Below are 288,358 nucleotides of genomic sequence, written 5' to 3' on the forward strand. Positions count from 1 at the left end.
AACCTGATTTTCCCAATCTGTCTGCATATTGAAATCACCCATGATTATCGTAACATTATGCTTTTTACCTGATCTCCCGTTGTAATTTATATCACACTGAGTTAACTGTTTTTTGTTTTAAGAACTGGTTTTCAGTTCATAATGTAACTTGCAAGCAATAATCTGTTTGAAGTTAAAAGGATACTTGGGCTGGCTGCTAAAAGGTGTGGTTTGCAAAGTGAAGTAACCATAAAACCTATTGTCTGCATTAGCCAAACGCAAGATAATGAGTTTATATTAATTGGCCTACATTAAGCCAGACAACTATAGCTAAGTTATTCTTATAATTATTGTCCTCATAAACTTTTAGGCCATCTGTGCATGTTACTTTGTCCCAGCAAAGGTATCTGGAAAACAACACATGCAGATGATGTCCCCCTAGCAGCAAAACAGCGTAAATATTGGGAAGCACTGGGGATTATTACAAATGACATGAAGAATGGGCGAAAGACGGAGTGACTGAAAGAAGAACTGGAATTCATTCCTCAGTCTCCAGTTTCTGTCCCTCTGCAACTCATTGGTATGTTCTTTTAGTTTGTAAGATTTGTGCCTGCATTTGGAAATCCTTTGTAGCTTATAAATCGTTTGTAGTTCTGAAATGTTTTAGAAATCAGAAACACTCTGGGAGTCTTAAATATGTTAAGAAGTACTATATTTGTCTAAGTTTAAACCTGTACCACTAAAAATAAGATAAACTGTGTTTAAACTACTTGTTAGCTGGAAGTACGTATCTCCTCCTTGGTCGGGGTGGCGGGGTGATGGAATGCACCATCAAGCAGTGGGTATTGGCAGCTGGACCTTGCTGAACAGACTAGACAGGGAAGTAAGCTCATCATTGAAGAGTCGGTGGATAGAGTATAACCTCCTATATTGGGGGTACCTGTAGACATCCATATCAGACAAGGCTTAAAATCTACTTTTAAGTTTAGGGCTTTGTGGACAGGGAAGCCAATACCACTACAAACAAACTTAACACTTCAACTCTGAGATCACTTATTCTGAAGTAAATAAGAGCTATTCCTAACCGAGTTTCCCTGACACAGATTCTGGTTGACCAGCTGAGTGCTTCCAGCGTTCTCTGCTTTTGTTACCGGTTTACACGCATCAGGTCTATTCAATTTGGTCAGGTCACTGGTCTGAGTGCTACTGGTACCATGTAACCCAGTACTACCTGTCGCATGGTCGGGTGGTCGGCGACTAAACCGGCTCCCCCACCAGGCTTGCCTGGTGAGGAGGGTGGCTAGACACCCTGCAGGACGAAAAACAAGACCTGTCAAAGGGCGAATGAGCCTTCTCGTAGGGTCAATGGCCATCTAGCAAACACGTACCGTGAAGCGTGGAAAGGGCATCCCTTGCATCGAAGCTTGGTCTGGCCATTCACTGCAACAGAACTTCCCCCAGCTGTCTTGAAACCCACCATGCCACTGGATTTGATCAGATTAGATTACGAGGACACGCAGTCCTCTTTTATTGTCATTTAGTAATGCATGCATTAAGAAATGATACAATATTGAGAGGGGGGGATGTGGAGAGGATGGGTCTGGACCTGTGCAAACCCCTACTCACCTAAAATCCATTCATGCACACACTGTTCCTTTCTGAGGAGTGGGGTACCACCCCACTAACTGCTTGAAAAGAACCATCATCATCCTATGGGATGGATAGCCAGAGAAAGAGAGAGAGATTGAATTTGAACAAGTAACTTTTGTTCATAACGTTTTAGATGGCATTCATCTTCCGCTTCTCAGCAGGTCACCTGTAACATGCCACATAACACACCACCGGGGAATGAAGCATTGGGAAGCTGGTACGTGCAATAAGTCTGAACTGGGAAAGCACAGCACCTTGGAGAATTCGGGGACCAGAAAGGGTCACAGAAACAGCAGGGAGCAAAGCAGACAGAAGGACACCTACCTTTTGTATTTCAGGACCCACTTTCCTTTATTTCAAAGAATCTCACAGCTTTATAAAACTCTGGTTAACCTGCGCCTGGAGTATTGCATTCAATTCTGATTGTCCCATTATAGACAGGAATTGGAGACTTTGCAGAGGGTGCAAAAGGTGCTTACCAGGATGCTGCATGGATTAGAAAGCATACCTGTGTGTTATAAGGAGAAGTTAGGATACACTTTGAGTCATTTCCTCTGGACCAAGAGAGGCTGAGGAGAGACCTGATAAAAGGTTTATGAGTAGCATAGCTAGAGTAGGCAGCAGTATTCTTTTCCAGGGTCGAAATTTCTAATACCAGAGGGCACACACATTTAAGGTGAGAAGGGAGGTAAATTCAAAGGGGATAGGTGGGGCAGGGGCAGGTTTTTTTTTACACGGGGTGGTGGGGGCCTGGAATGTGCTACCAGGAGCGATGATGGAGGCAAATATAATAGAAGAATTTAAAAGCCTCTATGATAGGCACATGAATGGGCAGAGAACAGAGGCATGTGGAGTTTTGTAGACCGAAGGGATTAGTTTAGTTAGCACTTAATTACTAGTTTGATTAATTTGGCACATTATGGGCTGTAAGGGCCTGATGCTCTGGACTGATTTATGTTCTATATGAACAATCTGACTGCCAATCACTTCAACGCATAATGTTTGACACCTGCTCCATTTTTAAATGTTTGGTCTTGGATTTAACATGTGGCTGGCAAGATCTTTTTATCTGGCTATCACAAGTTAGCATAACTAAGTGGTGTACTGATCCCAGGATAACTCAGGACAATCCTTAGAGGAAGTCATTTTGTTTTTTTTGTGAAAGTCTGCTTCGCTAATTCTGGATTTTGACTTCCAGACTTTCAGTCCAACTGAACTCAAATTCCCAACCCGTGGTATTATAATTTCTACTCAACTTCTCCGGATTATTACCAGTTTTAGCATAATCAATACATTCCAATTGTATCTAAATAGCCACCCTAAGCATTCAAACCAGACTACCAAAAGTTAATTGTTAACATTATTGCTCCAGCATTCAAACTTCTGCTGATGCCTAATGATAACTGATTAAAAATAATAACTGTGTAAAACTAGCTCCAAATAATCTATGTTATTAATTCTGTCCATCTATTGGCTGGCTTCAATGGAGTGTGTCCGTCTTGTGAAATGATTTTCAGTGTTTTCTGATGGACTTCTCAAAGGCCTATTGTTTGGTTTTCAACTGGTTTACTCATTCGACTGGAGTTTTTAAACTGGGCTTTGTCCTGTCCAGCTGGCACAGTCTCAGCAAATGCCGGAAATCACACAGGTGTCCTTCTCAAAACTCCCTGCATAATCACACAAAGAGCCAAAAATACTCCTGTGGAGTGTGAAACCAAGAATAGTCCTGACCCTGTCAGGTTCCCGTAAAGCAGATTAGGTTAAAATGCTTGTGTAATTAGATTGACTGCACAAAATGTGGATGTTGCCCCACCTTTTACTTCACTTAAAGGTCCAAGAACTAATTAAATTTCCCAGAATTTAGACCATAAAACCATAAGACATAAGAGCAAAATTAGGCCATTCAGCCCATCGAGTCTGTTCCACCATTCCATCATGGCTGATTTATTATCCCTCTCAATCCCATTCTCCTGCCTAATGAACCCCGGTCACTGGTGCTGTAATGGTTTGATGCTAACCACTACACTACCATGCCATCAAGAACTGCTTTAAATATACCCAATGACTTGGCCTCCACAGCTGTCTTTGGTATGGAATTCCACAGATTCACTCTCCCCTGGCTGAAGAAGTTTCTCCTCATTACTGTTCTGAATGGATGACCTTCCACACAGCACAGAAATAGGCACTTCATCCCATCTACCTTGTGCTAACCTGGTCTTCTGCCCAGTGCCATCCACTTGTACCTGAACTACAGCTTTCCATACCGCTCTCTCATCCATGTACTATCCAAACTTCTAAATATTACACTTGAACTCATCTATCACTTCTGCTGGCAGCTTGCAACAGCCTCAGAATGAAGAAGCTCCCTCTCTGATTCTGTAATGAGCTCTTTGGGCTTGTGCAGGGAGCTGAAGAGTGTTGGGCTCCCAAGTTTTTAGAGCATCTGATCTGGTTTAACAAGAGTCCTTAATCCCTGGAGCTTACTGTTTAACCTTGGTAAGTTTATTTTGCCAGGCTCGGAGATTCTGTAATATTTGTATTAGTTAAGTGGATGCTCTGTTAGCCCTGTTGTAGGGTACTAGTTTTGAGAAGTTACGTCTTACAGTGTCGCTTGGCCGAGCCACTGATGTTCTGCAGGTTTTCTTATGAATAAACCCTGATCGCCATCTCTACATGGGAGTCTGTCTTTCCTCCAGACTTGGGTCTCGTCATTCCCAGCACACATCGTGACAGATTCCCAATAAATATTTCATCTCTCACCCTAAATCTATGACCTCTATCCTCAGTCTCACACAACCTAAGAGGAAAAAGCCTGAAAAAAAAATTCAACCTATCAATACCCCTCATAATTGTTGATACCTCTATAAGATCTCCCCTCATTCCCCTACGCGCCACTGAATAAAGTCCTAACTAATTCGAACGTTCCCTGTAACCCAGGCCTCCAAGTTGTTGCAACATTCCCTTTAATTTTTTCTGCATTCTTTCTCGCTTGTCCTATAGGTAGGCTACTCGATCTGCAAATAATTCTCCATATTAAACCTCACCAACATCTAGTACAACTTCAACATAACATCCCAATTCCTGTACTCAATGCCCTGATTTATGAAGGCTGATATGCCAAAAAGCTCTCTTTACACCTCTATCTACCTGTGACGACACTATCAAGGAATTATGGATCTGTATTCCCAGATCCCTTTATTTTACTGAAAACCCAGTGCCTTACCATTCATGGTGTATGTCCTACACCGATTTGATGATCAACACCTGTCTGTGTTAAATTCCATATACCATTTTCAGTCTATTTTCTGAGTCTATTATGTAACTGCAACAGCACAAAAATAACCCATTTTGCCCAATATTCTCAAAACGAGCATCTATAATCCTCACAAGGCTATTTTACAAATTTCTTTCGCACTAGAGTTACATAGCTTGGAAAATACCCTTCAGCCGACTTGTGTACACTGAACAAATTGCTCGCTGTTGTTCGTCCATCGTTGACGTCGATGAGGACCTCGACACCATTATGATGGTGTCGAGACTAGCGCGTGATTTGGATTTAAGTGAGGGAAAGTTGCGCAGCGTCAGCCTCACTCTCTCTTCCCAATTCCCATCTGGATCCAGTGGCAAGACAGAGTCTAGACAGCTGGAGATGGGACTAGGCGCAGTGGATGACCAGGACGTCTTCCGTGTCTTGTCCTGCTCTACACGTTCCACAACGCTTGCAGAGACCGCCACCTTGACCATTGGACCTTCCATTGGTCTCGTCCGCTCAATCCGCTGGAGTCAGTCTTCACATGCTGGGATAGACAACTCCCTATCTCACCGAGGGTTTGAGACCCGTCGGCTACCCTCACCTGGTTTAGCCGGCTTGTCGAAGCCGTTGCCCAGGGTGTGGCCGCTGTCACATGCAAACAGCTACGGGGAGCCACAGGTGAGAGCTGAGTGCCAGGTGGGGACCAAAGGTGGACTAACCGCCCTAAAAAGGACGTGACATGTTCCCCCACCAGAGATGCTACCCCTCCCTGACACCCCATACACTCCAAATTGCTCACTAGAGTTGTCCCATTTGTCTGTATTGGGCCTATATTCCTCTAAACCAAGGGTCCCAACCTTTCATGTGCCATAGAACCTTACCATTCACTAGGTGAGCGGGACCCCAGGTTAGGAACCTCTGCTCTAAATATTTACCATCCAAGTACCTGCCCAAAAGCCTTTTAAAATGTATCCACCTGTACCACTTCCTCTGTTCATTCCACCTAACCGCCACCCACTGTATGAAAAAGCCTCAAGTTTCCTTTAAATTTCTCCCCTTTCACATTAAATTAAACTTTCTAGTTTTAGACTCCCTACCCTTGGAAAAAAAGAACATTCATCTTAATTATGCTCCTTGTGGTTTTATAGTCACCCCTCAGCATTCTATACCAGCTGGTGGCGCAATGGGATCAGCGCCGGACTCCAGAGCGAAGGCTCCCAAGTTTGAATCCAAGTTGAGCCACCCCCAAGCACGCTTTCCATCCGTGCCAGGTTCAGTGTCGAGCTAGCCACTTGACCTCGTAAAAAATACAAGGGTCAAGTCAGGAACGTTCATATTGTGACACCGTTAATCCTGACACCACTCGCCGGACAGAAATGGCTGACTGTCTGGTGCAACACATTTAAAAAAGGTTAAAAAAGCATTCTATGTTCAGGGAAAAAAAAACCAGCCTACCCAGTGTCTCATGCCTTCCAGTTTTGATATCATCCTTATGAATCATTTCTGAATCCTTTCTGGCTTAATGACGTGCTTCCTACATCTAGGCAACCAGAGCTGCACACAGTACTCCAAGTGATGTCTCACTAACGACTTATAGTTTTGTAACATGACGTTCAAACTCTTGTACTCATGGAATGAACCAAATGTCCTCTTCACTACCCTGTTTACCAGTGTTACTACTTTCAGCAAACTATGTACTTGTACCCTTAGGTATCTCTGTTCCACAATACTGACCACAACCCTGACATTTGCTGTCTATGTCCTATTGTGTATTTAATATATCAGTAATATTTGAGAATTATTTTAAATATAGTGTTTCATTAAGCATCCTTTGTTATTTAAGTAATTCATTATGGTTATATGTACGAAGTACATTGAATGGTATATGTCGTCACACCACCATATTATATGCATGTGTCTTGCTTAGAGACCAAGTTGGGCTCATATTTCAGACGCCCATCTTTTCTTTTCAATTAGTTTAATGTTTTGCAGTTACAAAACGTAACAGTGGCAACGAGGGGGTTTTAAATGAACCCGAGACATCGACCTAACTGTTGAAGCGCAGTGAGAAGTTCAAGTTTTAAAAAATGCAGCAAGAAATGTTCAAGTTAAAAAAATCACAACATGTGTACTTAATAAGGGGAGATGATATGTGAGGATTAAAAAGGATTGAAAATTGTGAGAAAATGGACAAATTCGCTGGTTCATAAACAATGAGTACCAGATAATAATAAGAAGAAGAAATGGCTGGCTATATCGGAAAGATTGATGTGTTTGATTACACAATAGATAACAGGCTCATGTATACTGAGAATATTGAGCAGTATTTTAAAGCAAATGAAATAGCCAATAAGAAACAAGTACCAGGTTTTCTGAGTGCATTGGGTGGAAGACCATACCATACAGTTTACTTAGAAATTTAACTGCTCCAACCAAACCAGCAGAGATGAGCTTTGCTGATATTGTAAAAGTAATGCAGGAGGATTTAGAACCAAAACCATTGTTGATTGCAGAATGTTTTAGGCTTCATAAGTGGAATCAAAAGGAAGGAGAGTCCTTTTCAGCATTCGTGGCTGAATTGTTGTCTGAGCATTGTCATTTCAATGATGGACTTAATGATGCACTGAGAGAGTGTTTAGTTTGAGGAAAGTTGCAAGCATTCATCTTCTGTGAGTATAAAGAACCAGAATCTACTCTGCTGCATGAACTTCAAGAGGGAGACAAAAAGCTGCTTTTAAAAGTAGATGCAAAGACCAAAGCCCAACTGGATGAATGGAAGGCTAAAAAGAAAGGACTCAATGGAGATACAAAAACAGAGGATTTGTCAGATGATGTTGTAGATGAAGAAACCAAGAGGAGAGATCAGGTCATAAAAATAGCAATGAAAGGATTAATAAGAGAATACTCCAGTGAATTAGGTGCACCTTCCCAGGATCAAAATGCACATTCTAGGAAGAAGAAAAGGGAAAAGAAAGGTGAGGATGACATAAGTGTTATGGAAATGGAAGAGGATAAATGAAACCTAATTTCTCGAAATTAGCAAATTCAGAGATACTCATAAAAAAGCCAGAAGAAAAATGAAGGCAGGAAAAAGAAAGACAAGAATTTGGAAAAGAGAGAAGAGATAGTGAGCAAGACCATGAGCATTAAAGAGAAAAGGAACATGAGAAAGAAAAAGAGCGGGATAAAGAGAAAGAAGCTGGAACCGAGAGAGAAGCAAGAATCTAAGCAGATCCAGAGAGGGAAAAGCCAAGAAATGAAGAAGAAAGGTGTCCAGAGCTGTCAGATCCACTTCCTGCAGGCTCGCTGTCAACTCCTACAACCAGCACAGAAGAGGCCCCAAAACCTGAGACTGTTTTCACAACTGCCAAACAGAGTGTCCACCCAACATGTGCCAGGACATTGCGTGCCTGAAGTGGCCTGACCAGTCATCTTCAGACACACCGCATCCAGTCTCAAAGTGACTATATATGAAATAAAACAAGGAGGAGTGTTGTGTACTTAATATTTCAGTAATATTTGAGTGATACTATAAATATATTGTTTGATTAAGCATTCTTTGTTTTTTAAATTATTCAGTATCTGTATTGTTCTGGAGTTCAAAACATGACATGCACTGTCCTCCTGGTTTAACTTAGAAAAATGCAACTCTTCACACTTATACAAGCTGAAATTCATCTGCCTATCCTTGGCCCACTCTTCCAGTTGGTGTAGATCCTGCTGTAATCTTAGACAATCTTCTTCACCGTCTACTATACCACCAGTTGTGGTGTCATCTGCAAACTTACTGACCATGCTGGCTACATTCCTAATTACTAATATAGCTCACAGGAAATAATTGACCAAGAACCAATCCCTGCAGCGCACCATTGGTCTCAGGGCTTCAACCTGTGAAGGAGCCCTCCACCACCACCTACAAATGATCACCACGTTCTGTTATTGCTTTTTTAAAATTGCTGTTTGACTAGAGAAGCATTCACTTGAGTGAGGAAGAGTCCGTTCACAATTACTGATTGAAAGGGATTGCACTTTGTCACATTAATTTACTAACAATGGGAAAATGAGGGCGAGACGGTAAACAGTGATGGATCAAGAGCTCATAAAAGTTGCTGGTGAACGCAGCAGGCCAGGCAGCATCTCTAGGAAGAGGTACAGTTGATATTTCGGGCAACTTTTCGAGCAACTTTTATGTGTGTTGGTTGAAATTCTAGCATCTGCAGATTTCCTCGTGTATGGATCAAGAGCTGATGAGATCTCCTAAACTGGACTGGACTAAAAATACAGGGGCTCTGTACAAGAAGGGACAGAGCTGACTGTACTTCCTGAAGAGGCTCCAGTATTCAGTGTCTACGGTACTGTGCTGCAGATGTTCCACGACTCAGTGGTGGCCAGCATTTGATTCGACGCGGTAGTCTGCTGGGGCAGCAGGGTGAGAGCAGCTGACGCCAAGCTCGTCAGGAGGGCTGGTTCTGTTCTGGGAGTGGAACTGGATTCTCTGGTGGTTGTCTGTGAGAGAAGGATGCTGCAGAAGCTACAAAGCATTATGGATAATCCCCCTCACCCCCTCCATGACATTCTGGACAAACAGAGGAACACCTTTAGACTGATTCTACCAAAGTGCACCACTGAATACCACAGGACATCCTTTCTCCCTGTGGTTATACGAGTCTACAACTCCTCCTCCTTAAGTATATAAGTACATGGTTCCATTGCACATCTGTGTTTAGAACTATTACTTTTTAGTACAAATTTTGTATTTTTTTTTTGCATCTCAATGCTTACACTTTGTATTTCAAAGTATATATTTCGGAATGAGCAACCTTGCAACGACAATTTCCGATGGGATAAATAAAGTTTTATCTTAATCTTAATGTGAAGGAGATTACAATTATAGTAAGAAAGGGAAGTGAGAGAAGGCAGGTGTGAAAGTATGAAAATTTGAGTCATATAGCATGGAAATGGATCCATGCTGACTGTATTGGCCAGTGAGCTCGTCCCATCTGCCCACATTTGGCGCATAGCCCTCTAAACCTCTCCTATCCGTGTATTTATTTAGTTGATTTTTAAATGTTACTAATGTGCCCACCTCGACTTCCTGGCAGCTCAGCTTCCTAATATGTACCACCCCTTGTATGAAAAGGCTGTTCCTGAATTCCTGCTTAAATCTAGATTCTGATCTCAAAACTATACCCATTTTGTACTTCCTCCCTGGAAAAAGATTATGTGTTGACAGTGCAGAGGCAATGTTGTTGGGGGAGGGGGCAGGGGAAAAGGAGAATGAGTTACAACTAAAAACAGAGACACTCAGCAAGTCAGGCAGCCTCTGTGGAAAGAGAAATAGGGTTAATGTTTCAGGCTGAAGACCATTTATTACAGTTCATCAATATTTTTAGCCTGGATTATATGCTCAGACCTCTGGCCCAGGACTTAACCCACAATCTTGTGAGTTAATAAAGATTTTTTTTTACTGAACTTGACCTGACACCCACCTACAAATGACATTTGACATTAAAAATGTAATGTAATACATGCTGGTGTAAAAAAAAACAGAAATCAAATTGCCATCAAAAAAGTTGAGTAATGATACATGAGAAGGGGAATTCCCAAATGCTGTATTGCTATGACAGAATCTTCTGCTAAAAGTTAACAGCAAATATTTAAATAACCAGTGCCCAGACTAATGTGGCAGAGTACTGCTCGCCATCATTCTTGGAGGTTATGATGCAAGCCGAGCTAATGTCTTTTTCCTTTTGCATCACAGGTATTTTTCTCATAAATAAATGTGAAATAGCAAAGCACTCTGTGTAACATTTTTTGCCAGAGTTCTTCTCAACAGTATCCTTGGATATAATCACAAATCCTGATTGCATCAGTCCCTATTCTGCTTATAATCATCAGACGAGGATTTGTATACTATACCCAAAAAGATAACTAGCAGTGTATCAAGGAGTAGGTGAATTGGCAATGAAAGCATTTAGCATTAAAGTAAATCTTTCGTATATAGGTCCAGGAAGTGACACTGAAACTATTGCGGAAGGTCTCAAGTACAAGAATGTCTATATCGCAATAGCAAATAGACTTCCACACTATTTCACCTTTTCTTCCCTGTCTTCATTCTGATCCTGTCTTCCTTTTCAGTCAGTGTACATTTTTCTGCACCTAGTAAAGTTGTGATGAAGACATAATGAGGGAACAGATAGGTTAAATGTGTAGAAAGCGATCTGCCAAATAGAGAGTATTGTGCAAAAATATGAAATTGCTAATTTTGGTAGGAGAAATCAAAATAAGTTAATTACCTAAATGGTGAGCGATTACGGCATCAAAGGTACTGAGGGACTTGGGTGTTCCTGGACATGATTCACTGAAGGTTAGGTTGCAGGTAAAACATGGATATAACTATATCTTGGCATCATTACCAGAGAGGAAGATCGAAACAGGAAGCAATGAAGAAAAGCCATCTCTGAACTTGTTTTCAGGTTATATCTATTGCATACAAGTTCTCAGGATGAATCCACTCCAGCGAGTCAGCACCCTTGTAGGGAAGTAATACTTTGTCCTCTTGCCATTCTTGTTACAGCATGTCTTTGGTATTCAATGACAAGGTATCATGGCAAGTAAGTTGTGTATCTTGGGCAATAGGACATTAAGTACACTTATAGCCAGCTCTACAAGCAGGACTTTTTACTTCAGTAGAAATTATAAAATAACTTTCGGGGATATTTATAACCAAGTGTGCTCCAGCGAGGGAATAACTATTCTTCCACTGGCTGTGGAACAAGGAAAATGTGATGGTGCTGACTGTACTTTCGTAGATTGGAAAGGAATCTTTGCATCAATCAGCCAATGAGTCAGAGTTTATGAGTCAGATTAATAGGCACTAGGTATCATATTGACTGTGTATTGTATCCAGTAAAGTCAATATACAATTATGTGGCTTTGTTCAGGATTGCTAGACTTAAGTTTGATGTTTTACCAGATTGTTGTACAATTCCGCCTGTCAGAAAATAAAATCTGTAATGCATTCTTGGCGTGGTCAACATGTGACTCCAAATCCACCGATATGGACCCCTACCTGCCCCAACATCACTGGCAACCAAGCATGGACAATTAATGCCATTATTGCCTGTGATGTCCACAAGAATACATTAAAAATGTCCTTGACAATGGATGATCAACTCTATATGTTACTCCCCCAGCTCTAATCCTTGTAAGAGATTTTAGTCAGTGGCTTTTTCTACTTTGCAGCTGTCTGACACTCCATATGCTGTTATTTCTGTACCACATTGGAGACCACTCAGCCCATCAATTCTTTGCTGACACATGCCCCACCTCTAAAATCATTCAGGTGAAGCCTTCAGGCAATCCTTCTAGGACATTCATGGCCTTTGTAAAATATGACAACCAGTATTTGACACATTACACTAGTTTGTACCAACTACTGATTTGTACAAATCCAATATATCTACCCTGTTTTTGCACTCTCTGTTCGAGCTGTTCCCATGTTAACCTGGCTCCCTCAGTGCCTCCATGGTCTTTAGTTCTGAGTCATTTGATCGATATTGCCTCTCTACCACTGTGAAGTGTATTACTTCTTGCCGTCCTGTATTGCTACTGCGTGTTCATTCAGCTCGCTTTTCCTTATGGTCATCCCTCACCACCTACGCCATTCCCAAACTTTGTATCATCTGCAAATTTCAAAATGGCACCAGCACGGCCGTGTCCAAGTGTTTATGGACCTTGGGGAACAGAACTGCCAACCTTCGCTGACCTGAAAAACTACCACTTCCTTCAACTTTCTACCTTGAAGCAATTTCTATCCATAGTATTAGTGGTCATTAATTCTCCAGGCTTTGATTACAGCTCAGGGCATTTCAGAGTTCAGAATTTAATTCTTGCGACGTTCCGTAAGGAGACCTCCCCGTGGAATGCGTGGGTTTTCTCTGGGTTCTCCAGTTTCCTCCCACAGTCCAAAGACGTACGGGGTAGACTAACTGGCCATTGTAAATTATCCCGTGGGTTTCTCTGGGTTGCTGGAGGGCCGACTCTGCACTGTATCACTAAACAAATAAAATCAAAATAAAAAATAGATTGAAACCAGGATAATCAGCTACACATTAGAGGCACTTCACAGTGGCCAAAAGTTAAAAGTTCAAAGTACATATATATTACCATATACAAACCTGAAACTCATTTTCTTGCAGACCTACTCAAATCCATAATAGAATAATAACTATTATAGAATCAATGAAAGACCGCATCAACTGGGGTGTTCAATCAGTGTGCAAAAGACAACAAATACATAAAGAAAAAAATAATAATAATAAATAAACAAACAAGTAAGTAAATAAATATCGGGAACATGAGATGAAGTGTCTTTGAAAGTGAGTCCTTAGGTAGTGTGAATATTTCAATAATGTTGGAAGTGAAGTTGGATGAAGTTATCCCCTTTGGTTCAAGAGCCTGATGGCTGAGGGGTATCAACTATTCCTGAACATGATGGTGTGAGTCCTGAAGCTCCTGTATCTTCTTCCTGATGGCAGCAGTGAGAAGAGAGCATGGCCTGGGTGGTGGGATCCCTGATGATGGATGCTGCTTTCCTGCGACAACGCTTCGTATGGATGGGCTCAGTGGTAGGGAGGGCTTTATGCGTGATGGACTGGGCTGTATCCACTTGAGTTTCCAATTCAAGGGCATTGGTGTGTCCATACCAGGTTGAGGTGCAATTAACCTACCAAATCTTTTACTGAGGTTTTGGTAGCATTAGGTAAATATGAATGAAAAAGGTCATTTAGTATTCTAGTTTACTAACCTGAGAAATATCTTCTCAGAATGAATGCAGAAGTATGAAACTGTGTACAGGTCATCCGCAGATTGTGTACACCAAACCTGTTTAGAGCTTGTACGTAGAAAAATAGAACACAGGACAATATAGCCGAACTTTTGACCTACTCCAAAATCAATCTAATACTTCCCTCTGACATATCCCTTGATTTTTCTATTATCCACGTGACTACCTAAGAGTCTCCTAAATATCTCGAATGTACCTGCTTCAAAGAGCACGCCTGGCAACGCAAACGTGCGTCCACAACTTGTGGAAAAAGCCTACAGCACCTCTGACATTCCCCTTCTGCTTTCCTCCAACCACCACAAAATTATGACCTTTCATATTAGCCATTTCTGCCCTAGGGAAAAGACCCTGGCTGTCCACTCTGTCTGTGCCTCTTATCATCTTGTGCACTCCTTTCACGTCACCCCTCATCCTCCTTCACTCCATTGAGCAAACTATGGAGTGAAGGCTCACTCAACCTTTCCTCATAAAACATGGTGTCCAATCCAGCTTGAGTATCTAATATTTCAGTCATATTTGAGTAATCATGTATATATTTTGGTTGGTTAAGCATTCTTGGTCGTTTAAGTAACCCATTACAGGTTATATATGTAAATACATGAGTTGCATATATCGTCACGTTATCACGTGATGCACGTGGGCCTCACTTAAAGTAAACACGAAGTTAGATCCATATTCCTGGAGTCCCGCGTCTTCCTTTCAATTAGTTTAAAGTTTTGAAGTTACAAAACATAACACAGGTAGCATCCTGGTAAATCCCTTTTTAAAGCTTCCATATCATTCCTATAATGAGGCGACCATAACCAAACACAATATTCCAAGGGTGGTGTAACCATAGCTATACAGAGCAGCAATATTACCTTGTAGCTCTTAAAAGCCAACACACCCTATTAGATTGCGTGGCAACTTTGAGGGATCGATGGATGTGGGCCCCAAGATTTCTCTGTTCCTCCATACTGCTGAGAATCCTGCCATTAATCCTGCACGCTGCCTTCAGGGTTGACCTTCCAAGGTGAATCAATTCACACTTTTCCTGATTGAACTTTATCTGCCACCTAGCAAAATTCTGTAGCCTATCAATGTCTCGTTGTAACCTATAACAACCTTCTACACCACCAACTCTCATGTCATCTGAAAACCCACCCTTCCACTTTCTCATGCAAGTTATTTATAAAAATCACAAAGACCAGGGGTCCCAGGACAGACCCCAATGGAACACCACTGGTTGCCGACCTCCAAGCAGAATATGCTCCATCTACAACCACCCTCTGCCTTCTGCGGACAAGCCAATTCTGTATCCAGGCAGCTAGGTTTCCCTGGATCCATTGCCTCCTGACTCTCTGAATGTTCCTGTCATGTGGAACCTTGTCGAACACCTCACTAAAACCCATATACACCATATCCACTGCTCTCCCTTCATCAATTTGTTTTGTCACTTCCTCAAAGAATTCAATCAGGCTCATGAGGCGTGACCTGTCCCTCAAAAAGCCATTCAACATATCTCTAATCAGACTATACTGATCCAAATGCTCATAAATCCTGGCTCCAAGAATCTTCTCCAATAGTTTGCCCATTTCTGACATGAGACTCACTGGTCTACAATTCCTAATAATTACCTTTCCTGAATAAAGGAATAACATTTGCCACCCTCCAATCTTCTGGTACTACTCCTCATGGACAGCGAGGACACAAAGATCTTTGCCAATGGCACAGCAATCTTTTCCCTCGCTTCCTATATTAACCTGGACTATATCTTATCTGGCTCCAAGGACGAGTCTATCCTAATGTTTTACATATGCTCCAGGACGTCCTCTTTCTTAACATTGACATGCTTCAGCATACCAACCTATTCTACGCTGTCCTCATATGTGTCAAGGTCCCTGCCAAAGGTGAATATTGAAGCAAAGTATTTATTAAGGACTTCCCTATCCACCCTGACTTCAGGCACATGTTTCCTCTTTTATCCCTGACCAATCCTATCCTCGGTCTAGTCATCCTCCTGTTCTTCACATAGGTGTAGAATATCTTGCGGTTTTCCTTAATCTTACTCACTAGGACTTTTCCATGCCCCCTTCTAGCTGTCCTAACTCCTTTCTTAAACTGCGTCCTGACTACAGACCCCTCTCCTAAACCTCAAGTACGCTTCTTTCTTCCTCCTGACTAGATGTTCCACATCACTTGTCAATCATGGTTCCTTCACCCTACTATCATTTCCCTGCCTCAGTGGGACATGCCTATCCAGAATCCCATGGAAATACTCCCTAAACAAGCTCCACATTTCCGTTGTACATTTCCCCATGAACATCTATCTGTTCCCAAGTTCCTGTCTGATGGCATCATAATTCACCCTCTCCCAAGTACTGTCTGGTCCTACCCCCGTCCAAAGCTACAGTAAAGGTCAAGGAGTTGTGGTCACTGATGGCAAAATGCTCTCCTGCTGCGAGACCTGTCACCTGACTAGGTTCATTGCCTTGTACTAGGAAGATCAGAGGTGTCAAGTGTTTGGGAGACCAGCAAGATGGATCTACCAGCTGCTGCACAGATGCAGGCGTCTCCTGCCAGGTGGAAGTACATTCCTGGCCGCATTTCCTAGTTGTGAACCATATGGGTTATGAACAGTTCATGGGAATGGAACCCTACCACCACGTGGGCAGGACCTGTAATAAGCCTGTCTCCAGCAAATATACCACAGGTGGATGCTGACAATTGTCCAAGTGTACCTGGGAAGTGGGAGAATCAGTGAGGAGTCAATGTTGCGGGAAGTAAGTGGGGGAATGGAACTGATGAGAACACTCTGAGAACCAGCAAGGACTCAATGGGCTGAACTGTCTCATTCAATGCTGAAAGAAAAATATGAAAGTTTTGTCAGAGCTTGGGACAGTCCTAAACAGCCCAGGTGGCCCAAGTGTCAAACTTCTCCAGTGCAATGCAGCTTCAGGAGATGACAAAGCATGAAGACCTGCTGTGGGATGAGTGGTGTCTGCTGCCCTGTCACAGGGTGGTTGGCTATTTGCCAGCAGTTTCAGCGCCTCTTGGAAACTCTGTGCCTCCCAGTTTGCTGTACATAATGGTAGGTCACTTAGCACTGTGACCTGGTGTGCAGGTGAGTGATAGGGTCTGGAGGGAATGTGAAAAAAATAAAATGGGTTTCATACAATTGGGTGCTTGGGACAGAATTGACCCGGTGGGCAGAAAGGCTGTTCCTCTGCTGTGTAACTATGACATGTCTGGAAGGGAGAATCTTGCAGCCACAAAATGGACATTGCAGCTGAAAGGTACAATGGTACCAAGAAGTTGACTGAAAGTTCTGACCGAGTTTGTCTGCTTACTGAAAGAACACGGATAGTGCCAGAGGGGTGGACGGTGGGGGAGGAGGGGCTGTCCTACACAGGCTGGATGATGACCAGCAATAGAAACAATGTTAGCTACTAAAGCACTCACAAATAAAGATGAATACCGAAAGTAACTGATTAGAGACACGAAGGTATAGTTAAAACTCCTGTAAACAAGCACACAGGTAGAATGTATAGTATAGAAAGCACAGTAGGAATGGTGATCAAGACTGTAATAAGGATCCATGTGACCTTAAGCTTAACCTTTTAACCTTGGGGGACGTAATGCAGCCTGTAGCCCAATTCTGTAAACTGCACTGCACCTATTTATACCTAAGATTGTCCGTTAGTTTGTTGGGAAATGTGAGGCCATCCACCTTGGAAGGAAAAATGGAAGATCAGATTATTATCTAAGTGGTAAAAGACCGCAGCATGCTGCTGTGCAGAAGGACTTGGGAGTGTTTGTGCATGAATCACAAAAGGTTGGTTTGCAGGTGCAGCAGGCTATCAAGAAGGCAAATAGAAAGTTGACCTTCATTGCTAGAAGGATTGAATTTAAGTGCAGCGAGGTAATGCAGCAGCTGTACGGGGTACTGGTGAGGCTGCATCTGGAGCACTACCTGCAGTTCAAGAATATACTGGCCTTGGAGTCAATGCAGAGGAGGTTCACCAGGTTGATTCCAGAGATAAGAGGGTGGAGACTATGAAGAGGGATTCGGTCACCTGGGACTGTACTTGCTGAAATTCAGAAGGATGAGGGGAGATCTTATAGAAACTTATGAAGTTATGAAAGGGATAGATAAGATAGAGACAGGAAAGTAGTTTCCATTGGTAGGTGAGGCTAGAACTAGGGAACATAGCCTCAAGATTCGAGGGAATAAACTTAAGACTGAGATGAGGAAGAACTGCTTTCCCCAAAAAGTGGAACTGTGGAACTCTCTCCCCAAAGAAGCAGTGGAGGCTACCTCAGTAAATATATTTACGACAAGTTTGATAGATTTTTGTATAGTAGGGAAATTAAAGATTATGGGGAAAAGGCAGCTAGGTGGAGGTGAGTCCATGGTCAGATCAGCCACGATCTTATTGAATGGCACAGTAGGCTTGACGGGCCAGATGGCCGGCTCCTGCTCTTATCTTTTATGTTTGTATGTTAAATGCTGTGTCATATGATTGCTCTTGGCAAATTTTTCTACAGATGTGGTTTGCCATTGCCTTCTTCTGGACAGTGTCTTTACAAGACGGGTGACCCCAGCTATTATCAATACTCTTCAGAGATTGTCTGACTGGAGTCAGTGGTCACATAACCATGACTCATGATATACACCAGTTGCTCATACAACCATCCTGTCCGGGTGCTGGAGCAGGGATCCAATCACAGACCCAGTACTGTACACACAGTGATAATAATTGAGTAACAAATCCTGAGGTGTTACAAAATACACGTGGACTAAGATGTTAACTGTCCTGTGCTATCACCAGTGGGATCATCAGTTGATCTGCCACCTGTCTTCAGGAGTTTCGGCCCGCTTATGATCAAGACTACCTTGAGGTGGTGGGCCAGCAGTGCTAAAGCACCACCTCCCACTGGTGAGCTTAAAAACTTGGATTCTGCCTCTATCAGAGTTGTTGGTCACTTCCATCCAACAGATAGTCTGCTCTTCAGGTGTCTATGCAACTACTGAAGGGTTTGCAAGATATGTATACACTGTCTGACTATCTGCCCCTCTGGACATACTTGGTCCACACCCATGCTGATCCTTTCTCTGCTGCCTCAGCTGCAGCCCTGCTGGTTGACTTGATCTCTCTTCTGGTGAAGCCAAGGTCATGCAGCCACTTCTGGAAAGTGAACGCAATAAACCCACGGCAGCCTACTTCGAATGGATAGCATGAGACCTTCCACCCTCGGTCTCTGCACTCTGATCTTAATTCTGCATACTTGGTTATCTTGCGTTCATGGGCTTCATCGATGTTGTCTACCCAGGGGACTGTGAGTTCACCAATAACCACTTCTCTACTGGTGTCAGACCATACGATTATATCTGGAGGCAATGTTGTGAAAGCTATTTGCTCCGGGAAACTGCCTTTCCCGTCCAGGTTGGCCTTGACACACCAATCATTGGCTGAAGAAAGTATGCTTGATCGTGAGCCTGTGCTGTACACCCTTGACTTGGAGCCTTCTTTCACAAATGATATGCGATGTTCTGTGCAGCATGGGGCATGAGATAAGTTGTGCTGCAGTACTCTCTGCTCAACCACTTCTGTTACAACTTTGAGAACGTTGTTATGTCTCCACGTGTACATGCCACTAGAAAGATTGACTCTGCATGCACTCAAGATATGTTGAAGTGTTCCCATCTTGCCACAAGCAGCACACCTGTCTGTCTTATCTTCATACCAGGTGCTGAGGTTGGCAGGTGTTGGGAGCAGATCGTACGCTGCTCTGCATAGAAACGAAATGCGGAGCGGTTCCATCTGCCACAGAACATTCCAAGATAGATGTCGTTGTTCAACACTTTCCCACCAGGTCCAAGCCCCTTGTTTGGCCAGGCCAGCTGTTTTCTCCTCTTCTACCTCTCGTATTTCTTGTGTTACAAGCTCACGACGCTCCTTACCTGTAGAAGATGACCACCACTTGTGGGTTGTCCATCCAAGTCCCTGGCGGCCTAGCTGGATAGCCCCAACTGTCCTCTTGTGCTTCAATCTAGACTCTGCCTCATCAATTGCTACACAGGCTGACCACTTCCTGTCTGATCTCACATCCGGCTGGGTGTTTTTGATGACAGGGTCTTTTGAGTCTCGAAGCATCAAGGATGATCTTACCTTGGCTACCTTGACCTTCTCAACAAGGGATTGCACTGGGATGGTAAGCTTTGCCTGGCTACTGTGGATTGCAACATTGGTGAGGCTGCTCGGTACTCCAAGTCACTTCTTCACATACTTGTTGATCTTCCGTTCCATTACCTCAACATGGGACATTGCCACTTCATAGACAGTTAGTGGCCACATTATCCACGGCATCAGTCTGTACTGCAAGCACCACAACTTCAACTTGCCAGGCAAGCCACACTTGTCAACAGACATCAAACCTCTGCTGATCTGTTCTCCTGTCTCTTGGTGTCTCTCAGCTCCTCTGTGGTACCATCGCCCAAGGCTCTTAACTGGTTGGTCCTGAATGGATGGATTCTCCTCTCCACAAAGGGTGAGATGAAAGTTAACCAGCTTTCCTCTCCTAAGAACAAGGCTTCTTGATTTCTTGGTCTTGAACTTCATTCTTCCCCAATCCATTAGCTCCTCGAGTCTAGATAGTACATTTTCCACTGCCTCCGGGCTGGGACCCAAAAGGGTAAGATCGTCCATGAACGCTTGTATTGGTAGTAACTCCTCTCCACCATCAAGTGCGACACCTGGTCCCACTGATTCTGCAGCCCTCACAATAACCTCCATGGCTAACACAAAAAGGATGGGTGAAATTGCACATCCCATTGGGATTCCAACATCCAAGCTCTGCCACCTAGTTGTAAACTGCTGAGTGGAAAACCTCATCCGGAAATCGTTGTAGTACTGCATAACAAAGTTCCTCACCTTAGCAGGAATCCATAGGAATTCCATCGCAAACTCAGTCAGGACATGGGGAGCAGAACCATACGCATTTGCCAGATCAAGCCAAACTACAGCCAGATTTCTTCTCAACCTTCTTGACTCCTGGATGGTATGCCATGTCAAACTAGAATGTTCAAGGCATCCTGCAAACAAAGTCGGCATCAAAGTTCAGGCAGAGATCAAAGCATCCAGAGAAATTCAAAAGCCAGAATCGGGAAACAGGCAGGGTCAGTATCCAGACGGACAGAGTACAGATACAAATGCTGGAACGGCTCAGGAAAATTCCCTGGCACAATCTGGCAACAAACAGGTGAAAACACAGGACTGAAATAGACTGAGCAATAAACAGAGAGGCAGATGATAGGTGGAGACGCAGGTGACAGTAATATAATGAGAAGCAGATGAGAGATGGAATACTCAGTAATACAGGGGCCGGAGTAGAGCAGGAGCGGGGACAGGAGCACATGGCAATACAAAACCACAGACTGACAGCTAGGGAGAAAACACACAAAAAGACAGAGTTCAACTGGAGGTACTGACACATCCATGGCTTCACGTGACCTGATCGGGGGGCTAAGCAAGTGCTACACCTTGCCCAAGGGTGACCTGCAGGCTAGCAGAGGAAAGGAGCACCTTTCACCTCCTTTGGTAGAGATATATCTCCACCACGGCACCCCTTTTATAGGAACTTCCTCAAAATCTAGAGTTGCATTGTAAATGCTCACTAGTATTCATTTGGATTGCCTAAGTAAACCTTCTAACTTTTTACAGCAAGAGCGCAAGATTAAAAAATTAATGCTCTGTCAACTTCCACATTACCATGATTTCACAATACTTATCAAAATGGCCCTGGGCATGCTTATGAGGAACACACATCAAAGTTGCTGGTGAACGCAGCAGGCCAGGCAGCATCTCTAGGAAGAGGTACAGTCGACGTTTCAGGCCGAGACCCTTCGTCAAGACCTGACGAAGGGTCTCGGCCTGAAACGTCGACTGTACCTCTTCCTAGAGATGCTGCCTGGCCTGCTGCGTTCACCAGCAACTTTGATGTGTTTTGCTTGAATTTCCAGCATCTGCAGAATTCCTGTTGTTTGCATACTTATGAGGAAGACTAAGTGGAGAATCTATGTTTACCATAAATCAAATGAACAAATGAATTTACTCTCTCTGCTAGTGGCAGGTGCGTGTGTGTGTGTGTGTGTGTGTGTGTGTGTGTGTGTGGCCTCCGTCAGTCGTGGTCGACCATGGGTACTGCTGCTCTGGTAGTCACTAGTTTGTCGAGCAGTGTTGACTGTGGCTATTGAGGCCGATTCCAGGATGGCAGGCTCTGCCACAGTTGCTGCACGTGTAGGGCATTGTGGAATTGTTGTCTGCTGTCCACTGTGCTCTTCGTTCAGCTCTCTGCCCTTCAAACTAACTCAGGATCACTCTTTCACCTTGCTTTAGGTGTTGCTGAAGAGTACCTCGCCATTTGTTGCTGTCATCTGCTGTATCCTCCCAGCACCCTGTGTTGATTTTTAAGGCTCTCATGTCACGCTTGCAGAGGTCCTTGAAGAGAAGCTGGGGTCTACCAACGTTCCTGTTGCCTGTTGCTAGTTCTCCGTACAGGATGTCCTTTGGCAGTCTACCATCCTTCATACGACGGTCGTGGCCCAGCCAGCGCAATCTGCGTTGTCTTAAAAGTGTGAACATTGTGGGAAGTCCAGAGCGGGAGAGGACCTCAGAGTTTGGGACTTTGTCTCTCCAGGTGATGCCGAGGATGCGGCGAAGGCTGCGCAGGTGAAAACTATTGAGTTTCCTCTCCTGCTTGGATGGTCCAAGTCTCGCTACCATACAGTAGGGTGCTGATAACGCATGCATTGTACACAGCAGTCTTAGTCTTTGTAGTGAGTTTCGGATTCTCCCAGTCCCACGAAGAGAGTCGAGCAAGGATCGAACTGCATATATACCCGGTGGTTACTTTATTAGGTACCCTCTGTATCTAAAAAGGTGGCCACTTGTGTAGGTCTGTGGTCTTCTGCTGCTGTAGCCCATCCTCTTCAAGGTTCAATGTTTTGTGCATTCAGGGAAGCTCTTCTGCAAACCACCATTGTAACACATAATTATTTGGGTTACTGTAGCCTCTGTGTCAGCTTGAACCACTCTGCCTATTCTCTCCCTGAACCTCACTCAATAACAAGGCCACAGAACCGCCAATCACTGGATTTTTTTTTTTGTTCTTTGTACCATTTTCTGTAAACTCTAGAGACAGTAGTGCACGAAAATCCCAGGAGATCAGCAGTTTCTAAGATCTAAATTGAGATCTAAATAGAGATCTAAATAGAGATCTAAAGAGATTTAGATCTAGAGATCTAAATAGAGATCTAAACAGTTTCTAAGATCTAAATAGAGATCTAAATTGTTGTTCTCGTTTTCCCATTACTGACAAAGGGCATTGGTCCAGAAACTTTAACAGTTTCTTTCTCCACAGGTTCTGACAGACCTGCTGACTGCTTCTGACATCTTCTGTTTCTGTTTAGAACCCAGTTTGCTGGAAGACTCATCAGCTTAGGCAGCATTTGTGGAGAAAAAATGCTACGGTCACATCAGGGCTGGATTAATCTAGTACGAGGCCTGTAGCATATGTTATAAAGGGGCCCTAAATTTTAAAAATGACATGTATTAAAACATAAATTATTTACTTGTATAGTAAAGTAATTCAATTTTTTTCATTTGCTATACAGCCAGATAATACGACAAATGTCTGACACTTCAGTAATAGTATTACTTACATGTAGCTATCAATCTCAAATGTCAAAAGTAACAAAACTACAATTTAAAAGTTACATTTTCTAGATTTAGCATGAGCAGATTTGTTGATGATACTGGAAGTGTCTATTTCACGCAGAAGTTCATGTTCAATTCTCACTAGAGTGAGATTGTTCAATCTGTTTTGACCCATGGTGCTCCTTAGTTCATTTTTAATCCTTTTCAGTTTTGAAAATGAGTGTTCTCCACTGCAGTTGGTAACCATGAGTGACAAATTGATGCACAAGGCATTTTCTACATTTGGAAAACATGACTCCAAAGAATTGTCAGTTATCAAACGGTACAACTGTAACTCTACAAGGTCTTGTTTGGCGCCAATATGAGAAGCAAGATCAGTTTTCAACAGTTCAGTAAACTGCACAAATTCCTCATTAAGACTTCTTTCAGATCTTCCAGATATGATTTAATAAGATTTGATGACCTCTTTACGATCTCTTCAGGTGTAAATGACTGTAACTGATGAAGGAATCCAAAAAACCCATTCACCTTTAGATAAGCTTTCTGCCTTAGGATGGCTAATGTAACCCTGCTTTTTAAAAAAGGAGGGAGAGAGAAACCGGGGAATTATAGACCGGTTAGCCTAACATCGGTGGTGGGGAAAATGCTAGAGTCAGTTATCAAAGATGTGACAACAGCACATTTGGAAAGCGATGAAATCATCAAAGTCGGCATGGATTTGTGAAAGGAAAATCATGTCTGACGAATCCCATAGAATTTTTTGAGGATGTAACTAGTAGAGTGGATGAGGAGAACCAGTGGATGTGGTATATTTGGATTTTCAAAAGGCTTTTGACAAGGTCCCACACAGGAGATTAGTGTGCAAACTTAAAGCACACGGTATTGGGGGTATGGTATTGATGTGGATAGAGAATTGGTTGGCAGACAGGAAGCAAAGAGCGGGAATAAACAGGACCTTTTCAGAATGGCAGGCAGTGACTAGTGGGGTACCGCAAGGCTCTGTGCTGGGACCCCAGTTGTTTACAATATACACGTTTGTATATTAATGACTTAGATGAGGGAATTAAATGCAGCATCTCCAAGTTTGCGGATGACACGAAGCTGGGCGGCAGTGTTAGCTGTGAGGAGGATGCTAAGAGGATGCAGGGTGACTTGGATAGATTGGGCAAATTCATGGCAGATGCAATTTAATGTGGATAAATGTGAGGTTATCCACTTTGGTGGCAAGAACAGGAAAACAGATTATTATCTGAAAGGTGGCCAATTAGGAAAAGGGGAGGTGCAACGAGACCTGAAATGTCATTATACACCAGTCATTGAAAGTGGGCATGCAGGTACAGCAGGCGGTGAAAAAGGCGAATGGTATGCTGGCATTCATAGCAAGAAAATTCATGTACAGGAGCAGGGAGGTACTACTGCAGATGTACAAGGCCTTGGTGAGATCACACCTGGAGCACTGTGTGCAGTTTTGGTCCCCTAATCTGAGGAAAGACATCCTTGCCATAGAGGGAGTACAAAGAAGGTTCACCAGACTGATTCCTGGGATGGCAGGACTTTCATATCATGAAAGACTGGATCGACTAGGCTTATACTCGCTGGAATTTAGAAGATTGAGGGGGGATCTTATTGAAACGTATAAAATCCTAAAGGGATTGGACAGGCTAGATGCAGGAAGATTGTTCCCGATGTTGGGAAAGTCCAGAACGAGGGGTCACAGTTTAACGATAAAGGGGAAGCCTTTTAGGACCGAGACGAGGAAAAACTTCTTCACACAGAGAGTGGTGAATCTGTGGAATTCTCTGCCACAGGAAACAGTTGAGGCCAGTTCATTGGCTATATTTAAGAGGGAGTTAGATATGGCCCTTGTAGCTTGTGGCCAAAGGGATCAGGGGGTATGGAGAGAAGGCAGGTAGAGGGTTCTGAGTTGGATGATCAGCCATGATCATACTGAATGGCGGTGCAGGCTTGAAGGGCCGAATGGCCTACTCCTGCACTTATTTTCTATGTTTGACAGGGCAGAAGGCAAGCTGTCAATAATGGCAAGAAATGTTCGGCTTTTAAATTTCTGAGAAGGCGAATGAGATTCAACAAGTGGGTCAAGAGTGCTGGAACCACTGAAATCATCATACGTGCTATTTTACTTGTGTTTTCTTCAAGTTTGCTGTTGATAACCTTCACATTTAGTCAGATCCTTGGCTTTTTGCTCAATTTCTTAAAAAGTAGACCGCATAGCTTGAATATATCCATGCAAGGATTCATAGAGTGCACAAGCTGTGTACAAGTCTTGGCTAGAAGATTGCAAAGAAGCACTGGTCATTTGAAAACACTGTAATACTTGATCCCACAATATGACCATTATTCCCATTTCCAACTTCATCATGGTTGAAAGTAGTTAACAAGCCTGTTGTCGACACTCTGCCTTCTGATCATTGTTATTTGAAATGTCATCCAAGACTTGTTCTATTGCAGAAAAGCTGTGTAAAAGTGCTTTTGTTGCATCTGCACGAGCTGACCACCTGGTATCTGACATTCTTTTCACAATGGGCAAATGAGCACCACCATCAGATAATGCAGCAGAAAGGAGATCCCACCGATAAGTAGAAGCAGAAAAAAATGTGTACAGGCTTTCTACAAATTGAAAGAAAATTAATGCTCCTTGACAACATTCAGCAGCACATTTTCCAACCAAATTTAGTGAATGTGCAAAACATGAAATGTAATCCACAAACTCATTCAGCTTTTTAATTCGTGTTTGTAAGCCACTATACTTGCCACTCATGTTGCTGGCATTGTCATAACTTTGACCACGGCAGTCTTTTATATCAATGTCATTTTCCTTTAAAAAGTCAAGTAAACTTTGAGTGAGCTGTTCAGCACTATGACTTTCCATATCCAAAAACTTCACAAATCTTTCAACTGGTCCAGACAGCAAAACATAGCACACAGTCAAAGTCAGCTGGTCCACATTATATATGTCTGAAGTAGAATCCAATGAAACAGAATATTACTTGTATTTCTTCACTTCACCGATAATGTGATCCAGTATGCTGGATCCAATCAGATTGATGAGTTTCTCTCATGTTGTTTTAGATAGGTATGATTTATGTCCCCTTCCTTGGTTTGCATGAGCATTTACATGCTCTGCCAGAGAAAGGTCAAACTTGGCGAGTAATTCTAACAACCCCAAGTAATTTCCATTATGAGGAGAGCCAACTGTTTCATCACTACCATGAAATGAAAGGCCTCGTTCTGCTAAAAACTGTACAACTCAATTATTCGCTCTAGAAGTGTGCGCCAATACTTTTGTTCAGTCTCCATTTCTTTCACAAGGTGGGAATCGACACGATTAGCTTTGTTTTTGTGCATCGACAGTGAAATTAAAGCTTGTCTATGTTAGGAACTTTCTTCATGTCGACGTAATAGATTGCTTGCATTTTTCCAGTCATTAAACCCCTCTTCACTGAACTTTGATGAACATCCTGAAGTCATAACCTTGCATGGGAAACAGAATAGACTTCCTTTGCTTTCGGAATAGCATAACTAATTTCTTGCATGTTGCTTGTTTGTGGGTTTATGAACATATGTGAAATAAGACAGTGCCCAGGTTTCTTTGCATTGTGGATCACGTGCACTCAAGAACCAGCTAGGAATAGTGTTCTGAAAATTATCTGTTTAGTTGCTTATTGAAACTCACTTCAATTGGGAAATACAGGTTGAAACTCACAGTCTAATCTGATCTTGTATGTTCCTGAGCTGGTTCGGACTACCTAAAATCAGGAAAAAAATGAGGAATCATGAACTGGGTCACATAAAACTGTTGGGTCGCACATCCCTTGTCGCAGGCTCTCCGCGGTGGCCCACCCTCCAGTGGCGTAACAGCGCACGCGGCAGCGGCTTGGGAGCGTGGGAGACAGCACAAAGGTCACCACGACACAGCAAGGAGCCAACACGCGCCTGCACCCACATACCATGCAGCATGCAGCTCCCCCAACATGAAAACAACAGCATTGCCAGATTGTCGTGAGAATACGATGAGATGCCAATTTCTCCAGACTGCAGCTTGCAAGCATTTAGTGCGGTCAGGGCCCTCGAAAATGCGGGGCCCGTAGGATATGCTACTTTTGCTACTAGGTTAATCCAGCCCTGAGTCTATGCTGATGATCTTTCATTAGAACTGGCAAGAGTTAGAGGTCAAACCAGTTTTAACATGTTTAACCTCTACAGTAGAAAGGAGGATTGATGGACAAAACAAAAAATTTGTGTGCGGGCAGAGCACAGGAAGATTAAACAACAAAAGGGGGTAAAAAGAAATTGGGTGAAAGCAGGTTGCAAAATCTTCAGGTGAATAACAAAAGGTAAATCTGGAAAGGAAAGTATATAGTTATGTGAAATTATCAGAGAAAAAGAAATATAGAAAACATAAGCTATGAGGGCTGATGATCTAAAATCATTGAACTTATTTGGAAAGACTGTAATGTACGGCATCTAACAGGGCTACTGTCATGGACTTAAGTTGGGTCTTGTCAGAATACCAGCAAGGTCAGAGTGGAAGTGTGGCAGAGAACTGTTGGAACAGAGGAGAGGACAGGCAGAGAACTGAAGCAAAATGCAAGTGAAAGCTCAGATGGAGCATGCAGATCTCCACTCTCTTCCACTTTTCATCAAGAGGGAGATGCCCCATTTGACATAAACACACGATGCAAGCTTAAAACATGAAGGTAAAAGCATAAGGCCAGCCAGATACACTTCACCAAAGGCATTCGTGGCTCCAATTTAACGGCATAAGATCAGGAAGTAAAAGGTCCCAAACCTGAAATGCCAACTGTTTCCCATTCCACTCATACAGCTTGACCTGCTGAGCTCGCCCAGCATTTTCTGTCTCATTTTGGATGTCCAGCATCTGCAGTCCTATTGATTTCCAGGTGAATAATATCAGCTTTGGCTCAGCATTTCTGATCCAAAACAGCATTGGTTCCAACAATACATTTCTGAAGACTGCAGATGCTGAAATCCAGAGCAACAAACAATGAAGTGGAGGAACTCAGCCAGAGTAGCATCTTTGGAAAGAAAGTAACTGTCAACATTTCAAGTCAAAACTCTGAATCAGGATTGAGAGTGGAGAGGGAAGATAGCCTGATATAAAGTGAAGGGGAGGAGGGGTGAAACAGAGGCCAGAGGGAATTGGTGGACTGGGGGTGGATGATAGACAGATCAAGTCAGGTGGAGGGAGGAAGAAGGGTGGATTTGGAAAATGGAGGCAGGAGGAAGGAGGGGATGGTGCGGGGAGAGACAACTGCTTGGAGAGTGATAAGTAGGAAGCCCACATTTTCTACTACAATCACAAAGCATGGGGTGGAGCACCTCATTTCCACAACTGGTTCAGCCGAGTCATTGCACGTAGACTGGACTCAGAAAAGCTGGTCAGCGCGAAGGCTGAGTTTGCTAACATAGAAATGCCTGGCATTGTACACAGGTCGAATAGCCCTTAGGCTTCACTCCTCCTCATGGTCCCTAAGACCGATCATGGCGGATGTCTGTGGGGCGATTACTGCCACCTTAACGAGTCCACCACCCCAATCGTTTCCCAGTCCCACATATTCAAGACTTTTCAGAGCGTTTAGCCGTAAAGTTAATTTTTTTTCTAAAGTGGACTTAGTCATGGGCTACCATCAGGTGCCTGTGTATGTGCGGGACATTCGCAAAACTGCTATTTCAACCCCATTTGGCCTATTTGAGCTCCTGCTGAAAAATGCACCACAGACTTTCCAGTAACTCATGGAGTCTGTATTCCAGGACTTGGATTTTCTTTTTATTTACCTGGATAACTTACTTGTCACCAGCACATCCACAACCAACACTTGTCACATTTCCACACACTTTTCAAGCCAACATGGGCTGATTTCTAACCCACTTAGGTGCCAGTTCAGGTGGTCTGCAGTTGATATTCTCGGCCACCACACCTCCGCAGAAGTTTCAACACCCCTGCCGTCAAACTTCGTCGCTATTACAGACTTCTCACTGCCCGGCACTATCAAAGCACTGCAAGAATTTTTAGGTATGGTGAATTTCTATCATCATTTCAATCTGCAAGCTGCTAACTTTATGCTCCCCTTTGTATAGCGCCCCTAATCTCATGCTTGTGTGGTGCATGTCACCACAGCACTTGATGATCCCATATGAATGTGAGCCTACAGGTGCCCCCACTCCCCAGTGCACCTGTAACCATCACTACTGAACTACGCTGTGGGTGCTGTGTGCAAACAGTTGGCTGTAGGCATGTCTTCTTCAGCTGGCAGCTCTGCCTTCTCCCACTCGAGAGGAAGTACAGCACACTTCACGGTCTCTATCTGGCCGTCAGCCATTTTCCATTTTCTGCTGGACGGTTGGCATTTCACAGCGTTCCTTGGCCACAAACTCCTTGTGTGCGCGATGGCACCCTCGGTCTGCGCAGCAGCAATGCCGCTTGGCTTACCTTTCAGAATTCGCGACTGATACACAGCGCATCTCATGGCCCACCCTAAACGCCATACACATTGCGGTCCACTATGCTGGCATGGCAGCTGACCGACCTACCGGCCCAGAGGTCCGGGCTTACAGGATAGCAGTCATGGGTCTCCGGTTGGCTGATGTCAAGTTCAGGAACGCAGGACTTTTACTCCCCTGCGATGTCTCAACCAGTTGCCCTCGCCCTGTAGCGCCTGTAAACTGGAAACGGACTGTTTTTTTTAACTTATTCCCACCCCCCACCCACCCCTGCACCCAGGCAGGAAGGCTTCAGAGGAAGTGGTTACTTTAAATTTTGAGTTGGGAAGGATGTGTGGGACTGGAGTGGAGCCAGTGTTGTGGGTGAAAATTAACCATTGCCATTGGCATCTTTCGAGGCTCTGAGCCACGGTTTGACCACATCAATATGGACCTGGTTGGTCTTCTTCCCCCCGAGGTTTCACACATATCCCAAGCATGATTGACCTCATTCATTTTTGTCTGCTATGATGACATCAATACCCCCTTACGATGGCCCGTTCCGTGTTTTGGAACAGGGTGAAAAGACTTTGATTGAAGATAGGAGGGGTAAACCTCAATGTATTTCTGTAGCTCACCTTAAACTGGCCCACCAAGATCTGGATGGTTCCACTGTCGTACCCCCAGCGTCACAACATGACCATACGCTCGTCGGCACGTCGCTGGACAAGGCAGAGGCATCTGGCTGTTACTCCACCCAAGGCTCATCAGACTCGAGCCAGGCAGCTCATACCAACTCCAGGTAGACTCACAATGCCAGTTTTGGTGAATTCTTGGGGGGGGGGGGTGTCCTGTGAAGGGTAACGTAATGGGTGACAGAAGACAGATTGTTCATAATCGAAACTGTTCTACATAATTCACAAACACCATCATGGAGTTGTGTTCTCTTTAAGAGATGATGTCTGATGTAATGATGTCAGTGTAAGGCACCTTTTTTAGTTTGTTTGCAATGAAAGCAAAGGGCTTTTGTTAAGCACATAAAACGACTTTTGATTTATTCACAGAATCCTACAATTCCGCCTTTCACTTCTTTGCCCATTCTCCCAATCTAAGTCCTTCTGCACGACACCCTGTTGCTCAACACTACCTGTCCCTCAAGCTATCTTCGTATAGTCTGCAAACCTGTCCACAAAGCCACCAATTCCTTCATCCAAATCATTGACATATAACGTGGAAAGAAGTGGTCCCAACACCAACCCCTGCAGCACACCACTTGTCACTGGCAGCCAACCAGAAGAGGACCCCTTTATTCCCACTCCTTGCCTCCTGCCAGTCAGCCGACCTTCTACCCATGTGTGTATAACAGGACTCTGTGATCTATGGCCTGTTTGCAGGGATATTCTTGGCCTCGCTATCTAACTCGTTGTGATCTTGCACTTTAATGTTTACCTGCACTGCACTTTATTCTGCATTCTTACTGTCTGTCTTGTTCTACCTCAATGCACGGTGTAATTGATGTGATCTAGATGAACAGTATGTAAGGCAGACTTTTCACTGCGTAAACACGAGGAATTCTGCAGATGCTGGAAATTCAAGCAACACACATCAAATTTGCTGGTGAACGCAGCAGGCCAGGCAGCATCTGTAGGAAGAGGTGCAGTCGACGTTTCGGGCCGAGACCCTTCGTCAGGACTAACTGAAGGAAGAGTGAGTAAGGGATTTGAAAGTGGGAGGGGGAGGGGGAGATCCAAAATGATAGGAGAAGACAGGAGGGGGAGGGATGGAGCCAAGAGCTGGACAGGTGATTGGCAAAAGGGATATGAGAGGATCATGGGACAGGAGGCCCAGGGAGAAGGAAAAGGGGGAGGGGGGAAAAACCCAGAGGATGGGCAAGGGGTATAGTCAGAGGAACAGAGGGAGAAAAAGGAGAGTGAGAGAAAGAATGTAAGAATGTGTGTATATAAATAAGTAACGGGTGGGGTACGAGGGGGAGGTGGGGCATTAGCGGAAGTTAGAGAAGCCGATGTTCATGCCATCAGGTTGGAGGCTACCCAGACGGAATATAAGGTGTTGTTCCTCCAACCTGAGTGTGGCTTCATCTTTACAGTAGAGGAGGCCGTGGATAGACATATCAGAATGGGAATGGGATGCGGAATTAAACTATACCCCTGGCCCATCCTCTGGGTTTCCCCCTCCCCCTTGTCTTTCTCCCCGGACCTCCTGTCCCATGATCCTCTCATATCCCTTTTGCCTATCACCTGTCCAGCTCTTGGCTCCATCCCTCCCCCTCCTGTCTTCTCCTATCATTTTGGATCTCCCCCTCCCCCTCCAACTTTCAAATCTCTTACTAGCTCTTCCTTCAGTTAGTCCTGACGAAGGGTCTCGGCCCGAAACGTCGACTGCACCTCTTCCTAGAGATGCTGCCTGGCCTGAGACGTTTCACTGCGTCTTGATACATGTGACATTTTTTTAAATTAGCAATACACAGATGGATGAACATTAAGTGCTGTTGGAAGAGCATAATTTTTCACAGACGCGCCTCAGTCTGCTGGAAGGGTGAGATGTCCGGAAAGGGAATTCCGCCGACTGGCACATTCAAGTTCAGTGCAGCCAACGGCTCTGTGGGGAAGGTGCACGGACCCAGCTCCTTCCGCAGCTAGACGTGAAGGAGCTGAATTGGGTGGGAGAGCTCTTAAATAATAATGAGGTTGTATCACTCCAGTTGTCCACTTGAGTGGCTCAGGTGCATGTACGAAAATTATGTGCAAACATTGCTTTGAATAGACAACACTGAGGATGTAAAGAGCTTTGTGTTGTGCTCTTTTTAAAACTATATAATGAATAAACATTAATTTAAAAATAAAATAATAAACAAAAAAATCCCATTAAGCACCACCAATGGAGCTCGCTCATAGTTAAACTAGGAGGCGTTAGGACCTGGAGGGGCCGAGGCGGCTCTGGCCATGTAGCGGAACTTTCCATAAAGTTTCTTTTCCCCTCTGCAGCATGTGGTGAGTTAACTTCCGGGGATTTTCCTGAGGCCTGAAGTAATTTAAATCATTCATGCAGATGGCGAAGCGTTCGCCGCTGAGCGCCGGCTGCTCCGGTTGGAGGTGCGGCTGACAGCGCTGAGCAGCACAGGGTGCTCCGGATTGTCGCCGCTCCCCATGCCGTCTGCTCTCAGAGAGACCCCCAGATCCTCAGGTGAGTGCGGGGCGATGACTGTTAATATCGGAAAACGTTTACAAACTTAGAATCGCCACGCCTTTTCGAAACATCAACACCATCGCGACCCGGGTGGCACGTTCCTGCGTATCGCGCTTTGGAATGAAATGTTAAATCTTCTGTGAAGAAGGGAGTTCAGCTAGTGTGTATTTGGAGACATTATATCTAAAAGAAGAACATCATAATTAACTAAACGGAGAGTTGGCGACATTAATGAATCAAAATTGAACTAAGTAAAACTAACTGGTCTACATTTTTAAAAGTTGTAAAGTTAAAATCGCTATCTAAATTAGGGAAAAGCTTGTGAGAGAGAGAAAAGGTTGCAAGGGAAAAAGTGGGGAATGGGGTTGTCCTGAGGGTCGGCATAGGATGGGTTGGACGGTATGAGGAAACGTGAGAGAACTTAAAGTACAGCAAAGTTGAAAGTGGGCTGGGATCCTTACTAGTAGTTCCTGTGCGGTGTTGGAAATGCGGGATACTACACGTGTTCCACAAAACCAAGAACAGGACATGCTTTCAGTTACTTAAATGTAAGAGTTTCTGATTGGGAGCCAAGGATTGAGATCACCTTCTGGGAGGTAATCGCCCTGGAGGCAAGAAATGACACACTGTGACTACAGAGTGATGATTGTGGCTCAGTGTTGACGGCGTTTGCCTTCGGTGAGCTGCCGCTATAAACTACCCTCTGGAGATTATAATGAAGTGCAAGTATGTAAAGTTACATCATTCTTATAGCTGTTAGAACCAAAATATCTGTATTCAGAGGTTTTGGGAAGGAAAAGTGAAGAAACTGGCAATGCCATTTAAAGGCACTTTTTAGAAGATTTACAGAAGTATCCTATAGCTGTGTCTCAAAGAAAATCTGTTGGGAGATTAAACTACTCAAAACTTTAAAGGGTTTTGAGAGAATAAATAAGGATAGACTCTTTCCATTGCCAGAAGCACTTAACCAGTTAAGCTTAATTTGCAGCTATTAAGGAGAAATAAAATCCAATTAATTGTTATTGATAAATATATATCCAAAAATAAGGTAAATGCTTTATAAGGATCATTTGTAGTGTTATGGAGAAACAACAGTTATCCAAGAGTCAGTGTTGAGACATCCATTGACTTAATGGTGCAACCCGCTCACCAGGGTTCATATACGGACTTGGCGCGTTAGCTAACTCTGCGAACAGTCACATGACTCAGCGGTAGCAAGGCTGCCTTTCATAAACAATATACGCCCAGAGTTGGTGTGATTTGGGGTTCAACCAAACAGGAACGTTATGGTGTTCCGGCTAAAGGAACCTCAATTTGAGCGAATGCTGTTTAAATACCACCCATACACAATTATTGGTCGGCAAGAAGTAACCCATCATACAATGCATAAATTGTTTAAAAAGTATATTTACCAATTTTAGCTTTATCAAACAATTAATGGGGAAAAGATAATAAAAGGACCCATTGCAGTTAAACCAGCCCAGTGTGCGCATAATGCTGGAGTGCATACAGGAGTCGGGGGTGTATCCCTTTGCGTGCTAGAAATCCGGTCTGCATGAAAGCACCTGCGACATTCTGAACTTCCCTCAAAGTCTATCTTGAACAAACTGGCTCTCTCTCAGGAGTATTGGCCCTTCCTCCTTAGAGCAATTCATCTGCACAATGCACTTCTTGTAAAGGGGACTGTCCTTCTCCGGCATTCTCTTGTGTCCCAGTCCGCAGGTCCCGCCAAAAGACCCCAAACCAGATTATTGTCTGTCACAGATCTCTCTCAGCCTAGCTCTCTCTAGAACCTTCTGATTCCACCGTCCTGACTGGCTGACACAACATTCCTAAGTTGAACAGCAGGGCTTCTTATCTTTAGCCGAAACCAAAACATTCTGCCAGCAAGACACACTGCTTTTGCAAAAAACTGCTAGAATGAAATGCCCACAGCAGAGCAATAGAAACCTTAATCAGGGCATTATGCTGGATTAATACCATAGAGCACACTGAGGCCAGAGCAGGGAAGGGGTCCAGTCAGTATGGTACCCAGGTTCACATGGTACTGAGGGGAGGTGTCGGGATGGACTTTTTGGCTCCTTCCGGTATTGTAGTTCAAAATTAGTTGGGATAGCACATTAATGGCAGACGCGGTGGAATACTTGCCCCTGATTCGTGGGATCAAATTTAGTCTGGCTCTTCAGTGCAGTTCTGCAAGAGGCATGCGTTGTTGAGTTCTTGTCCTTTGAACAAGGTTTTAAGTTCTTTTTGTCCATCCTGTCAGATGAACTTGACAGTTTCAAGTAATTCTGAGTGCAGAAATGATCCTTCCAGTCACTTTACCAGTGCTTATCAAACATCATCACCGGAACTGGTATTTATCTTTTTACATTCTTGCTTTGCAAATATTGCCTGCTGTGATTCCTAAATTACAGATGTGTCTATATTTAAACATGAAAGTGTGATTGGCTTGGCAGTTCCAGGGCAGTGAAATCATTGCAAGTCATTTTGTTCAGATGCATTTTTGTTTTCACAATGATAAAGACATAGAAATGATGAACTCCCTGTTTGTGATCATTCTCTAATATTTTTTAGAGGGAATAAAATTCGGAGTTATTTATTGAATAAACTGATACAGTGACAAATGTGCTTTAAATACCAAATTATCAAAGAAAGTGTACTGATTTGACTAAAAGAGAAGACTTAATGAAAGCTATTGATTAGAAGAGTTGCATTCTGACACTTTCAGCTGTGTGTAGAATGATTTAAATGTGGACAGTGTGCTTATGTGGATTTCATACAATGGGTGTGAGTCAGTTGTCCACAGTGTATAGTGGGAAATGCTTACCTTTGTTAAGGAAGCTAAATTCTGCTTGTTCGTGTTTTTTTATTAAGAAAAATGTTCTTTAAGGTTGGGAATTTCTGTTGGCAATGATGAGTCCTTAGTTGGTGAATGTTACTGAGATTGCAGTCAATGCATGTTGCAAGGCCATTTTGGGAACTGTTTACTGCGTGTGGAGCACTGGGGTGCGCGGTGGATTTGTATATCTGGCAGGGTGTGTTATATATCTGCAAGAATCCCAAATTAATCCTAAATGTCAATAAATCATAAAATCACACAGCACATTGAAAGTCATTTATTATCCTTGAGAGGGCCATGTACAGTACTGTGCAAATGTTTTTGGCTCATGTATAGATTCAAGAAGAAGTTTGTGAACCTTTTGCAATTACCTAAAGTTCTGCATCAATTACTTGTAAAATGTGGTCTGATCTTCATCTATTGTGTGTAGTTTTTTATTTGTCCATTGATCTACTGTGAATGCCCATGAGAAAATGAATCTCAGGGTAGCATATGTTGATATATATGAACTTTGATAATAAGCTTGCTTTGAACTTTGGAATGGGGGGGGGGTAGGGAGAAACAGAAACTATTCAACACTCAGCAAACTAGGCAGGATATGAATAGAGAGAGAAACAGGTGATCTTTCAGTTCAGGGAATCTACATCCAAACTCAATAACTGACTCAATTTGCATTCAGTGGATTTTTTAAAACTAGTGTACAAATATTCCTTTAACATCTCTTCTAAATGAAAAAGGGAAAACAAAGAAAAAAAACATCTCTTCCCAAATAACTACTTCGAAGTATTGCCAACAGTTCCCTATACCTACCCAATGAGGGTCTGTCTTTTAAAGGCAGAATTGGAAACCAAATAATTAATAATTATTTTCTTCTTAATGGGCTGATCCAGCTAAAAAAAGACTTGCGTGGTGCTTTTACGAAAAAATATTAAAATGACTAATGACTTACTGTAAAGTAGTTGAGTTTCTTTGGTCCACATAAACCACCAAGCCAAAGATGTGCTATTATTCTAAAAGAAAGCACCTTTTCTCCATTTATTTCATTTGCGGTATACAATGAGGTCCATTATCTGATCTTAGTGAACGTTTCATTTCTGGGATTTTTTTTTCTTATTTGTTCAATAGGAAAATATATTCGCAGATTTAACTTTCCTTGCTAAGTACCCACTATTTCTGACTTTATTTTGAATCCAGCGTATTTTAGCAATTTATAAATGGTGCTTGTGCCCCATTGTAACATATGATCATTTTTAAAAAAAGCCCCAAAGGAGCAGCCCTGGACTTGAAACATGTAAAACTTAAATAATATAACTTAATGTTGCCTTAATGATTTATCACTGAGATATCACATGGTGTGTAATTAACCACTTCATAGTGTCAATTTCAAATTTGACTGGAATCCAGAAACAGTAGAGAGGATGAAATAGATAATGAGTACTGTTTCACAACTCTTGTTATTCAGTAACACTGGATGTTGGGGTCGGGAAGGGGGCTTACATACTTACAGAGATATTACAGGCACTACAATAAAAAATAAATGATTGGTAAATGATGTATTTTTATGATTAACAAATTGTTAAGACAAATGTCTTGTGGAGTGGTTAATTGTAAGTCAGATTTATGTTTTTGCATCATCTTAATTAAAATTCAAGTGTATTTGTCATGCAGTGAAATGCGTCACTTACATTAACAGCCAACGCTCCCGAGGGTGGCTGGGGGAAGCTGGCAAGTGTCGCTGCACATTCTGGCGCCAACGTAACATGTTCGCAATGCTCGGCAGAGTATCACAAGAAACAACCAGCAACAAACAGCAGCAGCCGCAAAAACAAGCCCCATTCTCCCTTCCACCCACACACATACAATCAGACCTTTAACCCAAGGACAGGCCTCCAGCAGGCATGGACTTGGGCTTGCAGACCGCCACCCACCCACAGTGGACTTGTAGTGATGTGCAGAATCTGCTCCAGACAACGGTACTCAACTTCTGGATTTTCGATTCATTCCTGGGCCTCAGTCCTCAGCATCAATCCCAGAACATGCTGATCATTGACCACCAGGCCTCAATCAGGAATCGCTGTTGGCAAGAACCTGGACGCTAGGCCTCAAACTCTGCTATTACCTATTTGCGAGCTTGGGGGTCATTGGAGCTCACTTCTCCAGCCCACATAAAACCCCGACTCCAGAACCTACTGACAATTTGCTGAGCCTGGGGAAACCACCAGCTCTTGTCTGTGTTGGTCTGCCAATGAGAGCCCCATGTTGCTGACCTTTGAATGTGTAAGACTCCAGCCTGTCCTCTCATTCCTCTAATTTTCTCCGAGGAATGAGGTCTTTAGAGTTTCTGTAGCACTTCATTTTTACAGGATAGGTCTACTAGCCCAGTGCCCAGCATTCCTCCTTTCGCAGTGGAGCTTGGGGCCATCTGTGGCAGAGTTTTAACTCCCCTCTCAGTCCCCATGTACAAAAACCATGGACCTATAAAGGAAACACTTTTTTTTAAAAAAAATGAAACTGAACCGTAACCTCAATGGAGGTTACAGCTCGGAGTTATCTTTTTTTATACAACATAGATGCCTGGGCTGTCAAAGGTGACAGAGAGATCATATGATGGTTTGTGGAGGGATAGAGTCAAAATGATTCATGGTTGAGGAGTTCTTCAAAATGTTCCACTTGGTGGGTGCTGACTTCATCGCTTTTCTGGATAAGCTCACCTTTGTTCTTGCTTTTAGTAGTTGGAGTCCTTGGCTGTTCGGGCTGCTAATGTGCTCTACAGTGCTGAAGAATACGGTCCCATCGTGGTTGTTGGATCTTCTGAGCTGTACCCACCACTATCTGTTCTTTGGGCCATGAGGTTTCTATTGGATAACAACCTTTATGCGCCAGCACAGCTGTTGAAACATAATGAAGTTTCTATTCTAAAAGTGCCTTGCACTTGACTTTAGTGAGCTCCTGGCCTTTTAGGCCATGGTTGGAGCATTGGCCCTGATTACTACAATGTTATAGTCCGAGACAGTAAGATGGAAGGTTAGAGGATGGCCACTTATCCTTCAGGGCGAGTTGTTGATGGTGAATCCAACTCCTTAAAGGCAATGTCCTTTCTTTCTGGTTACTCTGCTGGAAGGTACCGGCTGGTGATGTAGTGGCATCAGCACCGGACTCCGAGGCAGATGATCCTGAGTTCGAATCTGGCCAGCTCCTTGCACACTTCCCATCCCTGCTGGTAAAGTATTGAGCTAGCAGCTCGACCTCATTTTTTAAAAAAAAAACAGTCAAGTGCTACAGAAATGGCAAAAATTAACGCCCCCCGCTGCACTGCATGACGTGAAAAGGAACGACAGCAACTCTCTAGAAGAAGGTATACCCACAGGGTTGCTCTTTGAATTAGCTGTCTTCTGACTGTTGTATCCCATGCAAGGCACAGTGTGGTTACTAAGGAGTTTCTGGATCTCGGTGTTTTCATACATCAACTGTCCTTTGAGGTGCCTTTGGAGTGGATCCTACCCCTGTGAAATAAGCATCCCCAAGATAAAGATCAGGAGACTGAGATCCTTTAACATCTGCAGGACGATGCTGAGGATGTTCTACGAGTCTGTGGTGGCCAGTGCGATCATGTTTGCTGTTGTGTGCTGGGGCAGCAGGCTGAGGGTAGCAGACACCAACAGAATCAACAAACTCATTCTTAAGGCCAGTGATATTGTGGGGATGGAACTGGACTCTCTGACGGTGGTGTCTGAAAAGAGGATGCTGTCTAAGTTGCATGCCATCTTGGACAATGTCTCCCATCCACTACATAATGTACTGGTTGGGCACAGGAGTACATTCAGCCAGAGACTTATTCCTCCAAGGTGCAGCACAGAGCGTCATAGGAAGTCATTCCTGCCTGTGGCCATCAAACTTTACAACTCCTCCCTTGGAGGGTCAGACACCCTGTGCCGATAGGCTGGTCTTGGACTTATTTCATAATTTACTGGCATAATTTACATATTACTATTTAACTATTCATGGTTCTATTACTATTTATTATTTATGGTGCAACTGTAACGAAAACCAATTTCCCCTGGGTCAATAAAGTATGACTATGACTATTCAACTAATTTGGTGTCACTTGAAAGAACTGGACCATGTTCCATATCTGGGGAGTGCCTCTCATAGAAAGTGGACATCGATGATGAAATTCACTGATACTTTCAGGTACCAGCACAGCCTTGGCATATCTGAGGAAAATAGTGTTTGAAGGTAAGGACAGTGTTTCTGAGCCACTGAACGGCAGAAAACCTGACTCTCAGCAGCCACCCTGAGTGTGTTTGCAAAGTTCTCAAACTCCACTGGCAAGATAATCAAACTAACATCAGTGTCCTCCAGGCTATGATTATGTTTGGAGGTTTCTGAAAAAAGCAGGCAAATCAATCATGTGGCCACTACCAGACTCCTGATGAGGCATACTGCTCCGACTTCTATCACAACAAGGAATTTATCAGGAGGACAGAGATGTAGTACCAGATGAATTAAGTGTGGAAAATGTTATTCCATTACTCAATGGTGGGCAAATTATTGGTGGAGGTTCTTAGAGACAGGATTTATGAGCATTTGGAGAAGCATAGTCTGATTAGGATTAGTCAACGTAGCTTTGTGAGGGATAGGTCATGTCCAAAAGCCTGGTTCAGTTCTTTGAGGAGATGACATAGCACATTATGAAGGTAGAGCAGTAGATGTAGTGTATAAGGATTTTAGTAAGGTGTTTGATTTGGTTCCCCATGATGGGCTGTTCAGAAAGTCAGGAGGCATGGGATCCAGGGAAACTTGGATGTGTGGATAGAGAATTGCCTTGCATATAGAAGGCAGAGGGTGACCATGGATGGAGTGTGTTCTGCCTGGACCAGTGGTGTTCCACAGTGATCGTTTCTGAGACCGTTGTTCTTGGGTGACTTGTATGAGGAAGTGAAAGAGTGGGTTAGTAAGTTTGCAGATGACACAAAGCTTGGTGGAGTTGTGGACAGTGTGAAGGGTTGTTGTAGGTTGTAATGGGACATTAACAGGATGCAATGTTAGGCTGGGAAGAGGGGGATGAAGTTCAACTGGGAGAGGTGTAAACTGATTCATTTCTTTAAGAGCATGTGAAGGTGAATGAAAATGACAGCAAAAGACCAACTCCTCCCATCTCACCCAGCTTTCGCATCGAGCACTTCTGCCCCATCTTTGCTAAATGGATCTTACATTGTCTCAATAACCATCTCTGAATGAACCCACATAACCCTCATTCTTGATCACGAGAGCTGATTGAGCAGTAAGATGCCGCGTTGAACCTTTGGACAATAAAATGAACCTTGGATGTGAAACATTCTTGGTTACTGAGTTAAGTGGGGTTGAGATTGCAGAATGGCTCGGCATCATCTCCAGTGCTCCTTAGCATTGACGGAGCTGCCTGAGGAGTAGAAAGTGGCACATGTGGCGTCCTTGTTCAGAAGAGACATGCCCAGCAACTGCAGCCCAATTAGTTTAACTGCCAGTGATCTAAAAGTTTGTAGAAACAATCATCCGGAGGTGTCCAGGGCAGTTTGAGTTAATAAAAGAGAGTGAGAATAGGAAATGTTTTCATTCCGAGGTGGTGAGTATATGGAATGACCTTCAAAGAAAGTGGTTGAGGCAGACCTAATATGTAAGTATTTGGATAGGTAATGGAGAGGTGGGGTTTAGCGTGACTGGGACTACCTGGGTGAGCTGCATGGTTGGCGTGGATTGGTTAGGCTGAAGAACCTGTATCTATTCTGTATTGGTCTATGACTCTATAGATTCGTTACATGGAAATAATGTGATTGGATTTGCCTTTTTTTTTAGTAATGAAAAGTTGCTGCACGGAATGCAGTAACTGTTGCTTTTGCAAATTTTCAAAATTCCAATCCTGAATATCATATTCCCCCCTTTCCCCCTTGCCCCCTGATGCATTTAACATCCAAAAATCTACCTACCAATATCTCAGATATATTCAAAGTTGCTGGTGAATGCAGCAGGCCAGGCAGCACCTCTAGGAAGAGGTACAGTCGACGTTTCAGGCCGAGACCCTTCGTCAGGACTAACTGAAGGAAGACTTACTAACTCTTCCTTCAGTTAGTCCTGACGAAGGGTCTCGGCCTGAAACGTCGACTGTACCTCTTCCTAGAGGTGCTGCCTGGCCTGCTGCATTCACCAGCAACTTTGATGTGTGTTGCTTGAATTTCCAGCATCTGCAGAATTCCTGTTGTTCTCAGATATGTTTAGTAACTTTGCCTCTTTTGTCTTCTGTGGTAGAAAATTGCACACATGCAGCCCCCTCTGAGAAATAAATTAGTTTTAAACCAGTTGACCTGCGTATTTGAGACTCTGACCCCCTGAGAAAGAGCTTTGCAACCAGGACAAAAACTTTCCTCTCCCCATCCAGCCTGTGTCGCCCTGTTTAAAATTTAGTGTTTCAAAAAGATTTTATTTATTTTTCTTCTCAAGTTGATTTTATTCCCACTTGCCATGTCCTGTCTTGTCAACCCATTTTCAATCCTCACTCATGATTCCACCTGTTTACAATTGTACTCTAATATTGTTTGCTGGACTTTGCCAAAGACATTTAAGGGGGAAAAGTACTCTGTTCCTTTTCATAAATCCATATTTAATTTGCCTAAGTGACAATGTATCTTTTCTTAATGCACTGTTTTTATTTCTTTAAGCCATTTTTCCTCCCGCTGGCAACCAAGTAGCCTGCAGCTCCCAAGTTTACCTGTTTTAATTAGTGGGATCCATTTTGCCACTTACAATCTGCCCGAATGGTTCCAAAATCGATAGAATTTTATAAGATGACCTGTTTCCATGACCTCTTCAGTGCGTTGGAATGTGGATTATCAGGTCCCAGAGGTTTACTGACTTGCGCTGTCATTAATCCAGTACTATTTAACCATTGCTGATTTACTTTACCTCACCTGTCACTAGATCTGTAATTCCTCACCTTTTCTGGGAAGTTATTTGCATCTGCTTCCGTGGAGGTGGAACTAAAGTATGTACTTAATTGTTCAGTCATTTCCTTGTCCCTGTTATCACTAATCTCTTTCATGTTGCATACTTGCAGAAGCTTTTGCGATCTATTTTTAAAGTCCATGCAAGTTCACTCTAAAACTTTTTATTTTTCTATCATTCTGTTGACCTGTTCTTTAATTTAAAGCTGCTTCCAATTCTATGGCCTGTTACTTTTAACAGCAACTTTATATATTCTTCCTTCAATCTAATACAGGGGTTCCCAAACATTTTTATGCTGTGAGCCAATACTCATAAGCAAGGGATCTGTGGACAGCAGGTTAAGAACCACTCTCTAATACCTTTCTTACTTTTGTATATCATGATTGGATCTCTGTTGCATTTGTATTCCTGCTCCAAACAGAAATGTAAATCTATTGTAGTTCCTGCATTCATTCCTTATGACTGTCAACTCTGCAATGCCTTCGGTGGTTCCAATTAATATCAGAGATTGCATGCAATATAAAACCTGAAACTCTTACTCTATGCAGACATCCTCAAAAGAAAAGGAAAAACACCAAAGGATGAATGACAGGAAAAAATGTAAGAATTCCAAAGCTCCCTGCCCCCTCCCACACACAAGCAGCATTAACCCTCCCCCTTCCCCTCCCCTTACCCCCACTTATCCCAGCAGAAAGCATCAGCATTCCCACCACCTATCATGCAAGCAACAGCAAAGCCCTAAAGAGAGCCCATGGTCTACAGTCCATCAAAAACTACAGTTCGTGTTCAACATCCCACAGGCTCGCTCGCTCACAAACAAGGAAGAAAAAGATATCACTCCTTCCACAGTGAGAGGGGGACAAACAGCTCATTATTTCCTTGTTACACCCTGTAACGCCACTTTTATTTCAAACTTTCTCCAACTCCAGTATCAGCGGCAAACTCTCACCATCGAGAGAGAGAGAGAGAGAGAGATGAGATTAGATTAGATTGAGGACACGCAGTTCTCTTATTGTCATTTAGTAATGCATGCATTAAGAAATGATACAATTTGTTCCCCCAGAATGATATCACAGAAACACAAGACAAACCAAGACTAAAAAAAACTGATAAAAACCACATATAGTTACAACAGTGCAAAGCAATACCATAATTTGATGAAGAACAGACCATGGGCACGGTAAAAAAAATCTCTAAGTCTCTCTAAAGTCCCATCATCTCACGCAGATGGTTGAAGGGAGAAACTCTCCCTGCCATAAGCTTCCAGCGCCATAAACTTGCCGATGCAGCATCCTGGAAGCACCCGACCACAGTCCAACTCTGAGTCCGTCTGAAAACTTTGAGCCTCCGACACCGAGCACCATCTCTGCCGAGCGCTTCGACCCCGGCAATAGGCAAATCTGAGGATTTGGGGCCTTCCCCTCTGGAGATTCTCAATCGCACAGTAGCAGCGGCAGTGAAGCAGGCATTTCAGAAATTTCTCCAGATGTTCCTCCGTGCTTCTCACATCTGTCTCCATCAAGTCAGGATTGTGCATGGCCCCTACTTAACAAATACGATATCAATTCGGAGCGACCGTGTGCGCTGCGTCGCCCTGCCATCTTCTCCTCCCCTCCTGAGAGAAAGATGTACAGAGAGAGAGAGATAGAGATGTATATCTCCAACAGAAACACTCGATGTTCTGGTTCCCTGCAACTCTTCAGTGCACTACACCAGCGAGGAATTGGGTCCGCAGCGTTGTCAGGGCACACACCAAAGGCACCGTCTTCCAAGCCATTCCTGCAGATATTGCAAACGCGGCTGATCAGCAAGCTCCAGGAACGGAGACGGGAATGCGCCGCCGTGAAGAACCGCAGTTCCAGTGCAGCTGTAGTTCAAAGACTCCAACAGGATCCCCGCCACCTGGAAATGGAAAGTAGTGGGATTAGACGAAGTAATGGCTGGGATAAATCACCCTCTGGCACCATCTGTAATCAAGTTATATTCCATTCATTTACATTAATTTAGCCACTTTATTTCAAAGACTTTGTTCATAAAGATATTCCCCTTTTTTGTTTTGTGTTTTTAATAATTTCGGACATCTTTAACTTTTATTGTTACTACTTGCCTTATCACCAGTTTTCTCTCGCCTGAACACTATTTGTTAGTGGGGTTTTTGTACACTGTCCATTTCCAGTGCCATTTGGTTGTCCATAGTCCAATTACTTCACTTCACTGCTTCCTTGTTCCTTCTTTCCATTTAGATCAAAGCTCCATCTAACTTCGTGGCAATTCAGCTCACTGGGCCTCCAGTTCTGAGCCTGGGTTGGGTATAGTCCATCCTAATGGACCAGCTCCCTTTTCCCAGTACCTCACGGACTGAACCCCACTTTTCACAGCAATCCCTGAGCCACATGTTTACATCCCTAATCCCATTAACCGTGTGCCAATTCAGATTCAGATTAGTGTATTGTCATTTACACCAGGGCACAGCGAAATTCCTTGGTCACCCTTGGGAAAGGCATAGTGTCCTGCTTAGTCGCACCCTCTCCCCAGCCAGATCAGGGTGACATGAAGCCATGGGAGCAGGTGTGATATGCAGACAATCTCTGAAGATATTGATAATGGCTGTGGTCACCCATCTTGTAAAGCCATTGCCCAGAAGAAGGCAATGGCAAACCACGTCTGTAGAAAAACTTGCCAAGAATGATCATGGTCATGGAGACCATGATCGCCTACGTCATACAACACAGCACATGATGATCAATTTACACCTTGGCTGTTCATATTCTGTCATCAGAAACTAAGAAACTATTCATCAGTCCCACAAGGTCATTGGTAACCTCAGAGACGCAAGAGATTCTGCAGAAGCTGGAGATCCGAGCAACACACAAACTTTTAGAGGAATTCAACAAGTCAGTCAGCATTTATAGAGGGGAATTAAATAGTCGATGTTTGGGCCAAGACCCTTCATCAGGACACGTAAGCAAGATCCTGAAGATCTTGTCTTGAAACGTTTTCTGTTCATTCCACTCCACAGATGCTGCCTGACTTGCTGGGTTCCTCCAACATTTTGTGAGTGTTTCTCATCAGTAAGCCATGTGAATTGGACCCTCCCCCTCCCACCCCAGCCCAGAGCAGGTATCCTATACCATGACACTGGGTCTTCCATTTCTGGTTGGGGAGAATAGTGTCTGACCCTCTAATAATAGTTTCCTACTACAACCCCCCCCGACCCCGAGCATCCATTTAATTGTTCCTGTGCACCGTGGTACAATGTCAGTCCCCATACCTGTCCCCAAAGATTACAGCAGTCTCTGATACAGCACAGAAATGGGTCTTTCTGCACACTGAGTACAGATTGACGATCAATCACTTACTTGTGCTAACCCTACATTATTCTCCATATATCTCCAAAACTCCCCTTGAGTTCTACTACACTAGAGGCAATTTACAGCCAACACGCATGTCGTTTAGATGTGGGAGGGCACTGGAGAACCCGGCCGAAACCCAGTCATGGGGAGAACCTGTGAACGACAGTGCAGAATTGAGTCGGGTCTCTGGAGCCGCGAAGCAGACGCTCTGCTTGCTGGGCCACTGTGCTGTAACGTCGGGCAAGTGTGCAGGGAGTGAGGCTCCTGTATCTCGGTTTCATGGGCCTCTGTACCTGCCTCGCTCACAGTCACACTCTCCTGCCCCCAAGCAAGTGTTAATTCTAAAGCATTCAATCAGGAGCTGTGGTTTCCTCCTATAGTTTAAAATAAATCGAGGTAACTTCCTCCCTCCCAGATGTCTGCATCACCTCAGCACACAGGCAAAGTTCCTTGTGTCTAGGTGTTGGCCTTTTGAACAAACGCCTTGAAATTCCATATTTCACAGCAGCAAAATATCTCCTCTCCACTGGTTAATTTAATTAATTCATCAATTTAATGTACATTAAATTATTTGCCTCATCTAGATTAATCAAACTTACTGAGGTGAGTGGTGACTCTTAAGGATGGAAGCGGTTAGAGTCTAAGGAGGAGAGAGGTCACCAGCGTGTCAGAATGAGGTTTATTATTACGGGCATATGTTGTGAAATGTGTAGTTTTGAGGCAGCAGGCCAGTGCAAGACGTACAGAAAATTATAAATTACAATAAACATAAAGTAAATAAATGGTGCAAAAGGGAAATAGTGAAGCAGTATTCGTGGATCGGCCGGAAATCTGACAGCGGTGAGGAAGAAGCTGTTCCTAAAATGTTGAGTGTGCATCTTCAGGCTCCTGTACCACCACCTTGCTGGTAGCAATAAGAAGAGGATATGTCCTGGACGGTGAGGGTCCTTAATGAAGGATGCCACCTTCTTGAGATGCCGCGTTTTGAAGCTGTCTTCGATGGTGGGGAGCTTGTGCCCGTGGTGGAGCAGCTTGCGTCTACAACCCCCTGCAGCCTTTTTGTCATCCTGTGCATTGGAGCGTCCGTAACAGACAGTGATAGAACCAGTCAGGGTTGCTCCCCAGAGTCTATCTGTCAAAACCATTCATGCTCCCCAGGGTACATGTGTAGAAACTTGCAAGAGTCTTTGGTGACATACTAAAACTCCTTAAAGTCTTAATGAAATAGAGCTGATGGCCTCCTTCATGTACAGATGAATATGATGGACCCAGGACAGATCCTCTGAGATGTTGATGCCCTTTCCACTACTGACCCCTCAGTGAGGATTGGTCTGTGTTCTCCCAATTTCCACTTCCTGAAGTCCACAATCAGTACTTCAGTGAAAGGTTGATGTTGAAACACCACTGAGTCATCCAATCTATCTCACTCCTAATTGCTATCTGAGATTCTGCCAGCAGCAAATTTGTATATGGTGTTTGAGCTGTGCCTAATATGGCTGGTTGTTGAAAGTCATGGATAGAGTGGCTGTAGGGAAGATGTCTAGGATCTGAGGGCACAGCTTCAGAATAAAACAGAGGTGAGGAGGAATTTCTTCGGTCAGAGGGTGGAGAATTTGTTGCCACAAAGGGCTGTGGAGGCCAATTCACTGGGTGTATTTAAGGCAGAGTTTGATTATTTCTTGAGGGGTTAAGGGTCAAAAGTTGAAGGCGGGTTAGTGGAGTTAATAAAAAGTACACGATTGAATGATGGAGCATTAATAATCAGCTGAATGGCCTAATTCTGCAATCTGTAACATATAGTCTAATGGTTATATGTTCAGGCATCAGCTGTCAAAACTTTTGAGAATCATAATCACTGGCTTTCTTTGGGAGTTGTAGTTCAGTCTCCTTTCTAGCTCTCTGAGTTGCGGTTTTAGATTAAGACAGCCAATGATTCTTGTGCTAAACGTGAAAACCTTAAGCCTGTAAAGCAGTTATAGTCAAACGCAGATATTCTCATCGAAGTCAGCAGCATTTGCTGAAAGAAATTATCAAAGGGAACCTAACACTACCATTCGTTTCCGGACCTAATGATTCTGTCTCATTTTGTACATCTAATGTTGGTAGACTTCCCATTTATAGCAGAATACTGACACAGAGGCTTGCTTATGCCAACACTAGAAGGAACTGGGATGGTGTTTAATTAAACGCAAGAGAATTATTTATTCATTTAGAGATACAGTGCGAAGTTGGCCCTTCGAACTGCGCTGCAACCTCCACACCCTCAGTTCTACCCTAACATAATCACAGGGCAATTTACAATGACCTGTTAACCTACCCAGTACATCTTTGGACCACGGCGGAACCGGGAGCACCCGGGGAAAACCCACACATTCCACATGGAAGATGTACAGATTCCTTACGGATGATGCTGGAATTGAACTCCTAGCTCTGATGTCCCGAGCTGTAGTGGCATCACACTAACCGCTACACCACCGTGGTTGATGGATGCCGTATCTTCTGCGCAATAGTGTAGTGTGTATCTGCAGCTGGGGCTGAGGGTGGATGGGAAAGTCCGGTTGATGGACTGCAAAAGCATTGTAGAAACCTTTTTCAAGAGTCGTCTCTTGTGCAGAGCCAGCAATTACACCAGTCAGGTTCTCTGAGAAAATTAGAGTTTGCAACTTTTAATAACAAATTGACCTACAAGCATTAATCAGAAACACTAGCACGCACGTACTATTTTTGCACTGAGTTTAAGAACTGTTTATACAAATTAATGAGACATTTGCAAGTGCAACATTTGTCTGTGTCTTTGCGGTTTTGTTATTATTAAGAAAGGGTAGCATTTTCTCACTGGCACTTTGTTCCTGTCTGGACCTTTAGGCTTCAGACCTTGGTCTGAACGAGACAGAAGTCTGACTTCCGGGTATGAAATGAGAGTGATTACACTTGATGTCAAAGTAGCATTTGATGGAGTGTGGCCTCAGTGTTTAAGGTTAAAGTGGAAGTTGAGGGGTCTGGCTCGCTGCTGTTGACATCGGAGGAAGATGCAGCCTAATAATCTCGGCTTCAACGTATCACTGCAGGGATACCTCAGTGCAGAACTCCAACCCAAGTCACCTTTAGTTAATTCATTATTTCCGAAAAGAGATGGTCTGTGATGATCTGTGTAATGATCAGTCAATTCCTTAGATAATGAAGTGTGTGTGTGTGTGTGTGTGTGTGTGTGTAGCAAGATCTAGACAACACTCAAGTTTGTACAATGTAATATTTGTGTTACATAATACCTGCGTCCAACAAGAAGGAATTTAATCGCCCTTCCTTGACATTGAACACCAATATCATTACTGACTCACCCACTAACAATATCATGAGACTTGCCAGTGACTACAAATACAAACAGACTTGCCACACACACTGCTGGTTGGCAGCTATGTATTCTGTGGCAGGTAATTCGCACCAGACTCCCTTTCTCCCGGTGTAAGCTGGAGAAAGTCAAAAGCAACCTGGAATGGTTTCCAGAGTTGCCTTGGTGTTCTTTTGTTGGGGGGAGAAAAATTAAACTGTCTTCAGACATGTAGTAACTGAGTGTTGGGGTGAACTGAAAGACTGTAATATAGGAAAGGTTTCGGAGACTGTACCTAAATACGAGAAATGAATAAACAGTCAAAGCTTCAGGCTGAGACCCTTCTTCAGGGCTGGAAAGGATGGGGGAAGACACCAAAGGTGGGGGGGGGGGGCGGAAGGACTAGCTAGAAGGTGGCAGGTGAAGCCAAGTGGGTGAGAAAGGTAAAGGGCTGGGGAGGAAGAATCTCTTAGGAGAGGAGAGTGAACCATAGGAGAAAGGGAAAGAGGAGAGGACCCAGGGGGACGTGATAGGCAGGTGAGATGACGTGAGGCCAGGATGGGGAATAGAAGACAAGGAGAGGGGGAGGGATATTTTTTAACCAGAACAAGAAATAGATATTCATGCCATCAAATTGGAGGCTTCTCAGATGGAATACAAGGCGTTGCTCCTCCACCCTGAGGGTGGCCTCATGTTGGCACAAGTCCGACATGTCAGAACAGGAATGGGAATTGGAATGAAAATGTTTGGCCACTGGGAAGTTCTGCTTTTGAGAGAGTATACCTATTTTTAGATCACCATCTCAATGTATGGTGACTCATTATTAAAAAAACGCAATCAAGAAGCTTCCTTGACACAGTGGGAACATGTCCACCATTTAACCAAGCAATGCTATAGAGAGTATACTAGTAACTTAATAGTGTGAAGTTCAGCTCCAAAAAGGAAGTACCTAATGCAGACTGTAAATAAAATGTAATGTCACACAACCTCTCAGATAAATCAAGGCAATTAAAACAAGATAAAACTGCTTTCTCCATCTGGCTATCTTTAGCATGTTAGATATGCTACATTCTGATTGGTTTTATTTTGCAACTGTTCTGTACTATCCACAATTAAACCTATCTTTTCCTAAGTCAGATCACTGGTAAAGCAGTAGCTGCTTTTGGATCAGTAACACGGACCAATCCTCAGAGGGATCAGAAATGGAGAGAGTGAGCAGTTTCAAGTTCCAGGATGTCAAGATCTCTGAAGATCTAACCTGGTCCCAACATATCACAGTGGCTATGTTTCATGAGGAGTTTGAAGAGATTTGGTTTGTCACCTAAAACACTCAGACTTCTACAGATCTACCATGGAGAGCTTTCTGACAGGCTGCATCACTGTTTGGTATGGGTGGGGCGGGGAGGGGGGGCTACTGCACAGGATTAAAAGAAGCTACAGAAAGTTGTCAAATTAGTCAGCTATATCATGGGTATTAGCCTCTGTAGTACCCAAGACATCTTCAAGGAGTGGTGCCTCAGAGAGGCGATGTCCATTATTAAGGACCCCCCCCCCCCATAATCACTCAGGACATGCTCTGTTCTTACGATTACCACCAGGAAGGAGGTACACAGTCTGAAGGCGCACACTCGGCAATTCAGGAACAGCTTCTTCTCCTCAGCCATCGGATTCCTAAATAGACATTGAACCCATGAACACAACCTCACTTTATTTTTACTATTTCTGTATTTGCACTGTTTTTAATTTAACTATTTAATAGACATACATACACTTTGTTTTTCTATACTGTCAAGTACTGTACTGCATTGTACTGCTGCAGCGAAGTTAACACATTTCATGACGTATGCCGGTGATATTAAATCTGATTCTGATTTTGATAGCTAAAAGCATGTGAATTGTATACAGTTCTGGTTTTGTAATCACGGTTTCCAATCAGTATCATGTTCGCATTGTTTACTCATTGGTTTTGAAGTGTTGGGTAAATCTCTTCTCAATCTCTACTGAATACTTGATGTTAATTCTCAAGACAAATCTCAGTTGGTCAGGTTAATGTTCCTGAGGGTCTGAGCAGAGATAACATGCTACAGCTCATAAAAAGCTAACTTCTGTGAAATGATTCAGAGGGACTGGCAGTTTCACCACCTTACCTCATTGTCCACAGTAATGTAAAGGCGGAGTGTGTGGTGAAACTGGCTAGGTATCATCTAGTTGAACCTATTGCCATGTACACAAGGACGGTGCAATGTTACCTGCAGCAGCAGCCCAGACAGGTAGTTAGACACAAACAAAATATAAATTATACAGGACAGCTAAGAGAGGAGAGCGGAGGGAAGCGTAGTGTATGCTAAATCAAAATGAAGCCTTGTGTTGCTTCATTCCTTCTCCTATAAGCTGCTTCTGTGTGGAGTTGTCTATAAGTATTCCAAATATTGCTGTCCCTGGGGATGGCAGCATCGATTCCTAAAGGCAGAATGCTTGTGGTTGGCTCCATTACTCCACTCCAACTGAAGCATCGAGCAAGATTACAATCGACAAGGAAAATGAACAGGTGTTCAGTGCCGTCTGCCCGCGTTTGACCAGTCTGCCGCTCACCGCTGCCGTCGGAGGGTGCTGGAGTCTTGGGTGCCATGTTCGATCGGCTCGTGGCGGCGGACTCGCTCCCGGCTGTGGTCCTTGGCGCTGAGCGCAGTTTATTGCTTGTGCGATTTGATCGGCGGAAATGGATCTGTGGTTATGCCCTGCAGCCGTTGACGCTGCTGACTCAGTGGTCGTGGTTCTGGACCGACTTCACTCACTCTGGTGGCTCATGGCTGTGGACTCACTTTGGGGATTCTGTGCTTTGATGTTTAATGTTCTGTATATTTATTCCCTTCGTGTGATTTGTTTTTTTTTCACACACTTGGTGGTATTGTGTATGGGGTTTTCTTTAACCATAACAATTACAGCACAGAAAAATCTCCCGCACTCTCAATGGAAAAAGCCTATCCACGTCAACTCTATCTATCCCCTCATAATTTTAAATACCTCTATCAAGTCCCCCGTCTAACTGATACAAAAAGTGGAAGAGACCCCAGACTGATCTCCGTCACTGGCATTACCTCCTGCCAACCCAGACACATGCCCCCCTCCCCTGCCATGTGTGCCTAGAGGGTTTCTGTTGGACAACAAATCTTCTGCCTACATCAGGACCACCTCACACAGCTGGAGCTTTACTGTCTGCAATAATCCTTCATTGGCACTTGCTAAGGCAGCACCCATCATTAAGGACCCCCACCAACTAGGTCATGCCTTGTTCTCTTTGCATGATGTTTCTTTGTTCAGTGGCTGCCTGCAAGAAGACAAATCTCAAGGTGGTGTATGGTATAGATACTTTGATAATAAATGTACTTTGAACTTTTGAACTTCGATATTCTCATTTTATTTGTCTTTTTAACAATGCTGAGTGTGCTTTTGAGAAGTAATTCACTGGAAGGTAATTAGGGTTGCCCAGCACATACAGGGTCCAAGTTCCTTCTTATTCACATATTTGCACCAATTTGTTACCCTAGTCGCCTTCCATATTGTACCTGCCTTCCCTGCACAAATCCATCAGTCATTCACTGTCGTCACCAACCCATCCAAGGGCCTGTCAGAGATTAAGGTTGGAGTTGCTGGATTACTGGTGCCACATGCTGGTATGGATAAGACAGGGAGGGTAGGACTGATGAATGTGTAACTAGAAGGGTGTAGGAGGGAGGGCCCTGGATTGCTAGGGTCATTTCTGGCAAGGTGGGGCTTGTACCAACTGAACCAGAACATGGTCAAAAATCCATGTCGGGAGAGACGGGCTTTAAACTAATTGGGCATGGAATTAGGACAGAGAGAAGGTGTACGGAGAGAAAGGAAGGAGGTCATGGGTCACAGCATGGAAAAAGACCCTTTGGCCCATCTTGTCTATTCTGTCCAAGATATCTTCCTGATCTAGCCCCATTTGGCCAGTATCCTTCTCAACCTTTAGTATCTGTGTACGTGTTCAAGTGTCGTTGACACTTTGTTTTCATACCTACGTCTAACATTTCCTCTGCTCTCTCTTTCTATACATCTACCACCCGGTGTGGTGGGGGGAAAACTTGCCTTGCAGAGGTATGATTTAATTGTTCACAGGTAACAGAAAATTGGTGGTGTTGATATTAAGGACAAATGTTGGCTACAGGATATTGATCATTGGGCAGCTTTGGCAGGGGCAACTAGACATGTTTTGGAAGGATGGATGAGGTAGAACATAGAATGCACAGAAGGGGAAAGATGTCAGAATAAAAAGGTAGAGGGAGGGGTAGGAGGTTAGCTGGAAGGTGATAAGTGAAGCCAGGTAGGTGGGAAAGGTTAAGGGCTGAAAAAGAAGGAATCTGATAGGAGAGGAGTAAGAAGGAGGAGGGGACCAAGATGGGAAGTAATAGGTAGGTGAGAAGAGGTAAAAGGTCAGCGTGGGGATTAGAGGAGGGAGGAATAAATTTTTTACTGGAAGGAGAAATCAATATTCATGCCTTCAGGTTAGAGGCAACCACAATATAAGGTGTTGCTCCTCCACCCTGAGGGTGGCCTCATCTTGGCACAAGAGAAGGCTATGAACCAACTTGTCAGAATGGGAATTGGAATTAAAATGTTTGCCCACCTGGGAGTTCTGCTTGTGGTGGATGGAGCCCGACAAAGCAGTGCCCCAATTTACGACAGGTCTCACCAATGTAGAGGAGGCGGCCTCAGGAGCACTGGGCACAATGGGCGACCCCAGAAATCACAGGTGAAGAGTTGCCTCACCTGGAAGGACTGTTTGGGGCCCTGAATGGAGGCGAGGGAGGAGTATGGGCAAGTGTAGCACTTGGGCCGCGTGCAGGGATGAGCGTCTGGAGGCACAAATGGACAGGGGAATCACGGAGGGAGCAATACTTGCGGAAAACAGAGGAAGGGCAGAGGTAACGATGTGTTTAGTGGTAGGATCTCTGGGGTTGGTGGAAATTGTGGAGGATGATGTGTTGGAAGCAGAGGCTGATAGGGTGGTAGGTAAGGACAAGAAGAACTCCCATCACTGTTAAGGCGGCGGAAGATGGGGTGGGCGCGGATGTACGGGAAACGGAGGAGATGCGGGTGCGGGCAGCATCAATGGGAGGGAAACCGTTCTTTGAAGAAGGAGGATTTTGACTTCATTGAAGGCACCATCTAACTTAGTATTTCACTGGTGAAACTTGCATAGGAATAACTGATCTAACATGTTTCAAGCCAGCTGCAAATCACTATTTTTCCTTTAAAGTCTCAACAACAGCAATTTATATTTGTTACATGTTTTTAATCTAGCAAAAGATGCCAGGGTTGTGCTGTTGAAAGGAAGAAGTGTGCAATAATATAAAATGTTTTGCAAAATCAGCTGTTCTCACATAGTATGGAAAACACTGCACAAGATGTACTGGGACTCTGGGGACTTTTCCAAGTCTGGGCTGAACTCAAAAGGTTTGTCTTTAACATAACATGTGCGGTTACGCTGTTTGCTTTTACTTCTCCTATCCTGTTGGATTGGAGATGGTCTCAGTTGTGGAGTGACTAATCTGAGAATGAGGTTTGCAAGGCCTGCAGGATGCTAGGTTCTTTCTTTTTGTTGCCTGACAGTGACTCCTTGTTCATTGACGGGACGAGAAAGATGTGCAGGCACCGGTTTCCGTGAAAAGCTGCAGCGAAGGGAAGCTGAGACGCTTTCGGCTATAAGGAGGATGAGCTGGGAGGAGCGGTTTAAAAGAACCTTAACCCTACAGCCCAGAGAAAAGCCAGGTAAGGGAGCATTCAGTTGGAACACATCATCGAATATTATGTTAAGATAAATGCATTTTTTTTTAACAGTGCCTTTCTTAATTTCAGTACGTCACAGTGATTTACAGCCTTTGAAGTGCAATCATTGTTGCAATGCCTTAGCATTGTGCTAAGAAATTAAGTTTAATTGAAATCAGTTGTGGGTATAAAATGAGTCAGCAACCTTAACTGTCAAACCATTATTTCCCTCGGACCCTTAGTCAGAATGTATCCATTTGTGGCTAATATATTTACTAGATCCAGAAACCACATTCTAATATCACAACCTGTTATCATTGAAATTGATCAGTCTTATTACAGAAATTTCAGTTGGGATTGATTCAGATTTCCACAATCCACCGAAGGAAGTGCTCATTCTGAACAGCCTAACTCTAATTTTACTGACCCTCTCACACGTACGTTCCCCACCAGAAGAGATAATTTCTTCCCTATTTATCATTTAAACGGGTGGCGGGGTGGAGATGCGTCTACGCTAAAGGAGGTTAAAGGTGCTGCCAGCCTGTAGGTCACCCTCGGGCAGGGTGAGACACCCGCTTAGCCCACCCCCCCCAGTCAGGGTCATGAGAAGCCATGAGAGCAGGTGATGGTGGCCGTATGAGCAGCTGGTCCATATCACAAGTCCTGGTTATGCGACTATTGACACCAGACAATTACTCTGAAGAGTATTGATAATGGCTGGTCACGTGCCTTGTAAAGACACTGCCCAGAAGAAGGTAATGGCAAACCACTTCTGTAGAAAAGTTTGCCAAGGACAATTGTGGTTATAGAGCACGATCGGCTATGTCTCTCAATATAATGATGACAATGATCATTTAAAATTCCTACATAAGATCACTCTTATGGATGAGTGGGTACAACCCTGGACTATAAAATCTGTCCTTGTAATTTAAATCTTTTTCAGCTCACGGACAAAGCCAGGTGGGAGAGGCCATAATAACCACCAGCAAGATGTGACGATGTCAACGTTGTCAGTATTACCTCAGTTGGAGCCATCGTCCGTTCCCCATTTCCACCATTTCCCTATCTACGTTATGTGTGCCCCATACAGTGCTCCTCACCTTGCAACTTTTGCTCAGTATTCCTTTCTCGTTCCATGACTTGTCTAACCAAGAAAGCCAAATGCAGCAGAATCTCCAGGTCACGTGCATTTTGGTCTGGGGATGTATCATTGCTTCAGCATTCTGAAAGCTTGACCTTGTTGACCCGAGGGCACTGCAAAGGAAAGCTGAAAAACCCCTTGGATTGGGGCAAATGAAGAGACAGTGCAATTATCATTGCTGGGGATTCGTATTAGAGCTCTGCCTTAAAGAAACAAGGAAGGCAGACTGCCCAGTCCAAAGTGCAACTTCTAGATGAGATATTAAACTAAGATTTATATCTACCTTCATTGAGTAATATTTAAAGTGTATTATGTCATAGATCTTGAACCTAAAGGTCTGAAGTTACTTGGGGATCCATACACATACACATACACGGTGGTTAGCACAACGCTTTACAGTACAGGAGACCTGGGTTCAGTTCCCGCCGCTGCCTGCAGGGAGTTTGTACATCCTCCCGGTGACCGCGTGTGTTTCCTCCCGCTGCTATGGTTTCCTCCCACAGTCCAAAGACGTACCTGTTGGTCAGTTAATTGGTCATTGTAAATTGTCCCATGATTAGGTTAGCATTAAATTGAAGGATTGCAGGGCAGTGTGGCTCGAAGGGCTGGAAGGGTCTATTCTGTGCTGTTTTCCAATAAATAAATTAATTAAAATGACCATAAAAAGTTAATGGAAAACTCCCCTTGGTATTTGTGTTGCTGAAGTACAAGGGGCATGCACTAGGTTTGGGGAAGCGTTTGTTTTGGCTGAGAGGTTGAGATTAGGGACCATTTACACGGAGTACATACATTAGCAACACACACTGCCGGCGGGGGAGGGGGTAGAGGTGTAGGATAATGGCCTTTTGAAGGGAGCTTAGTGTAGGTTTGTTTGAATAATGCCGAGGCTCCATAGTGCACTGGTACAAATGAGATTTCCAGTCACTAGAAGTAAGTGTTAGTTTGTAATTTTCTCTATGATGAAGGGTAAGTGATGGCCTCTCCCCATTACCCGTACCCGATAGAAATACAGTTAATGACTATAGTGCATAGTTGAACAACCAGAAAGTGACAGGGAAGGCCTGCTGTCAAGGGGCATTAAAGATCCTGCAAATGACAATTGATGGCAAGCCATGGGTCGAGAACTTGAGTTATGTTTACAGAGCTGAGTCAAGGAAACGGGTCCTTTAGTCCATCTATTACCTGCTTGCACTAATCCAATAGTAATCCTGTTTTATTCTGCCCACCTTCTTTCCAACGTTCCCGCCACCCCAGGGATTCTACCACTCATCCACACACTAGGACGATTGACAGTGGCCAATTAACCAGCCAACCTGCATGTCATTGGGATGTGGAAGCAAACCAGAGGAAGCCCACACGGACAGGCACTCCACCCAGCACCAGAGGTCAGCATTGAACCTGGGGTTACTGGAGTGTGAGGCAGTAGATCTACCAGCCGTGCTGCCATTTATGCAGCAGCGATCTTGTTCGATGGTCGAACGGGCCTAATCCTGTTGACGCTGGCTGGGCTTCAGTAAAACATCATTCCACGGACAATTGGGCTTCAGGGCGAAGTTTCTGTCGTAGGCCTCATGCTCAATTGTCAAAGGCCTTTGAGCTGCATTTGAAAATCTATTCTGGTCACTCATTAACTATGTTTATGTGATTGGATTGGTTTATTATTGTCACATGTTCCAAGATACTGTGGGAAAAACCTGTTTTGCATACTGTTTATACTTTCCTGCCACTGTCTGTAAGGAGTTTGTACACTCTGCCCGTGACTGCATGGGTTTCCTCCGGGTGCTCCAGTTTCCACCCACAATCCAAAGACATACTGGTTGGTAGGTTAGTTGGTCATTGTAAATTGTCCTGCAATTAGGCTAGGGTTAAGTTGGGGCACGTGGCCAAGTGGTTAAGGCATTGGTCTAGTGATCTGAAGGCTGCTAGTTCGAGCCTTGGCCGCACATTGCTCTGTGACGACACCGGTGCCAAGCTGTATGGGTCCTAATGCCCTTCCCTTGGACAATGTCAGTGGCATGGAGAGGGGAGACTGGCAGCATGGGCAACTGCCGGTCTTCCATACAACCTTGCCCAGGCCTGCGCCCTGGAAACCTTCCAAGGCGCAAATCCATGGTCTCATGAGACTAACAGATGCCTATGAAAAAAATTGGGGCACTGTACCTCAATAAATAAATAAGATCAAATCATTACTCCGTGCATTGAGCTAGAATAAGGATCGGCCTTGGGTGATGTAAAGAAGAGAGTCTGGATGCAAAGTGTATCAGGGCTCCCTCTGCTCAGGATGTTTGTGCTTTGTCCCTGGGTTCGGCTTTCAGGCCGAGGGTTGAGGTACTGGTGTAGTGGACTCGAGATGAGCCGGCACATGAAGAACTCCTTGTCATCATTTCATGGTGGAATCATTGGGCATGTTACATGTTGTTATCAGATTGCTGTTTGAGGAAAATCTGCCCTTATAATTGGCTGCCTAATTGAAGGTATTAAAAACAATTGAGCTTTGTGGAATGTGCAAAGGAAAAGTAACCACTTCTTGAATTGCCTTTATCGATAATGAAGTTTTGCTAGTTTAGTGCTCACGTATTCTAAATCTGAATAATTTAAGTATTCGATCATCAAAATCATGTGGTCTACCCTCATTGTTCCATGCTGATGGGACCTTGGCAGGTTGACACAATACTTTATTTTTTGAGGTACAGCACAAAATAGGCCCTACGAGCCACACCACCCAGCAATCCCCCGATTTAATTCTGGCCTAATCATGGTACAATTTACAATGACCAATTAACCTGTCAAGCGGAAGGTCTTTTGGACTGTTGGAGGAAACCAGGACACCTGAAGGAAACCCACTTTTAGCAACTGTGAATTAAACCACCCACCCAAGGATGATTACTGGGCAAGCAGAAATCTTCCTGGTTTACGCTTAAGGAGGTTACTTGCATTCAAAGTTTAAACTTCAAAGTAAACTTATTATCGAAGTATGTATAGGTCACCATGTACCACCCTGAGAGTCATTTTCTTGTGTGCATTCACGGTAGAATAAAGAAATGCAATAGAATTAATGAAAAACTGCACAGAAACTGATAACCAACGTGCAAAAGAAGACAAACTGTGCAAACACAAAAATAAATAGATAATGGATCGAGAACATGAGTCGTAGAGTCTTTGAAAGTGAGTCCATAGGTTGTGGAATCAGTTCAGAATTGAGGTGAATGAAGTTATCCCCACTAGTTCAGAAGCTTGATGGTTGAACAATAAAATCTTAGCAGGTGTGCGTACTAAACTAGAGCTGATTACTTGAACCCACCAAGAGCAACCTGTTGAAGTACTGCCAAAATTTGTGGGTTGCCACATAATAAAATTCGTGCTTTGTCTCAAGCCTTCAGTGCCATTTCCAGCAAAAAAGGTGACCTGTGCATTTTTGCTTTCCTCAATGGTTGGTTCTAAAACAAAAAGAACGACTTGCATTGGAACAGTGCAAGTGATCTCCCACCTGCTCCCCAGCCAGTGGTAGAGGAGGGAGCAGGCAACAAATTTGTGTGCAGCAAACTGCTGTGGGGACCAAAGACAGGAGGACTACTTTATCCATTTTATTTAAACTGGTAGCAAGAAAAATATATTGAGCAGACAGTTGTGGAGGCCAAGTCATTGGGTATATTTAAAGTGGAGGTTGATAGGTTCTTGATTAGTAAGGGCATCAAAGGCTATGAGGAGAAGGCAGGAGAGTGGTGTTGAAAGGGATAATATATCAGCCATGATTGAATGGTGGAGAGTAGTCGAAGAGCTGAATGGTCCAATTCTGCTCCCATGTCTAATGCTCTTATTAGAGAGGACATCATAGTACTATGAATTTTTGTGTGTATAGACGAAACTTTCAATTAATGTTTGATCCAAAAAGAAGCTATGTGCATCTGGCAGCCTAGGCAATTCCAAGAGTGGAACATGGGAATCTGGAGGAAATTCCCAGCACAAATACACCAGAATAGTAATAACATAACTTGTATTGCCAGCATGGTGTAGGCAGTTACCAGACTTGCAGATGACCATAAAGCAGGAAGCTGCTGCAAATATTCAGCAGGGAAGGCTGCATCTGTGGGTAAAGTAATTGAGTCAATGTTTTAGCGGAAATGTTGAATCTGTTTCTCTTACCATGGGTGCGGTCTGATCTGCTCCGTATTTCCAGCAGTTTTGGTTTTCGTTTCAGATTTCCAGCATCTGCAGTTTTTTGGTTCTCGCATAACTTGGGAAGATTTCTGGTTGCCCAATAATTGGCCATGGGCGGCAGTGGAATTGATCAATATCAGCTGGGTTTCAATTGCTGATATCATTGGTATTGCGTCAATGGGAATTGTTGATTGTTGCTATAACCAGTGAAAACTTCACAAGTCTTGGTTGATTGCATTGCAGTGCGATAGACTAGATTCTGAGCAATGTGGATTAGAGTTACATTTCCCACAGCAGGGAGTTGTTGACGGTTGGAGCCAACTGTACGTCAGAGTCAGTTTTATGGAGTCCAAGCCCAGAGACCTTGGTATGAAATTTGCACTCACTTTCCTGATCTGCTAGGAAAAAAAAAATTCCTTGTAGTGTACCTGACTGCCCACCTTTAGGGAAACCCCATGACTGAAAGGTACAATACCAGCAATCAACGTGTAAGTTTTGGATTTCTGTTCCTGAAGTGCCAGCATTAAAAGTATGTTTGCACCAGCTCAAAAGGAATGTAACAGATTTTAGATTAACTAGAAGGAAGTCATTGCAACTTCTTGCCACCGTCCGTAAAGAGTTTGTACGTTCTCCCCGTGACTGCATTGGTTTCCTCCGGGTGCTCCAGTTTCCTCCTGCAGTCCAAAGGCATACTGGTTGATATGTTAATTGGTCATTGTAAATTGTCCTGTAATTAGGCTGGGATGAAATTGGGGATTGCTGGGTGGCGTGGCTCGAAAGGCCGGTACCGACCTGTTCTCTGCCGTAGCTCAATAAAAAAGTTTAAAGAGTAAATGAGCTGAGGAGGGAGTTTAAGAGGGAGAGTGCTGCACCAGGTGGTACTTGATCCTCAGATCTCCAGCGTCCCAGGACCATGTTTACTTTGGCTGCTATCTGTGCAGGTTTCACCTTCTCTTTCTTACTGCAAGGTTTTTATTGAGTCATCTGGTTTCCCCCTACATCCCAGAGGTACACTGATGGATTAACTACCTGTAGAACATTCACTCCTAGTGTAAATTAATACCAGTCAGGGTCATGGAGCATTTGATGGACAACAAAAGAGAATAAGATAAGAGAAAGAAGGTGGGGGTGGGAAGTAGGAATGATGGGATTGCTCTCTCGGGATTCGGCATGTACTTGATAGGCTGAATAGCCGCCTCATGTCGTTATGCGGAGAAATTTATATATAATCACTTTTTTCCCAAAAGTAATTTTATCACACTTAAATTCCTTGGTGTTGGCATTTTGGAGGACGTCACCTGGGTTCAGCACTTAACTGCAGTTACAGAGAAGGCAGTGCCTCTACTTTCTTAAAAGTTTGCACAGATTCAGGATCTCACTTAAAACTTAAACAAACTTCTTTATGTGCGTGGTGGAGGGTATACTGACTGGTTGCATCACAGCCTGTTATGGAAACACCAATGCCCTTGAATAGAAGAAAAAACTTCAAAAACTAGTGGATACATCCCAGTCCATCACGGGTTAGATCCTCCCACCAATGAGCACACTTACAAGGAGCAATGTCACAGGAAAGCCCCCCACCATGCTCTTTTCTCGCTGCTGTCATCAGGAAGAAGGTACAGGAGCCTTAGGACTCACCACCAGGTCCGGGAACCGATATTACACCTTACCCATCAGGCTCTTGAGCCAAAGAGGATAACTTCATTTACCTCAACACTGAACTGATTCCACAATCATGGACTCACTCTTAAGGACTCTACAACTCATGTTCTTGATAATTTATTGTTTGTTTATTTTTATTTCTTATATATATTTGCATAGTTGCCTTTAGCACTTTGGTTGTTTGTCTTTGTCATGTGAAGTTTTTCACTGAGCCTATTGTGTTTCTTTGTATCTACTGTGAATGCCTGCAAGAAAATGTACAGTATAAAATATACTAATGAATACTGTATGTACTTTGATAATTTACTTTGAACAAAAATGCTTTTTTACTTGAAGGGTGATGTATTTGTAATAATCAACAGGAACAAGGCTCTCTGTCCAGTCTGACTTACCTGGCGTGTGCTGTTAGTCCTTGGTAGTAAATTTTCTCCCTCCCACCCCACACTAACTCGGTGTTGCCGTCCCATGGATCACCACGGTTGTAGTTTTCTCAATTAAAATGGCGTGAGGCGTTTTATGGTTAAGAAAAACCATAATTCATTTATTGTACTCCAAACACAAGGCACTGTAAAAGAACTTCACGTAATTACTTCATCAGGTCAGACCTGCCTTTATAGTGAACCCCAACTCAATGTCAGTGGTTGTTAATTATGTATGTTTCTACCAAATACATTAACCTACATGGTGATAGATCAGACCGATATCTTCACCAATCTCATGGTTTGCTGTTCTGCCCCCCCCCCACCCCCAGCACCCCAAGAAGTTGCATTAACCCACTGTGCCCTTACTCTTGCTAATGGCCTGGGGATATTGTGGGAAGCCTGGAGCCAGCTTTGAACCACAGCTGTGGAGTGCTTGGCCTCCTCTCAACAAACAAGAGAAAATCTGCAGATGCTGGAAATCCAAGTAGCACACACAAAATGCTGGAGGAACTCAGCAGGCCAGGCAGCATCAATGGAAAAGGGTACAGTCGATATTTCAGGCCGAGCATCGACTGTACGCTTTTCCACGGATGCTGCCTGGCCTTCTGAGTTCCTCCAACATTTTGTATGTGTTGCTTGGCCTTCTGTCAACGTTTGCTGCTGCGAATATTAATGCTTCCAAATAATTCTAATGATCAGAGAAATTTGCAAATGGTTGGGGGAAATAAATCCATATATTTTTAATTTAGGATGGATTTATTTAGAAGTACACTTAGCTACTGCTAATTTAGAAATAAATATACTGCCAAATAAAGAAAGTAAGCACAAATTTGACAAACCTAATCTTGCTTTTTATTTATGCTGGAATACCCTTTAAAATGAGAGGGCCTGTAGGATGTGCTGGCAGTGGTTGACGTAAAGCTGGGAAATGTGTCCAACCCCTCGCCTCTGGACTGGAGTTCAGGGTGGGGAGAGGGGTCAGAAGCTTTGCATGAAGGTCCAACACCCAGGGCTGGATGTCCCTGCAGGTGGCTGTCGGTTCTCTGTGGGATTATCGTCCAGTCCTTGCTTCCGGCCCCCTCTCTCCCCCTCCTGTTTTTTCTGTGTACTCAAGCTTTTCACTCTCTACACAGTCCTGCCTGAGTTTAGAGGCTTGCTGCTCTCCGAGAGTGACAGACCTCTCTGCTCTGCAGCACACCACCAAAAGGTTTGCACTTTTTAAACGGAGAAAACACTTTGGGATAGAAATTCACGCTGGGTTTATGTGTGATGTAAGAAAAACGTATGTACATGTTCCCCCTTGTATCACTCAAATTTGCTTTCAATTCCAGCTAAAATACATCCCCCAGCAACTGCGACAGCTGTCAGAGTTAGAATCCCGCGTGCAAAAGGTGCAAAATAACATTTCCTCCATTTCCTCTTTTAATACAAAGGTGCTAGTATTAGAAATGTGGTTTCAAATGAATCATCTTAAATAAGTCAGTTGAAGAACTGGAATTAATCTTTCCAACAGTCTTTTGTTTCAATTCCCACTTCTCACAGCTTGCAGTCAAACCTATCCAATCTTCTAGTAAATGTCTTGGAAAATGCCGTCTGCTGGAAGAGGTGTGCTTCTGACACTTTCGGCTAATTCCATCTGGCGTCTTCTGTGTGTCTTTGATGTTTCACTACAACGAAACATAAAACTTCCTTGTACCCGGATTGCCAACCATTTTAATTCCAATCCCCCATTCCCATTCTGACATGTCAGTCTACTGCCAAAACGAGGCCGCTCACAGATTGGATGAGCAACATTCCTATTCTGTGTCTGGGTCGCCTCCAACCTGATGGAATGAATATTGATTTCTTTAACCTCCTCCTCTCTTCATTCCCCATTCTGGCTCCTTTCTTATCACTTCTCTTCTCACCTGCCTATCCCCTCCTCTTTCCCTTCCTCCCAGATCCTCTCTCCTCCCCAATAGACTCCTCCTTCAGCCCTTTTACCTTTTCCACCTCCCAGCTTCTTTCTTCATCCCCTTCCTCCACCCACCTGAGTTCACCTATCACCTGCCAGCTTGTCATCCTCTTCCCCCCTGCCCCCACCACCTTTATTCTGTTTTATTTTCCCCTTCCTTTCCAGTCCTGATCAAGGGTCTTGGCCCCAAAATATCGACTCTTTATTCCTCTGCATAGGTGCAGCCTGACCTGCTGAGTTCCTTCAGCATTGTGTGTGTATTTGCAGCATCTACAGAATCTCTTGTTTGTATGTACACAAGTCCTTTTTCATGCTCTTCAATCACTAGTTCACAGCCACTGCCCTACTTTGAACACACAAATCGTCCATCAGCTGCTTTTCATGAAGTGTAAAAGCTGTGAGACCAGCTTTGTCCAGTCTCTAATGATTTGCATAAAGCTAGTTGGAGTCGGCTAGGGTTATCAGCCTTCTGAGAGTACCCCAGGGACTTCTTGAATTTTTATGTCCAGCAAGGATGAAGTATCAGGGTTTTTTTTTCGTTTTATAAGTTTGCTTGACTTGAATACCTGCATTTATTGGATGTATATTATGGACGGGGTTTTGGGGGGGGTGTGGCGGAGAAAGAAAAATGGAACCAAATTGGAGGCAGCGTCTGAAGTTCCAGAGCCACACCTGACCAAAGGTGTCGACCTGGCTGGTAGTACCTGTAGCCCTCAGCTCCTGTGCACACCAACCATGCAACCTCAAAATGACCTGTTTATTCCTCGTCTATTTTCCATACTTTAGTTGATCCTTGCCACTCCCAATCCCTTTGTCCTCTGATTTGCCCAATATGGTGCTCAACATATTGAAGATCTTCTGAAAATCCATTATGCTTAAAAATATCTCACCTTTTGTTCCTTGCTACACCTGCTTCACCATGCTTTTGGCCAATAAGTTCAGTGGAGCAAAATGTTGAAAAGGCCAGTTGGCTGGCTTAAGTTGACTGTTGGAAACTAAGAGTGAAAGTGCCTTTGGATTGAAGGTGGTTCATCTGAAAGTATTGCAAAATGGTTCTTTTTTTAAAATGAGAATTATGTTTCACTCCACAGGTATTGTCATCACAAAGCAACCTGAGTGTGCGTCTGTCCCAGCCGGTAGTCCTGTCGCTCTTCATTGTTCTGCCATTGGACCTACACCACTACAGTACCAGTGGTTTGAAGGCAAGGAGGAGGTGAGCAATTAAATTGGGCCCTGAATGCCTTCAAATCCATCAAACTGAGATCTGTATAACTAACTCCAGGATGCATTGATAGTTATGTTGTGACTAAATCAAATGAGCTCTTCTGCTTTTGCTTCTGTTCCAAAGTGCCAGCACCTACCAGTAGGATCTGGATCATTGTCTTTACCAAATCTATAAATAGACCCTGCCTCCCAAATTATCCTAATCAGTTAGAATTTTGCTGGAAATCACATCTTGTGCCCTCCTTTCATTTACAGTTGAGAGAGGATAAAAGCACAAAATAAAACCACAAAGTCCATTTAAGAGAGGCTGGTAATTTAGACAAAGTTGCAAATATTGCAAAACAGCTGAGTGAAATCTTGATCATGTGACTTTACATGAGACTTCAGGCTTGATAAGTTAGCAGTGAATTCTGAACAGAACCTTTGAGTTAAGGTCTGACCACTAACAGTGACAATGAAAGATCTTTGGGATATAAATGAGGTCAGAATTGGAGGGGGTGCACGCATCTAGGAGGGAGGCGGGACTACAGGGTTTATTGTTTCAACTATTTTTAGAGACACAGCTAGTAAGTGGAATTAATGACTAGAATATGACATAATCTCTTTTTTTGGTAGAACAAACTAGAAAGGCCAAATCAGCAGTTTCTCCTCTGGGTGTGCAGTAATCTGTGCTGAACCCAGGTTGAATCCCATCTCCAGTGCTTTGTTTATGTGGGCTATCTCAGGGTTTCTCCACTCATCCCAAGGATGTGCTGATAATTTAATTAGCCACTCTAGATGACCCCATGTGGAATGCTTGGCGGGAGATGAGGGGCACGTGAGAAAGAGCAGCTTAGAGAAGAATGCTCTGATCACAAACATGAGAAAATCTGCAGACACTGGAAATCCAAGCAACACGCACAAAATGCTGGAGGTACCCAGTGGGCCAGGCGGCAACTATGGAAAAGAGTACAGTTGACATTTCAGGCCAAGACCTGTCATCAGGACTGGAAAGGAAAGGGAGAAGTCGGGGTGAGAAAGTGGGGGGGGGGGGGAGAAGTACAAGGCAGTGGGTGATGGGTGAAACTGAGGGAGGGGGTAAAGTGAAGAGCTGGGAAGTTGGTGAAAGAGGTAAAGGGCTGGGGAAGGGGAGAATCTGATAGGAGAGGGTAGAAGACCATGGAAGAAAGGGAAGGGAGAGGAGGAGAGGAGCACCAGAGGGAGGTGATGGACAGGTAAGGAAGTAAGCAGGAATGGGGGATGGTAATGGAGAGGCAATTACTGTAAGTTTGAAAAATTGATGTTCATGCCACTGAGTTGCAAGCTACCCAGATGGAATATAAGGTTTTGCTCCTTCAACCCGAGTGTGGCCTCAGTGTAGCAGTAGAGGAGGCCATGGACTAACACATCAGAATGGGAAGTGGAATTGAAATGGGTGGCTACAGGGAGATTCCACATTTTCTGATGGACAGAGCGTTGCTGCTCAGGAGCACTCTCCCAATCTACTTCCGGTCTCACCGGTACAGTAAACAGGGGGCCCCGCTGGGAGCACCGGTACAGTAAACAGGGGGCCCCGCTGGGAGCACCGGTACAGTAAACAGGGGGCCCCGCTGGGAGCACCGGTACAGTATACAGGGGGCCACACCGGGAGCACTGGTACAGCGTACGGGGGGCCCCGCCGGGAGCACCAGTGCAGCGTACTGGGGGCCCCGCCGGGAGCACCGGTGCAGCGTACGGGGGGCCCCACCGGGAGCACCGGACACTGTAGATAACCCAACAAACTCACAGGGTGAATTGTCACCTCACCTGGAAGGACTGTTTGTGGCCCCTGAATGGTAGCGAGGGGGTAAGTGCAGGGGCAGGTGTGGCACTTGTTCTTGCAAGTTGAACAAGTATCAGGAGGGATGAGTGGTCAAGGGTGTTACGTGGGGAGCAATCCTTGCAGAAACTGGGGAGGGGTGTGGAAGGAAGGATGTGCTTGATAGTGGGATCCCGTTGGTAATGGCGGATGTAGTGGAGAATTGTGCTGGATGCAGAGGCTGGTGGGGTGGTAGGTGAGGTCAAGAGAACCCTATCCCTGGTATGGTGGCGAGAGGTCTATGGATCTTGGGTAGGAGGCAGAAACGGGAGGTGCAGAGTAAGGGAACTTGGTGGCAGTGGATGGGAGTTGATAAGGTTGGTGATGGTGCGGGAGACAATGACCTGGTTCTCCTTCATGGGGTCCTGTTTGAGGGGTAAGGAAGAGGAGGTGTGAGTTGTCACCTGGCCTTGGCAAGGTAGAAGGCTGACCTCAGCACCCCCCCTTATCTGTGGGTTTGATGGCAAGGTTAGGATTGGTGTGGAGAGAATGGAGAGCAATGCGTTTGGAAGGAGTGAGGTTAGAATTATAGAGAGGAGTGTTTAAAATTGAGACGGGTAATATCTCTTCGGCAGTTAGCAATAAAAAGATCTAGAGTGGAGTGTCCAGAAAGAGGAGAGAGCCAGCAATGACTCGATGAGCTGGAGGGGTTACCATCCTCCTATGATATAAGGAACTATGACAAGACGTGACAAATAGAACCAAATGATAAACAACCTTTCACTCATCAAATATCGCCAGACCGAACCTCACCTACAATAAACTGAAAAGCTCCACTCAGCACCTGCGTTGTTTTCTAGTTTGAGGGTTTTGTGGTCTGGAGTTCCTCCTAGCAAAAGTAGGTTTAATGAATTCAGTTTTTGTTCGCAACTTTTCCTGGCAGCTGTATTGCTAATACTGGCTGAGTTAAAATATCAGTGTTAGGGATTATGAAAGTGTGTTAAGGACCCATGAAGCGAGTGAGTAAATGGAAAGAGGGCACTGGACTGTAATGGGTTCAATGAACTCTGATCCGGGTGATGAGTAAGTGGTTATGCAGGTGGGCATGCACGAGCTTGTCAAAGTGAAATTTTTACTTCTTTGCTTCCAGTTCAACATTTCCTGCCTACCGAGACAAGAATCTACTTTGACTTTGATGCTTCAAGATCACCAGTCTTGAGGCTGGAGTGCTGATTTAAATTTGACCCATTTGATCACATTTTGGAGTAAAACATAAGCATGCTACTGGGAAATGCACAGCTATGGAGTGCATGTTATTTCTCCCTATCAATAGGCCTAGCGTTGCTTATTGATCATAGGATTTTGGTGTAGTGTTACGATTTGATGCACCGTCCATGTGTCGCGAATGTTCATTTTAACCAACTTAGATTATGGGCAAGCATCCCGCTGTCAGGTCAAGTCTACTCTATAGGACGCTTACTTTTGTGACTATCTGGAGTTAGAGTGTTGAAGTTTTATTGCTTTGATGACATATCTGTCCCTTTTGAGCTTGGTGAACTAATAGTTCATCAGGGCCTTGTCTCCTGAGGGAGTTGGATTACAGAGAATTCATGCTTCCAATCTTCCAAGAAGTTTGGATTTCTTCTCCGAAATGGTAGATAGCAACAGATGACCAATGGTTTGAGTTTTTGTACCCACGATGTAGGTGGCAGATTCTAAGAAATCTTGCCAGCCATTGTTCTCAAATAGAACTATTCTCTGTAAAATAAGAAAGGTAACCAATCCAGGATTCAGGCTTGCCAGCTGTTCCTTGTAAACCCACTTATAACACAGCACAAAAATGACCTTTCAATTGTCCAGTGGGTGTCATTTAAATATTGATATTAGCCTTTGTTTTTAAAAAAAGGTTGGTGAAAGAGAATGCTGTATTACAGCCATTCAGTTAACAGAAATTCACACTCGTAAAATTCACATATCACCACCCAGAAATTTGAAAGGTGGAATAAAATTTGCTCTCACAGAATTTGTGTGGGAAAAGAAAATAAATAATTTATTTCCAACTATCATTTCCTCATGTACGCGTAGAAGACACAGCTTTGTGTTATGGAGAATCTGGATGTGCCTGCATTAAAGAAAATGGCCAAAATGAAGGCAGATGGAGTATTATGTAAAAGTATATAAAGCTTATTCACTTTAAAGTTAAAAGTATGTATAAATTATATCACTTTGATATCCGTCTCCGTCAGCTACAAAACAAAAAACCCGAAAGAACCCATTAAAAGAAGACTGTCAAACACCTAATGTGTACAGAGGGGAAAAAAAGTAGTACAAATAGTAAAAATAAGCAAATAGCATTCAGAACAAAAGTGAGTACGTAGACATGAAGCCCAGAGCAGGCCTCAGACTCAGCCTCAGTTCAGCACAGAGCCGAGTAAATGTCACAGAGCTGAACCGGCCCAATCCTTGCCTCTTGTCTCGGCATCCTGCCTTCATCGCCATTTGCCCTGGCGATGAAATTGTCCAAACATCAGGTCGTTTCTCGCACTTGGACGTGGGCCTTTTCACATCGATACGCTCTGGGCTTGGGCCCTGCCACTGGGTTTTGGCTTAGTTTGGGTGGATGAGCCTCGAATCTGCCTCTCCTTTGCTCCACTCACCCTGGCTTTGCTCGAATATACCTCGCCCCTGCACGCTTCAACCCTCAACTCAGCCACACCTTCGCTCACCTCTCCATTGTTTGCGTTGATCGCTTACCATAAATTTTAAAGAATGTTATTGATAACATTTGATAAAAATCATGAACTATTTAGTTTTGTTTGCTGCCAGTAAGTAGTCACTGGGCTTCACCATTCCCATCTTAGACCAGAGTCCCAGTTGAAAGATAAGAAACACATGTTGCTACTTGGAAGGTATGAATGCTGATCTCTGTGGGATCTGCAAGTGCTCTTTCTAAGAAACACAGAAGGCTGTTTCTCTCAAATAAGGAAATCAACACCAATAAGCAAATAGATGTGCAACACCAAAGGACCCAGCATGCACAAACACTGCTATACAAAGATCAAGAATGCCTCCTGTTCCATCTCTAGACTGCATTTTGGCAAATCCGATCATCTGGATGTTCTCCCCCAGGTGCAGGTAGAGGCTAAGGAGCAAGGTACCAGAGGTATGGACAGCAGAGAGAGAGGTGGTCACAGAGGCAGAGGAGCAGCTATGGGACTGCTTTGAGTCATATTCCAGGACTCATCACAGGACCTGAATGAATACACCACAGTTGTCATGGACTCTATGAAGACACAAATGTATCCCTGCAAAATGATTTGGAGTCTTACCAACCAGATGCCCTGGATGAGCCAAGAGATGGCAACCCAGGGAAGTACAAGAGGTCCAGAAAGCCAGCTGACGGGAGAAGTGGCAATTGCAGACCAGGCTTGAATCGCAGGATGTTTGACAGCTCTGTCAGGGCTCGACTGGTAGTACCTCCTGCAAAGCAAAGCAAAGTAACATAAATGACAACGTGGTTTCGCTCCCAGATGAGCTCAATGCCTTTTATGCTCAATTTCACCGACAGACCGTGGACCACTCTCAGTCCTCAACAATCCTAAGGCAAACGTGAGAGCATCCTTCAGCGAGGTGAGCCCATGGAAAGCATCTAGCCTAGATTGTGTGCCCGACTGAGTACTGAAGACCTATGCTGATCAACTGGCTGGAGTGTTCACTGAGATCTTTAACCTCTCGCTTTGGCAGCCTGAAGTGCCCACCTGCTTCAAGCAGGCTTCAATTGTACCAGTGCTCAAGAAGAACGTGGTAACCAGTCTCAACGACTATCATCCAATAGCGCTTGCATCCCCTGTGATAAAGTGGTTTGAGACGTTATCGTGAAGCATATCAACCCCTGCCTCACGAGGGGCTTGGATATGGTTCAGTTTGCCTGCTGTCACACTGGGTCCACAGCAAATGCCATTTCATTAACTCTTCAATCAGCTCTGGAACATCAATGAGCATTCATACATCAATATGCTCTTCATTGACTACAGCTCAGCTTTCAACACCATCATCCCCGTGAGACAAATCACTAGACTCCTTGACCCAGGCCTTGATACCTCCTTGTGCAACTGGATTCTCAATTTTCTCACTCCAAGACCCCAGTGAGTTCAGAATGACAACAACATCTCCTCCACAATCCCCATCAGCACAGGTGCACCACAAGGCTGTGTGCTTAGCCTCCTGCTCTACTCACTTTGTGTTTACAATGGTTAAGTACAGCTCCAATGCCATATTTTAAGTTTGTTGATGACATTACTGTTAGCTGACACAACAGACATATAGGAGGGAGGTTGAAAATCTGGTTGAATAATGCCATGACAACCACCTCCTACTCAGCATTAGCAACACCAAAGAGCTGATGACTGACTGCAAGAGGAAGAAACTAGAGGTCTGTGAGCCAGTCCTCGTTAGAGGATCGAAAATTCCTTGGTGTTCTCATATCAGAGGATCTGTCCTGGGACCAGCACATAAGTACCATCACAAAGGAGGCACCACAATGCCTCTGTAGCTGACACAAAATGCTGGAGGAACTCAGCAGGCCAGGCAGCATCTGTGGAAGAGTACAGTGAATGTTTTGGGCTGAGGCCTTTCATCAGGACTTTTTTTAATTAATAAAGTCCTGATGAAGGGTCTCGGCCGGAAACATTGACTGTTTACTCTTTTTCATAAATGTTGCTGGCCTACTGAGTTCCCCCAGCATTTCGTGTGTTGCTTGGACTTCCAGTATCTTCATATTTTCTTGTCTTTGTACCATAATGCCTCTGCTGTCTTAGGAGTTTGCGCAGATATGGCATGTGGTCTACAATTTTGACAAACTTCAATAGATGCACAGTGGAGAGTGTCCTGACTGGTTGCATCATGACCTGGTATGGAAATGCCAATGCCCATGAACCGAAAAGCCCAGAAAAAGTGGTGGACACAGCCCGGTCCATCAGAGGCAGAGCTCTCTGAATAGCATCAGGGATCCTCACCATCTAAGCCATGCTCTTTTCTTGCTGCTTCCATCAGGAAGAAGGTACGGTAGCCTTAAGTCCCACACCACCAGGAACATTGAAGTCAACCATCAATAATCGGGCTCCTCCTGAACCAGTGAGGATAACTTCACTCACCTCAACACTGACTCGATTTCACAACCTATGGACTCACTTTCAAGGGCTCTACAACTCATGTTCTCAGAATGATTTATTTATTTATTTATTTGCATGGTTTGGCTTCTCTTGCACGTTGGTTGGTTGTCACACTTAATGTGTAGTTTTTCATTGATTTTAAAGCAATTCTCTTCCAATATGAATGCCTGTTAGAAAATGAATCTCAAGGTTCTATATGATATGTCCTGTACATATGTATATGAACTTTTAATCTACTTGCCTTGAAGGCAGTTCAGCAAGCTGCTTCCTGATAAGGTAAGAACGCAGAAAATGCACCTCTGGTTTTCTGTGGTAGAGAATTACATATATAGAAAATTCTCTCTTCATCTCAGCCATTATTTCTTGCCCCATATCCTAACACTTCCAGAGAAAACATCCTCGCTACATCCAGTTTGTTGAACTCCATCAGAAGTTCATACTTTTCAATAAGATACCCTCTCAGGCAGGCCTAGTTCACCCAGGTTTTCTCTGACATAAGAGCTTTGCCCTCCCAGAGATCATTCCGGTGGATCTTTGCTGCACTCCCTCTATGGCAAGTATTCCCTTTCCTGGGTTAGGAGATTTAAAATTGCAGGAAGTAATTAAGGTGTGACCTCGCAAAGGCCTGTGCAATTGCACCAAGTGCACAAATCATTTTGCAAACTTCAAGGTTCCACATGTGTGTGTTTAGAAATGCTCTTCTGCACACCACTGTTGTAACGTGTGGTTGTTTGAGTTACTGTTGCCTTCCTGTCAGCTTGAACCAGTCTGGCTCTTCTTCGCTGACCTGTCTCATTAATAATGTAATTTCACCCCCAGGACTACTGCTCAATGGATGTTTTTGCTTTTTGCACCATTATTTGAAAACTCCAGAGACTTGTGAGTGAAAATCCCAGGAGGCCAGCAGTTGCTGAGATACTCAAGCCACCCTGTCTGGCACCAACAAGCACTCCATGGTCAAATTGGATCAAATTTTTTTCCCCACCCATTCTAATGTTTGGTCTGATCAACAACTGAACCTGTAGTGTCTGCATGCTATTATGCATTGAGTTGCTGCCATATGATTGGCTGATTAGGTATTTGCTTTAATGAGTAGGTGTGCCTGATAAAGTAGCTACTGATTGTCTGCCCCCATTCACTCAACTCATCTAAGTCATCTTGCAGCATCTTTGCATCTTCCTCACAATCTCACCCAGTTATGTTGTCCACATCTTATTTAACGGTGAGGCTCAGGGCTGCAATGCCAGCTCTTTTCTCTTCTGCTGTTAATGCCAGCCAACAGTTCTGAACTTTTTTTCAAATGTAATGTGCTTCAATCTTGCATTATGTTCAGAGAATTCCTTAGTCAGAACTGCATCTTCTGATGACGTGGACAAAAAGAGGGGAGACTGAGCAGAAGTTCAGACCGTAGTCACCCTGGCTGCTCCATATTTGGCAGCAGTGAAGGTTCTCTGAGAGCAGATGTCCAGTGTCTCATCTGCCATTTCCCTTTTGGCTGGAAATAGTTTACTGTTCACTTATTGTCACACAATCACGCAAAGACCGAACGTGCACGTATAAAGTTGATCGCAGGTCAACTAATAAGGAGCAGAGGCCACTAAATACCTTTCTCCCCCATCGCTTCTGGGAATATATTTTCTTTAACTCACACTTGGCAAACCAGGGTTTTTATTAGAAAATATATAAAGGGACTGACTTCTGTAATTGAGGAACATTTGAAATCATGTTCATCCTGTTTATGAGCTCTGTGTGTTTACTATCTGGCATCTTGCAATTGAACTTGGTGCCTCTTATCATTGCTGTAGTTGAGCAGTGTTTTTGGTGACTGCTGCAAGGGAACTAGCCATTCATTTGATTTGTAAGTATCTGATTGGTTGGACATGTTTCAGGACATCATGTGGACGTGGCAGACTATGTATAGATGCAACAAAAGAGCATCCTTCCCCCACCCACACTATTTTCCTTCCTCTTTTTAATATCCTTGAAAGAAAGTTGTTTCACTTTTTCTTGCAGATAAAGTCAGAACTAGAGCAAAGTTGACTTTCGGTGAGAAAGGAGTTATTTTAACCTGAGAACAAGAATAAAGCAGAGAAAGAAACTAAAAACAACACAAGGGATGCTAATGGTGAAAAACCATGACAATAGCAACCGAAGTTTTAATTATAGTGAAACAAATTCATACATTGTACATTCAGATGTTTTAACAATATAGAAGGACGCCATTGAGCCCATTGAATATCTCGTGGCAATCACAACTTACCTCCCTGTAATCTATTCACTTTCTCCTGCACACTCAACTCCCCGATTCTTCTGCCACCCGCATACACTAAGAGATAATTTAGAGTAGGTATGTCTTTGAAATGTGATAGAAAGCAGCGCCCAGATGAAACATGGTCTGATGGACAAAGTCTTTTTAAAAAAAAACACAGGCACACTTCAACCCCACTACCAGAGTTACACACACACACACACACACACACACACACACACACACACACACACAGAGAGCAAGGTGTGAAGGTAAGCCTTTCTGTGTAGCTACAGTATGGTTGACACTCTGCAGTGTGATAGGACTGGGACCACACCAGAAGGAAGCTTAATTTTCTTACCTTAGCAGAGGTGTGAATCTGCTATAAAATGGGAGACTCATAACCTGACATTTCTGATGACCAGCAGGTAACTCTGATTGTCAATATAAAGCAATTGTAAGTTCCTTCTTCCCCACTCACCGCCTTAGCATAGTGTGTGTGGAAAATCCCAGTGATGTCGTGATTACTCATAGGGTGAGCAACTGGGTTGAGGCATGCAGCTTTTGTGATGTGAAATCCACCCCCTATCCTCCAGTGTACGCGGATTTAAAATATGAAGCTTTTTTTTTGTAAGAGGAATGAAAAGACTTTCCTTTCTGGATGTATTTCACAGTCTCGAGGCATCAGACATCACTTGCCTGAAATGAATTGCTTTTTGCCATACATTTGCTGTTTTGCAATGTGTGACCACATTGTCTGATAAATTATTGTTGACAGGTTGTTGCTCAAGACCGAATGGATTATTGTTCCTAATCTTTACTGAGTTGGTATGTTGTACCAAGCTATGTGCAGCAACCCCTCTAGATTTCCAACAAAACCTGTCTTTCTTTCTTTTTAAATCTTTTTATTAAATAAGTATACAAAAAGGTAAGCCATATAGACACTAATACACTGTTAGAATATAATAAAATTACAGAAGATATTAATACAAAAAAAATACTACAAACAATGTAATTTAAACATAACATACCAAGGTAACATAATAGTATACTAATTTTATATATATATCAATAGAGAAAAGGAAAAAAAAAACCAAAAAAAAAACCCACCGTGCAACTAACTAAAAGCAACGCAAAGCAATGGGCTAACTTGAAAGCAAACAGAGTTAAACTTAAAATCACGTCCTCAATCCCGACCTCCATTAAAAACAGTAAAAAAAAAACAAGAAGGGTATATATTACATTAAATGAAAATATTGAATAAAAGATCTCCAAGTCTGTTCAAATTTAAAAGAGTAGTCATAAAGATTGCTTCTAATTTTCTCCAGATTCAAGCATAATATCGTCTGAGAAAACCAAAAAAAGGTAGTTGGAGCATTAAGCTCTTTCCAATGTTGTAAGATGCATCTTTTCGCCATTAAAGTTAGAAATGCAATCATTCTACGGGCTGAAGAGGAGAGATTACTGGAAATTTTAGGTAGTCCAAAGATAGCAGTAATAGGGTGAGGAGAGATATCTATATTCAATACCTTAGAGATAATATTAAAAATGTCTCTCCAAAAAGTTTCCAAAGTAGGGCAAGACCAAAACATATGAGTTAAAGAGGCTATCTGCCCCGGACATCTATCACAAAAAGGATTAATATGAGAATAAAAGCGCACTGACTTATCTTTGGACATATGTGCTCTATGAACAACTTTAAATTGAATTAGGGAATGTTTAGCACAGATAGAGGAAGTATTGACTAATTATAAAATCTGCCCCCAGTCATCCACGGAAATGGTAAACCCCAATTCCTGTTCCCAATCTACCCTAATCTTATCAAATGGAGCTTTCCTAAGTTTCATAATAATATTATAAATCATAGCCGATGCACCTTTCTGACATGGATTAAGGTTGATTATAGTATCTAAAATGTATGTAGGAGGAAGCATTGGAAAGGAAGAAAGTATAGTACTTAGAAAATTTCTAACTTGTAGATATCTAAAAAAATGTATTCTTGATAAGTTATATTTATTAGATAATTGTTCAAAAGACATAAGGGAACCATCTAAAAATAAATCCAAAAACCGTGAAATACCCTTAGTCTTCCAAGTTTGAAAAGCACGATCCGTAAAAGAGGGAAAAAAAAAGTTACCTAAAATAGGAATCGCTAACCCAAATTGATTAAGATCAAAAAATTTTCTGAATTGAAACCAAATACGCAAGGTATATTTAACTATCGGGTTAGACACCTGTTTAAGGCGTTTCCAATCAAAAGGAAGAAAGGAACCTAAAATAGAGCCAAGTGTAAAACCCTGAACAGATGGTAATTCCAATACTACCCATTTAGGAATGGATAGTATATCCTGGTCCAGTAACCAGAATTTCATATGTCGAATATTAATTGCCCAATAATAAAATCTAAAGTTAGGTAATGCTAAGCCTCCATCTCTCTTAGCTTTCTGTAAATGTATTTTACCCAGTCTTGGGTTTTTATTCTGCCAAATAAATGAAGAAATTTTAGAGTCAACTTTGTCAAAAAAAGATTTTGGAAAACCTGTCAAGAAGACAGGGGTAGGTGTTGGCTACCTGGCCCCTCAGGCCTTGATGCCTCTCAAAATAATCATGGCTGATCTGACCCAGGTCACAATTCCTCTGTGCCAGATACCCTGAGCCCTTGATTCCCAGATATTTCCAAAAAACATGTCTTTAAGTCTCATCCTCCAATGATCCAGCCTCCCTGACCCTCTTGGCAGGAGAACTCTGGAGATTCTTCACGCTCTGCAAGCAGTAGATCCTAAGGTCTCCATTTTAAAATTGCACTGCCTCCAAAGCTATTATATTCTTTCAGAATGTAACATGCAAAGTTGGTGGAGGGGAGCCGATCGATGTGATCGATGTATTTGGACTTCCGAAGGGCTTTTGGAAGTAACTGAAACAAATCTGCTCAGAAATTCAGGCCTGGCTTCATCGCCATCCTGTAGCTGTTCAAGTTTATTATCATACAACCATACACATGTATACAGCTAAAGGAAACACCGTTTCTCTGGGCCAAGGTGCAAAATGGGCATGTGACTAAACGGGCATGTATCGCATGCCATTTGCTGCCTAACTGCTTCCTGCACTTGCCTGCTGACCTTTTTTTGTGTGTGGTTCACCCAGGTCCCTTTGAACTTAGTTTACTCTCTTTCCATTTAGAAAAAAAAACAACCTGCTTCTTGATTTTTCTACCAAAGTGCATGACCTCACACTTTCCAAAATCAAACTGCATTTGTCAAGTTCTTTCTCATTCACTCAATCTGTCTGCATCCCTTTGCAGAGTCACAATATCCTCATCACCAGATGCATTTCCTCCCATCTTTATGTCAGCAGCAAATTTATATGCTTACATTTTGCATCCTCCTCTAGGTCACTAATATAAATAATTAAATGTCATGGTCTGAATCCTCAGGTACTCTTGTTACACCCCTCTGACCTGAAAATGACCCACTTATTCCAACTCTGTGATAACCAGTTTTCAGTCAATGCTAATATAGCAATACCATGATTTCTTAACTTGCATCAGCCTCTTATGTAGCGTCTTGTTAAAATCCTTTTGGAAATCCAAATACATTACCTCTATAGGTTTCCCCTCCACCAGCTTTGCATGTTACATCCTGAAGGAAACAAATTTATCAAGTGTAGTTTACCCTTTGTGTAACCACGTTGACTTTGTGTGATTATATTCAGCTTTCCCAACTGTTAAGCTTTTTAATCATTAATGATTCTGGCACTTTGCCCACAATAGATGATAAAATCACTGGTCTGTAGTCTCCTGCCTTTTCTTTTTGTCTTCCTCCTTTCTTAAATTATTGAGTCACATTTTCTGTTTTCCAATTCACTGGGGCCTCCCAAAGACTTGCGAGTTTTTAAAGACTTGTCAACCCACCACCTCTACAACTACATCCTTTAAATCCCTTGGCTGTAAACTATTGGTCTGTGGCTTGTCGACCTTTAATTTTGTGGGATTTTCCAGTATTTTGTTCCTCATAATCGGGACTTCTACCAGTTTTTCCATGCAGTTTGAAACTTTTCCACCTGTTATCTTCAGGGCCAACAATCAATCCGCTGGAGGGTCACGGCAGGTTGAACAACAGTTGTGAGTGTAAGGAACTGTTGACGTTTCATGTCAAAACCCTGCATCTATTCCTAATGCAGGGTTTCAACCCAAAATGAAAACAATTTTTTTCCCCTTCCTCCCCCACAGATGCTGTTCGGCCCACTGAGTTCCTCCAGCTGATGGTTAGTTGTTCCATGTTCCAGCATTTAGGTCTCTTGTGTCTCTTGTTATTTTCATGATATTTGCAATATCCTCCATGATGGTTTAATCGCTTTACCATTTCCTCGTTCCCTGATATTAATTTCTCATCTTCATTCTTTGGGCTTTCCACAGTTGCACTAGCCACTTTCTTCCTTTTTATATGGCTATAGAAAATCTTAGTGTTTGTTTTGATATATGCAAGTTTTCTCACAAAATTATTATTTTCTTTTCTCTTGTGCTTTCTAACATTTCATTAGTAGTTCCTGTAGAGTTCAGACTTCTGCTCTGCCACCAGCTCACATACACTGTATGCTGAAATTTTCAATTTAACTGCATTCTTGACTTCCTTTATTAACCACAGTTTCTGCCTTTTTTTTGTGGAATTTACTTTTCCAGTTGGAATGAATTTCTGTCGAGTATTAAGAACTTTACTGTGTAGCATCTTAAACAAAAGTCAATTAAAGTGCATTGTGGTACTAATAGAAATGGCATCTACTCTGGCGCAATGAACCTCTGAGTTCATCTCTGGATTATCTGAGTTTGCATGACCAGTCTTTGGAAAAACAATCTTCAATGCGCACTCTAAATTTTTCTACAATACCCTTGCTAGTTTAGTTACTCCAATCAATGGACAGATTAAAATTTCCCATGAATTTCTTTATGATATTTCCCAGTTTTTTAATTTGCCCTATCTAGGCCACACTTTAGGGCCAGTATCTTGCATCAATGGAGGGGAAGCTAGTTTTCATGTTGGAGTGGGCTATGTCCACAACTCTCTAAAATGATCACAGAGAAGTTCCCATAGGAAGCTGTGATGCACCAGAACAGTTTGCTTTCTATGGTGTCTATAAAAAATAATGAGAGTCATCAGGGGAATGCTGAATTTCCTAGGCCTTCTGAGAAGGTAGAGGTGCTAGTATGCTTTCTTGGTCATAGCTTCTCTGTGGTTGGACCAGGACATGTTACTGGTGATATCTTTCATCTAAGAATTGAAGCTCTCGATCATTTCCAGCTTGGCGCCATTGTGTAATGTACTCCGCTCTGCTTCCTGAAGATTATAACCACCTCTTTTATTTTGCTGACGTTGATGGAAAGGTTGCAACACACACAAAATGCTGGTGGAATGCAGCAGGCCAGGCAGCATCTATAGGAAGAAGTGTGTGTTGCTTGAATTTCCAGCATCTGCAGATTTCCTCGTGTTTTCGTTGATGGAAAGGTTGTCATCATGACAACATGACACCAAGCTATCTATCTCCTTCCTGTACTCCATCTTATTGTTGTTTGAGATGCGTTCTACTACGATGGTGTCATCTGCAAACTTGTAAACAGAGTTAGAGCAGAACCTGTCCATTTCATTGCGTGTTTTCCGAGCAAGTTAAGCCCTGCGGGGCATCAGAATGGTCACCTGTCCATCCCAGTTTCTGTGTAATTAAAAACATCCCTGGGGGTAAAGGATGAGGCAATGGGTTGAGGAAGGGACTTGGAAGATCAGCTGATCAGATATTCAGGGAAAGGGGGGCAAGGTATCAGTGTGGACCCTGACATTTGGAGGGTTGAGGCTCTTGCACGGTCAGGGCATGAGTTGGGAGATGAGTAATGGGACACTGGAGGGTTGGGTGATCTAGAGATCAGCATGAGTTACTAAAACTAACTTGGTCTGGTTTTTCCATAATGCTGTAAAAGGAATGTCACACATTGAGTTGCATGTGAATCGATACGATGTCTGCAAGGATTACTAGCCCAGTTCAATTCTTAAGGACTCAGAATGATCCAGGCCTTAACGCACTTAATCCATTCCTGGCTGCTTAGAACAGCTGAAAACTAATGTACTAATAACCGGGTAATCTATTTGTAATTCTGGACTGGGAATTGATTTTTGGCAGGACACCAAGGAGAATTCAACTACTCTTCAAGGTAGTGCTATGGGAGCTTTATATGCCTAACTAAGCACACGTGACTTTGGCTTAATATAACTTCTACATGCACATTCTGTCGGTGTTGTATAGGTTTTGCTGATCACATATTTGTAGTAACATTTACACGTGTAATATTTAGTCCTTGTAAGGTGTAGTTGGAGCTGGAAATGGGGTTTGTACATCAACTCTTCAGAAATGAAGCTGTATTCTTTTTTTTCTCCCTTTCTTTGTTGCATGCACATATCAATTTGAGGATCTTGTTCAAGGATGACCTTTACTGAATTTATCTAGACATGCAGATCAACACAGTTCCTGTATTTGTTATCTTAAGTATATAAACAACCCTTTAATGTGGTAAGAACTATGCAAGTTGATTGGCAGGAAGGGGGTGTGATAACCTAAACCACTGGGTGCAGGTATTGTGTTTCCCCTTTCTCATTAACAGTTTAGTAAAAATGGTGCTGTTTGTCATCAGTTATATTTATCTTGCAGGTCTATCCCTGTTATTAGAATCACAGAGTTATAGAGCATAGAATGAGGCTCTTCAGCCCTAATCAACAATGCTAACCGAAGTACCTTCCACCACCTGCTCTCATGGCTTCACGTGACCCTCATTGGGGGTGGGGGGGGGCTAAGCGGGTGCCACACCTTACCCAAGGGTGACCTGCAGGCTAACGGAGGGAAGGGCTATCTTGCACCTCCTTTGGGACAGACGTACCTCTGCCCCAGCACCCCATTTTATTTTATTCCCTGTGGAAAGAGCTGGATTGAAAGGAGGGTGAACAGACCAGCTGCAAGGAGCCCTGAGGTGTCATGCTGAGGCCGGAGTGAGCTCCCCATTGTATTTGGATGGCCGTCAGCTGAGGTGCAAGAAGACCTATCATTCCAAGATCTAGTCAGCCCCTCACTACCTGTGCTGAAGTCACCCCCATACAGTATGTACAGAGAGCCTCTACCAGGTTTCTTTGCAGAGGCCAGGAGAGCCCTGATGACAGGATGGGGGTGGCGTCAAAGCATGTGCCTTCTGCCTTGCAAATTGTTGGTTGAAAATATAAGCACAGCATCATCATATTTCCAAGCCAAGACATTTTGTACCATTTTTGGAAGAAAAATAAGTGTGTTCCCCCAGGAATGTCAGAAGTGTATCTTTCTACAAAAATGTCACGTAGCCAGATTTTTTTTTTCTCATTTCTGAAGAAGTCTTAGAATATTTTGGCCAATCAGGACTTGCAGGGAGCACAGTTCAATAGGTCTATTAGTTTCTCCAAATGGGGAGTTTCCCAGTGAAGAGTTGAATGATTTACACTCTCTTCAGTTATTTTTATGGTAATTTTTCTGCAGCAACTCCACCTCATGCTAACAGCCGGATAAAGAAATTTGGCATGTCCCCTTTGACGCTCACGAATTTTTATCTACGCAACGTAGAAAGCCGAGTATCTGGATGCATCGCAGCTTGTTATGGTGATTGCTGTGCCCTTGACCGCAGAAGCTGTAGAGAGTTGTGGCACAGCTCAGCACATCATGGAAACCAGTCTCCCCTCTATGGACTCATTTACATTTGCTGCCTCAGGAAAGCAGTCAGTATAATCAAAGACTTCACCCACCACGAACATTCTTTCCTCTTCCTTCGCCCATCGGGCAGAACATAGAACGGTCCAGCACAGTAACAGGCCTTTGAACCAACAATGTTGTGCCAAACTGGCTAAAAAGTAAATCAACCCCCCCCTCCCAAGTAATATGCTCCTACCTACACAAAGTCCATATCCCTTCATCTTCCTCATATCCATGTGTCTATCCAAATGTCTCTTAAAAGCTTCTAATGTATTTGCCTCTACCACCATACCAGGCAGCGCATTCCAGGCATCCACTACTATGAGTAAAAAATACTTTGAACCTACCCTCTCTCACCTTCAAAGCATGCCCTCTGATTAGAAATTTTTACCCTGAGAAACCAATACACTCTATCTATCTATGTCATAATCTTATAAACCTCTATCAGATCTCACCTCGATCTCTGCCACTTCTGATAAAACAACCAAGTCTGCCCAGCCTCTCATGATAGCACATACCCTCTAAAGCAGATAGCATTCTGGTAAACCACTTCTGCACCATCTCCAAAGCCTCAATGTCCTTCCTAATGAGTGGTGACCAGATACAAAAGCCTGAACACGAGGAAATCTGCAGATGCTGGAAATTCAAGCAACACACATCAAAGTTGCTGGTGAATGCAGCAGGCCAGGCAGCAACTCTAGGAAGAGGTACAGTCGACGTTTTGGGCCGAGACCCTTTGTCAGGACTAACTGAAAGAAGAGCTAGTAAGAGATTTGACAGTGGGAGGGGGGGGATCCAAAATGACAAGAGCTGGACAATCTTGGCTCCATCCCTCCCCCTCCTGTCTTCTCCTATCATTTTGGATCTCCCCCTCTCACTTCCAAATCTCTCACTAGCTCTTCTTTCAGTTAGTCCTGTGCTGGAACATTTGGAGGTATATTGAAGTGCCAACAGTGAGTGATGATGACACAAGCCCTCAGGGCTTCTTAGAATTGATGTCTAAAGCTTAGCATGGACGGTGACTATTTTATTGACTTGGCAGAGAAATCTTCAGCACATACAGTGCTGTCAGTATAACTTCTCAAATAGAAATCAACAAAACCAAACTGCAGGAAAACTGAAATTGAAAACAGAAGGTTCTAGAATAATCAGGCGGGGGCTGAAAGGAGAAACCATCAAGGTTTCAGGATAAAGACCTGAATGCGGTCCTGACAAAAAGCTGAAACTTCAGCTTGGTTCCTGTTTCTGCAGATGTTGCCCTGCTCTGCTTAGTGTTTCAGGCAATTTCTACCTTCGCAAATAGAGTTGAGTCAGCCTTACTGAGATTTCAACTAACTCAGTATGCGGTAATGGGAATAAGTTGGTATGGAATTGCTTTGGCTTTGGTCACATTATCATGGGAACGCTGTTGTAATGTTGATTTTAGCTCACAGAATATATGCTGTAAGGTGACAGTGAATTTGATATGGATCTCATCTTTTCCCAGACCAAGTTAAGAACTAGGAGGCAGCAGTATGTGTGGTCAAATTCTTCTGTAGGAAACAGTGATCAGAAATTCATTTCTGTCTGGACCTACCCAGTGGTCACAGATGCACAATATCTTCTGCCCCCAGAACATAGTGACACAGCCCTTTGAACCAACTCGTGCATGTCAGGCAAATTGCTTACCTGAACTGGCTCCATTAGCCTGCTTTGGCACGTATCCCTCCAATCCTTTCCTAGGATATGCTCTTAAACTTAGTGGGGCATGGGTGGATAAGTTCATCACACTGAAGTCAATGGAGACAAATTGCAATGTGCTATAATGTGTACTTAACACTATTAGAGACGAACTTCTAAGCTAATTGGCCGACACTTTTTTTTTTACTTCTGAGTCACAAGTTTAACCCAAGTTAAACAAATTATCTTACTGTTAAGAAATCTCATGCACAAACTGGCCGCTACACATCCGTCGTCAGTAACAGTAATTACATTTAAAAGTACTTCACAGGCTTGAATGGTCTTGAGAATATTGTGAAAATATTATAGAAATGTAAGTACTTTCTGCTATTTTTCAACTTGTTTCTTATCAGCCTCCAGGAATATTATCAAGATTGATTATTTAAATAAAACTACTTTTCGAAAAATGAGGAGACTGCCTCACAATTTTATTTTGCAGCTTCAATTTAAAAGACAGCAAAATGCCTCCCTTCATCAAATAGTCACATAGAAATATTGCTACTTTAAAGGCTGTCCTGTTGGAATCTGACAGGAGCCAGACCCCCTGCCAACCCTCTTTCACTTTCACCCATAACCAATTCACCTAAATCCAATCTGAAAGTGTGTGAATCATAATTGAATGTTTGCATAGGGAGTCATAAGCAGGTTTGTATTTACTTAGTACACACAAAATGCTCAGCAGGCCAGACAGCATCCATGGAAAAGAGTAAACAGTTAACATTTTGGGCCGAAACCCTTCATTAGGACTTGTGTACTCCCTTGCAATTTTAGCCACACTCATTTGAATAGCACAACAGATTCATTATTCATGTAGGAAGTGCAGTTTAAATGTAAAGAGATTTGTTAGTGCAAGTTATTCCCACAATTAACTCAAAGAAATAGAGACTGTCTTTGATAGTTTTCTGATTCCCTTTCATTTTAATACTAGAGGGACATATGATAAAACATCTGCCCAGATGTTGATTTTTAATTCTACATTTAGGATGCCCATATGTTAGTTCATGCCAGAAATTTATTAGTGCTCTGGCAACTTGGTAATGACCTTGGGAATTACTGCTAGCCATTGCGCCCCCTTTCCTTTTTTGGATTGTCCCTTGAAGATATACTGCATGTTCAGAGGAGTCCATGTTGATTTAAAGTATTGAATGAAAAAGGAAATTGCCTTTTAAACTCACGAGAGAGTATAGCATCAACCTTTTGCTGTTGGTGTTTCTGTAGCAGGCAATTTCTTTACGAGGTCGAGTTGCTAGCTCGACGCTCAACCCAGCACAGATGGAAGGCGTGCCAGGGGAGCCGGCTGGATTCGAACTCGGGAGCCTTCGCTCCGAAGTCCGGCGCTGGTGCCACTACGCCACCAGCCATCAAAGTACTAAATAGTGGAGAATAATTATTGAGTTATCCCACTCAAAAGCAAGCCCTTCTGCCCAATTCATCCATACCAACCAAGGTGGGTTCCTGAGCTAGTCTCACCTGCCTGCAGTTAGCCTATGTTTCTGTAAAGCTTTCTTCTCCTTGTACCTGTCCCGTCGTTTCTAAAGATTGTAAAGGTACCTGCCACTACTTCCTCTGGAGGCTCACCCCATATGCCTACTAACTTCTTCATGAAAAACCTGCCCTTCAGACCTTAGACGTGCTCCCTAGTTTTAGGCTCCAGTGCTGTGGGATAAAAACACAGACAGTCCATCTTGTCTTTGCTCCTCATAGTTTTGTACGTTTCCATCAGGTCATCCCTCAGTATCTCCAGGGTGAACAGTCCCAGTCTATCCATTCTTATAACTCAGGCGCTCCAGTCTCTGCAATGTCCTCGTGATTTTTTTTTCTTCTTCTGTACACTGTCTAGCTAATCATACCCTTCCTAATCTATGACAACCAGAACTGCCCACAATACTTCTGGCTGCAGTCTCTTGTACAGCTCTATTGGCCAGTTGTAGAGAAGATCATTTGTGCAAAGTAAGTGAGGAAATATAAAAGCAGCTGGTGCCGATGGATTTCATCTTTCTTTAGTCAACTTTGGGAGGTTGCCGTTTCTTCATCAGGCTGTGTATGAACAGAGAAGATGAGAAGTACTTCTGCCTCTGGGTGGGGAGGATATGAAGGAAACATATTCTGGGATAAAACATATGAGCCTATACAGGAAACAACAGGAATTCTGCAGATGCTGGAAATTCAAGCAACACACATCAAAGTTGCTGGTGAACGCAGCAGGCCAGGCAGCATCTATAGGAAGAGGCGCAGTTGACGTTTCAGGCCGAGACCCTTCGTCAGGACTAACTGAAGGAAGAGTGAGTAAGGGATTTGAAAGCTGCCTATACAGGTATGCTTTAATATCTGTGCATTATTCCATTTTCTACATTTCCACCACCAAGAGTCTCCAATTCTTGATTAAAGTTTTACTAATGCATTTGCCTAGATAGAACAACCGTTCCCTGGTTTCTTTGAGTTTCCTTGCAAAGTTCTTCCAGCAGCTGAAAAACATCAAGATCAAGTTTAAATGTCATTCCGCTGTACACATGTATACAGCTAAACAAAACAGCCTTCCTCTGGGGTCAAGCTGTAAAATATATATAGTTACAAAATAAAAGGCACACAGCACATAGAGTTACAAAATAATGTTAGTACAAGCCCCTGAGTGACATGGCCTGAAAATTTATGGTATATGGTATTTTGTCTTACAGTCATGTTTCTGCAAGAACAATCACACAGCAGTTTCTCATCTCATGCTGGGTCAGTCACAGACAAAGGCAAATCAGCTTGTCTTCCAGTGAGCGAACACTGCAGAGCTGGCCCGCCGGGGCTGGTCTCCAACTCAGCACTGATCCAGCACACCTGCTGCGTCTCTGTTCTCTTCCACACTGTCCCCAGTGCTACCTCCCTGAGTGGCTGTAATGGGCAACAAGCAAGGCCATGCAGCTGGTCCTGCCAATGAATCAATGAACCGAACTTGCAGTATTTTGTATTACCAATCTCTTAACAGGTTCTTGCGATCACAAGAAAAATATTTGCACCATTTGTTGCATCCAGAGTGGCCGCTGTGACCAAGCATACCTCCATCTTACTAGTCCACCAGTTTGTACAGTGTGCATAAGCTACTTGGTCAGCTTATTATAAATCTTCCATCTCTTCCATATGGTATGGGCATGAAGTTTGTGGATGCCCCATCACCTGCAGGTTCCCTTCTTAGTTGTACACAATCCTGACTGAGAAATCTACCACTGTTCTTTCATAGTCAGTAGGTGCAAGTCCTGCTACCTCCTCCCCAGCTACATTGAGGGAATTCTTCACCAGGAGGACTGCATCAGATTAAGAAGCTTTTTCAACATTATCTTCTCGGGGGCAAAATCTTGCCTTGACTGGCAATGTCTGCATCCAGAAATCAAAGAAAGAATTCAGTGACTATTTTGAAGAATTTGTGTCTTTAGGACATCAGTGAGGCCTTTGTGGTCTGAGCTAAGAAAATCGCAAGAGTGCAATGCATGCCTGTTTAAATGGTGTGTTCGCTATGTAGGACACTATTTTACACTGTATTATTGAGAAACGTGGATCTCATTGAGTCCGTGCAATTAATATCAGGGTGGTATATCTTGGAACTTAAAGATTAGTTTTATTTGTCACATGTACAATGTAACATACTGTTAAATACGTCATTTGTTTCAAATCAACTAAGCGAAAATCGTGCTATACTTCCGGCACAAACATAAGCATGCCCAGAACTCATCAGTCATAATCACACGTGTTTGGAATGTGGGAGGAAACCAGAGTACCCATAGGAAACCAACGTGGTCATGGGGAGAAGACACAAACTCCTCACCGACAGCAGCGGGAATCAAATCCTGATCTAACAGCCTGCTCTATAAAGCAATTGTGCTAATCTCTATGCTACTGTGTGAAAGGCAGAGGATTTTAGAGAATATTTGTGATGGTAGGAAAGAAGCAGAAATACCAATACAGGCAGTAGTGAATCTGCCACGGTCTCACCGTCCTCTCACCTTCTGTTCTTTTCCTGTTGCTTATCTGCATCTTCAGCTCTGTCTCTAAACTTGTCAAGTTTAAATTCAGTGCAACCAAAACACTTTCAGACTCAAACTCCCCTGTGGTTCTTTTCCCTTGTCTATTAATTACTCATGAAGCAATATCAAAGTTTTTTTAGTTATGATTTATCTGGACCTTTCTAAATTCTTGAATCTGGACTCTCATCCGACATGACTATTGAAATAAGTTCCTGCAAGGATTGTGCTTAAAGCCATATTTGCCCCACAAACATTAAAAAGGTTGTATCCATGGGAACAAATGATTGGCCAACCTACCTGTGCGTACTTAAAAATTTACCCAGTAATTCATCTGCTTGGCCATTGAGTGCGATTGACATCAGATGAAAATGTTGAGCTTTGTAACTTTTCAATCTGCTTCTTAAGTATATGACAGGATTTGCAGACTACTTTCTGTAGAGACCCTGTTTCTTAGAAACCTCATTTGCTGAGGTGAAGAATTGATTATTTCTGAGCCGTGTGAAAACCAGTGTGTTAGAATAGTCTCTGTTCAGGTCAGTAATATATCATGGGCATACTTTCAACAAGACATTCCTCTGGAAGACCGAATCCTTTTTTAGCAGAGTGATCTTTCTACTAACTTTTGACTTTTGGCTGCTATGTGGTTTTCAATAGGATGAAAACGTAATCAAGCTGTTTCTTCAGCTGCCAAGACCCCAACTCGCGAAATTTCGCCAAATCATCATCACCTATGCTCTTCTCCGCTCCTCATCCATTCTCTTTAAGGAAAGGGTCTTGCCCCCCTTCCCTTCCAGTCCTGAAGAAGGATCTTGACCAAAGATGTCAACTGTTTATTCGTTTCCATTAATGCTGCCTGAACTGCTGAGCTCCAAAAGCATTTTATGTGTGTGTCTCTTTAAAACTAATCAGTTCGATCAAGTCTTGGTCAACTTTCCTAATATGTCCAGCTCTGTATTTGTTTGATAATCACAGTCCTATAAAGAGCTTTGGGTCAAATTTACTCATATAAGTAGGATGTTGCTATAAAAAAAACTTGCTATTTCTGATAATACCCAACTAAAAAGTAGCAGTGCAACTTGTGAAATTCTGAACTAATTGGAAGACCTTTGTTCATTTTGGCTTTGAAAGCAAGAAGACATTCTTGCAGAATGCTGAGGGTTAAGGGAAGTGTACAGCTACGAGGATAGGGGGTTCATGAAGAATAGTAATGACACATGATGTGAACTATCACATCCTGCTAGTGAAAAGTCATATAAAGAGCAAGAAATTCAAAGGGCCGTTCAGAGCTCAGAACTCTATTGTGACTTAAAATATTATTTATTTATTTAGATACAGCACAGAACAGGCCCTTTGAGCCACCCAGCAAACCCCTGATATAACCCTAGCCTAATCACTGGACAGTTTACAATGATCAATGAGCTACGGACCAGTACACCTTTGGACTGACTGTGGGAGGAAACCGGAGCACCTGGAGGACAACCACGTGGTCACGTAGTGGCAGGAATTGAACCTAGGTTGCCCGTACTGTAAAACATGCACTACACTACGCTACTGTACCACCCTATTGCTTTTAAAGGAAAGCAATGTTGTCACTTAAGTGTGCATCATCAATAAAATTATTAAGAAATGCTTTTGTTGGTAGATAACATTACTGATACAGTCAATATTTGTCATCATCCCTAATTTTTCATTGATCTAAATACCTTGCCCAAGCATTACTATGTACAATTAAAAGTGAGCTACATTTTCAGTTGAAACTCGCAGATAGGTCGGACTGAGGACAGGTTGCTGTACTTTCTTCAAGGAAGGAAGTGAGCTAGGTGGGTTTATTATAATCGATTCGTTCCACAATCACCGATACTGAATGATCTTGCTTTTGATTTACGTGATTGTATTTAAATTGCCAGGTCTCTTGTCCCAAGCTCAATCAATAGAAACTTAAGGACAATTCTATTGCAGTCTGTTGCAGGAGTGATTTGTTTCAAGGACACTCCTTTAGCAATGCAGATTTGTTCCAGAGTACACAAGAAAGTGATTGAGTTTGCTAGTGGTATCGCTTAGCCAATGCCCATGTCGGTGCTCATGTCTAAATATGAAGTGTAAAACACAACAGTTGATGTAGATATTTTGGACCTTTTCAGATACAGTACGTTTGTTTGGCTTGTTGATACCCCTGTGACACGACAATTGTGCCAGTCGTTGGTATTTGAAGGTCCTACTATGAGGTTCTTTCTCTATTGGTTACAGATCGTTGGGGCAACACAGTCGGTACTTCTGGTTGACTCTGTGAAGACTGGGATTTATGTGTGCCGAGTGAATGATGAACAGAACCGATGTGTTTTCAGCAACTGGGCAAAGGTCAAGGTTCATTTTATCAAATCTGGTAAAAGCTCCTTTTATAATTGGTTCACATAAGCATTAGTGTGTGGTTTATAAATGGGGAGGTGTTGGTCAATAAGACAATTTACAGAATGCTTAATTCTGCAGTACGGTGAGTAGGGCTTGGCTTGGAGTAGTGTCAATATTGTTTCCTCTGTCTTTTTAACAGTACCTTATCCCTAAATGATCTGGCACCTCATCCTGTATGGTGTTCTACAGTCATTGCTCATAACTCGGTGCTTTATTCATAGTCGTGGAGGTAAACAGCACTGACATATCTATTACTAATCCCATTTTCCTGCCTTTGGCCCATATCCCTCTACCCTTTCCTATCCATGTACCGGCCCAAAAGACTTTGAACGATTGTAATTGTATTTGCCTCTACCACTTTCTCTGGCAATCATTTCATATACCCATCGCCCTGTGTGTGTGGGAAAAACTAGTCCCAGGGATCCCTTCATCTTTTCCCCTCTCACCTTATATCTATGCCAGCTAATTTTAGGCTCCCCTCTCTGGGAAAAAGACAGAGACTGATGTCTATGTCAATCATGATTTTCTAAACCAATATAAAGTCACCCACCCATCAGACTGTTTCATTCCAGGCAAAACAGTCCCAGCCTATTTAATCACTCCTTATAATTCAAGCCCTCTTGTTCTGGCAGCATTTCTATGAATTTTTCTGCACCCTCTCTCGCTTGATCGCGTCTTCCCTACAGCACGGCAATCAGAACTGCACGCAATACTCCAAGTGTTCCAGCTTTGACGTTGACACTGCTGTATCACACATCCATCCAGCCAGCCATTACCCTGCCCAATCTTGAAAGAGTCTGTGGTTCTCACATTGGCCTCATTAGCCACCTCAGACCTCAAAGAACCAGAGTGGTTCTATGAGCCAACTGGGCCGTGCCACTTTCTTGTAGCTATCATTGGGCAAGAGGTACAGAAACCTGGAGCTCCACACCACCAAGTTCAAGAACAGCTACTTGCCTTCAATCATTTGCTTCCTGAACCTACGTGCACAACCCTAATTACAACCTCAAAATAGCAACACTACTGCCACTTTGCATTACAACGGGTACTTTTTTAGTTGTAATTGTGTTTTTCCTTGTAAAAATCACGTATAGTTTACATTTTTCTTGTGATTTTTGTGTATCTGGTACCATGTGCCTTTGATGTTGCTGCTAGTAGGTTTTGCATTGTGTCTGTGTATGCACTTATGCATATGACAGTGAACTCAGCTTGGATTTTGACTTTGGATGCAAGTCATGCAAGGTCCCAAGGGAATGACTAAAAAGAAGAGCTGACAGACATGCGAGCGGAAGCGAGAAGGACATTCAGAAGCAACATGCGCCACTCGAATGCCATTTCAGGACTTGGTACATTCATTCCAAATTTAGCCTAGTGGTGTCAGGCCTCTACCTGAGCAGCGAGGATTCTGGGAAATAACAAGGTTTCCTTCAGCTAAATGCTGCTTTCCCTCAGCCCTCAGCCCTCACCCTAACTACCTGTGTGTCTTCCTCAATCAATTTTTAACATATCTATCTAATGGAAGTAAAACAGGCCTAAAGATAAAAACAATAGACTGTGAAACATCATATGGGAGGCTGCCAGAACACTCTGTTCCTCAGCACTGTTTTCTGTATACTCTGCTGCACCATCTCACAGTTCTGAGGCTGATGAGCGATGCAGGGAGGGAGCTGTAGGCCCCCCTCAGCAGAGCAGATGGCTCCTGGCACTGACGTACATCTACTATTTGTGATTCCAATCTCATCAACATCATCAGGTGCCATGCCCAGTTTAAGCTTTGACTGCCATGGCCCGCACACTCCTGTTTCGGGTCAAGTGGATCAATTCATTGGTATTCGTTTCCAGTTCTCTGGCTGCTGTCTCCATCATCATTTGTCTTTGTCTTCCTCTTGCTTTCTTCCCTTCAATCTTTCCCATAATTACCATGCACTACAACCAGAAACAGGCCCTTCCTGCAATCCAGTCCATGCTGTCCACTCTGCCTAGTCCCATCGATCTGTACCCAGACAATATTCTGCCAAATCCCTCTCCATCATATACCTATCCAAACATCACTTAAAGAAGTGGCGGGGGGGGGGCGGTGGCGTGGGGAGCTGCTGGAACTGTAAGATTGAAAATATTGTAGATCTGGAAATGTGAAATAAAACGGAATGTTTGAAATACTCAGCAGAACAGGTAGTGTTCACGGAGGGTGGAATAAAAACAGAGATAACGCTACAGGTTGATGGCGTAACATCAGAATTTGTCAGCACTGCAAACCACCAGGACTGGTGATCTGACATTGTTAAAATTTATGGATGCAATGTTGGGCTTTTCCCAACCAACACCTGAACTCTTGCTCTCTTCCCAAAAGCAGAGGAATCCTTTCTGTGTTTCTCCCATCCCCCTATTTCACAGTTTTTAAACTATTTGGTCAGATTTGAGCTCTCCACTTCAAGAAAAGTAAAACCAAGTCTGAGCGAAATTTTCTAAAAGAAGCATGCTGTCTCAGTTTCACCATGCTTGTAAATTATTTTGAACCTCAACCAGAACCGTACTAACATTTTTACATTCGAACGAGAACTGATTACCAGTACCAAAGTTCAATGTGAGTTCAATCTGGGTTCTCTACCTTTCAATTCTATTCCATTAAAAATAAAATTCAGTGCTTGGCTTTTATTTTGCTTTGAATTCTGCTTTGAATTCATTACGGTTCCAGTCCAGATGAAGGGTCTCAAATGGTTCAATTTAATGTCATAGAATGTATACAGTATACAACCTGAAATTCTTACTCTTCACAGACATCCAGAAAACAGGAAACACCCCAAAGAATGAATGACAGAAAACATTAGAACCCCAAAGCCCCCCTTCCCCTCCTATGCACAGGCAGCAGCTTTTGCATCAACCCTCCCCCTCCCCTTCCCCCACTTGCTCCAGCAAAACCATCAAACCCCCTCCCACCACCCACCTTGCAAGCAATAGCAAAGCCCCCAAAGAGACAATGACCCATGAAAAAGTACTGTCCATCCCAACACTTCGACATCTCAGACAGGCTCTCTCTCTCACTAGTGGGGGAGGAGAGAGAGAGCGCTCCTGCAACAGCAAGAGGGGAGACCAGCAGCTCGCAGTTTTGATGTTAGAATCTACCAAGTCCCCCAACTCGAGGACCAACATAGTCTCGATCATCATCGAGAAAGCGATCGCGCAAGTGCAGGGGCCTTCTTTCGACAGCAGCGCACACTGCACGCTTTAGTTGGCGACATCAGAGAGGAACCAGGTCGTCCACGCCCGGGGCCACACCTCAAAGGCGCGTGTCTTCCAGGCCGCAAGTAAAGGTATTGACACACCAGGCTGTACGCGAGTCTGAGAATGAAAACCCAGTGCCTGTGGAAAACAGTAGTTTGAGCTGCATCTGTATATCATGGACTCTGACAGGACCCCAGCCATCATGAAAAGAGAAGAGGAAGCTGTTTCACGGATGAACTGGAAGAAGTCGTCCAGGTTTTCAGAAACCTCTGGTGCCATCTTTAGCTCCTCCCTCTTAACCTGAAACCTCAAGGTGGCACTGGGTAGTGACCTCTGTTGAGGTCATGGCTCCATTTTAGCTGCTTTTCATTATTTTTTGGGCTTGGGGGAATGGTTTTGAGGACGGGGGGAGTTAGTGGTCAGTATTTTAAGCACAGGGATGTGGGGAATTAGAATCTTAAGTCTCCACTCCACATTCAAAGGACAGCAATGCAGACGTGAGACATCCGTGGATGGGGCTGGGATGTTGGGCCGAGAGAAGGTCAGTGGCTCCGCCAGGGTCAGCGAGTTGTTGTCAACGGTTTCTGGAGTTGGAGTTATGTTGGGCAGGAGGAGAGAGGTTCAGTGCCCCCCCACCCCACCGTGTTCGCCGATCAGTGAGATCAGAGTTCGGAATCTAGTGTTCAGGGTCCCTTCATGGTCAGGCTGGTGTTCAAGGTCTGGTGTAAAGTAATTGATAAGTTCTGTGATTGACGCTGAGGATTAAGGTCTGAGGGTCGAATCGGAAGTCCATGAGTCAAGGCCCACTGGCCAGAGCTCCAGGTCTGCAAGTCCACGGGGGTAGTTGAATGTTCAATGTGTGCGTGTTAAAGTCCAAGTCCGAGTCCGCTGGAGGCTGGTGGTGACAGGACCATGTGTACGTGCGGGAGGGAGGGAGGAATGCGGCTTGCTCTGCCCTTGTTTGTAGCGTTCTGTTTCCTTGTGCTGTGTGTGGTTCTGCCCAGCTTTGCGGGCACGCTATGCGCCAGAATGTGCAGCAACACTTGTGGGCTGCTCCCGAGCACACCCTCAGTTGTGCTGGTTGTTAGCAGAAAGGACACATTTCACCGTATGTTTCGATGTACACGTGACAAATAAACTTGAATCTTGAACGTATTTCCCTCAGATGTTGCCTGACTCACTGAGTTCCTCAATACCAGCATCTGCAGTCGCTGGTATCTCTGGCTTTCATTTGTCTCGTCCTGCAGAACTATTCTTGTGATTTGTGAATGTGTGCCTCTAGAGCCTTTCCCTGCTCTTGAAGCATAGACTGGCCTATCTGTGCCTTCTACTAAACTCTGCCACACCACACATAAGATATCTGTTACAAACTGGTTGTGCAGGATCATTGATTCCTTGTCATCTGTTCTGGTAGCTTTTATAGATACATGCTTCGCAAGATGTTATATTCCCTGTGTATAATATTGCTATTATAAAAATGGGTCAGCAGGGTCAAAGCAACACTTTACAGTACAGGCAACCCAGGTTCCATTCCTGTCAGTGCCTGGGAAGAGTTTGTACGTTCACCCCATGACCATGTGGGTTTCCTCCTGGTGCTCCAGTTTCGTCCCACCATCCAAAGACGTAGATTAGTTCATCATTGTAAATTGTCCCATAATTAGGCTAGGATTAAATCGGGATTGCTGGGTGGTTCAGATCGAAGGACTGGAACGGCCTATTTCGCATGGTATCTCAATATGCAGTGTAAATAAAACAGAAAATCATGGAATAACGGTGGAAATCCATTTGAAAATGAATGTCAAATGATAGGTTGACTTATTAGGTATGTGCACTCTTTATTCCGATGTCACAATAGTGTAAATAGATTTAAAACAAGTTAGTACTTCATAGGTCATCATCCTGAATCAGTAAGTGCTCTTCGTTATCTGTTCTCTTGTCTGTGTCTGTTGACATCTCGCTCCCCACCCATCGCTTACACGTGCTGTGGAGGATTTTCTTATACTTTACAGGTGGGGTACAACTTTTACAATGTTTCCTTATTGTTGTATATAGACACAGAGAATGGGCATACAAACCAGAAACTGTACTGCAAATGGCTAGTGTCATTGCAGCATCGAGACACACCAATTTTGGATCAAAGAACTGAAAGCAGGAAGAAGGCCTGCTGATCACATGCGTTTGCGTTGTTAATTCATCTGCCAGTGACAGCTTCTGAACTCTGGTTTCCTTTCCCTTCACCACCTCCTTTAGCAGCTGTTTGCTCAAAAACATCAGACATTCTATATTTTAAAGAAATAAAAACACAGCAATGACATGCTGCTAAAATGTTCCAAGAAATCAAAGCCATTATGAGCTATAAAACATCAATATCAAGTGTGTTGTAAAATATTTTAATTTATTCCTCTGTTTACAATTTTGATTTTGGATTAACAGACAGAAATCTGTGGCAGTATCTGGTTCAATTATGTCATTCTTTCATGTTTACATGCAGCTAGAAGGCAATATATAATAAACCTCCACGCCCAATAGCAATTGCAAAATTCCACATAGTACATCCTTCAGCTATATCTGAATGGTGGGTAGGTCGCATCCAGAATTTCCAGTTAGCGGATGACTTCCTCCCACACCACTCTGACGTAGTTGGGAATCGCGTACGAGGCAAGTTATAGCAGTAGTTTGCCATTGCCTTTTGCCGGGTGAGTTTTTTTTCCACAGAGATCACCAGCTCTTAGCCCAGCACGGTTGACAGGCGTGCAGGGGAGCCGGCTGGCTTTGAACACGGGACCTCCCGCCCTGCAGTCCTGTGCTGATGCCACTACGCCACCAGCCGGTTCCATCAGTATCAGTCAGTAATTAGCCCTCCAGACATTGGATCCGATCAGCTATGGGTACAAGACTTGTGGCTTTGTTGTTGCAATGGAGAACCCGGGCAGTCAGTGAATCCAGGCATTCACTGATTATGTAGGATCTCCTTCTCTCCAGGTGGGTTTAAATTGCTGAGAAGCGTGACTACAGAGCCTCACAAACACGAGAAGATCTGTAGATGCTGGAAATCCACAGCAACAAAATGGTGGAGGAACTCAGTAGACCAGGCAACATCTATGGTAAAGAGTAAACAGTCAACGTTTTGGGTCGAGACCCTTCATCAGGACTGGAAAGGAAGGGGAGAAGTCTGAGTAAGGAGGTTGGGGGAGGGGAGGAAGAAGTGCAAGGTGGCAGGTGATAGGTGAAACCAGGAGAGGGGGAGGGGTGTGAAATAAATTTGGAAGTTGATTGGTGAAAGGAATAAAGGGCTGGAGAAGGGGGAATCTGATGGGAAAGGACAGGAGACCATGGAAGAAAGGGAAGTGGGAAGAGCACCAGAGAAAGGTGATAGGCAGGTAAGGAGATAAGATGAGGGAGGGAAACAGAACTGGGGAATGGTGGAGGGAAGTTCGAGAAATCGATGTTCATACCATCAGGTCCTCAAGAACCTCATGTAATTTTTTTTTCATATAAAGTACTTGGAATACTTCATATGAAAAAGTACCTAAATAGTGATTTGTACAAATTTAACAACTGACAAATTTGACAATATTACTTTGCTAATATGTGCATCACCAAGATTGATAAGTGCTTGCCACTCTCGAGATCACCAATTAATTACTACAAGAAAAGCAAAACCCTCATTAATTAAGGCTTGCATTTCTGTTCAGCTAACAGTCCAGCCGTAGAGATACGATCTTTGTTTTAATGGTAAATATGGAATGTATTAACACCTACACTAAATTAGATTAGATTAGATTAGATTCAACTTTATTGTCATTGCGCCGAGTACAGATACAAAGCTAATGAAATGCATTTAGCATCTGACCAGAAATGCAAAGAATAGTGTTGTTTACAAAATAACTGCGAATAAAAAAAGTGCTACAGCCCACAAATATTTTTGCATACCACACTGAGATGCAGTTGGTGAGTATGCTCTCAAAGGTACAGCGGTAAAAGTCCGTCAGTATCCTGGGACAGAGGTGATCTTTCTTAATGCTCCACAGGAAATAAAGGCGCTGTTGCACCTTTTTGATCAGGATGGAGGAGTTCAGGGACCAGGTGAGATCCTCGGAAATGTGGACACCAAGGAATTTGAAGCTTGATACACACTCCACTACAGTTCAGTTGATGTAGATGGGGACGTGAGTGTGACTCCTGGCATGCCTGAAGTCCTCAATGATCTCCTTGGTCTTCTGGGTGTTAAGGGCCAGATTGTTGTTGGCACGCCACGCAGCCGGGTGCTGGACCTCATCCCTGTTGGCTGTCTCGTCATCCCCTCTGATCAGACCAACCACCGTGGTGTCGTCTGCGAAATTGATTATCGAGTTAGTACCATGTTCAGGAACACAGTCATAGGTGAAAAAGGAGTACAGAAGAGGGCTCAGCACAGAGCCTTGAGGCACGCCGGTGTTCAGGGTGAGAGTGGAGGAGGAGAGGTTGTCTAACTTAACTGATTGGGGTCTGTTAGTCAGAAAGTCCAAGGTCCAATTGCAGAGGGATACGCTGATACCAAGCTGGCGAAGTTTGGTGATCAGCTTGGAGGGGATCACAGTATTGAATGCCAAACTAAAGTCAATAAACAGCATTCTGACGTAAGAGTTGGGGCTGTCCAGGTGGGGCAGGGCAGAGTGAAGTGCCGTGGAGATGGTGTCCTCTGTTGACCTGTTGGTGCGATAGGCAAATTGATGGGGGTGCAGGGTAGAGGGCAGACAGGATTTCAGATGTGATAGAACCAGGATTTCAGATGTGAAATGAACAATGTGGTAATGTATGCACTCTGAAATCAATGGAACAGAGGACATTTACCCTCTGAACTCCTCAAAAAGAAGGAGATAAGTATCTAGCCCTCAGTATTCAAGGTGTATTTTATTTTATGGCCAAAATATCTTATTCTATTTTGCATTCAACTGCCATTTTGCTAACTCAAATAACTTGCCCCATTTCTTCAATGTCTCTTCTTTTCTACTTGGTATAATTAGCAAGCTTTATCACCCTGCACAAGTGTCTTTAGGTTAAGACATTAAAGCATGCTACCTCAGGGTATGGTTGAGGCAAGTAACAAGCAAGTGTTGAAGGGGGAAGCCAGTATGCTTCAAATGGCATGATAACATTTTATTGTCTTGCAACTTGATCCTGTGCCAATGCAGTACTATGTGTGCTTTACAGATACTGTATTGTACTTTGACATATTCTGTTGCGCATTCGTAGCAGGGTTATCTCGAAACTGGCAGGGCGAGCTAGTGATTGGCGTGCAGCCTGAGCCCTTGAGAGTAAAACTTGGACAGAGAGCATCCTTGATGTGTGTTGCATTTGGAATTCCTGCTCCCAAATACCAGTGGTACAAAAATGGAATACAGTTACCTCATCAATCCAAAGAGGAGTTGACGGTAAGTTGACCTCAATAAATTACCACCTTTTCATACCATCAAGGGGACAGAACAAAGTGTTTAGTCTGAAAGCAGCTCCACTAAAGACGGCCATGAGCATGGTGGTTCTAGAGCAGGGGCTCCCAAACTTTTTTTGTAATGCCATGGACCCCTCCAGTAACTGAGTTGTCTGTGGACTCCAGGTTGGGAACCCCTGTTCTTGAGGGAACCTGCTTGTGGGTCAGCTTACCCCTGACTTCTGCACCTGTGTATTGGAAAATAGGAGTCAGAGCTGAGCTGGAAGTTGGATGCAGGACGCACATACTGGGCTGAACCACTTTAGTGAGAGACCCTCTCATTTTTATAACAGCCGTTAAGTAGTGTGGCCCCATTCATTTGAATGAGGTCCTTCGCCTTAAAAATGATTATTGCAGTTGAGCATTTTATTGTCCTTTATTTCATATTAATCTTTTAGTTTATTGTTGGGACTTTAAGTAGTTCTTGGTTTTGTTTCATGTAAGCATATTTGAATATTCTTTCAACATCTGATAGTAGGGACAGTCTGCAGGTCATCGTGACATGCTGGGGACATGGCCTCAGGATCTCACCTGCAGTCTAGGGCAACAAAAGTTTTCTGGACTGACTTAATGGCTCAAGCAGCATCTGTGAGAAGGAAGGAATTGTCGATGTTTTCAGTCAAAAGGGTTTCAGCCTGAAACGTTGGCAATTCCTTTTCCTTGCACAGATGCTGCTCAACGCACTGAGTTCTTCCAGTAGATTAATTTGTTACTCCAGATTCCAACATCTGTAGCCTCTGTGTCTCCAACTGTGATACCTGTGAACCAGGTACCCCCCCCCCCGTGATACCTGTGAACCAGGTACCCCCCCGTGATACCTGTGAACCGGGTACCCCCCTGTGATACCTGTGAACCGGGTACCCCCCTGTGATACCTGTGAACCGGGTACCCCCCCGTGATACCTGTGAACCAGGTACTCCCCCGTGATACCTGTGAACCAGGTACTCCCTGTGAACCAGGTATTCCGCCGTGATACCTGTGAACCAGGTACTCCCCCGTGATACCTGTGAACCAGGTACTCCCTGTGAACCAGGTATTCCCCCGTGATACCTGTGAACCAGGTACTCCCTGTGAACCAGGTACCCCCCCCCGTGATACCTGTGAACCAGGTACCCCCCCGTGATACCTGTGAACCAGGTACCCCCCTGTGATACCTGTGAACCAGGTACCCCCCGTGATACCTGTGAACCAGGCACTCCCCTGTGATCCTGTGAACCAGGTACCCCCCGTGATACCTGTGAACCAGGTACCCCCCTGTGATACCTGTGAACCAGGTACCCCCCCCTGTGATACCTGTGAACCAGGTACTCCCCTGTGATACCTGTGAACCAGGTACTCCCCTGTGATACCTGTGAACCAGGTACCCCCCTGTGATACCTGTGAACCAGGTACCCCCCTGTGATACCTGTGAACCAGGTACCCCCCGTGATACCTGTGAACCAGGCACTCCCCTGTGATCCTGTGAACCAGGTACCCCCCTGTGATACCTGTGACCAGGTACCCCCCTGTGATGCCTGTGAACCAGGTACCCCCCCTGTGATACCTGTGAACCAGGTACCCCCCTGTGATACCTGTGAACCAGGTACCCCCCTGTGATACCTGTGAACCAGGCACTCCCCTGTGATCCTGTGAACCAGGTACCCCCCCGTGATACCTGTGAACCAGGTACCCCCCTGTGATACCTGTGAACCAGGTACCCCCCCCTGTGATACCTGTGAACCAGGTACTCCCCTGTGATACCTGTGAACCAGGTACCCCCCTGTGATACCTGTGAACCAGGTACCCCCCTGTGATACCTGTGAACCAGGTACCCCCCTGTGATACCTGTGAACCAGGTACTCCCTGTGAACCAGGTATTCCCCCGTGATACCTGTGAACCAGGTACTCCCTGTGAACCAGGTACCCCCCCCCCGTGATACCTGTGAACCAGGTACCCCCCTGTGATACCTGTGAACCAGGTACCCCCCGTGATACCTGTGAACCAGGCACTCCCCTGTGATCCTGTGAACCAGGTACCCCCCGTGATACCTGTGAACCAGGTACCCCCCTGTGATACCTGTGAACCAGGTACCCCCCCCCCTGTGATACCTGTGAACCAGGTACTCCCCTGTGATACCTGTGAACCAGGTACCCCCCTGTGATACCTGTGAACCAGGTACCCCCCTGTGATACCTGTGAACCAGGTACCCCCCTGTGATACCTGTGAACCAGGTACCCCCCGTGATACCTGTGAACCAGGCACTCCCCTGTGATCCTGTGAACCAGGTACCCCCCGTGATACCTGTGAACCAGGTACCCCCCTGTGATACCTGTGACCAGGTACCCCCCTGTGATACCTGTGACCAGGTACCCCCCTGTGATGCCTGTGAACCAGGTACCCCCCCTGTGATACCTGTGAACCAGGTACCCCCCTGTGATACCTGTGAACCAGGTACCCCCCTGTGATACCTGTGAACCAGGCACTCCCCTGTGATCCTGTGAACCAGGTACCCCCCCGTGATGCCTGTGAACTGGGTACCCCCCCGTGATGCCTGTGAACCGGGTACCCCCCCGTGATGCCTGTGAACCGGGTACCCCCCCGTGATACCTGTGAACCGGGTACTCCCCTGTGATACCTATGAACCAGATACTACTTATGGTCCACTCCATTTAGTGGGAGGACTAGTGAGTATGGAGGTTCAGATTGGTAATCTCTCTTGTTTGAATCGGGGAGTGATTGGATCCAGTGAAAACTAGCACATCGATTTGTGATTTGAACTTGCAACCTATTGGCTTTGTGGTGTATCCAATGTTTAATTAAACAGGATGTAACAATGAGTATTCTAAAACATAAAGTGTAGCGCTGTCAGATGCCTGTAGATTAGGGGTTCCCAACCTGGGTCCACAGACCCCTTGCTTCATGGTATTGATCCATGGCATAAACAAGGTTGGGAACCCTGCTGTAGATGAAGGACTATGAAGAAAACAAACAATATGCAGTAATCCTTTGGAATGGAACGGAATGCATAGTGGAGATGTGAAATTATTCAGTTTCTTTTATGGATGAGAGTCAGCATGGAAATATCAGAACTAAGGTTTTTGTCAGAAAGAGCAATTAATACAATTCAAGCTGGATAGATTGAACTAAAAGATCAGCCAAGAAAAGGTTTAAAGAGATAAATGACTGTCTCATTATGTTCCTACAAGTTTAGTATGTTCTGTACTGATGAACTATTATTTTAATAATTGCCTTCTGATTATTAGAAATACAAAGATGTGACATTTCAGCCAACTCATTTTGCTTTTACATGACGATAATACAAAGATTGTGATTTTGAGAAATGGCTGTCACGGCAAATTACTGGATCTTTGTGATCAGACAGATGTTGTTCTCCTCTGGCAAGATTAGAAAATATTTTCTCTCTCTACTCAGATAGCTGCGGCTGAGATGAAACATTGTGGGTCTTACCTGTGTGCAGTCACCAATAACCGAGGACAGGAATGCTGGAGTTCTGCAGCTGACATAAGCGTAGGTAAATACCAGCACTGCGCTGTCGTTAATATCGCACTGAATTAGATTAATTATATAAAATTAATTCTATAAATACAGAAGCGGGTCATTCAGTTTGCATTACTGTTGTTCATCCTCAGGCCATCCTGTCCTGTTCTCCCTTGTGTTTTTATCAAGCTGTACCCAAAACTACACCCTTAATTACCTCCTATCTTTTGAAACTGGCTGCTTTGTACATTCAGATGCAAGATCTGTTTTAGTATAATGTGCCAGTATCTTGGTTTTACATACCAACGATCAAAGGTGATGCTTTCTGAATTTCATTGTGTTCCTTCGAAACACTCTGCTGGCCATTAACCACATGTACCAAGAATATTCCGCCATGACTCAGCTGATTATCCTCATAATATTGTGTAGATGGAAGCTATTGTTATGAAGTTAAGCAGGTAATTATGAACATTTTACAGAGTTAAGGACATGCATAACTAGTAACTGTTTTATTCCTGAATATCTGTTCCTGGAGAAAAAATATTTCTTTTAATAATACAGAATAGGAGAATGTCACCACCAATACCTCAATGCTATTCTGTCTAAACTTCTACTTTATCTGGTTGATGGGGAGAACAGGAACCTCACCTCTTTTGTCCAGGAGTAAGACTGGTTGCGACAGCAAAGGGCTTTGTACCAGCGATCCAGGTGGAATTCAATCCAAAAGTCAAATGTTGGCAGCAGGGTGTTGGTAATCAACTTCCGTAATAGAAAATGAACACTTTGCAGTGAAGGTCCTGACAAAGGTATCATCTTTTACCTGGCGGGTGGGTGTGGGGGGTGAGGAAAACAGTTGCTACATCATTATCAAGGCACTATTTTGAAACGAGCAGTGAAAGTTCTCTCTACCCTTCAACTACTATTGTGCAAAAAAGTTATTTGACTATTATTGTCCCATTACCTGCTGCACTTCCCACATTGCAAAATGTGTGTACCTATATATCTGACATAACAGAAAGTGACAAAGGAATATAAATCATTCTTCTTTCCATCAACTCATTTGGTTAAAATAGTGGAATTATCTAGACAACAGTATGAAGCTTTCGGAAACCATTAACACAGTAGTCCCCAACCACTGGTCTGCAAAGCATGTGCTACTGGGCCGCAAGGAAACGATACGAGTCAGCTGCACCTTTCCTCATTCCCTGTCACGCACTGTTGAACTTGAACATAGGGTTGCCAACTGTCCCGTATTTGCCGGGACATCCCGTATATTGGGCTAATTTGGTTTGTCCCGTATTTCCCCCGCTAAGGTAGAGTGTTCCTGTGAAACCTTTCGTGCTGAAATGGCGTGAAGTGAAAAAACAATTACCATTAATTTATATGGGAAAAATTTTTGAGCGTTCCCAGACCCAAAAAATAACCTACCAAATCATACCAAATAACACATAAAACCGAAAATAAATAACACTAACATATAGTGAAAGCAGGAATGATATGATAAATACACAGCCTGTATAAAGTAGAAATAATGTATGTACAGTATAGTCGGGAAGATAAAGGCAAAACCGATTTGTGGACAAAAAAAAATCAGCACATACACGCAAGGCCTCATGGTCATGGTGGTCTTTCCAGGGGTAAAGTGTCCCAGGATTTGACTGCTACTTTTGTTCCTTATTTGGGAGTGAGAAAGTTGGCAACCCTAACTGTAAAAGACATGTTGAGGTGAGTTTAACCCTACTTGAACACCCCCCTCCCCCAGTCGGCCAGTCCACAAGAATATTGTCAATATTAAACCGATCCACGGTGCAAAAAAAAGTTGGGGACCACTGCATTAAAGTGTCATGACATGGGCAGTCATGGCTTTCCATCTGTCTACTGAGCGAGGACCCATTGCCTGTGGTGAATATCCCCTTCATGCTGCTCTGTCTATGACCATGATTGTCCTCGGCAAACTTACCCATAGAAGTGGTGTGCCATTGCCTTTTTTCTGGGTAGTGTCTTTACAAGACGGGTGACCCCAACCATTATCAAAACTCTTCAGAGGTTGTCTGCCTGGTGTTGGTGGTCGCATAACCAGGATTTGTGAAATCCACCACCTGCTCTCATGGCTTCATGTGATTCTGATCGGGGCGGGGGGTCGCGGGGGTTAAGCAGGTGCCACACCTTGCCCAAGGGTGACCTGCAGGCTAGTGGAGGGAAGGAGCATCTTACACCTCTTTTGCTGGAGGTGTATCTCCACACTGACACCCTATATTTAGTACAAGTACATCACAGATCCTGTACAATTTAGACCAAAACAAAGGCAGGGTGTAAGATACTTGTAAACCTGGCTTTTCCACAATGGAGGCTGGAGGTTATCTACGAGGGGTGATTGATAAGTTCATGGCCTAAGGTGGAAGGAGTCAATTCTAGAAAACCTAGCACATTCATTTTTCAACATAGTCCCCTCCTACATTTGCACACTTAGTCCAGCGGTTGTGGAGCATACGGGTCCATTCTTTGTAGAAGTCGGCGCCTTGGACCTCCAGGAAGTGGTCCACAGCAGGGGTGATCGATAAGTTTGTGGCCTAGGGTAGAAGGAGATGAGTTATTAACTTCAAACTTTCTGCATAATCACTCAAAGAGTTGAACTGCACGTGCATGTAATGAGAGCCATATAACTCATCACCTTCTACCTTGGGCCACGAACTTATCAATCACCCCTCGTGTAATCCACCAAATAATAATGATAATTCAGGAGGTAGCATCAAACAGAAAATTATGATGTCTGTAACAAGGGTTCTATGGGAAAAATGAGGGACTTTAGTCTTCACATGAACTGGCCAAAATAGTTCAGCAGACTACTTTAGTGGTTAAATTCCTGGAGTACATATGGTACTGTACAGTAGTCTTAGGCACATCAATATAGCTAGGGTGCCTAAGACTTTTGCACAGTACTGTATTGTCAACGTGGAGTGAAGAGCAAGTTTGTAAATCTGACAGGAGCAAAGGATGTGGAAATGGTGAGAGCGGAGCATCGTGAGAGGGGTGTGGGTCAGGTGGCAGACAACGAATGCCAGGGGCAGGAGTGGTGCAGTTGCAGGCACAGCCAGCACTGGCACACCAAGCAAGGTCGTTTGATTCCAAACAATTGGTTTATTGATCATTGCAGAATGTGTCTCTGGTGCTTCCTGCTCCCTTCCCTCTCCCTGCCCTTTTTCCCAACCACGATTCTCTCCCTGCCCCCTTCCCACTCTCAGTCTACAACAGAGACCCATATCAGAATCAGGTTTATCATCACTCAACGTCATGAAATTTGTTGGGTTTTTTTGTGGCAGCAGTACAATACATAAAAGTACTAAATTACTGTAGAAAAGTCTTAGATACCCTAGCTACTGTATATATGTGCCTAAGACTTTTGCACGGTACTGTAAGAAATAGTTTACTTAATCCACTATTTTGAGGATGCAGCCAGGAGAGTGCCTACCACACATTGGCTACAGCACAATGTGAAGAGGCAAGTTAATGCATTTCTTGTGCAGGATTAATCCAAAGCTAGATTCCTAATTTAAACAAGCAAAACTATTAAGATATGAATGAGTTAACTCTGAATGATTGGGGAACTTCACTGAAGTGCCCGAAGTAAGACAGGCAAACATCCATGGAATCAGTACTGGAACTCCAACAGCAGTTAATTCCAATGTAGAGCAGAAACTCAATAGGAAAAGTGACCCAATCATGATTTACCAAAGAAGCAATAAGAAAGGTATTAAATCTGAAAGGGAAAAATAAAAATTCCAGAAAAAAATTCTGAGGATCAGCACAGAAAAAGACAGGACATTGATTAAGAGAGGGTTAAAACAAGTATGAGTGTAAACTTGCAAGGTGCATGAAGGCAGATTAAAAGCTGCTGTAAGTACATAAGAAAAATATTAATGAAGGTATATATAGTTACCTTACAATCAGAAATGGGGGAAATTATAATAAGGTATGAAGAAATGGTAAAATTATTAAACAAACATTGAAGAACGTGAAAGAGCCGGGAGACTAATGAGAGAGGAGAACTAAAAGAATTATTATACAACATAGTCTTGGAGAAATTTATTCCACTGAAAGCTGATATATCCCCTGAGCCTGCTAGTCTGCATGCCAAAGTGCTGGAAGAGGTAACCATGCAAAAAAATGGATATATCGGTTGTCATATAAAATTCTGTAGTTTATAGAACAAATTATGGGATAGGCCAATGGTGCACCTTTTGGAGCTGCTGTCTCTCAGCTTTAGTGTCCCAGGATCATTGTTAATTTTTTTCATCTTTTACACGATTTATGTATTTCATAACATCATAATTTTTATTTTTTGCACTCTGGTTGCCACAAAACAACAAATTTCATGACACATGCCCATGATAGTAAATTTGATTCTAATTCTGACTGGGCCTACTTTCACCAGAATTTGGAAGAATGAGAGGGAATCTCATTCTGGTAGACGTAGACTTTTTGAAAGGGACAGTTTCCCTGGCTAGAGGATCTAGATTAAGAGTTTCAGTGTCAGGACACTGGGTAAGATGTTTAGGACTGAGATAAGGAGAAATCCTCTGAGTGAAGAGATAGTGAACCTGTGGATTTCTTAACCACAGAAGGCAGTAGAAACCAAGTTGTGAATATTTTTAAGAAGATGGATTCCTAAGCACGGGGGGTGGGGGCGGTGAGAGTGCAGAAATATAATTTTGAGACGGTGCGTCTCCCATATTGGTATTGAAAGAGCCACAAACCTGTTCCTGCACCTAGTTTCTACGTTCCTAATGTCCTTGCTAAAAAAGCATGAGCTGGACTTTATCTGAAAGTCTTGTACATTACTGGAGTACGAGTTCATTCTTACTGGCACTAAAGCCTAGAAATTAGACCTATTTACACCCAAATCTTGTGTGTAACTTGCAAATAAAGATGTTGTTGATGTGATTAGCCTATTTTGATAGGGAATCTAATCATAGGCAAAGTGCACTGGTCATTTCTGGGTTCAGCTAAACCTAACAAGCTCCCTGGCATTATTCACACATGCAATGAGGTCAACTTGCACCCCAGCAGTTTGGCCTCCCCAACAGAAAATGGGACAATGAAGTGCAACTCATGATTGGTGTTTTTAACTCACAATAAAACAAGAGGGAAAATCCAACACTAAGCTGTTAACTGTACATGAATTACAGACTTTGATATTTTGCTCTCTGATCATACGTTCCTCTTTGCTACACTGTCAGTGGTGTGTCAGAGTGCTTATTGGAACTCCTCACTACAGGCATATGTAGCGCGATCTCTGTGTGAATGATAAACCAGGCTTCATGGTAATTTGGGGAATATTGCATGCACAAGGTCTATTACTGTCTTAACTTACTGAATGCTATAGAGCAGTGGCCCCCAACCTCCGGGCCACGGACGATACCGGGCCGCGAAGCATGCAGGGGTGCAGCGGTAGCCGGAGTGCACCCAGCATATCTTTAAGAAAAGAGCTGAAATAAACAAACTAATTAATTAAGTGCCGCCTGGCACGTAACTGTTGGCCCAGATCAGAGGCGATTGCTGATTTCATTTGCTCTACACGATGTTCACTCCTCTTTCCAGGGCATTGGAATCTTTAGCTGTTCCATTGTTTGGTCAATTTAAACGCCAGCCCAGACAGGCTGAAAAGACAGGGCTGTCAGGATGGAGGTGACATGTTGAATCTACACAAACTTGTAATAAAGTATAGGCGCTGCCGTGCTTTCTTTGTAATGACAGTTACGTGCTGGTCCCAGGACAGATCCTTCGACACTTTTCAGAGAGAGAAATGTCGATCCTTAATGCCCATGCATTTTAAGTTATTGACCCTCTCCACCTCAGTTCCTCTAATGAAGACTGGCTTCTGGGCAGCACCTAATTAATTAGCTTGTTTATTTCGGCTTTTTTCTTAAAGATGTGCTGGGTGTGCTCTGGCTACCACTGCACCCCGCATGCTTCGCGGCCCGGAGGTTGGGGACCACTGCCATAGAGAGTGCTTATTAGGGGACTGACATATCTCCCAGTTGTTAGTCAGTTTGGGTAATAACAAGCATCTGGTGATTTTGAGTATCCACACACAATAAAGGAGAAGTGAAATCTATGCTTACAACTTTTTCTGTGCTAAATATCACCATTTTTTCCCCCAATTTGTAGGGTCTTTGACTGGGTACTTAGACTAAATTCAGCACCCTCCAGTGTGTCAAAAATCAGTGGACTCTAACATTTAAAATAGTGGAAGTTCTGTGCAAAGATGGCTGATGCCCATTATAACCAGGATGTGTGCATTCTGTAAAATTGTTTCAAACATGTGGGGGTTCTTTGCCATTTAATAGAGTTTTCAGCACAGATTCAGGTGCTTTGGTCCATATGTCCATGCTGACCATCAAGTACCCTTTTATTTACCAACACTTTATAAACACAAGAAAGTTTAGAGGTGCTGGAAATCCAGGCCTCTGCCCTGAAGAAGGGTCTTGGCCCAAAACATCAACTATCTTTTCATTTCCGTAGATGCTGCCTGACTTGCTGAGTTCCTCCTGTGTGTGTGTGTGTGTGTGTGTGTGTGTACATGTGTGTGTTGCTATAACACTTTAATTGGCTTGGTGATTCATGTGCTTATCTAGATGCTTTTAAATTGTGTGAGAGTCTCTCCCTCAGTTAGTGCATTTCAGATTTCATCCACCCTCTGGGTGAAAAAAATACTTCCCCGTATCCCTTCTAAGCCGCTTATCCTTTACCCCAAACATGCGTATGATCGCTAGTTTCATACAGATTCATGCTTGTTTTATTCATAGACTGTGTATTCTTATGCCTTTCCTGGAAATGAATGTCACAAATAGAGTCAGCATCATCATCCATACTCAGCTGCTCCTGTGAAAGCAATGAAGAGTCACATTGAACAGCTATAGTGCAAGTGGGCCCTTTGCCAGTCAACTCGGGTCATTCGGTCCATCATCTCCATAGTGACCATCAAGTACCCACCTGCACTAATCCAGTTTTTCTTATTCACTGCCTGTTACACTGTTGGCATTTAGGGCAGCAATGAAGGCCCTCCATCTCTGCCTGTCCATACTATCACATTGCTGGTTCTGTAACATTTTTTGACCAGTCAGGGTTGTTAGCCCTGAGCTGAACCCCGGAACCTGGAGAACTGGTGGGCCACTCTTTGTCTGGCCTCTGCCCTTTGACCCAGATGGCTTGGGTGACCCGACCAAGAGCCAAAGCACAAGGCCCTGACTCCAGCCAATATAGCTCTCCGGGTCACTGAGGCACGCAAGCCTCCAAACCCTATGATGAGATTGTGGTCCTCTTGGAGGAAATCCAGTTTACAAATGCTTTAATTGTCCTGTTGAGTAAAGGGCTTCAGAATTTTGACACAGTGATGAGCAATGAATGCGATGTGAAACTGTTAATCAAGTCTATATCCTAGAATGGCTTTTCATGTCTTGTATGTGAGTTAAGGCCATCAAGCCATATAGCATCGAGACAGCCCTTTCACCCAACTTGTCCGTTCAAACCATGATTTCCATCTACATTGTGTCACTTACCAGCATTTGGCCCATATCCATCCAAAGCTTTCCTATCTCTGTACTTGTCCAGATGACTTTTTAATGTTATTAATAGACCTGTCCAAACCACTTTCTCTGTCAGCTCAACCCATGTGCTGACTACCATCGAGAGAAAAGGTTGCCCCTCAGATTCCTATTCAATCACTTAAAGATATGCCCTTAGAAGATGTTGCTGATGCCTTGTTCTGTGTTTTCTTTCTCGCTGTGGGTATTTATGTAAATCATTTCCAAGGTTTTTATTAGAATGTATCATGTTATTTCCCATGCAGTGGAAAACATCACTGTTCCAGTACCACTACCGTCCCGAAGAGTGAAGAGTAAGTACTAAACTTCCTTTAAACATTTTTCAATAGATATTGGCAAAAATGCAAATGAAACTTTTCTAAGTTGGATGCTTTGGGGAGTAAATCCAGCCTGGTCTATTTGGCACAAGTTGACTGTCAGTCATTTGGTAGTGTTTCTACAATATGTTTGGTTGCAGCTTTTCTGCTGTAGACCTGTAGCTCATGGAATTAAGAACTGATAACTGAGTGGTACAGTAGCTGCGGTTAGTGGAATTGCTGCCTCACACCTCTATTGACCGAAGCTCAATACTGATCTATAATGTTATCTGTGTGAGTTTGTACATTCTCCCTGCGTTGGGATGGGTTTCCTCACACGTCCCAGAGACGTCCAGATCAGGAGGTTAACTGGCCACTGCAGTTTGCCCCTAGCTTGTAAACGAAGGGTAGAATCTGAGGGTAGAGTGGACAGAAATGAGTAAAAAATAGGTTAGAATAGGAAAAAATGGTGGGGGGAACAGAATTGTTCTATGAGCTGGTATAGACTTGATGAGCCAAATTATTTCCCTCCAAGTCATCAGGAAATATGGAAATGTCTAACTTGCTTCATTCAGATTTCCTGTATCCAGTGGAGAGAGAGGAGGACCATTCCTGTGGTCTTAGGGTGGAGTAAAAATATGTGAACTGGAAGATTTGCGTGCAATATTCAGTCCTTAATTTGCTCTGCAATTCAGTTTAGATCTAATTGCATTTTTAATTGTTTAACTCTCTGCCCTAACAAAAATGCATCCATATTCTTGAAATGTTCATTTATTCACCAGCACTAACATGTTGAGAGCTCCACTACCCCATTGTGAAGAAATGCTTCCTGATGTAAGCATGTCTGCCTAAGGTTAGGTTCCTGGTCCTGGATTATCCCCACTGCAGGAAGCAATCTTTCTCTCTATGCCTATCCAAACAAATCATGTTAAACAGCTCCTGTATTCATCTCTTATCTACAGTATGTTCAAGGGGGAATGCTGATACTTTAGTGTATAGTTTGTTTAAGAAGTCTGAGGTTATTTTGAAATGTAGTGACGTGCAATTAATCATTTTCAGCTTCATGTGAAGGGAAGGCAGCAGGAAGTTCCACACCAGTCTGTTTGACGCCAGGTGAGAGAAAGTACTTGACGCAGTTTTCACTTTTTCCCGCTTGTGTGTGGGTGTGAATTGAAATAGGCAAAGTAATTCATTCAGCAAACAGGTTCCAGTAAAATTGGTGATGTAATGCTAAAGGCATTCCCAGGCTTCAAACTACAAGCTCTGTGCAAAACATCTGGATATCAGTGAACATGAAACTTGATTGGTTTTAATTGAGTGTTGTTTATAACTTTAATTGACACATTCAGAGCTGTTAATGTCTGTGCACATCCTTGATTTGCATACTAATGCTGTGGATCAGATAAAACCAGGAAGCCCTAATTCTTTTGTGACCTATCCTTCTATCCTGTATCAACATTTCTGTATAACTTTTTGAAAGGGTTGCATACTGAAACCTTGCATTTCTGAGTCAGAGCACAATTGTTGCTAGCCTCTTCCTGCAATCAAAAGGATTGACCTGCTCATACCTGGTCTTGGTCCTATAAACCTTTTGATAGCCGGCAATGGATGTTGAGTGCATCTCATCAGTTCTGGGAGGACAGAAATCTGCCATCTCACAAGATGAGCTGGTCAGCAGTCAGGAAAAAGTTGCCGGCATTCCATAAGATGGGAAAAGCCTATCATGTACTGATTTTTTTTTGGGGCCAGTGCAAGAGACGACCCTTTGGACCTTCTCTACCAGTCAGTAGGATTGGTGGTAATTTTGTTCCGATCCAGGGACCATAGATTCTGGAGAAACTTGGAGAGGGTCTAAAGGAGGTTCACGAAAATGATTCCAGAATTGAATGGCTTGTCATATGAAGAGCGTTTGATGGCTCTGGGGCTGTATTCACAAGAATTCAGAAGATTGAAGGGTGGTCTAATTCCACTCCTATATCTTATGGTCTTATTCCCCATTGTTCAAACTGTCAATCTTAGTTATAATTAATAACAAAATTCCAAATATCTAGTCATCTTAGTGAAGAACTTTTTACTTGCCTCAGTTGCACTGTCTTTGTGCCCACCCAAAAAAATAACATTAAAATAATATGCAAGGTATTTTTGTAAAGTGATAGCACAGGTTGTTTGTTACTGCGGAGAGACAGACAGGACGAGCTCCACCACGACTGTACCTCAAAACTACGCTTAAGAATAATGTATGGTAGTTCAATTGGCCATTGTAAAATTGCCCCTAGTGCAGGTGGATGCTAGACAAATCAGGAGGAGTTTATGGATGTATGACAACAAATGGGTTGTAGTGAAATAATGGGGCTGGTGGGATTGTTCTGAGTCCCAACATGCATTGGAAGGGTTGAAAGGACTCTATGTCATGAGATAAATATTTTAAAAATAGTTAGAATCAGCATCTTCGGCTACATACATTAATGAAGTCCTGAATGTTTCAGAATAACCAAGTGGACTATCGTCAACATTTTACCTGAGACTATTGGAACAGAAACTGGGCAGCACAACTAGTCTTAAGACTAAACACAAGGGATTCTGCAGATACTGAAAATCTTGAGGAACACACACAAAATACGAGAGGAACTCAGAAAGTCAGGCAGCATCTATGGAGGGAAATGGACAGTTGTATCAAGCTGAGACCCTTCATCAGGGCTGGAGAGGAAGGGGGCAGAAGATGGAATAAGAAGATAGGGGGAGGGGAAGGAGTACAAGCTGACAGGTGATAGGTGAAACCAGGTGAGGGGAGAGTGTTGGTAGGTGGGGAAAGGAGATGTGGTAAAAAGCTGTGGGGGTGATAGGTGGAAGAGGTTAAGGACTGAAGAAGAATCTACCAAGAGAGGACAGTGAACTTATGGAAAAACGGATAGGAGGAGGGTTTCCAAAGGCAGGTGATGAACAGGTGAGGAGAAGAGAAGGGAAGGGGTGAGATGGTGGCCAGAATAAGGAATGGAAAATGAAAGAAGGGGGAAGGGTGTAATTAATGGAAGTTGGAGAAATCAAGGTTCATACCATCAGATTGGAGGCTATCTCGATGGAGTATGAGGTGTTGCTCCTTAAGCCTGAGTTTAGTGTCATCAGTTTTAAGGCTGCTGCTGTTTCTGGCAAGAGTACATGTGAACTGCAGATACTTTACGTTTTTGACCAGCTGCCAAACTTTCACTTCTCCCACGTTCCATAAAACTTGCAGGTGGTTCAGTTTTCAGAGATTCATTGAAGAAATGCTTACTGTGACATCAGGGTAATGAGACCATCAGGAGAATTTTTTTTAAATTTGAGCACGAACAAGGCCTTTTTATAAGACCATAACATATAGGAGCAGTCAGGCCATGCAGCCCATCTAGTCTGCTCTGCCATTCTTTCATGACAAATTTATTATCCCTCTCAACCCCATTTTCCAGCTTCTCCCTACAACTTTTCATGACCTGATTAATCAAGAACCTATCAACCTCTACAGATATTCCCAGTGACTTGGCCTCAACAATTGTTTGTGGCAATGAATTCCACAGATCCACCACCCTCTGGCGAAAGAAATTTTTCCCTCATCTCTCTTCTAAAGGATATCCTTGTATTCTGAGGCATGCCCATTGGTCCTAAACTCCCCCACTCTCGGAAACATCCTCTCCACAACCACACTGTCTACACTTTTCAATATTTGATAGGTCTCAATGAGGTATTTTCCCCACCCCCCATTCTTCTAAACTCCAATGAGTCCAGACCAAGAGCTAGCAAACAATCCTCATGTTAACCGTTTCATTCCTAGGATTATTATCATGAGCTTCTTCTGGACTTTCTCCAATCCCATGACATCTCTTCTTAGATAAAGGCCCTAAAACTGCTCACAATACTCTTAAGTACAATCTAAACAATGTCTTATAAAGCCTTAGCATTACTTCCTTGCTTTTGCATTGTAGTCCTCTCGAAATGATTGCTGACATTGTATTTGCCTTCCTCACCACCAACTCAACCTGCAAGTTTACCTTTACAGAATCCTACACGAGGACTCCCGTCCCATTGCACCTCTGTTGTTGAATTTTCTCCCATTTAGAAAATAGTCCATACTTCTATCTGCCAAAGTGCATGACGATGTGCTTCCCTGTACAATATTCCAACTGTCTTTGCAAACACCCTATTTCTTGAACCCTACCACTAATCTCCGTATCACTCACAAACTAGGCCAAAAAGCCATCAATTCTCTTATCCAAATCATTGACGTGTAATGTGAAAAGAAATGGGCCCAACACCAACCCTTGCGGACACCACTGGTCACCAACGGCCAACTAGAAAAGACCCCTTTTATTCCCACTCTTTGCCTGCTGCCAGTCAGCCAATCTTCTAGTCATGCCAGTACCTTTTCAGTAATACCATGAGCTTTAATCTTGTTAAGCAGCCTCACATTTGGCATCTTGTTAAAGACCTTCTGAAAATCAACGTAAACAACGTTCACTGACTCTCTTTTGTCTGTCTTGCCTGTTAATTCCTCAAAGAATTCCAAAGGATTTGTCAGCAAGATTTCCCCTCGATAAAACCATGCTGACTTTGACCTATTTTCTCATGTGCCTCCAAGTATCCCGAAACCTCAAATTTAATAATAGACTCCCAACATTTTTCCAGCCACTGAGGTCAGGCTAACTGGTCCATAATTCTCTTTCTTTTGCCTCCCTCCCTTCTTAAAGAGTGGAGTGATGTTTGTAATTTTCCAGTCGTAGTGATTCTTGAAAGATCATTAATGTTTCCACAATCTCTTCAGCCACCTCTTTCAGAACCCAATGGCGTAGTCGATCTGGACCGGGTGACTTATCTACATTCAGACTTTTCAGTTGCCAAGCACTTTCTCCTTCGTTATAACAATGACACTCACTTCCGCCCCCTGACACTCTCACATTTCTGGAATTCTGCTAGTGTCTTTCACAGTGAAGACTGACACAAGATACTTACTAAGTTCATCCACTATCTCTTTGTCCTCCATTACTACCTCTCCAGTGTCATTTTCTAGAGGTCTGATCTCTCATCTCTTTAAATATCTGAAAAAAAACATTTTGTATCCTTCTTTATATTATTGGCTAGCTTACCTTCGTATTTCATCTTTTCTCTCTTTATGGCTTTTTCAGTTGCTTTCTGTTGGTTCTTAAAAGCTTCCCAATCCTCTACCTTCCCACTAATATAGTCTCTCATTTGCTGTCTTTTTCCTTCATGCTGTCTTTGACTTTCTTTGTCAGCCACAGTTGCCTCATCCTCCCTCTAGAGTACTTCATCTTTGGGACATATTTTTCTTGTGGCTTCCAAATCTCCCCCGAGAAACTCCAGCCATTACTGTCCTGCCATCATTCTTGCTGGTGTCTTATTCCAATCAACTTTGGCCAGCTCCTCTCTCATGTCTCTGTAATATTCTTTTACTGCACTGTAATACTAATACATCTAATTTTATCTTTGCTTTCTCAAACTGCTGGGTGAATTCTGTCATATTCAGATAACTGCCTCCTAAGCATTCCTTTACCTTAAGTTCCCTAATCAAATCTGGTTCTTTATATAACACCCAATCCAGAATTGCTGTTCCTCTAGTGCAGGAGTTCCCAACTTGGGGTCCATAGACCCCTTTCTTAATGGTATTGGTCCACGACTTAAAAATGGTTGTGAACCCCTGGTCTAATGGGTTTAACCACAAGGTGCTCTAGAAAGCCATCTCATATACATTCTACGAATGACCTCTCTTGGGATCCAGTACCAACCTGATTTTCCCAATCTAAATGCATATTGAAATCCCCATGATTAATGTTCAAAGTAAATTTATTATCAAAGTACATGTATGTCACCATCTACAACCCTGAGATTCATTTTCTTGCAAGCATACCCAGTAAATCCACAATAGAATAATATCCATGGTAGAGTCAAAGAAGGACCGCACCAACTTGGATATTCAACCAATGTCCAGAAAGCAAACTGATTATTGCAACATTGCCCTATTTACATGCCTTTTCTATTTCTATGTCCTGTTGTAATTTGTAGCCCACATAGAGGCCACTGTTCAGAAGCCTGTATGTAACTCCCATCGTGGTCTGTTTACCTTTGCAGTTTCTTAACTCTACCCACGAGGATTCTACATCTTCCAATCCTATGTCACCTCTTTCTAAGGATTTGATTTCAGTTTTTTACCAATAGAGCCACCCCACCCCGCTCTGCCTACCTGCCATCTTTTTGATAGAATGTGTATCCTTAGATGTTAAGCTGCCAACTGTGATCTTCTTTCAGCCACAGCTCAGGGACGCCCACAATATCAGTGATCTGGCAGTAATGTTCTTCACGTCTTGGCAGGAAGAGATATTTTTGTTCTTACATATTTTTTTTCTCTCTTTCCTTTCCAGCTACACATCGAGATATCAGACTGTGCGGTATGTTATTAATCATTTCTGTTTGCATTTGGGTTTTTGGGTCCAAGTTTTCATGACATTGTCACAACATGAGATTTTCCGACATCAGGATCAGATTACTCAATGAATCATTTGAAAAATGTTCTGATTATTTACAACACAAAATCGGATGCTTGTGCTCTGCACATTCCTCCTCCCACTCCTAACAGGGAAGCAATTTGGCTGACGTAAAGGTCCAGGAGATGGACAGAATCATGTGAGAATGAAAGCAGCCACACTTCCATGGTATTCAACTCTGACATGTGGTGCTGGTAAAGGACTGTCATCCTCTGATGTGCCCTTAAGAGATGATAGCTCTTCACTGTTGGTAATCCTGCCTGTTTAAGTGGCATTCAAGTGCCTGATTTTCTGTTCTGCTGGTGCATATTTTGATTGTTACATAAAGATAAGGACCCTGAGATTTCCTGATTTTGTACTAAAACAGCACCACTAGCTTAAAACAGACACAATCACACTGCAGGGATTCCATTTATTTGCTGCTTCTCCTGTATTTCCTTTGTTATACCACCAGGACTTCTCCCTCAGTACTTCTCCGATTTGACTCAATTGTTATCCATTTGAGAACTGTAAGGTGAGGCCTGGGGAGCCGTAGCCCCGTTGATATTCTCATCTCTGAGTCAGAAATGCTGTGTTGAAGTCTCACTCCCACCCTGGTGTCTTGAACACAAAATCTAGGTTTACATTCACTGACAGAGGTTGAGAAAGTGCAGGGCTGTGCCAAATTTTGAGGGAGACATTCCACTACTGGCTGTACTCAAAAGCTCCCATTAGACATGTTCCATCACTAATATTCATCCGCGCTATTCTCTCCCACATGCACATCAGCCAGTTAATCTACCAGCTAGCACATTCTTTGATATGCAGAGAAACTAGAGCAACCAGAAGAAATCTACATGGTCATTAAGAAAACCTGCACACAGACAGCACCCAAGGTGGGAACTGAACCTGGGTTTTAACTGTTGTAGCACGTTATTCTCATTATCACGAGGTGATTTAAGGGACCTTGTTCCTTGCAAGTTATTGTGTTTTCTACATCACAGTAACATCACTTTGAAATTATCTTAGAGTTATGACAGGTGCTATATACAATACTGTGCAAAAGTCTTAGGCACATATACTGTATATAGGTAGGGTGCCCAAGACTTTTACACAGTACTATATTTGTCATCATGGAGTGGAGAGCGTGTTTGTAAATCTGGTAGAGGCAAAAAGATGTTGGAAACGGTGAGGGTGGAGCAGCACAGGAGGAGTGCCAGGGGTGGGTTGACACAGGTGCAGACACATCCAGCTTTGAGACACCTGGCAAGGTCATTTGATTCCAAACAATTGGTCTATTGATCATTACAGAATGACTCTTTGGTGCCTCCCACTCCCTTCCCCTCTCCCAACCATAATTCCCCTCTCTTTGCCCCCTTCCCACCCTCCATCCACAATAGAGACCCATATCAAAATCAGGTTTATCATCACTCACATCTGTCATGAAATTTGTGGGGGGTTTTTCCAGCAACAGTACTGTGTAATACATAAAATTACAGTACTGTGCAAAAGTCTTAGGCACCCTAGCTATAAACGGTATTTGTGCCTAAGACTTTTGCACAGTACTGTACACAAGAATTTAAAAATGCCTTGGCCCCTGAAGTCTGCTCCATCATTCAATAAGATCTTGGATGATCTACCTATAATCTTAATTCTGCATTCCTACCTCCCTGGTAATTTTTCATCCCATATCTTATGAAGGAGCCACATACAACTGTTTTAAGACTATTCAAAGACTGTGCTGAGACACAACATACTGTAAGTAGCGTGTTGATAGACAGATGGCCAATGCCTTTATTGCAGTCGTAACCCAACATACACTCAGTGGTCACTTCATTAGTTACACCTGTGCACCTGCTCATTAATGCAAATATCTTAATTGGCCAATCATGTGGCAGCAATCAAATGTATAAATGCATGCAAACAGGGTCAGGAGGTTTAGTTGTTCATCAGAATGGGGAAGAAATCTGATCTAAGTGACTCTGGTGCTAAATAGGGTGGCTTGAGAAACTGATGAGTCTCTAGAGTTTATAGAGAATGGTGTGAAAAACAAAGATAATCCCGTAAGCAGAATTCTGTGGGTGAAAGTGTCTTGTTAATGAGAGGCGTCAGAGGAGAATGACCAGACTGGTTCAAGCTGACAGGAAGGTGGCAGTAACTGATATAACCACACGCTACAATAGTGGTGTGCACAAGAGCATCTCTGAATGCACAACATGTTGAACCTCGAAGTGGATGAGCTACAGCAGCAGAGGATCACAAACATACAGAAATACACTGCAGCCACTTTATTAGGTAGCTCCTGTACCTAGTAAATGGCCACTATGTGTACCTCCCCTGATAATCTCTTATCCCATTGCGTACGAAAACTCTACAACTGCCTTAAGAGTATTCAAGGACCCTGCTCTGAGACGTCTCATGCTGTCAATAAAGAGTGTTTATAGGAAAATGTTCAATTTCTTTATTGCAGTCATAAACTAACATAATTTACTAGAACCATTTCATGAATTAAATGGGGCTCGGGACTAGTAAGTTACTTTTCATATAGTTGATATAAAAAAAATACAAGCAGAGATAATCGATTACGTCGAAAGGAAATTGGGAACTAGAGACAAGGCATTGAGAATAAAAGAATAACATTTCAGCAGAGTGCAGGAGTGATGAGATCAATGAGCTGTTAGTAACTGCTACATCACGTCTGATTGAATGAAACAGCCTACATTTCTGTCACAGCTTTCACAACTAACAGGTTTGGGATACTCATTGTTTGTAGTATCCACACCATCAAAAAGAAAGGGTTAAATTGTGAAGAGAGGAGGGTTTAGCAGTACACAGAGAGAAAAGGGAACTAAAGTGGCTGCTGTAAGATGTTTTCCCCCTGTATCATTGGTACCATCAGGGTGCCAAGAATTTTGTGTTTGAAGTTCCATTTTGAGGTTGGACTGGTGGTTCACCTGTGCAGAGGGTGATTGTAGAGGAGATATTGTTAACTGAACTGGGGTTTGTAAGTGAGGAAATCGAGGATCCAGTTGTACACGGAGGTATTGAGGTCCAGGTCTTGGACCTTATTGATTAGTTTTTAGGGTATGTTGATGTTAAATGCAGAGCTGTAGGTAATGAAGAGCATTCTGATGTATGCATCTTTACTGTGCAGATATTCCAAAGTTGAGTGAAGAGACACAGAAATGGCATTTGCTGCTGGCTTTTTGTGATGCTAGGCAAATTGGAGCTGATCCTGGTTGCTTTATCACCAACCTCTCAAAATACTTGATCACTGTGGATGTAAGTGCTGCTGGATGATAGTCATTGAGACCGGTAACCACGTTCTTCTTGGACACTGGTATAACTGAAGCCTGCTTGAAGCAGGTGGGTACCTCAGACTGCCAAAGCGAGAGGATAAGGATATCAGTAAACACTTCAGCCAGTTGATCAGCACAAGTCTTTAGTACACGGCCAGTTACCCCATCTGGGCCAGATGCTGTCTGTGGGTTCACCCTCCTGAAGGATGCTCTCACGTCATCCTCAAAGACTGAAATCAGAGGGTTGTTGGGTGCTGTGGGAGTTTGTAAAGCTGCTTCCATGTTCTGTTGGTCAAAGTGAGCATGAAAGGCATTGAGCTCATCTGGGAGCGAAACCTTGTTGTCACTTGCTGTATGTTGCTTGGTTTTGCTTTGTAGATGGTGATAGCGTTCAAGCCCTGCCACAGTTGTCATGCATCCTCCTGTGATTCAAGTTTAGTCTGGAATTGCCACTTAGCATGTGAGATGGCTTTCCAGTGGTCATAGCTGGATCTCCTGTACTTCCCTTGGTCGCCAGGCGTGGACACTGGTATTTACAGATCTCTTGGATCATTGAGCTCCTGGTTGGGGAAGACTCTGAATGATTTTATGCGACACACTCATCCACAAGTATCTTCGTAAAGTCCATAACAACCGTGGCATTTTCATTCAGATCCTCTGATGTGTCCTTGAACATGCACAGTCCATTGACTCAATGCAGTCCTGTAGCCACTCCTTGTGATCACCTCATTGTTCTTACCTCTGATGCCTTGCTGTTGAACCTCTGCCTGTGTGCAGGTAGGAGGGGGACAGCCAGATAATCAGAATTCCCAAAGTCCATTCTAGGTATGGAATGGTAGCCGTTCCTGATCATAGTGAAACAGTGATTGATTGTGTTGGGACCCTTGGTCCTGCTGGTGTTGGTGTTGGTGTTGATGGTAATTGCGCACAGATGAGATTTCTTCAAATAAGTCTGATTGAGGTCCCTAATAGTGATGCAAAAGGCATCGAGCTAGTCAGGTTTCCGTTGTACCACCTAGAGTACGACTGTAAACAGGATGGGACAGCGAACAGCAGTTGAGGACTAACCAATCAGGAGGGATGGACTATGGGGGTATAAATACCACCGGACTAGACATGCTTAGACATCATTCTGGATGAAGATGGCAGTGTTTGCCAGGGGAAATGTTGGTTAAAATTGATACCTGTACCTGACTGGAAGCCCAAGAAGACTTTATTCCTCTCTAATGTTTTCTATTGAAGGATAGTTCCCAACATTACTTTACATTTTGCCTTGTGATCTTTCACATGAACCGGAAAGGCTATATATTATTGTTTTATTGGTTCATCTGAAAATTTAGCAGACTTTAGACTAAATTTGGTACTCAAATCTGTGGACTGAGAATTGACCCACAAACTTCTGATTCAAAGTAGTAAGGCGCTGCACCTGCTTTATCCCTCAGCCCATGATTTTCTCTTCCTAGTAGCTGTTACAGCACCAATCCAACATTATTTTCTCCTTTGTATTTCAGCAACTGACAAAGTGGCGTTGCTGATTGGGAATATGAACTATGTAAGTCATCCCAAACTGGTAGCGACCATGATGGATGTTTTTGAACTGTCAAATCTTCTGCAGCAGTTGGACTTCCGGGTAGTTTCCCTGCTGGACTTGACCAAAGAGGAGATGCAAAGTGCAGTCAAACAGTTCCTCCAGCTCCTGGACAGCGGTGTATATGGTGAGTGATTATGAGGAAACCTTGATCCACATCAGCAAGAAAAATGTTTAAAATGTCCTCATCCTGTGAACAGAACGATATCAATTGGCTAAAATTATTTTGCTGCTTGTTCCAGTTTGGACTTCTAGTACCTCGTGTCCTGTGGTTTATAAACTGTTTTAATTACTGGGAGCTCTCTGCTTTGAGGAATAGTCTCTAGTCTCCCTTATGTTTAAAAGTCTCTATCTATTGGTCTACTGTATTTTCGTATGTGGTCTGCATGTATTCATACATTAATGCTTTCTGATCTTCAGGAATAGTTTCAAAACAAGTATTTACCTTTTCTGAACGCTTGTTTTCAACCACAACCAGAAAATATAGACAGTAATATAGATTTGCAGGGCAGCACTGTAGCATAGTTGTTAGCACTATACTTGATGGTACCAGCGACCCAGGTTCATTTCCTGCCGTTGTGCGCTGCAGTTTCCTCCCACAGTTCCAAGACTTACCGGTTGGTGGGTTAATTGGTCAGTGTAAGTTGTGCCCTGATCAGGGTAGGATTAAATTGTGAGATTGCTGGGCAGCATGGCTTGAAGTGCTGGAAGGGCCAATTCTGCACGGTTTCCTCAATAAATAAATAGTAAATAAACAAACAATATAAACTATATTAAATTTCATTACACCCTATAGCTTTTAGATTAATATTTGCTTTTAATGAAGAAGAAGTGAAGGCTAATTAATGAGAGCATGTCTTCATTTATAGTGCAGTGGGCATCAGAAGTGGTACTGAGTTAATTTTCAGCCCATAATAATACTATAAAAATTTCAGTTGCAGCTTTAAAGCTCAGTTATGTTTTGAAGCAAAAGGGCAGTAGTGATAGTTTCTAATTACTGTTAATGTACAGGTACGACGGGCTGATTGGCCTCCTTTTGTGCTGTAATTCTCTCTGATTCTATGTTGAAATCAATGAGGATGACAGATCGTACTGCTGAGCATTGACAATTTGCATATTTAGGATTGTCTCGCCTGGTATCTATAACCAGACTGATGACAGTGAGTGGATTTAAACTTTAGATCTTCATTCAGAATGGTGGGTGTTTGGGAGAGTGGGTGAGATGTGTGAGTATGGGTAGGATTCTCGTGTTTATATATTTTTTATATCAGAGACATCAGTTTCTTAAATTAAATGACCTAAAGTCCTTATTAAAATAGCACATGGGAATGCCAACTGAATGGATTAACCATGCATGTAATAACACTGCAGATTAGTAATTCTCAGTAAGCAATATTCAGGGAAGAGGACACAGAGTGAGGGACTGGCATTCTGTACAGGATACACTTTGTACGACCAAACACGATTTCCATTGGTGGTTGGAGGCAGTTGAATGACTCAATGTATCAGCCTTTCGTCCCTTGTATACATCGCTAGAACTACAAAAATTTTTTTCCTTCATGTTGTCCGTATTTCAAGTATCGCTGATTCCTGCTCATATAAAAAAAATGCCTTGTTAAGGAAGAGAAGTTCACCTCAGAGAAGGTAAATGTCTTTGGAAACATGCCAAATAGTTCTCTTCGGAGCAGGAACGTAACATTTCCTTAGTCCTTTCTACTTCTATGGTGAGAATCAGATTTACTATCGCTAATTTGTATCACATGAAATTCGTTGTTTTATGGCAGCAGTACAGGGGAAAGACATAAAATCACCATGTTATAAAAATAGGTAAGTTGTGCAAAAAAAAAGGAATAATGTGTTAGTGTTCATGAGTTCATGGAAATGTGGGTCTTGTGGCTCCTGTACCACCTTTCCCATGGTAGTAATGGTAAAGGGGCTCATTATGCATGGAGAGGGTCCTTTGTGATGGATGCAAACTTCTGGAGGCACACTTCTTGAAGATGTTCTTGATTTGTGAGGGTGGGGGGGGGGGGTGTGCCTGTAATGGAGCTGGCTGACTCTATAACCCTGTGCAGCCTTTTGTGATCCTGCACAATGGAGTCTCCTTACCAGGCTGTGATTCAACCAGTCAGAACGTATCAGTTCACTGTACATGTGTAGAAATTTGTAAGAGTCTTTGGTGACATACTGAATCTCCTCAAATTCCTAATGAAGGCATGCCTTCTTCACGATTGAATTGTATCTTTAGCAAAGTCAAGTTGTCCCTGATCTGGTCATGTACAGGTGGGCCTTACATTCAGATAATGCAGCATGATTTGACAGGGCTGAAAAGTTCCATGACTTGAAAGTGAATGGCAGGTCTTTTGGAACATGAGGGGTGCAAGTATTCTGTGCAGTCTGAATGTGTGGAGCATGAATGGATGTGAACTGTGAAACGGTGAGATCCCGTAATTCAAACCACTCTGTTTCAGAAGCATATGTTCGTAGCTGTGCTAGGAAATTGCCATTGGAAAATAAGCACAGACCTTGACACTGGAGACCTTGACACCAAAGTAAAACAACAAATACTAACATGTCGCCCAATTCTAGCTCATTTTGATTGGCTGCAGAGTGGTAGGAGGCAGCAGATTGTCTCATTCTAGATGCTTCCTATTTCCAGAATGTAATACAACAGTGAGAACAACTTCTATTTATATAGAGTCTTTGACGTCGTATCACATTCCAAAACAATTCTCAGGAACATTATCAAGCAAAATATTGTGAAGTTCAGAGTGGAATATGAGGCAACTTTAATTTAATAAATTTGTTTTTATAGCTCCTTTGTGCTTTCTGAAGTCCAAGTTCAAGTTTATTGTCATTGTCATACATAGCCTGGGTATAAATTAGCCTTTTGCAGCAGCAGTTCATTACAAACATGACAAATGAAAATTTCATAAACTTATAATAAATTATATATAATTTACACAACACAATAAACAAAAATAATGCGACATCAGTTCAATTTGAGGGAAGTATAATTATAACTATATTTATAGAGCACTTTTCATGCAGATGATGTAGTCCATAGTACTTTACAATGAGATAAAAGTGTAAATATGAAAAATGAAAATAAATGGCAGAAAGATGTTAGTTATAAGCAAGGTTAAATAAATAGCTTTTGAGCTGGTGTGTAAAAGTGTCAACTGAGTCTGAATCCCTTATAGTGTTAGGTATTGAATTCCACAGTTTAGGAGTGTATTTCAATAAAAGCTGACCTGCCAATTATCTTTTGAATGAGATTGTTTAAATTTAAGAGACTGGTGGAAGAAGACCTGAGAGCTCGAACTGGATTATGAAAGGAAAGCAATTCTGTGATGTGCTCTGGTCCCAGACCGTTAAGAGCTTTAAAAACAAGTAAGAGACTTTAAAATCAATTCTAAAAGATACAGGAGTATATAGTATGGGAGTGATACATTCCCTCATCCTGTTTTTGGTTAAAAGTCTAGCAGCAGCATTCTGAAGGAATTGAAGTTTCTCAATAGATTGCTTTGGAAGGCTAGTAAAAAGTGCTTTGCAGTAATCTAGTCTATTCGGTATAAAGGTATAAGTTAGTTTTTCTGCAGAAAACTGAAATATAGTCCAAATTAGGAATTTTCAGATTGGTTCCTCCCGACTGTGGGAGGAAACTGGAGGACCCAGAGAAAACCCAGGCTTTCCACAGGAAAGACAAACAGAGACTCCTTACATAACAGCGCAGAACTGAATTCCTAACTCTGGAATGCCCCGAGCTGTAATAGCATTGCATTAACCGCTACGCTACCGTATCATTGTATACTACCTGGCGATTCATGTTCCTGCAGAATGTTTAACAATTAAAACAGGCATCTTTCATGAGTAGTGCAGCCAAATGCAGTCAAGCTGCAGAGATATTGTGCCCCTTGTAGGGCAGCTACCTGTAATGAATGCATGGTGTGCACCAAGCGTCTCATGTCAGTTTTAAAGCTGAATTTTCAAATCCTATTTCTGAGAATTGAGCACAAAACTTACGCTAATTTCCTGGTGCAACATTAAACAGATGTGGCATGGTATGGGGTGGTACCATCATGTGGGTGTGATAGTAAACCACGGTTCTGTCTATTGTTTGAAATGTGGCAGATCCCACTGTATTACATTGAATAAAGTTGGTGAATTCTTCACTGATGTCGTGGCCAATAGTTATGCTTCAACTAGTTTCATGAAGGTAAATTATTCGGCCATTATCAAGAGCAACACAAAAAGGACCTCAGCAAGTCAGGCAGCATCTGTGGAAGGAAACTAACAGTAGACTTTTCAGACCAAGAGAATCCTGCTGATCATGTACTGGTTCCTCCTTGCTGCAGTATTCTATTAGCCTATATTTTGTGCTAAAGACTTTGAAGTTTAACTTGAATCCAGAGTTTTCTATGAAAGTGTCGAAAGCTAAGCTAATATCCATTATATTTCAACAAAGAACCAACCATCAATTTCTTGATTGCTGCTTCACCAACAGAAGGTCAAAGATGAACTCAAGATTAATTCTGTGAGGTTTTGATTCTAGTTAGCTCAAAGTGAGGTTCCAGGAAGCAGGAAGCTGTGATATTTAGACCCTTTCCAAGACTCCCATCCACTGAATGCTTATCCTTGTTGTGCCGTGTCAGCTTTGTCACATGTTCAGCCAGATTTAAGGCACATGCTGCTCAGTTAAAAAGTTTATGACAAACAGCCCATTAACCACACTTCCAAGATATGAATGCATACCTCTCTATGTATAGCAATGTGCGCAATGGAAAATGAGAGAAGCAGATGGAGAGCTTTGACACAGACCTTGAGGTGACTTTCCAAGAAGTCTACGGACTGAGTCATGGTCTAAAATTATTATAGTGATGTGTTGATATTAATCTATAGATTAGAAATGGAGACTTGTCCACAGGCTCTCAAATTGTCAAGGTGAGTTGGTGGTTGACATTTGGAAAGGAATCATGCAAAAAAAGAAATGTCTAGTAAAGTACACAGGAGGGGGTGGAAAGAGGTTCTTGGCCAAAAAGCCACACAGGTGTCTTTTTAAAACCAAATATTTGAAAATGGATAAGATATTGAAATTTATAGTGTACTTTTCTCACCTTCTGAACATCCCAAACCACTTTACATCCATTAAATTCCTTACAAAGTATCACTCATGATGAAATTGAGATTGTAGCAGCACATTGGAATATAATGTGTTCTATACATGAACAAAGCAAGTGCAAAGCACCTACGAAACTTCTCAGGTTATTTCAATACATTGGAGATGCCACAGAAATGAATATGTATGGTTCACAAATTGTACCAACTTCTTACTAATTTTTGTTCACACATGGGATGTGGATATTGCTGGGAAATCCACCATTTTGTTGCCCATTCCTTGAATCATGAAGATTGGTTGATAATTTCAGAGTCTGATAAAGATTTGCCCTAATGCAGATAAAGGCATGTCGTCAAATATGTGCTTCCAATTAGACTTGCCTCATCCACAGAGTAAGCCTGCAGTAGATGAATAATTGAAAAGATAAGAAACTGTGGCCTCTTTTCTTTCTCCCCACTATTTCATCCCTGAAAAGAGAGATCATGGCACAAAGAGAGATTAAAGCACAGACTGTTCTTCAACCAGCTCTGTTGGTTGTCGTCTTCCTCCTGCTGTGATGGGCTGGTAAGGACTACAGGAACAAGTTTATCTCACACGATGGCAGCTTGCCTTTGGAAAATGGTGATGGAGAAAAATTTAATTAAGTAGTGTCAGCAATGATAATTTTTGTAAACTTGGCAAATTAGTCAGGTTTTAGCTATTAGTGGACAACAGCTATTTCAAGAAAGCTTAACTTTTCCAAGTCGGAGAGGCTGGGGCATGCAGTGGAGTGCGCCCTGTCCACTTGCTCCATTCGTTGTCAGCATTGGCGTCAGTTGAGTGATGGATACAAGAGGCAGCAACAGCCTGTGTCAGGGCAGTGGAATGTACTATTTCTGGCTTGCCGGAGTTTCACCTCCGTGTTTGGTAACGGGGATGTAGTGAAGGAGACCGGCACAGAGGAAGAGAAGGAGCCCTATATTATTTCTAACAGACACCACTGAGAGATACAAAGGTTAGGTCCATTAAGAGGATAGACACATTATTGGCATTACAACAACTTTTATAGCTGAAATTTCCAGATCATGTATGCGTGGAAATACATCTTATATATAACAAAGAAAAAGCTAAGCAGCCCAGGTTTTTTACACCACTTTTGATGATTCACAAAAGCCATCTCTAACCTTATTTATGAGCATAACTCCTTACTCTCACTCATGGGTTTCTTGTTTCAGGGATGTCTGTGAAGAGTATGATTTTCAGGTTGTATACTGTATACATTCTCTGATATTAAATAAGCCTTTGACCCAAGTTCCCTGAAAATGTATTCATTTTCTTTCAGACTTCAGGACAGTTGCAATTGGATGTTAACGCAGTGCTGGCATCATGTACATGCAAAGTCTTTGGTTACTTTTTTACCTTTAGTGACCTGTCTCAGTTCTAAAATCTATAAAGACTTTCATAAATTACTTGAGACTCTGTATAAAACCTTTAGAGTTCCAAGGTGTATAGTTCTATCAGGATGCCAAGACTGTAGATACACCCAGTGGTAGCAGCCCTGAAGTGCTTTGCTAGATGTATTTATAAAGAAGCTGGGTAAACTCGTGAGTTAGTAAAGGATAAGTTATACCTGGGAAAATGGGTGAAATTATGCCTGAATTAAATATTAGTGACACTGGTTTTGCAATCTCTTACCACCACTGCAAATCCCTCGGAAAGTGAAAAGATCTTCCTTTTGCTTAATATCTGCTCAACTACTGAATAAGTTATGTAACGACCACAGGGTAAGTGACAAATGGTTTGACCATTTATGCAGTAAATGACAATTGATGAAATTCCAAGAATATTGGAAGTTAGAAGTTGTTAATGTAATTTAATGAACAGTGGTCTGATCTTGTTCTAATATATCACTATTTAATGTCATTGCGAAAGTGGAAAGAACGTGTTACACTCCCATCATCATAGTGTAGAGCAGGAATTCCCAATCTGGCATAAAAAAGGTGGGGAATTCCTGGTCTGGAGTATACATTGATGCTATATTTATACAGATGATACAATACTCATCTGATGCTGAACAAATAATATGGACACTGTACAGAACCCTCTTTCCCTGTTTTCCCCCATATCCCCAAATCCACTGTCTAATGTTTCACTCTCTAAATCTCTCTGTCTCTATATCATGTAAGTTACATTGGAATCCCATCACCTACATTAAATTTATTATCAAGAAGCAGCACTACTAACTTGAATTATGGCTGCTGTTAAATTAGACAGGAATACTTATTGGACACTGTGTCCTCTAGTTTGAGTTGCTGAAGATTTTTAAATTATTTTTAAAATTGGCAAGTCAGGGAGATGGTAGAGGATATCCAAAGAAGGTGGTTCTTATGGGTTGATATGAGTAAAAAGACTGCAGATGGTTTATATATGTTTTCTGGTTTTCGTTCAACAGCTCTCTTTTACTATGCTGGGCATGGCTATGAATGCGCAGGCCGTAACTACATGGTGCCGGTCAATGCTCCAAATCCGTACAAACCAGAGAACTGCATCAATGTCCAGAAAATCCTGTGCAGGATGCAAGAGAAGAACACGGCCCTCAATGTCCTCCTACTGGATATGTGCAGGAAATGGTATGGCTGCAGTTCCTCTTCTTTCTCTGTGATACATGCCTCAAAAATTTGTAAACGACTATGTATGCAGTCAGGACCCCTCATTCAACAAAAGAGTGGTAGAAGCAATGTGTGCATATGAAAACAGAAGTTTATAAAATTACAAGAGTCGCGGCTAAGATGGATTGGTGAGTGTAACTAGAGGGCATAGGCTGAAGGTGAGAGAAGAATGATTTAAAGGGTACCTGAGAGGCAAGTTTTTTTACACAGAGGTAGGTAGGTATCTGGAACCAGCTTCCAAAGGAAATACTGGTGGTGGACAATTTCAGCATTTAAAAGGTATGTAGACAGTACATGGATAGGAAAGGTTTAGAGGGATATGTGCCAAATTCAGACACCATGACCAGCGTGGACAAAGTTGGGCTGAAGGCTAAAGGGTTTCTATGCTGTGTAAATCTATAACACAGTGGCTCTAAAATGAAGATTAAAATCACACTCACAAGGAAATCTGTAGATGCTGGAAATTCAGGCAACACGCATAAAAAATGCTGGCAAACGCAGCAGGCCAGGCAGCATCTATAGGAAGAGGTACAGTCGACATTTCGGGCCGAGACCCAATCACACTGAGTGAATTATCTTATTATACTTTTTAAAACATAGAAGTGAAATTAGCTACAATATTATTCATAAATACCCATTTGGCTAATATCTAATATGGTGGATAACACTGTAAAATGATTGGTGACGTGAATCTTCCCCACAATATCAGGACAGTTTCATGAAATCCATGCCTCCATAAAATGAGAATGGTTGCTGCAGTATCATTATTTTGCATTCAGAACTGAGGACTCATTTTAAAAAAAAAGAAACCAACCTACCACCCTGATTGCTTGGGGGCTGGATTTGTTATCCTATGTCCCTCATTCACTCATCCCCTTTTTTCACCCAGAATCAGAATCTGGTTGTAATACCACCAGCATACATCGTGAAATTTGTTGATTTGCAGCAGCAGTGCATTGCGATACACGGTGTAAGTGAAATTACATCTGCTGTAGACCTATTGTAGTGATAGGTAAATCACAGAAGCTGATTCTAGCTATGACCAACCCCTTAAAGCACTTCATCACAGTAGATGTGGGTGCCACTGGCCAATAGTCAATGAGACAGCTCACCATGGTCTTCTTGGGCATTTTTGTTTGCTCTTTGGAAGCAGGTGGGAACTTCTGAACTGCAGCACTAAGAGATTGATGTCCTTGAATAATCCTACCAATTGGTTGGCACAGGTTTTCAATGCCCTACCAGGTGCACCATCAGGGCCTGATACCTTGTGAGGATTCATCATTTTGTGAGATATTTGGAGGTTAGTCTCCGAGACAGATATTACAAAGTCACCAGATGCTGCAGGGATTCACACAGATGTGGTTTTATTCTCCCTTTCAAAGTGTGCATAAAAGGCATTAAGCATTATTGAATAGTAAAGAAAGATCACCCATTATACCACCAGACCACTATCTCTGTGCCATTAGCCACCCATTACAAGCCCTTGCGGCAACAACTTGCCCCCTGCCCTGGCTGCAGTTTCTAGTTTAGCCACTCTACCACGTTAGAAACATTAACACATTTGAGAGACTCCAGTTATTCCAGTGAATCCTACATTTATTTTCCAGGTACAATCAGGATTACCTTCCCTCAGGTCTACAGCCACTTGCTCCCACGGGGAATATCGTTTATGGATATGCAACGTGAGTATTCTCCCAGTTCCTTTCAGGGTCTAAAGTCACTCCCTCTTTCTCTTTCGATCACTTTTTCTCTTTGTTTACTCTGTTTTACTTGTACTGTTTCCTCTCTCAGTTGCTCTCTCTCTTGCATTCTCAGCCACCCCTCCCAATCAGCTTCTGAATGCAGCCACAGAAAGTTCTCCCTCTTCACAGAGTGTGACCTTTCGAACTGAAGAAGACTGCAGAATTATTTGTGCCTGGAGTCACCACGTTCCTTTGACTCAAATTTATTCATTTATCTTTCACCATTAGCACTCTGTTCCGTCAGTTGCCAAGGCTTCAAGATTTGAAATTCTTTTCTGAAACCTATGCACCTCTCTCCCACTCTTTAAAACCTGGCACTTTGATCCAGTGTTAACAAGAGTATTGTTAAAAAGTAATTATTTTACTATGGGAAATATGGTATCCCAGTTATACTGTATATTGAGATGTTCCATAGACGATTAAGTGATATTATCTAGTCTATTGAATTGAATGAAATTTTTAGGACACAGAAACTATTCCTAATCTTCTTTGAAAGCTCTGTGACTCAGTGACAAGTTAGACAAGGTGTCAGGGGAGAGCTGACAACTGTAGAACAGTACTAGTCAAAAGAAACTGCTGATTAATCTCAGGTGTGGTTGAGTAACTATACTTGCATTCGTGAGACTTCACAGAAAATCCCTTATGCCTAAGGTGATACAGAACAATATTTTCCTCGCGTTGAGATCAAAAGACAACTGTGACCAAAGTAGTTTCTCAACAGGAAAATGTACTCAAAGATCAGAACAAAACTGCAGATGCTATTGATCTGAAATAAAGACAGAAAATAGTTTAACGCTCAACAGGTCAGGCAGCATCTGTAGAAAGAGAAATATAGCTGACATTTCCAGTTCTTGATGAAGCGTCTTCAGCGTGAAATGTCAGCTCTACTGTGCTCTCCACAAATGCCGCCTGACCTGCTGAATATTTTCAGCATTTTTAGCTGTTTGACTAAAATACACTCATTCTGCTTTCTCTTTTTACCAACAAATAAAATCTATATGCATCTGTTAAAATTAACAAGGTCAGATACCCACCAATAACATCAATCTAGCTGGTGTCTAGTCACAACAATTGTTACCTTCCTGTGTTGGTGGCTAATGTGTTGGCAACTCTATTGTAGAAGCACAAGTAGTCCTTCAAGAGATAAGAAGACGAGAAGGAAAAATGGAAAATAGTGAGGAAAAACTTAATTCTTTTAACCCGCACTGTAATTGCAGGTGTGAAGATGCAGAAGCCTATGAGGTACAAGATGGTGAGCACAGCTCAGGAATCTTTATGAAGTATCTTAAGAGGCATATTCTCAAAAAAGAGAAAGTCACTCAGATTTTGGAGAATGTCTCTGAGGGTAAGTCAGGTCCTTCCCTTCAAGGAAACTCATTGCATCTCTATTCATGATGTACTGCTTATTCATGGGTTGTGTTTGTTGGAATCCAATCATCTCTGTCCAAAGATATTAAATCAGAAGTTCTTCAATATCTCTCGGACCAACTACCTCCAGCTGCCTTTATAGAAGAGGATAGAAGTGGGGACATTCACCACTGGCTGCATTACATTAGTTCTGTTCATTAGTCCTTTGAAAGTCAAGCAAAGATGCCCGCGTGCAACAAGTTCAAGGCAACTCTCAGGCTTGAGCAGAAAGTAATTATTCACATTCATATCATACAAGTGAAAATGATTGAAAATCTCCAACAAAGGGGAGTCAAACCACCTTGACACTCAAAGGCTATACTGTCCCCAAAACCCCACTATAAGCAGTCAGAGTGTCAAACATGACCAGGCCACCCACCTGAATGCTGTGAATGGAAGAGTAGATTAATGCACTGGTATTCTGGAGTGAATGAGTCACGTCTTACTTCCCCAAAGCCTTTTCATCATCTACAATGCATAACCAGAAAATGATAAGGTGTTCTTCATTTTATTGGAAGGGTATACAGTAATTATAATAATTTTGTATCTTTTCACTGTACAGTTACCACAGAACAGCAAATTTCACATCATTTAAAACATTGATAATAAATCTGATTCTGATTGAGTAATTCTAATGAGACTCAAAGGTCAACAGGATGCTTAAAACGTAACCACGATGATCTGTTACCGTACATATTAGTTCCCTCCACTAGTGTATATTGCTGTGTGTATCATCTTTAGAAAGCACTGTAACATCTGACCAAAACTGTAACTGCAATAAACAACCTGAAATGTTTGCTATTTGCAGACATCCACGAGAAAAGAAAGAGTACCCCTAAGAATGAGTGACATTGAAAATGTTAGAACCCCAAAGCCCCCTTCTTCCCTCTCCCATGCACAAGCAGCTGCAAAGTGCCAATCCTCCCCCTCCTCCACTTATTTCAGCACCCACCACCCTCCAAGCATGCAATAGCAAAGCCCCCAAAGAGAGACCGTGATATGCGGTACAACAAAAGCTAGTTGTTCACTCGACAATTCGACACGCCAGAGGCTTTCTCTCTTCCCCCTTCACGCCCTCCCCCCCAAATAAAGTGAGAGGAAAGACTGGCCTAACAAAACAACTGGCTGATTACGGTGTTGAAATCTGCTGCGTCACTTTTACTCCAAGTGTTCTGACTCGAGAATTGGCAGCAAACCATGTTGTGCTGCAGATCATGGTCCCTCTTTCGGGCTTTGCTATTGTTCGGGTGGTGGGTGCTGATGAGAGAGAGAAAAAAAAGAAAACGCGTCTTCTAGCCTGCATCTTTCAGCCAGTCAGTGGGCCCCAGGTGCGGGACCCAATGCCATAAAGAACTGCAGTTTGAGTGCAGCTGTAGATCAAGGATTCTGACAGAACTCCGTTCACCTTGAAAAGGGAAAATAAAAATATTAAAGGGAAGAAATTAAGCTGTTTTCACGCATGAGCTCAAAGAAGCTGCCCTCAGGTGTTATCTTCCAATTTTAATCACCTGGACTATAGTAGTTCAGCCAGACTCTCACTGCCAGCTTCTTGATTGAATAGAATTGACCTTTAAAGCAAGGTGTCCTTTAATTGAAAATACAAAATGGGAAAAGAATCACCATCTTTCACAACTTCAGGAAGCTACAACCAATGAGGATATTTTGTTATTATTTGAGAAAATTGAGCAGTCATTTTATGCACAACATTGTCCCCCAAACTACATTGTGTCTAGAGTCAGAAAATCTGATGGAAAAGACCTAATAACAATGAAATTATATATACAGTATGACACCTTTAATATAAGCACAGAAAGCTCCTCGATGCTCCAATCTAATCACAGAGAAAATAAATGGATGCCAATCTACCTGAAGAGATACCAGGACAGATGACAACAGGCACGGTCAGAAAGAGACTTTCTGGAAGAGGTTTAAGCCGAGGGAAGGAATTTATGTAGAAATTCCAGAGTTTTAGCAGCCGAAGCAGTGGATCTGCAAACCATAAAGATGAATATTTTTGCGGATGCTGGATATCCAAAGTAACATGCACAAAATGCTGGAGGAACTCAGCAGGTCGGGCCCCATCTGTGGAAATGAACAAACGATGTTTCAGGCCAAGACCCTTCTCCAGGACTGGAAAGGAAGGATGAAGATGACAGAATAAAATGGTGGGGGTGGGGAGGAGGAGGAGGATAGTTAAAAGGTGATAGGTGAAGCCAGTTGGTTGGGAAAGATAAAGTGCTGGAGAGGAAGGAATCTGATAGGAGAGAAGAGTGGACCATATTGAGATTGCTAACAATATTGAGAATTTTAATATGAAAGCATTGTTTAGCCTAGATTCAATAAGTATAAGGCTAACGTGAATGTGATTGTGTACAAATTTGGGTATAAGTGACTGCGTTACACCTAGTGGAATGAAAACAGGCAGCTGCCAGGAATAGAAAAGGACCATTAATGATCGAAGGGGACAAGATTTTTTTCTACCCTGACATAAGTTATGAACTTTTGAAGGGAAGGAAGAAATTCAACCCAGTGAAAAAAGTCCTATGGGATGATGGTTATCAATTTATACTGCACTATCCTGCAATCTTGAAGATTTTTTTGGCCAGCGGAGAAAAAAGATTTTTTAATGATTACCGGATGGCGGAGGAGTTTGTGTGAGAATCTTTGAATATTCACCAGACACAAGAAGAAATCTAGGGGAGCGAGATGGATTAAGGATGAAGGCTGGGAAAGGGAATAGACTTGGTGGATGTTTAAAGGCGGAAGAATATATAAATATATTATTAATTATATGATAGAGGGGAAGAAATGTAAAAGTTTGAGGAATATTAGTTGGGAAAAGTGACATTAAATTTTATATATATAATTTTTTTTGTTACGGGAAGCTGGAAGAATACTGATCAATCGCTACGGGATTCATGTGTGCAATCATGGCGACAGCCATGACCCGCAAAACGGAGGGGAGTAATATTGTGGGTTTTTTTCACTCACATTAGTAGGGAGGTATTTTGTTATTTTTCTTTTTATATTTTATCTATCTTTTATTTCTTTCTTTTTGCCTGGATGATTGGGGGTCGGGGGAGACACATAGCAACATGGTGAAGTTTAAAGAAATTCCCCAAGGAACTATGAGAGTTGAGATGTTAGGTAATGTTTTAGATTGGAGTAACTTTGTTAAGAAACATGACTGACCTATTGAATTTTTTGAGTTTTAATGTTAATGGGCTTAACGGACCGGAGAAAAGAAAAAGAATTTTAACACACATTAAGAAAATGAAGGTAGATCTAGCCTTCTTGCAGGAAGCACGCTTATCAGAAACAGAACATCAGAAATTAAAGAGAGACTGGGTGGGAAGTGTTGTTGCAGCTTCATTTAATTCAAAAGCAAGAGGAGTAGCAATTTTGATCAATAAAACATTACCAATTAGACTACAAAATGTAATAACTGATTCTGCGGGGAGATATGTGATTATACACTGCCAAATTTTTTCCGAATTATGGACTGTCATGAATATTTATACACCAAATGAAAATGATGCAAAATTTATACAAGAAGCCTTTTTGAATTTGGCTGATCCAATCTTTAAGTGGACAGAATTTCTACCATACTGGGCCAGGGTGTTACACAGACTGGGAACAATAGCTGAATAGGAAAGGTAGTGGTGAGGAAAAGCTGATTGATAGTGATTATCGCCCACATAGATCCTGAGGGGCAACACGGCAATAAGATAGGAAGACATGCAAGGACAGAAGTTGTGGGACACCAGAGGCAATGGTGCAACAATGGAAAGAGGAGCCATCACTAGGAATTCTCCAGCTGCAATAAGATAGATAGAAAAGAGCCAGTCAGGAGGTGATAGACCAGAACAAGAGTTCAAACCATATCACTTCAGTACTAATCAAAACCTGGACATCTGTACCTCTTTCTGCAACTGGATTCTTGACTTCCTCATCAGGATACCAGTCAGTGCTGATCGGTAATAACATCTCCTCGCTGACAATCAATGCAGACGCACCTCAAGAATACATGCTTAACCCACTGATCTACTCCCTACACTCATGACTGTGTGTCCAGGCACAGTCCAAACAGCATCTATAAATTCACTGATGATACCGCAGTTGTCAGAATCTCAGATGGCGACTAGAAGGCAAACGGGCGAGATACACTCAGTGGCCACTTTATTAGATACCTCCTGTACCTTATAAAGTGGCCATTGAGTGTATGTTCATGATCTTCTGCTGCTGTAGCCCATCCACTTCAAAGGTTGACGGGTTGTGCATTCAGAGATGCGCTTTTACACACCACTGTTGTAATAAATAGATATTTGTGTTACTGTCACCTTCCTGTCAGCTTGAACAGTCTGGCCATTCTCCTTTGACCTCTCTCATCAACAAGGAATTTTTGCCCTCAGAACTACTGCTCACTGGATGATTTTTGCACCATTCACTAAACTGAGACTGTTGTGTGTGAAAATTCCAGTAGATCAACAGTTTCTGAGATGCTCAAACCACCCCTTCTGGCATCAGTAATCATTCCATGGTCAAAGTCACTTAGATCACATTTCTTCCCCATTCTAATGTTTGGTCTGAACAACAAATGAACCTCCTGGCCATGTCTGCATGCTTTTATACATTGGGTTCCTGCCACATGACTGGCTGATTAGATATATGCATTGGCAAGCAGGTGTGCAGGTGTACCTAATAAAGTGGCCACTCAGTTTTGATCGGCTGGTAGAGTGGTGTTGCAATGACAACCTTGCAGATAGTGTCAGGAAGGGGAGGTCCGAAGAACCTACACCAATCCTCATTGAGGGATCAGCAGCAGTAGGGAGGGAGCAGCATCAAGTTCTTCAGCATCAACAGCTCAGAGAATCTATCCTGGACCCAACATATTGATGCAATTACAAAGAAGGCACACCAGCCAATATATTTCATTCAGAGTTTGAGGAGATTTGGTATGTCACCGAAGTAGCAAGTTTCTACAGATACGTGGTGGAGAGAATTCTGACTGGTTACATCACTGCCTGGCACAGGATCAAAAGAGGCCGCAGGGGATTGCAGGCATAACCAGCTCCATCACTGGCACAAAGCTCCCAACCGACCACTGAGGATATCTTCAAAAGGCTGTGCCCCAAAAAAGCAGCATCCATTCATTAACAACCCTCACCACCCTCTTTTCATTACTGCCACCAGGGAGGATGTACAGGAGCCTGAAGACCCATATTCAGTGTTTTAGGAACAGTTTCTTCCCCTTCTGCCATGATATCTGACCAGTCCATGTACCTGTGAGCATTACCTCACGATTTGTCCTTCACACCATTTGTTTCCTTGTTTGTTTATTTTTATTGTAACTTGTCTTGCACTGTACTGCTGCCACAAAACAACTTTCATGACATATATCTGTGATAATAAATCTGATTTTGTTATTTTGCCTTATCAGAGTTGTTGGATGTTATGATAGGATGGAGGCCTATCACAAAATCAAACAAAGATTTGATTCAGAGAGTGTTCAGATTTTAATAGAACAAAGTGGAAGCTTACAACACATTTGGAGAAATTGGAGAGGAACTAGAGATTGAAAATGGGGCATTAGTTGGAAGGACATAGGATTACGGTAAGCGATGAAAGGATCAAAGGAAATCTGAGGAGTTTTTTTTACAATCTGGAAGGCAGGTCCTGAGAAGATGATGGAGGTGGGTGTTTTTCTCAACACTTGACAGGTATCACCAATGCGTAGAAGGGTACAGACCAGATGGAGGTAAATGGGATTGGTATAGATGCGTACTGGATATGGTGGGCAAGGAGTCTACCTCTGTGCTGTGTGACTCTCCTGTCAAGGAGTTCTTCTGAGGAGAGAGACAACAATGGCATCTTTCAAGGAGATGGAGAGTGTCTAATGAGAGAGAGTTATTAGCAATATTATGTAAAATGAGGTTCTAGAAAAGAAGTTAGGTCATCAATGGTTTATGTACTAGAAATGTAGCCAAGAGGGCAGGAATTGTATTTTACAGATAAATGGAACGTGTGGAGGTGGTGAGAGAGTACAGGAGAGAAACCAAGGAAGGACTAGGGCTGAGGGGAAGTCAGGAAGTTGATTTGGATGCTGGAGGAAGGAAGGGAAGAGACAAATCCATCTTCTGATTTTTCTTCTTAAAATACAGGATCTCCTTGTGTATTTTTGGAGATAAGGGTGGAGAAAACAAGGAAGTGGGTTTTTCAAGGAACAGTACCCAGTAGAGAAAGGAAGCAGGGATATATTTTTGTAGTCCTGGATGTGCCTGAAATAGTTAGCAGCTTTGACAAATGGAGAGGGGCCCAATAATGGTTTGTGAAGCCAATTCAGACCTGACATTGAAACCAGTTGCAACATTGCAGCAGAGGTGACAGCTACATTGAGAGCGGCGGTGGTTGGGGTGCTAGATGTCATGCTAGTGATGGATTTAATGTTTTCTCAGGATCCTGAAAATTTTGACAATTTTATCTCATTTCTGTTTGTGGAACTTGCAAACAAAAAAGGCAGCAATGCTTCATAATATATTTTGGGATTTCCTGCACTCATGAAAAGTGTTACTGAGTGCAAGATTTTTGTTATTAGAATAAAAGGGAAAAAGGGAAAATACATAAAGAGGAAGTATTGCTATATATGGTACAGAAGATTTTCAGATAAAAAGCTCAGGTTACAAATAGTTTAGAAATAGAAACAGAAAAAGCAGACAAACCCATTTATGTAATATATATGAGAATATATATAAAGGCAACAAATAAAAAGTCATTCCCAGCGTTTCCACTGATTTCCCCCCCAATAACAATGTTACAGGGCAACAGAGCCTGCTGTACATCAACAATACCCATTGTTCATTAGGGTTTGCTTAGCATGTTGCTGAAATTGAAAACTATTAACAAACCAAGGACGGGCAAAAGGAAGGTCAGACTTAAATTTAAAGGGCAAACAATTCCATAATTCCTGAATCAGAATCAGGTTTATTATCACCGGCATGTGATGTGAAATTTGTTAAATTAGCAGCAGTTCAATTCAATATATAATATAGAAGAAGAAAAAAAAATAATAATAAGTAAATCTTATTCACTATACTTTATACAGTATATGTATATTGAATAGATTAAAAATTGTGCAAAAAATTGAAATACTATAAATTTAAAAATAGTGAGGTAGTGTCCAAGGCTTCAATGTCCATTTAGGAATCAGATGGCAGAGGGGAAGAAGCCGTTCCTAAATCGCTGAGTGTGTGCCTTCAGGCTTCTGTACCTCCTAACTGATGGTAACAGTGAGAAAAGGGCATGCCCTGGGTGCTGGAGGTCCTTAATAATGGACGCTGCCTTTCTGAGACACCGCTCCTTGAAGAAGTCCTGGGTACTTTGTAAGCTAGTAGACAAGATGGAGCTGACTAGATTTACAACCCTCTGCAGCTTCTTTCGGACCTGCGCAGTAGCCCCTCCATACCAGACAGTGATGCAGCCTGTCAGAATGCTGTCCAATCAGATTGAAGCATTAAGCTCAAACCTATGGCACTTTATGTGAAGCGTGTAGCATATGTAACAACTTAGATGTACCGAGACCACACATAGTAACAAACAAATATTATTTAATGGCTACTAATGAGGCATGGTTGTGAGATGACCAGGACTAGGATCTCATATTCCAGGTAATTCAATATTCAAGGTTGCAAAAGAATAGGCAAAAAGAGAAAGGAGACAGTTGTGGGCTTGTTAATCAAGAAAAAAATCAGTGCAGTGATGAGAATTGATGCAGTTGGAGTGGATTGTGACATAGATTTGTTTTTGGGTGAACATAATGAAGGTAGGAAGATAGGGATGGAAGTAGTTTATAGCCTCAAGCTATTCCTTCTGGATAGCACAGACCATAAATAAGGAATACCAAAGGCCTGTGGAAAAGAGAAATACAATCATCATGGGCACGTGGACTAATCCAACGGCAAGGGCAAGTTAATTTGTGGAATGTGTTTCTTAGGACAGTATATAACTCTATCAGGAATATTTGGTCATGTGTAATGAGATAGAATTAATAAAATACCCCTAGCGTGTAGCAATGACAACACAGTAGAATTCTGGAGAAACTCAGCAGATCAGTGGGGTCCTGGAGCACTGTATGTTTCTAGTGTGACAACTCTGGGACTTCTCTGCTGCCAGTCTTTGCCCTCCAGGGAGGAGCTTGTAGGTGGGTGATGCCAGTGCCTGACAGTTGTGGCTAGTTGAGGTGACCAAGGCCACTGGGGCGCTGGACCTACTGTGAGCCCACAGTGTCATCTCTGGTTGTTTCCTCACAGTTCATGTGTGCTTCCCAACTACAGGCTCTGGGGTCAGCTATGGCTCAGTGGGAATAGCACAAACCCATACACATTGAAGAATGGCAGGGGAAGGGGTGGTAATCTCATTCAAACCTACTGAATATTGAAAGGCCTAGATAGAGCGAACATGGAGAGGATATTTCTAACAGTGACAGGGTCTAGGACCGGAGCGCACAGCCTCAAAATACAAGGGTGTCCTTTACAACATAGTTGAGAAGAATTTATTTAGCCAGAGGGTGGTGAATCTGTGGAATTCTTTACCACAGATGTCTGTGGAGGCCAAGTCATTGGGTATATTTAAAGTGGAAGTTGATAGGTTCTTGATTAGTAAGGATGTGAAAGATTTCAAATAGAAGACAGGTGAATGAGGATGAGAGAGATAATAAATGTGTCGTGATCAAATGGTGAAGAAGGCTCAGTGGGCTGAATGGCCTAATTCATCTTCCTATGTCTTATGGTCATATGGCAGCATCAGTGGAGGGGAATAAGTGGTTGTTGTTTCGGTTCAAGACCCTTCATCAGGATTGGAAAGGAAGGGGGCAGCAGCCAAAGTAAAGAGGGGGAGGAGTCCTGTTACTCTTCACCCCCACATTCATATTGTGGCCTTTGTCCCCTTTCCTTTTAAGTCCTGATAAAGAGTCTCAACCTAAAACATCGACTGTTTATTCCCTTCCATGGATGCTGCCTGACTTGTTGAGTTCCTCCAGCATTTTGTGTGTGTTCTTCAAGATTTCCAGCATTTCCAAAATTCCTTGTGTTTATAGTAGAATTTTGGATGCAGTTATTACATTAATAATAAGGTAAAAGGTGTGGGCTGGGTTAGTAGGGTAGGGAACAGGTCAGTGGATAAGCAATGGATAAGATATTTAAGTAGCTAGTTAATAAGGAAAATTTAATCCCAATTGGAAAAAGGGATTCCAAGTGAAAGATAAACCATCTATAGTTAACAAAAGAGGTCAAGGAAAATATTAAATCAAAGACCAGAGCACAAAAAATGGCAAGGGCTAGTGACAGACCAGATGACTGCCAATTTTACAAGAACCAGCGGCAAGACATTAAAGGATTAAGAAGGCAAGAGAAAACTGATCACAAAAGTTAGCAAGTAAAATTGAAAGAGTCAGCAAAGGTGTTAATGGATATAATGGAAGGAAGAGGATAGCTAGAGCATATGGTTGATCCCTTGACAGTGAGACTGGGAACTGATAACAAAAAGCAAGCAAATTGTAGACGTTAAATAAGTACTTTGCCTGAGTTTTTTGAGGATCCAATCAGCAGAGTTGATTGAGGGGAACCTGTAGATGAAGGCATTTGACAGTGTGCTACATAATAGACTGATGAGCAAGATAAGTACTCATGGCATTATGGAAAGTGTGTTAGCATGAACTGAGGCTGGTTATAGCATAGAAGACAAAGTTAGAATAAATGGGTCTTTCTGAGGCAGGAAGAATGTAATTAAGTCACATTGGCTTTATTGTCATTCACAAGTACAGTGAGGTACAAGTACAATGAAAAACTCACTTGCAAAAGCATCATAGGCATTTGAGTACAGACAACACAGAACATAAGTTATACATAAATTAAATTTGTACAAGACGCTGAAGGGAAAAAACTGCAAACCCATACATTAGTGCAAAAAAACTCAATATTAATGCGAAAGTTCTGTAGATGTGTGGTGGAGAGTATATTGACTGGCTGCATCACAGCCTGGTATGGAAACATCAATGCCCTTGAATGGAAAATCCTACAAAAAGTAGTGGATACGGCCCAGTTCATCACGGGTAAAGCCCTCCCCTACACTGTGCACATCCACATGGAGCGTTGTCTCAGGAAAGCAGCATTCATCATCAAGGACCCCAACCACCCAGGTCACGCTCTCTTCTCATTGCTGCCTCAGGAAGAAGGTACGGAGCCTTACGGCCCATGCCACCAGGTGAGGAACAGTTATTACCCCACAACCATCAGGCCCTTGAACCAAAGGGGATAACTTCACTCAACTCCACTTGCCCCATCACTGAAACGTTCCCACATCATATGGACTCACCTTCAAGGACTCTTCATCTCATGTTCTCGATATTTATTGTTTATTTATTATTATTTCTTTTTGTATTTGCAGTTTGTTGTCTTTTGCACACTGGTTGTCCGCCCAATTGGTGTGGTCTTTTATTGATTGTATTATGGTTATTGAATTTATTGTGTCACCTCTGGTTGTTTCCTCACAGTTCATGTGTGCTTCCCAACAACAGGCTCTGGGGTCAGCTATGGCTCAGTGGGAATAGCACAAACCCGTACACACTGAAGAATGGCGGGGGAGGGGTGGTAATCTCATTCAAACCTACTGAATATTGAAAGGCCTAGATAGAGCGAACGTGGAGAGGATATTTCTAATAGTGACAGGGCCTAGGACCGGAGCGCACAGCCTCAAAATACAAGGGTGTCCTTTACAACATAGTTGAGAAGAATTTATTTAGCCAGAGGGTGGTGAATCTGTGGAATTCTTTGCCACAGATGTCTGTGGAGGCCAAGTCATTGGGTATATTTAAAGCGGAAGTTGATAGGTTCTTGATTAGTAAGGATGTGAAAGGTTTCAAGGAGAAGACAGGTGAATGAGGAAGAGAGAGATAATAAATGTGTCATGATCAAATGGTGAAGAAGGCTCAAGAAGGCAGCAACTATCATCAAGGATCCCCACCTTCCAGGTTAAGCCCTCTTTTCACTGCTACCATCCGGCATAAGGTACAGAAGCCCTGTGTCCCACACTACTGGATTCAGAAATGGCTTCTTTCCTACAAACATCAAGTTCTTAAATTCTTGAAATGACCTGCATAACCCTAATCTTGCCTCAGCAATGGAACAGCACCGACTACCTCATCAAAGATCAAAGTTCAAAGTAAATTTATTATCAAGGTGTGTATATATATACCTACCCTGAGATTTATTTTCTTGTTGGCATACACATTTTAGTATATGTTTATGTTTGGGTGGTATATTTGGCATGGAGGAGGGGCTTTGTGGTGTCAGTGTTCCTTGTTACCCCCGAGATGTAATGCTTCCTTCCCTCACATATTACAAGCACTTAATGTAATGGAAGAATTGTAACTACACTCAGTAGCCACTTAATTCGGTATACCTGTACACCTGCTCATTAATGTAAATATCTAATCAGCCAACTCAATGCATAAAAGCATGCAGACATGGTCAAGAGTTTCAGACCAAACATTAGAATGGGGGAGTAAATGTGATCTAAGTGACTTTGACTATGGATGATTATTGGTGCCAGATGGGGAAGTTTCAGTATCTCATAAACTGCTAATTTGGGGTTACAGTTTATAGATTCGAGTTTACAGAGAATGGTGCAAAAAACAAAAGAATATGCGGTGAGTGGCATTTCTGAGAACAAAAGTGCATTGTTAATGAGAGAGTTCAGAGGACAATGGCCAGACTCGCTCAAGGTGACAGGAAGGCGGCAGCAACTCAAATAACCAAGCGTTACAACAGTTATGTTCAGTAGAGCATCTCTGAATGCACATCACGTCAAACCGTGAAGTGGATGGGCTACAGCAGCAGAAGACCACAAACATGCACTCAGTAGCCACTTTATTAGTACTCCCAGAGAACAAGCATAGGCTGCAATGCAAGTGGAAATAAGGTAGTGCCCTTCACAGTCTGTAGTTTTCCACTGCATCCTGTAATGATAATTGTTAACTTTTTAATTGTGAATACCACAATATAATTCTTGATCATTGAGGAGCTTCCATTGATATCATCTTGTTCACAATCTTGGGGTATCCAAAGAACTTCAGACCAATTAGGAATTTTTGGAGTGTAGATGTAATGAAGGAACCTTAGCTATTTACACACAGACAACAATGAGATAATGATCCAAATCATCTGTTTGAAAGCTGTGTTTGGGAAAATCAGGCTGGGCTGATGATAAGGTTATTGACTTCAGGAGGAGGAAACCGGAGGTCCATGAGCCAGTCCTCATCAAGAGATCAGAGGTGGAGAGGCTCAGCAACTTTGAATTCCTTGGTGTTATCATTTCAGAAGACCTGTCCTGGGTCCAGCACTTAAGTGTAATTACAAAGAAAGCACAGCAGTGCCTCTACTTCCTTAGGAGCTTGTGAAGATTCTGCTTGACATTTAAAAGCTTGACAAACTTCTATAGATGTGTGGTGAAGAGTATATTGACTGGCTGCATCACAGCTTGGTATGGAAACACCAAAGCTGAATAGAAAACCCTACAAAATGTAGTGGGTATAACCCAGTCCATCATGGGCTAAGCACTCCCCAACATTGAGCACATCTACACGGGGTGTTGTTGCAGGAAACCAGCATCCATAATCAGGGACCCCCCCACCACCTAGGCCATGTTCTCTTCTAATCTCTAACATCAGGAAGAAGGTACAGGAGCCTTAGGACTCTGACCACCAGGTACAGGAACAGTTATTAGCCCTCGACCATCAGGTTCCTGAACAAAGGGGATAACTTCACTTATTTCACTTGCCCCATCACTGAACTGTGAACATAAACTCACTTTCAAGGACTCTCCATCTCACATTATCAATATTTATTGCATATTTATTTTTATCATTTCTTTTTATTATTCTTGTAAGACAATTTGTTGTCTTTTGTAAACTGGTTGCCCACCTTTTTAGTGTAGTCTTTTATTGATTCTGTTATGTTTATTGAATATGCCCACAAGAAAATGAACCTCAGGGTTGTAAATGGTGACATATATGTGCTTTGATAATAAATTTACTTCGAGCTCCCTGTTATACATTTTTATACATATCTTGGAGATACTTCATGTGTAACATCTAATGTGGAAAATGCGAAGTCCAATGTGACACCCCACTCCAGTGCTGTACACCTATCTTAGATTATGTGCTCAGGTCTCTGGAGTGGGTCTTGAACCTACAACTTTTAGAACCCTTTAATCCATTGGTAAAAGTATGGTGTTGTTGTAGAAGAGAGGCCAAAAAATTACTTGAGCAAATTCAAACCACTTTTTCAGTGATGCACGGAATTGTTGATCAACATCAGCCAGCTCAGCCTGGCTGATAACCTTACCATTTTAAAAATTCTGCCTAGTAATCATACTCCTCTTTGTGGTTGGATCCACGCAAGCTGTTACCTGCGTCAGCAATGACCTAATTTGCCTGAAATTATCACAGCTTTCTGATAGAGGAAACTTGATTCTCTTGACCTCGTGCTCATTGACAGCTGCCTCTGCACTGGACCAACAGCTTGATGCAGGATAGAAATATGGAAAAGTGCTTATAGCTTTTTGACTGCTGATCAAGATCAAAGGCTCTGAGGGTTTAAATAGATCCAGGCGTACTGATTAATGAGCTTTTGCTCATGGGATTTGACAAGCTGCCAGGGACTAAAAAGGACAGAGTCTACTGGAAATTATTTGAAGTAATTTGTTGCATTTGTGCTTCAGAAAATAGCCAGCACAACACAATAAAGATTTTGACTTCCCCTGCACTGCTGCTCTGTGAATGTTGAATGTTCCATTATTGTGGTTTAGTCCCTCTCAAAACAATGGCCCTTGTGCTGATTAACAGTGTTGGTTTTCCTCTGCCATGTGAACAGCAATTTGGTTGATTGAACCTGGGTCACCATTGTGACTTGTTGCTTCAATTGCAAATATTTATTTAGGAATGATGCAATACGTAAAGCATGATTATGACCATTTCAGAGTCTCTTCGTGACACATGGAAAACTCAACCAGGCAATTCCTATCTTGCAACCACAATGCGATTTCCACATCAGAGCCACGTGAGGTGACATCATTCCCCATGCAACATTTTGGGGAACTTGGACCGTGTTGTGTATCAGTCATCGGGTACTGCTAGGATAACTGTAAAGTTTGTTCTAAGTAAAATACCACTTCATTTTTGTGCCATCCTATATTCCTACATACCTCATCATTGGATTTCCTCTCCTGACATTCATGTATCTTCACCACACCAACTCCCCAAGTGCACCCAGTCTTCTGATTCCTCCTTATAATATTTTGCTTCACCTTTGAATGGCGGCCAGCCTTCTCCAAATGTGCAGCTGCTGAGATATTATTCAGAGATTATCCCAATCCCCTTTCTCCCATCAGCATCCTAGTGCTAGTCAGCTTCCCAATTGTCTTCACTTTCACAAAATGCAGGGTTTCAAGGCCCCTGCTACTGTTACCACACAAGCTGGATTCATTCTTTTCCCCATTTATCCATAATAAGACTATCAAATTGTAGTTAAGTCTCCAGTCCAAAGCCCCAGTATTCATCCTTGGGGTCCTTCTAAGCTTCCGGCTGAACTGTTGTACCTGGCCAAGGTCAGGAGGACCAAGTTACATACACTGAACACAGATTTTTACAGTGGGTTAGTATTGTTTGAGATACACTTGAATTTCTAAGTTAGAGTGTCTCCCCATCTCATCAATACTTTAAAGAGGAGGGAATACCGGACTTCCTAAAAGCATGTAGTGGTGTTGGCAAGCACAAGATCTGGTTTCGTTGACTAGTAGTCAGGAAGTGATGAGAAGACACAATAGAAAAACATATGTTGGGAAAGAAAACAAGGATCCATTAATTATCTGCCCTTAGCTGTAGTAATGATTATCATGGAAACTGTTGTAAAAGTGTGCTCTCTTATTAGGAAGTTTAATGTCAACCTCCATGTGTTTGTAAGTTTCTTTGAAGGGGTCTCTTAGAATCAGATTTAATATCGCTGGCATGTGTCATGAAATTTGTTGTCTTTGCGACAGCAGTGCAATGCAATACATCATAATAGAAAAAAAACGTGAATTACAGTAAGAGTGTGTATGTTTACATATATAATAAGCAGTGCAAAAACAAAGTTTTAAAAAGTCATGAGGTAATGTCCATGGGTTCAATGACCATTCAGAAATCAGATAGCAGAGGAGAAGAAGTTGTTCCAGAATCATTGTGCCTTTAGGTTTCTGTAACTCTTTCCTGATGGTAGCAATGAGAAGAAGGCATGTCCTGGATGATGGGGATCCTTAATGATGGATGTAGCCTTTTTGAGGCATCGCTCCTTGAAGATATCCTGGACACTGCAGAGGCTAATGCCCATGATGGAGCTGGCTAAGGTTACAACTCTCTGCAGCTCACTATGATCCTGTGCAGTATCCCCTCCCCTCCACCCCCTCCCCCCCACATACCAGATGAAGCCGGTTAGAATACTCTCTGCAGTACATCTGTAGAAGTTTGCGAGTGTTTTAGATGACATACCAAACCTCCTCAAATTCCTAATGAAATATAGCTGCCGTCATGCCTCCTTTGTAGCTGCATCAATGCGTTGTGTCCAGGTTAGATCTTCAGAGATATTGACACCCAGGAACTTGAAATTTCTCACTCTTTCCACTTCTGGTCCCTCTTTGGTGTGTGTTCCCTCATCTTACCCTTTCTGAAGTCGACAAACAGTCCTTTGGTTTACTGATATTCAGTGCAAGGTTCTTGCTATGACGTCACTCAACCAGCTGATATAGCTTGCTCTTGTACGCTCTCTCGTCGCCATCTGAAATTGTGGCAGCAGTGGTTGCATTGTCAGCAAATTTATAGATGGCATTTAAGCTGTGCCTAGCTACACAGTCATGGGTGGAGAGTAGAGCAGTGGGCTAAGCACACATCCCTGAGGTGCACCAGTGTTGATTATCAGGGAGGTGAAGATGTTATTTCCAATCTGCACAGATTGTGGTCTTCCGGTTAGGAAATCAAGGATCCAGTTGCCGAGAGAGGTACAGAGGTCTAGGTGCTAGAGCTTTTTGATCAGAACTGTAGGAATGATTATGGACAAGGTATTTACTGTATTTTCTGAGTTAAGACTATGTGTATTCATTCTCACTGTAATTATGGCATTTATGGCCTGTCCCTAAATTCTTCCTCTAAGAGAAGATTTCTGTCACTGCCTATAAGGAGTTTGTACATTCTCCCCGTGACCTTATGGGTTTCCTCCGGGTGCTCCGGTTTCCTCCCACAGTCCAAAGGCATACCTGTTGGTAGGTTAATTGGTCATTGTAAATCGTCCCGTGATTAGGCTGGGATTAAATCGGGGAATTGCTGGGCAACACGGCTCGAAGGGCCGGAAGGGCCTATTCCGTGCTGTATCCCAATAAATAAATCTTAAACCAAGGACACATCATGTGGTCATAACAGAGGTAGTTACTGGAGCTCTATTCAGGCCAGACTACACAGGGACATCAAAACTCCTTTCTGAAAGGTAAAGAATCAGGTGAGTTTTCACAAATTTCATATTACCAATTATGCTAAGAGCTCTTTATTCCAGTTTTATTTACTTACTTGAATTTAAGTTCCCCTGGTTTCTTGGTGAGATTTGTATCTGTGTTGCTGGAAAGATTGCATTTAGTATCATTCGTGACTTCAGAATGTCCCAAAATGCTAGACAACATTGAAGAACTTCTGAGGTGAACACACTGTTGTAGTAGAGGAAAGGTAGCAGCCAATGTATAGCACAGAAGCGGGTCTATTAGTCCACCCTGAATTCCAAGCCATCACCAGTGTTTTGACTGATATGTATGGGAAAATGGTCCTTTCTTTCAATATTCGCAAACTAGCCGAGGCATTGTTTTCTTCCCTTTTTGTTTCTTTTCATCTTCACTGGAGGTGATGGACATAGAACCATAGAACACTACAGCACAGAAAACAGGCCATTTGGCCCTTCTAGTCTGTGCCGAAACTTTATTCCGCTAGTCCCATTGACCTGCACCCAGTCCCTAACCCTCCAGACCTCTCCCATCCGTGTAGCTATACAATTTATTATTAAAACTTAAGAGTGAGCCCGCATTTACCATGTCAGATGGCAGCTCGTTCCACACTCCCACCACTCTCTGAGTGAAGAAGTTCCCCCTAAACCTTTCCCCTTTCACCCTAAAGCCATGTCCTCTTGTATTTATCTCTCCAATCTAAGTGGAAAGAGCCTATTCACATTTACTCTGTCTATACCCCTCATAATTTTGTAAACCTCTATCAAATCTCCCCTCATTCTTCTACACTCCAAGGAATAAAGTCCTAACCTGTTCAATCTTTCCCTGTAACTCAACTCCTGAAGACCTGGCAACATCCTAGTAAATCTTTTCTGCACTCTTTCAATCTTACTGATATCCTTCCTATAGTTAGGTGACCAGAACTGCACACTACTCCAAATTTGGCCTCACCAATGTCTTATACAACCTCATTATAACATCCCATCTCCTATACTCAATACTTTGATTTATGAATGCCAGGATGCCAAAAGCCTTCTTTACAACCCTGTCTACCTGTGACGCCACTTTCAGGGAATTATGTATCTGAACTCCCAGATCCCTTTGTTCCTCCACACTCCTCAGTGCCCTACCAATTACTGTGTATGTCCTACCTTGATTTGTTCTTCTAAAATGCAACACCTCACACTTGTCTGCATTAAACTCCATCTGCCATTTTCTGGCCCATTTTTCCAGTTGGTCCAGATCCCTCTGCAAGCTTTGAAAGCCTTCCTCGCTGTCCACAACGCCTCCAATCTTAGTGTCATCAGCAAACTTGCTGATCCAATTTACCACATTATTATCTAGATCATTGATATAGACAACAAACAACAATGGTCCCAGTACAGATCCCTGAGGCACACCACTAGTCACAGGCCTCCAGTCTGAGAAGCAATCATCCACTACCACTCTCTGTCTTCTCCCACACAGCCAATTTCGAATCCAGTTTACAACCTCTCCATGGATACCTAGTGTCTGAGCTTTCTAAACTAACCTCCCATGTGAGACCTTGTCAGAGGCCTTACTAAAGTCCATGTAGACAACATCCACAGCCTTTCCTTCATCTACTTTCTTGGTAACCTTTTCGAAAAACTCTACAAGTTTCGTTAAACATGATCTACCACGCACAAAGCCATGCTGACTAACCTTAATCAGCCCTTGGCTGTCCAAATGCTTGTATATCCGATCTGTCAGAACATCTTCCAATAATTTACCTACTACCGATGTCAGGCTCACCGGCCTGTAATTACCTGGGGTACCTTTGGAGCCTTTTTTAAACAACGGAACAACATGAGCTACCCTCCAATCCTCCGGCACCACACCCGTGGCTAAGGACATTTTAAATATTTCTGCCACGGCCCCTGCAATTTCTACACTAGTCTGTCTCAAGGTCTGAGGAAATATCATGTCAGGCCCGGGAAATTTATCTACCTTTATTCGCTGTAAGGCAGCAAGTACCTCCTCCTCTTTAATCTCTATATGTTCCATGACACTACTGCTTGTTTCCCTTTCCTCCATATACGCTATGCCAGTTTCCTGAGTAAATACTGATGCCCAACAAGTCTTCCTATTCTGCATTTTGCAACTTCTACACTCTTTTGTCGAGTTCTTTTGTGCATATTTTCACTCGCTAGCTGTTCCCAATCGGTCATTACCTAGAGAATCTTTCCTAGAGCTTATCCCCTTACCCCATCAGAGAGATGCACCGCCTGTGGCTTCCTTTCTCTCCTTCCCAATTTGGATGAAGGCCTCTGCTCTGAAACATTAACTCTGTTTCTCTTCTATTAAATACAACTTTACCTTCTATTTCAAGCAGTTTTTTTTTGTTTCTCATTTTACATTCCAGCATCTGCAGTTTTTTAAAATTTATTATAACAATGCCTTCTTAACTAGACAACTAGGAATGGACAATAATGGCAGTACTATATAATTAAACAGCTCATGGACCTAAAATGTTTGGATTTCCCAATCTAAAATTTCATATAATCTTTTACTACCAACAATTCCTATCTAACTATGAAATCTGTCAGAAAATGAAGTTGGGGTTTGGAAGTTAATGGATGAATAAGAAATAAATAGTAATCAGCCAGAAGTGCAAGAAAGCATGTCTGGAAGCAATGACGGAAAGGGGAATAATTAATGTTGCCTCTGATAAAGGTTATCAAGCTATTCACTCTGTGTTTGCAGGACTCTTTGTTCCTATTTCAGGTTTTCAGTACATGCTGTATTTTGCTGTTCGTGAATTGCAACCTACCACCTTCTGTAAAGACAAAGATGCACAAGAGCAATTAAATATGACTGATCTCACACAAGTCCTCTAGGCCAGTTTCTGTATTAAATCTACGATTTATTATTTTGTACCACAGACATGGGGAAGGACAAGATGATCACTGGCAAGCAGGTGATGGAGATTAGGCACACCCTGAAGGAACGCCGTGCACTGACTGATGAAGTTTGTGCGACAGGACATACTGCGCAACTCCATGTCAGGAACGAGCGCTGGCGACGAGCCAATGGTAAGTTGCCCAGCTGCCCCAACCAGGTTACAGGAAGCTCTTTTAAATATCATCCAAAAGTAATCCACAGGGTGGTGTGAAGTAGCCCCTGGCCCTTCCCTGTACAGTATTTACATTCCTCCATCATATGAAATATACCTTTGTTTTAATTTTGTGAGGAAGATTATTTCGGAAAGCAAATATGAGGCCACTATCAAATCCACCTGAAATCTCTTAAAGAAAATCAAAAACATCCCAATGAGGAATTTTTCAGCCCATTCTCTTCACCCACCAGAGTCGAGTGGAATTGCTGCTGTGTAAATTCAGATAATTTTAAAACAAAAACTTTAAACTTTAGTTAGGCCGTATGTGGGACATCATGTGCAGATCTGGACACCACACTGCAGGAAGGATAACGAAGACTTTGAAGAAGGTGCAGAAGGAATTAATTGGGATATTGCTTGAATGACAGACTATTAGCTATAGGAAGAGGCTGGAACAGTTTGCTCTGAAGTAATGGAGTATATGAGAGGCATTGATGTGGTATACAGTCAGTCTTTTTTTCTAGGCAAATATAGGCGGGGGTTCCCAAACTGGGGGTCCACAGACTCCTCAGTTAATGTTAAGGGTATTAAAGATAAAGGTTGCGAACCCCCTGGTTTAAGTGAACAAGTCTGAAGTGAGAGGAGAATGTTTCAAGGCCATTTGTGAAACAAATTGGACTTATTTCTGACCTAGTCCACTGTGTGCTCCATCAGATTACTCAGTATGTATATGGAATGTAACAGGGTTTAAATTGATTCTCAACTGAATGCGATTTATTCATGGGCTGGTGTCAGAGTGCATGTAACCAGCTGGAATGCAACAGAGATTTCAGGTCACTTATACAATTAGGTGGGATGTTCTCCATATTCACCAGTCAGAATGTGTTAATAAAAACAAACTTGGCATGGGTTTACCTTAGAACCTGGCATGGTAGCATAGTGGTTGGTACAACACTTTACAGTACCAGCGACCCGGGTTCAATTCCCACCGCTGTCTCTAAAGAGTTTGTACGTTCTCCCTGTGACTGTGTGGGTTTCCTCCGGGTGCTCCAGTTTCCTCCCACAGTCCAAAGACGTACCGGTTGGTAGGTTACCTGGTCATTGTAAATTGTCCCGTGATTAGGTTGGGGTTAAATTGGGGGGGGGGGGTTGCTGGACAGCATGGCTCAAAGAGCCCACTCCAGACTGCACCCCAATAAATAAACAAATAAAGGAACATTTTATCACTGAACTGCTACAAACCCTGTGCACATGCAACCAGGTCACCACTTTAGCTTCCAGTTCTGGGTGAACCACTTCCATTGCCCACTGGGAACTGAAGTTCTTTATTATGCACACATAATAGCAGCTCTAATATTTACTGCAAAGTACAGCTCAGTTGTAAAGATTTTCTTTTGATTTGATGTAAAATGTCACTTCTGCCAATGACCTTGAGATGCCTGCTGACTCCTGACAGAAGTCAGGTTTCTTTAGGCTAGTAAGAACAGAAAATACTCAGTGGGTCAAACAGCATTTGTGAAGAGAGAGGAACAAAGTCAATGTTTCAGACTGATGACCATTCACCAGGGCTATTTCTGCAGCCTGGTCCATTCAGGATTTTCTGTTTCTTTAATTTCAATCTTCCAGCATTTGTAGTTTCTTTTTTCTTTTTCTTTATGAAAATGATGACTGCTCTGATATTTTTTATAGTAACAGTCAAACTTGACATGATCTTAATTCACTCAAGTATCATGAAAATGATTGCAGGTGAGGAAAGCCTTTAGGCCATTTTTTTTCATCCATTTAGAAAGGCATTATTGATCCCAGTCTTAACTCCATGTTAATAATATAACATATAACCATGTAACAATTACAGCACAGAGACAGACCATCTCGACCTTTCTCGTCCGTGCCGAACACTTATTCTCACCTAGTCCCATTGACCTGCACTCAGCCCATAACCCTCCATTCCTTTCCTGTCCATATACCTATCCAATTTTTCTTTAAATGACAATATCGAACCTGCCTCTACCACTTCTACTGGAAGCTCATTCCACACACCCACCACTCTCTGAGTAAAGAAGATCCCCCTCACGTTACCCCTAAACTTTTGTCCCCTAACGCTCAACTCATGTCCTCTTGTTTGAATCTCCCCTACTCTCAGTGGAAAAAGCCTATCCATGTCAACTCTATCTATCCCCCTCATAATTTTAAATACCTCTATCAAGGCCCCCGTCAACCTTCTACGCTCCAAAGAATAAAGACCCAACTTGTCCAACCTTTCTCTGTAACTCAGGTGCTGAAACCCAGGTAACATTCTAGTAAATCTTCTCTGTACTCTCTATTTTGTTGACATCTTTCCTATAATTCGGTGACGAGAACTGTACACAATACCCCAAATTTGGCCTTACCAATGCCTTGTACAATTTTAACGTTACATTCCAACTCCTATACTCAACGCTCTGATTTATAAAGACCAGCATATCAAAAGCTTTCTTCACCACCCTATCCACATGAGGTTCTACCTTCAGGGAACTATGCACCATTATTCCTAGATCACTCTGTTCTACTGCATTCTTCAAAGCCCTACCATTTACCATGTATGTCATATTTTGATTAGTCCTACCAAAATGTAGCACCTCACATTTATCAGCATTAAACTCCATCTGCCATCTTTCAGCCCATTCGACTAACAGGCCTAAATCTCTCTGCAAGCTTTGAAAACCTGCTTCAATATCCACACCACCACCTATCTTAGTATCATCTGCATACTTACTAATCCAATGTACCACCCCATCATCCAGATCATTAATGTATATGACAAACAACACTGGACCCAGTACAAATCCCTGAGGCACACCATTAGTCACCGGCCTCCAACCTGACAAACAGTTATCCACCACTACTCTCTGGCATCTCCCATCCAGCCACTGTTGAATCCATTTTACTACTTCAATATTAATACCTAATGATTGAACCTTCCTAACTAACCTTCCTTGTGGAACCTTGTCAAAGGCCTTACTGAAGTCCATATAGACAACATCCACTGCTTTACCCTCGTAATATAGAATCGTACAGCACAGTTGGGGCCCTTTGATGTGCTGACCTATATAAAATGTTCCATGATCAGTCTAACCCTTTCCACCTACACGGCCCATAGCCTTCCATTTCTTTATCCATATGCCTAAGAGACTTGTAAAAGTCCCTGTTGTCTCAACCTCTACCACCAATGTGTTCCAAGCACCTACCATTCATTGTGTAAAAAAAAACTACCTCTGACATTTCACCTAAACTTTCCGCAAATCACCTTAAATGAATGTCCTCTGGTTTTGCTCATTACTGTACTGGGAGCAACAGGAGAGAACTCATCCGACAAAAAAAAAATGTGCAAACGCCATATAGAGAGCATGCAAAATCAGGATTGATTCCACATCTCTGAAACTAGATCCAAATTCTTATTATGAACTCCTCTGCCTCTCAATTTCTTTACTTTAAAATGTGACTCAGTTATGTGATAGCGTTCCTAGGAGTCACCTCGGGTCGCCAGTGGTTTGAACTGGGATAAGTTCAGTAAATTCCCCTTTTACCATTTGCCCTGTGCATCAAGAGCTGAGGGCAAACAGTTAGACAATATAGGGTACTGTGCAAAAGTCTTAGGCACATATTTAATATAAAGCTAGGCTGCCTCAAGACTTTTGCACAGTATTGTATTTGTCAATGTGGAGTGGAGAGCAAGTTTGTAAATATGGAGGGAGCAAAGGATATTGGGAATGGTAATGGTGAAGCACCGTGAGAGGGGTGTGGCAGAGAGGTGCCAGGGGCGGGGGATGGCGTAGATTGCAGGCGCACCCAACCCTGAGACACCAGATAAGTTCATTTAATTCCAAACAATTGGTTTATTGATCATTGCAAAATGTCTCTCTGGTGTTTCCCGCACATCTCCTCTCCATTCCCTTTTTCCCCAAATATGATTCCCCTCTTCCTGCCCCCTTCCCACTCTCAGTCCACAATAGAGACCCATATCAGAATCAGGATTATCATCACTCACATATGACATGAAATTTGTTTTTTTTTGTGACAGCAGTACAGTGCAATACTTAAAATTACAACAGTACTATGCAAAAGTCATAGGCATCCTAGCTATATATATGTGTCTAAGACTTTTGCACAGTACTGTACAGCAGGTGAACAGTGGCCTAATATTTGTCTGGTGTCTATTGGCAGAGCTGCCTGAGAAGAGGACTATTCGCTTTCCCTGTGGTGTGGTAGTGGAGCTAAGCTGTAGTGCTGTTTTCTCCAATGTGATGACGATTTATGTCAACATCAAGGCAAGACCTTCCCAGATATCGGAGTGTAAGGTTTCCCTTCAGAAACCAAAGGTGAGTGAGCACAATCTGAATCCTCATTTCAGGCTCATGTTTCTGATCAGTCGTCAAAATGCTAAGAGAGGCCAACGAGAATTGTACCAGGACACCTATCCAAGTATGTCAGGAGAGCAGGAGATCAAATATCCTCCATCCCAGTGTCTATGAGATTCAGATTCTTTCTATCCCGATGTGTCTAGGATTCCAGGTATTCCTTTACTGTAATTGTGAGGGGATGATGAAATACTTCCCTTTTGCAATAGCAATGAGTTGTTCTATCATACTGTTTAATGAGTCATGGAGTTTAAAGTACATTTATTATCAAAATATGTATACCATATACAACCTTGAGATTCATCTTCTTGCAGGCAGCCACAAAACAAAGAAACAATAGAGCCTATTAAAAAAACTCCATATAACAACGACCGTTAACACTCAGTGTGTGGACGGGAAAAACGAATCATGCAAATAATAAAAAAAACAAATAACACACAGAACATTAACCACACAGTCCCCGAAAGTGAGTCCACAGACGTGGAGGCAAGTGATGCCTCTCAAAGAGCCCGATGGTTGCGGGCCATAGCCACGGGGCCAGTTCAGTGCTGAGGTGAGCGCCAATAGTTGCGGCCACAACTGCAGAAGCGAGTAAACTCCACGGAGTATTGAGCTGAACACAGTTTCGTCCTTTGCCCTCAACCTTGATGCCTCGATGAAATCGCGCAAATTGTAAAAAAAAATGTAAACAAAAACACTTGGAGCATGAACTGCTAAGTCCCTGAAAGGGAGTGCATTCAGCACTGAGGCTAAATGGAGCCCGAAGGCTGTAGGACAACAACTACCCCCAAACCTGGCAGTGTGGGATCCAAGACCCCTGAGTTGCCAATAGTTAGCCCAGAGACACAAGAGTCTGCAGATACTGGAATCTGGAGCAAAAAAAATCACAAAGTGCTGAAGAAACCCAATAGAGCAAGCGTGAGTTCCTCCAGCAGTTCACCTTTTGCAACAGTTAGCCCAATTTGAACTGATACCAACAGGTTGGAGGCACAACTTGTAGATCCCAATACACAGGTATTTGAATAATTACATATTGGAGGCCAGAGATGGAGAATAACGATCAAATTATCTGTTTGTGGGATGTGAATCCCAACACTTACAAATTAACCTATATGTTACTAATAAAATGAAAGCCAGTACAACTCAAGCATTGGTCATCCTTAGATTGAGATCAGAGACATGGTAAACAGGAAGGTCCCATGCCTCTTCTAAGCCAATGCTCTTTGCAACAGCTCAGACACCATGGGAAAGGAGTTGACTAGCTTTCAGATTCATCCATGTGTCCGACTAATGCCTTTGAAAAGTTTCAGTTTTGGAGTCTCGACACCAAAGATTTCTTTCCTCCATAGCTGGTGTGGTATATCGGAAAGAACAGTGTCCTGGGAAACCTTGTTCGCAGCAATCAAAACCATTATTTTCTATGAGACCATAAATCATAGGAGAATTGGGCCATTCGGCCCATTGAGTTGGCTCTATCATGGCTAATTTATTTCCCCTCTCAACCCCATTCTTCTGCCTTCTCCCCATAACCTTTCGTGCCCTTACTCATCAAGAACCTGTCAACCTCCACTTTAAATGTACCAATTGACTTGGTCTCCACAGTCATCTCTGGCAGTGAATTCCACAGATTCACCACCCTTTGGCTAAAGAAATTCCTCCTCCTCTCTGTTCTAAAGGTATGCCCCTCTATTCTGAGGCTGTGCCCTCTGATCCTAGACTCCCCTACTAAATGAAACATCCTCTTCATATCCACTCTAACTGGGCCTTTCAATATTTGATAGGTTTCAGTGAGATCCCTCCACTTTCTAAAAATTTCCAGTGAGTACAGACCCAGAGCCATCAAACACCCCTCATACATTAACCATTTCATTTCCAGAATAATTCTCGTGAACCTCCTCTGGACCCTCTCCAACGCAGACTGACATGAGGGGTGGGCCAAGCTCAAATCTTTCACTCCTGCAAAAAATGCTACTGGTTGTGCCCTCCATTCAAGAAAATTGCTGCTTCATCTTTTATAATGATATAAAGGGCTGTTTAACGAAACAATGGGAAAAGGACGTTTAAATGCGAAATGAATGAATGAGTATACTTCAGATTTTTTTACTCTTGCATGAACAACTGTTAGAAAATGAGTTGCATTACTTGTTTATTCCAGGAGTTTGCCGATAACATTTCAGACCTCGATGGAGACTCATCCCAAATAGATTCCCTGTTCTCTTCACTGGATGGCAACCAGCAATCGGACACAACATTGAAGCTGTGTGGCCTGCATAAACTGAAGGTAAAGAGAAAAAGCTCACATGCTCTCAGCACCTTTCACAACCTCCTAGGTTGATGGGTTTGTTATTCAAAGAGAGATTAAGCCAACCTGGTCTGTGCTGTCAGGAGTTTAGATGAATGAGAAATGATCTCATTGTAATATACAAACTTTGAAAAGAGCTTGACAGGGTAAATGTGAAGTTGATGTTTCCCCATGCTGGGGTATTTAAAATCAGGGCTCCCAGTTCAGGACCAGGCAAGAAGAAATTTCTTTACACACAAGCTGATCTTTGGGATTCCAAAGGACTGTGATGGTTCAGTCACTAATTGCAATTATAGAAAACATAGAAAATAGGTGCAGGAGTAGGCCATTCGGCCCTTCGAGCCTGCACCGCCATTTATTATGATCATGGCTGATCATCCAACTCAGATGGCCTTCCCTCCATACCCCCTGATCCCCGTAGCCACAAGGGCCATATCTAACTCCCTCTTAAATATAGCCAATAAACTGGCCTCAACTGTTTCCTGTGGCAGAGAATTCCACAGATTCACCACTGTCTGAGTGAAGAAGTTTTTCCTAATCTCAGTCCTAAAAGGCTTCGCCTTTATCCTCAAACCGTGACCCCTCGTTCTGGACTTCCTCAACATCGGGAACAATTTTCCTGCATCTAGCCTGTCCAATCCCTTTAGGATTTTATACGTTTCAATCAGATCCCCCCTCAATCTTCTAAATTCCAATGAGTACAAGCCTAAATTCCAATGAGTACAAGCCTAGTTCATCCAGTCTTTCTTCATATGAAAGTCCTGCCATCCCAGGAATCAATCTGGTGAACCTTCTTTGTACTCCCTCTATGGCAAGGATGTCTTTCCTCAGATTAGGGGACCAAAACTGCACACAATACTCCAGGTGTGGTCTCACCAAGGCCTTGTACAACTGCAGTACTACCTCCCTGTTCCTGTACTCGAATCCTCTTGCTATAAATGCCAGCATACCATTCGCTTTTTTCGCCGCCTGCTGTACCTGCATGCCCACTTTCAATGACTGGTGTATAATGACACCCAGGTCTCGTTGCACCTCCCCTTTTCCTAATCGGCCACCATTCAGATAATAATCTGTTTTCCTATTTTTGCCACCAAAGTGGATAACTTCACATTTATCCACATTAAATTGCATCTGCCATGAATTTGCCCACTCACCCAACCTATCCAAGTCACCCTGCATCCTCCTCACAGCTAACACTGCCACCCAGCTTCGTGTCATCAGCAAACTTAGAGATGCTGTATTTAATTCCCTCATCCAAGTCATTAATATATATTGTAAACAACTGGGGTCCCAGCACTGAGCCTTGCGGTACCCCACTAGTCACTGCCTGCCATTCTGAAAAGGTCCCGTTTATTCCCAGTCTTTGCTTTCTGTCTGCTAACCAATTCTCTATCCACATCAATACCATACCCCCAATACCGTGTGCTTTAAGTTTGCACACTAATCTCCTGTGTGGGACCTTGTCAAAGGCCTTTTGAAAATTCAAATATACCACATCCACTGGTTCTCCCCTATCCACTCTACTAGTTACATCCTCAAAAAATTCTATGAGATTCGTCAGACATGATTTTCCTTTCACAAATCCATGCTCACTTTGTCCGATGATTTCACCGCTTTCCAAATGTGCTGTTATCACATCTTTGATAATTGACCAGCAGTTTCCCCACCACCGACGTTAGGCTAACTGGTCTATAATTCCCCGGTTTCTCTCTCCCTCCTTTTTTAAAAAGTGAGGTTACATTAGCCACCCTCCAATCCTCAGGAACTAGTCCAGAATCTAACGAGTTTTGAAAAATTATCACTAATGCATCCATTATCTGATAAGATTTTAGATATTAAAGCCATCAGGGGATATAGGGTCAGTGCAGAAAAATGCTGCATATATAATGAAGTATTTTCTAAGTAATTATGCAGAAAAGCAATACAGATTACCCCTGCATTATGGGGTGTGGGCGGAGTGTTATGCTCCTAGAAAAGAAACCCAAGTTGAAATAAAATTATTTTTTACTTAACATAGATTCCATGAGAGCGGATATTGGATAGAAGTCCTTTGCTCTTCTTCAAAATTAAATGTATCTTTAAATTCAGAAGAGATTAAACAGAGATTTAGTATAATTCCTTTTTGAAATAATATTTACAACATTATAGCAGCTCTCTGACATTTTATTGGAATATCAGCTTCAGTTATGTACATGAATCTCAGGTAATAAGTTCTTGTGCAGGTTACATTAAAGTTTTCTGATTGTTAGGCCTTAAATGTGCTTCCGTATAAAACAAAAATCAGCTCGAGAAAGCTATTGCGGACCATTACACCTCTCTGTTTGAATCCATCCAGTGTGGCTTCTGTCACCACCAGAGCAAGGAGACATTTTTAACAAAGTGACAGGTGCCATATTTTGTGACTGGTGTTTATGTTCCATTCATCTATCCCTTAGTTTCCGTGACCTCCTTTTGCCTTTTCATGGTCTGTCCCTTTCCTTGGTGGGACTGCTTTGTTCCACCTTTGTAACACAGTACATTCAACAGTAGTTATTTTTCTTCCTGATTCTGCACCATTATGTTTTGTATCTCCAAAAAAGCTCTGTCAGGGTAGTGGGGGAATAAGATGAGTGGTAGGACCCGCTCTTACTGCCACTGGGTCCTACCGCTCGTCTTATTCCCCCACTACCCTCTTTCCTCCCCGCGACTTTCAACCTTCCCTCTACCCCTCATCGCCCCTCTATTCCTCTGATCCCTCATCATCCCCTAACCTCACACTCCCTGAACATCCCAACACCCCCTCTCCCTCTTGAGACCTCCTACTCTTCACCCTCCTCTGACCCCAGCCCCAATCCTTGCCGTATCTTCACCATCCCCTCTGACCTTCCCCACTCTGGGGCAGAACGTTCAGACCTTATCAAGGGCCTCACTTTTGTCCCCCTCCGTCCACACCTCAGTGCGTTCCGTGCCCGCCATGATGCTGAACTCTTCTTCCGTCGCCTACGTCTCCGAGCCTACTTCTTTGGCAAGGATTCCCCTCCCCCCACTGATGACCCCTTCTCCTGTCTTCAACTCTCCTCCTCCTCCTGGACACCCCGCCCGGGCCTTCTACCTGCACTCGATCTTTTCATCTCCAACTGTCGCCGAGGCATCAACCATCTCAACTTCACCACTCCTCTCTCCTGTTCCAACCTCACTCCCTCTGAACGCACTGCCCTCCACTCTCTCTGCACTAATCCCAACCTCACCATCAAACCCGCTGACAAAGGTAGGGCTGTAGTAGTCTGGCGGACGGACCTCTACCTCACTGAGGCCAAACGGCAGCTCTCTGACACCTCCTCTTACTTACCCCTGGAACAGGACCCCACCAAAAACCATCAAACCATTGTCTCCCCTACCATTACCGCTCTGATCAATTCCGGAGACTTCTCATCCTCAGCCACAAAACTCATAATTCCCACACCCCGCACTGCTCAGTTTTACCTCCTCCCCAAGATCCACAAGCCTGACTGTTCCGGTAGATCCATAGTTTCTGCCCGCTCCTGCCCCACCGAACTTGTATCTGCCTACCTGAACTCCATTTTGTCACCCAAAGTTCAGTCCCTCTCCATCTACATCCAGGATACATCCCATGCCCTCCACCTCTTCAATAACTTCCAGTTCCCCGGTCCCGACCGCTTCATTTTCACTATGGATGTCCAGTCCTTATACACTTCCATTCCCCATCAAGAAGGCTTCAAAGCCCTCCACTACTTTCTGGACAATAGACCTCACTAGTTCCTCACCACCACTACCCTCCTCCGGTTGGTGGAACTGGTACCCACACTTAATAACTTCTCTTTTGGCTCTTCCCACTTTCTTCACACCAAGGATGTAGCTATGGGCACTCGCATAGGCCCCAGCTATGCCTGCCTCTTCGTTGGTTATGTGGAATAGTCTATGCTCCAAACCTATTCTGGTACTGCTCCCCAACTTTTCTATTGACAACTACATTGGTGCTGCTTCCTGCACCCATGCTGAGCTCGTCAATTTCATCGACTTTACTTCAAACTTCCACCCAGCCCTCAAATTCACTTGGTCCATCTCAGACACTTCTCTCCCCTTTCTCGATCTCTCGGTCTCCATCTCTGTAGACAGACTGTCCACTGACATCTTTTATAAGACAACTGACTCTCATAACTACCTCAACTATACCTCCTCCCATCCTGCAACATGCAAAAATGCCACTCTCTATTCCCAGTTCCTCTGGCTCTGCCGTATCTGCTCCCAGGATGAGGCTTTCCGTTCCAGGACATCTCAAATGTCCTCTTTCTTTAAGGTTCGTGGTTTCCCTTCTACCGTCATCAATGATGCCCTCACCCGCATCTCCTCCATTTCCCACACTTCAGCCCTCACCCCATCCTCCCGCAACCACAACAGGGACAGAGCTCCCCTTGCCCTCACCTACCACCCCACCAACCTCCAGATCCAGCACATTAGCCTCCGCAACTTCCGGCACCTTCAACAGGATCCCACCACTAAGCACATCTTTCCCTCTCCACCCCTCTCCGCTTTCCGCAGGGATGGTTGCCTCCGCGACTCCCTGGTCCACATGTCCCTCCCCATGGATCTCCCACCTGGCACTTATCCCTGTAAGCGCAAGTGCTACACCTGTCCCTACACCTCCTCTCTTGCCACCATTCAGGGCCCCAAACAGTCCTTCCAGGTGAGGCAACACTTCACTTGTGAGTCTGTTGGGGTCACCTATTGCTTCCGATGCTCCTGGTGAGGCCTCCTCTACATCAGTGAAACCCGACGCAGATTGGGGGACCGCTTCGTCAAGCACCTCCGCTCCGTCCGCCACAACAGACAGGATCTCCTGGTTGCCACCCACTTCAACTCTGCTTCACATTCCCATTCAGATATGTCCATACATGGCCTCCTCTACTGCCATGATGAGGCTAAACTCAGGTTGGAGGAGCAACACCTCATATACCGTCTGGGTAGTCTCCAGCCCCTTGGTATGAATATTGAATTCTCCAACTTCCAGTAATTCCCTCCCCCTCCCGTCCCCCATCCCAGTTTCACTCTGCCCCCTCCGCCAGCTGCCTATCACCTCCCGCATGTTTCCGCCTCCTTCTACTACCCATTGTGCTTTCCCCCTATTCCTTCTTCACCTTTCCTGCCTGTCCCCATCCTGCCTCCCCTCCCCCACCCCTTTATCTTTCCCCTTACTGGTTTTTCACCTGGAACCTACCAGCCTTCTCCTTCCCACCCTCTCCCCACCTTCTTTATAGGGCCTCTGCCCCTTCCGTCTTCAGTCCTGACGAAGGATTCCAGCCCGAAACATTGACTGATCGTTTCCATGGATGCTGCCCGACTTGCTGAGTTCCTCCAGCATGGTGTGAGTGTGGCTTTGACCCTAGCATCTGCAGATTATTTTGTGTTTAAGCTCTGTCAGAAATATTTATGAGCTGATTTTTTTTCCTGCCAGTTAAACACTGGGAAAGCAAGAGTCCATTGTCTCCAGCACCATAATGAGTTTCCACAGTCCTTCAGGGCAGACAATTCCCTTAAGTGGTGTTTTCTGGTTCTAGACTCTTCAATCAAAGGAAGCAACCTGTCAGCATCTAGCCTGTAAAGTTCTTTTAAGAATTTGTATGAACACTCATCCAGTCCCAGTCTCCTCATAGCAATCCCACCATCCCTGGGCCCAGTCAAATGAATATTCATAGCACTGTTTTCATGGGTAAAACACCTAAATTTTACACAGTTCTCCATATGTGGTCTTACCAAGGCCCTATATAATTGCATAAGACTTCCCTATTTTTCTTTTCAAATCGGGTTGAAATACAGGCTAACAATACACTTGCCTGCTCAGCTGTTTATTGAAATCTTGTTGGCTAAACTCTGTTGCAGGAACTTATCAAGCCACTTCCGATAATGCAACGCATCACGTTCACTGCAGTCAGTGTGACTAACTTTTTATTCCACGTACACTGCCTCAGCTATTGAAATAATGAGGAAGTAGAAACCACTTACCTCATGAAACATCACCACCATTCAATGAAATGACCCATCATATTTCCATTTACCACATTGATTTATAATCCTCATTACTAAAATAAATCTACTGATTCCTGTTTTGCTCTCCTTTTTAACAACAATTTAAGCCTTCCATTCCTCTTCTGATTCTTTACATTTTCCCTGAATAGTGCAATTCTCATTTTTTAAAACCTCTTTTCCTATTTTCACATCCAAAAGGACTTGCCCCCCATTATATAAAGTCTGTATACATCTCAAATACCTGAATTCAAGAAATGCAAGTCAATTAGGCTCTTCCTCATAAATCAAACCTTTTAGCTCCAAGAAACGTACCAGTGAATCTTGACAACATTCCCTTCTGAGCTAATATATTCTCCCTGTGGTGTGGTGGTGCCTGGAATCAAGTTACTCTTTAACTACTTGAACAATACGTATACAAATTGAATGTAACTACATTCCTTTCTAAGGAAGTTTTCTAAGAGATAATTCTATTTTTTTTTGCAGCAACCATTGATCTTGCGGGTGATCCTTCAGTATCAAAGCTGTAAGAAAAAGCCAAAGCTGGAAGAAATAGTAGATATCGACCTGGGGCTCCCCCTGGTGTCACAGCTGGAGCTGTACAGGACAATGCCAGCCGCACGGGCTGAAGGCGGTACTGCCAGCAGCAGCCATATTTCTGCTGTGGCACCCAGTAGCACTGTCACCAAGGATACGAGCCGTGCCTGTGGGTCAGGAATTCAGAAGGCAGCAAATGAGCAAGAGTTTGTGCATTTAGCACACCAAGCTAGAAGGCCGAATGAACCAGAGGAAAATGATGAGAGCGAAATATCAAAGTGGAGTTGGTAACACAATCTCCTTGGACTAAACTAGTGGAGAAGATTCTATGAGTGTAATAAATATTAAATATTTGTGATTATGCACTCAACTTTAACTATTAAACTTCTGTCAGATACTTGCTACACTGCACATGGGGTTGCTGGCCAACTCCTCGTCAGTTCATGGGGTCTGCCATTGGTGCTGGGCGGTTTCAATGAAAACTTAATGCTCTGATTTATATGAAGGTTTGAATCTTAATTTAGTGGCCAACCAGTTCCATTTGGTTCTTGGAGCTCATCATACTAGCTAGATAGTTGTTAGTTTATGTCACTTGTGAGGCTCAGCCTCAGAACACAAGGATGGTCAGATGAGGAGGAATTTCTTTAGACAGAGGGTAGTGAATCTGTGGAATTCATTGCCACAATCAGCTGTGAAGGCCAAGTCATTGGGTTTATTTAAAGCGGAGGTTGCTAGGTTCTTGATTAGTAAGGGTGTCAGAGGTTACAAGGAGAAGGCAGGAGAATAGAGTTGAAAGGGATAATAAATCAGCCATAGATCTGATGGGCTGAATGGCCTATTTCTGCTCCTTTGTCTTATGGTCTTCACTGGAGACTATAGAAAAGACTATCCATCAACAGTTCCATCTGCTCAGTCCCTGATACCAGTAGAATCCAAATAAACCCCGGTAAAATTTACTACAGATGATTACTGGCTCACTTTCTTGAATACTGTCAGTTGGATATACTGAGCATATTTTTGCCATTGCAATTCTAGATGCTTGCTCATTTTATTAAGTTAATGGCATATAGCCAGGCTGCGATACTGGGTATAAGTAACTTGACATCACCTGAACTAATCCTGATCTACTTAAACTGCTTTAGCTTATTTTACCCTTTCCCAGCACACATAACAATGGGTGTGTGGTGGTTGAGACATGGGGATACACCAGTTCCCTGTAGGCACAAGGCTTTGTACCAAAGCACTAAAACTGAAAATAATCAGCAAGCTGGTCAACAACTGGACATTGATGTCACATAAATTGCTTAACTGCCTTTGATATGTGCTGTGTTCTTTAGTTTCACATGCCATCAGGTTCCTCAGTCAAGACAGGAGAGAGTTAAACTGTCCTTGTGTAGTATTAACATCAGTTAATTGGTGAAAGGGGAAAAGCCCAAACTGCATTGTGTTTGAGGTAGTGCACACAATGTGAAAGCTAAGTTCCATCAATCATATTCGGAACACTACTAACAGGAAACATTGTGATTGTTACAGTGTAAGGAAAATGTGTATTTATTCTTATTTCTTGTCCTTTAATAGCACTTGACACCATATTAATTTTCTGTTTACCTACCAGGTTGTAGAAATGGAGACAGTAACATCAGATGATTTGATATTTTATGCAATATCAGATTAAAACTGAATCTATAAATGCCATTTGGCTCCAGGAATGATATACTGAGAGCTGTGAGGATTTCATTGGTTACATGCCAATACATTCTTGAGTGTTTATGGAGCCTCTCTTTACACTTTAATTAAGTTGTTATTATTTTAAACTCAATGTTATTTTTGATGATGGCTGAAGTTCTCAAACCTCAATCACTAGAAAAGCTGGAGACTCATGTTTGCCTACCATTCTCATTTTTCTGTTTGTAATCAGATCTGTTTATTTAACGAGCTTGTGATACAGAAAACAAAAGTGACAAAGCATTATTGAAACATTAAAACTTTTTTGTGTAATGAATGGATGATGAGGTGGGAAAGACCTTGAGTTCTGTGCATCAGGGTGAAATGATTGATAGTAATCTGAAAGCCCATATTGCACTCTGCGTTTTCAATTCATTGTGAACCAGGTCATCCACCATCTGCTTTATACTACTGCACTAGATCATGGTCCACCCCAGTGATTTGGAACATAAGGAGACAAATAAAATTTGACTAGCCTGACTGCAGAAGCCAATTGAGAAGAGTTAGACAGATATTAAGAGCTGAACTGGTGACTTCAGAGGGTGTTGACCATCTGGAACATACTGCCTGAGTTCTTAGCCATGGCAGATACTCCACAATCTTTACAGAGTATGTAAGTAAGCTCCTGAATCATCAGTGCATAGAAAAGCAGACAGGTACTAGTAAGTACAAAAAGTGCATGGGTACTTGATAATTGAGATGGACCTGAGAGGCCAAATACCTCTTTCTGTGCCCTGGTTCTGTGGCAGACACGACAAGTGAACCACCAGTGAATAACATCAGATGTGAATTTAGTGGATAGAAAAGTTGACAGTGTATAACTGAGGTAAATTTTATTCTGTCAGTTTTTTACCAGGAGAGTTAGGATTATGTGTTCAGGCAACAACTCCAGTGCTCAGCTGACAGTATTCTTGATTTTTAACACTTGTGAATTTGCTTATTACATTTTATTAATTCATTGGCACCCACTCTTCAACAAAATTATGTCACAAAGTCAAATTAAATGGCAGTGTTAATCAGACTTTGGAACAATTCTGTTTATTAATAGGAACTTTCATTACAAGATTCTCCATTAATATTAATCATCCCTCTATTTCTAATCTTTCTCCCAACTCTGACTTTTTGTGTCACGACTAATCCTTTCACACCACCAATAGTAGCAAGGTTTCAGCTGCCCATACCTTAAAGACTGAAATTATTTCCCTAAATCCCTCCTTTTACTATGCTCCTCGCACCTACATCTTTGACCAAGTTTTAGGGCATCTAATACTAAGTCCATTTGCAGCTTGGTGTTCACCTTTTCTGATCTGATTCTACTCCCTTGGTCATGTGTTTTGGAGGGGTTGGACTACACTAAAATAAAAAGTGTATAAATGCAAATTGAAAAAATTCATAAGTGCTGTTATGGTTTTCAGTTAAAACAAATGTGCTGCGATATAAAGCATCCTGAGGAGTCAGCTGAACTCAATGTGTACCATACTCACTTTTGAATCGGATAGTTTTGCGTCAAGATTTGCGCCACGTTAGCGCACAACACTATTACTGCTCAGGATGTCTCAGGGTTTGGCGTTCAACTCTGGCACCGGTGCCATCTGTTAGGAATTTGTACGTTCCCCCCGTGAACTGCATGGGTTTCCTCCCACAGTTCAAAGATGTTCTGTTTAGTAGCTTAATTGGTCATTGTAAATTGTCCTGTGATTAGGTTAGAGTGAAATAAGTGGGTTGTTGGCAAGTGCAGCTCGTTGGGCTGTAAGGGTCTGTCCACACTGTACCTGTAAGTAAGCACAAAATCTGATATGTTACTAAACAGGAGTGCTGCTCTGTAAGAGGCATTGCTCTACAAGTGAAATATTAAATGGATGTTACATTTTGAAGAACAGGGAAATTGTCTCCTGACCAACATTGGTGACGTACTTTCTTTTAAAGTATGTTACCAAAGAGCTAAATGTAACTATAAATGGAAGATAGCTATCTGCAAATTGGCTGCTGTGGTTCCTGCATTACAATGATCACACTTCAGAAAGTATTTCAGTAGTACATTAATGCTTAGACTGATTGGTGAGGATGAGTATTTTGATGGAATGGCGCAGGGTCTGTAAAACTAGCACCAGCAGATCAATCCTTATGGAAAGGATTGAGATACAAACACAATTTGGAATAATGCTGGAAAAACTAACTCTTTGTTATGTTTGATATTAAAGTTATATTTTGATATTAATTTATGTAACGTGTTTTACATGAAGTTGTAATACTTTAAAAGTAGAGTTATTTAATTGTCTGCAGAGTAGAGCCGGAAATATTTTGTTAAATTTTGTCACGGTAAAACTAAGATATTAAAATGTATCATTTGAAAAGTTTTTTTCTTCTTCAGATTATATTATAATAAAATGGATTATTCTGGACCTGTGACTGAGCAAATCAAGTTAAGGTTTAATTATCATTCAACCATACATGAATACACATTAATACAGCCAAGCGAAACAGTGTTATTCTGGGGCCAAGGTGCAAAACAGTCTCACATAGCACAAGGCACATACAGTATAAGATAGCAAACACATATAAGATATCAGTAAAATGCAGTCACACAAAAGAATATTCCAAGATCCTGAGTCCATGTACGTTGCAGCTGTCTACAGCCAAACACAATATAGCTTGTCTTCTGCCAAGTGTAACGGTGGGGGGGCAAACGTGACTCCAGCTTGGACGCTGTGCCACACAGACTCAGACACCTCTCTCCTGGGTGGCTGTAAATAGGTGACACTGGCTTGAGGGTTAGTCCTCAGCACAACCAAGGCCATGCAGCTCCCCTGTAGACTGCCAATAAATCAGTGAATTGGACCTGTAGCATTCCACATTTCCACTGTCCACCAAGGTCTTGCGATCACAAGAAAAGCAGCTAATCTGACTCACTGTTAGACTGCGCACCAAATCCTCCAACGCCTCTCTGTCGCAGGCAGCAGCATGATCTGCACCAAGTCCTGATCCTTCAGTTTCTCTGCCAACGAGCATCTTGCTTATGGGGCAGACCTACTGTACTTTAAGTTCTTAATGTCCAGCAGAGTCTTGCTATCATAAGAAATATGTTTAAAAAGGACAATAACATCTTTGGTTGACTCCATAGAAGCCATTGTGATTGAACACACCACCACCTTACCAGAAGTCCTTTGTAATTAGATCAAGCTACATCCTACACACTGGGAAAGTGACTTTCCTGTTTAACCCTTTACAATGCATTGAAACAATCTATACCACAAATAGATAGAAGGCCAGCAGTATACAATAAACTGTTCTGGTAGGTTACCCTCATCTCCACATCATCATTTTTCATACATGGATCTCTCGTAGAATGGCCTCTGTTGTCCACTCTGCATATAATGCATCTTTCTCCAAGTAAACATTTATAAAACAATTATTTAGTTCACCTTATTCACCTCCATTCAGGGCCCCAAGCAGTCCTTCCAGTTGAGGCAACACTTCACTAGCAAATCTGCTAAGGTCCTCTATTGTATTTGGTGTTCCTGATGCAGCCTCCTCTACATAGGTGAAACCCAAAATAAAATTGGGGCACCACTTTGTCGAGCACCTCTGCTCCATCCAGCAAAAGCAGAAATTCCCCGGTGGCCCAACATTTTAATTTTGATTCACATTTCCATTCTCACATTAGTTCATGACCTCCTCCTGTGCAATGATGAGGCCGCCTTCAGGGTGGAGGAGCAACACCTTATATTCTGTCTGGGTAGCCACCAACCTGATGGCATGAAAATTGATTTCTCCTTCTGGTAAAAAAAAATTCCTCCCTCTCCCCTCTTCTTCTGTTCCCACTCTGGCATCTTACCTCTTCTCGCCTGCCTAAACCCTCCTCCTCCCCTTTCTCTTATGATCCACTGTCCTCTCCTATCACATTCCTTCATCTCCAGCCTCCCGGCTTCATGTATGACCTTCTTGCTATCCTCCATCCCCTCCCCCAACCTTTCTCTTCTGGAGTCTTTCCCCTTCCTTTCCAGTCCTGATGACGGCTCTCTTCCTGAAACATCGACTGTTTATTCATTTCCATAGATGCTGACTGACCTGCTGAGTTCCTCCAGCATTTTTATTTGTCGAGGTACAGCCCTTCAAGCCACATCACACAGCAACTCCAGGTTTAACCCTAGCCTAGGGTTACAAACTCCTTTCAGGCGGTGGTGGAAATTGAACCCGTGTCACTGGTACTGTAAAGCACTATGCTACCATGCCACTCCCATATTTTATGTGTTTTTATTTAGTTAACTATAGCTTTGTTAGGTGTTGCTTCTTGATAACTTTGCCACTCGTGCGGCATTCTCAGGAGTACATCAAACGGATCAGGAGTATATGTGTAATTTAATCTCTGAATTAGCTGTCCAGATTATGGTGCAAGGTTTTCAGGAATGCTGGATACCTTTTGCTCATCTTCCACTTATGGCTGTATGATAGATACTACATTAAAACAATCTCCATCAATCTATGCAAACACCTGAAGGGTCTTGGCCCGAAACATTGACTGTACCTCTTCCTAGAGATGCTGCCTGGCCTGCTGTGTTCACCAGCAACTTTGATGTGTGTTGTCTCCATCAATCTACCGCAGATCTGGGCAGAGACAAGGAGCTTCCCATTGGTGGAGAGTGCTGAGAATCCTTTCACCCATTTAGCCTTCGAGATTATTCAAATAATGTATCAGAATTTATCAAAAATGTATCAAAAAGCACTGACAACATGGCATCAGCGAACAATGTGACCACCGGTGATGTCCTGTAGCCAGCCTACTAAACTACTGTTTATTTCTTCTCCTTTCAAATATATTTCTACTGCTAAGCTCCGTGGGTTTGGAACCTATGATTTACATTTTGATGGTGTGGTTTGGGCCTGATGGAATAATCTGGCAAGTTACTTTCCTGTCCCTGAGGGAGTGCGATGAGGTTTGGAGTGGAGCGTGTGACCTCAAGGCCTGGTAGCCTGGAGACAGGGTGCAAGCCCATGATTCACTCAATTGTTTATCTGCGACTGAGGTGTCGAGCAAGGCTGAAGTCAACGAGGCCAACAGCAGAGGAGGGGCAGGTGTTCGGCCTGCATTTGACCAGTCCTCCTCTCCCTTTTTGTTCTTCTTTGTCCTGCATTCAGTGTTTGATGTTTTCTTGAATGGGTTCGATGGTGTTTCTTTATTTCATGGCTGCCTGCGTGAGGACAAATCTCAGAATTGTACTCTGTATACTTACTTTGATAATAAATGTACTTTGAAAATTTGAATCTTTGAAAATGTTACTTAATTTGGATTTGAAGACAGCATCTCATTTTCCCTTGGGTGCTATTATTAGAATGAGTACCTGCTCACTGAAATATTAGCCCTAATTTCGAGATGGAGTCTAGTTGTTTGGGGAGTGGGAGACTGGAGGATGGACAACAGCCTGTGGATACATTGATCTTGCTTAAATTTTATGATAATGCAATTTTTATGGTATTCTTGTCACCCAGATGCTGGCAGATTTCTGGTTTATTGTGTAATTTATGATGGAAATCACTCCAAGGACCATTGGAAATTAGTCCTGCCAATTAGAACTGATCTGGAGTTGGGTGATTCGAGATGGCACTTGGTTGTCAATCATGAAGGAAATGAGTGAAAGAATGGAATCAGCTGTCACAGTGAAAAGGCATTACAATCAACAGAACAACTACTTGAATAATGGGAGTAGGAGAATTTGAGCCAGAAGCTCCAATTTCCATTTCATTATCTGATTTCTCAGGCATTTAAAAATCTGACCACGAGCTGTTGAAACTATAATTTATAATAAACTATGAGTGCCATGTTAGTGTAGCAGTTGGCATAATCGCCTTATAATGCCAGCGATCAACAAGCATTGATCAGGTTTTGATTCACGCCACTGTCTGTAAGGAGTTCATAAATTCTCCCTGTGACTGCATGGGTTTCTTCCACGTGCTTCTGTTTCCTCCTGCATTCCAGCAGTGTATGGTTAGGGTTACAGTTTGTAAGTTGTAGGCATGTGATGTTGGAGCCAGAAGTATGGAAGCACTTGCGGGCTGTCCCCAGCACAAATTCCTCGTTGATTTGATGTTTGATTCCTCACTGAATAGGACCAATCAAGTGTGACAGTGGAAAAGTGTGTATGGAACCGGAGGACATAGCAGAGATACTTAATGAGTACTTTGCTTCTATATTCACTGTGGCAAAGCATCTTGGCAATTGTAGGGATGACTTACAGCAGACTGAAAAGCTTGAGCATGTAGATATTATGAAAGAGGATGTGCTGGAGCTTTTGGAAAGCATCAAGTTGGATAAGACTCTGGGACTGGATGAGATGTACCCTAGGCTACTGTGGGAGGCGAGGTAGGAGATTGCTGAGCCTCTGGCGATGATTTTTGCATCATCAATGGGGACAGGAGAGATTCCGGAGGATTGGAGGGTTGCGAATATTGTTCCATTATTCAAAAAAGGGAATAGAGATAGCCCAAGAAATTATGTACCAGTGAGTCTTACTTCAGTGGTTGGTAAGTTGATGGAAAAGATTCTGAGAGGCAGGATTTATGAACATTTGTAGAGGCATAATATGATTAGAAATAGTCAGCATGGCTTTATCAAAGGCAGGCCAGGCATTACGAGCCTGATTGATTTTTCTGAGGATGTGTCTAAACACATTGATGAAGGTAGAGCAGTAGATGTAGTGCATATGGATATCAGCAAGGCATTTAATAGGGTACCCCTTGCCAGGCTTATTGAGAAAGTAAGGAGGCATGGAATCCAAGGGGACATTGCTTTGTGGATCCAGAATTGGCTTGCCCACAGAAGGCAAAGAGTGGTTGTAGACAGGTCATATTCTGCATGGAGGTCGGTGACCAGAGGTGTGCTTCAGGGATCTGTTCTGGGACCCCTACTCTTTGTGATGTTTATAAATGATCTGGATGAGGAAGTGGAGGGATGAGTTAGTAAATCTGCTGATGACACAAATGTTGGCGGTCTTGTGGATAGTGTGGAGGGCTGTCAGAGGTGACAATGGGACATTGATAGGATGCAAAACTGGGCTGAGAAGTGGCAGATGGAGCTCAGCCCAGATAAGTGTGAGGTTGTTCATTATGGTAGGTCAAATATGACGGCAGAATATAGTATTAATGGTAAGACTCTTGGCATTGTGGAGGATCAGAGGGATCTTGTGGTCCAAGTCCACAGGACACTCAAAGCTGCTGCGCAGGTTGACTCTGTGGCCAAGAAAACATACGATGCATTGACCTTCACCAATCATGGGATTGAGTTTAGGAGCCGAGAGGTAATGTTACAGCTATGTATGTCACAATGGCGGGGGCATAGGGAGCGAGGGTGGACCCAAATGCAAGACACATTTTGTGAGGTTAATTAAATTTAGTTTATTGTTCGATATCAGGAGAGCTAGGCTGGAGCAGGAGTAGCAAACTGGACAAGGACTGAGGACTACGACTAGGCTGGGACCAAGGGTCTGTGCTAGGACTCGGAATCGGCTCCCAGAACTAGAAGAGACATGAAGAGGCTAGGGTATGGACTCCAAGCCAGAAACTGGGCAAGGACCCAGTACCTGGGTCTTGCCTCAGGCTCGGACCCCAGAACCAGGCAAGGACATGACATGGGCTAGGGAGAGGAGGAACATGGGAACACAGAGCCTCGGTCTCAGGGAGCAGGTACATGGAACCATGGACAAATACACAGAACACAGAGTCGGGACCTCTCCTTGGGTACAGGACATAGGGCCGGGACTCATGACCCTCCGCGGGGCAACGGCAAGACGGCCTGATTTATCCCACGGAGGCGAGGACAAGACAAGACAGAACATGACCCCCCGCGGAGCAACGGCAAGATGGCCTGACTTACCCCATGGAGGCAAGGACAAGACAAGACAAGACCAACACGAATGAACACCAGACAGTACCTATCTAGCTCCAGCGATGGAACTAGACTGAAGTGCAGGCGGGAGCTGCAGACAAGGGCTAGAGGCGAGAGGGGCAGAGAAGGGATTCAGACAAGGGGGTAGGACAGAAATCACAGACCACCAGGGCCAGGACTTGACTCAGAACTGGGAAGCCGCCAGGGCCAGGACTTGACTTGGTTCTTGAATGCCCCCGGAGCCAGGACTTGACTTGGAGCCTCCGGGTAGTGGCGAGCTCTCGACTCGGCCCGGGAACAGTAGACAGCGGTTCTTGATTCACTCTGGCGGGTTAACTGATGGACCCATCTCGGTGAGGAAACTTTGCAGGCTCGCTTTGGCAAGATAACTTGACAAGGTTGCTCCGGTGAGGAAAGGCGAATTACCAGCACTCGCTTCGGGCAGAGACTAGGCTTGCTCCGGCCAGATGACATTGGCACACCGTACCTTGGTGACTTCGCAAATGCTCCCGAGCCGAACGGCTGAAAGCCGGAGACTATAAACTACCGGTTCAGCCGAGCGTTAATTGCCTCTAATCACCAAAGTCGAGGGACACAGGAAAACAGGGAATCAATGGTCCGGATCGTAACATAAACAAGGTAAATTTAAAGGGACCCCGGTCCGGATCATGACAATATAGGACCGTGGTCAGACCCCACTTGAAGTACTGTGCTCAGTTCTGGTCAGCTCACTACAGGAAGGATGTGGAAACCATAGAAAGGATGCAGAGGAAATCTACAAGGATGTTGCCTGGATTGGGGAGCATGCCTTATGAGAATAGGTTGAGTGAACTCAGCCTTATTTCCTTGGAGCAATGGAGTATGAGAGGTGACATGATAGAGGTGTATAAGATGATGAGAGGCATTGATCATGTGGATAGTCAGAGGCTTTGCCCCAGGGCTGAAATGGCTAACACGAGAGGGCACAGTTTTAAGGTGCTTGAAAGTAGGTACAGAGGAGATGTCAGGGGTAGGGTTTTTCCGCAGAGAGTGGTGAGTGCGTGGAATGGGCTGTCAGTGACGGTGGTGGAGGCGGATATGGTAGGGTCTTTTAAGAGACTCCTGGACAGATACATGGAGCTTAGAAAAATACAAGGCTCCTGGTAACCCTATGTAATTTCTAAGGTAAGGACATGTTCAGCACAGCTTTGTGCTGTATGTTTTCTATGTTTCCATGTGACGCCAAATGATATATTTCACTGTACGTTTCGAAGCACTTGAGACAAATAAAGCTTATCTCTGTATAATTTTAATCTCAAATGTGACTGGGCCCTGATTTTAAAATGTTAAGCAACTGCTCAACAGTCTACATTTGATTATCTTTATTTATATTCTATTGCGTGACCACTGTCATCTAGAACGACATTTAGGGGTTTTATGAGAACCACATGTTCTCCTACGAGTCCTATGCTTTCTCAGATTAATCACAGTTCCTACAGTATTACTGGATCAAAAAGCTGAAACTACCCACTGAACAGAACTACACAGATGCTGAGGTACAAGAGGGTGGCATATCACCATCTCATTACAGTTATGTTGGGATGCTGACTTTATCAGTATTGCCCAAACTTTGAGAAAGAAGATCTAAAACTTAATAAGCTGATGTAGTCAGTTCAAGATGCTTGAACACAGTATGTGAACAAGCTACGAATTACACGTTAGCTCAGAGCTCATCCTTAACACTGTTTATATTCTTCTATAGTTTCTCTGAAAACTCAAGTCCCAAGCAAGTTTTGCGACTATCTGTATGAATGGTCCCATTACTTCAGTAAGCTGTTATCTACAGCACTGTGCAAAAGTCTTAGGCACATGTATAGCTCGGGTGCCTCAGACTTTTACACAGCACTGTACATTGGTTAAATATAGGGATGTGGTCGGGAAACAGGAATGCGAGTATTTAGCTTTGTGTTAGCTCAGAAGTATAGGTGTTAATTTTAACTGGAAAGACATAATGTACTGTACTGTGCAAAACTCTCAGGCACCATAGCTATATATATGTGCCTAAGATTTTTGCACAGTACTGTATATTCCCACTGTCTCACTGTACTGCTGCATTCAGTCTTTTGTAGAATAATAGTCATCACTTATCATCTGAAGGATGTGTGGGGGGAGAGGGAGACAATGACATCTGTTACACCAGCCAAATGAAGCTGTAAGATTTATAGGACAGGAATTCATCAAGAAGCTCCTGCACATATTAAGCCTGACTACAAATAATTATGATGCTTGAATAAATCAACATTAATATTTCAATTTCATAAAGAATATAGTCACATTTGTTTGAGAGGAAAGAAACCTTCACAGGAACTTTCCTAAAACACTAAAATGTTTTTGTAAGTTCCCCGGTGAAACCTCCTTATGTCAAAGACTGTATTCTGGGATGACTTCAAACAACTTTGAAAATAACTGTTGCAGCTAACAAAGTGTGTCAGTTTACTTTGAGTTTGTCTAGAAGGTTCCTGTTTGAAGTTAACTTCTTAAAGCCAATGCAAAGAGGCTCTGCTTCTTCACAAAATTTAAAGACTCTGTATATCAATCCAGCAATTGAGGAAGTGAAACTACTTATGTCAGCATCAACACTACAGTCTTATAACCTGAGTCTGCTGTGAAACTCGCAATATTTGAACTGCATGGACTCCAGTTGTTTGTGAGACAAAGATATATCATACCTTTCTCCAGTCCGTGAGTTAAAATTTCACCTTTCTTTTCAAATAGCACCACAGCCTACCTATCTTGACAATGTTCTACAAGCCTCCAAGTTTGTTGTGGTCCATATTCATTACTACTTCTGGCTACTGTGTCTTCAACTAATTTCAGGAATTCTCTTCCTAAATCCTCTATTCTCTCTCCTTTTCAAGGTGCTCCTTAAATTTGATCTCAATGACTCTGTGTTTTCTTCTTTGTCTCCATATGAGGCTCAATGTCAAATTCCAACACAGCACCCAGCATCATGTGATTTTTAGACTGTGTTTCAATGCAATTTGTTGTCTCTAACCGGTGTGTTTATTTTTTCCAAATGTCATGGGACCAGTTCATACAACATGGAAACTTTCGGCCTAACACATCCCCACTAAAGATGCTAAAGGTGTGAGGTAAAGTTTTTTGTTTAAAATTATGTGTTCTTTTAAAGAATATTGATTTTGTCACCATTTTCATCCCCATTGTCCCTGAACTGTGGAGTTTGCTAAGATCTATCAAAGGCAGTGCACTGTTGGTCACCTTGTCTGGTTTAGGCTCCATACAGGCTCGACTGTATAGGATAGTCAAAATTTTGTCCTTTATCAGCATTAGAGAACCCAATACTTACCCAACAGCTTTTTAAAACAACCCAGTAGGTTAATTTTCACTATTCTAACTTGTCATTTCAGTTTTGTTTAATTAATCATTTGAATGTGCTTCCCATCGGTCATGATAAAATCTACATGAATAGTCTGGGCCTCTGGAAGCTGCACAGGAAGTTGCTTCATACTGCTTTCTTAGACCATTACACAGAGGAATAGGCTCTTTGGCCCATGACGACTGTGCCAAACACAATGCCAAATTAAACTAAATCTCTTCTACCTGCACATGATATATTTCCTGCATATTTACCTGCCAATATAAAAGCCTCATAAATCATGTCTGCTTCCATAACTACCCCTGGCAGCCCATTTGAGGCACCTGCCACTCGGTAAAAAAAGAAACTGGCCCTGCACATCACCTTTAAACTTCCCACAGCTCACTCACACTCAGTGGCTTACTTTATTAGGTAGACCTGTCCATCCAAGCGTTAAGCAAATTTCTAATCAGCCAATCATATGGTGCAACTCAATGCATAAAAGCATATAGGCGTGGTCAAGAGGTTCAGTAGTTGTTCAGACTAAATATCAGAATGGGTCTAAGTGACTTTGACCACGTGAATGATTTTTGGTGCCAAATGGGGTGGTTTGAGTATCTCAGAAACTCCTGATCTCTTGGGATTTTCACACGCAAGTCTCTAGAGTTTACACAGAATGGTGCAAAAAGCAAAGAAAAATCCAGCGAATAGCAGTTCTGTGGGTGAAAACGTCTTGTTAATGATGAAAATCAGAGTAGAATGGCCAAACTTGTTCAAGTTGGCAGGAAGGAGACAGTAATTCAAATAACCATATGTTACATCAGTGGTGTGCAGAAGAGCATCTCAACACATTGAATCTTGAAGTAGAGGGGTTACAGCAGCGGAAGACCATAGACATAACTTCGAGGCCACTTTATTAGGTACAGGAGGTATCTGATAAAGTGCCCACTAAGTGTAAGTAAACAAGCTGACATTCTGGATCTGCTACTAGGCAATGAGCAAACTCAGGTGACATCTCTCAGTGGGTTTGCATTTTGGAAAGTGTGACCACAACTCCCTGACCTTTACCATAGCTTTGGTTAGGGATAGGTTCAGGCAGTATGGGGAAGTACTTAATGGGAGGGGAGGGTGAATTAAGATGCTGTTAGGCAGGAATTTGAGAGCATAAATTGGGAATGGATGTACTCAGAGAAATGCACAGTGGAAATGTGGAGGTTGTTCAGGGAGCAGTTGCATGACGTTCTGGACAGGTTTGTCTATTGAGGCAAGGAAATAATGGTATGTTGAAGGAAACATTGTTGACAAGAGATGTGAAACATCTAGTCGACAGGAAGGAAGAACCACAGTTAAGGTTTAGCAGGCCAGGATCAGACAGGGTTCTGAAGAGTCACAGGGTAGCCAGAAAAGATCTTAAGAAGGGACTTAGGAGAATTAGAAGGGGACATGAGAAGGCTTTGGCAAGTAGGATTAACGAAAAACCCAAGGCATTCTATATGAACATGAAGAAGAGGAGGATGACTAGAGTGTGATTAGCTCAGATCAGAGATAAGAGAGGAAAGGTGTGCTTGGAGCTGGAGAAGATAGGGGAGATCCTTAATGAATACTTTACTTCAGTATATACCAGTGACAGGAACCTTGACAATATTAGGACAGCGTAGAACAGGCTAAAATACTGGAACATAGAAAGCGGATGCATTGGAACTTTTGAAAACATTTAGGATTGAGAAGTCTCCAGGGCCTACCAGACTCGAGGTTACCATGGAAGCAAGAGAGAAGATTGTTGCATCTTTGGCCATGAATTTTTCATCCTCGCTAGCCAAACAAGTAGTACCAGAAGATTGGAGAGTGGCAAATGTTATTCCTTTATTCTAGAAAGGTAATAGGGATGACCCAGAGAATTACAGACCAGTCAGTGGTGGACAATCTATTGGAAAGAACTCGTACAGCCATGAATTAAAAGCATTTGGAGAAGCGTGGTCTGATTAGGGATAGTCAACCACACTTTGTGAAAGGCATATCGTACCTTAAGAGCCTGAATGAATTCTCTGAGAGAGTGACAAAACAGATTGATGAAGCTAGAACAGTGGATGTAATTTATATGAATTATAGTAAGGCATTTGACAAGGTTCCCTTGGTAGGCTTATTCAGAAAGTCAGGAAACATGGGTTCCAGGGAATCTCTGTGGATTGAGAATTGATTTGCACACAGAAGGCAGAGAGTGGGAGTAGATGGAGCACATTCTACCTGGAGGTTGGTGACCATTGGTATTCCACAGGGATTTGTACTGGAACCCCTGATCTTTGTGACTTTTATAAATGATTTGAATGAGGAAATGGATGGGTGAGTTAGTAAGTTTACAATGACACAAAGGTTAGTTGTGTGTGGATAGTGTAGAAGATTGCTCTAGGTTACAGTGGGACATTGATAAGATGTAGATCTGGGCTGAAAAGTGGCAAATAGAGTTCAATCCAGAAAGTTGTGAAGTGATATACTTTGGGAGGCCAAACTTGAGGGAAGAATACAGCATTAATCATGCTTAATTTTATTTTAATATGGATGAACAGAGGTGTCGAGGTCTACATCCATACTTCCCTCAAAGGTGTGGTGGTTAAGAAGGAGTATGGTGTGTTGGCCTTCATGAGTCAGGGGATTAAGTTTAAAAGCTGTGAGGTAATGTGGTAGCTCTATAAAACTCTGTACAGACTACATTTGGAATATTGTATTCAGTTCTGGTCACTTCATTATAGGAAGGATGTAGAAAGGGTGCAGAGGAGATTTACCAGGATATCACATGGATTAGAAAGCATATTTTATGAGAGTAGATTGAGCAAGTTAGTGCTTTTCCTTGGAGGAAAGGAGGATGAGAGGTGACTTCATAGGGTTGTACAAATTGATAAGAGGCATAGAGTGGATAGCCAGAGACTATTCCCCAGGCGAAAGTGACTAATACAAGGAGGCATGAATTTTAAGGTGCTCGGGGGAAAGTGTAGGGGAGATATCAGAGATAGTTTTTTTTACTCCAGAGAGCGGTAGGTGCGTAAAATGCATTGCCAGGGGTGGTGGTTGAGAAAAATACATTATGGATATTTCAGAGACTCTTCAACAGGCTCATGGATGAAAGAAAAATGGAGAACTATGTGGGAAGGGAGCATTAGATTGATATTAAGGTTGGTTAACAGGTCCGCACAACAAGGGCCGGAGGATCTACGCTGTGCTGTAATGTTCCGTGATCCATGATTATTCCCAAAAAGTTGTACGTAATCCATGTATGCTACTTGAGTAACTCAGAGAGTTTGTGAGGCTTTAATATTAATGTAAAATGTCATACGTCAAGAGCCAAGCAGATAAGGACATAACCAGATGAGATGATGGAATTTCACAACAGTATTCATCAAAGAGAAGGACATGTATGATGGTGAGATGAGAGGGGTAGTTAGACATACATGTGAACATAAAGGGACTAGGGGATGTTACAATACTCATGGGGAGCTTCAATATGCAGGTAGATTGGGAAAATCAGGTTGGTGCTGGATTCCAGGAGGGAGAATTTTCTAGACTGCCTACAAGATTCTTTTTAAAACAGCTCGTGGTTGAGCCCATTTGGGGATCGACTATTCTGGATTGTGTGTTGTGCAATGAACCAGAATTGATTAGAGAGCTTAAGGTAAAAGAACCCTTAGGGCCAAGTGATCATAATATGATTGAATTCACCCTGAAATTTGAGAAGGAGAAGCTAAAGTCAGATGTTTCAGTATTACAGTGGAGTAAAGGGAATTACAGAGGCATGAGAGAGGAGTTGGCCTGAGTTGGTTGGAAAATAACACTGGCAGGGAAAGGGCAGAGCAGCAATGGCTGGAATTTCTGGAAGCAATGTGGAAGGCACTGGATATATACATCCCAAAGAGGAAGAACTAATCCAAAGGAAAGACGACACAACCGTGCTAACAAGAGAAATCAAGTCAACGTAAGAGCCAAAGAGAGGGCATATAATAGAGCAAAAATTAGTAGGAAGCTAGAGGATTGGGAAGCATATAAAAACCAACAGAAAGCAACTAAAAAATCATTAATGAGATAAAGAAGGAATACAAAAGTAAGCTAGCCAATAATATTAAAGAGGATACCAAAAGCCTCTTCAGATACATAAAGTGTAAATGAGGGGCAAGAGTGAATATTGGACTGCTGGAAAACAATGTTGGAGAGATAGTAATGGGGGACAAGGAAATGGTGGACAAACTGAATAAGTATTTTGCATCAGCCTTCATTGTGGAAGACACCAGCAATATGTTGGAAATTCCAGTTGCCAGGGGTCATAAAGTGTCTGAAGTTACCATAACTAGAGACAAGGTTCTTGGGAAACTGCAAGGTCTGAAGGTAGATACGTCACCTAGACCAGGTGGTGTATACCCCAGGGTTCTGAAAGAAGTGGCTGAAGAGATCGTGGAGGCACTAGTAATTAACTTTCAAGAATCACTAGATTTTGTAATGGTTCCAGAAGACTGGAAAATCACAAATATCACTCGACTCTTCAAGAAGGGAGAAGGGCAGAAGAAACTATAGGCCAGTTAGTCTTATCTCAGTGGTTGCAAAGATATTGGAGTCGATTATTAAGGATGAAGTCTCAGGGTACTTGGAGGCATATGATAAAATAGGCCGTAGTCAACATGGATTCCTCAAGAGAAAATGTTGCCTGATAAATCTGTTGGAATTCTTTGAAGAAATAATAAGCAGGATAGACAAAGGAGAATCGGTTGATGTTGTGTACTTGGATTTTTGGAAGGCCTTTGACAAAGTGCCACGCATGAGGCAGCTTAACAAGCTACAAGCCCATGGTATTACAGGAAAGATTCTTGCATGGATAACACAGTGGCTGATTGACAGGAGAGAAAGAGTGGGAATAAAGGAAGCCTCTTCTGGTTGGCTGCCAATGACTAGTAGGGATCCATAGGGGTCAGTGTTGGGACCAATTTTTTTTACATTATATGTCAATGATTTGTATGATGAAATTGATGTCTTTGTTGCAAAGTTTTCAGGCAATATGAAGATAGGTGGAGGAGAAGGTATTTTGAGGAGGTAGAGAGGCTACAGAGAACTTAGACAGTTTAGGAGAATGGGCAAAGAAATGGCAGATGGAATAGTGTCAGGAAGTGTATGGTCATGAACTTTGATGGAAGAAAAGAAAGAGTTGACTATTTTCTAAATGGAGAGAAAATACAAAAAAACTAAGGTTCTAGAGGGCTTGGAAGTCCTTGTGCAGGATTCCCGAAAGGTTGATTTGCAGGTTGCATCTGTGGTGAGAAAGGCAAATGCAATGTTAGCATTCATTTCAAGAGGACTAGAATATAAAAGCAAGGATGTAATGTTTAGACTTTATAAAGCACTGGTGGGGCCTCACTTGGAGTATTGTGAGCAATTTTGGGCCCCTTACCTTAGAAAAAATGTGCTGAAACTGGACAGGGTTCAAAGGAGGTTCACAAAAATGATTCCAGGATTGAATGGCTTGTCATTTGATGGCTCTGGGCCTGTATTCACTAGAATTCAGAAGAATGAGGGGCAACCTCTTTGAGACCTATAGAATGGTGAAAGACCTTGATAGAGTGGATGTGGAGAGGATGTTTCCAAAGGTGGGAGAGTCTAAGACCAGAGAACACAGCCTCATAATAAAGGGGCATCCTTTTAGAATGGAGATGAGGAGGAATTTCTTTAGCCAGAGAGTGGTGAATCTGTGGAATTCTTTGCCACAGCAGGCCAAGTCTGTATGTATTGTAGCGTGCCCCCCCCCCCCCCCGGCCACCCTCAGGGTCGCTTGGCTCGCTGTCGTCTAGGGAAACAGCTCTCGGCACCGCCAAACTGGGTATTTAGTTTGTGTGGATGCTGTGTGATGTACCCCACTCAGCCCAAATAACAGACAATACACCAGATACAATTAAATGATTTACAGTTTATAGATATTACTGGAACTATATAATTAATAGAGAATAAAATATAAGAGGAAAATAAAAGGCGCCACACTTATCAAAGCTCAATCTCTTCGTGCACAAACAGTTGGAGCTCAGGACCCTTCTTCTTCATCCTGCGACCCCCTCGGACCACCTCGACCGGTGGCCTGGGATCAACAATGGTGGTCGACCAGACGCTCCACACAAGTCTGTCTCCATCTCTTTTCCTCGCCAAACGCCCTCCCCGGGGCCTGACTCGGTTAGCGGACTCACAGCACCTGATCCATCCTCTGTCTCTCTCTCCCGCCTTCTGCCCCCCAAAACCCCACGCATACAATCTCTTACAGACACCCCACAGGCAAAACGACTAACCCAATTGGTTCATTTGTCCTCTTATCAGTAGATAAGCCAAAACAAACTGCCAGCGCAAGAACTTTCTCAGTGTTTAACATAATAAAGAAGCATTCTCATGTATAACATAACAAAGAAGCCATTTTAATTAGCCTACACAGTAACATAAGAGATGAATCCCTCTTATTTAAGGCAGAAGTTGATAGATTCTTGATTGGTCAAAGCATGAAGGGATACAGGGAGGAGGCAGGAGATTGGGGCTGAGAGGAAAATTGGATCAGCCATGATAAAATGTGGCCTAATTCTGCTCATATATATTATGGTCTTATATGAACCATGCATAGACAAATAGGATTAGTTTAATTTTTCATCATGCTCAATGCCGGTATGGTGGGTCGATTTCTTGCTCCTCTGCTGTAATTTCTCAAATTCTATATTCTGTGTTCTCTATGAACTCAGGTCACTAATAGGGATGACGGCAGAACTATACCCATTTCAGTTTAGAAGATTGAGGAGGGTTCTCATTGAAACCTACCTAATATTGAGAATCCTAACTAGAGTGGATGTGGAGAGGGTGTTTCCTATAGTGGGTGAGTCTAGATCTAAAGGGCACAGCCTCAGCATAGAAGGGCATCAATTTAGAACAGAAATGAGGATGAATTTCTTTAGCCAGAGGGGTGGTGAATCTGTGAAATTCATTGCCACAGATGGCTGTGGAGGCCAAGTTATTTTTAAAGCAGAGATTGATTGGTTCTTGATTAATTAGGGCATCAAAGGTTACAGGAAGAAAGCAGGAGAATGGGGTCGAGAGGGATAATAAATCACCCATGCAGACTTGATGGGCCAAATGGCCTAATTCTACTCCTATGTCTTATGATCTTACCACTATTATTCAAGACAAGCTTTTCACTGTACCTCAGTCACAAGGCAATAATGAACCTTCATGAAGATTAATTAATGTTTACTTGGCTATGGCAGAGGGGGCCAGTGTGAAATACGAGTGCCAAGTCCAACACCTTGACAGGCAGTAATGTGTTCAGGGACCTGTTGACACATACATACATTGTGTATCTCTAAGATGCAAGCCTCTACACATCAGTAAATCAATGTGCCATTGATCATGTAATGCGCTCATAGTAATAGCATGGAGGATATGACCAGCATAGGTGTTCCTGTCTAACACTTCATTATCCTGTTAACATTGAATTAAAATTTTATGGACTGTGCAATCTTTCTGTTAACAGCAGATTTGTTGCTCAACAGTGGGTTTTAAGCATGCCTGAAAGTAGATTTGTCTGCCCATTTAATCCATAAGACAAAGGAGCAAAATTAGGCCAATCAGCCCTTCGAGGTTGTTCCATCATGACCGATTTATTATCCCTCTCAAGCCCATTCCCCTGTCTTCTCCCCATAACCTTTGATGTGGAAAGATAGAGCCAGCAATTTTTGCAGACCCAGACAGCTTCTTCTAGTTCGTCCACAAAACAGCTTATTCTTCTTCTCTTATGTCTTTCCTTTCTTTTCAAGATGGTTGGGGTTCTGTTGGAGTCTGTGATCTACAGTTCAAATTACGGCTCTTCACAACCTGTTGGGATTTTGGAACAGCTGTGCATCCTAGCGCTTCGCTATTTCCAGGAACAGCCTGGAAGACGTGCACCCTCAGGAAGTGACCCTTTGGATGACCTGGTCCCTTGTTGATTTCGCCAACTGAAGCGTCATGGGAGTCTGAAATATCAAGACAGCAGGCGGTGTGTTTGCTAATCGTTGTTGGAAGAAGGATGCCGCACTCCAGCGATTCCCCACTCTCTTTCTTTTGGTGGAGAGTGAGAGCTTGTCAGTCCTTGAGACGGCGGGCTTGGAGAAGCGACGCAGAAGATTGTAACATTAGAACAGTGAGCCACTGGTTTTTGTTCTCGTTATCGCAGGAGCGACCTCTTCCTCCCTCACTGAAGAGAGAGAGAGCCTACCTCAGATACTGAAGTGCAGGGTTATAGACTAGTTTTGATACACTCTGGATCAAGATCTCTTTGGGGCTTCTGCTGTTGTTTGCGTGGTGGGGGTGTGTAGAAAGGTGGCGCTTTTACTGGCATGATTGGGTCTGGGGTGTTGGTGCTTTTGCTCATGAATTTGGGGGGTTGATGCTTTTGCAGCTGCTTCTGTGAAAGGTGGGGGAAGTGGGTTTCTATCATTCAATCTATGGGGTCTCTTGTTTCATGGATGTTTGTGAAGAGTACAAATTTCGGGTTGTATATAGAACACATTCTCTGATATTAAAGGAACCTAAATCTAAATCTAATCTAAATCAAGAACCTATCAACTCCCACTCTAAATATGCCCAATGGCGTGATCTTCACAGCCATTCGTGGCAATAAATTCCACAGATTCACCCCCCTCTCACTAAAAAAATCCCTCTTTATCTCTGTCCCAAAGCGACAGCCTTCTATTCTGAGGCTGTACCCTCTGGACTAAGGCTCTTTCACTATAGGAAACATCCTCTCCACATCTATTCGATCTAGGCTTTTCAATATTTCCCAATGCCAGCAATTCCTTTGCAGATAAGAAGCCCAAAACTGTTCACAATACTCCAAGTGTGGTCTGAAAATGCCTTATAAAGCCTCGTATTACATCCTTGCTTTTCTATTCTAATTCTCTTAAATTAGTGCTGACATTGCACTTGCTTTCCCTACCACCGACTCAACCTGTAAGTTAAACTCTAGGGAACCCTGCACAAGGAGTTCCAAGTCTCTTTGCACCTCCGATTTCTGAATTTTGAGATTCACTGCCAGTTTTCCCATGAAAGCAATTGGTGATGGCATAATTCGTTTACCTGGAATTTTGTGGAGTTAGTGACTGAGAAGTCAAGGTGTGATTTCAACAATCCTCAATGTCTGCTCCTTTAATGTCAGGTTCAGGGCCCAATGCCCCAAATGATGTCAGCCCTGAATCCCACAGGATGCTGGGCGGTTTTCTGAAATACACGTAAAATCGGGCTCAGTCCTCTGTTTCACACAGGATGCTGGGCTCAGTGTCCTATCAGATGTCAAACAATGGTTTGACATCTGATCATTTCATTTCAAACAATGGTCATGTTTACAGGAGACAGATTGGCTCCTGGAACCTTTCCCTCTTCTGGGCGTATATTTAATACAGTCGAGTTTATTGTGACCTCACCATTGTGACCTAAGGACTTTGCTCCTTATTGTTAGAAGGCAGAGTTGGTGACCCTAAACAGCAATGTTATGGATATTGTTTTCCATGCCTGAAGCACTTCCTTTGATCCCTCATGAGTTTGTAGATGGCTAATGTGTTATTAAACTTTTAGGGGGATGCAATCAGTCATGGTAGCTGATACATCATAAGTTACACATTCAACTTAATAACAGAATGTGATATGAACTTGGCGTTTTGCTGGCAATATTATCACCCTTTCAGTCAAAATCTTGCAAATTCAAATTCCATTATAATCAGAGGTATCATGAGGCATGGAAACACAAAAGATTTTCAATATAAAGCAGGGATGCCCAACCTTTTTTTATGCATTAGACCAATACCATTAAGCAAGGAGCTCGTAGAGCCCAGTTTGGGATGCCCTGATGTAGAGGGAGACCATTCAGGCTATGACCAAACACTTAGACTGAAACTCATATACCACCCAGGATATGCTCTCTTCTCTCTGCTGCCATCAGACAGAAGGTACAGGAGCCTCAGGATTCACACCACCAGCTTCATGAATGGTTATTACCCTTCAACCTTCAGGCTCTTGAACCAAAAAGGGATAACTTCACTCAACTTCATTTGCCCCATCATTGAATGTTCCCACAACCAACGGATTCACTTCCAAGGACTCTTCATCTCATGTTCTTAATATTTATTGCTTAATTATTTCTTTTTTTTTTACATTTTGTATTTGTGGTTTGTTATCTTTTGCACACTGGTGAAAACTCAAGTTGGCGTGATCTTTCATTGATTCTATTATGGTTATTAATCTATTGTGGATTTGTTGAGTATGCAGGCAAGAAAATGAATCTCAGGATTGTATATGTACTTTGATAATAAATGTACTTTGAACTTTGAACAGCATTTTAAAAATAGGTGCACTGGACATTTATCCTTTAGCGAACTGCACAAAAATCTAATTAACTATCACTTTCTTCACTTGTTTTTGTGGGAGTTTGCTGTAAACAAGATGGCTGCATTTACCTACTTAATATCTGTACATCCAAAGCACTTTAATAGTTGTGAAACACTTTGGATGTCCTTAGATCTTAAAAGGCATTATGTAAACATGTTCTACCATTATCTTCTCTCCAGATACACCTCACAGTATCTCAGCTAAGATCGAGAACCCTTGTTAGTTCCAGCAGGAGATCTGATTCTTTCAATAAATGATTCCCTGAATGGTGGAGTACTATTCTATTTGATATGTTTTAACTACATTAAATAATATAACTTTAAGCCAGAGAAATGGCTTCTCTGCCATTTAATTCACATTCACAAAAGCAGAGGAAGATCACGTGGCTCCTCTTAATGTAGTTAGTCAGAAAGCGAAGGCATGTCAATCCACCTAAATCCTATGACAGCTTCTATCCTCATATAATGCACCAAGCCTTTCACTCCCTCACTTCAATTTTCAAATTGGTTCCAGGCAGCAAAAAAATTGGAATTGTTTGATGCTTAACTTCAGTTGAATCTGTTGAATTCATGTAAAGCTACAGCTTTCCATGTGAGGGTGGTGTTCAACAACAATACAGCTGCCTCCTGTCCAAGAAAGAATTTCAGTTTGTTTCCAGGAGACACAGCTCCAAGTACATGGAGCTTCAGATGAATAATGATTAATCCAATATAAGCAACACCACTATTGTATCATTTTTCAATGTACTTGCAGACAAATGCATTAGTTCTAAACACAGCCACTGATTAGCAATATTTGATTGAGTACATTGACTTACTTATGCTGACACAAGATATTGCAGATGCTGGAAATCTGAAGAAACACACAAATGATCTGGAGGAATTCAACGTGTCAGGCAACAGCCAAGGAGGGAAATGGATAGTGGATGTTTTGGGTTAAGAATCAGTTAGACAGCAGTGCTTTTGTTCAGTTGTAAGTATGGGCAATAGGAGGAGCAGCCAAACAAGTCAAGCCTGGCAGTAACATAGCAAAGAGACAAGTATCAGCAGTGGAGACTGATGATATAATGCAAGTGGATTTGCACAGTCACTAATGGAGAGGATTAATAGTTGAAAGCTCAACTCATTACACAAAGTAGGAGCAGGAGTAGGCCTTTAAAGCCCTTAAGCCTGCTCTGCCATTGATCATGGCTGATCTCTGCTGGCATCTCCTCTCACTGGCATTTCTCCACACCCCTCAATTCCTCCATCTTTCAAATATTTATCGATCTCTATTTAAATATCTCAAATAATCTGGTTCCCACCAGCCTCATGGGCAGATAATTCCTGAGATTCACCACCCTCTAAGAAGATAACCCAATACAAAAGGACACAGTATTAAATCATCACTGGTCCTGAATTAAGAAGAAGGCACAAAGAATGTGAGTTTTCTTATCCTAAATGGGGAAGGATTACTTACTTCTGTTTTACAGTCAGATATTAGGGTAGTTGTCCTCTGTATATACAGTGAAATGCTGACAAGCCTAGAACATGTCAACAATATACAATATTGGTCTGCACTTGCCATAGCCTTAGCTCACTAATGTCTTGAGAGAAGCCCAGAGGATTCTCTCTGCTTCTTTCCACCATGATCCAGGGAATATCAAACCTTCAGTTCAATATCACGCAAATGGGTGTTGCAATGCAGAGAAATTCTTATTCTTTATACTTTATACCTATTCCCAGGCACAGGTAGTTTAAAAAAATAAGTATTGTAATATTCTCTTGAGCTCCTAACAAGCTAAGCAATGCTCTCCTTCCTTAAAAGGATATATCCTTCTCATGATAGTCAGTTGGGGTTGCTTACCTATTCTACATCGTTCATTCATTATGTGCCATGTCGTATGACATAGGCCATCAGGGTCTTTCCATGACCATGATTGTTCTTGGCAAATTTTTCTACAGAAGTGATTTGCCAATGCCTTCTTCTGGGCAGTGTCTTTACACGACGGGTAACCTCAGTCATTATCAATATTCTTCAGAGATTGTCTGCCTGGTGTCATTGGTCGCATGACCAGGACTTAGGATATGTACCAGCTGGTCATACAACCATCCACCACCTGCTCCCATGGCTTCATGTGACCCTGATTGGGTGGGGGGGCTAAGCAGGTGCTACACCTTGCCCAAGGGTGACCTGCAGGCTTGCAGAGGGAAGGAGAACCTTAAAACTCCTTTGGTAGGGACGTACCTCCTCCCCATCACCCACTCTCCTACCTAAGACTTATAAAGCAGCCACTCTATTTCAAGCTCAGTAATGGGAGGAGTTACTAAGAAACAGATAAAGATTAAAGGACAAACTCAAAGTTTTTAAGAGAAGCGTAACATCCCCACTGACCTGTGGGAACAACACTTGATATCTACAATTTAGCATGGAGAGACTTGAACTGATCTACTGTTGTCTGTTTGTCTTGGCTTATAGACTGTGCCTCCATGGTTGAGCATTCAGGTGCTTACCTATGTTGCCATTTTCAAGCACATTGAGGGCCAAAGGGCCCATACTGTGCTGTACAGTTCTATGTATTCTCTCGTGTTGCGTTTGGCATTATCCTTTACATTCATTGATGACAAAGTTAGTTGGATGGCATTGAATAGATATGGTGGCCCGTGATCTACACACTGTGGGTGAATACAAATTTTACTGCGACTGATGATCCACAGCTCCATTTGCCTGTTACGCTGCTGACATTTGGAAAGCAATGAAGGCCCTCCATCTCACTCTGTCCATACACCACACACAGATATAGAAGGATTATTCATTGCTACTTCCAGAACAATTTCTTTGACCATTCAGGACTGTTAGCCCTGAGCTGAACCCCTGAACCTAGAGGACTGGTGGACCACTCTTAGTCTGGCTTCTACCCTTTGACCTGTTTGGCATGGGTGACCCTACCAAAAGCCAAAGAACAAGGCCCTGACCCCAGCCAACGTAGCTCTCCAGGTCATTAAGGTATGCAAGCCTCCAAACCATGATAAGGTTGTGGTCCCCTTGGGGCCATAGGGTCCTCTGTTTCATTTAGCACGGTCATTATCAGCAGTATGAAGATAATACTTTGAATTCAAATGACTATGCAGTGATCATTCCTACCAATATTTCAGGTAGATTTGTAAAGATGAGGTTAAGTAGTCTTTCATCTCATGCTGATTATCCATTCACTTCCTTGCCTGCCCACTTTGGCAGCTGTGTTCTTCATGACTTGACCAGCTTAGTTATTCAGGGAACACTGAGCCATTGTTGGTAGTGGACAGTGAAGTTATCCAACCAGTGGACATTTTGTGCACTACCTGCTAGTGGGGACTGTTGGGTGAGCACACAGGGGAGGACTAATTCATCACCTGAAGGTGGTAGGTTATAACCAGAGCATCACACACAAAATGCTGGAGGAACTCAGCAAGTCAGGCAGCATCTGTGGAGGTCAAGACCCTTCTTCAGCAATGGAAAGGAAGGGAGAAGGCCCAGAATAAAAGGTGGGGGGTTTAGGGAAAGAGGGCAGCAAGAAGGTGACAGGTGAAGCCAGGTGGGTAGGAAAGGTAAAGGGCTAGCGAGGAAGGAATCTGATAGGAGAGGAAAGTTATAACCAGCACAGAGATATAAGAGACTGCAGATGCTAGAATCTGAAGCAAAAAAAAACAAACAGCTGGAGGAACTCAGCAGATGAAGCAGCATCATAGAGGCAAAGGAATGACCACCATTTCAGATTGTGACTCTGCATTTTAACAGTGAGTGTTGTTACGTACCCCGTAACTGGGTTGCCAAACCAGCAGAAATGGATCACTCAGTTGGAGTCTGGAGTACTAGAACTAAGAAAGTTTTATTAAAGAAACAAGCAACACAGTAATCGAAAGGATAATAAATGCAACAGTTCAGTGATGATAAACACACATGTGCACAGAATTAAGATAACAGCATCAATCAAGCTCTATCGTTGTCTAGGGGTAAATGACCAATTTCAAAATGACTCAAAGTTCAGTCCAGTTTAGTAGTTCAGTTCGCAGTAATCGTTGCCATGGCGGTGGACAAGGTGGGGGAAGAGAGACAGAATAGGAACAACTGATCATTCAGAACACTGCTTCACTCACAGACCAGCGAGATGGCTCACAAACAGCTTTTGGGCGGGTCCTTGGTGATGTCACCTGAGGTCACCGACTGTGACCCCTCCTCCAGATGCGGTCGATCCTCTGCAGTGAACCCGGCACCCAGGCAAGGGCGGACACACACCGGGTTCCCGCTGATCGTACCTTTCCACCCTGTGCGTTGTCCGGTACTTCTCACCACTCGTGAGAGGCGCACCGCTTCCAGGGTCTCGTTACCTCGGGTGGCGTGTGTGTCTGTCTTAGCGAACCTGTCCCTTTTTATCCCCCTGCTGGGGTATCGCCTGTCCATCACTTCAAACAGTTCAGGGTTCAAAGGGGGGAGCCGCTCCAGACAGCTCTTCCTCCCACATCCCTTCATTACACATCTCCAGACGCTGCTCCATTGTTCCTTATCTCTCCTTCCCCTGAGGGCAGGTGGCAGACCAACTGCTGATGCCACTGATGCTAGCCCAGGCCAGCAAACATCTTAATTTTATGTGTATTCTCGTAACACTTCCCCCCTTTAAGGATTTTTACCGGGAGGTAAAAATTACAAACATGACTACATTATCTGATACATACACAATATACATCTTTAACAGTTATTTAGCTAATACAGAGAATTTGAAGCTGTCAACACCTTGACAGACAGTCATCACATTTTCTGTTCCTTTTACACGTGTTATTAATAATCCCTTAGACCAGGCTCCAACTCAGCAAACTTCATAGTGGCCAAAAACACTGATGAATTGCGACCAATGTAACCTCTCATTTGGTTTTTGTCCCGGACCACAATAACAAGGGTCGTCCCATTCCGACTCAGTTTTCTCTCGCAAGGGCTTAGTAGGAGGGGGACGGGTATTGACCGCAGAGTTATTGCAAAACTTCCTGCAGTACCCCACCATCTCCAAAAGCCTTCTGAGGGCCCTCTTGTCTGTCGGGGTTGGGAGGTCAGCGATAGCCTGCACTGTAGCTTGCATCACTGCCAGCTGCCCCTGTGTCACCACAATTCCCAGGTAAGTGACTCTCGTGTGGCCGAATTCATTTTTTTCAAGGTTCACTATCAAACTGGCTTCAGACAGCCGTGTTAAATTGCCAATACACACCTCTGTGTTCATCAGCCCTTTAGTCACTGAATTACTCGAAAAATATGGGTGTTGTTTACTTGGCTGCCCTATTGTAACAGACGTAACCCAACGTCCCAGTTCTTTGCATTTCCTCGGGACAATCAAACACATGGGTGCGAGTCGTTTAATTACTCCTTCGGGGATTAAGGGAGAGACCTTATCAGTAGACCTGGCCAAAACAATAGCCTTCTCCCATCTGACCGATCCCATCCTAATCTTTTCAAAATGGTTTTTTCCTCTTAGCAAGGGGCCCCTAGCTTCATTGATTTCCACGCTAACACCGACTAGGTTTGTTAGCATATCAAAAGCCGGTGACCGTCTCAGTTCGCGTCGGTCATGATCAATAACATTCTTCCCCCTGGGCAGCCGGTAAATCTCTTTCATGATTCCACCAACTGTTTCCTCCAGCACCGCAAAATGTCCACCGGGGGGTACCTCGTGGGCCATGTTAAAAACCTCATCCCCATAACTCTTTTGCACCACCCCCCATTCCTCATCTGCGGGTACTGTACTTGATTTCCCTTTCTTCCTTAGCACTTCCTCATCCGCACAATAGCTTGTCAAGGCTGTGTCAGAGAGAGCGGTCTCGGCAAAAACCATCAGCCCCTCGTCTCGCTCCTGCGTCTGCACAAATTCTTTCCTGGCTACTGCTACGTCCGTCCCAGCTCCCTCACTACCTCTTATCTCACTACACCCTGTCTCATACAAGGTTGGCAGAAATGTTTCAGCCAAATTCACCATCGCGGGCGGGGCCTCCATGCTGGCAGGCTGACCCGTCAATCTCACGACTGGGAACACGATTCCTCCGGCGATGTCATTACCGAGCAAGACTTCCACGTCTTTCATCGGTAATTCGGACCTCACCCCGATCGTGACTAGTCCAGAGACCAGGTTGCTCTGTAAATGTATCTGGTGCAAAGGGACTGACTCTGTCCCTTCCCCAACACCTTTGACCTCTACCTCCCCAGTCTGGGTCTCTGAGCTAAACTCTAATACACTCTTCAGTATTAGTGACTGACACGCTCCCGTGTCTCTCCAGATCCGCACTGGAACTGGTTTTAACCTCTCCTTCATTGACACCAATCCGGCCGAGATAAACCTCTCGCGCCCTTCCTGGACTTTTTCAGACCTGTCCTTCCCTAGCGGTTCGCTTAACAGCTCGATACAGCCATTCAAAATTTCCGCTTTTCCTTTCCCCGTCTCCTTCCTTGGGGCAAAGCACCTGGACGCAAAGTGTCCGACTTTCCCACAATTATAACAGACGACCCCAGGAGACTTCCTACCAGACTGCTCCCGGTCTACCTTATCCTTTTCACTAGTCCCCGGCTTACTTTCTGACTTTTCCGGTGGACTCTCCCCGCCGTCCTGACTACCCTTCTGGTAGCCTTTACTCGGGGCAACCTTCATTTTATGCGTCAACGCATACTCATCCGCTAACTTAGCAGTTGCGGCTAACGTGGCTGCCTCTTTCTCATCGAGGTAGGGTCTCATACCCTCAGGGACACAACCTTTAAACTGCTCAATCAGAACCAGTTGCAGCAGTCTGTCATAATCCCCCTCTACCCCTTTCGAGGCGCACCAACGCTCACAATATGTTTGCATCTCACGAGCAAACTCCAAATACGTGCGGTCCCACCGCTTCCTCGCATTCCGGAACCTCTGCCGGTATGCCTCCGGGACCAACTCATAAATCCTGAGGATGGCCTCTTTCACCACCTCATACCTCTGGGCATCTTCCGCGGATAAAGCTGAGTAAGCTTGTTGGGCCTTCCCTTTCAGTACACTCTGAAGTAAGACAACCCACTTATCCCTCGGCCATTCCTGACTTATGGCCACTTTTTCGAAATGGAGAAAGTACCGATCCACATCGGTATCGTCAAATGGGGGAACCAGCCTAACCTCCTGGGTCGCCCGGAACCCTCCACCTTGGTTCGGCACGAGCCCCTGCTCGGCCCTTATCCTTAACTTTTCCAGCTCAAATTCCCTTTCCCTCTGTTTCTCCTCTCTCTCCAACTGTCTGTCCCTCTCTCTCTCTTCTCTCTCCAACTGTCTGTCCCTCTCTCTCTCTTCTCTCTCCAACTGTCTGTCCCTCTCCCTCTCTTCTCTCTCCAACTGTCTTTCTAACTCTCTCTCTTTCTCCTGCCTTTCTAACTCTCTCTCTTTCTCCTGCCTTTCTAACTGCCGTACCCGGAACTCGTGCTCGAGTCTCAGTTTTTCAAGCTGTACCTGTACCGCGTCTCCAGCAGGTTTTTCAATAGACACCTCCCCCAGCTCACCTTGGGGAAACACACCTTTAGATACATAGTGCTCTACAATAGCTCTGTGTATCTCCTCTCTCCTCATTGTCGACTTCACCTTAGCAAGATTCACCCGTTTTGCCACAGCTATCAATTCCGATTTCCTGGCATCCTCTAATGCCTCCAAGGTCGGCGCCTTTATAAATTCCTCAACCTCCATTTCTGCTGTTTGTCTTTTCTTTCTTTCGGGAATTTTAACCCAATCAATTTACTCCGTCCCAAATTTAGCGTTCAAAATCGCGGACGAGAACCCCACTTATGTTACGTACCCCGTAACTGGGTTGCCAAACCAGCAGAAATGGATCACTCAGTTGGAGTCTGGAGTACTAGAACTAAGAAAGTTTTATTAAAGAAACAAGCAACACAGTAATCGAAAGGATAATAAATGCAACAGTTCAGTGATGATAAACACACATGTGCACAGAATTAAGATAACAGCATCAATCAAGCTCTATCGTTGTCTAGGGGTAAATGACCAATTTCAAAATGACTCAAAGTTCAGTCCAGTTTAGTAGTTCAGTTCGCAGTAATCGTTGCCATGGCGGTGGACAAGGTGGGGGAAGAGAGACAGAATAGGAACAACTGATCATTCAGAACACTGCTTCACTCACAGACCAGCGAGATGGCTCACAAACGGCTTTTGGGCAGGTCCTTGGTGATGTCACCTGAGGTCACCGACTGTGACCCCTCCTCCAGATGCGGTCGATCCTCTGCAGTGAACCCGGCACCCAGGCAAGGGCGGACACACACCGGGTTCCCGCTGATCGTACCTTTCCACCCTGTGCGTTGTCCGATACTTCTCACCACTCGTGAGAGGCGCACCGCTTCCAGGGTCTCGTTACCTCGGGTGGCGTGTGTGTCTGTCTTAGCGAACCTGTCCCTTTTTATCCCCCTGCTGGGGTATCGCCTGTCCATCACTTCAAACAGTTCAGGGTTCAAAGGGGGGAGCCGCTCCAGACAGCTCTTCCTCCCACATCCCTTCATTACACATCTCCAGACGCTGCTCCATTGTTCCTTATCTCTCCTTCCCCTGAGGGCAGGTAGCAGACCAACTGCTGATGCCACTGATGCTAGCCCAGGCCAGCAAACATCTTAATTTTATGTGTACTCTCGTAACAGTGTACAGGAAAGATGGCTAGTATAAAGAAGTGAGACTGGGCCTGGTAAGTGATAAGCTGAAAAAGACAAGGAAGAAAATAGGAAGGGTAGAGCCACATGGAGGAGACAGACGCTGGGAGGTGATAAATAGTATTGTTATGGGAGAGGTAAATGGAATACAATAGGGGAGGAGATAGAAAAGGTATGCAAGAGTGAAGAAACCCAGATATGTAGGTGTGTGAATGACGGACAGATAGAGTCAGGTAGATGAGGGTAACAAATCTAAGTCATGGGAGCTGGAGGAAAGGTAAAGATGCACAAAGGGAGAGGGGAGAGGGAAAAAGCACAGGGGGTGTGAATTACCTAAAATACATCTAAAACATCAATCATTCTATTCCCTCCACAGATGCTGATTAACTTGCCAAGTACCTCCAACAGTTTGTTTTTTCTGTAACTGTTAAAATGATTCTTTGTCTGTTCTTAACCTGTTGTTATGAAATCTCATAGGGATCGCAGCCATTGCTGAGAATGCCCAAATTAAAGTCAATCTTCATCAAGCTGATGATAAGATCGCATTAGAAGATCGTTGTCATAAGTTTTATGGTTGTATCAATATGTGTTGTGTAATTACTACTTGTGTAAGAGCTTGACATTAATATTTCCATTTATATGTATAAAGCCTGTCATAAGCTAATATGTCTCAGAAGTTCTTTGTATGCATTTATGCTTCATTACATTTGTCTTATCCTACACTTTGAGAATTTAAAAATGTACTTGTCTTCATATCAATGACAGTAAAACACTTCTTCCTGCAGTTACAGTTCCTGCACCAGACATTTCTTAACAATGCTATCAAATTAGCAACACTTTGTAAGTATTAGCTGTGCTGGAGCAGGCTATCTTGTGCTTGACCTTGGATTGAAAGGTAAACAGTGAAAGGTCAAGAAAGGTCAATTTAGTGGAGGACTGACAGGACTGGAGTTGGCATTCAATGATTTCTGATTGGGCATGTTACAGACCTTAATACTCAACGTTGAATTCAACAACTTCAGATGATCTGTTGGTGTCAGAACTGGTAACATCATCAGATTGAACCAACTTCACTTCCCCTATCACTGAAATGTTCCCTCAACCTATGGACTCACTTTCAAGGACCTTTCACCTCATGTTCTCAGTGTTACGGCTGCTATTCTATTATGGATTTATTGAATATGCCCACAAGAAAATTAATCTCAGGATTGCATATGGTGACATACGAGGGTTGATTGATAAGTTCATGGCCTAAGGTAGAAGGAGATGAGTTATGCAGCTCTCATTACATGCACGTATAGTTCAATTCTTTGAGTGATAATGCAGAAGGTTTGAAGTTAATAACTCATTTCCTTCTACCTTAGGCCACGAACCTATCAATCACCCCATCTGTGGACCACTTCTGGAGGTCCAAGATGCCGACTTCTACAAAGAAGGGATCCGTATGCTCCACGACTGCTGGACTAAGTGTTTAAATGTAGGAAAGATAAATATGCTAGGTTTTCTAAAATTGACTCCTTCTACCTTAGGCCACGCATTTACCAATCACCCCAGGTACATGTACTTTGTTAATAAATTAACCTTGAACCTTGAACTTGTTTTGTTAAACTCAAATTTTCTACCCCAATTTTGCTCTCAGTCTTGCAAGGTAAGCCTAGCATTTTTTAATCTCAGCATTTTTCTCTCTCTCCTGTGCTCATTTATGTTCCTTTTGTTCTTTTCATCCTTCTTCCTTCTCTGAAACTTACATCTTCTTTGCTTTCCATCTTTTCCCAGTTCTAATGAAAGGTTATCGACCTGAAACATTAACTCTTATCCTCTCTCCATAGATGTTGCCTGACCTGGTGAGTGCTTCCAGAATTACCTGACATGTTTTTAGATTTCCAGTGTGACTATTTACTGCTTTTCAAAAGGAAGAACTCCCTTGCTCTCAGGAATTATGTTGTGAGATCCTTTTGATCTACGAGGCTGGACTTTTATCTAAAAAGTGTTCTTCCGCATTTATCAAGAACTGATATTACAATGGCAGTCTTGATTATGGACTTAAGTTGCTGGAGATTTTAATATATAACCTTTTGATCAGAGCAACCTACTAACCACATCTGAAGCCTACCAACTTTGTCACATTTTTATGGTGCATTTTTGGCCCACAGCCATTCTCCATTTGATACTTCAAAAATATTATTGGTATTCATTTTAATTGCGCACATCAGAAATACGAACTGGTAGAGATCATATGGCCTCCACATCTACTCTCTGGCTTTAAATATTATGGCTATATTTTCAATTTCAGTGCTAGTTTCCTGTATTAATTTCATATTCCCGGTGGATGGTTTTCCCACTAGTCAACCATTTTAATTCCAATCAGCATTTCCACTCCAACATGTCAGTTCATAGCTTCCTCTACTGTCACAATAAGGGCACTCTCAGGTTGGAAGAGCAACATCTCGTAGTCCATCTTGGTAGACTCCAACCTTAGAGCATGAACATAAATTTCTCCAGCTTCCAGTAATTTTTGCTCATCTTCAATTCTCCACTCTGGCCCCCTTCTTACCTCTTCTCTGTTCCTCACCTGCTTATCACCACCCGTTGATGTCCCTCCTCCTTTCCTTTCTCTCATGGTCCGCTCTCCCTCTCCTATCAGATTCCTTCTTCTCCAGCCCTTTACCTTTTCAACCTATCATCTCCGAGCTTCTCACTTCATTTCCCCTCCCCCATCCATCCGACTTCACCTATCATCTTCTAGCTTGTATTTCTTCCCTTCCCCCTACCTTCTCATTCTTGTTTCTTCCCCCTTCCTATCCAGTCCTGATGAAGGGTCTCAGCCTGAAACATAATGTATTTATTCATTTCCATAGATGCTGCCTGAGCTGCTGAGTTCCTCCAGCATTTTGTGTGTGTTGCTATGGATTTCCAGCATCTGCCTAACATCTTGTGTTGAATCTTATATTCTCTGATTCCCTTACCATCCAAAATAGCATCCATTTCTATCCTGAACATACTCACTGATTGATCCTTCTCTTGGATTGAGAATTTCAGAAGTTCACTACCCACTGGTGTAGAAATTTCTTTTAATCTCTATCTGAAATGGACTTTAGATCACGATATCTTTGGGGGCTTTGCTATACCTTGCATGGTGGATGGTGACAGGACTGATGCTTTTAGCTGAGGCAGGTGGGGGAGAAGGAGGGGGCTTTGGGGTTCTAACACTTTCCTGTCATTCATTGTTTGATGGATGTCTGTGGAGAGAATTTCAGGTTCTATACTGTATTCATTCTCTGATATTAAATGGAACCATTGAATAATTCAGACAGAAGCCTGTGAAACTCCTAGTTTGATTGTAACCCTTCGTTTTTGAAAACGTTTCCTAGATGGATTAAGGAGGGAGGTTGGTGGCATCCGTTAGTCTCGTGAGACCATGGATCTGTGCCTGGAAAGGTTCTCTAGGGCACAGGCCTGGGCAAGGTTGTATGGAGGACTGGCAGTTGCCCATGCAGCAAGTCTCCCCTCTCCACGACACCAATGTTGTCCAAGGGAAGGGCAAGGGCCGATACAGCTTGGCATCAGTGTCGTCGCAGGAGTTGCCAGAACGAGGTTGAAGGCAACGTCGGACTGCCTTAGGGACTCCAGCTCCGGATTTGTCCTCAGGGTTTACTCCCGAAGCCTTTCCCATGACTGGGTATGGCCGCAAGGCAGCGGAGGTTTGAAATCAAGAGATTTCCTCTCTTAGATGGACTGCCTTCCCAGGCTGACGAGCTCCATCTACCCAAGGGAGGTTAGAGAGAGAAAAAGCGTATCAGAGACAAAATGTAATGTTGAAACCTGAAACCAAAAGAATGCTGGAAATGCCAAGCCGATCAGGCAGTGCCAGTGGAGAGAGAAGAAGTTAATTCCTGTAACCGATCAGCAACCTCACAGCAGAGTGGGTCTTCGTATAAACAGAAAAAACTAGTTATCTGGTATTGCCAAATCTGATATCAAGCTCTGGAAGCTGCAACACACCCAGATGGAAGATGAATTGCTGTTTAGCAAGTTTATAGTGGAACAATGCATGAGGCTACAGACACATAGAACAAGGTAGAAATGGTGCGCAGGATTAATGTGGCAGACGAGCGGCACCATCTGTTTCTATTTTGGAGTTATCTGTTGACTAGTCAGTTAATATTGAAAAGCAAGATTGCATTAACTTTAACAAAGGGCAGACCTCCTGTGTTGAATATTGACCACTGTATTTTCAACAATACAATACTGATTGTACTTCAAAATATGTTCAACTACACATAGATCACTTCAGGACACCCTGAAATGAAAGACGCTACACAAATGAAATTCTCCTTCTCCTTAACTGGAGCAGCAGCAGCAAAAATAGTGACTGTGCAGTGATAATCCTGTCTGGATGGAAAATAAGGGTAAATAAAGGTGCTGTGTTATTTATAATAAATCGACAAATGGCACTTCACTATCAGCATATAAATGATGCAGATTATTTTTGAAAGTGCTTCCAATCTAGATTCGGAAGAACTGCCAATGGCTTCGTGAGAAAGGTCACATTTTGACATTCCCGTCTTGGCTCTGATTAAGGTTTAAGACCACACAACAATACTTCCCTCTTATTCATCTCTAATTAAATTTTATCATTTTCGGCTCATAGTTCCAATGATGAAAACCTATGAGAACAAACTGGCAAGTCTGTTCCCAACCTGTGCTGAAAAGGTTAGCTGATAGTATGAGCTAACGTGATTATAATGAATTGATGCAAATTTATTTTTGACAATGACAATGACATTTAAAAATTATGCTCTAAACTTCAAGACTATTTGCATCTGAAGCCAAGTGTAAAACAATGTTCATTAGCGCACTGTTATCCAACAAGAGATACCAGTTAGCATTTAGTGACAAGATTTGCTTTTAAACTGGAAGGTTGTGGATAGAAGTAGACTATGAGATTTGAAGACTTAATCTGGGTTTTGTGGATATATTGAATAGGAAAATAAATCAGCCATGTATCTTTCCTTATCAAATGTCTGATTCACCATGGCAACGCTGGCCTCATTCTATCAGAGATATTTTTGTTACCCTAATCATCCCTCCCCACCCTCTCTGCAATTTAAAACTAACTTGCTTTCTCACTTTTAGGGTTCTGATGAAGGACATTCAACTTGAGATGCTAACTAAGTTTGTCTTTTGCAGAGATGCTGCCTGACCTACAGAGCATTTCCAACATTTTTTATACCTTAAATCAGGCCTTGCCCATCTGCTCTGGAGTACTTCATGCATAGCTATTGTATTGTTCTGGACAATACATAAGCTTCCACTGATACAGCTCCAAAGCCTAATCATTTGGCTTGTTATGATCTTGCTGTGCCTGTGCCTTTTGGCCCATGTTTATACTTCAAGAGGATTTTCTTGTCTGTGAAGCACTTGGGATTCCTTGAAGTTGATGACACATACATGCATACTTAGTGGCCACTTTATTAGATACTTCCTGTACCTAATAAAGTGACCACTGAATGTTTTTTAAAATTTTATTTAGAAATACAGTGTGGCACAAGCCCTTCCAGCCCAGTGCCCATGGTCTTCTGCTGCTATACCCCATCCACTTCAAGGTTTTGTGCATTCAGAGCTGCTCATCTGCATACCACTGTTTTAATATGTGGTTATTTCAGAACTGTCTCCTTCCTGACAGCTTGACCCAGTCTGGCCATTGTCCTCTGACCCCACCCATTAACAAAGCGTTTTCGCCCACACAACTACCATTCACTGGATTCTTTTCTGTTTTACATACCATTCTCTGTAAACTCCAGAGACTGTCATGCATGAAAATTCCATGAGATCGGCAATTTCTGAGATACTCAAGCCACGAGTCTGGCAGCAACAATCTTTCCATGGTCAACGTCACCTAGATCACATCACTTCCGCATTCTGATGTTTGATCTGAACAGCAATTGAACCTCTTGACCATGGTTGCATGCTTTTATGTATCGAGTTTTGCCACATGATTGGCTGATTAGATATTTGCATTAATGAGCAGGTGTAAAGGTGTACCCAATAAAGTGAGTGTATATTTACATACCAGATGGGGGAAGAAACAAATTAACAATTGCTAAACTTTTGCCATTGTTATTTTTGATTTGACTGTTTGGTAATGTTAAAAATTACTTTTGGCAGCTTGCTGTTCATTTGTCTATTGTTTCATCCGAGTTTCATGCTTAACCCCTCACACAGGTGATTCTGGACACACCATTGAAGGGGGAATATTCCCCAGTGTCACATAGGAATTCAGAAACAATGCAATTACATCATATTGCATGTGTGTCAGAACTATTTTACTTTGCATGGATAGGCTCAGTAACTACATCACAGGGAGTGGTCTGGGAGCCACCGGGAACTACTATATAACTATCCGTATAACTGTCATTGCTTTTCCAGCAAACGAGGCCAAAAAAAATACTCCCACATGGCATGAAAGTCTCCCATCGTGTCTCTCATGACCTCAAGATGCCCAAAACATTCCCCTCCCCCCACCTTTTTATTCTGGCACCTTCCCCCTTCTTTCGCAGTCCTGAAGAAGGGTTTCAGCCCAAAACATCAGCTATCTATTCATTTCCATAGATGCTGCCTGAACTGCTGACTTCCTCCAGCGTTTTGTGTGTGTTAATTTGGATTTCCAGCATCTGCAGACTTTCTCATGTTTATGCCCAAAATATTTGAAAGCACAATTGTTAATATGATATGAAATACCCAGCAACCAACTTGTGTAATCTTCATAAGCTGCAAGAGGACAGATTATTGGAGTGCTATGGCACCTTCAAAGCCCCCCTCAGCAGAAGCCAGATTGGCAGGAATCTCAATCTAAGTTGAAGCTTCCTCTGCAGCTAGAAGCCATTGACTGGTTTCTAGCAGTGTTGCAACAGAGAAGGTGATACGTGCAATTTACAGGCCATTTCTCCCAACAGGTCAGTGCTATTGTTTCAAAGATTTCAATGTTTCAAAGTACATTTAATATCAGAGTATGTATGTAGTATATAACCTGAAACGCATCCCCTTCACAGAAGTCCACGAAACAAAGAAATCCCATAGAACGATAGAAACATCGAAGCCCTTAAGGCCCCCCTCCCTTCGCACAAGCAGCAGCAAAAACATCAACCTCCCCCTCGATCATGTACCAAAAGATCCATTAATCCAGAGCCCATCAAACTGCAGTTCACAAACCAGCTCTTTGGTATCTCAGATAGGTTTTATAATCCAATAAATCTTCAAGTCATCCGCACACACCTTCTCTCATTCAGTTCCCTGTTCACTTTAAATTGGTGGCTGAATGGCATTTATTAAGGTCAAATTTTCTTTTACTTTTCCCAACAGATGACGTGTACTGGAATGACGATTCATTTGATGCAAAGCCAGTGCCTCCCAATCACCTGCAGTGCAACAATTCTTCCCAGTTTGCTGCCTTCATTGGAATGGGTTTGCGTTGGCATGTAATGAAAGTATATCATGTTCAGGGAGGCTGCAACCGATGGCGACTCTACCAACTTAGAGGAGTACATGGCATCAGTGACTCGCTACACCAGCAAGTGCATCGATGACGTCACTGTGGCCAAGACCATCACTACACACTCTAACCAGAAGCCATGGATGACCGCGGAGGTGCGTGCGCTGCTGAGGACCCGTGACTCCGCCTTCAGAGCAGGTGACAAGGCAGCCCTAACAACAGCGAGGACCAAATTGTCCCAGGCCATCAGAGAGGCAAAGCGTGCACACGCCCAGCGAATCCACAGCCACTTCCAGGACAGCGGAGACACGCAGCGCATGTGGAAGGGCATTCAGGACATCACCAACTACAGGACATCACCACCTGACTGTGCAGGTGATGCCTCCCTCCCAGATGCGTTGAACAACTTCTACACTCGGTTTGAGGCGGATAATGATGTGGCGGCAAGGAAGGCCACCCCTCCTCCAAATGACCGGGTGCTGTGTCTTACCGTGGCCGATGTGAGGAGAACCCTGCGCAGGGTCAACCCACGGAAGGCTGCTGGACCGGACAATATTCCTGGCAGAGTGCTTAGAGCATGTGCAGACCAGCTAGCAGAGATTCTCACTGACATCTTCAACATCTACCTGAGCAGCGCTGTCATTCCTACGTGCTTCAAGGCCGCCACCATCGACCCCGTGCCGAAGAAGTCTTCAGTGTCCTGCCTCAATGATTACCGTCCCGTTGCACTCACATCCATCATCATGAAGTGTTTCGAGAGGCTCGCCATGAGGCCTGCAGTTCGTGTACCGTCCCAACTGTTCAACAGACAACGCCATTGCCATCACCCTCCACCTGGCCCTAACCCACCTGGACAAAAAAGACACCTATGTTTGAATGCTGTTCATAGACTTCAGTTCAGCATTCGATATAATCATTCCTCTGGGCCTGAATACCTCCCTCTGCAATTGGATCCTAGACTTCCTGACTGGGAGACCTCAATCAGTCCGGATTGGAAGCAGCATCTCCAACACCATCACACTGAGCACGGGGGCCCCCCAGGACTGTGTGCTCAGTCCACTGCTGTTCACTCTGCTGACCCACGACTGTGCTGCAACACACAGCTCGAACCACATCATCAAGTTCTTTGATGACATGACCGTGGTGGGTCTCATCAGCAAGAACGATGAGTCAGCATACAGAGAGGAAGTGCATCAGCTAACGGACTGGTGCAGAGCCAACAACTTGTCTCTTGAGTGTGAACAAAACAAAAGAGATGGTTGTTGACTTCAGGAGGACACGGAGCGACCGCTCTCTGCTGAACATCAACAACTCCTCTGTAGAGATCGTTAAGAGCACCAAATTTCTTGCTGTTCACCTGGCAGAGAATCTCACCTGGTCCCTCAACACCAGCTCCATAGCAAAGAAAACCCAGCAGCATCTCTACTTTCTGCGAAGGCTGAGAAAAGAGCATCTCCCACCCCCCATCCTCACCACATTCTACAGAGGTTGTATTGAGAGCATCCTGAGCAGCTGCATCACTACCTGGTTTGGAGATTGCACCATCTTGGATCGCAAGACCCTGCCATCACAGACGTTTACACCACACACTGCATCTGTAAAGCAAACAGCATTATGAAAGACCCCATGCACCCTTCACACAAACTCTTCTCCCTCCTGCCATCTGGCAAAAGGCACCGAAGTATTCGGGCTCTCACGACCAGACTATGTAACAGTTTCTTCCCCCGAGCCATCAGACTCCTCAATACCCAGAGCCTGGACTGACACCAACCTACTGTCCTCTACTGTGCCTATTGTCTTGTTTATTATTTATTGTAATGCCTGCACTGATTTGTGCACTTTATGCAGTCCTGGATAGGTCCGTAGTCTAGTGTAGTTTTTATGTTTTTTCTTATGTAGTTTCAGTATAGTTTTTGTATTGTTTCATGTAGCACCATGGTCCTGGAAAACATCGTCTCATTTTTACTATGTTCTGTACCAGCAGTTATGGTTGAAACGACAATAAAAAGTGGTTTGACTTGACATGCCTACAGTGATGCTTCACAGGTAGGCTTGGTTCTGCAACACATTATAAGAGATAAACTAAATACAGACCGGACACATTCCTAACTAGCAGTTTTCTCAGGCAACCTATTCACTCACTCATTACAAGGAAAGCAGGTGCCATATTTAAAGTGACATATCTCTCCAGCATGTGGCAGTGGCAAAGCCATAAATAAGTAGAAAGCAGTTAATACAAGGATGCGTGTTCACCATGCAGATATATGGATTGTCTCATTGATATAAAATAGAAAATAGAAAAATGTACCTATTGAACTTGTACAATTATCTTGGTTATATGTCAAGCTTCCAACTGTCACTTCAGGCTGTTTCCTGTCAGGTTTCATCAGTAAACCTTCTAAGTAACCTTAATTACACTTAATCTATCAGGAGAAAGGTTGCCTTACTAATAGCAGTTGTTTTCTTCTTGCCTCAACCAGCATTTAAACTAGTGAAGCATTGTCTACCAATGGCTGCACACTCTCAACCCTTATCTGCAAAAACATCAACTCACCATATCTCAAAGCTGCCCTGGTCTACAGTTCCACTTTATCCAGTTCTACTCTGGTCCCCTCTTTTTCTTTCAGTATGGTCGATACTTCCTGCACTCATACAGTGTTTCAAAATGTCATTACTATTTCTGCCCTGCTCTCGGCTTCATGTGGCTCATCTCTGATTCTTCCCTTTCCTTTCTGGATCTCTCTGTCCCCATCTCATAGACAGGTTAGCTACAAACATCCATTACAAACCACAGCTACCTTGACTCACTGTCAATCTTGACTGTGGTTGGACAATGTGGTGCTGTGTGCTGACAGTACCAAATCCAACAGCTGAAAACAAGCAGTGACACCAAGTCGGCAAAAGTTGAAAAGGGCAATAGTTCAAAATAGACGAAAATGTAATAATTTAAATAAGCAAAAGCACCAAATGATGGAAAGCAAAAGAAGGATGACAGTGTAATTTCTTATAGGATGTAATCACAAATGGCATCGCCTGCACTTATTGCCTATTCTTCACTGTGCTTGAGGTGGTGATGATGACCATGACGATCTTTCTGAAGAAGGTACACTAAATTGCAGCTGGATAGGAGATTCCAGGATTTATCTATAGTAATAATAAAGGGATAGTAACAGTTTTGTAGGTCAAAATCAAGGATTTACAGGTGATAGCATTTCTATATGTCTGCTGTTCTTATTCTTGGCTGTAGAGCTTGCTGATTTGTGAAGTTATGTCAAAGCAGCCAACACAGTTCATTTTGTAGGTGGTATACACCACTACAATTCCTCCACGAGCAATCTGCTGGAGGAATTGTCAATGTTTTGGGTGGAAACCCCTGTACCATGTCCTAATGAAAGGTTTCAACTCAAACCATCGACAATTCCTTTTCTCCCGCAGATACTGCTTGATGCTGGATTCCTCCAGTAGATTGTTTGTTGCTCCATATCCCAGCGCCTGCAGTCTCCTGAGTCTCAACACCTCTCTCTGTAACTGGATCTTGGACTTCTTGACAGAATGACCGTAGTCAGTCCATGTTGTCAGCAGTTTCTGTAGCTCCATCACAGTGAGACCACAGGGCTCCATGCTCTGTCCACTGCTGTTCACGCTGCTGAAACATTACTGCATTGCTAGACCCAGCTCAAACTAAATCATCAAGTTCACCGATGACACAACAGTGGTCAGCCTGATCAAAAACGACAATGAGACAGCGTACAGAGAGGAGGTAGACCAGCTTGTAGAATGGTGCAAGCATAACAACTTGAGTCTCAATGTGGACAAGACTAAAGATATGATTGTGGATTTTCAGAAGCTGCAGGCTGACCACTCCTCACTGCAGATAAATGGCCCCTATGTGGAGAGAGTTAGGAGCACTAAGTTTCTGGGAGTGCACATAATAGACGATCTCATCTGGCCCCTCACAACACCACTTTAGTTAAGAAGGCAGAGCAGCATTTCTACTTCCTGAAGAGACTAAGACAAGTGAAGCTTACACCTCCCCCCCCCACCCCCCATTCTAACCAATTTTTACAGTAGCATCACTGAAAGTATCCAGACCAGTGGCATCATCGACTGATATGAGAATTGCAAGGCATCTGACCAGAAGACCTTACAAAGGATTGCAAGGCTGCTGAGGGGATCTTTTGGTTTCTCTTCCACCCATTCTAGATACTTATCAGGAACGCTGCGCATGCAGGGCCCTTAGTACTGTCAAAAATCCCTCCCTACTGTCTCACAATCTCATTAACCCCCTACCATTAGAAGATACCGTAACTTAGGGCAAGGACTTTTAGAATGGGAAACAGCTTCTTCATCCAGGCCATGAGACTACTGAATTCCCTATCACTACTGAGGTCTCATCACTTCTGAAAGACCAGTAGCATTATGCTATTTATTTTTTAACTTGTGTCATAAATGCACCTTATGCTGTGTGTCAATATTCCAAAATATAGTGTATTTTTATTTGTTAATTTATTTGTGGTAATATTACTTTATGTGCCTTGTGGGAGTTCTATGTATTGTGTTGTGCACATTGGTCTGGAGGGACGTTGTTTCATTTACTGGTTAGACATGTATACATATACTGGTTATACTGAATGACAATAAACTTGATCTTGAACTTAATGGTGGATGGGGAGCCAATCAACTGGCATGCTTTGTCCTGTATTGCAAGGGCTTCTTAACTGCAGCAGGAGCTGTACTCATCTGGAGAATATTTGCAAAAATATTACTTGTCACTTGTCAACCCGTGCCCAGTGTTGTCCAGGTTGTGCTGCAGGCTGGCATAGACTGCTTCACATTATCAGGTGGTGCAAATGAATTGAGGATTGATTGTGCAATCAGGAGCAAGCATTCCCACCTCTGATTTTACATCTGGATAAATATGCTATTGATGGTGCAGCTAAAGATAACAGAGTCTAGGGCATATTCATGAAGTATCCACTAGGGCTGGAATTATTAACACAAGGAGGAATAGGCTAATTGGACCATTGTGCTTGCTCCACTAATCAACAAGATGGTGGCTGGTATTTTACCTTAACATTATTTTCTTGTCCAATCACCATCTTCCTTGATTTCTTTGATATCCAGAAGTCTACCTATCTCTGTTTTGGATTCTATCAATTACTGACCCTCTCTGAGTAGAGAACTCATGACACCTACCACTAACATCATTGACTGAAGACACTTCAGCTCATATCATTCCTAAATGGCCTAACTCCTGTGATCTATGTTGCACACATCCCAGCTGCGGAAACGTCCTCCCACCATCCAAACTGTTAAGCCCTATAAGAATTTCATACACTTCGACGAGGCTGTCTCTCAATCTTTTAAACAGCAGATCAACAATCTGAGAAAGCATACTGGTGAATCTTCATTTCTTCCACAACAATTGTTTTCTTTCTTAGGTAAGGAACCAAAATTGTAGATAAGCTTCACCTGTGGACTTACTAAAGCATTATATAATTGTATAAAGATGATTTGCTTTCAATAATAACATACCACTTTCTTTCCTAATTGCTTGCTGCACCCACAGCTTAACTTTCAATGACTTGTGGACAAGGACGTGAATATTGTCATTTCTAAATCTCTCCCCATTTAAAACATTCTAAGTATTTCTATATTTTCAAACAAAGTAGAAACCTCACATTTTTCTACTCTATATTCTTTTGAAGCCTCTTTGCTTCTGCATAACCACTCATAGTCCCACTTGGAATTAGATGTGCTTCCTTCAAACAAATCCTTAATAAATAATTAGGGCCCATTTATCAATCTCTATGGGACCCCTTCAGTCACAGCCTACCAATCAGTGAAGGACCTGATCCTACTCTATTTTCTACCTGTCAATCAACTCACAATCTACATTAGTATGCTATCCCTAATCCCTGTGCTCTAACCTTATCCCTGATTTTTAAGAAAAGCTAAATTAATTACATCCAGTGAATTCACTTATCTGCTCTACCAGAACTCAAATAAATTGGTCAGACATGTGTTTTTTAATCATAAATCCATGCTTACTCTGGTCAACAACATTGTTTCCTAAACTTCCCACCCTTTATTATGGATCTCTGCACTTCCCCAACTAACAATATAAGGTTAATAGATTGGTAGCTCCTAGTTTTCACTGTTCCTCTCTTCTTAAAAATGAAATCACATTTGCTGTCCTCCAATTCTCAAGAGCCACTTCAGAAACAACAATTTGAGAAGGTGACATCTGGAGCATCCACAATCCCAGAGCCATCTATTTCAAAACTCTGGGATGTAAATGGTCAGGTCCCTGGGATTTATCAAGTTTCAGCTCTTAAGCTTTTAATGGATTTTTAAACCAATACTAATTAGTTTTACTTCATTTGCTAGACCCTTGCTCCTCCAATATTTCTCATAGTTTTTAAATGATTTTTTTCTAGAGACATACACAAATCTAGAAAGAGTTGTCAACTAGATGACTCCTTCTTTAGCTTTTCCTTCTGTAATGTTGATTTTTCTTAAACCTTCCACAGGTTGAAATCACATCTAGCACAAAGAAAGATAGTTGGAAGTCATAAAGCATAAAACATCTCTGCAGGAGTTCTCTGGGTCAGTGTCCTAGACCCAACTTTCAGCTGCTTCATCAGAGATCTTCCTTAAATCATAATGACAGAAGTGGTAATGTTTGCTGACAATTGCACAATGTTCACCAGTATTCACCACTCCGCAAATAATGAAGCACTCCACATCCAATTGCAGTAAGACCTTGTCAATATTCTGAGTCTGGAATGATAAGTGGCAATTAAAATTTGTGTTACACAAGTACCAGGCTATGAAGAAATTTAGCTACCACCCCCTGACATTCAGAAGTGTTACCATCACTGAATCCTCCATTATACATGTCTTAGGCATTGCTATCGACTAGAAACTGAATTGGAGTAGCTATGTGACTGTAAGAACAGGAGGGAGGCTAGGAATACTGCAGCAAGTAACTCACATCCTCACCTCAAAGCCTGTCCACCATTTACAAGGCTCGTCAGAAGTGTGATGAAATATGATCCAGCAGAAAATATACTCTTACCTCAAGGACAGCCACAGTTCAAGAGGGCAGCTCACCACCATCTTCTCAAGAGCACGTAGGTTGGGAGATTAAATGTTAGCCAAGCCTGTGAAGCCTACATCTTTTGAAAATACCTATCCCTCTCTCACCTTCACTGATCTTAAAGTTAACTTGTTTCGTTCTTTCCCATTTCTACCAAAGGACTTTCAACTTGAAACATTTATCATCATCATTATGTGCTGTTACATATTGCTGTGGGCAATCATGGTCTGTGAGCATGATAGTTCTTAGCAAATTCTACCAAAGTGGTTTGCCATTGCCTTTTTCTAGGCAGTGTCTTCATAAGACAGGCAAACAATACTCTTCAGAGCTTGTCAGCTGTAGAAGCAACAACCAGAACCATTTTCGTCTGAGCAAGTTGTAACTACAATGACTGGGGTGTTAACTTGACATCATATGCTCTCTCACCAGGGCTGGATTTCAGCTCTTTGATCCAAGATTGTGGTGAAATCTGGAACCTGTTGTCCTGGAAAAATTCAAATTATACATAGATGGAAAGGTTTTCGGGACTAGGTGTCAGTTGATAGCAGAGTGGATGACATTTCCCATCACTTTGCTGATGTTTGAGAGAAAAATGATTAGGTGATAATTAGCTGAATTGCATCACTCCTGTTTTTTGTTGGTAGGATCTTGTTGAAAGGCCTAGATAGAGCGGATGCGGAGGGGACGTTTCCTATGGTGGGGGAGTCTAGGACCAAAGGGAACAGCCTCAAAATAGAGGGACGTCCATTTGGAATGGAGATGAGAAGGATGAGAAGGAGAAAGGGTGGTGAATTTGTGGAATTCGTTGTCACAGGTTTTATGATTAGTCAGGGCATCATGACAGGTTATGGGGAGAAGGCAGGAGAATAGCATTGAGAGGGAAATGAATCAGCCATGATGAAATGACGGAACAGACTCGATAGGCCAAATGACCTAATTCTGCCCCCTAGTCTTATGGTCTTATGATACACCTGTGCAGCTTTTCGCATTTTCATACCAGTGTTGTAATTATAACAATCCTACACCCTAATACAACAGAGCTTCTCTTAAAATTAGTGTTTAATGACAGGAGTAGCAGGACTGCTTAGCTTTGATCAGATCTGTTTGTACATACATAGGTCATATTTCTAACCATTGCATGTTGATTTTGAAGCTTGGCATGCATGTGGACTTTATTTTCCAGCTTCAGCAGACAGGCGATTCATTATTAAGTACACCTGCGTACCTATCTGCAGTCTATTTTGAACCAGAGTTGACATCCTGGCATGATTATAATAGCAGAGTAAGGGGTATGCTGAGTCAGGAGTTTAGAAATTGCAAGAAGTGCATTACTGCTCACAGATGTTCAATTTTGAGCTGCGGATAAGCTCTAAAAAATTTACCAAGTTTCAGAAAATGGATTATAGAATAAGATGGCCATTGGTGGTAAAAGATTGATAGCTGGTTTTAGTTCCAATTGCAGCATCATAGAATGTTCAGCATACAAGGAAGTTATTTGGCAATTCTGTCTACTTCAGCCAAAATCAGAGCAATCAGACTAATCTCACTTTCAGCTCTTAGGTTGTAGCCTTGTAAGTTATAGCAGTTACTGCTACTGTTTAAATCTAGTTACTATTTAAATATGATGAAGTTTCTGCTCCATATTATCTTGCGGAGTTTCAGATCTTTACCATCCACTGAAGTAAATTTCAATTCCCCTACATTGCTTTTTAAGGATTCCCTTAGTTCTGTGTCTCCTGATTGTTGTCCTCTCATTTAGCAGAAGTGGGACATTCATTTTACCTGTTAGGCCTCTCACAATTTTAGATAAAGTACCTCCATTAAATCTTTCACTCAGTTGTAAAATAACCACAAATAAGCTAATCTTTCTTCATAACTCTCACTCTCCACCTATCTAACATTCCCATACGTTGCCTCTAGTGCAAAACACCCTTCCTGCAATGTAGCGAGAACTATGTAAAGTACTCTGTGCATAATCCAAATTGTATTTTACAGTTGTAACTTGACCACAAAACATGAACTAGTAATAGCAGGTATCCTGTTTGCTTTGTTAGTCACCTGATCTGGTTCAGGGCCTTGTGAGCTCTCAACACCCCTCTATTCCATTATACTTCACAATATCTCCCTGTTCATGGTGTACCTGCTTTCCTTGCCTGTCCTTCCAGAAATGCATTACAGCATTATTCACAAGACTGAATTCGATATGCTACCTAGCTGCCCACCTGAGCCAATTTGAGACGCAACTGCACACTTACCATTAGATCTCATGAGCTTCAGCTCATGCACAGTGATGAGTGCCATGCTAACGTAGCAGTTAACACAATGCTATTACATCTCGGGGCGTACCGGAGTGCGGAGCATAGCTCCGGTGCTATTCTGTAAGGAATCACTATGATGTCCTCCCGGTGGAACCCGTGGGTTTCTCTGGGTCCTCCAGCTTCCTCCCACAGACCAAAGAGGTACTGGGTAGGCTAATTGGCCCATTGTGAATTGTTCCGCGATTAGGTTAGGGTTAATCGGGTCAGTTGAGAGTTGCCGGGGTGGTTCCACACTGTATCGCTACATAAATAAATAAATAGTAACTTTTTTGATGAGTCTACTGTGTGGGACTTCAAAAAAACCCTGACTAAAACTATTTGGACTTCATAAAAAAGTATCACAATCATTAAACTTCCTCCCTAACTTCACCATCATTCATGTGTGATTGTTCTATGTTGAGTGGCCTTAATTTAACTGGGCTTACTGTCCTTCATCAGCTTTTGCAATAATGTTAAGCTAGCCAGTTTATAATTCTCTGTCTATTCTTTATCTTCTTTTTAAACATGGCACATCAGCAACCTGCTAATCCTTCAGCACCTTTCATAATAACAGCCAGAGAGGACTAGAAAACCATGGATATTTAATGTCATTCAAGGTGGTCATAAGTAAAAGTTAGTTCTCAAGTTAATACAGTATAAAATATTTTTCAAAATTAAGTTAATGTAGAAAAGTAGAAGAAAAGAAATCCTGCACGTCTACCAACCAGCTACTGAACAATAGATTCAAAAGTGGAAGTTCATTTCTTTCTGCAATATTGTCTTAGTTTAACAACAAAAGGCAATTTTAAATGACAGAATCAGAATCAGGTTTAATATCACCAGCATATGTCATGAAATTTGTTGTTATGCGGCAGCAGTACAATGCAATACATAATACAGAAAATAAATAAGTAAAACAATTACAGCAGGTATGTTAAATAGTTAAATTAACAATATGCAAAAACAGAAAGAATATTAAAGAAAAGTGAGGTAGTATTCATGGGTTCAATGTCCATTTAGGAATCAGATGGCAGAGGGGAAGAAGCTGTTCCTGAATCACTGAGTGTGTGCCTTCAGGCTTCTGTACCTCCTACCTGATGGTAACAGAGAGAAGAGGGCATGCCCTGGGTGATAGAGTCACAGAAATTTACAGCACAGAAACAGGCCCTTCAGCCTATCTAGTCCGTGGGAACTATTTAAACTTCCTAGTCCCACTGATCTGCAGCTGGACCATACTCCTCCCATCCATGTACTGTTCCTATCCAAACCTCTTAAATATTGAAATTGAAATCGTATCCAGCATTTACAAGGGCAGCTCGTTCCACACTCTCACTACCCTCAGAGTGAAGTTTCCCCTCATGATGGGGGTCCTTAATGTTGGACGACGTCTTTCTGAGACACCACTCCCTGAAGATGTCTTGGACCCTACAGAGGCTGGTACCCAAGATGCAGCTGACTAATTTTACAACTTTCTTTAACTTCTTTTGATCCCGTGCAGTAGAATTCCCCACCCCTTCCCCCCCCCCCAACCCCACCACAGACAGTGATGCAGCCTGTCAGAATACTCTCCATGGTACATCTGTAGAAGTTTTCAGGTGTCTTAGGTGACAAACTAAATCTCCTCAAGCGCCTAATGAAATACAGCTGCAGTCTTGCCTTCTTTACAGTTGCATCAATATGTTGGGACCTGGTTAGATCCTCAGAGATCTTGACACCCAGGAGCTTGAAGTTGCTCACTCTCTCCACTTCTGATCCCTCTATGAAGGTTGGTTTGCGTTCCCTCGTCCTATCCTTTCTGAAGTCCACAATCAGCTCTTTGGTTTTACTTACGTTGAGTGCAAGGCTGTTGCTACAACACCACTCACCACTCAACTATATTTGCTCCTGTATGCTCTCTCATCACCATCTGAGATTCTGCCAACAATGATTGTATCTGAAGCAGATATTATCAACAAACCGCACAGATTGTGGTCTTACAATAGGCAGTCAAGGATGCAATTGCAGAGGAGGTGCAGGGGTCCAGGTTCTGTAGCTTATTGATCAGGATTGTAGGAATGATGGTGTTAAACACTGAGCTATAGTTAATGATCAGCATCCTGACATAGGTGTTTGTATTGTCCAAGTGATCTACGGCCATGTGAACAGCAACTGAGATTGCATCTGCCATGGACTTATTATGGCGATAGGCAAATTGCAGCGGGTCCAGGTCCTTGCTGAGGTGGGAGTTGATTCTGGCCATTATCCAATCTCCCAAATGTCACCACATTCAAAGTTCAAAGTAAATTTATTATCAAAGTACATATATGTCACCACATACATGAAACCATAAGACCATAAGACACGGAACAGAATTAGGTCATTAGGCCCATCAAGTCTTCTATGCCATTCAATCATGGCTGATCCTTTTTTCCCCTCCTCAGCCCCACTCTCCAGCCTTCTCCCCATAACCTTTGATTCTGTGTCCAATCAACCTATCAACCCCTGCCTTAAATACACACATCATCTCTGTTTTATATGGATGCCCCTCTATCCTGAGGCTATCCCCTCTTGCCCTAGACTCTCCCACCATGGGAAACATCCTTTCCACATCTACTCTGTCTAGGCCTTTCAACATTCGAAAGGTTTCAATAAGATCCCCCCTCAGCCCTCTAAATTCCAGCGAGTACAGACCCAGAGCCATCAAATGTTCCTCGTATGATAACCCTTTCATTCCCAGAATCAACCTTGTGACCTTCCTCTGAACCCTCTCCAATGCCAGCACATCTTTTCTCAGATGAGAAGCCCAAAACTGTTCATAATAGTCAAGGAGAGGCCTCACTGGTGCCTTATAAAGCGTCAGCATCACATCCCTGCTGTTACTGTATATTCTAGACCTCTTGAAATGAATGCTAACATTGCATTTAACTTCCTCACCGCCAACTCAACCTGTAAGTTAACCTTTAGGATGTTCTACACAAGGATGCCCAAATCCCTTTGCATCTCAGAGTTTTGGATTTTCTCCCCATTTGGAAAATAATCTGCACATTTATTCCTACTACCAAAGTGCATGACCATGCATTTTCCAGCATTCTACTTCACTTGTTACTTTCTTGCCCAGTCTCCTAATCTGTTTAAGTCCTTCTGCAGCCTACCTGTTTCCTCAATACTACCTGCCCCTCCACCAATCTTAGTATCATCTGCAAACTTGGCAACAAAGCCATCTATTCCATCATCTAAATCATTGATATACAGCATAAAAAGAAGTGGTCCCAACACCGCCTGCAGAACACCACTAGTCACTAGCAGCCAACCAGAAAAGGATCCTTTTATCCCACTCACTACCACTTACCAATCAGTCAATGCTCTAACCATACCAGCAACTTTCCTGTAATACCATGGGCTCTTAACTTGGTAAGCAGCCTCTTGTGTGGCACCTTGTCAAAGGCCTTCTGAAAGTCTAAATATATAACATCCACTACATCCCCTTTGTCTGCCCTACTTGTAATCTCCTCAAAGAATTTCAACAGGTTCATCGGGCAACATTTTCCCTTAAGGAACCCATGCTGACTTAGTCCTATCTTGTCCTGTGTCACCAAGTACTCCATAACCTCATCCTCAACAATTGACTCCAACATTTTCCCAACCACTGAGGTTAGGTTAACTGGTCTATAATTTCCTTTCTGCTGCTTTTTTACTTTCTTTTAGAGTGAAGAGACATTTGCAATTTTCCAGTCCTCTGGTACCATGCCAGAGTCCAATGTTTCTTGAAAGATCATTACTAATGCCTCCACAATCTCTACTGCTACCTCTTTCAGAACCTTAGGGTGTGGTTCATCTGGTCTAAGTGAATTATGTACCCTTAGGTCTTTCAGCTTTTTGAGCACCTTCGCCCTTGTAATAGTAACTGCACTCACTTCTCTTCCCTCACACCCTTCAACGTCTGGCACACTGCTCATGTCTTCCACAGTAACGACTGATGCAAAATACTCATTTAGTTCATCTGCCATCACCGGCCTCATTTTCTGGCGGTCCTATATCCACTCTCATCTCTCTTTTTTTTACATATTTAGAAAAAGCTTTTACTATCCACTTTGATATCGTTTGCTAGCTTGCTTTCATATTTCACCTTTTCCCTCCTAATGATTCTTTAGTTGCTCTCTGTAGGTTTTTAAATGCTTCCAATCCTCTATCTTCCCGCTGATTTTTGCTTTGATGTATATCCTCCCTTGCTTTTACATTAGTTTTGATTGCCCTTGTCAACCATGGTTGTACTGTTTTGCCACTTGAGTATTTTTTCATTTTTGAAATATACCCATCCTGCACCTTCCTCATTTTCCCCAGAAACTCACGCCATTGCTGCTCTGCTGTCATGCCTGCAAGCATCTCCTTCCAATTTACTTTGGCCAGCACCTCTCTCATACCACTGTAACACACACAAAATACTGGAGGAACTCAGTGGGCCAAGCAGAATCTATGAAAAATAGTGCAGTCAACGTTGCTCCAGCATCTACAGATTTTCTCTTGTTTGTGATTTTTCATACCACTGTAATTTCCTTCACTCCACTGAAATACTGCTAAGTCAGATTTTACCTTCTCCCTATCAAATTTCAAGTTGAACTCAATCATATTGTGATCACTGCCTCCTAAGGGTTATTTTACCTTAAGCTTTCTCATCACCTTCGGTTCATTACATAACACCCAATCAGTACAGCTGATCCCCTAGTAACCCTGAGATTTACTGTTTGCAAGTATACTCAAATTTATAGAATAATAACCATAACAGGATCAATGAAAGACCACATCAACTTGAGCGTTCAACTAGTATGCAGAAGACAACAAACTACATATACAAAAAGAAAGAAATAATAAATAAATAAACAATAAATATCAAGAACATGAGATGAAGAGCCCTTGAAAGTGAGTCCATTAGTTGTGGGGACATTTCAGTGATGGGGCAACTGAAGTTGAGTGAAGTTATCCCCTTAAATTCAAGAGCCTAATGGTTCTGGGACGATAACTGTTCCTGAATCTGGTGGCTTGAGGCCTGAGGCTCTTGTACCTTCTTCCTGATGGTAGTAGCGAGAAGGGAGCATGTCCTGAGTGGTAGGGAACCCTGATGATGGATGCTGCTTTCTTGCAACAGCATTTCATGTAGATATGCTCAATGGTGAGGAGAGATATTCACCATCTAAGCATTGGAGCACTGAAATAGTTTTCTACCATAGAAAGTCCTTGCCAGCATTCATACTTCACATCCTAATTTATCCCTCTCTAGAAACATATTGCTCTGTCTCTTATCTGGTTTCCCTGTCAAGGTATCGTTTCATTTGCCCTAAATACTCCAGGAAATAAGTCCTGCAAAAGAAAGATTGTGAAAACACCAAATGCTGAAATTGTAAAATAGGCCAATCAGTATAAGAAAAGAATGAATAAAGTTAGAGTAAAGTTAGACGATAATTTTAATCCTCTTTTTCCAATCTACCTTTCATTACAAACATTTTCTGCTATTTATCCTATGGGTCCAAGTAGTTTGGATACCAGACAGCAGTGGTACATAAATGGCTCTGACAGGCGATAATAGAATGTAGTTAACACTTATGTCTCATGTTTGTCACAGGCTAATTTGCCTTTTAATAGGATCACTGCATCAAATGGAGTGTGTGACTCAGAGACAGAATCTTATTGAGTTTGTAGTCTAAGGGTGACCTCCAGGGTTCAATTCTCAAGCAATTACTGATCTAATCAGTTACAGCGAACAGATAGTAACAGGTAGAATTAGCCTGGGCATGAAGGAAAGGGGAGGGGAAAAGGAAGAGACAGCAAGGTTAAGGGCAATGCAAGTATTTGGTGTTGATCTGTCACTATGAATCAATTCAACTTTCCAATAAATTAATGTCTTCTAAATGTCATTCATAATTACAGACCTTTATCACTTGGTAACAGGGTTACAGATGCACACATCCGTTCACAATTCATTCAATGACGCAGTTACAATAAGTCAAGAACTAATGCAATAACTTTTACATCCTCAAGTAAGAAAGAATGGAAAGAAGAAATGCTACAAATGGGGCAGAATGTCAATACTGTCAAACAGAAATTATTTTCATAGAATCAACACTAGACAGATATTTAATAAGGAATGATGCTGCAGTCTTGGTACTTTCTTGTCAATACCTGCACATACTGATCTAAAGTGTAAATGCAGAGATCTTTTCTCACAGCTTGAAACAGCATCCAGATGCACTGAACGCTTTCTATAAAACATGTCAAACAAAAGTACAAACTTCAAACTTCAAAGTAAATTTATCATCAAAGTACATATACGTCACTATATACAACCCTGAAATTCATTTTCTTACAGGCATACTCAATAAATCCATTATAGAATGATAACCATAATAGAATCAATGATAGAATCACTAACTTGGGTGTTCAACCAGTGTGCAAAAGACAGCAAACTGTGCAAATACAAAAATAAAGAAATAACAATAGTAAATAAATAAACAATAAATATCAAGAACATGAGATAAAGAGTCCTTGAAAGCAAGTCCATAGGTTGTGGGAAGATATCAGTGACAGGGCAAGTGATGTTGAGTGAAGTTATCCCCTTTAGTTCAAGGTTGAGGGGTAATAACTGCTCCCAAAACTGGTGGTGTGAGTCTTGAGGCTCCTGCACCTTCTTCCTGATGGCAGCAGGGAGAAGAGAGTATGACCGGGATGGTGGAGGTCCCTGATGATGGATGCTGCTTTGCTGCGACAACACTCTGTGTATATGTGCTTAGTGCTGGGCAGGGCTTTTACCATGATGGACCATATCGACTACTCTTTGTAGGATTTGCCATTCAAGGGCATTGGTGTTTCCATATCAAGCTGTGATACAGCTAGTCAATATACTCCACACCACGCGCATATAGAAGTTCGTCAAAGTTTTAGATGTCATGCCAAACCAATGTCAGAAGAAAGCACTATTATTTTCTAATGATAATCTCAAAATGTTTTCAGAATAAGTAGAAAATGAAGAACAGGTAGATTGGTGGGGTGGAGATATGTCTCTACCAAAGGAGGTATAAGGTGCTCCTTCCCTCCACTAGACAGCAGGTTACCCTTGGGCAAGATGCAGTACCTGCTTGGCCCTTCATTCAGGATCACGCGAAGCCATGGAAGTAGGTGGTGGATGGTTGTATGAGCAGCTAGTGCTTCTCACAAGTCCTGGTTATGCAACACAGAGGCCAGGAAGCCAATCTCTAAAGATAAATGATAATGGCTGAGGTCAACCATCTTGTAAAGATGCTGCCCAGAAGGTGGCAATGGAAAACACTTCTGTAGAAAAAATTGCCAAGAACAATCATGGTCATGAGACCATGTTTGCCCACATCATACCACACGGTACATAATGATGACAATGTTGAGAGAGAGTAAGAGAAACCTGGGACCCAGAAAGCTATTGGGACTGGTAACGAAGCAGCAGGAACAGCAAAGGAAGAATGTGCTTTAGAAACATCAGAAACTAGGCACCCAAAACATCAAAGAAGCTGTAAAAGTTGCAGGAAACTGTTAGGCCATATTCTGGTGAAACACTCTGATTCCATCGGCTGCTATCTCCAGCCCTGCAAGCTCACCCCAAAACCCCTTGTCTCTGTGGGTGCAACGTGATTCGTTACCCTGTTACAAATAAGTGCCACGAAATATCAGACAGTACACCGCTTACAATTAAAAGATTGAGCTTTGTAATTCTTTATCTGACTAAAGGGTTAGTAAAGAAAGAACAAAAAAAGAAAAGGGCCCATTTTAATTAAACAGTCTAATGTGCACAAGTCGGAGCTCATGGTTTCCCCTTCACCGATCCTCCTTTGATCTCATCCCGGGCTTCATCGAATCACAGCCCTGCTCTCGATCGAATTCTACGACCTCTTCTCTCCGGTGTCTTCTCTTCATCTTCTCAACAAAAGAGCCCAAACTCCACCTTAGTGTCCCTCACCAGTGAAATATCCCCTTAATCTGGCCATCTCAGTTGAATGGCACACGATTCTCCTATCTCTTATCTTCACGGTAGCCCAAACAAGCAGCTTGCAGAGAACAGCACAAAAATCAAATACAGAACAGCTTAACAGTTAAAAAAATGAACCAGGGCATTGCACTGGTGTTATGGTATACAGAAAATATTAATTTCAACAGCAACCAGTCTTCAGATCTGAATGTGGATTGTAGATTGAGTTCAAAATGCAGCTCAGAACAGTGGTGTTCCTGGAACAGCAGACAGGAGTCGATTGCAAACCAAGAAACACTCATTGACCTGAGATGTCTGCATATGCATGCATGCAGCTCAGAGGCAATGGTGATGAGCATTCATTTTGGGTGTCTGGAGTATTGATGTGAAGATATAGGTGTTTGAAAATTATATGCCATTCAAAGGAAGCATTGTGGATATATTGCAACTATACAATTGTCCTGCCATTACTTTTGATCTTTAGCATATAAGAATGTCATGAAATATTGAATCAAGGAGCCTCTTCTTCCAAGAGTGTCTCCAGTATGATGCGGGTTCGCTTTGCTGAATAAAGACGTCTATATCCACCAGCTTCAGTGTCTCCCTAGCGACTTCATTCACAGTCACAACAGAAACGGTCATATCAGCAAAAAACTCAGCAAATTTTCCCCACAAAAACACACTGTACAACCCTTCACTCATCTAACAACAATATTGTTCAGTCATCCCTCTGTCACTACATTAATTTGCTGCATCACATGCCCCAACACTTAACACCATACCAACACTCCCATATACATTTGTCTCATAGTTGAGATCTGTTTGGTTATAAAATTTAAACCGAACCATAAGGAGTTCTTGGTTCAAGGACATACAATAATTATTTTGAAACCAATGCTAACCTAAAGCTAGCACATACATTCAAGTCTGTTGGGTTCAGGATGGATAACCAGGGTCTCAATAAAATACTGCACCTCTATTGTTCGTTTGTTGTGTGCCCTGTCAAATGACATAGGCGAACATGCTCTTTCCATGACCATGGTGGTTCTCAGCAAATCTTTCTACAGAAGTGGTTTGCCATTGCCTTCTTCTGGGCAATGTCTTTACAAGACAGGCGAGGTCAGCCACGATCAATACTCCTGTCTGTCTGGCATCAGTGGTCGCATAACCAGGACTTGTGGTATGCACCAGCTGCTCATATGACCATCCACCACCTGCTCCCGTGGCTTCATGTGACCCCGAACGAAAGGCTAAGCAGGTACTACCCATTGCCCAAGGGTAACTTGCAGACTAATGAAGGGAAGGAGCACCTTACACCTCCTTTAGTAGAGATGTACATATCTCCACCCCACCACCAAGCACCTGGATACGCTTCTTTATAAAGAATCTGTCCAGCCCCAATCTGACTAATGATCAAGCCTGGTGACCATACTCTATCTCACATCTTACATACCCTTCCAGTTATGCAACCCTGGCAGGAGCATCATACAAACGAATGAACCCTTCTGCAAGACAAGATGGCACATAAGCATCACCACTGAGAAAGTAGGCAAAGTCAATGTCCATCAGTTCAGTCACCAGTGAGAAAGGATGCTGCCCATTACTGAAGCAGATATCACAGTGTGCAAAGATAATTGAGAAAGAAGATAATGCCTTCTCACATTCTAGTCTCTTCTGATTTATAAATGCTTTTGATAAGGTACCAAAATTCAAATTGATAAATTACACAAAGGTATGTAGAAAAGTAACCAGTAAGAAGACATAAGGATACCAATGTGGACAGGTTGAATGACCAATTAAGACCTGTGGATAAGATGGATATAATGTGTGAAATATAAGATTGTTCATTTTGGCACTCAAATTTAAAATCAACCGTATTATTTAAATGTTGAGCGATTACAAAACTCTGAGATGCAAAGTGATCATGGTGTATTCATAAAAGGCAAGCATGCAGGTACACTGAGTAATTAGGAAAGTTAACAGAATGTAATTGTTTATTGTGAGAGGAATTTAATAAACAAGTCAGGAGGTTATGCTTCATATATATATATATATATATATATATATATATATATATATAGTATAGATGAGCCCATACCAGAGAAATTGTGTAGAGTACTGTTCTTGACTATGGAACTGATGTTAAGGCATTGACATCAGGTCACAGAAGGTTTACTGGACTAACACAAAGGGTGGGGAGGTTGGTTTATAAGGATAGGTTGGACTGGCTTGGCTTGCATCTCTGGGTTTTAGGAAAGCTTGATGGAACTGACAAAATCCTGACAGAGTAATGTAGAGAGGAAGCATTTTTGTGAGAAATTAAAGGACTGTCTGGGGTGCTGAATGGTGGTAAGGGAGGAAGTGTAAGGGCATGTGTAGCACTTGTTTTGCTTACAAGGATAAGTGCCAGGAGGGAGATCGGTGGGAAGGGATGTGGGGGAAGAATGGACAAGGGAGTCGCGTAGGGAGCAATCCCTGCGGAAAGCAGAGGGGAGGGGGAGGGAAAGATGTGCTTAGTGGTGGGATCCCATTGGAGGTGGCGGAAGTTACGGAGAATAATATGTTGGACCCGGAGGCTGGTGGGGTGGTAGGAGAGGACAAGGGGAAACCTATTCCTAGTGGGGTGGCGGGAGGATAAGGTGAGAGCAGATGTGCATGAAATGGGGGAGATTCGTTTGAGAGCAGAGTTGATGGTGGAGGAAGGGAAGGCCCTTTCTTTAAAAAAGGAGGACATCTCCTTCGTCCTGGAATGAAAAGCCTCATCCTGAGAGCAGATGTGGTGGAGACGGCGGAATTGCGAGAAGGGGATAGCATTTTTGCAAGAGACAGGGTGAGAAGAGGAATAGTCCAGGTAGCTGTGAGAGTCAGTAGGCTTATAGTAGACATCAGTAGATAAGCTGTCTCCAGAGATAGAGACAGAAAGATCAAGAAAGGGGAGGGAGGTGTCGGAAATGGACTAGGTAAACTTGAGGGCAGGGTGAAAGTTGGAGGCAAAGTTAATGAAGTCAATGAGCTCAGCATGCATACAGGAAGCAGTGCCAATGCAGTCGTCGATGTAGTGAAGGAAAAATGGGAGATAGATACCATTATAGGCTTAGAACATGGATTGTTCCACAAAGCCAACAAAAAGGCAGGCATAGCTGGGATCCATACGGGTGCCCATGGCTACACCTTTAGTTTGGAGGAAGTGGAAGGAGCCAAAGGAGAAATTATTAAGAGTAAGGACTAATTTCGCCAGACGGAACAGAGTGGTGGTAGAGGGGAACTGGTTAGGTCTGGAATCCAAAAAGAAGTGGAGAGCTTTGAGACCTTCCTGGTTGGGGATGGGGGTATATAGGGACTGAACATCCATAGTGAAAGTAAAGCGGTGGGGGCCAGGGAACTTAAAATCGTTGAAAAGATTCAGAGCGTGAGAAGTGTCATGAACATAGGTAGGAAGGGATTGAATAAGGGGGGATAAAACAGTGTCGAGGTATGCAGAAATGAGTTCAGTGGGGCAGGAGCAAGCTGAGACAATGGGTCTACCTGGACAGGCAGGTTTGTGGATCTTGGGTAGGAGGTAGAAACGGGAAGTGCAGGGTATGGGAACTATTTGGTTGGTAGCAGTGGATGGGAGATCCCCTGAGTGGATAAAGTTGGTGATATTGTGGGAGACAATGGCCTGGTGCTCCTTAGTGGGGTCATGATCGAGGGGTAAATAAGAGGAGGTATCCGTAAGTTATCGCTGTGCCTCGGCAAGGTAGAGGTCAGTACGCCAGACTACAACAGCACCCCCCTTATCGGCGGGTTTTATAGTAAGGTTAGGATTAGTGGTTCATTTTGGTAGGTCAAATATGATGGCAGAATATAGTATTAATGGTAAGTCTTTTGGCAGTGTGGAGGATCAGAGGGATCTTGGGGTCCGTGTCTATAGGACGTTCAAAGCAGTTGCACAGGTTGACTGTATGGTTAGGAAGGCATACGGTGTATTGGCCTTCATCAATCGTGGGATTGAATTTAGGAGCCTAGAGGTAATGTTGCAGCTATATAGGACCCTGGTCAGATCCCACTTGGAATACTGTGCTCAGTTCTGATCGCCTCACTACAGGAAGGATGTGGAAACCATAGAAAGGGGGCAGAGGAGATTTACAAGGATGTTGCCTGGATTGGGGAGCATGCCTTATGAAGCAAGGTTGAATGAACTTGGCCTTTTCTCCTTGGAGCGACGGAGGAAGAGAGGTGACCTGATAGAGGTGTATAAGATGATGCGACACATTGATTTGTGGATAGTCAGAGGCTTTTTCCCAGGGCTGAAAGAGGGCACAGGTTTAAGCTGCTTGGGAGTAGGTACAGAGGAGATGTCAGGGGTAAGTTTTTTACACAGAGAGCAGTGAGTGCGTGGAATGGGCTGCCAGCAACGGTGGTGGAGGCAGATACGATAGAAGACTTTGGATTGGTACATGGAGCTTAGAAAAATAGAGGAATATGGGTAACCCTAGTAATTTCTAATGTAGAGACATGTTCAGCACAACTTTGTGGGCTGAAGGGCCTGTGTCGTGCTGTTAGTTTTCTATGTTTCTATGTTATAAATAAAAATAAATCATTTAGAACAGAGATCAATATGATATTTTTCCTCAGAAGTTCACAAGTCTTTGGAAGCAGTATCGTCGAATATTTTTAAGGCAGCAGTAGACAAGCTCTTCATAGCAAGGCAGTGAAAGTTTACCATGATACATAAGGGTCCTGAAAGAGATTACAGTCACATCAGCCATGATTTTATTGCATGGTATACCAACCTCAAGGGACTGAAATGCCAACTCCTCCATTTGTATCTTTGCAAGGACAAAATACAGATGGTTTAAAAATTCGTGGCTCAACTTGTCCTCTTAGGCCCTAAGGCATAGAAGCAGAATTGGGCCATTCAGCCCGTCAAGTAGTGACAGAGGGACAACTGAACAATATTGTTGTTACAGGAGTGAAAGGTTGTACAGTGTGTTTTTTGTGAGGAAAATTTGCTGGGGATTTGCTGATATGATAGCAAAGGAGATGGTTATCGACTTCTGGCAAACTCACACCACTTACACCCCTTCCCTCTTTAAATTAGTCGCACAGCAATGAAAACTGCAAGTAGTTTCAAACCCCTGGGAGTGCATATCATGCATAACCTTGCATGATCCCAGAACACATCCAACACAGTCAAGAAAGCTCACCAAAGCCTCTACTTTCTGAGGAAGCAGAAGAGAGCTAGAACTTGCACATCTATACTCAAGTCATTTTACAGATGCACAGTAGGGAGCATCCTGACAAGCTGTATCACTGCCTGGTACGAAAAAATGCAATGTGACAGACAGGAAGGCTCTACAACGGGTAGTCAAAACTGCCCAATGCATCACTCGCACCAGCATACCTGCCATCAAGGACATGTATACAGAAAGGTGTTGGAAAGGAGCCAGTAACATCATGAAGGATCCCACATGCTCTGCTCTTGAACTTTTTGTCCCACTCCCATTAGAGAGGAGGCTATGGAGCATCCACACCAGGACCACCTGTGACAAGAATACACATAGATTAAGATGTAGCTGGCCTGGGCTGGCACCAATGGAATCAGCAGTTGGTCTGCCACCTGACCAGGAGAGAGAGAGATAAGGAAAACAATGGAGCAGCATTTGGAGATGTTAATGAAGGAAGGAGAGCTGTCAAGATCGGCTCCCCCTTTGAACCCTGAACTGTTTGAAGTGATGGACAGGCGATACCCCAGCAGGGGGATAAAAAGGGACAGGTTCGCTAAGGCAGCACACACACGACACCCGAGGTAACAAGACCCTGGAAGCGGTGCATCTCTCACAAGTCGGTGGGAAGTACCGGGCCATAGACGCACAGGGTGGAAAGGCACGATCGGCGGGAACCTGGTGTGTGTCCACCCTTGCCTGGGTGCCAGGTTCACCGCAGGGAAACGATCGTATCTGGAAACGGAGGGGTCACGGTCAGTGACCTCAGATGACATCACAAAGGACTCGCCCGAAAGCTGAGTGCGAAGGTCTGTGTGGAAGCCTTGAATATTCATTCGTTTTGCTCTCTCTCTCCTTCCCCCCACTGTCCATCGCCACGGCAGCGATTACTGCGAACTGAACTGAACTTTGCGTCACTTTGAAACTGGTCATTTACTCCTAGACAACGATAGAGCTTGATTAATCCTGTTATCTTAATTCTGTGTACATGTGTGGTTATCATTGCTGAACTGTTGCATTTATTATCCTTTTGATTAGAGTACTGTGTTGCTTGTTTCTTTAATAAAACTTTCTTAGTTCTAGTAATCCAGACTCCAACTGAGTGATCCATTTCTGCTGGTTTGGCAACCCAGTTACGGGGTACGTAACATACCAAACTCAAAAGCAGTTACTTTTCCCAAGTAGTCAGGCTGATCATCAGTTCCACCCACTAACTCTCCCACTATTTTATTATTTCCCATCAATCTCCTTACGTACAGCCTAACGTCACTTTATGAACATAAGTTATCTTATGTACTTATATTTATTGTGCTTTTTAATTATTATTTGTTCTTCAACTTTTGTGATTTTTTTTTGTTCTGCATCGGATCTGGAGAACTTATTCTGTTTTCCTTACACTTGTGTACAGGAATTAACATTAAACTAACTTGAATCTTGAATTTGGAATCTGTTATATTCCAGAGCTTTAGTTTTCTTCCACATCCTCAAGACATGAGGTTAGTAGGTAAAATGGCCATTATAAATTGCCCTGAAATATGTGATGCTAACAATGTGGGGAAAATAAATTGAAATTAGTTCGAGAGTAGTGTAAATTGGTGCTTGACGGTTGGTATGGACTCGTTGGGCAGAAGGGTCTGTTTCTGTGTTGTATGACTCCATGGCAATTCTTGTCATGTGTTTGAGCTCTTTCAGTGGAAGACCACGTTTTTTCTCAAAAACTACATTGTGTTTAGGCATGCACACAATGAAATAGAGGTTGCCAACATTCCATGTTTCCAGGCTCCCTGCAATGTGATTTTCAAATTCAAAAGTTGACTCATCCATACTTCTTAATATTTCATGTGAGTTTACTGGCAGGACTGAAAAAGCCTGAATTTCTAAATGTGCATTGGACTTTATCTGTGGGCAGCCCATGCTCATCTGGAACAGAACTAATGTATGAGCTTTCTCTGTGCAGCAACTACTCTCATAAAAGATCTGTGACATCTGTAAATCAATACTACTGCAGTAGTCAGAGAGGTTATTTGAGTAGTTCAGTTACTCACATTGTTCCAGTCAGTTTTTGGGTGTGTCTCTATGCAATTAGTAAACAATGCTTGTCTCCCTGAGTTCAATATACAGGAAAAACTTTCCACGTCTTGAAATAAAAATTGATTGCTTTTTCAATTGAAACTAAAGAGAAATCTTCACAACCCTTTCCTCCTGTTGTTGCCTGATGACAAAGCACAGATCTAAAGTTCTCTCTAGGCCGAGAGCCAGTGTCAGTGCTTGTGGTGAAGAGTGCCAGGTCACGGCTGGTGATTTTCCTTTAGTATCCTGCTCATCAGCTAGGAACTGGACAAGTTAAAGTTTTCAGAAGAAATTACAATGTTAAGTGATGTAGAGACAAGGAAAAGATAAGGCATTTAATACAGCAACAATCAGCATGAAGTCAGAGGATTGGGAAGCTTTCAAAAACCAACTAAAGGCAACTAGAAAAGCCATTAGGAGAGAAAAGATGAAATATGAAGATAAGCTAGCCAATAACATAAAAGAGGATACCAAAAGATTTTTCTGATATATGAGGAGTAAAAGAGAGACTGCTGGAAAATGACACTAGAAAGTTAGTAATGGGGAACAAAGAAACCATCTCCTTTGTTTTCTTGACATTAAGGAAGAGGCTATTTGACTTACACCAGGACTCAAGGTCTTCCACCTCATTGTTAGTGATAAGCCCATCACTGTTGTGTCATTGGCGAACTTGATGATGTGATTGATCAGATGTTTGGCCACGCAGTTATGTGCGAGCAGAGTGTACAGCAACGGGCTCAGCATGCAGTCCTGAGGGCACCTGTATTGAGGATGATGGGGAGAGAGGAGCACTTCTGCATCCAGGCTATCTGAGGTCTGTTCGTTAGGAAGTCCAACACCCAATTGCACATCGGTGTACTTAGACCAAGGAGTAGGGAGAATATGCAAACTCCACATGGACAGCACCAGAGATTAGGATTGAACAAGGTCACGGGATTGTGAGGCAATAGCTGTACTACTACATCTCCTCTAATATAAGAAGGGAGATCTTCCAAATGGTGTTTCTGTTTATTTTGGAATTATGTTGATTTATTCTTAACATAAGATTAGTCTTACATTTTCAGCAATTGTTAAAAATGCTTAATATTAAAAATATGATTTGACTTCAATAAAAATGGATGCTTGGAGGTAATAACAGTGGGTGGCCAAAGGAGAGAGGTATTTCCTGCTGCTCAGATATGGTTTCCTGTGTGTGGTTCTTATAGCATATCAAGTTGTTTGTGTGGCCCACTTCAAACTTTCACATAGACTATGTCAGCAACTCTTTTCTTGGAACACCGCCAGTGTAAAGTATCTTGAGAATCTACTCAAATGACTGAAAATTTTAGAAAACTGCATTAAGGCCAGCATTTTGAAAGCAGTTATAAAACAGGACACTATATTGTGGATGGATTATTGAATATATTTTCAGAGAAGATGTAAAGCTCTTTATTAATTAAGGTTTGCAATAAAGTGTTTTATAATTCAAAAGTAGTCAAAGCATTTATGTCAAGATTAGCTCAATTACATTTATAATTACCTTGCAAAATACCAGAGGAAAGAAAATATTTCATAATTATGGAAATTCATAAACATTTGATCCAGTTCCAAAACAAAATGAGAAAACACTTATGAACAGAGTTGAGACAATGTGAATATTCTCATTAGCATATAGAATGCTAAGGAAAGACTTAGTGGAGTATATTAAAAAAGATTTCAAGGCAATCATTGTAATAATCATCAGGTAAATGATGATGCTGCTGCTGCTGATGATGATGATGATGGAAAATAAAGTCATGCTACAGGTTGTTAAAACTGGAATGAACTACATGAAAGGTTGTTGAAAACAAGTTCAATAGTAATTTTCACAAAAATATTAGGCATTTAGTTAAATAGGAAGAAAGAAAATATATAGCTATGGAGAGAAAACAGGGGCGTAAAGTCAATTAAGAAGATGTTACAAAGTGTTTGATGAATCAAATGAAATTTTTAATGCTACATAATTTTAAGGGTGCAATTTTAAACCAACCCACTCAACAGAGAGTAAAATTAAACAAGATAATGAATCAGTGTCCTTAACAATTCAATAGGTTTTCAAATCAATGAGTTAAGTAAATTCTCCACTGCAGAATCTCAACATCTAAAACTCAAATCGTGACTTGACTGATGACTTCATCTTGAAGATCCACTGAAAATAGAAAAACATGAAAACCATACGCTTAGCAGCCACTTTATATACCCGTACACCTGCTCGTTAATGCAAATATCTAATTACCCCATCATGTGGCATTAACTCAATGTATGAAAGCATGCAGACATGATCAAGAGGTTTAGTTGTTTAGTTGATGAAGTGTTACAGACCTGAAAGATTAACTGCTTCTCCTTCCACATTTGCTGCCTGCTCTGTTGAGTTCCTCCAGCATTTTCTGTTTTTATTCATGACAGAATCATATGACTTGCCAAGCCGTTAAAGATTTCAACAGCAAGGAACCATGCACACTTCTATTAAAATAATTATGTTGCATCAATTCCAGTCATTTTAAACTGAGTTGCAGTGTTTATATGCAATTTCAACAATTGACCAGCAGGAGCATAAGAACAGGAGGAGGCCTTCCAATCCTTCAATCTTGCTATGTTATTTGATTTGGTCATGGCTGACTTGCATAACACAAACGTATGTCCAGAAAATTTCTGTTTGTACTTTAGTATATGAAGGAGAATTATTTTCTTTGTTAGAAAAAAAAACAAAGCTTTTTTAAAAAATAGGTTGAGCATGGTGTGAGTAAAGTTCTGAGCTGCGTATATTTCAATGTAAGAAGAATTGTACAAAAGGCAGATGAGCTCCGGGTATGGATCAACACATGGAATTATGATATTGTAGCCATTAGTGAGACTTGGTTGCAGGAGGAGGAGAACTGGCAGCTCAATATTCCGTGGTTTTGTTGTTTAAGACACATGATGGATGAAAGGGGGAGGGGCAGGTTACTGGTCAGGCAAAATGTCATGGCAGTGCTCAGTCAGGAAAGACTGTGTAAATCATCTAGTGAGGCTTTATGGGTGGAACTGAGGAATAAGAAAGGTATGACCACTTTAATAGGGCTATATTATAGACCACCCAACAGTCCACAGAATTTGGAGAAACAAATCTGTAGAGAGATTGCAGACTGTTGCAAGAAACATAAGGTTGTTATAATACGTGATTTTAAATTTCCACATATTGACTGGGTTTCCCATACTGTAGAAGGACAAGATGGGATAGAGTTTGTCAAATGTGTTCAGAAAGTTTCCTTAATCAGTCCCAATGAGAGAGGGTGTGATAAGTGATTTCCTATTAGGGAATAGAAACATAGAAAATAGGTGCAGGAGTAGGCCATTCAGTCCTCCGAGCCTGCACCGGCATTCAGTATGATCATGGCTGATCATCCAGCTCAGAACCCTGTGCCTGCCTTCTCTCCATACCCCCTGATCCCTTTAGCCGCAAGGGTCATATCTAACTCCTCTTAGATATAGCCAATGAACTGGCCTCAACTGTTTCCTGTGGCAGAAAATTCCACAGATTCACCACTCTCTGTGTGAAGAAGTTTTTCCTCACCTCGGTCCTAAAAGGCTTCCCCTTTATCCTCAAACTGTGACTCCTCGTTCTGGACTTCCCCAACATCGGAAACAATCTTCCTGCATCTAGCCGGTCCAATCCCTTTAGGATTTTATACGTTTCAATAAGAACCCCCTCAATCTTCTAAATTCCAGCGAGTATAAGCCTAGTCAATCCAGTCTTTCATCATATGAAAGTCCTGCCATCCCAAGAATTAATCTGGTGAACCTTCTTTGTACTCCCTCTATGGCAAGAATATCTTTCCTCAGATTAGTGGACCAAAACTGCACACAGTACTCCAGGTGTGGTCTCACCAAGACCTTGTACAACTGCAGTAGTACCTCCCTGCTCCTGTACTCGAATCCTCTTGCTATGAGTGCCAGCATACCAGTCGCCTTTTTCACCACCTGCTGTACCTGCATGCCCACTTTCAATGACTGGTATATAATGACACCCAGGTCTCGTTGCACCTCCCCTTTTCCTAATCAGCCACCATTCAGATAATAATCTGTTTTCCTGTTTTTGCCACCAAAGTGGATAACTTCACATTTATCCACATTAAATTGCATCTGTCATGAATTTTCCCACTCACCTAACCTATCCAAGTCACCCTGCATCCTCTTAGCATCCTCCCCACAGCTAACACTGCTACCCAGCTTCGTGTCATCCGCAAACTTGGAGATGCTGCATTTAATTCCCTCATCCAAGTCATTAATATATATTGTAAACAACTGGGGTCCCAGCACTGAGCCTTGCGGTACCCCACTAGTCACTGCCTGCCATTCTGAAAAGGTCCCGTTTATTCTCACTCTTTGCTTCCTGTCTGCCAACCAATTCTCTATCCACATCAATACCATACCCCCAATATCGTGTGCTTTAAGTTTGCACACTAATCTCCTGTGTGAGACCTTGTCAAAAGCCTTTTGAAAATCCAAATATACCACATCCACTGGTTTTCCCCTATCCACTCTACTAGTTACATCCTCAAAAAATTCTATGAGATTCGTCAGACATGATTTTCCTTTCACAAATCCATGTTGACTTTGTCCGATGATTTCACCACTTTCCAAATGTGCTGTTATCACATCTTTGATAACTGACTCTAGCATTTTCCCCAGACCTATGTTAGGCTAACCGGTCTATAATTCCCCGGTTTTTCTCTCCCTCCTTTTTTAAAAAGCGGGGTTACATTAGCCACCCTCCAATCTTCAGGAACTAGTCCAGAATCTAAAGAGTTTTGAAAAATTATCACTAATGCATCCACTATTTCTTGGGCTACTTCCTTAAGCACTCTGGGATGCAGACCACCTGGCCCTGGGGATTTATCTGCCTTTAATCCCTTCAATTTACCCAACACCACTTCCCTACTAACATGTATTTCCCTCAGTTTCTCCATCTCACTAGACCCTCGGTCCCCTACTATTTCCGGAAGATTATTTATATCCTCCTTAGTGAAGACAGAACCAAAGTAGTTATTCAATTGGTCTGCCATGTCCTTGTTCCCCATGATCAATTCACCTGTTTCTGACTGTAAGGGACCTACATTTGTCTTAACCAATCTTTTTCTTTTCACATATCTGTAAAAGCTTTTACAGTCAGAACGAGACACAGCAGGGGACGGATTTTTGTGTAGGGGAACACTTTGCATCTAATGTTCATAGTGTCATTAGTTTTCAAAGTAAATATGCAAAAAGATAGGTCTGGTCAGCAGGTTGTGATTCTAATATAGGGGAAGGCCAACTTTGATGGCAAGTGCAGATTGGACAGGCTGTTTTTGGGCAAAGATATACTTGGTAGGTGGCAGACCTTCAAAAGTGAAATGTTGAGAGTACAAAGCTTGCATGTATATGTCCAAGTTAAAGGTAAAGATAACAGCTGTAGGGAACCTTGGTTTTCAAGAGATATTGAGGCCCTGGTTAAGGAAAAAAAGGAGGACACAGCATATATACGTAGGTAGGAACAAATGAAATAATTATGGAATACAAGAAATGCAAGAACACTTAAGAAAGAAATCAGGAGGACTAAAAGAAGGCATGACGTTGCCCTAGCAGATAAGATGAAGGAGAATCCTAAGGGATTCTACAGATACGTGAAGTGCAAAAGGATTGCAAGGGACAAAATTGGTTCTCCAGAAGTTCAGAACGGTAATCTATGTGTGGTGCCAAAAGAGTTGGGGGGGGGGTGCAGTCGGGATCTTAACCGATCTCATTTGTTCCTACCTTCCTAAATCTTTTTTTCTTACTTATATCTGTATTTACTTGGGAGATGGACACAAAGTCTATAGGACTGAGGCAAAGCAGCAGCACAGTCATTAGCCCTATACAGATTACAGAGGAGTAGGTGTTTGCTGCCTTGAGGCAAATTAGGGTGGATAAATCCCCAGAGTCTGACAAGGTGTTCCCTCGGACCCTGTGGGAGGAAAGTGCAGAAAGTTCAGGAACTGTAACAACGATATTTAAATCATCCTTCACAACATGTTTGGTACTAGAGGACAGCTAATGTTGTTCTGCCCTAAAGTTAAACCAGGAAATTATACGCCAGTAAGTCCGACATCAGTAGTGAGAAAGTCATTGGAAGGTATTCTAAGGGACCAGATTATTGAGTATCTGTATAGATATAGACAGCATAGGGATAGTCAGCATAGCTTTGTGTGTGGTAGGTCATGTCTAACCAATTTCACTGAGTTTTTCAAGTAAGTTATCTAGAAAGTTAATGAAGGAAAGCCAGTGGATGTTGTTTACATGGACTTTAGCAAGGCACTTGACCAGATCCCACATGAGAAGTTGGGAGGTTGGTCAAGAAGGTTCAGTCGCTTGGCATTCAAGATGAGGTAGTAAATTGGATTAGAAATAGCTTCGTGTGAGAAGCCAGAGAGTGGTAGCAGATGGTTGCCACTTTAACTGCAGGCCTATGACTAGTGGAGTGACGAAGGGGTTGGTGCTGCTTCTGTTGTTGTTTGCCATCTATATTCATGATCTGGATGATAATATGGTTAACTGCATCAGTAAATTTGCGAATGACATCCCAAGATTGAGTTTGTAGTGGTCAGCATAGATGACTATCAGAGCTTGCAGTGGGATCTGGCCAGCTGGAAAAATGGGGTGAAAAATGACAAATGGAATTTAATGTAGATAAGTACGAGGTATTACACTTCAGTGGAGTGTATGGGGTGTCAGGGAGGGGTAGCACCTCTGGTGGGGGAACATGTCACGTCCTTTTCAGGGCAGTTTGTCCACCTTTGGTCCCCACCTGGTACTCAGCTCTCACCTTTGGCTCCCCGTAGCTGTTTGCATGTGACAGCAGCCACACCCCGGGCAACGGCTTCGACAAGCCAGCTAGACCAGGTAAGGGTAGCCAACAGGTTTCAAACCCTCAGTGAGATAGGGAGTTGTCTATCCCAGCATGTGAAGACAGACTCCGGCGGATTGAGTGGACGAGACCAATGGAATGTCCAACGGTCAAGAAGGTGATCTCTGCAAGTGTCATGGAATGCGTAGAGCACAAGAAGACACAGAAGATGTCTTGGTCATCCACTGCGCCTAGTCCCATCTCCAGCCATCTAGACTCTTGTCTTGCCATTGGATCTAGATGGGAATTGGGAAGAGAGAGTGAGGCTGATGCAGCGCAACTCTCCCTCACTTAAATCCAAATCAAGCGCTAGTCTCAGCACCATCATAGCCGGCTGGTGGCGTAGTGACATCAGCGCCGGACTCCAGGAGCAAATGTTTCTGAGTTCGACTCCAGTCGAGCCGCTCCCAGGCACGCTTTCCATCCGTGCTGGGTTGAGCGTAGAGCTAGCAACTCGACCTTGTAAAAAGTACTAGCAGTGTCGAGGTCTTCATCGATGACGATGGATGAACCATATTACTCTTCAGTAGAGCCAACCAGGGTAGGTCCTACACAGAGAACAGGAGGGCACTGAGAAGTTCAGTATTACAAACAGATGTGGGAATGTAGGTCCATAATTCATTGAAAGTGGCGGCATAGGTAGATCGGGTTGTAAAGAAAGCATTTGGCACATTGGCCTTCATAAATCAAAGTATTGAGTACAGGAGGTGGGATTGAAGGGTAATTTAACCAGTGGAAACATATGCATAATTCACAACCACCAACACTGAGTAGGACTTTAAGAGGCCAGTCTGACGTAATGACGTGAAGTTTTTACCGTGCTTTATGTTCTGTGTTGGTTGACAATAGAGTTGTTATGGTTTCTCTTAAACTTAAAATGGCTCAGCCGTTTTATTTACAAAAACCTTCACTGGTGACCCCGATGCTCTAGGACGATTCCAAAGTTATTCAACATGCCGACCGATGCAGTCGCTTTGAAACTGCCACAGTTTTCGGAGCAATATGCCATTATTTGGTTTGTGCAAGTGAGGCTGAAGTCATGCTGTAAGAAAGCTCCATGGACAACACCAGATATTACTGCCCAGTAGTATCACTGAGTAGTTCCACGGCAGTGAGAGTGGTGAGTCTGCCTGACACTGGCCGGGACACCAAAAATACTGCACGCTGAAAACTCAGACTTTTGGACTGTCAGAGTCTGAGTGCGTTAGTTGCTCACCTTGCCTGGTCAGAGAGATGCTAGGCCTTCGGAAGTAATGGACCACATGCTGTCTCACCTGGGAAATCACCAGTCTTGTTTTATTTTTAAAGAACCCTTTATGCAGCAAATGCTTAGGTGGTTTGCATAGCCCTCGCTGATACACCCCTGAAATACTATAGGGAGTTTGCTAAGATAGTTGATAGTCTGCACTTAGCCTAGCAAAGGTGCATAATTCCTCCTCCTTTCCCTGCCTCAATAAGTCCAGTCAGCAGTACCTCCAACACATGCATACCTGCGGGTGCAAAACAGACAACACTGGCTCTGTGTTTTTACCACACTCATTTTGGTACAAATGCTAGGGCCACCTTGCAGTTTTGACAGTGCCAGCACATAAGGACATCAGAGGTCTGTGAACACTGTGGGTTCCAGCTGTCAGGGTTGTCTACTGTTCGCTATAACACCCTTTCAGATCGATGCTTCTTGTGTGACACAGGTGCTCAGGTGAGTGTGCTGCCAGGATAACCTATTGATAAGAATGCAAAGAGCATTGAAACCTTGCTGGAGGCTTCCAACAGCAGTTGAATCCAAACTTACAGAACATGACGGCCAACATTCTACTTCAGTGGGCAATGTTATACATGGGACTTTGTCCCATCTAAAGTGGCCAGACCTCTACACAGTGCAAATTTCCTGTGTGCCCCAAGACTGCTAATTGATCTTAAGAACTACCAGCTTGTGGAATTTGGGTTATTACCCTGCTCCCCCAGTAAATTCCCCATGACTCTGTCAAGCACAGGCACCCCTGCATGTGAGTTCACTCGATTGCTGGGCAAATTCCCAAACCTCACCAAGCACACAGTCTCAACTACAGTAAGAAGACATAGGGTTAAGCACCACACTTCCACAACTAGTCAATGGTCCATGCTCGCACACATAGACTAGACCCAGAAAAGTTGGCAAACACGAAGGACTTGACGTCATACATAGGTCAAATAACCCCTGGGCTTAGCCTCTCCACGTGGTCCTTTTGTCCAATGGTGGTTGCCACCCATGTGGCAATTACCAATGCCTTAACGAGGTCACCACACCTGATTGTTCCCTGGTGCCACACATCTAAGACTTTTTGGTACGTTTAGCGAAAAGTTAATGTTTTCTGAAGTCAGTTTAGTTAGGGGTTACCATCAAACGCCTGTGTGCTTGGAGGTCATTCCCAAAACAGCAGTGAATACCCCGTCTGACCTCCTTAAGATGCCAGCACATGTGTTGTAGGTAAGCTTGATTGCAATGTTTAAGAGAAGTTTGGATAGGTACATGGATGGCAGGGGCATGGGTGCAGTTTGATGGCTGTAGCCAGTTTAAATGGTTTGGCACAGATTAGATGGGCCAAAAAGTCTGTTTTTGTGCTGTACTGTTCTATGACTCAATGACTAGAAACATTTTCAAATGAAGGGCCACTGACCTGAACTGTTAACTCAACTGTCTTTCCACAGATGCTGCCTGAGCTGCTGAGTGCTTTTTTTTTATCATTCCTTACTTTTATTTCTATTTGAATTATATGTCCTACAAATATCATTTGTTTGCCAAGAGTTGTGACAAAAGTATGAATTTATACATATATAGCACCTTCCACTTATGAAATACAGTGCCAAATTGTGCACAGAAAGTTTTCTCAAAGAGCAATGTGATTCCAATGTATTTGTTTATGTTCCATTACTAGTGAAATACATGCAAATATAATCATTGTTGCAATTTAAGGAACTGTTCAAACCACATGGTTTGGTGATGTCAGTTGAGGGCTCAAAAGCAATCTGGCACAGTCTGTTTAAGAGGAGGGAAAGTTTCCAAGACGTAACAAAAGAAAGATAAAAATGAAATGAAAAAAGGTTTGATGTACAACCAAGGTCACTGTTGCTGATGGCAAGAAATAAATGAGAAAGGATTTGAAGTTTCAGCAAGCTCGAGTTGATACATGGATCAGCGTCACTAATTACTTGTGTATGTGTTCCAACAGATGTAGAAGAAATGAATTCAGAGCTCCAGCTTTGAAAAATCCAAACAACAATGGTACCATAAAAATCCACCCCCAATAAGTGTATTTTTTTATGAGAAGGCACAATGTACTTTGACTTTCATCATTCACTTTATTATACTGTAGTAATCTGAATGCACAAGGCTTTGAGAAAATTAGGGAAAGTGCAATGATTCATTATGATGTTAACATCATCAGTTTAAGTATGATGGTGATTGCGTCAGGTTTGACCCAGTAATATGAGTTAGAAAGTAGTAAGTAGTTTAAAGTTTCGCTGTAGAGATATGTGTTTATAATTTAAGTTGGCATTCCAGTTTAATACTGAGGAAGTGCTGCATTTTCCAGGTGCTCCTAAGAAATACCAGGGACTATTACAAAAAAAATCAGGGAAATTCTCCTCAGCATCAAAGCTAATATTGAGGGTTCATCTTTTTGGTGTAACTGAAGAAAGTAAAGATTACAGCAAATTCTGTTCAACTCACCAGACTAAGTGCCAAAGTCAAAAACACTTGACTTGCTAACAGTGACACCTGAGTGATATTCTGAGAGAGTGCTGCATTGTCAGAAATGTCTTCTTTGTAACATTGCTTTTACCTTCTCAATGATCTAATCAATCCCAAGGCTGTGTTTCATATGGGCAGTATGCTAAACTTTATTGCTGTAATGTTGCATAGGGAGAGTTTTCATGCTGTCTTTTAAATTACATCCATATTTGTTACATCACTTGAGAAGGTGAAAATATGAGCCCCTGAGAACTTCAGCCAAGCGTCAGACCAAACATCAAACTCCAGTCTTTGTGTATGACCTAAACCATCTCACTCACAGAAAGCACTACTGAGTAAAATATAGTAAACAAGAAGCAAAATATTCTTCTCAGAGTCAATGACTTGTGACTAAGGTAGTCCATCATGGAATTTCACCAAGAGACAGCAGCTTTGAAAGTAACTACAGAATTTTCTTAGAGCTTAAGATCTCAAGAGTAACATTTAACTGTTGGAGGAGGGAATGGAAACACCGGCTAAATGGACGTAAAAGACCCAACACCATTTTTCTAGGAAATGAAGAGATGTTCCTGCTGTTCTTATTGGAAAATGTAAATGCACACATAATGTTACAGTATTTACTCAAATGCACACATTGTATTTTCTACAGTATTATAGTATTTACTATGTAACCACTGTTAGCTCATTAGAAGGTAGTCACTATGTAGACATGACTTTTGACCTGTTCACTATTAATTCATGAGAGAACTAGAATGAAATCAAGTAGAAAGATAACGGTGGCGGGTAAGATGATGAAATATGTGGCAATATGTCGATGCAAGACTAATTAAGAAATAACTGTGGTTAGGGATGAGAAGACATATGGTCTAAAAATGTAAACTAAGACATAATTAAGTTGGGGAGTAAAACAATAGTGGAAAGTCAAGAGCAGATATATTGATGATATGTAATCACAGGCCGATTGGATATGATAATATAGCTAAGATAGGAGAATTGCTATAAAAATGCTGTGTACAAGGATCGACAGACAATCAGTGACTAGCTCACTGGCTGTCTCAGCTTTGATTTGCAAATTAAAGTTTAAAACTTCTTGAAGGATTTTTTGCATCTCCTTGTCATTTGTGAGAAACGAGAAACCACAACATTCTTCACCCATCAAACAACTTCATCAAAATGCTTGCCTTGTACAAACTGACTGCCATGTTTCCTACATTACAATAGTGGCCACAGTTTGAAAATACTTCATTATAGAAAATGATGATAGATCTGCAGAAATTGTGAATCTTGATGTGTAAAAGCAAGTTTTTTTTTCTTTTGCCTGAGAAATTTAACATATCAGGTACATTAGTTATTAAGATACTCACTAAAACCAAACTTAATTAAGGTCTTGGTCATGAACCTTGTATGTTCAGTGTCAAATCTTGTTGCCATTATTGTGAAGCAGCTTAAGACATTTTACTACATTAAAGAGGCTATTTAAATACAAGTTTAAGTTTTTTTTCCTCTGCTATGGACCACATGTGTATTGTCATCTTGTCTTCTTGACATCAGTAAACAATCAAATCAGAAAAAATTGTTAAAATTAACAGTGCACAAGATAGACAAACTAATGACTCAACTTGAGATAAAAGGGTTTTTAACAACCATTACAGAAACAGGACAACAGTGACAAAGATTGTGAACCCAGAATTTAGAAAAGACAGACAAATGGATAAACGAATGAGCTAGCCCTTACTGTAACATAACAACTTCTACTCATATCTGACTGATGAAGATCAGCATGCCTAAAGCCTTCTTTTTCACCTTGCTTACCTGCAATTCAACTTTCAGAGAACCATCTGCTTGTATTTCTATGTCTCTCTATTCTACAATACTCTACAGGGCCCTATTAGTCACCATGAAAGTTCTAGCCTCACTTGCCTTCTCAAAATGAAGCACCTTGCATTTATGCAAATTAAATGCTATTTTCCATTCTTCGGCTCATTTACTCAGCTGATCAAGATTCCCCTATGAATCCTAATAACCATCTTCACTGTCAATTGCATATATCTCAGTCACAGTTCCCACAATTTCTTTACTAGATCCCCTCTGTAGTCTTATCAAGCCCTACCTTCACATGCTCCATCATGGGCACTAACCTTCCCAGCATCCAGGACATCTTTAGGGAGCGATGTCTCAAAAAGGTGGCATCCACCATTAAGGATCCCCATCACCCAAGGCATGCCCTCTTCCCATTGCTACCACCAAGGAGAAGGTACAAGTGCCCACACTCAATGATTCAGGAATAGCTTCTTCCCCTCTAATATCAGATTTCTGAATGGACATAGAGCCCACGAACACTACTAATTTAATTTAACACATATATATATACACACACACTTCTTTTATATATATATATACTGCTTTCTGTAATTCAGTTTTTATTATGTATTGCATTGTACTGCTGCCACACAACAACAAATTTAATGACATGTGCCAGTGATATTAAAACTGACTCTGATTATGATTCTTTCATTACCTTCTTCTCTAACTTCCGCTAATGCCCCACCTCCCCCTCGTACCCCATCTCTTACTTATTTTTCTACGCACATTCTTTCTCTCACTCTCCTTTTTCTCCCTCTGTCCCTCTGAATATACCCCTTGCCCATCCTCTGGGCCCCCCCCCTTGTCTTTCTTCCCGGACCTCCTGTCCCATGATCCTCTCGTATCCCTTTTGCCAATCACCTGTCCAGCTCTTGGCTCCATCCCTCCCCCTCCTGTCTCCTCCTATCATTTTGGATCTCCCCCTCCCCCTCCAACTTTCAAATCCCTTACTCACTCTTCCTTCAGTTAGTCCTGACAAAGGGTCTCGGCCTGAAACGTCGACTGCACCTCTTCCTAGAGATGCTGCCTGGCCTGCTGCGTTCACCAGCAACTTTTATGTGTGTTGGTTGAGTAAAGTAATTTGTTGGTTGAACTTCTAAATGCATTCTGGATAGATTCCTAGAATTAGATCATGACACCAACTAGGAAACATGCTATTTTAGACCCATTTCTCATTAATACAAATGCTCATAGTAAGGACTCCTTTAAGGAAAGTGATCACAATATTTTACAATCAGTTCATGAGAAATATCATTCCATTGGAAACTAAAACCTTTATCAAGGAGATTATCATAAAGGAGCACCTAAATAGTAAAAAAAAACTTGTAAAAAAAATTGTAAGAAGATAAATAATGCCAAACATCAAAAGTAGCTTTTCATAATTTCAATGAATCTACTTTTTTACTGAGAAATTAAAATTCTACAGAAAAGGTCATTCACCATTAGTAAATAAAGAAGATAAAAACAGCTATAGTGAAAACTCGTGGTTTATAATATTGCCAAGTATGGCAAGGCAGAGTTTCAGATAATGTTTGGGAGTCAGCTACCGAAATAATTGATATCAAGCATGAATGTAAATTTGGAATAAAATAAAAATAATTTATAAGCTTCTTTAACCATGCAGAAAGTAGCAAAAAATGAATCTGGATCTCTGAAACACAAATTATAAAGAATAAAGAAATAGCCGAGGGGAAAAAAAACAATATTTTATACCTCTTTGCAGCAAGCAGATCATGTGTCAAAAATGAGGGGAAAATGATCAAATGATTGAGGAACTTTAAATAATTAATAAACAGAAAGCATTAGAGAAATTAGTGGGGAGGAGACAAAATACATGAGAGTAGTAAAGAGGGTAGATAAGGAGATATCAGATGCAATTGTAATGAAAGGGGGAGTAGGGTGGTTAAATTTCCAGATTACTAATCTAGAGTCCTAAAATAAGATCCTATTAAACAACTGTGGACTTTAAATTCAGTTAAAAATCTGGAATTTGAAATTTTTAAAACTTTAGTAATGTTGACCATGAAAAAAAGCTACTTGCTTGTCATTAAAAATTCACTAATACTTTTCAGGAAGGAATTCTGCTATCGATAGCCATCTGGTCTTATTATAACTCCTGACCCACACCTTGTGGTTGCCCTTTAAGTGTCCTCTGAAATTATAAGGAATAAAGCAAGATGCATCATCTGGCATCAGCATCATCTGAATATTGATTTCACTCCAAAACAATTCAAACTTGCAAAATCCTCCTCAAAAACATCCAAGGAACTCTGTGCAACAGACTCACCAAGCAACTGCCTGATATAGTGATACTAACAGATGATTACAGTCAATACGCCAGACACCTTCATCGCAGTCCTTGTGTATGTCTTATTCCACTGGCAAGATGGATCCACCACAGGTGGAAGAATAATGCTTGATGGAGTGAACAATCCTTGGAGTCCTCAACATTGATGCAAGATCACATGACGTCTCACAGTATTGAGTCAGATTTGTGCAAAGAAACCTCCTCTTGATTGCTGCCTAACATCACCCCTTCCATGTGGCGAACCAGACCTCTTTCAGGTTGAACAACATTTGGAAGAGGCATGGAATGTTCTCTGAATGGAAAACTTCAATGTCAATCACCAAAAATGCCTTGGATGCACAGACTGAGCTGACCGAATCCTAAGGACAAAACTGACAGACTGGATCTATGGTAGGTTGTGAGTAAATCAACATGAGGATAAGCCTATTTGACCTCATCCTCACAGTGGCAGAAGCATAGTATTGGTTTGAGTGACCAGTGCTCAGTCCTTATGCGGACAAAGGCTCATCTTCACATCAAGGATACTCTCTGTGAAGCTGTTTGGAATGATAGATTCAAAAACAGATCTGATAGCTTAAAACTGAGTATTCATGAGGTGTTGTCAACCATCAGCAGCAGCAGCAATAATTTACACCACCATAATCTGCAACCTCATGGCACACCATACCAGCGCAGGTTTAATGACTAATGTAGAAGGGTTTTCCAGGAGCAGCGCCAAGCATACCTAAAACTGATGAAATGCCAGCCTAGTGAGCAGCAACACGGGACTACTTGAGGGCTAACACCAGAAACAGCAGACAATACACAGAGTCAGGAGATCTCACAAGCAATAGATGAGATTGTAGCTTTGCAGTTCTACCACATCTAGTCATGATCCATAGACAATTAAAGAGCTAATAGGCAGGGGAGAGTCCAAGACAGCCCCAACAAAGAGTAGATGAACCATCTTGGATTCTTCAAGTCCGCAATCGTTATAGGATCAATCTCCAGCCAATTTAATTCAGTCGAAGTGATACCAAGGATTGGCTTGCAGCACTATTAATTTATGTGACCAGACAATATTCCAGTTATAATGCTGAAAATCTGTGCTGCAGAACCAGCTGTGAGTCTAACCAAAATATTTCAGCAGTTATAACATTATCATCCACTCAATGATATGGAAAATTACACTGCAATGTCCTGTTCACAAAAAAAAGAATAAGTTCAATTGCACCATTTGCACCCTTCTCCCTAACTAGTCTACTCCAACCCATCAACAAACTGGTCCATTAGTGTTATCAAACAGCATTTACTTACCAACAACTTGACGCTATTGAGTACACTCAGGACTCAGATCAATAAATTTATGAACATTTAGGAACATTTAGGCATCAATGGATAATGAGGAACTGAAATAAAAAGTTGCTGAAGTATAGACTCATCCACTGTTTAGAGCAGGAGCTCCCACCCTGATGTCCGTGGACCCCTTGCTTAATGGTTGGGAATCCCTGATATAGAGGTTCCTGCCTCTAGTTCTTATGATTGTAGACTTTATTCAATTTATTCAATTCGAGGTGGAGGTTCTAGAGGCTTACCTTTAATTGGGTGGAGCTTAGGAGACTCCTTCGCTTGCATCTTCGGAAACAGCTCTGTTTCTATCTTTAATATCTTTATTTTTCCCTTTCAGGGTCCTTTTGAAGACCCTGACCTGGAGTTACACGCTGACTTTGGTTCTTTGCGGGAATGGGACCCGCTCTCGTGGTCTCACAACTGGCTGTTATTCAATATACCAAGGATGCGGCCTAGAAGATTAGCTCACCTTCGGAGTTTCGGGATTTCATGGCTCTGGAGGGGGGCGGACATGAGGTTGGTGCCTCTACAGGAAATCAGTGTGTTGTGGGAGATGGAAGATCGAAAGCAGCAAGCTGGTTGCTGGCTGTGTGCCCAGAAACCCAAGTTCTTTGGGCACAGAGCTCGAAAAAAGCGACGCAATGGACTTTTAACATCATAAATCAGCAAGTTGTTTGTTATGCCTCACCTCCCACTGTGAAACAGAGACACCTCTTTTTCTGTTAGTAGGGAGAGCGAGAACCTGTGGTATGTCAAATTACCTGGTGAACGAGTAGTCTTTGGTGTCTTTATTGATGCTTTGCTGCATGCTTGAGTGCTTGGTGGGGGTGGGGCGCTGATGCTTTTTTTGGCTGGTGGGGGAGGAGGATCATTGTTTTGCTGCTGCTTACGCATGGGGGGGAGCTGGGGAGGTATTTGGGGTTCTAATATTTAACCGTCATTCATTCTTTTGGGCACTCCTCTGTTTTTGTGGATGGTTGTGAAGAAAAAGAATTTCAGGATGTATATTGTATACATTTCTCTGACATTAAATGCACCTTTGAAACCTTTGAATTGCCTTCATTATAATTAAAGTTAAAGTCTGTCCCAAGTCTTGTGGCCCATCAGGCTGGTACTTATGCTGGTTTCTGTGGCGTGAAGCAACTGACAATACAAGACTACCCCCACCCCCCCACCAGCCAGGATGCCAGTCTATTGCGAGGTTAACCCCCAGCATTTTGCCAGTACCCATTTTCAGCTGGGTGGACTGGAATAGTGTGTGGTTAAGTGCCTTGTTCAAGGACACAATCCACTGCCTCGGCTGAGACCTGAACTCACGACCTTCAGATCTTGAGCCCAATGCCCTAACCACTTGGTCACGCTCCACTCATTGTAATTAAGGCCGAATATATCGCAGTAACTCTTCCACCCTGAGTGTTTCTATATTGCTCAGCTGAAGTCCCAGGGCCAGCTCTGAAGCCTGTCCTGTCAACTGTCCCTGCATTGCACCAGTGGGCACTGTGTGGAGTCTTCTAGCATGGTGTAAGTTTTCTACAGAGCTGCCAAACTTTCAGGAAGGGAAAGTTACCTGCTGAACCCATGATGGAGATGGAGGAGAATGGTTAGTTGCCTCCTGTGCCTGGACATTGTAATAAAACTAAAGAAAAAGAATTTTAATAAAGTCTTGCTCTAAGAAAGAAATGGAATTCGATTGTAATCAAGGTGGGAGAGTGGAAACCTGATTGGATAAGGACTAAACAATAAGAAGGGACAGACGACGAGGGCATAAATACCATAGGTCTAGACATATTCAGCAATCATCCCCAATGAAGATGGCGGAGTTTGTCATCGAAATGTCGGTTATAATCAATACCTGTACCCGGCTGAGAGCCTGAGAAGAGTACAACAGTCCTATTCCAATGTATAAGAAAAGCAAGTTACAAAACTGCAGAATGCTGTTCTTTAAATGTAATATACTCAAAATGCTGGAGGAACTCACCAGGTCAGGCAGCTTCCATGGAAATGAGACAGGCTTGAAATCTCAATACAGTAACATGCAGGAAGCCCAGCTCCCAACAGAGCTTTGCTCCAGGGACACAACGGAAGAAACAATGCAGAATTTTAACTTTATAAATATAGGAGAGGATATCTCAGCAGTGAAAGAGTTAAAGATAAAAAAAAATTCATCTCTGAAAAGATACTACTTTATCTTAATCTATCTCCCCTCCTAAGGGTGGCACCTGACGGCCCAGAGCAATCTAGATGAGTCCAGTGGAACTTCTCAATGAATGGTGGTTCCAAGATGAAACTCTATGGCACCCAAGACCTCTCCTCTGGGCCATATCCTTCCTGGTCAACCAGGTACAGCACACTCTGGCCACAGTGAAGTGAATCAATCAACTGGTGAAGCATGTACACTGGACCAACTTCCACCATGCTTGGTTCTGGAGTTACAGGCTCAAGTGAGTTGAGTGATCCACAAGCCTGAGGCAGAACACATGGAGGGAAGGTGCGATCCTGAGGGACAGTAGCAGCTGGAGGCAGTAAGTGACTGTATTGATGCAATGGCTAATCTTACAAAGACCAATGAACGGAGGCGAGAGCTTGCGGGAGTCAGTAGGTAGTGGCAGATCTGAGGTAGGCAGCTAGACATGGTAACCAGGCCGGAGTCTGACTGGGTGCTCTCAGTGGTTAGCGTGGTTGGCAGCTAGGATGGCCCTCCATGGCCTCTTCCAAGCATTCTGGTATCAGTGAATTAGGGCCCTGGTGGAAGGGTCCTCCACAGTTTGCTCCTCTGCAAGGAACAACAGGGGTTGGTAGCCATGAAGCTCAGTAGCATGACATATCCATGGCAGAGGACGTGTGTAGACTGTGGGACGATACGGCACAGACCATATGGAAGGGGTAGAGGCGGTGAAGCATCGCAGAAATTTCACCAATTGCTGATTGGCTCTTTCTGACAGGCCATTAGTCTGCAGGTGATCGCCAGAAAACAAACTCACTGAGGTGCAGGGGAGAGAGCAGAAGGCTCACCAGAAGTGGGAGATGAATTTTGCGTTCTGGTCCAACACTATGTCCTGGAGGATATTGTGGAGGCAAACCATATGTTGTGGAACCAGGATCTGCCATCCCAGTGGCTGGCAGACATTTGGGGAGAACAATGAAGTGGGCCACCTTGGAGACCCCAATCCACCACTGTCATGATCACCTTGGCCCTACAGGTGGCAAGCATGTGGCACAATGGATTTTGTAAAACAGTAAATGAATGTCTGTCAGGTCAATGACAATTTAACTATTTCTGATCTCGTAGCATTAACGTTGTACTCTTCTCAGGCTCTCAGCCGGGTACAGGTATTGATTATAACCGACATTTCGATGACAAACTCCGCCATCTTCATTGGGGATGATTGCTGAATATGTCTAGACCTATGGTATTTATGCCCTCGTCGTCTGTCCCTTCTTATTGTTTAGTCCTTATCCAATCAGGTTTCCACTCTCCAAACTTGATTACAGTGAGTAAGCACTGAGAATGTCTGTCTGGATTCAGGCTTATTGTTTATATGTAAACTTTACTGTACCTTGTAAGCTCAAAGAATGTAGTGTGTCCAGACATTGGGAGACTATTGAACAAAGAGTGATCATTAAAGCATCTAATTGATTTATGAGGACTGTGTTAATGGACACAGGATGTCTTTGAAAAAGAACAGGCATGAATGGCATGGGAACAAAAGATCAAAGAGTTTGTCTGTCTCTCGATGGCTGCATTTGTTAAGTTTGTAGAGATATTGGGCTGCTTTTGAATTTTCTTTGGATTTCAACCAGGACAAGGATTGTGATCATTGTCTGAGACCCTGGGGTGGTTTCAAGAGTTGCAAATCAGAGTTCCCCCAACAGCAGCAACAATCAAGTGGAGACGAAGAATTGTGAGCCCAGAAATCTTTGTGACTTGCTATGTAGGATTTCATGTGGTTTATTGGTGTTTGTTTTATGATAATAAATTAGGCTTAAGTTACTTTGTTATGCTTGTATCCTTATTACCACATCTCCTGGACACTTGAATACTTTGGTCTGATTAATCCACCCCAAAACAAAACCTGTGATGAAATATATGGCAATGTGGGACCACAGGTGATTGGCAGGGACTGCAGGATCCCAGAGGGCTGCTGATTGGAGGAATTGGACTGGGCACATTGAGGGCAGGCAGCAATGAACTGATGTACCTCTACGATTATGATGGGCAACCAGAACTGTTGGAACAGAAAATCCAGAGTCCACAGTGCACCTGGATGGCCGGAGATCGGTGATGAGTGGGCCTACTGGAGTGTCTCAGTGCACACAGCCACTGGCGTGTACATGCAGTTGGCAGGTGTTATTAGTCAGAACAGCCTCATGCTATAGGGTCTGGTGGATCTGGTTCTCAAGATCCCAGATAATCACAGCGAGGATCTTGGAAGATAGAATGATAGGCTGAGGGTCGATCTCCATTTCAGCTGGGTTGAACTGTTGTGACAGGGCGTTCTGTGAGCCAGGTCAGTAACAGATAATAATGTTGAATTGCTCGAAGAAGAGAGCCCAGCGAGCCTGATGTAGGTTGAGTTGGTAGGTCTGTTGAATGGCTATGAGGTTCTGGTGGTCAGTCCTGATCAGAGGGGGCTCTGTGCTTCCCATCAACTGATGTCTCCATTCCTCCAAGGCCCTTTTTGATGCTGTGTGGATTTGAACTTATGCGAAAAGAAGGGTCAAAGGTGTGTCTTCCCATCTGGTCCTCACTGAGAGAGGATGGCCCCAGCTCCTGCATCTAAAGTGTCCACCCCTTCCACAAAAGCTCTGGACGGGTTCAGATAACAGACAGTGCAGCAGCAGTCCAGTTATCTGTGAGGTAGGTGATTTGTTGAGGGAGGTGACAGGAGCACCGATTTGGCTGTAGTTGCTGATGAAAGGGCAGTAGAAGTTGGACAAGCCCATGAAGTGCTACAGCCCTTTGAGGGAGTGTGGTCATAGCTGTTCAACACAGCATGCACTTTCTCTGGGTTCATGGTTATATCTTGCCGTGAAAGGACATAACCCAGGAGGGAAATGGGGTGTGGAACTGGCATTTTTCTAACTTGCAGTACAACTGTTCTTCAAGGAGGCACTAAGGGACTGAACGTACTTAACAGACATAGTCTTGGAGGTCCTAGGACAGGGGTCCCCAACCTTCTTTGCACCACAGACCGGTTTAATATTGACAATATTCTTGCGGACTGGATGAATGGGCGGTGGGGTGGGGGGGGTGTTCAAGTAGGGTTAAACTCACCTCAATGTGTCTTTTACAGTTAGGGTTGCCAACTTTCTCACTCCCAAATAAGGGACAAAAGTAGCAGTCAAATACGGGACACTTGTGTTTACCCCGAGGAACACTACCATGACAATGAAGCCTTGCGCGGGCACCTGTGTGCGCATGCGCGTACGTGCCGATTTTTTTCCACAAATCGGTTTTGGCTTAATCTTCCCAACTACACTGTACATACATTATTTCTATTTTATATAGGCTGTGTATTTATCATATCATTCCTGCTTCTACTATATGTTATTGTTATTTTAGGTTTTATGTGTTATTTGGTATGATTTGGTAGATTATTTTTTGGTCTGGGAACGCTCAAAAATTTTTCCCATATAAATTAATGGTAATTGCTTCTTTCCTTTACGCCATTTCGGCACAAAAGGTTTCATAAGAACGCTTTACCTTAGCGGGGGAAATACGGGACAAGGGCGGTCCCGTAGGGGACAAACCAGTTTAGCCCAATATACGGGATGTCCCGGCAAATACGGGACAGTTGGCAATCCTATGTTCAAGTTCAACAGTGAGTGACAGGGAATGAGGAAAGGTGCAGCTGACTCATATCGTTTCCTCGCGGCCCGGTAGCACATACTTTGCGGCCTAGTATCGGTCCGCGGCGCAGTGGTTGGGGACCACTGTCCTAGAAGAAGATGAGGATGTCATTGAGCTCGATGAACACATACCTGTGTTGCATGTCTCAGAGGATCTCATTGATGATGGCTTGAAGAATGACTGGGCTGTTGGCAAGTCCAAAAGCCATTGCCAAAATTTTCTGGTGGCCAGTGGGTGCTCTGAACGTCATGATCCACTCATCCCCCTGACAGATGCAGAGCAGGTTGTACACGCTCCTTAGGTACAGTTTGGTGAAGATCTGGGCCTTGTGGAATGTTTCAAATGTGCTATCCATCCAGAGGAGAGGGTAGCAGTTCTTAGTGGTGATTTTGTTGAGTTCACAGTCATCAATGCAGGGACAGAGACACACATCTTTCTTTTTGACAAAGAATCCTGCACCAGCTGGAGACTGGATGGTTGAATGAAGTCATGCTGTAACACTTCAGCAATGAAGTTTCAGGAGGGGAGAGGGAGAACAGACAACCTCAGGAAGGGTTGGTGCTGGGTGGAGGTCAATCGCACAATCATGTGGACTGTGAGATTGCAGGGTGCTGGCTTTCTTTTATTGAAGACAATTGCTAAATCGTGGTATTCCTGTGGGAGTTTGGTGAGGCCGAGCGTTTCCTCCATCTCCGCGAATTTTTGGCGTGAGGTCAGCTAAGGTTGCAGGAGGTGGTCTGACAGGTGGGTCCCCGACTCAGCAGTGAAGCAGATGACCAGATGAAGCAAGAGTTGTGAATGGAGAGCCAGGAGTAACTCAAGATAAGAGGAGTGTTGGGTGAGTCAGTAAGGAGGAACTGGATGGACTTGGGGGTACTCTCTCTTGCTCATGTGCACTGGTCATGTGCACACTCTGACTATCCCAGACTCCAAGGGACATCTGTTAATGGCTATGATGAAGGAGGAGTGAGAGATGAGCTCATTAAGGACCCCAAGCTGCATACACAGTCTGGTCCAGGAAGTTGTCTGCTGCACCAGAATCCACCAGAGCCTCCTGTGCTCGTAGAGCCATCAGGTTGTGGAGGACAACAGAGACTGAGTCAGGGTTTGGTGCTGGAATGAAGAGCTGTTGAAGTTTACCAGATAGAAGGCCCCTCACCTCTACCTGGTGGTGCCATTTCCTGAATGCAGTGGGTATTTAATACGTGGGTGACTGACCACTCCACAGTAAGCGCACAAGTTTTTTCTCCATCAATACTCACGTTCTTGGGGGGGCAGGGGTTAAAAGAGTTCTCCCTAATTGCAAGCCTCGACAACGAGTGTGCTGCAGTATGAAATGGTTCTGGGAATAGAAATGGTGTTATGCCTGATGATTAATCCAGAGGCCCAGAGTGATGTCAGTGGGCATCTCTCAGGTAGACAGCTTGTCTTTCAAGCACTCCAAGAGGCCATGATGGTAATGGGCCAGCAGCACTTCTACATTCTAGCTGCACTCCACTATGAGGGTCCTGAATTCCATGGTGTAATCTAGCACAGAGTGCAAGCCTAGATGTACTCTAAGCGAAATATCTGATCTGCTACCTCCTTTTCTCTTCCTGGATGGTTGAACACCTGGTGCTTCCTCATATTAGCTGCAAATGGGTTTTATTGTCCCTGTTAGTGGTGGCCCATGTCAGAGTTCACCCTGTCAAGAGAGTAATGCTGAAGGCAATCTTGGCCTGGTCTGTGACATACAGAGGTGACTGGAGCTCAAAGTGCAAGACATACTGGGACAGGAAGTTGCAGCATCGGATTGGGCAAGAAAGTTGACTAGCTCAGGGTTGCTGTAATGAGACAGAGAGTTGACTGAGAGTGGTCAGTGGTTTCCTGCTTCTTCTGAATCATGTGCTTCTGTCAACAGACGACAAGCAAACACTGCTGGGTCAATCATTGTTTCATTTATCTTGTCAGAAAATATAGAGGAGGCTTGACCCAAACACTTTCCAGGCCTGAAGAAGGGTCTTGGCCCGAAATGTAGACTGTTCATTCATTTCCATGGATGCTGCATGACCTGCAGAGTTCCTCCAGCGTTGTGTGTATGTTGCTACGAATATGAAATACTATGATTAAACAATGTATATAGCCATTTGACAGAAGAGATTCTGCAGATGCTGGTAATCTCAAGCAATGCTGGAGGAACTCAGCAAGTCAGGCTATCAGGAAATGTAGAGGAAGCTTAATCCAAACACAGAGCAGCAGAGACAATTTAGCAGTGAGCAGTCACTTTAGTGATAAACTGCAAAATAACAAGCTATGAGGGGTCGCAAAACAAGAGAGAACGTATACTTAACATAGCAAGGCAACAAGGTAACTGAAGCACAGGAGCAACTGGTTGAGGCTGGTTAGTTTGACAGGTGCACCAGGATTGTGGATGAGTGCTAGGTTTAAATAAGCTGCAGGTGATGAGTTGGAAACAAGTGGCAGATGATTTCTGTTAGCTGGGTGGAGGTTGTGAGGTTGTGAGGTGCCTTCCTCTGTAGGCCTGACACAGGCAGCATCTTTGGAGGGAAATAAACAGTCAACATTTTCAGCTAAAACCCTTCAGTAGGAAGTGTCCTGTTTATTTCCCTCCATAGATGCTGCCTGACTTGTTCAGTTATTCTAACATTTTTTGAGTGTTACTAAACATAATCATTTATTGCTCTAAAATTACTAGCAAATGAGAACTTATCATTTTAGTATTCTCTGCTGATTTAGGTGAAATATATATTGGAAAAATAATGTGAAGCCATTTCATATATTAGTTTCAAGACTGAATAGAAAGAGGCATACAAACGAGTTGAGGACATACCAACATGTCAAGTCCAGTAAACAATGTATCTATGGAAATGGAAACAAATATTTGGTTCTACTATTGCAAGTAGAAAATGCAACAGAGACCCACAGTGAACACCAGTCAAATAATAAAGTGCAATATTAATTATACAGTATCTGAACAGGCACATCTCTCATCTCCCAGTTTAGAGTGTTCAAGAGTCATAAAATGACAAGATTTTCAATATTAAGAACTTAATTTAGTTAGAATCATAAGATGCAGATTAATAAATTGTTTTCATTGAAATAAAAACAGCAAAGTTACTTGTCTTTGAAAGTGTTGATATAAAGTTAATTGCACGCATGACGGCACAAAATTTTTTACCACATGGACCAGTAGCATAAATTCATTAGTTTAAAAATAGCATAAAATTGAAGTTGACACAAAATAAATACATGGAGAAATTAGCTTTTTCCTTCTACAAAGAGGTAGAACTAAATAAAAGGACATGTGGAATTAGTCAGTGCATTGTTTCATCTTTTATACCATTAATGAAACACGGCACCTCTTCACCACCCACATTGCAAAACTAAACTGGTTACTGTCCACACAGATTAAGCAAGCCTTTGGAGCATTCAATTTTCTACCACGAACAAGTAGAGTACTTTTTAATAACCTCATTGACTAAGATTTCAGTGAAATGGCAGTCATTCATGCAACCAGTCTCTCAGCCAATGAGCAACATGCAGGAAGAAGACTTGCCTTGGTCATAGAGTGTCCAATGGTGCGGTAACAAATTGACACTAGGTTCACTCTTCCTGTGCCAATAATGATTGCCCGTGTCTGCATAAATGTTCTCTAGCAAACATACCAGGAGGAAGAACTTCATGGTGCTGTAAAACAGGGTGGAATTTAGCCACAATCTACCAGTTGGCTTAACTTGTCGATACTGATAAGGCTGTACATGGCCTTTTTCAAGTTTGCTAAAGCCATTATTTCCAGCAGTCGATGGAACATTCAGTTCAAATCTGGATGTCCACAGGAATTTATCTCAAGTTGACATTTGTTTCTTGACAGCATACACAGCATGAATCTAACCAAATATGCTTACAAAACAAGCTAGTCTAAGTAAAGCACAATGTCTACATGGCCGCGGCATTGCCTCAACCCCTTCTTAATCTTTCTAACAATATAGTATCTCACCTCAAACTTCCTCTCGGAGTGGAGCTAATCTCAAGATTAATAGGAAGCAGTTCTACCTAAGGCAACCACAATTCAGAACCAAAGTCACCTCTACCTCAGTAATCAAACCAGGGAACATGGATAATGCTTGCATTTGTGCACGCTCAGGGAGCAAGCATTAAACCACAATTGACGCATTTACTGAAGCACCAAAAGAATAGGATTTACACACAGCATTTGCAAAACAACAGTTCTCTAACAACTTAAACCATACTACCTTTGACCATAAAGATTCATGGCAATACCCTGGAAAATGTGGACCACTTCTCATATTTCAAGAACAAAGGCAAAATTGCCTAAGGCTCCCAGTACACTAACACAGTCCTTGAGGAAATGGATATTGAAGATCAAGACCTCAGATATGGGACAAATTCATGGCCCATGTACAACCATGATTCATGCCCTGCCATATTACTAAGACCTGGACTACCTACAGTCAGCATTTCAAGGCATTGGAAAGATATCTGTAACACAGTCTCCAAAAAATTCTCCACATTCACTAGAAGGGTAGATAAACCAACATCAATGTCCTCATGCAGGTCAACACTGTAGCCCTACTTATAAACAATCAGCTATGTTGGCAGGCCACATTGTTTGCATACCTGAAGGCAGATTCCGAAATGGATTCTCAATTCCAAGTTCTGGCATGGGAAGAGTTTACTAAGCAGAGAAAACGGTAGCATAATGGTAAGCACAACTAGTGAAACCAGGTTCAAGTCCCGCTGCTGCCTCTAAGGAGTTTGTAACTTCTCCCTGTGACCACATGGGTTTCTTTTGTGTGCTCCAGTTTCCTCCCACAGTCCAAAGACGTACCGGTTGGTACATTAATTGGTCATTGTAAATTATCCAGTGATTAGGCTACGATTAAATCAAGGGATTGCTGGGTGGCACATCTCGAAGGACCAGAAGGACCTATTCTGCGCTGTACCTCAACAAATAAATAAAGATATAGGGACTTGCTCAAACCCCCCTGAGAGAAATACAATGACACAAAATCCCAAGCCCATGAGAATCTCAAGGCCATGTAGACATAAACGCTGCAGAGGTGAGAAAAGAAGTGCACAACCACTTACAAACCTATTGGACCCAAGACATTCGACTCTTCTCTTTTCCAGAGATGCTGCAGGGCTCCTTCAGTAACTTTGTGTATGTTGCTTGGATTTCCAGCATCTGCAGGTTTTCTCTTGTTTATAAAATTGACTCAAGCTGTATAAGGTGCTCAAAGGGTTGACCAAAAGTTTGATTTTACCCAGCTGCCCACCCCATTAGGTACTGCCAGCCCAATCTGTAGAAGATATGCAATTTGCACATTGGCCCCAAAAGCCACCTCAGAAATGACAAAGATGGCCAAAAGTTCGGTCAAACAGACTGGGTTAATGAAGAGTTTTAAAGGATGAAAGCAAAGCAAATTATTAAGGATATTTAAGGAAGGACATTTTAGGGGATTTGCTCACCAGCTGCTGATGGTGAGTAATGAAAATTTATCTAACACAAGAGGATAGGTTTGAAGGAACACATCCTTAGAGCCTCATATTGAATGTAATAAAAGAAATCATACAAAGCTTTGCAATGCCAAGACTTAAAATGATGAATGATAGCTTTTCATTTAAAATTACTGAGCCGACAGGAAGGTTAGCAGCACTTCCATTATAATGCTCTTTATTTCTAGCTCTTGGTTTTAACTCACTTACATATTATAAAAGATTTACGTATAGTATCTGCAAAACTTGATGTAATTGAATATAGTTATAAGAGATTCAATTTCTCTGAAGTGCCTGACGCATGCATGACATGCTAAGTTGTTTTTTAAATTGATGTTCCAGGTATTCTGCTATTGTTAAAAGTGGTGCTCAATCTCACGATCTGTGGTCACGATTAGAGAAGTAATAGTTGCAAGGAATTAAATGGTAATAAATGTAGTGAGAAGCCTCAAGGCAGCATTCGACTCTGTAGTTCCTGTAAAAGCAATCTCAAGATTATTTGATAATACTTTCACATAGTAGATAAGAGAAATACTAAAACTAATAGACCTTTTAATACTTCAGGAGTTCCCAAAGCACTCTACAGTGACTGAAGTATTTCTTGAAATGTAGAAACCATTGTGTGGCCATAGATATGCACTCAGTCATGTTGCATAACCTATAATGTATGAAAGATCTATTAATCTAGTTTAATGGTTCAGGTTAAGAGAGAAATATCAGTTAAAATATCACAGTGAATCTGCCTGCACTTCTATATATTGCTTTAAGTTTTTGTACTTACAGTACTGTACAAAAGTCTTAGGCACATACATATAGCTAGGGTGCCTAAGACCTTTGCACAGTACTATTGTAATGGTATGTATTGCACTGTATTGCTGCCATAAAATAAAACAAATTTCATGACATACGTGAGTGATGATAAACCTGATTCTCAGATGGGTCTCTATTGTGGACTGAGAGTGGAAAGGGGGCAGGGAGAGGGGAATCATAGTTGGGAAAGGGGGAAGGGAGAGGGGACAAACACCTTTCCACTATTTCAAACAAGGCTGGACAAAGGCTTAGAGCTCTGCAGAAAGTAGCATCCAAACTAGACAAAGAGGGCAAAGCCCAGGTTCGAAGTATCATGGAGTATGCCTGCTTATCATGGATGAATGCCTCAGAGTGTCCTCAGCCAGTTTGATTCCATTCAAAGAAAGACTCTCAGGATCATAGATGTAGATGAAGGCACAGCCTGCGAGAAGCTGGCCATCAGTAGCTTACACCACAGACAACAGGTTGCTGCAGCTACTGTGCTATACAAAATGCACACCAGCCACAGCCCTGCAGACCTTCGCACCATGCTGCCTTCATCGTATGAGAGGCAGCGCACCACACGATCAAGTTTATCTATGCCTGCTTATGCTGTTTCTATGCCTGATGCGAGAACCTACACACTGGATAGAAGCTTCCTTCACTGTGCTATCAGAATTTGGAACAGCCTTCCAGATGCTGTGGTTGGAAACATTTGCGATGATGGGGTCCAAGCCTTCAAGAGTCGAGTGCACAAACACCTATCATCTCTGGGAGGGAAGTCACATACTCTTTTATAAGCTACCAGGATGGCAATGCTTGGTTGTTGGTAGGTAGGGTTAATACCTGACTTTCAAGAACACTTGTGAGTTATGTTCCGTCTGGACTTAGTCCTTAAACTGCTGGAGAACAGTGTGGAAAGAACACATGCTGTTTTCTCCCGGTAGGGATTAGTTTTAGTTCCAAGTGCTCCTGCCACGATTTGTCACCCTGCAACCTTATCCTTCAATCTCTCTGAATTACGGAGGACAGCATGTGTATAAATGTTTCTCCCCAGCAGACTTCATCATGATCATCATGACTCCAGTATTTCTACTATTTTTTAATGTTCCTTAATTGTACACATTATTTTTTTTGTGTTCTATCACTGAGCAGCAGTGAATCATCTGATTGGCCTGTCAGTGTTCTCTTTGGGAACTAATTGACTTGATCAGCATTTCTGATCTGGCTATTGTTCACGATGGCACTTAATAAAAAAAAATCATGGTTGGTAAAAGGGGAAGTGAAAGGGGAGGGAGCGGGAAGTACCAGAGAGACATTCTGTAATGATTAATAAAGCAATTGTTTGAATCAAGTGACCTTGCTTGGTGTCCTAGGGCTGGATGTGTCTGCACCCATGTCACGTGTGTGTGTGTGTGTGTGTGTGTGTGTGTGTGTGTGTGTGTGTCTGTGTGTGTGTGTGTGTGTGTGTGTGTGTGTGTGTGCGCGCGCGCGCCTAAGACCATTGCACAGTATTTATTTGAGAAGATAAATTGTTCTTGACTTAGAGTTTCAACCTTTAAAGGAACAACATGGCAATTCCTGATTTTGTGTCCAGTTTTCAGAAGTGCAAACTAAAACATATTCAGACTTAGAGGTGTTAATGCTACAAAGTGAGCGAAGTCTATCCGTTTCAGACAGGGTCTCGCTTAAGATAGTGTGCAGCCAGTGTGAATATGAAACTCCAAATGCTGAATTCCAAATGTTGGCAACATTTGCTAAGTTAGCCAACAAGCAAAGCATTCTCACATCATGATCTTGACAAGCTCATTTCTCCAAACCAGAGTATAAATACAGTACAACTTACATAAAGGCAAAGGGAATTACAAAACAAGAAGAATTAAAATAGCCAATCTGCTGATCATCTCACAATATCCAAGTTCAGAGCCAGCTGCAGTAAGCATTTAAGTTCCATTCCAGGTGACAGCATGGTAGCGTAGCGGGTTAGCACAACGCTTTACAGTACTAGCCATCCCGGTTCAATTCCCACCCCACCCCCCCATTGTCTGTAAGGAGCTTGTACGTTCTCCCTGTGACCACGTGGATTTCTGCTGGGTGCTCTGATTCCCTTTCACAGTCCAAAGGCCTACTAGTTGGTAAGTTAATTGGCTTTGGAGGCAGTGCAGAGGAGGTTCACCAGGTTGATTCCAGGGATGAAGGGGTTAACCTATGAGGAGAGATTGAGTTGCCTAGGACTATACTCTCTGGAGTTCAGAAGAATGAGAAGGGATCTTATAGAAACATACAAAATTTTGAAAGGGATAGATAAGATAGAAGTAGGAAAGTTGTTTCCATTGGTAGGTGAGACTAGAACTAGGGGACATTGCCACAAGATTCAGGGGAGAAGATTTGGGACGGAGATGAGGAGAAACTGTTTTTCCCAGCAAGTGGTGAATCTGTGGAATTCTTTGCCCAGGGAAGCAGCTGAGGCTTCTTCACTAAATATATTCAAGAAACAGTTAGATAGGTTTTTACATAGTAGGGGAATTAATGGTTATGGGGAAAAGGCAGGTAGATGGAGCTGAGTTTATGGACAGATCAGCCCTGATCTTATTGAATGGCGGGGCAGGCTCGATAGGCTGGATGGCCTACACCTGCTCCTATTTCTTATGTTCTTATTATATTATGTCACTGTAATTTGTCGCGTGACTAGGGTTAAAAATTGGGTTGCGCAGCTCGAAGGGCCAGAAGGGCATATTTCGGGCTGTATCTCAATAAATATATATACATGAAAAGAACCATGTACAAATCTAGGCTAATTCTCCTGCATAATATACAGACTGTTGTCCTACCAAAAGTAGGTACTGTCTTCCAGCATTCTCTAGAGGTCTCTTCTATGCTCTTAGATGGATGCAATGTATCTTACGGCATACTTTGCCATAGAGCAAGAAGGTGCTGCTAGTGCCTGACTGGTACATATCCCCCAAATCAATATCACTGCATAGGATTTTCGAGTCATTATCACATTGCTCTATGTGGGACACTATGCACAGAGTGGATAACCCACCTACGTCTTATTTTAGAAATGAGAATAGCAAAATTCAGAGAGATTTTAGAGGTGAATTTCCTTGGGTTAGTTTAGGTTTTCTCTCCCACTGATATAAGTTCAGTAGAATTTCAAATACATTCCATGATTTCTACGTACATTCTGTGAAACGGTGTCAAGGAATTGAGGGAATGAACAAGGGAAGATCCTTGATGCAGTATAGGTTAAATTCTCCTCTTAACAAAAATGTTCTGGGCTTCAGCAGCCATAATAATGTCAAATAAGGTGAAACAAATTCATGTTTTGAGGCAGTATAAGCTTTGGTCCAATGACTAGGTTTAAAAATTTAGGGTTAACAAGTCCACTGTAAATGGAGGTAATTATAAATCTCCTGTAAAATACGTGTTTAAACTACTGTCGTAATTGACTAGAGTTGTTATTATGTACTCAATTTGCACAAGGGAATCCTCCTCTTTACTAGATTTCATTGGAGAAATAATCTTTTTTTTATTAGGAAGGTCCACTGTAGTCCATTTAGTTTGTTGGGAGTACCAAAACAGGACTTGTTCATTGTGTACTTATGTAAAAAAAAAAGTGTTAGCTAAAATTTAAACTCTTTCTAAAATAAAGGCTATATTTAGTCCCTCTCTAATGCAGTATTGTCAATAATTGTTCTGTTATTTAAAAAGGGAATTAATTTGATACAATCAAAATATACAGTATTTGTTGTGTATTTAATATTTCAGTAAATTTTAAGTAATCTTGTGTATATATTGATTTAATTAACCTTCTCATTTAAATAAATCATTACGGATTATCCTGTATGTATAAATATGTGAATTGCATAAGTCACCACACTACTATGTGGTACATGTATGCCTCACTTAAAGTAATCTTTAAGTTAGACCCACATTTTCAGACTCCTGTGTCTCCCTTCAATTTAGCCTAATGTTCTGAAGTTATGAAACATAACATTGGCAAACAGGTTTTTTTTCAAAAAAACAAACCCAACATGAATGAGAAATGAGTGCCAATTTTGCAAAGTGTATTAGGTTTAAAGGCATACAGTTTGCTTCGAAGTTTGACTGCTCCAACCAAACCATCAGAAATAAGCTTTGCTGATATTGTAAAAGTGATGAAGCAGGAACACTTAGAACTGAAGTCATTGTTGATTACAGAATACTTTAGGTTTCATGAGCAGAATCAAAAAGAAAGCGAGTCCATTTCAGCATACATGGCTGAATTGAAGAAATTGTCCAAGCATTATCAATTCGGTAATAGGTTTAATGATACACTAAGAGATCGCAAACAAGAGAAAATCTGCAGATGCTGGAAATCCAAGCAAAGCACACAAAATGCTGGAGGAACTCAGCAGGTCAGGCAGCATCTAGGAAAAGAGATGCTGTCTGGCCTGCTGAGTTCCCCAGCATTTTGTGTATGATACTATGAGATCGTTTAGTTTGTGGAATCTTACAAGAAAGCATTCAAAAACAGCTCCTAATGGAAGCAAAAGATGCATTTAGAAGAGCAGTTGAAATCACTGTTTCAATGGAAAATGCAGATAGAGATGCAATTGAGTTGCAGTCAGGAATGCAAGTGAGCATGAGTAAAACTGCAGCATCTAAACAGAAAGCAGCCTGGCCAAACAAATTATGTTACCATTGTGTCAGAGGCTCACGTTCATCAAACAACTGCAGATTTAAAGGCAAAACTTGCAGAAAATGCAACAAAGTAGGTCACATATAAAGAGCACGTCAGGCAAAAATAAATGGACTACTCAGGGATGAGAAAAAGCAAAAATGTCAAGTTGCAGTTTCAAAAAGAGCACACATCTGCATGTTGTTGATGAAAACTCTGATAATGATGAGAGTAACACGGGACTATGTAGCCTTGAGATTTTGAGTATGAAAATTACAATAGACAAGCAATATGGCTTATGCCAGAAGTGAATGGCAAATTAATTAAAATAGAATTGGACACTGGTGCAGCTGTTTCAGTAATTCCACAAAATGAGTTTGAATAGTATTTCAAAGATACCAAACGTTGCCTGCAGATATCCAACTAAGAACTTCTGCTGGAGAAAAGTCAACTCTTGTGGGAATGACATTTGTAGCAATGAAATACAACAAACAGCAAGCCACATTGAGCTAGTATGTGGTAAAAGCAGAAGGACCAGCATTGCGGGGGGTGTGATTGGCTGAGACAACGACAATTTGATTGGAGATCCATCCACAATTTGCATGCCACATCCACTGCAATGAAGCCATATGAAAGTGAATTAAGAAAGGTACTGGATGATGCCACAATTGTCTCCAAGCTGAACACAATGAACTGCTGCCCAACAGGTGTTGGTGCCGACCTCTACGCCTCTGGTTAGAAAGCATATTGGACAAAGGAAGGTCCATGCTGCTCACTGGAATCACGGAAGTGATAAAAGCAGTGCTCTGACTACAACAATTTTTGTAGGCAGCATGCTGAGAAAGCTTCTGATATGTTAATCAGGCAGTTACTTGTGAAATGTGGCTTGGTTTTAAGCTGGAAGTGAGTTCAAGGGCCTTCAGGAAAGTTACAAGCATTCGGCTTTTGTGAGTATAAAGAACCAGAATATATTCTGCATGCGTTAAAGGTTATTGCATGAACCTTAAGTGGAAGACAAAAAGCTGCTTATAAAAGTAGATGCAAAGACCAAAGCCCAGCTGAATGAATGAATGAAAAGAAAGGAGTCAAGGGAGATACAAGAACAGAGGATTTGTCAGATAATGTTGTGGATGAGGAAACCAAGAAGAGAGATCAGATCATAAAGGGAGCAATAGAAGGATAAATAAAAGAATACCCAAGTAAACTAAATGCGACTTCCCAAGATCAAGATGCACGAACTAGAAGAAGAAAAAGGAGGGAAGAGGTGGAAAGAAAGAATGTGAACGAGAAAGCGAATAGTGTCAATGAGAGAAGGAACATGAGAAAGAAAAAGAAAGGAATCAAAGTAGCCCCAGAAAGAGAAAAGGAGAAGAAAGGTGTCCAGAGCTGTCGAAACAGCTTCCTGCAGTCTCAGAGTCAATTCCTACAACCACCACAGAGGAGACCCCGGAACCTGAGATTGTTTTCACAGCCACAAGTCTCACCTGCCAAACAGAGGGATCCCCCTTGTCAGGAAAGATATTATCTGACAAGAGTAAGAAAGCCTCCACAGCAATGTAATCTTTCAACCTAAATGGGACAATTTAAAATTTACTATGCTGTAGATTTCTGTATATAATAGTTGTATTATCTAGCATTCTGTGTATATAGTTAAGATGCATTCTCTATTGAGTTGGAGTATATAGCTAAGTAAGGAGGAGTGTTGTATATTTAATATTTCAATAATACTTGAGTAATCTTATGTGTATATATATACGCTAACATGGGTTCACCTTGCTTAAAGTAAACTCAAAGCTAGACCCACATTTTCGGACTCCCATACCATGACACTAAAGAAATGAATGCAATATTGGCAGGTTTGATGATTCGGATAATTACCAAAAGAAATAGGGTGTTTTTTTTAATATATAGTTCATCAAGCTGACATACTCTGCATGCACTGCCTGAGGACAGTGGAAAATACTGTTCAAAATTTCAAAGGAGAGTTGGATATAGGAAAAACACAAAAGAGGCAGACTAGGTCTTTTAAAAGCCCGGGATAGGGAAATCAACTCAAATTACCTTCATCTGTGTAGATGATTCTATTACATTCCCGGAACAATTAATGAAAAGCATTGGTGAAGAAGTCACATGAGATATTATTGCATGTGATGGACAGTGAAAACTATTAATAATATATGCAAGAAGCAAAGACACACAAGGGTAGTAGTTAATTAGTTTAGGAGATAAATGCACAGCCATGATGTACAGTATATTGATCAGTTCCTCTACCCACAGATTTCAGTCATGTATTTAAAACAAATAGATTGGATGCATAATAGAAGCCGTGAGAAATGCTTGATCACGAACAATGTTCCAGAAAAACAATTTAATTTTAGATTACGCAAACACGAGGAAATCTGTAGATGCTGGAAATTCAAACAACGCACATAAAAAGTGCTGGTGAACGCAGTAGGCCAGGCAGCATCTATAGGAAGAGGTACAGTTGAGGTTTCGGGCTGAGGCCAAGGGTCTCGGCCCCAAACGTCAACTGTACCTCTTTCTATAGATGCTGCCTGGCCTGCTGTGTTCACCAGCATTTTTAATTTTAGATTAGATTGGCCTTTTCTAGTACACAGCCACTACAGACACAGTGAGGGGTAAAATGTTATCTCTGGCTAATGGCCTAAAATGCAATACAATCCTTCATAAAAATTTAAGAAATAGGAGCTGGAGTAGTCTTTATGACTTCCGTAGTATGCTGTACCAAGATTGCAGCTTATCTGTTCACTGGTCACATTCGACTTTATTTCATGAACCATATAACCTTTAACTTCCCAGTAGACCGAAAACCTCGACTATGTTTAATGACTCACCACCCACTGCTCCCTGTGGCAGTGAAATCCAAAGTAAGAAGAACTTTTTAACTGAAATGAATGACAAATTATACTGAGATCAAGCCCCTTAGTCCTACATTATACTCACTAGCGGAAATTTTCTCATGGAATATTACTTGTCGATTTTTTCAGAATCTCATACTGTACATTTTAATTAAATAATTTATTTCATCCTTTTAAACCTTTATCTTCTTAACAAAATTCAAAAATCAATCTTGTGAACCTTCTCTGCAATGCCTTTAAAACAAAAATATCCATCCTTAAATGAGGCCACAGTACAGAAGGTGGTACAGAAGGCTCCTTAACCTTTGTACTCCATCCACTTTATTCCACTTGCCTTTCTAATTACTGCTGTATACCAACTTTCTATGTTCCTTTACGAAGACACATATACTCTGTGGCCACTTCACTGAGTACAGCAGTGGAAACTGCTTCGGTCTTCTGCTGTTGTAGCCCATCCATTTCAAAGTTTGAAGCTTTCTGCAGTCTGAGATGCTTTTCTGCATACCACTGTGAAATGCGTGGTTAGTTGTGTTACTGCCACCATCCAGTCAACTTGAACCAATCTGGCCATTGTTCTCTGACCTCTCTCATTAAACGAGGTGTTTTCACTCACAGGACTGCCTCACTGGGTGAGTTTTGTTTTTTGCAATATTCTCTGTAGACTCCAGAGTCTGTTGTGCATAAAAATCCCAGGAGATCAGCAGTTTCTGAGATAATCAAACCACATCATATAGGCACCAAGGTCGAAGTAACTTAAATCACATTTCTTTCCATTCTGATGTTCGGTCTGACCAACAACTGGATCCCTTGACTCTTTCTGTATGCATTGAGTTGGTTGATTAGATATTTAAATTGACAGACAGGTGTAGAGGTGTACCCAATAAAGTGGCCATCTTTAAATAAAATGCATCCATCTTTGACCCCAGCATTTATCAGGTTTGCAGTATTTTAATACTATTCTTTCTTATCTTCTTCCATCCGAAGTGGATAACTTTAAATATCCCAACATAACTTGGATCATCTATTCGCTCACTTCAGCTGTCTATATTCCTTTTGCAGGCATCTTGTTCTCCTCTTACTTCTGACCAACCATTGTAAGCTCAGTAGACACACAGTAGAAATAACATACTCAGTTCTTTCATCTAATTTGCAAATAGTTGTGGGTCCAGTACTGATCCTTATGGTACCCTCCAATTGCAGCATGCTAATCTAAAAAAGAGAACAATTTTCTCTATGTTTTTGTTTTCTGTCAGTTTAAATGATTCTCTACCCATGTCAATAGCATTATCCAGAATGCAATGAGCCTTCATATATTACAGTAACACAATGCCCATAGCATTGTGGGCATGCTATGTTGCCACCGCGGGTCGCCCTCGGCACATCTTTAGGTTGTTAATGCAAACACGCATTTGATTGTATGTATCCATGTACATGTGATAAATAAAACTGAATGTGAATCTATAATGTACCTCACTAAATGTGTTTTGAAAATGCATCCTAATTCAGAAACTACTATTCCTTACAACATTATAAGCCTTTCAATCTAGAACTATTATTTAAACATAGATGTAGATGGATTCACTTTCCTATAGAGTCTTTATTCTTCAACGATGTGCATGGATTGTATGTTGAGAGTAAATATTTGCCATTACTTATCAACCATCATAACTTTTGCTCTAATTTCCTAATCCACTTTAGCTAACTCTTCATATCTACGTATGTAATTGCCTTTATTAAAGACACTACTTTCAGACCAAAGTCTATCATTCTCAAACTGAAATCAAAATTCTATCATTCTCCCTTAATGGATCCTTCATAAAAAGGCTACTGATTAATCTTTTCTCTATATAAAACCAAATCAATCAATGATAGTCCATTTGCTGGTTGGATGCACTGCATACTGTTTCAAGAATTATCATGAATACATTTATTATTTTGTTCTAAAGATGACTTTTACAATATAGTTTGCCCAATCTATGTAGAGTGAAGAAACAAATCACCAATATTATTGCATTACCTTTATTACAAACTCTGTCCAATGATATTGCCACTGTTAGGGAGCCTGACGATGTCTCCCACTAACTCAATCTTTGTTATTTCTTCATGGCCATCTAAATTGATTCTGCTTCCATACTTTGGAGCCAGTTCTCACTACTGTCTTAACAATTCTATTTCACCTCTTTTTCTGTTCTAGCTGCCCTTCCAAAATGTCAATCATCTCAAAATATTCCATTTCTACCCATGTCCACATTGCAACCACATCACAATAATGGTTATTAGATCATACCTATTATTATTTGTCCAATCAGTTGATCCATCTTGTAACGAATGCTTCATGCAGTACTGTGCAAAAGTCTTATGTACATACATATAGCTAGGATGCCTAACTCTTTTGCACCGTATTGCAGTTGTTAATGTGGAGCAAAAACCAAGTTTGTAAATCTTGTGGGAGCAAAGGATGTTGTGAATGGAGAGGGAGGAGAGCCACGAGTGGGGTGTGGTGCAGGTGGACGGTGGGGTGGGGCGGGGGGAGATTAGTATGGATGCAGACACACCCAGCCCTGAGATACCAGGCAAGCTCATTTGATTTCAACAATTGGTTTATTAATCATTACAGATGGTTTCTCTGGTGCTTCCCACTCCTTCTCCTTCCCCTTCCCCTTTTCCCAACCATGATTCCCCTCTCCCTGCCCCCTTCCCACTCTCTGTTCACAATAGAAACCCATATCAGAATCAAGTTTTTCATCACTCACGTATGTCATGAAATTTGTTTTTTCTTGTGGCGGTAGAAATATGCAATACATAAAATTACTACAGTACTATACAGAAGGCTTAGATCAGATATATGTGGCTAAGAATTTTGTACAGTACTGTAAATACAGGTAAATGTCCTTTAATTTTCACTTCTAATAATCTTTTACTCTTTTGACTCTATTTGGTGCTATATCTTGTCAGGACAAATCAAATAATATACGGACTCAAATATTGATATTGTCAGGGAATTCAAAACAACAGTTGGACCCAGATTTTCGATTGTCTTTTATTTCTGTGGCCATGTGAGAATTTTACTGGCCATAATGTTCCCTTTTATTACCAGGTGGAGCAAGACAGCTACAGACTTCAAGTCAAGGTTTCCTGATGAGGTAAACGGATGTAACAATCCAAGCATTTGTGAGACTGAATAAAAGTAGCTTTTCACAACAAGCCATGAAGCTGGGGAAGGGTGGTTAGTAATTAGCTCAGAGTCTTGCTGGTGTGTTTTAATCGTACTTGGTTTTCCACACTCTCTTTTATCTTATCAACGTTTTCTGTTCACTTATACTAGAATATTCAGCAGTCACACATTATCATTAACCTCCTAAATTCCCTCACTATCATTGTATATGGTCTCTCCACTTCTTCGTAGTCTGCTTACCATAAACCATATCACTACACAGAACGGTCATCTTGCTCTTTCTCTTTAACTCTCTAAATTTCTCCTTATCTGAACAATCCCCACCACTTTATTTCAATATACAGCATGACCTATACCACAAGTTATTCAAATTACTAGGATATTTGTACTAGCATGATTCAAATGAAGCAAGTCTGAATAAAATAGTTCCTGCTTATTTGAGCACTGGGTCCAGTGCACCACAAATTGAAACTTTTTCATCCCCAACAATCTCTGGTCCTCACATTGAAAATCTCCAAACTGCTTGACCCTTTCCCAATATACACGTGCCTCAGATAAGAATCTTTAGAGATTTTGATTTATTTAGATCCTAGCTCCTTATACCATCTTGAACGAATATCTTTCTTAGTTTAGCTATGTTTATTGTGTTCTATATGAACGACAACACCCAGATCTCTTCCATTCCACTTAAGATTCCTTTTCAGTTCCATGCATGTGCCCTTATACGGGCAGACATCATAGCCTTCACAATCCACATTCTCAGGTGCAAAGAACAGAAGCTATCTTAAGTAGTATATTTCTATTGTATCCAAAGACAAGATGTCAAGTATCCCATCAGGTTTTGGGAGAACTCTCTGACTGGGCACTACACCATGAAGGAAGTTCATGTGATCAATGTTTGCTCAGTTTCAATGTGAGAAAGAAGAGTTTTGCTGATCTAGTCCTGTGAATACTGCCATTGTAATTTTTCTACTATAAACTATCCAAAGAGCAGATTAAGTAAATGAGGATGCTTTGGGACAATCATTCTGTGGACAAAACATTTTTAATGAATTGTGAAGCACAGGCATTGCTTGCAATTAGAACTCACTGGGTGATAAGATAATACATCCAGTCCCGAAGAAAGGTCATGGCCTGAAATGTCCACTGTTTATTCATTTCCATAGATGCTGCCTAACCTGCTGAATTCCTCCAAGATTTTGTGTGTATTACTTTGGGCTTCTAGCATCTGTGGACTTGCTCATGTTAAAGATAATACATGCTCCTGCTTACAGCATTCTAGATGTTAATGGTGATGGGTGATGGGACCTAGGTCTAAGATAATGAAGGAACTGCGGGAAAAAAAGGGGGTTTAATCCTTGAATGAATAAAACCTTGAATAATTGACTTCAGAATATTGAGCTCCTGTACTTGGAGAAGAACAAGGAAAGCCTTAAGCTTTGGAAGGAAAATCATGTAAAAGAAGACTGTTTCGACATTGATAGTGACAACAACCATAGCAGAAAGAGGAGCCCTGAGGTTGGAACTCAGAGAAGACTTACTGCTAGAGTGAATGTGGCCAGTTTAATCTCATGTGGGCAGTACTTAAGCCAAGCCCTGAGTCTGTGATTTGATACATATAAGAAGTGATAAGTTGGAATGCTAAATTAAATGTGAAGTTGTTAGAAGAGTAGCACGCATATATGTTTAAATAATTTGAGTGTTAATAAAGATTAAGTTGCATCAAACCTTGATTTAGAATCTTTGACATATTAATTTTTATTCTATAGAAGGTCATAAACACAAGACATTTTGCGGATGTTGGAAATCTTGAGTAACATACACACACAAAGTGCACTGGAGGTACTCAACAGGTCAAGCAGCATCTATGAAGGGGAATAAATGGTCGATGCTTCTGGCTAAGGCCCTTCATCAGGACTGGATAGAAAGGAGGCAGAATCCAAAATAAGAAGCTGAGGAGAGGAAAAGATGTACCAGCTGGCAGGTGATAGGTGAAGCCAGGTGAGGGGGAAGGCGGGTGGGGGAGGGGGAATAAAGTAAGAAGCTGGAAAGGGAAACGTATAGTATGTAAAGGGCTGAAGAATAAGAAATCTAATAGGAGAGGACAGTGGACCAGGGAAGTAAGGGAGGAGGGAAGTGAGGAGGTGATGGGCAGGTCAGACGGTATATGAGGTTTGCTCCTCCAACCTGAATTTGGCCTCATCATGTTAATAGCGGACAGACATGCCAGAATGGAAATAGGGAATCGAATTAAAATAGGTGTCCACTGGAAGATCCTGCATTTTGCAGAGGATAGAGTAACTCCTAGTAATCTCTCCTTCCTCTCTCCTATTATTCCCCACTCTAGCTACTCTATCACCCCTTCTAATTAACTGCCCATCACATCCTATTATTTCTTTTGTTGCCACTTCACACAAATTTCTGGATGAATTTCCTATATTAGAATAATGACTATACTGAAAAATGATCTTTTTACTGTAAGGAGCTTTGAAACATCCTAAGGTCAAAGAAAGCACACTTAGATGCAAGCCTTTTCTTTTCCCTTTAACTCTGGAATAATCAGGCAGATTTGGAAGATCCCCAAGACTTTCTTAAACTCCAGATTTTACCAATGAAATATTAAAAACATAATTTCCTTTCAAGATAATTTATACAAAACTACACAGAATTAGACATACTTACAACTCATATCTGTGTAAATCTGTACACGTGAATATACTAAACTTATCATCTACAGTACAAAAAGGAAATAATTCCTTTCATGACTGTTAACTCAGTGATGTATATACATTTATTTGATTTTTATGATCTTTCACTGCCACTTAGAAAATGTGTCTAATTATAGGATGAACTTCAGAAAATTACAGTTGAGTTCCAGACAAAGCAGAGAAAATTGTGCAACAGCTAGTATCTTCATTTTTGCATGCTTATGTAAGCAACTCTAATCCGTTTAAAAATAGCTATACCATGTCTGTGAAGAATTTTATCTTAGCAACCATTATTTTCTTTCTCGCTATACACTCCTCCATTTCTAGGTTTGGTGTGGTTCATGGAATCGACTCGAATGAAGAAGGGCCTTGATGAAGGGTCTCAGTCCAAAATATCAACTTTTTGTTCTCTTCCACAGATGTTGCCTGATTTGCTGAGTTTTTCCAGCATTTTGTGTATGTTGCTCAAGAATTCCAGCATCTCCAGAATCGCTTTGGTTTAAATTTCACCACGGGATTTATGCAATGACAAACTATAAGTGAACATTTTTTAAAATATTATTGAAGTCTATTATTTAAATATTATTGTAGATAACTAAGATTGTGGAAGATGCAACAGTAGATATTATAAAGGACATAACATGAAATTTTAAATAGAAAATTGTACACAAATGTTGTATCTCCAAACAATACTGTGAAGTGCCAATTTCTTGCCTTAGTATTACATTACATGATAACCAAATCAAGCAGAAATCTATTCATCTCAGTCTTAATAAACCAGTCTTTAGGGGATGGCGGGGTGCTTAAAATTGCAGGCTTATTTTAAAAAACCGACATTTGGGTTTGCAACAGTCAAATAAATTAGATACCAGAGATGATTGATGAGCTGCAAATGCAAATGAATGAATTGCCAGGCGTCTGCTCCAGCACTAGATGAATAGATTGTGATTGCACAATTTGCCGGAGAAAACAGAGCGAGATATCACTTGACATGTGGCTCTTTTTCAAGCTCGAGAAATAATGACCTGTCAAACTGTTGTGACACTTATACAAATTTACAGACTCTGAGTAAAGCTTGCGGACAAATTATTTCACCCTAAGCTAATTATTAGCTGATTTTCAAACATTGAGGGTGGGCCCTGTCAAAACTTAATCGCTTTGAGTAAAGTTCACACAATTGGATTTTTAAAACATGACTTAGTCTCATCTCTCAACAACGTATTGTAATGCTTCTACACTTTTTCAGTTTGTGTATTCTTATAAATTTCAGCTTTGAGAGAATTATTAAACCTTGTTTTAAACAAAATACATGCAACATTATAATGCAGCTACAAAAACATTCATTGTAATTAATAGCAATACAAGTCTTTCTCTATAAATATATTCATAATGGCTAATATAATACATAGCATTAGTAAAATTATTGTACTTGCACAATGTTCTTCTTAGCCACTCAGAATAAATGATTCATTGTGAGCTCACCTGAGGCACACTGACCTGGCCCCGGGCTGACAGAATGCTGCTAAGTGATGGCAGCATAGGGTGTTGCAGAAGAATTATCTTCAGGGCTGGAAAGTGAAGAAGGACATGAAAATTAGGGAGGTAAAGTGAAGAGGGCATGAGAATTAGGAAGGTAAAGTGAGAAGATAAAAGATAAAAAAGGAGGCGAGCCAGTGGAATCCAAACAGTAGTCTGGATGTAGGGTGAAGTTGAATCAAGAGTTAAAATTGGCATGTCACAAAGGTAATGCTGCAGTTGTTATGGGGAATTTCAACATGCAGGTAGACTGGAGGAATCAGGTTGGTACTGGACCCCAAGAAAGGGAGTTTGTGGAGTCCCTCCGAGATGGATTCTTAGAACAGCCTACCAGAAAGAACGCAATTCTAGATTTAGTGTTGTGCAATGAACCGGATTTGATCAGGGACCTCGAGGTAAAGGAGCCGTTAGGAGGTAGTGACCATAATATGATAAGTTTTAATCCACAATTTGAGAGGGAGAAGGGAAACTCGGAAGAGTCAGTATTACAGTTGAACAAAGGGAACTATGGTGCTATGAGGGAGGAGCTGGCCAAAGTTCAATGGAACAATACCCTAGCAGGGATGACAGTGGAACAGCAATGGCAAGTGTTTCTGGGAATAATGCGGAAGGTGCAGGATCAGTTCGTTCCAAAGATGAAGAAAGATCCTAAGGGGAATAAGGGGAGGCCGTGGCTGACAAGGGAAGTAATGGACAGCATAAAAATAAAAGAGAAGAAGTATAACATAGCAAAGACGAGTGGGAAGCTGGAGGATTGGGAAACTTTTAAAGAGCAACAGAAGGTAACTAAAAAGGCAATACGCGGAGAAAAAATGAGGTACGAAGGTAAACTAGCCAAGAATATAAAGGAGGATAGTAAAAGCTTCTTTAGGTATGTCAAAAGGAAAAAAATAGTTAAGACCAAAATTGGGCCCTTGAAAACAAACGGGTGAATTTATTATGGGGAACAAGGAAATGCCAGACGAGTTGAACAAGTACTTTGGATCTGTCTTCACTAGGGAAGACACAAACAATCTCCCAGATGTAATAGTGGCCAAAGGACCTAGGGTAATGGATGAACTGAAGGAAATTTATATTCGGCAGGAAATGGTGTTGGATAGACTGTTGGGTCTGAAGGCGGATAAGTCCCCGGGACCTGATGGTCTGCATCCCAGGGTACTTAAGGAGGTGGCTTTAGAAATCGTGGATGCTTTCTATGAATCTGGGGAAAGCTCCTGGCCCTGATGGGTTTACCGTTGAATTTTATAAATGTTTTGCTTCTTTATTGATTCCTTGGCTCTATAAGGTTTTTGAGGCTTCTTTGAAACTTGGTAAACTTCCGGAATCTTTTAATAGAGCATCAATTTCTTTAATACTAAAGAAGGATAAAGACCCTGCTCAATGTGCATCTTATAGACCAATATCTTTATTAAATGTTGATTCTAAAGTTTTTTCTAAGTTATTAGCAAATAGACTAGAAAAAGTACTTCCTTCTATTATTTCGGAAGACCAAACGGGTTTTATTAAAGGTCGTTACTCTTTTTATAATATTCGTACATTGTTAAATATCGTTTATACTCCCTCACAAAATGTTCCTGAGTGTGTTATTTCTTTAGATGCCGAGAAAGCTTTTGATAGAGTAGAATGGCCTTATTTATTTAAGGTGCTTGAAATGTTTAATTTTAGCTTGAAATTTATATCCTGGATTAAACTGTTATATCACTCCCCTGTAGCCTCGGTTCGTACTAACTCCTTAAACTCACCTTTTTTTCCTCTCTTTCGTGGTACTCGACAAGGCTGTCCTCTTAGTCCCCTATTATTTGATATTGCATTAGAACCTCTTGCAATTGCTATTCGAGAATCTTTAAATATTACTGGGATAACTCGGGGATTAAAGTCCCATAAATTATCACTCTATGCTGATGATTTACTTTTATATATTTCTAATCCTGAGAGATCCATTCCTGCTGTTTTAGAGTTATTAGCACAATTTGGTCTTTTCTCAGGTTATAAATTAAATCTTAGTAAGAGTGAACTTTTTCCGATTAATAAACATCTTCCCTTATATTATAAATTTCCATTTAAATTGATTAATAATTACTTTTCATATCTTGGGATTAAAATTACTTGTAAACATAAAGATTTATTTAAGACTAACTTTTTACCATTAATAGACCATATTACTCAACTTTCATCTAAATGGTTTCCCTTATATTTAACTTTGATTGGTCGTATTAATGCAGTTAAGATGTTTTTTTTTGCCAAAATTTTTATATGTGTTTCAGGCATTACCAATTTTCATTCCTAAATCTTTTTTTGATAAAGTTGACTCTAAAATTTCTTCATTTATTTGGCAGAATAAGAATCCGAGACTGGGTAAAATATATTTACAGAAAGCTAAGAGAGATGGAGGTTTAGCATTACCTAACTTTAGATTTTATTATTGGGCTATTAATATTCGACATATGAAATTTTGGTTACTTGACCGGGACATACTATCTATTCCTAAATGGGTAGCATTGGAATTACAATCTGTTCAGGGTTATACACTTGGTTCTATTTTAGGTTCCTCTCTTCCTTTTGATTCGAAACGCCTTAAGCAGGTCTCTAACCCGATAGTTAAATATGCTTTGCGCATTTGGTTTCAATTCAGAAAATTTTTTGATCTTAATCAATTCGGGTTAGCGATTCCTATTTTAGGTAACATATTTTTTCCTCCCTCTTTTACGGATCGCGCTTTTCAAACTTGGAAGACTAAGGGTATTTTACGGTTTTTGGATTTATTTTTAGATGGTTCCCTTATGTCTTTTGAACAATTATCTAATAAATATAACTTATCAAGAATACATTTTTTTAGATATTTACAAGTTAGAAATTTCCTAAGTACTATACTTTCTTCCTTTCCAATGCTTCCTCCTATATATATTTTAGATTCGATAATTAACCTTAATCCATGTCAGAAAGGTGCATCGGCTATGATTTATAATATTATTATGAAACTTAGGAAAGCTCCATTTGATAAGATTAGGGTAGATTGGGAACAGGAATTGGGGCTTACCATTTCTGTGGATGATTGGGGGCAGATTTTACAATTAGTTAATACTTCCTCTATTTGTGTTAAACATTCCCTAATTCAATTTAAAGTGGTTCATAGAGCACATATGTCCAAAGATAAGTTAGCGCGTTTTTACTCGCATATTAATCCTTTCTGTGATAGATGTTCGGGGCAGATAGCCTCTTTAACTCATATGTTTTGGTCTTGCCCTACTTTGGAAACTTTTTGGAGAGATATTTTCAATATTATTTCTAAGGTATTAAATATAGATATCTCTCCTCACCCTATTACTGCTATCTTTGGACTACCTAAAATTTCTAGTAATCTTTCCCCTTCAGCCCGTAGAATGATTGCATTTCTTACTTTAATGGCGAAAAGATGTATTTTACAACATTGGAAAGAACTTAATGCTCCAACTACCTTTTTTTGGTTTTCTGAGACGATTTTATGTTTGAATCTGGAGAAAATTAGAAGTAACCTTTATGATTCTTCATTTAAATTTGAACAGATTTGGGGACCTTTTATTCGATATTTTCATTTAATGTAATATTTACCCTTCTTGTTTTTTCTTCACTGTTTTAATGGAGGTCGGGATTGAGGACGTGATTTTAAGTTTAACTCTGTTTGGTTTCAAGTTAGCCCATTGCTTTGCTTTGCTTTTAGTTAGTTGCACGGTGGGTTTTTTTTTGGGGGTTTTTTTTTTCTTTTTTTTCCATTGATATATATAAAATCTAGTATACTATTATGTTATCTTGGTTTCTTATGCTTAAATTACATTGTTTGTAGTATTTTCTTTTTGGTATTGTTATCTTTTGGAATTTTATTATACTTTAACATTGTATTAATGTTTATATGGCTTACCTTTTTTGTATACTTACTCAATAAAAAGATTTAAAAAGAAAAGAAATCGTGGATGCATTGGTAATCATTTTCCAATGTTCTATAGATTCACGATCAGTTCCTGTGGATTGGAGGGTGGGTAATGTTGTCCCTCTCTTCAAGAAGGGAGGAAGAGAGAAAACAGGGAATTATACAAACGTTTGTAGACTGCTTAGCCCGACGTCGGTGGTGGGAAAGATGCTGGAGTCAATTATAAAAGATGAAATTATGACACATCTGGATAGCAGTAACAGGATTGGTCCGAGTCAGCATGGATTTACAAAGTGGAAATCGTGCTTGATTAAGCTTCTGGAATTTTTTGAGGATGTAACTATGAAAATGGACAAGGGAGAGCCAGTGGATGTAGTGTACCTGGACTTTCAGAAAGCCTTTGATAAAGTCCCACATAGGAGATTAGTGGACAAAATTAGGGCACATGGTATTGGGGGCAGAGTACTGACATGGATTGGAAATTGGCTGGCTGACAGAAAACAAGGAGTAGCGATTAACGGGTCCCTTTCGGAATGGCAGGCGGTGACCAGTGGGGTACCGCAGCTGTTTACAATATATATTAATGATTTAGATGAGGGAATTAAAAGTAATATTAGCAAATTTGCCGATGACACAAAGCTGGGTGGCAGTGTGAACTGTGAGGAGGATGTTATGAGAATGCAGGGTGACTTGGACAGGCTGGGTGATTGGGCAGATGCATGGCAGATGCAGTTTAATGTGGATAAATGTGAGGTTATCCACTTTGGTGGTAAGAACAGGAAGGCAGATTATCTAAATGGAGTCAAGTTAGGAAAAGGGGAAGCACAACGAGATCTAGGTGTTCTTGTACATTAGTCAATGAAAGCAAGCATGCAAGTACAGCAGGCAGTGAAGAAAGCTAATGGCATGCTGGCCTTCATAACAAGGGGAATTGAGTATAAGAGCAAAGAGGTCCTTCTGCAGCTGTACAGGGCCCTGGTGAGACCACACCTGGAGTACTGTGTGCAGTTTTGGTCTCCAAATTTGAGGAAGGACATTCTTGCTATTGAGGGAGTGCAGCGTAGTTTCACAAGGTTAATTCCCAGGATGGCGGGACTGTCATATGTTGAAACATTGGAGCGACTGGGCTTGTACACTCTGGAATTTAGAAGGCTGAGAGGAGATCTTATTGAAACATATAAGATTATTAAGGGATTGGACACACTGGAGGCAGGAAGCATGTTTCTGCTGATGGGTGAGTCCAGAACCAGAGGCCACAGTTTAAGAATAAGGGGTGGGCCATTTACAACGGAGTTGAGGAAAAACTTGTTCACCCAGAGAGTGGTGGATATATGGAATGCTCTGCTCCAGAAGGCTGTAGAGGCCAAGTCTCTGGATGCTTTGAAGAAAGAGATGGATAGAGCTCTTAAAGATAGCTGAATCAAAGGTTATGGGGATAAGGCAGGAACTGGATACTGATAGTGGATGATCAGCCATGATCACTGTGAATGGTGGTGCTGGCTCGAAGGACCGAATGGCCTACTCCTGCACCTATTGTCTATTGTCTATTGAAAGAGGTGAGGGGTACCTGGTGCAGGTAAAAAAGCAAGATGACAAGCAAAAGGATACAAGAGGGTGGGAGAGTGTGTAAAAGTCAGAGACAGAGGTCTGAGGAAGGGTGGAAGGAGTCTGGGGTTAGGACAGACACTGCTGAGATTTATTTTTATTCAGGGTAAATAAAAATAGCATATTCCAGAATTAATAGTTATAGGAGAATGACGGCAATATTTACTCAATTTCAAATTATCTTAATTCTATTTCTTGCTAATTGAGTTCATTGGTTAAATAGCAGATAATATGATCAATCAGGAGCAAACAGATATGATGATAAAGGAAGTTTTCCTAGTGCTTGAGTGAGGCCTTAGATAGATTGTGTCACAAGATAGATTCGGCAGCGCATCAGATTCGGCAATTATACTCGTGAATATGCACGTGTCAGCTAATTATTATTTCATTGGGATAGTATTTAACTCCATTCGTTCCGTCCTAGTACTTGTCGAGACCTGGACATGGACACAGCAACACTTTGCTTTCTGCATTCCACCTTGGTTGAGAAATTGGACTGTTCAGTCAACTGAATCTGAAGACTACTGTTATTCGTTTAGTTCTTAGTTGTTCTTTTCAGCTGCAGAGTAGGCTTTGTCTTCCATTTGAGAATTTTAGTTAACGGCCCTGTTTGGCCTAACGTTTATTGTTTCTTCTTTCCCTTTAACACTGTTCGCATTAAAGTCTGTGAACTATCAATCCTGCTTCAGTGTCTCTTACTCCACACTTGGGCCATATCCGCACGGTTGGTGATAGATTGAAATGGTTTCTCTTTGGTAATTAAGGATTCATTATAAGAAAATGCATTAGTAAATAAAGGGCCACTTCTGAAAAGTTTAAGTTAAAATTATTGCCTTTGGATCTCATGGACTGCAGACCCACTCCAGTGACTTAAAGTGAACCGTTAAGCAAAACAATTCATTTGTTTTTATTAGGTGTTTAGAGGTAGCGTTATCTCATTGACTGAACGTATAATACTCTAAAATTTTTTGAGGATTAGGGTTTTCTTTTACCATAACTTGGTGACGTTTTGAACTGCTCTAGTTCATCAGGAAACTTAAATTCTATTTTCCGTCTGTAAGGTATTTTTTGAAGGAATAAATGGAAAGTCCTACTAGGAAGGACTTGGGGAATAGAAGTGGGTGTGGAGGAATTCTTCACAAAATGTGATCATAGTTTGGTAAGCTTCAAGGCAAGTCATGGAAAAAGATGAGGTTGATAGGGATCTAAACAGAGAGAAGCTGTGTTTCAATAATGTAAAACAGGCCCTGGTGATAGCATATTGGGAACAGATACTGGATAAATGAGAAGGTGAAAGTTAGCATGGTAAAGAAATAAAGATTGTAAGTTCAGGGAACTTCAGTTAATTAAGGATGTTTAAGGTTTGATCAGAGAAAAGAAGGATGTGTATGTCAAGTATAAGAAATTACTATGAAGTGAGTCCTTCGAGGTGCTTAGGGGGTATAAGAAAGAACTTAAGAGGGCAAAAAGTGGTCATGAAATTATCTTGGAAAGAATTAAGGAAAATTCTAAAACCTTTTATAAGTACATATAAGAAAAAGGGTAATTAAGGAACAAGTAGGAGCCCTCGAACACCACAGGGATAATCTATGTGTAGGAGCATAGGAAGATAAGAAAAAAACTAAACAAATACTAATTAGCATTTACCAGGGAAAATGACATGGAGGCTGGTGAATTATTAGGTACAATAGTATAATTTAAGACGCACTTTGAAAGATAAATACAGGGGCTAGCCTTATTGGGATTTAGGCCAAAAGCAGGAAAACAGGACTGGTGTGGTGGTCATGGACTCGTTGGGCCACAGGGCATGTATCCATATTACATTGTTCTATCTCTCTAAGGGAGAGACATGCTGATATTCTGGGGCATTTCTGTATTAGGAAGGAAGAAGGGTTAGGAATATTGAGACACAATAGGGTGCATACACAGGTGAGCTGGCAGGTGATAGGCAAAAGTGGGAGAGGATAGGTGGAATAGGTAAAGACTGAAGAAGTAACCTAATAGGAGAGGACAGTGGACCAGGGAAGTAATGGTAGGAGGAGGGAGGTGAGGAGGTGATGGCCAAGTAAGAAGAAAAGGGTGGATGAAGAAGGCATTTGGTGTGTTTGTATTCACAGGCCAAGGCATTGAGAATAAGAATTGTTGGGACCTCATGTCGCATCATGTGTACAGTTCTTGTCACCACACTACTGAAAGGATATGGTAGCAACAAAGAGAGCCTAAGAGATTTACCAGAAAGAAGTCTGAAGTGGAGGGTTCTAACTATAAGGAGAGTTTGGATAGGCTAGCTTTATTCTCATTGGAACACAGAAGGCTGAGGAGATACCTATAAAATTATGTGCAGCATGGCAATAGGTTTGTTAAAGTACTTTTTCCAGGGCATGGGAGCCAGCAACCAGAGGGCACAGACTTAAAGTGAGAGGAGGCATACTTAAAGGAGATCTGGGGGTAATCTTTCACAAGGTGAGCAATGGCTATCCAGAATGTGCTGCCAGAAGAGGTATTTAAAACAGATCCAATTGCCAAGCTTAAAAGGACAGGTATTTGGATTGGAAAGCATAGAGAGATATGGACCTAATGCAGGCAAGTGGGATTAGCACAGTTGGCATGGGCCAGGTAGGTCAAAGAGCCCATTTTTGTACTGTACTCTTCTGTGATTCTATGACTTAATTTAGCATGTCTACATCAGACAATATTATCTGTGGTAGCCACATATAATTCCATTAGAATTAAACAGAATTAAAAAGGTCATTCTGCCCAACTATTCAATGCTGACACTTTTGCTCCACTTAAGCCTATTTCTATCTTTCTTCAGGTAATCTTTATTAATGAACAAAGAATGGCCTAGAGGTGAATGTAAAGAATGTGAATGCACATGATAAATTGAAAAATTCAAACATCTCCATCAGGGAATGAGGCACACTAGAAGATATTGACACCTGCATAATATGCATTCCTGCCAACTATTTCTCAAACTATATTAACTCCACAAAGTATCAAAGACAAAAAGTCTTACTTCTGAATCCTACTTCAGAACTGAAATTGGATTCATTCAGAATTGCCTCCCAATATACACTGAAAGCTATTTTCTTTAGAAAGTCCAACCCACTTGGATAGTGTATTAACATATGGTGGAATACTGTCAACTTAATCAATTTCATACTGAGTTTTGCTGCATGACATTAGAATGAATGACAAAACTAATGACCGGTTATTCATTGCCCTAAAAGTGCACTATCAGAAAATGTTTATATTCTTGTGACCTTCCTAAAATGCATTATTCGCATTGTCTCTATTTGATCCGGCTATTCAGAGCTAATCAATTATATTTCTGTTCAAAGATGTGAAGTTCAAATAAAATTTTTACATCTGAATTTCAGCTATGTAAATGATAGGACTGAAAGATGAATATCAAAAGTTAATACTTTAAGAAGACTTCCGCTCCCAGTGGAACATGCAAAAAACATTTCTTGCAACAACAATGTTAGTGATAGACTGATACGGACAAATACAAACTGAATCCTCCTGGTAACATACACAAAATGGTGGTAGAACACAGCAGGCCAGGCAGCATCTATAGGAAGAGGTACAGTCGACGTTTCAGGACTAACTGAAAGAAGAAATAGTAAGAGATTTGAAAGAGGGAGGGAGAGGGGGAGATCCGAAATGATAGGAGAAGACAGGAGAGGGAGGGATGGAGCCAAGAGCTGGGAAGTAGATTGGCTAAAGGGAAACAAAGCTGGAGACACGGGAGAAAGAAAGGGGGAAGAGGAGCACCAGAGGAAGACGAAGAGCAGTTAAGGAGTGATTGTGAGAGGGAAAGAGAGAGAGAAAAAAGGGGGGAATAATAAATGAATAAATAAATAAAATAGGGGATGGGGTAAGAAGGGGAGGAGGGGCATTAGAGAAATCAATGTTCATGCCTTCAGGTTGGAGGCTACCCAGACGGAATATAAGGAGTTGTTCCTCCAACCTGAGTGTGACTTCCCCCCTTCCCCCCACCCCCTTTTTCTCTCTCTCTTTCCCTCTCACAATCACTCCTTGCCTGCTCTCCAATTTCCTCTGGTGCTCTCCTCCTCCTTTCTTTCTCCCGTGTCTCTAGCTTTGTATCCTTTTTGTCAGTCCACTTTCCAGCTCTTAGCTCCATCCCTCCCCCTCCTGTCTTCTCCTATCATTTCAGATCTCCCCCTCCCCCTCCCACTTTCAAATTTCTTACTATTTCTTCTTTCAGTTAGTCCTGATGAAGGGTCTCAGCCCCAAACGTCAACTGTACCTCTTCCTAGAGATGCTGCCTGGCCTGCTGTGTTCTACCAGCATTTTGTGTGTGTTGCTTGAATTTCCAGCATCTGCAGATTTTCTCGTGTTTGCGTGAATCCTCCTGGTAATGCCTTTTCTTTTATCATTCTCTAAGTAGGTGAATTATAAACAAATGAGCATTCGGTATTCTGATAGGCAGAACCCAACTCTAATCACTAACAACTACAGTATTTTAGCATACTTATGGCTTAGTAAGAGTACTCAGAGTGTTGTCTGAGTTGGTAGAGAGTGAAATTGCATTCCACTGCAGAGACTTGAGTGCAGAATCTAAACTGACACTCCAGCTTAGCATAGAGGAAGATCTGCTAGCCTTTCAAATATTAAACCATCCCTCTGCTCGCTCCCCTTTCCCTTCCCTTTTTCCCAACCATGATTCTCCTCTCCCTGCCTCCTTCCCACTCTCAGTCTGCAATAGAGACCCATATCAGAATCAGGCTTATCATCACTGCGGCAGCAGTACAGCGCAATACTTAAAATCACTACAGTACTGTGCAAAAAGTAATATTGGAGTAATGTTGTAAATATTTTGTTTGATTAAGCATTCTTCGTGTATTTAAATAATTCATTACAGGTTATGTGTAAAAGTACCTGAATATCCTAAACATTATGCCATTACATCATAAGTACACCCTCAATTAAATGTAAATCAAAACTAAGATATGCATTTCCCAGCTCAGTGTTTTTTTTTAATTGGTTTAATGCTTTGGGGTTACAAAACATAACAGAAGGATACAAGCTGAATCCAGGCAAATAGGATTAGAACAGATAGCCAGTGCACTCGGCGTTAACAAGGTGGGCCAAAATGGTCTGTTTCTGCACTGTCTGATTTTATCATTCCGTATTAACAAATAAAGAAACGGCAGGGAAACCCAAATAAATAGTTAGTGTCAGTCCTCATGGAAGAAGACACAAAAGTTATCCCAAGAAGAATGCAGAAACTACAGGTTAGAATGAAAGAGGAGTTCAAAAAATTAATGCAACTTTAATGTAATAGATCCCTAGGATCTGATTATAATGGTTTTGAATAAAGTGACCATAGAAATGATGGATATATAGGTTGTCATCTTTCAAAATTTGATAGATTTCAGAATGGCTCTGACATATTGAAAGACTGCTCAAATGACCCAATTCTACTTAAACATCATCAACCTGAAGCGTTAAATGTGTTTTTCTTTCCATGGTACTATCTGACTTGATGAGTGCTGCCAGCATTTTTTGTTTTTATTTCATATTTCCGGCATCAGAATTTTTCTTTGTTTTTGATCAAATATAATTCCTCCAATTCAAAAAGGAAGGAGAAAGGAACCCACAGACAAGTTAGTCTGACATCAGTAGCAGTGAAAATGGTGGAATCCATTGTTAAGGAAATGGTAACAAGGAACAAAGAAAATAACAATAGAATTGTGCAGAATCTATAAGTACATGAGAAATGCAAATCATATTTGACAAATCTGAGTGTTTTTGGAGGTTGCAGCAAACAGAATAGACAAGGACAAATTTGTTAATGCATTTGAACTCTCAGCTGACCATCTATAAGGTGCCACACTAGAGTCTAGTAAACAAAATAAGGGCAGAATTATGTTGGGGATAAAATAAAAATAATGAAATTAGACTGGCTAATAGACAGTTGAAGTAAACACATCATTCTTAGGTTGAGATACTGTGACCAGTGAAATGCTGAAGGATCTGTCCTCAGCCTTCATTTTTTTTCATTATCTACACCACTGATTTAGATGAAGAGACTGAATACAGATATATACAGGTTTGCTGATGGTATGAAATGTTGGCTCTAAGAAGGATTTAAAGATGTTTAGAAGGATACAGACATGTTGTCAATGAACAAGAACAGGCCACATGGAATATAGTGTGGGTGTCAAATTACCTACTTTACAGAAAGAAGGAAAAATAGAATATCTTTTTGACTGGTGAGAGATTGAAGTGTTCGCGTTCAGAGGAGCCCTTGTCCATGCACATAAAATACTGCGTAAAAGTCTTAGGCACATCTAACTAGGCTGCTTCAGACTTTTGCACAGTACTGTATTTGTTAATGTGGGTGGAGAGCGGGTTTGTAAATCTGACAGGAGCAGAGGATGCTGGGAATGGCAAGGGTGGAGTGCCATGGAAGGGAAGGAGAAGGTGGCAGAGAAAGAGTTCCAGGGCAGGGAGTGGCGCAGGTGCAGACACACCCAGCCCTGAGACACCAGGCAAGGTAATTTGATTCCAATCAATTGGTTTATTAATCATTACAGAATATCTCTCTGGTGCTTCCTGCTCTCTCTCCTCTCCCTTCCCTGTTTCCCAACCATGATTCCCCTCTCTCTACCCCCTTCTCATTCTCAGTCCACAATCAAGAACCCATATCAGAATGAAATTTATCATCATGCAATATGTCATGATATTTCTGTTTTGCTGCAGCATTACAGTGGAATACATAAAATTATCATAGTACTGTGCAAAAGTCTTGGGCACCCTAGCTACATATATGTGCTTAAGACTTCTGCACAGTGCAGTATATCACTGAAAGTTAAACTGGAGGCCAAAATAAATGCTGCCTTTACTGCAGAGGGATTGGAGTGATAGAGACATGATGTTCAAACTATATAGGGTCCTGTTTAGATCATATTTGTACCATGGTGTACAAGTCTAGTCCTCTAAACTAAGGAAGAATATTTGTGATACAGTAAGTGGAACGAAGTTCACTATTATCAATTCCTAGGGTAGCAATTTTGTCATATGTGGAAATAATAAGTAGATTAAGCACATACTTCTGTCAACTTTGAATAATGAGAGGCAATTTCAATGAAATGTGCAAAATTAATTTTTGGCTTGATAAGGTAAATGCTAACTTGGTGTTTCTCCTGAATGGTTGTCTAGAATTAGGGGTTCACAATCTTAAATTAAGGGATCAGCCACTCAGAACAGCGATAAAAAGAAATTTCTTCATCTGAAGGATTTTAAATCTTTGGAATTGTCTATCTTTGAGGCTATGAGATTTAGTTGCTCTGTAAATTCAAGTACAATCAATTACATTTTAAATGTTAAGGAAATCAAGGATTATAGAGTTAGTGCAGGAATGTAAAGCTGAATAAAAGATCAGTCATGACCTCTTTGAAGGCAAAGCAGGCATGCTCCTAATGGCCTACTCTTGATTTCATTTCTTAAATTCTTGTATATAAAACTATCTTGAGAAATCAAAAGCCCAAGACTAGCATCTCTAACTGGTAGCTAAGCCCAGGTAGAATGCTACAAATTATGCGCCTTACATTAGCACAGAAAAAGGGAACATGATTTCTTAGGGCTTTTACCAACAGATTGCAAAATACATTAAAATTCCTCTTTTAATTTTTATTATAATGCACTATGAGCAAGTTTGGTGCAAAGACAGAAAGTCCATGCTGAAATAGAAATTCACACTAACTGAAAATAATATGTAAAATTCATATGTAATATGCACTACATAATGTGGTGCTTAGCAGGATTTCCTTGGCTTAATTGGTTATCTTTAGCAGAAAAGTATGCTGTTGCTATACATGAAAATTAATGACAGCAGTGATTCCAGAGTGATAATGTAGTAACAAGAGTGCTTGTAATGTTCAGATAAAGATCTTGAATGAGTGTTTAAATAACGAAAAGTATCATAAATCAGTCATGAAATATCATTGGCACATACAATATTCAGATCAGTTGCAGTTCCTCCTTTCATTATCTTTAAATCTCCTGTACATTATTTCAAAAATCTCATTAACCATTTTAACCCTTTATGTATTCAATTCCTGTTGATAACCACAAATGTACTTTATAATGAACTGAATTTGGATCGCAACAAGTAACAGTATGTAACAAGTAGTTTACCAGAGCTCATAATGACTCTAACCAAAACAAGTATTGCCATTGTATTGCAACCCTTATTAGTACTGCAACCAGCTATACTTCAGGTTGAGTATCCCTTATCCGAAATTCCAAGATCCAAAACCTCTGAAATCTGAAGTTTTTTTTTGAGTGCTGACATTACGTCACAAATTGAAAATTCCACAAGGCACTAGGAAGGTTCCCAGGCAATGCGCAGATCTCTGCACACCACAGACAGTTCTGAGAAGTGAGCTCACATATGTACTCAGGGGTACTCAGCCTGTATTACTTACTTACGCCACTGGCCTTCAGGGCAGTGATGAAGGTCCTCCATCTCCTACAGTGTTCAGGGCTTCCTTCATCATGTCAGTAGCTTCCTACTTAGTTTTCACTACAGCCATGAAAGTCCCAGGTGGAGACTCAGGAATACCATCACACTCAGATATAGAAGGAATTTTCTTTGCTGTTTCAGCTCAGGCTAACAACCCGGACTGGTAAATACTGGTTAAATACCAGTCAGGGTTGTTAGCCCTGAGCTGAACCACCAAACCTGGAGGACCGGTGGACCACTATTAGGCTGGCCTATACTCTTTGACCTGTTTGGCATGGATGAGAAAGGAAAGATTTAATAGGAAGTTGAGGGGGCAACTTCCAATGCAAAGGATGGCGTGTGGAATGAGGTATCAGAGGAAGTTATTGAGGTAGATACAATAACAAATTTTAAAAGGCATTTGGACAGGTACGTAGACAGGAAATATTTGTAAGGTTATGGGCCAAACATAACAATGAGATATCCAATGATTGTTCTGCAAAACCATTAAAACAACAGTAACAGTACTGTAATAAGTAACAAAATAACAGACAGTCATTCTATTGTAGCTGGTAAAAATTATGGAATTAAAGGTGTAACAGTACTGTAACCAATGACAT

At 42.3% G+C, this 288,358-nt stretch overlaps 1 protein-coding gene across 2 annotated transcripts; it reads left to right on the plus strand.

Annotated features, from left to right (window-relative positions):
- The first annotated feature begins 32,295 nt into the window (after positions 1 to 32,295).
- Positions 32,296 to 170,430, plus strand: malt3 (MALT paracaspase 3). 2 transcript variants are annotated; one of them, XM_063070871.1, is made up of 18 exons: positions 32,296 to 32,446; positions 32,896 to 33,094; positions 55,236 to 55,394; positions 65,820 to 65,941; positions 90,871 to 91,006; positions 99,490 to 99,668; positions 103,137 to 103,236; positions 111,052 to 111,099; positions 112,162 to 112,215; positions 117,507 to 117,533; positions 122,419 to 122,622; positions 130,046 to 130,223; positions 131,870 to 131,944; positions 133,222 to 133,349; positions 152,884 to 153,033; positions 157,260 to 157,414; positions 159,609 to 159,734; positions 166,263 to 170,430. In XM_063070871.1, the coding sequence occupies exons 2-18, from the start codon at positions 33,058 to 33,060 to the stop codon at positions 166,602 to 166,604; spliced, it is 2,220 nt and encodes a 739-aa protein (XP_062926941.1). In that variant the 5' UTR covers positions 32,296 to 32,446; positions 32,896 to 33,057; the 3' UTR covers positions 166,605 to 170,430. The 2 variants fall into 2 exon arrangements, with proteins under 2 accessions (XP_062926941.1, XP_062926942.1); XM_063070872.1 differs by lacking the exon at positions 32,296 to 32,446 and adding an exon at positions 32,505 to 32,597.
- Positions 170,431 to 288,358: the final 117,928 nt, after the last annotated feature.

Source organism: Mobula hypostoma, chromosome 18 (genome assembly GCF_963921235.1).
Source record: "Mobula hypostoma chromosome 18, sMobHyp1.1, whole genome shotgun sequence".
Classification (NCBI taxonomy): Eukaryota; Metazoa; Chordata; class Chondrichthyes; order Myliobatiformes; family Myliobatidae; genus Mobula; species Mobula hypostoma.

What these genes read in the sequence shown, in the direction of transcription:
- malt3 (XM_063070871.1), top strand. Translation starts at nt 33,058, where the DNA reads ATGCCGTCTGCTCTCAGAGAGACCCCCAGATCCTCAG. An exon ending in ACCGTCCCGAAGAGTGAAGA is followed by an intron (nt 111,100 to 112,161) that starts GTAAGTACTAAA and finishes AATCATTTTCAG; the next exon opens with CTTCATGTGAAGGGAAGGCA. An exon ending in ACCAGTCTGTTTGACGCCAG is followed by an intron (nt 112,216 to 117,506) that starts GTGAGAGAAAGT and finishes TTTCCTTTCCAG; the next exon opens with CTACACATCGAGATATCAGA.